The 209,779-nt window shown below is 33.5% G+C and overlaps 33 protein-coding genes across 40 annotated transcripts; 16 read left to right on the forward strand and 17 right to left on the reverse strand.

Annotated features, from left to right (window-relative positions):
* Window positions 1-14,477: 14,477 nt before the first annotated feature.
* LOC148543487 (uncharacterized) lies at window positions 14,478-17,390 on the forward strand. Its single transcript, XM_088497992.1, has one exon. It carries the CDS (start codon window positions 14,478-14,480, stop codon window positions 17,388-17,390), a length of 2,913 nt encoding a protein of 970 aa, XP_088354118.1.
* A 4,350-nt stretch (window positions 17,391-21,740) lies between these two features.
* Window positions 21,741-23,441, forward strand: LOC107641588 (sucrose transport protein SUC8-like). Its single transcript, XM_016345071.3, has 3 exons — window positions 21,741-22,970; window positions 23,052-23,159; window positions 23,262-23,441. Exons 1-3 carry the CDS (start codon window positions 21,741-21,743, stop codon window positions 23,439-23,441), a joined length of 1,518 nt encoding a protein of 505 aa, XP_016200557.1.
* Window positions 23,442-38,455: 15,014 nt separating this feature from the next.
* LOC107645033 (sucrose transport protein SUC8-like) lies at window positions 38,456-40,964 on the forward strand. The gene is made up of 4 exons (XM_016349041.3): window positions 38,456-39,841; window positions 40,094-40,157; window positions 40,312-40,355; window positions 40,502-40,964. Exons 1-4 carry the CDS (start codon window positions 38,456-38,458, stop codon window positions 40,679-40,681), a joined length of 1,674 nt encoding a protein of 557 aa, XP_016204527.2. The 3' UTR covers window positions 40,682-40,964.
* Window positions 40,965-48,913: 7,949 nt separating this feature from the next.
* LOC148543488 (sucrose transport protein SUC8-like) lies at window positions 48,914-50,637 on the forward strand. Its single transcript, XM_016345543.3, has 3 exons — window positions 48,914-50,146; window positions 50,228-50,335; window positions 50,438-50,637. The coding sequence occupies exons 1-3, from the start codon at window positions 48,917-48,919 to the stop codon at window positions 50,615-50,617; spliced, it is 1,518 nt and encodes a 505-aa protein (XP_016201029.1). The 5' UTR covers window positions 48,914-48,916; the 3' UTR covers window positions 50,618-50,637.
* A 7,079-nt stretch (window positions 50,638-57,716) lies between these two features.
* Window positions 57,717-59,478, forward strand: LOC107645032 (scarecrow-like protein 21). Its single transcript, XM_016349040.3, has one exon. The coding sequence runs from the start codon at window positions 57,953-57,955 to the stop codon at window positions 59,375-59,377; it is 1,425 nt and encodes a 474-aa protein (XP_016204526.1). The 5' UTR covers window positions 57,717-57,952; the 3' UTR covers window positions 59,378-59,478.
* Window positions 59,479-72,056: 12,578 nt separating this feature from the next.
* On the reverse strand, window positions 72,057-74,758 carry LOC107645031 (protein SENSITIVE TO PROTON RHIZOTOXICITY 1). 2 transcript variants are annotated; one of them, XM_016349039.3, is made up of 2 exons: window positions 74,411-74,758; window positions 72,057-73,682 (listed from the first exon to the last, which is right to left on the reverse strand). In XM_016349039.3, the coding sequence occupies exon 2, from the start codon at window positions 73,596-73,598 to the stop codon at window positions 72,249-72,251; it is 1,350 nt and encodes a 449-aa protein (XP_016204525.1). In that variant the 5' UTR covers window positions 73,599-73,682; window positions 74,411-74,758; the 3' UTR covers window positions 72,057-72,248. The 2 variants fall into 2 exon arrangements, with proteins under 2 accessions (XP_016204525.1, XP_016204524.1); XM_016349038.3 differs by having other exon boundaries at window positions 72,057-73,791.
* A 769-nt stretch (window positions 74,759-75,527) lies between these two features.
* LOC148543489 (uncharacterized) lies at window positions 75,528-77,917 on the reverse strand. The gene is made up of 4 exons (XM_088498011.1): window positions 77,492-77,917; window positions 77,318-77,324; window positions 76,823-77,039; window positions 75,528-76,680 (listed from the first exon to the last, which is right to left on the reverse strand). Exons 1-4 carry the CDS (start codon window positions 77,905-77,907, stop codon window positions 76,568-76,570), a joined length of 753 nt encoding a protein of 250 aa, XP_088354137.1. The 5' UTR covers window positions 77,908-77,917; the 3' UTR covers window positions 75,528-76,567.
* A 1,460-nt stretch (window positions 77,918-79,377) lies between these two features.
* On the forward strand, window positions 79,378-80,879 carry LOC107642251 (mediator of RNA polymerase II transcription subunit 21). Its single transcript, XM_088498469.1, has 4 exons — window positions 79,378-79,794; window positions 79,872-79,949; window positions 80,085-80,136; window positions 80,550-80,879. Exons 1-4 carry the CDS (start codon window positions 79,588-79,590, stop codon window positions 80,624-80,626), a joined length of 414 nt encoding a protein of 137 aa, XP_088354595.1. The 5' UTR covers window positions 79,378-79,587; the 3' UTR covers window positions 80,627-80,879.
* Window positions 80,880-81,329: 450 nt separating this feature from the next.
* On the reverse strand, window positions 81,330-85,045 carry LOC107645030 (leucine-rich repeat transmembrane protein kinase family protein). The gene is made up of 2 exons (XM_016349037.3): window positions 82,242-85,045; window positions 81,330-81,929 (listed from the first exon to the last, which is right to left on the reverse strand). The coding sequence occupies exons 1-2, from the start codon at window positions 84,817-84,819 to the stop codon at window positions 81,631-81,633; spliced, it is 2,877 nt and encodes a 958-aa protein (XP_016204523.1). The 5' UTR covers window positions 84,820-85,045; the 3' UTR covers window positions 81,330-81,630.
* A 2,872-nt stretch (window positions 85,046-87,917) lies between these two features.
* Window positions 87,918-88,750, reverse strand: LOC148543490 (uncharacterized). The gene is made up of 3 exons (XM_088498363.1): window positions 88,568-88,750; window positions 88,452-88,526; window positions 87,918-88,382 (listed from the first exon to the last, which is right to left on the reverse strand). Exons 1-3 carry the CDS (start codon window positions 88,748-88,750, stop codon window positions 87,918-87,920), a joined length of 723 nt encoding a protein of 240 aa, XP_088354489.1.
* A 5,722-nt stretch (window positions 88,751-94,472) lies between these two features.
* LOC107642250 (uncharacterized) lies at window positions 94,473-95,942 on the forward strand. Its single transcript, XM_016345541.3, has one exon. It carries the CDS (start codon window positions 94,874-94,876, stop codon window positions 95,393-95,395), a length of 522 nt encoding a protein of 173 aa, XP_016201027.1. The 5' UTR covers window positions 94,473-94,873; the 3' UTR covers window positions 95,396-95,942.
* A 300-nt stretch (window positions 95,943-96,242) lies between these two features.
* Window positions 96,243-98,197, reverse strand: LOC107642249 (isoliquiritigenin 2'-O-methyltransferase-like). Its single transcript, XM_016345540.3, has 4 exons — window positions 97,718-98,197; window positions 97,168-97,481; window positions 96,735-96,799; window positions 96,243-96,664 (listed from the first exon to the last, which is right to left on the reverse strand). Exons 1-4 carry the CDS (start codon window positions 98,128-98,130, stop codon window positions 96,368-96,370), a joined length of 1,089 nt encoding a protein of 362 aa, XP_016201026.1. The 5' UTR covers window positions 98,131-98,197; the 3' UTR covers window positions 96,243-96,367.
* A 1,263-nt stretch (window positions 98,198-99,460) lies between these two features.
* LOC107645029 (large ribosomal subunit protein bL27c) lies at window positions 99,461-100,796 on the reverse strand. Its single transcript, XM_016349036.3, has 3 exons — window positions 100,402-100,796; window positions 99,880-99,981; window positions 99,461-99,786 (listed from the first exon to the last, which is right to left on the reverse strand). The coding sequence occupies exons 1-3, from the start codon at window positions 100,684-100,686 to the stop codon at window positions 99,607-99,609; spliced, it is 567 nt and encodes a 188-aa protein (XP_016204522.1). The 5' UTR covers window positions 100,687-100,796; the 3' UTR covers window positions 99,461-99,606.
* A 1,897-nt stretch (window positions 100,797-102,693) lies between these two features.
* Window positions 102,694-108,241, forward strand: LOC107645028 (glutathione reductase, cytosolic). Its single transcript, XM_016349035.3, has 17 exons — window positions 102,694-102,923; window positions 103,044-103,211; window positions 103,697-103,761; window positions 104,026-104,095; window positions 104,226-104,297; window positions 104,450-104,653; window positions 104,776-104,849; window positions 104,923-105,006; window positions 105,279-105,366; window positions 105,447-105,528; window positions 105,910-105,983; window positions 106,512-106,619; window positions 106,755-106,819; window positions 106,963-107,076; window positions 107,291-107,390; window positions 107,539-107,592; window positions 107,853-108,241. Exons 2-17 carry the CDS (start codon window positions 103,068-103,070, stop codon window positions 107,943-107,945), a joined length of 1,491 nt encoding a protein of 496 aa, XP_016204521.1. The 5' UTR covers window positions 102,694-102,923; window positions 103,044-103,067; the 3' UTR covers window positions 107,946-108,241.
* On the reverse strand, window positions 102,976-109,579 carry LOC110262707 (mRNA-decapping enzyme subunit 2). 2 transcript variants are annotated; one of them, XR_015900216.1, is made up of 4 exons: window positions 109,152-109,579; window positions 108,996-109,063; window positions 108,467-108,873; window positions 102,976-103,010 (listed from the first exon to the last, which is right to left on the reverse strand). XR_015900216.1 is itself a non-coding variant. In XM_021103407.2 (3 exons), the coding sequence occupies exons 1-3, from the start codon at window positions 109,442-109,444 to the stop codon at window positions 108,689-108,691; spliced, it is 546 nt and encodes a 181-aa protein (XP_020959066.2). In that variant the 5' UTR covers window positions 109,445-109,579; the 3' UTR covers window positions 108,391-108,688. The 2 variants fall into 2 exon arrangements, 1 of the variants encoding a protein (XP_020959066.2); XM_021103407.2 differs by lacking the exon at window positions 102,976-103,010 and having other exon boundaries at window positions 108,391-108,873.
* Window positions 109,297-112,845, reverse strand: LOC107645025 (FBD-associated F-box protein At5g60610). 2 transcript variants are annotated; one of them, XM_088500689.1, is made up of 6 exons: window positions 112,392-112,845; window positions 112,201-112,254; window positions 110,523-111,469; window positions 110,248-110,397; window positions 109,859-110,156; window positions 109,297-109,435 (listed from the first exon to the last, which is right to left on the reverse strand). In XM_088500689.1, exons 3-5 carry the CDS (start codon window positions 111,435-111,437, stop codon window positions 109,875-109,877), a joined length of 1,347 nt encoding a protein of 448 aa, XP_088356815.1. In that variant the 5' UTR covers window positions 111,438-111,469; window positions 112,201-112,254; window positions 112,392-112,845; the 3' UTR covers window positions 109,297-109,435; window positions 109,859-109,874. The 2 variants fall into 2 exon arrangements, with proteins under 2 accessions (XP_088356815.1, XP_020959063.1); XM_021103404.2 differs by lacking the exon at window positions 112,201-112,254.
* Window positions 112,846-115,094: 2,249 nt separating this feature from the next.
* Window positions 115,095-118,226, reverse strand: DCP2 (decapping 2). The gene is made up of 9 exons (XM_016349032.3): window positions 118,142-118,226; window positions 117,902-117,998; window positions 117,406-117,557; window positions 117,126-117,253; window positions 116,534-116,629; window positions 116,201-116,353; window positions 115,810-115,913; window positions 115,654-115,721; window positions 115,095-115,531 (listed from the first exon to the last, which is right to left on the reverse strand). Exons 2-9 carry the CDS (start codon window positions 117,982-117,984, stop codon window positions 115,347-115,349), a joined length of 969 nt encoding a protein of 322 aa, XP_016204518.1. The 5' UTR covers window positions 117,985-117,998; window positions 118,142-118,226; the 3' UTR covers window positions 115,095-115,346.
* Window positions 118,227-119,418: 1,192 nt separating this feature from the next.
* Window positions 119,419-121,475, reverse strand: LOC107645024 (CASP-like protein 5A1). Its single transcript, XM_088498790.1, has 3 exons — window positions 121,097-121,475; window positions 120,022-120,154; window positions 119,419-119,829 (listed from the first exon to the last, which is right to left on the reverse strand). Exons 1-3 carry the CDS (start codon window positions 121,312-121,314, stop codon window positions 119,638-119,640), a joined length of 543 nt encoding a protein of 180 aa, XP_088354916.1. The 5' UTR covers window positions 121,315-121,475; the 3' UTR covers window positions 119,419-119,637.
* A 365-nt stretch (window positions 121,476-121,840) lies between these two features.
* Window positions 121,841-123,278, forward strand: LOC107645023 (GCN5-related N-acetyltransferase 4, chloroplastic). Its single transcript, XM_016349023.3, has 3 exons — window positions 121,841-122,124; window positions 122,268-122,652; window positions 122,766-123,278. The coding sequence occupies exons 1-3, from the start codon at window positions 121,992-121,994 to the stop codon at window positions 123,055-123,057; spliced, it is 810 nt and encodes a 269-aa protein (XP_016204509.1). The 5' UTR covers window positions 121,841-121,991; the 3' UTR covers window positions 123,058-123,278.
* A 926-nt stretch (window positions 123,279-124,204) lies between these two features.
* LOC107645021 (auxin response factor 18) lies at window positions 124,205-127,296 on the reverse strand. The gene is made up of 4 exons (XM_016349019.3): window positions 127,094-127,296; window positions 126,382-126,949; window positions 125,865-126,298; window positions 124,205-125,380 (listed from the first exon to the last, which is right to left on the reverse strand). Exons 2-4 carry the CDS (start codon window positions 126,920-126,922, stop codon window positions 124,604-124,606), a joined length of 1,752 nt encoding a protein of 583 aa, XP_016204505.1. The 5' UTR covers window positions 126,923-126,949; window positions 127,094-127,296; the 3' UTR covers window positions 124,205-124,603.
* A 7,103-nt stretch (window positions 127,297-134,399) lies between these two features.
* Window positions 134,400-138,782, reverse strand: LOC107645022 (GATA transcription factor 8). Of its 2 annotated transcripts, XM_016349021.3 has the most exons (4): window positions 138,602-138,782; window positions 138,425-138,495; window positions 137,257-137,527; window positions 134,400-135,583 (listed from the first exon to the last, which is right to left on the reverse strand). In XM_016349021.3, the coding sequence occupies exons 3-4, from the start codon at window positions 137,509-137,511 to the stop codon at window positions 134,792-134,794; spliced, it is 1,047 nt and encodes a 348-aa protein (XP_016204507.1). In that variant the 5' UTR covers window positions 137,512-137,527; window positions 138,425-138,495; window positions 138,602-138,782; the 3' UTR covers window positions 134,400-134,791. The 2 variants fall into 2 exon arrangements, with proteins under 2 accessions (XP_016204507.1, XP_016204506.1); XM_016349020.3 differs by lacking the exons at window positions 138,425-138,495; window positions 138,602-138,782 and having other exon boundaries at window positions 137,257-138,075.
* Window positions 138,783-144,470: 5,688 nt separating this feature from the next.
* On the reverse strand, window positions 144,471-151,271 carry LOC107641585 (protein ENHANCED DISEASE RESISTANCE 2-like). Its single transcript, XM_016345069.3, has 19 exons — window positions 150,879-151,271; window positions 150,295-150,369; window positions 149,687-149,740; window positions 149,542-149,607; window positions 149,392-149,441; window positions 149,159-149,286; window positions 149,038-149,075; window positions 148,833-148,930; window positions 148,638-148,733; window positions 147,979-148,043; window positions 147,819-147,890; window positions 147,273-147,721; window positions 146,603-146,666; window positions 146,345-146,517; window positions 146,122-146,274; window positions 145,878-146,021; window positions 145,696-145,791; window positions 145,510-145,611; window positions 144,471-144,818 (listed from the first exon to the last, which is right to left on the reverse strand). The coding sequence occupies exons 1-19, from the start codon at window positions 151,035-151,037 to the stop codon at window positions 144,726-144,728; spliced, it is 2,175 nt and encodes a 724-aa protein (XP_016200555.1). The 5' UTR covers window positions 151,038-151,271; the 3' UTR covers window positions 144,471-144,725.
* Window positions 151,272-154,054: 2,783 nt separating this feature from the next.
* Window positions 154,055-155,948, forward strand: LOC107641584 (akuammiline synthase 2-like). Its single transcript, XM_016345068.3, has 2 exons — window positions 154,055-154,265; window positions 154,804-155,948. Exons 1-2 carry the CDS (start codon window positions 154,055-154,057, stop codon window positions 155,946-155,948), a joined length of 1,356 nt encoding a protein of 451 aa, XP_016200554.1.
* An 8,465-nt stretch (window positions 155,949-164,413) lies between these two features.
* On the forward strand, window positions 164,414-168,197 carry LOC107645020 (aquaporin PIP2-1). Its single transcript, XM_016349018.3, has 4 exons — window positions 164,414-164,930; window positions 165,122-165,417; window positions 167,409-167,549; window positions 167,720-168,197. Exons 1-4 carry the CDS (start codon window positions 164,624-164,626, stop codon window positions 167,837-167,839), a joined length of 864 nt encoding a protein of 287 aa, XP_016204504.1. The 5' UTR covers window positions 164,414-164,623; the 3' UTR covers window positions 167,840-168,197.
* Window positions 168,198-168,995: 798 nt separating this feature from the next.
* Window positions 168,996-170,060, forward strand: LOC148543491 (uncharacterized). Its single transcript, XM_088500503.1, has 2 exons — window positions 168,996-169,337; window positions 169,841-170,060. The coding sequence occupies exons 1-2, from the start codon at window positions 169,073-169,075 to the stop codon at window positions 169,858-169,860; spliced, it is 285 nt and encodes a 94-aa protein (XP_088356629.1). The 5' UTR covers window positions 168,996-169,072; the 3' UTR covers window positions 169,861-170,060.
* A 1,082-nt stretch (window positions 170,061-171,142) lies between these two features.
* On the forward strand, window positions 171,143-174,634 carry LOC107641583 (WPP domain associated protein). The gene is made up of 4 exons (XM_021103398.2): window positions 171,143-173,910; window positions 174,001-174,127; window positions 174,255-174,356; window positions 174,457-174,634. Exons 1-4 carry the CDS (start codon window positions 171,281-171,283, stop codon window positions 174,529-174,531), a joined length of 2,934 nt encoding a protein of 977 aa, XP_020959057.1. The 5' UTR covers window positions 171,143-171,280; the 3' UTR covers window positions 174,532-174,634.
* Window positions 174,635-175,196: 562 nt separating this feature from the next.
* LOC110262706 (uncharacterized) lies at window positions 175,197-175,896 on the forward strand. Its single transcript, XM_021103399.2, has one exon. The coding sequence runs from the start codon at window positions 175,314-175,316 to the stop codon at window positions 175,848-175,850; it is 537 nt and encodes a 178-aa protein (XP_020959058.1). The 5' UTR covers window positions 175,197-175,313; the 3' UTR covers window positions 175,851-175,896.
* A 134-nt stretch (window positions 175,897-176,030) lies between these two features.
* Window positions 176,031-178,944, reverse strand: LOC107645016 (uncharacterized). 3 transcript variants are annotated; one of them, XR_002347687.2, is made up of 8 exons: window positions 178,767-178,923; window positions 178,458-178,689; window positions 177,844-178,234; window positions 177,523-177,660; window positions 177,273-177,432; window positions 177,034-177,181; window positions 176,809-176,939; window positions 176,031-176,573 (listed from the first exon to the last, which is right to left on the reverse strand). XR_002347687.2 is itself a non-coding variant. In XM_016349014.3 (8 exons), exons 1-8 carry the CDS (start codon window positions 178,910-178,912, stop codon window positions 176,379-176,381), a joined length of 1,527 nt encoding a protein of 508 aa, XP_016204500.1. In that variant the 5' UTR covers window positions 178,913-178,944; the 3' UTR covers window positions 176,031-176,378. The 3 variants fall into 3 exon arrangements, 2 of the variants coding, with proteins under 2 accessions (XP_016204500.1, XP_088356625.1); XM_016349014.3 differs by having other exon boundaries at window positions 176,809-176,925; window positions 178,767-178,944; XM_088500499.1 differs by having other exon boundaries at window positions 176,809-176,925; window positions 177,273-177,411.
* Window positions 178,945-179,601: 657 nt separating this feature from the next.
* Window positions 179,602-184,221, forward strand: LOC107645017 (patatin-like protein 6). 2 transcript variants are annotated; one of them, XM_021103395.2, is made up of 4 exons: window positions 179,602-179,916; window positions 180,013-181,195; window positions 182,403-182,698; window positions 183,817-184,221. In XM_021103395.2, exons 2-3 carry the CDS (start codon window positions 180,110-180,112, stop codon window positions 182,670-182,672), a joined length of 1,356 nt encoding a protein of 451 aa, XP_020959054.1. In that variant the 5' UTR covers window positions 179,602-179,916; window positions 180,013-180,109; the 3' UTR covers window positions 182,673-182,698; window positions 183,817-184,221. The 2 variants fall into 2 exon arrangements, with proteins under 2 accessions (XP_020959054.1, XP_016204502.1); XM_016349016.3 differs by having other exon boundaries at window positions 179,701-179,916; window positions 182,403-182,710.
* Window positions 184,222-194,853: 10,632 nt separating this feature from the next.
* Window positions 194,854-197,292, reverse strand: OTP80 (Tetratricopeptide repeat (TPR)-like superfamily protein). The gene has a single exon (XM_088500497.1). The coding sequence runs from the start codon at window positions 197,207-197,209 to the stop codon at window positions 195,287-195,289; it is 1,923 nt and encodes a 640-aa protein (XP_088356623.1). The 5' UTR covers window positions 197,210-197,292; the 3' UTR covers window positions 194,854-195,286.
* Window positions 197,293-198,281: 989 nt separating this feature from the next.
* On the reverse strand, window positions 198,282-200,699 carry LHCA1 (chlorophyll a-b binding protein 6). Its single transcript, XM_088500500.1, has 4 exons — window positions 200,207-200,699; window positions 200,016-200,118; window positions 198,695-198,983; window positions 198,282-198,607 (listed from the first exon to the last, which is right to left on the reverse strand). The coding sequence occupies exons 1-4, from the start codon at window positions 200,395-200,397 to the stop codon at window positions 198,468-198,470; spliced, it is 723 nt and encodes a 240-aa protein (XP_088356626.1). The 5' UTR covers window positions 200,398-200,699; the 3' UTR covers window positions 198,282-198,467.
* Window positions 200,700-201,715: 1,016 nt separating this feature from the next.
* LOC107645014 (rhomboid-like protein 19) lies at window positions 201,716-204,336 on the forward strand. The gene is made up of 8 exons (XM_016349013.3): window positions 201,716-201,878; window positions 201,960-202,087; window positions 202,558-202,618; window positions 202,738-202,904; window positions 203,122-203,227; window positions 203,311-203,513; window positions 203,619-203,756; window positions 204,001-204,336. Exons 1-8 carry the CDS (start codon window positions 201,822-201,824, stop codon window positions 204,089-204,091), a joined length of 951 nt encoding a protein of 316 aa, XP_016204499.1. The 5' UTR covers window positions 201,716-201,821; the 3' UTR covers window positions 204,092-204,336.
* Window positions 204,337-204,821: 485 nt separating this feature from the next.
* LOC107642248 (uncharacterized) lies at window positions 204,822-207,751 on the reverse strand. The gene is made up of 6 exons (XM_016345538.3): window positions 207,395-207,751; window positions 206,374-206,482; window positions 206,145-206,275; window positions 205,977-206,054; window positions 205,676-205,822; window positions 204,822-205,168 (listed from the first exon to the last, which is right to left on the reverse strand). Exons 1-6 carry the CDS (start codon window positions 207,674-207,676, stop codon window positions 205,064-205,066), a joined length of 852 nt encoding a protein of 283 aa, XP_016201024.1. The 5' UTR covers window positions 207,677-207,751; the 3' UTR covers window positions 204,822-205,063.
* Between the last annotated feature and the right edge of the window lie 2,028 nt (window positions 207,752-209,779).

The following is a 209,779-nucleotide window of genomic DNA, read 5'->3' on the forward strand; positions in this document are numbered from 1 at the left end:
GCTGATGCGCAATCTGTCTCACAGACAACAAGCTTAAGACCCGCCTCCCAAGCCCAAGCCAAACCTTTCCATATACTCCACAACTCCATCTTGATGACACTAGATCCAAAGGAATTTTCTGAGCATCCCATTACCCATTGACCGGAGCTACCGCGAATTACCCATCCAAAACCAGCACAATCATCTCCCAAGTTCACACTCCCATCACAATTTAACTTCCAAGCACCAGGTTCTGGCGGAGACCAAGACAGAGATTTTAATCCCTGGATGCAACACACTCGATTCTGAGTTGTATATTCAAAATCCACCATGCACCTGCGAGCCTTGTATGCAATTGATCCAGCAGATCCAAAAATTCCCTAAAAATTACCCATATTTCTATCTTGCCAAATTGACCATATTATAGCTGCAAATTTGGAACAACCTTCATTGAGGAGGCCATACTTGAACCAATCATGTATAATCATATTGATTATACGAACTTTAGGTCCATGTCCATAAAAAGAAAAATTTAGGTCAGAATATCGTAACATAAATTAAAAATTTATTGGTGCAACTTAATATGCTGATTTGTATAATGCTTGCTGTTGTTATCTTAATTAATAAGTTAAGTGGGGATGCTTCCGTAAAGACGTGAAAAACGTCTTTTTATAAAGACGCTTACATGTCACATTATTATTGGACGTATTAATGAATCAGTTATTTTTAAGTTTTTTATTTACAATAAAATCGATTTTGTTTAACAATAACAATAAACCCAATTTTTTTAGGAATCTAATTGTATTTTTAAATTTTTAGAGATTCAAATGTCTGCAAAACAAAAAGTTAGAGATATATTTATCTTTTTATCGAAAAATTTAAAGATATTCGATTTAGATTGTGTAATTCGATCGGATCAAATTGGGTCTAATAATTATAATGCAGACAATTGAGTTTATTATTGTTACTATAATAAATCAATTTTATTTTAGTTTATTAAAAAATAAATTATTAACCGATTTAAAAAAGATGTCCAATAATAACATGACACATATAAACATTTAAAAAAAAAGACATTTTTAGTGTCTTTATTAAAGTTGTCTCCAAGTTTAAGTATCAGATACATGCAAATTGTGCGATTTATATGCCTGTCGCATATGTGTAGCAATTTGATCGTTGATTGATCATTGTGGCAAATGGTAAGGCAAGTAGCTAGGTACTTAATTAATTGATTACATATATTTGTATTTCAATTTGAGAGCAATGCACGTAATGGATCGGAGCAACATGTCATATCTTTGTTGCCAACTTTATATATATCATAGGCACATGCAATTGCCTACTACTATCTTAATTATATTATGTCATGTATCATTATTCTTGGACGAGGTTGGAGCCATTAGGAAAACTATTACGTGCATTTCATTTCGTCAAATCCCAACGAGCCCTCACCATTGTTTATTTTCCCTTCCACGCACAACTGTGCTGCACTCTTACTTATATTTAGCACTTTATTACGATGACCAAAGTGTTTTAATTTCAATTATTGAATTAACTACTAGCTAATGCCACCCCTTCTTTTGGCTCAGATCCATATATATAAGAAGGACTTTAGCTAGTAAAAACTTTATTTATCAAATTCCCAAACATTTTCAAATGTTTCAATTACATAATAAAAAAAAAAATAAAGTATCGTTTTTGTCTCCAAACATTTGGGGTAAGTCCTATTTGTGTCCCTAACGTTTAAATCGTCCTATTTGTATCCTTAATGTTTATAAAAGTGATTCAATGTTATCCTACTATCAATTATACTAACAAATGATTATATTTTTCAATTATTCTCTCTTGGTTATATTCATTCTCAATTAGGTCTCACTTGGATGTGTTCGATTTTAATATTATACACACTATTTGTGTTTAGATTCAATTATGTCCCTAGAAAAGTGAATTATGTAAATGTTGTAGGAATTAGTTTCAACATTTGATGAGCTATTTTTCGGAGTAGATCATCGATTCTGTTAGAAATAAGAGACTAAACTAGAGAAATGATTTGTATATTATTGAGTGTGTTGTCTATTCAAGTTATCTGGAATGATACAATATAGAAAGGTATTTATAGGGGCTAAGAGAATCGTAATAATAAAGACGTAATATTCTATAATAAATATTCAGATATACTAATTGATCCTAATTGATCCTAATTATATTCTAACATTCCCCCTCAAACTCAAGTGACAAGTGACAACTTGAGTTTGAAACATATTTAAAACAACGAAATAAATAGAAAAAAAACTACATAAATTGATAAAATGGGAGCAGACGGAACTGCCGGAAGGAAGCGCAGATGGAACTGCCGCTAGTCTGAAGGAAGCGCAGACGGAACTGCCGCTTGTCTGAAGGAAGCGCAGACGAAACTGCCGCTTGTCTGAAGGAAGTGCAGACGGAACTGCCAAAAAGAAACGTAGACGGAACTGCCACAAGGAAACATAGACGAAATGCAGACGAAACTGCCACGAGAAAACGCAGACGGAACTGCCACAAGAGAACACAAACGGAACTGCCACGAGAGAACGCAGATGAAACGGCCACGAGAGAACACAGACGGAACTGCCACGAGAGAATGCAGATGAAACTGCCACGAGAGAACGCAGACGGAACTGCCATGAGAGAACGAAAACTATATGATTTCTTCATGAGAATAGGTAAGCAGCGGATGACAATGGTGTTTGATAATTTGACTCGAAAAAACACAAGATAGAGAAAATAGGCTAGTCGTTGAGGTGAAAAAGTATCAATAGAGTGACAAAAGGTAAGAAAAAATGGCATAAAAAATAAAGTGCAAAAACTACGATGATTTCATCTCAAGGAAAACAACCTATTCTCTTCAAGGAGGATACCATGACTCTGATACCATGTTAGAAATAAGAAATTAAATTGGAGGAAGGATTTGTGTGTACTTAAGTTGTGTAGAATGAAATAATATCAAAGGGTATTTATAGATACTAAGAGAATCGTAATAATAAAGACGTAATATTCTATAATAAATATTCAGATATACTAATTGATCCTAATTATATTCTAACAGATTCTATCACAGACATCTGTATTCTAACTTCAAGAAGAGATTTTTAAAACTCAAACTAAAGCACTCATGATGTGTAATTGACGGCAGGATAACATTGAATCACTTTTACAAACGTTAGGGATACAAATAGGACGATTTAAACGTTAGGGACACAAATAGAATTTACCACAAACGTTGAGGACAAAAACGATACTTTACTCTAATAAAAATGTATAAGCTTTATAAAATTTATTACTTCTTTATTAAGATTATTTAATTTATGATTTATTTAGTCATGATATTATATTTTTATGTTTTAATCGTATTGATAATTTTAATTAATAGTAACAATCTGAACGTCTTTTTAACATGGAATCTTGTTTGAGACTTTATTCCCACATAAATGAAGGCGCTATTTTCAAGGGGAAAAGTATTTTTAAAATCTTTTTGGCCTAAGATTCTCAATAAATCATAGCCATTGAATTTTTGAATCAATGACTCAAATTTAAAACTTTTATTAATAATATACTAATTATATATATGTTTAAATATTTTTACAAATACTTCTATTTTAAAATTACATTTTTATCCTTTGTCTCCTCTTTTCATCTTTTCTCCATCACCCCCTCTCCCCGCCCACGTCGCTGAAAGGAAGAGTACGACCGCCACGAGGAGCCGCCGTCGTCGTCATCTTCTCGGGCTGCTTCTGCGTGCGCCGTCCTCGCCATCGTTCATCCGCGTCTTGCCGTCACTGTCGTCGTCATCTTCACGGGCTACATCTGCGTGCGCCGTCCTCGCTGTCTGTGGAGCACGACCGCCACGAGGAGCCGCCGTCGTCGTCATCTTCGTGGGCTGCCTCTGCGTGCGCCGTCCTCGCCGTCGTTCATACGCGTCTTGCCGTTGCCGTCTGTGGAGTCGCCGTTCGCCACTTTTAATGTTGTCGCCAAGTCAAGAACGAGCGCAAGGGAGAGAGATCTGTCCCCGTCGACTCTGTTCAGTGGGGGAGGAAGAAATGCGACAAGGAAGGGGAGCAGGAGCCGTCGCAGTGGTCGCTGCCACCACTGTTGGGTGACAGTGGTCAGAGCCACCGCTCATGGAGTCCGCCAGTTTCTGTCAAAAAAATGTGAAAAGAGAAAGAAGATGTGAGAAGAGGAAGAAGATGAGGATATTTATGTAATTACTATTTTATTTTATAGTTTTTTTAAATCACCAAAAATCTAAATATACTTTCCTCACCAAAGATAAAACTATAAATGAATATGTATTGGTCATTCTTAAAGTTTTTTTTTTTTTAAATGTTTCATGAACAACCACGTAAAACAAGTTGTAGCTACTTGCATAAGTATAAACATATATACTATAAACAATAGTCGATGACGTTACGATAATCCACTAAACGCGCTACAACAGCAGCGTAGCAAAGTTTAAAGGTGAAATTAAAACTCAAGTAAAGTCGACTTCACGTGAAGTTGATACTAAGAGTTAGATGATTTGAGTAATTTAACTGAATTTTCATCTAACGGCTCTCAGATATCAACTTCACATAGTATTATCCATGTTACATGAGGAGAATTCGTATGCTAGGTTTTTATATCTAAGAATCTTTGATACCCATTCCACAACATTTTCTCTCCAATAATGTTTCAGCAATGTCATAAACAGACAAAATCCTCCACCATCATCAATCAACAACACTCAAATTTCTTGACCTGTATATATTGCCCAGTGAGTCCAATATCTATTATTTTGGCACTGCGATTTGTTGAGGGGCTGAAGAACTTTTGTCCGTCGGTATTATTAGTGAGTAGTATAGCAATGTATACTTTTCCTCCTTGTAATTTTATTTAGTTTATTTATATACACAAGCACCTTATTTTTTATTTATTTAAAATATTATTTTATGTGTATATTAAAAAATTATTTATTAAATTAATTATTTATATATTAAAATCGTATAAAATAATATATATTTATACATAATATAGTATTTTGATTTGCAATATATACGATAATAACAGAATTTGAGATGGTTCAAGGGCGAAGAATTAATCTCTTAGACATGTACTGTTATATATCATGTCATTATTCATTAATTTTTTTGTGACTTAAAAAAAAATAAACAACAACTAAGAAAGAAAAAATAAACAAAAAACTGCTTAAAAAAGGCAGTCTCACTGAATACTACTCTCAAACTTCTTCTAAGGCAACGGAAGCTCCACTTGGGGAGAAATGGTCCTCATTGCAGTCTTTGTCATGATATCTGCTACTGTATTTGCATCTCTCAAGATCAACCGAAAATCAGCACGCCATTTCCAAGACATGATATCTCGGATTTTTAACACCAAAGAATCAATAAACCCAGAGCAATCCTGTAAATTATTAACAATAGTAAAAGCCTCCACACAGTCTGTCTCACATATAATGTCTCTTTATTCCGAGTCACATGCTAAAAAAAAGCCTCTCCAAATAGCAAACAATTCTCCTTGCAAAATGTATTGTTACGACTCTCAGTTGTTCCCAGACAGCCTCCTTGCCACCTTCCCTTCCAATCTCTACTAACACAAGTAAAACCAACTCGAGCACCATTGCCAAGATAGCTAGCATCACAATTAATCTTAAAAGTACCCACTGAGGGGGATAATCCAAGAGCCACTAATGGTGGAGGGAATAGACAGTCGTTGCAACTCAAAAATATTTCAGAGCTCATTTTTCAAGGACAAAGCCATACCAATCACCTTGTCTGTGGTCCAATGCTCGTGAGGATGAAAGATCTCGTTATTCCTCGAACACCAAATCCACCAGAGACCAGAAAAGAAGCTAAAGGGACGCTGTTTGCTATTATGTAAGAACCAACTCATTAAATCCACTGGTTGATCGGAAATCCCTAAAGCTTGCCAAACTAGTTGGACTTTTGGACAATCCCGAATACAATGTAAAACCGATTCCTGACCTGAGAAACATCGTGGACAACTATCTATGTGCGAAATGCCCCTCCTAAAATGAAATGCATCAGTAGGAAGAGCCTCCCGAAGATATAGCCAGACAAAAAATTTGTGCTTTTCCGAAACATGTTGACGCCAAACCCAAAGTCAATTACCCCTATCCTCCCAACTAAACATCTTCTTACTGAGCCACAAATAACCACTACGAGCATCATAAACCTTTGAGGCTGCGGCAGTCCAACACCAATTGACCTCTGAACCAACTTGAACATCTGGGTTGTAAGAGTTAATGTTGCTCTGCAGAGTGATTCAGAGGAGAATAGATATTCTCAAGGTTCCACTGTCCAGATGACCAAAGGTCTAAGATCCTGAGATCCGAATCAGAAATGTGAACATAATCCATCTTCTGACAGAGTCGCCCCTCTCTTATCTATTTAGAAAACCAAAAGTTCTGTTTCAAATCCCCAATGCACCAAATAAAACCTTCCTTTAGGATATCTCAAGCTCAACATATACTCTTCCAAACATAAGACCCCCTTCCTCGAGACTGACTAAAACAATCATCCTTAGATGAATGATATTTCTCCGTCAACAGTTGAACCCATAGCTTGTTAGGATGGTGAAAAGGTTGTCAAACTAGATTTCCAAAAAGAGCAATATTAGCACAAAAAGGATCTCTAATTCCCATACCTCCAAATTTTTTAGGGGTGACCAACACTTTCCAGTTAACTAGATTCAGGCCTCTACCATCAGCTTGACCCTTCCATAGAAACTTTCACATCATGGATTCTATCTTATTAGTTACCCCTTTAGGGAAGAGAGATACTTGCATGCGGTAAGTAGGAATTGCAGTCACTACCGAGTTGAGCAAACAGAGTCTGCCCGCCTTATTAAGCAATCTCCCTTTCTAGCTGGCTAGCCTTCCCCGAATCTTGTCCAGAACATTGTTGAAAGTTGCGCGTGTCACCCGAGAGTGATTAAGATTCACCCCTAAATACTTGCCCAAGTTCTGGACAAATCTGATGGAGGACACTCCTGTGAAAATATCTTTTCTTGTCGCTGAAACATTTATGGAGCATAGCGCTTTAGATTTCTCCACATTAATCTTCATCCCAGAGGCTCTGCAGAAATTTTCTAAAGCTACCATTACAGTTTGAACTTGCTATTTTTCGGCTTTACAGAAATGAAGCAAATCATCAGCAAACATCAAATGAGAAATTCTTGGACCCCCTTTAGAAACCGCAACCAGCTTCCACAAGCCCCTATCAACTTGTTGATTAATGGAACAGGACAATCTTTCCATACACAACACAAACAGATACGGTGATATAGGATCTCCTTGCCTAAGACCCCTGCTCGGAGTGAAGCCATTTAATCTATCCCCATTCTAGAGGATAGACAGTGAGGAAGCAGTGACACAACGCATAATCAGATTGACTGTCTGAGGAGGAAAGCCAAAACAAACAAGGGTTAGTTTCAAAAATCCCTAATCCACTCTATCGTACACTTTCTCCAGATTAATCTCAAAGGCCATGGTGCCTTTCTTTGACTTTGTCTTCTTCATGAAATGGAGAACCTCTTATGCTACAATATAATGATGTTGTCTGGGGTTCCTCTCCCCGGGATAAACCCTCCTTGAAGGGGCCCAACAATCTCTTTGAGATGGGAACAAAGTCTATTAACCAGGACCTTCATTATAACTTTGTAAACCACATTACAGAGACTAATAGGTCGAAAATCCTTCTTGAAAACCGGGTTTTCTACCTTCGGAATAAGAACCACAAGAGTTTCCATCATCCTTGGATCCATATCCAAACCAGAGAACGCATGACGAACCATAGTCCAAACATCAAAACCAACAATCTCCCAGTATTCTTTAAAGAAGAAAGCCTGAAACCCATCAGGGCCCGGCGCCTTAAAAGAATGCATACTAAAAACAGTCAACTTAACTTCTTCCAAAGTAACTGACGCTGTGAGGCTGCAACAGGCTTCATCATTCAGGGAAGGCAGCGGCACATCACCAAGACAACCTAAGTCTACATCCTCCGACTGGCAGAATATGTGTTTATAAAAGGATTCAGCTTCCCTTCTAAGGACATCCGGGTCCGTTTTCCACACCCCATCTTGAAGAAAGAGACCATGAATCTTATTATGCTTTCTCCGCACAAGAGTCTGGACATGAAAGTACTTGGTATTTTTATCCCCAAATTTTACCCACTGCTCTCTGGATTTCTGAAACCATAGAAGTTCCTCCTGCACAAGCGTGTTATTAAATTCCTCAATCAACTGTTATTCTTTTTACCGCATAGACAAATCTTCCATTACTTATAGTCGCTTCTGAAGAAAATTAATTTGTCTCTCCAATTCGCATTTTCTAACAAAAATGTTGCCGAACACTTTAGAATTAAACTCCAAAGAGTTCTTCTGCACTTCTGAAAGCTTGCCATGCATCTCTCTGTAGCCAGCCTACCATGATTGGTTCACAATATCTCTGTACTCCGGATGAGTTGCCCAAGCCGCAATAAACCGAAAAGGTCTATTCTTTTATGGTTGGGGACGACCTGTACAACGCACTAGGATAGGATAATAATCAGACTGAAGCCTATTTAAAATTTCTGCGTAAGGCTCTGGAAACAGAGATAACCATCCACTGTTGATACAAACCCGGTCAAGTTTTTTCGCCACATCAACACCATTTTTAACCCTTCTGTACCAAGAAAACCGTCTTCCAATAGTCTTCAAGTCAAACAGATCACTATCCCCTAGAGAGGCAGCAAGCCGATCTGCATGGTGACTTGAGAAGAGGCAACCCTTAGATTCATGAGAGAATAGTACTTCATTAAAATTACCAAGAACAATCCATGGCCCGCAGAAAGACGAAGACTGAGTAACAAGATAATCCCATAGTAGAACTCTGGTATTAAACTGAGGACTACCATAGATACCACTGCACCTCCAAATCACATTATTTACCTGAACCTCAACTGTAACACACTGATCGAAAGCATCAACCCATTTGCAGTGAACACCCTGCATTGCAGAAAGGAACCAGATACCCCCTTTATATCCTGACGCCTCCACTATACCAATAGGGTGATAACCAAGTCTTTTCCAGAACAGTTTCAAGTGTTGAAAAGGACAGTGAGTTTCAACCACAATAAAAATTACAAGTTTAAATTTCCTAACCAGCTCTTTACAATTCACCTGGGCTAACTTATTAGAAGCACCCCTAATATTCCAAGCTATTATATTTAAACTATCCATGATATAAAATATAAAAATATAAAACAAGAAAATCAAAGTGCTTCACCAACCTCAAACCGAGGCTTGCTCAGCGGAAGTGACTCCCGTGACCTTCATGTTTGCCGAATCTCCATGGAATATCTCCTTATTTCCGCCTACCGATGCAGCAACAGCCGGCAGCGCGCCTTTCTTCTCCAACGGAACCACCATGGTAATACTCTCCTTCACGGCTGCAAGAAGACATAACGATGCTTCCACCGCCGTGCCTCCATTCTTCTCAACTGGCGAGCTCTGTAGGGACGCCGGCCTTGATCGTTTCCGGAGAGAGGGGCCGCAAGGCACTGGGATGTGTCGGGTTGAGGAGATCGACGTCTCACTAACACAGAAAGCGTTGTGTCCGACCTTGACTCGTGACCCGACCCTGGCGCGATAAGAGCTGGATCCATCTGTGTGAGAGAAGTGGATGGTGGGCCTGATTACTCTACCCGAATCGGTTCTGGATTAAGTGCCTCTTTGGACCTTATTAGATTGCTTCTGACCCAGCTTGGTTTTACCTATTCTCACAACTTGCTCCCAGCCTGGTTCATCATGCATGCAAGCCTCCTCAACGTTATTTCCTTCCAAATTATTAGCCTCCAAATCCTCTTGCAAACTCGGTGCAGGATTCTCGCCAGTAACGCCACCTACCATATCAGGTTCTACTTCATTTGAATTGTGAATTTTCAGCTCAGGATGTGGCACTGCCCTTGTACCGTCCGGGGCTTGGTGGCATCGGAATCAGCACTCTTTCCTTTCCTGGAGTCTCTACCCAAGCACTGTGCCATATCGTGACCATAACGTGCACATGAATTACAAATTAAATTTAAACTTTCATACTCCACTACATGAGTTACGCCTTCCACAATGATATGCTTGATCACTGGCAGTCCTAAATTTATTTGAACACATGCTCGGGCATATCGTTCTCTTGTAGCCAACTTAGTGGCTAGGTCCATTTTGATAGGGACTCCTATTGCAGAAGCAATATATTCATATTAGCTTGTTCTTGATAGCACCAGATTGAGAGTCTCGAAATCCAAACTCATACAAGCATAGACCGAAGGATTGCTTACATGACCGAAAATCTATATCCCACGGTTTTATAGCAACATAATACCCCTCCACCAAGCATGAACTTCTTAATCATACTTAAGGGCAATCCATTTAGGTTGATGAAATACTAGAATGTATATTATTGTTATTCATCATTTAATTTACCTGAATTAATTAAAAATTTATTTAAAAAATGTTTCAAGAATACTTGGCTTGTTAAATTTAGCCATAAAAAATAATTTTTTTAGTAATGCAATTAAATACATTTTTAAATATTCCAATTTTAATAAAGCCTTTTGAAATTGATCATTTTATGAAGTAATTTTGTTGACTGTAGTTAGACAAGATAGAACATACAAATATGTAGCATATATATGAAAATTACCACTATTAAATATTCTAATTTTAATTTTTTTTCTTATTATTTTAGCATCAGCAAGCTTTTTCATTTTTCTTTTAGAATCATCGAGAACTACCACTACCTTTAAACCAAATTCAAAAACTAAGAAACTCTAACTCAAATTAAAATCCAATATGTATAATAATAAAACTAAATTCATAGCAACGTGGTATTTGGAGTGATTTAGAAATATTCATTTCTATTTTTACACAAATTCAAATTAAATTCAACAAATATAAAATTAAGAAAAATTTTAATTTCAACTCCAATTAAAAAAAATATATCATATATGTACTCCTATGTACTCTGATATCTCTATTTCGATGGACATATATATCAAAAACAAACAAAAAAAAAACAAACGTTGCTCAAAAACTTTATTAAAAAACTGGATCAGATGACGATTAATTAATTCACTAAAGTGCCAAACATGTATTTAAGAGGAAGCTCAGTATCTTATCTACAACAACAAACTGATGTAAGCAAATGTTGGATTTCCTCGTCAACACTGACTCATCGTCATCTCCACCGAAAGATTGCCACAAAAGTTCAAAATTAAGGAAAGAAGGGAGCATTCTTACTCCACGTTTTTAGCTTCATTATTTTGTTGGTCTGTATATATATTAATTAAAATTTAAGGAGTAGTCAGCATATATTCCGCATTATTGTTTGACTTTTGTGTTACATATACATAACGTTGTTTAATATTGTCAGTTTGTCACCGAAATTCAAACCCAGAAGTTAGCCTCGCTAGCTTAGTTGTACGTCATGTGAAATTGAACAATTAAGACATGGAACCATTTTAATAAAGATGTTTAAATTATATTATTTTTATTAAAATTAGATCAGACAAATTAATTTGGCCAAAAAATTGGTAAATTAAATCTTAAATCGATCTAAATTAATATTCTTTTTTATAAAAAATGATTACAATAACCTTATTATAAAAAATAACTAAAATATTCTTATTATATATAATTTTTTAATTTTAAAAATCCTAAATTCTAACCCTATAACAACACAGAAAAAAAAAGGATTAAAATTTAGGGTTCTCAATATATATATATATAATAGAAATATTTTAGTCATTTTTTATAATAGAAATATTATAATTATTTTTTATAAAAGTTATATTAATTTAGACCGGTTCAAGTTGTAATTTATTGATTTTTTGTCAAATCAATTTATCTAATCTAATTTTAATAAAAATAACATAATTTAATGAATTATATGTATTGAATTTTAATTATTTAAACATATCTTTAAAAAAAGACGTTTTAAGCATCTTTTTAAATGGCTCCTTTAATACATATAGTATACCCTTGAATTTGATTATGTAATGTTATTCTCAAGAATATAGATTTATTTGCCGAGGAAATTAAACAAGGCTTATCCAAAGAAATTGGAGGCATGGATGAGGTTAAGAGATAGGAGAAACTGCTTGAAAAAAAAAAAAAACCGTCTCATTAACATTCAATAAAAGATTAAATAATTATACGTAAATTTTTACTTTATTTTACATACAGAATTCGTTAATTAGTTTGATTCATTTGCGAATACATTATCTCTGGTGATAGGACTTGAAGAGTACAATGAAAATCCCAAGTTCTTATATGGGGAATCCATGTATAAGAGTAAAAGTACCATGTAAAAGGTTGCGAGAATATTCCATCCTCTGACTTTCAATATTTTTGATTAACTAAATGGATAAAAGCTATCCAACTTTATATACATATTATGTTCTTATCATTAATTTTATAATTTAAATATTAAAACACACTTTTAAGTTGTTTCCTTTCTTAAAACACATGTCAAATAGTCACACAAAAAAATACATGTCAAATTAAATGAGTAATAGTTCAAATGGCATAGTCTTCCCATACTCAATTAAGAGGTTGCGAGTTCGAGTCTCCTATCTTCAATATATATATAAAATATTAGTGTAGCAATAGTAAGAATATTTAGAGATCAAATATAGACAAATTAATTTCCAATCAATTGAGAACCACAAAATCACACATTTCATAAATACAAAAAAGTAGCTAATAATAAAAAATTAACAACTTATATCACTAGCAATATTATTGGTTGCATTTGCAATCTAACATCTATTCTTTTTACTTTTATCCTTGAACTAAATACTATCTTGGTTTCAAGGAAAAAGCTAACAGAACCTTTGGACTACACTGTAATGAAACGGGCAGTGCCGGGAATTCATAGCCAAACACCAAGATAATCAATAAATATGTTAATTCAATTATTCTAATAATTCATACATGATTACTTTAAGAATATAGTGAAAAATCAATTTGCAGATAAATTAAAAGTGAAGCTTAATTAAAGCTTCGAAAAGTATAAATCATGAATTAAGATTAGTAGCACTATGTAATCCGTTATTGTTACATAAATCAGTAATATCCCTCTTTGAAGATTCATACTCCTTATAACTCTGTTGAATAAACCCTACAAATTAGGTTCATAAATTACACCTGTACTTTACTGATATCTTCGGCTAACAAACCCTATAATCGAGAACAGGTCAAACACGCCACAAGTGCTAAGAATCTTGCACTTAACCAAACTCGCACATTGATTCTCGGTAACAAACCCTAAAAAGCCGAACACTACTCAAACGTCCACATTCCTCTGCTACGCGGTCTATTTAAACAAACGAGCAAACCTCGTATAAAGCAGACAAAAAGCAGTGATCATAAGCTACTAGGAAAACAACTCCATAGCACAAAACCCTACAAATTCCTTACCTTTATTTTTGCTTGTTGAAGTTTATATTACCGAACACTAACTTGAGCGTCGGAGTCCTTTTTGCAGGTCCCACGCCGAGGTCTTCAGTTCCAAGGAGAATACTTCCGAGCCCCTGACGAAGCTTGTAGCCGAGCATACTTCGGAAGCTTTATCTTGCAAGGAACATTTGGTGCCCACCGTGGGACCGGGTTTAATAAACCCCCTTCTTTTTATTTCCTTTCCCAGTAATAACACTGTTTCACACACCTCGTGCTCTGCTTTTCTTTTCAGAAACTGAAGCATGACAGATCAGTCGGATACCCAACCGCATTCTCGGACCAATGCCGATCTTATGGCGGCCAACGCCGTTTTGCTCGCAGAGAATCAACGCATGGCCGAACTGTTAGCTACGCTACAAAATGGTGGCGAAAGGAAGAATGTCAACAAAGAGGCAAATACCGAACAACACGAGGAGCATCAGTCGGAATCCAATGCAAAAACAGGGAAAACACCCCTGAAAACAGGGAGACGACAAGCTAACCCTTTTTCTAAAGAAATTATGAGTTTTAAAATGCCTCAGAATTTCACACTCCCATTGACTTTGGCACCGTACAAAGGGATTGGAAATTCTAAAGTTAATGTCACAAAATTTGAATCTATGATGTTCCTGAACAGCGACTCCGATCCCATTCTGTGCCGATCTTTTTCCACTTTTTTAGATGGTGCCGCGTTATTATGGTTCTCTAATTTACCTGCAGGATCAATTACCAGTTTTGACGACTTCTCTAAGCTGTTCATCAATCAGTTTGCAGCCTCAAAGATCTATGTAAGGGACTCGGACTACCTTAGCACGATCAGACAAGGACAATATGAAAGTCTGAAAGATTACATGACATGCTTCACAACAGCCGCAATGGAAATCCCCGACCTCAATCCCGAAGTACAGCTCCACGCCCTGAAGAGCGGCCTCTGACCAGGAAAGTTCCAGGAGGCCATAGCCATCGCAAAGCCAAAAATGTTGGAAGAATTCCGAGACAAAGCAACAGGGCAGATCGAAATTGAGGAGCTGCGTGAAACTTGGAGGAACGAACCACCCCAAAAAGAGGAGAACAAATCTCAAACAAGGGACTCCAAGAGGCCTTTCAAGTTAACCCCAAAATTCGACTCATACACAAGATTTAACACAAGAAGGGAGGACATCCTGAAAGAAATACTGCATAACAAGCTCATTAAGCCACCAAGCAGGGCCGGCTCATATCAAGACCAGAGGTTCGTCGACAAATCGAAGCACTGTGCCTTCCACCAGAAGTTCGGACATACAACCGACGAATGCGTCATTGCCAAGGACCTCCTGGAGAGACTAGCGAGGCAAGGACACCTGGACAAATACATAAGCAAGGCCCGACTAGCTTCAAAAGGTCACAATGACCGACGCCCAGAGCGGACACCAAACACACCAAACAAGCTCAGAACGCAACCTCCGCCGCCAAAGGGAGTTATAAATTGCATCTCAGGAGGATTTGCAAGCGGTGGTCAAACCAACTCAGCACGCAAACGCCGATTCCGAGAAATGCTAACAATGCAACAAACAAACGAGGCGACCTCACACAAACCACGAACACCGAACATATCTTTCAAACAATCCGACTACCAAGCAAGGTCGGATAACTTAGACGATCCAGTGGTAATCTCAGTCCAAGCAGGAGATCTTCTCGTGAAGAAAGTCTTACTCGACCTTGGCAGTAGTGCAGACATAATTTTCTATTCCACCTTCAAAAAAATGAAGCTCAGCGAACAGACCATGCTACCATCCTCTGGGGAACTAGTCGGATTCTCAGGAGAACGTGTATCCATACTCGGCAGCGTATGGTTACAAATAACCATTGGAGACCATCCACTGAGCAAAACCAAGGATATACAATTCTTAGTTGTTAACTACAGCAGCCCTTACAACATCATCTTAGGCAGGCCCTTTTTGAATTCTTTTGGGGCTATTGTTTCAACCATCCATCTCTGTGTTAAATTTCAGGTGCAGGGGGACCAAATAGCCACTATTCACTCCGATCACATCGAATCTCGGCAGTGCTACAACGAAAGCCTGAAGATAAGATCGGAAAACAATCAGAAAGTCAATACCAACAAGGAAATATATGACGTCGCCAACATCGTCGACCCCACCGACTTCGATCCCAGAGAATATCTCCGAGACAGGCCGGCACCAACAGACAATCTCGAAAAGGTACAACTGGATAACAATGACGACCATTTTACTTATATAAGTTGTTCTCTTCTTTCAGGAGTTAAACAACGAATCATCAACTTACTCCGGGCCAATGCCAACCTGTTCGCTTGGACGCCCATGGATATGCCCAGAATCGACCCCGACCTCATATGCCACAAGTTACAAATTGATCCGAAAGCTCGGCCAATATCACAAAAGAAGCGAAACATGGGTGATGAAAAAAGAGCCGCTTGTTTGGAAAAAACCCAGAAACTCTTGCGAGCAGGTTTCATAGAGGAGCTGCGATTTACAACATGGCTCTCGAACATGGTCATGGTAAGAAAAACATCAGGTAAATGGCGAATGTGTGTAGACTTCACTAACCTAAACAAAGCATGTCCTAAGGACGCTTATCCACTCCCATGCATAGATAAACTGGTAGATAATGCATCAGGATACAATATTTTGAGTTTCCTATGCGCATACTTTGGATACAACCATATTCTAATGCACCCAAAAGATAAGGACAAAACAACTTTCATAACCGAACTAGGGAACTATTATTATAAAGTTATGCCTTTTGGACTTAAGAATGCAGGTGCTACTTATCAACGACTGATGGACAAGGTTTTTAGCAAACAAATAGGAAGAAACTTGGAGGTATATGTCGACGACATGGTCGTCAAGTCTCAACAAGACCACATTCACGACACCGACTTAGAGGAGGTATTCAAACAGGTAAGAAAACACAACATGAGACTCAACCCAAAGAAATGTGCTTTTGGGGTCAAAGGTGGGAAATTCCTCAGCTTCATGCTGACAGCAAGAGGAATCGAGGCAAACCCCGAGAAATGTGAAGCGATAATCAACATGAGGAGTCCTCGGACAATAAAAGAAATACAACAACTAAACGGGAGACTAGCTGCGCTATCCCGATTCATACCAGAAATATCTACACACTCCCAGCACTTCTTCAATGCACTCAAGAAGCAAACACGCTTTAACTGGAACAAGGATTGTGAAGCATCTTTTCAAAAGTTAAAAACGATATTATCCTCTCCCCCAATCCTACAGAAACCAAACTCCGGTAAACCCCTACTATTATATTTATCAGTAACTTCTAATGCTGTTAGCTCGGTACTTGTGACAGAAGTCAAAGACAAACAAGAGCCAGTCTACTTTGTCAGCAAATTACTGCAAAACGCGGAACTGAGATATCCACCGACGAAAAAACTAGCATATGCATTAATACTCAGAGCAAGAAGGTTAAGGCATTATTTTCAAAGCAACCAAATCATCGTCAAGACAAATCAACCCCTGCGAAAAATCCTCACAAGACCCGAGGTCTCAGGAAGACTCACCAAATGGTCCATAGAACTTTCCGAATTTGACATCGTCTACGAACCAAGGTCAGCTATCAAAGCTCAGTTCTTAGCAAATTTCCTAGCAGAATTGACAGACCAGCCGAACCAAGACTATACCTGGGAGCTATATGTAGACGGCGCCTCAAATGCAGAAGGATCAGGAGCGGGTGTATACCTCACCAACAAACATGATCTCCAAACCGAGCAGTTAATCAGATTCTCATTCCAAACAAGCAATAATCAAGCCGAGTACGAGGAATTGCTTGCCGGGCTACGACTAGCACAATCCCTAAATATAACACATCTCCAAGTCTATTGTGACTCACAGCTCATCGTCCAATAGGTAACAGGACATTTTCAGGTAAAAGATCAATTATTAGAAAGATATCATACACTGGTAAGAGACCTCATCCCCCAATTCTATTCAGTACAAATCACACATATAGCTCGGGAACAAAACACCCGAGCAGATGCATTATCAAAAAAAAAAAACAACAACAAAATAACAAAACACATTTAGAATACAAAACAAACTACAAACAAATACAACTACAAACTAACTTGCAGATAGCGAGCAACCCCTATTTTCCCAGCCTCATGAATCGTTTTTACATCAGCATCAACTTGAGCCACCTCGTCAGCCACCGCCGTGAAAGGATACGAAGCTGACCATATGGAATTCCTCGGCCCATCCTTATATCTGTGCAAAAACAAGTTGAGTATCATGCGCCGACTTAATCTCCTCGGCTGAAAACACAACTTCATCCTCCCGTTGATCAGTTAAATCCACAATTTTTGAAGGACCCCCACCCCTTTTCCTCTTCAAGGGAATCTCCTGCTCAACCGACCCACCTTTTTCCTTAACCACGTTAGTCGAGGAACCCTCTTTCTCTTTCTTCTTAGCCTTATTCACATAAGCCTTGAGATTAGCAGTCGTCAAAGTCGACGCCTTCTCACCTAAAACCATAACAAATCTCAGTCAAGAACTTTGTACAGCAAGAAGTCAGAAAAACACAAAAACATAAGCTATACCTAAATACTCATCTAAAGCCTCCCTATCCCCTTCAAGTCTCAACAAAGCAGGAATAGAAAGCAACTCAGCAGAAGACATCGCCGAAATCAAGAACCCAATAATATAATCCTCACTCCTTACCCTCTCCTCACATTCTAACACCTGCCTAGGTTCAGCCGACCAAAACACAGGAAACCTCTCCTCCATCAGGGAATCAAGATAGAATGGGTAACAATCCTCACACACCTGAACCTTAACATACATTTCCTTAAAATCATTGAATGAGGACTTGTACAAGCTAAAGATGGCCCACCCCGGATGACTACTTAAATTAACCCAACCCCCTTTCCACACCCCCTTCGCCTGGAACAATGAAAAAAACACCCTTAACGAGGGATAACACCCCAAATACTCCATCAGACATTCAAAGGCACAAACGAAGGCCCATGAATTAGGATGCAGCTACGTAGGGGCACAGTTCAACAACGACAGTACACCACATTCGAAATCAGTAAAGGGGAAACGAACCCCAAGCTCAGTCAAAATGCATGTATAAATATAAAAGTAAGACCAATCATCCCTCTTCTCACACACCCTATCATTTTTACCACAAGGCAAAAACCTCACTTTCAGATTATCACTACCCCTGACCCACCTAGCATCATTCAGTTGAGACAACATTTCCACAGTATCAAACACAGACACCCGCGACTTAACATCACTATCAACCCAACCGTAAGGGTCGTTTACATCAACAACAACTCCTTTCTTTCCCATAGAGAGACGAAGACAAACAGAAAAAGTACAAAAGACTAAAAGTATTTACCTTTTTTGCACATTCTGCCACACAAAAGCCAAACTCCCAAGAAGCCTAACAGACAGGGGACAGCGAGTTACTATGACACACTACCCCACGAACCCCCCCCCCACTCCCCAGTCCCCATTAACTACACCACTCATGCAACCCCACTTTCAAAAAAAAAAAGCAAGAGAAACAAACAACACACTGAACAACAAACATTGGGGCAGGCCCAACATCCAAAGCCCATACAACGCAAGCCCAGCCAGAGAAACACGTTGAGCTTGGGGGCTACCCAGGCACTAAATCCACCCAAATAATCCAATTACACAAGCCGGGGATATAGAAAAGCTCAACATGTTTCCCATGCCGAGCTTGGGGGCTGTGTATCTTACCGATATCCTCGGCTAACAAACCCCACAACTGAGAACAGGTCAAACACGCCACAAGTGCCAAGAATCTCGCACTTAACCAAACTCGCACATTGATTCCCAGTAACAAACCCTAAAAAGCCAAACACTACTCAAACGTCCACATTCCTCTACTACGCGGTCTATTTAAACAGACGAGCAAACCTCGTATAAAGCAGGCAGAAAGCAGTGATCATAAGCTACTAGGAAAACAACTCCGTAGCACAAAACCCTACAAATTCCTTACCTTTATTTTTGCTTGTTGAAGTTTATATTACCGAGCACTAACTTGAGCGTCGGAGTCCTTTTTGCAGGTCCCACGCCGAGGTCTTCAGTTCCAAGGAGAATACTTCCGAGCCCCTGACGAAGCTTGTAGCCGAGCATACTTCGAAAGCTTTATCTCGCAAGGAACAACACCCAAAAAAGACATACTTACTTTCAATCGATGGAAACTAAAAGCAAAAAGACACGTCTTTTAATTTACTATCAGTAGTGTCTCTGGGATGCCAAACACATGATTTTGTGTATCCAGAGTTCTCCTGCACACTCATGAGATCTTGAGTGTATCGGATTGCCTGACGAGGAACCTAACATTTCTAGTTTCCTTGTGCTTCAGGAACTTCACGGTTCCAGCATTCGCTACTTTTGTTGATTCCCATCTTCCACCAATAGCAACACTTTCGTTTTTCTTGCACGTGAGCAAAGTTAAGACTGTAGGAAGGAGAAGCAACCAGTAGACAATAGCAATGACAAGCCTTGAAAATCTAAGAAAATAGCGATAGCAAGGACAACGAGAGATTGGGGGTTGGATTTGAGGGAGAAAACGAGATCGATAGCAAGACACACTTAGCAGATTAGACGACACTCACAAAACTGAAGCAAAAAAATTAGAAATTTGATTTGAAAAATTCTAAGAACAAAAATTAAAATAGAGAGAGAATAATCCAACAAAAATAAAAAAGAATGGAGGAAATAATGTAATTTGTTTCGCTGCCCAAATAATTAGTCACGGTGATGATATTAGGGTGGCAAATCGAAAAGTCCAAAGCGCAATTCTACTACAGAATCCTTTTTCGTAGCAAATTTCAAGCACGGTAATATAATTTTGTCACTTTAATGCATCTGTGGACATTTTGTCATGACAAACTCTTGGTGTTTCTGGTAGTGATTTCAATATATATAAACATTGATTTGTATATAGAAATATCTTTTACAGGTATTTATTCCCGCCAAATAAAACAATGTCTCGAAGACTAAGCAACGGACAAATTAAATTATACCTTGGTGCGGTAAGTTGCAACAATAATTATTATTTATATTTTATTTATTAATACATGAGGTTAACTTCACTCTCAAGTAACTAACAAATAGAATTGCCTATCAAGTAACTGATTATGTTTAATTTTATTAACAGATTCTTAATGAATCTTGAAATTTTGAGTAGCTTTCTCTCTATCAAGTTATAATTATTTTTGAGAGAAAGTCTAGGAGGCTAGCAACTTTTGTATTTTGTGGCAACACTTAACCATCAAAAGAAAAGTGAGTGATCTCCCACTATTGGATGTAATCTCACACCATTAAAAATACTATTGATGGTCAATTAATGATTATAAAACACAAAAATTGCTGGCCTCTAACACTCCTCATTATTTGGTATTCTCCGAAGATGGCCAATATGATCAGATATGAGAGAAAATGAAATGAAGTATATCTTTATTTAATGATATTTTTTATACGTACCATATATACTTATAAACTTCAAATGTTAATTATTAATCTAGATTTTATCTGAATCTCCAGGTACAAAAAATATTAAATAAAAAAAGATAAATATAAAAAAGAGTACTCTAATATTTATTTATTTAATTTGTTGGTAGATTCATTTTTCAATTGATATGACAATGAAAGTATTAAATTTACAAGTATAATTTATGTCGATCTCTAAAGTATTTATTGATATATCATCAGTAAATATATTTAATTATTTTTATAATTTATATAATTCAATAATAAATAAATAATGGGTATATAGTTACGTCTGTTTTTTTTCTCTCGTTGTTGTAAGTGAAAAAACATTTTGTAGAGATGGAATTAGTTACTTACACTGGAGACTTATCCAAAAATAGAATATGAACAATTCACTATTGCTCCGGTTTCGGGTCATATATGATTGAGGAAGACATGGCCAGACTGGTTCAAAGCTAAGCATTGAAAAACGTGATATATGTGTTACCATATTAAGAATTAAGATAATCATTAAGCTATCCTGGATTATCGGTTAACAACCATTACTTTGAGGTGAGCTTGGAGTTGTCCATGCATGCATAAACTATAAATTAAAGCACTTCTCATTCGTTCTCCATAAGCAACAACTCTAAGTCCTTCTTTGATTCAATTCCGAAGCAATTAATCCATTTTTCGCTTCAAAGGAAAACCAAGAACTGAAGGGAACATAAGGGACGTGTTTTTAAAATGGAGTCCCCAACGAAGAGCTCACTTCAGCTGGAGACGGCTACAACCACGAATATTACACCCATTTTGAAGATTATTTCAGTTGCATCCGTTGCTGCTGGCATCCAGTTTGGGTGGGCCCTACAACTCTCCCTCCTCACACCATACGTCCAACTGTTGGGGGTCCCACACGTGTGGGCCTCCTTCATTTGGCTGTGTGGTCCCATCTCCGGGATGGTAGTCCAGCCCATTGTGGGATACTACAGTGATCGTTGCAACTCAAGACTCGGCCGCCGTAAACCTTTTATCATCACTGGAGCCCTTTCTGTCATCATCGCCGTCTTTCTCATCGGATACGCTGCTGACCTCGGTCACTCCTTCGGCGATGACATTACGAAGAAAACCCGCCCTCGAGCTGTTGCCATATTCGTCATCGGCTTTTGGGTTCTAGACGTGGCCAACAATATGCTCCAAGGGCCTTGCCGCGCCTTCTTGGGCGACCTGTCTGCCGGAGACGAAGGCAAGATCCGAATGGCCAATGCCTTCTTCTCTTTCTTCATGGCAATAGGTAACATCCTCGGCTACGCGGCAGGTTCATATGAAAATCTACACAAAGCATTTCCGTTCTCGAACACGGAGGCATGCGACAAGTTCTGTGCTAACCTCAAGAGCTGCTTCTTCATCTCCATCCTTCTCCTCCTTACCCTGGCTGGCCTTGCCATGTTCTTCGTTGAAGATGTTCCCCTCTCAGAGGCAAAGAAAAATGAGGACATTGAAGGCACTGAGGACTCTTCTCGTTCGGCAGGATGCTTTGGAGAAATCATTGGGGCGTTGAAGGAGCTAAAGAAGCCAATGTGGATCTTGATGCTTGTAACAGCCATCAACTGGATCGGTTGGTTCCCATTCTTCTTGTTCAACACCGACTGGATGGGGAAGGAGGTGTACGGTGGTAACGTGGGTGACGAGGCCTACGACAAGGGTGTCCGCGCTGGATCGTTGGGTTTGATGATAAACGCTATCGTTTTGGCAGTTATGTCATTGGGAGTTGAACCGGCTAGCAATATCATGGGTGGAGCAAAGAACCTTTGGGGTATTGTTAACTTCATCCTTTCCGGTGGATTGCTTTCTACAATTTACATCACCAAGGTTGCCGAGTTTGACCGCCATCGTGCCGGCCATTATGTTCCTCCAGCTACCGGCGTAAGGGTTGGTGCCATGACTTTTTTCGCCGTCATCGGTATTCCACTTGCGGTAATCATCGATCCTACTTTCTCCTTTCATTAATTTATCAACTTCGTTTTAGCTTATGCGGTGGTTTGTTTTTGTTTTCAGATCAATTTCAGCGTTCCATTCGCTCTAGCATCAGTCTACTCAGCCACCAGTGGAGCAGGCCAAGGCTTGTCTCTTGGGGTTCTCAATCTTGCCATTGTGATCCCACAGGTTTGTATATATATTATTTTAATTTAATTTATTGGAATTATGGAGTTAATTTAATAAGGTTTGTATTGACTCAAATTTATATTATATAAAATGTGTATGTAGATGATAGTGTCAACAGTGAGTGGACAAGTGGATGCTTGGTTCGGCGGAGGGAACTTGCCTGCATTTGTGATGGGTGCGATAGCGGCGGCTGTGAGTGGTGCAATGGCAATTGTCATGCTTCCGTCCATAAAGAAATCGGATGCAACCAAAGCTTCTATGGTCGTTGGTGGCGGACACTGATCGTAAAATAGTAGGAAATTCACTACAAGGAACCCTTTTGAATAACACCTCGCATAAGATACAGAACATTCATCATAAAATTCAGAATGTTCATATTAAGATGATTATGTGAGTGCTATCTAGTTTTTTTTATGTACATTAAAGTATGTATCACTAAGACAAAAGGTCCGATCTTACTGTTCCTATTATTTCTCTAAATTGAGATGATATAATAAGTTCTTACGTAATTCATATTCCAAGTCTAAAAAAGACTACCAAGTGTACTTGTGAGATGGATTGAATATACTCAAATGCTTTGCCCCAAAATTTATCTCTCGTGTGTTAAGTTTGGTTGGTCTTTTATGCATTTATTTATTTACTTTACTTCTTCAACTTTAACTTCGCAGCAAACATTTGTTGTTTATCTATCACATATGCGCATAGGAAAATTTTTAGATTTTAATAGCTCTTGGCCCATTTTTTATTATTATAATTGTGCTCATATATTCCAATTCATCAATAATTTTGCTTTCCAAAGCCACTAAAAGAGTAGTAATGCTCTAGCAATAAAGAGTTGGATACTGAAAAAAAAAAAAAAAAACTATAAGCCCGTCAATCTTAAAGATTATTCTTCGAACTTTATTTTATATTTTTCTCTTTTTCTAGAACAATTAGTTAAAAATATTGGAACTAAAATAAAAATGTTAAAAATATTATCTACTGATGAAACTTGAATATTATTCATAACAATACTTTGCAAAGGAAAGATACTAATCCACAAGAATAGGATAGAAATTCTATTTACTAATATACTTTTTAAGTGATAGATCTGTCATATAGAAACTAGTATTAAATTTAGAATTCCGATTTATCATCTAAGGTTTTTTTTTAACACCAAATATAATCCACTATTAAATTATTGACAATAATTTAATAACAAATGGAGTTTTTAGTAATCTTTTTTATTTTAGTATGAGTCTTTGTTTACTTAATTTTGATATAGCTCGTCTTTAAACTATCAATTCTTGGTTTTCACTACAAGAAAAACACTTATTCAGCCACACTTTTTTAAGCTACATTTGAAAAGCGTAGCCTATTCATAGAATAGGCTACACTTTTTTCTGTGTTCCCTTTTTATAAGGGAATAGGAAACACAATTGTGACATCATTTAAAAAGTGTAGCCTTATATTGATATTTATAGGTACACTTTTCATACCAAAGGAAGCGCTTTTAAGAAGTAACCTATTTGTTATGTTTTGGGTGCGCTTTAAAAGTGATGCCTAATGTATCTAGAGCCAAATATACAAACACTTAGTAATTTTTTGTTTCCTTTTTACCAAATCACATACTACCATACACTCTAGGGTCTGCAAACAGCCCTCTTCTCTAAGCACCACAAGACGCAATCATGCACCCTCGGTCCCCCTCATGGCTCACGAACGGTGTCGCCACCTTTCCTCTCTCAGCCCTCTCTCTGCCTCTCACCATCTGCCATATCACCCTTTTCCTCTCAACCCTCTCTTTGTCTCTCACCAGCTACCGTCACGGCTTCCGTCACCACTCACCAGCCTTAGAGTCACGACGGTGCTGTTGGGAATAAGGAGTATGACCACAATTCAATCAATCATGTGTCAAATAATTTGTTATTGTTATTATATTAAAATGTTAATATAATAAGGTCCATGATTAAATTTAGGGATTTATCATTGTGATAGTGATCATAATATTGAGAGATAAATCTTTTATAATTTAATCTAAATTGTTCTTGGTCATAGGATTATTAAAAAGGACATTAATAATCCAGAAAGATCAATATATATATAATGGTCTTCATTGGATAAAGATTAATAGATCTCATTTATTAAATTATATATATAGATGATGTATATAGAGATATGACCATTGAACTGACTCACTTTGAGAATTCCTAATGGTTATAATTACCGCATGTTTGTCAATAGGATATTCTCAAGATGAACATAGTAAGAGTTTCCTTTGACCTGCGACTGTCATAGTAATTAACAATGTATTTATTATACTTTGATTCCGGACACCTAAAACCTTAGGGTGCTAGTTGAATGGATATTGGGTATAATTTAAATACTTGTAGAATTAATGATTAGTTAATAAGGAATCCGTCAACTCTCGGTAAAGAGTTTGAGCTCTATGATTATAATGACTGAGATGAATAAAACCTTGGCCAAGGGGATTGAATGAATGAAGAAATGAGTTTCTTAAGTCACTCACAGTTCATTATAATAATGGTAACAAGTTAAAGTTTGACAATTAAACCATACTCTAAGGGTTAACCAAGAGTCGGAAAGATGGAAGGAATTATACTTTATTCTTCTAAGGTTCTTAGTAAAAATATATTACTTCATACTATCGGATCGTTGAGGAGTATTGCTAGACGCTAACCTTGATTAGTAAATTTAGTATGACTAATTTACTACCCGCTTAGTATTGAACCTATGGAGTCACACACTAACAAGTATTCTAATCTTTGCTATAAAATTATTTAATTATTATTTTGATTTAATCAAATAGATAATTATATTAATTCAAATGGAATATTATTATATTCTTTGCTAGTACCAAGGATATAATAATAATATGATAATTGAGAATATTAAATGAGATTTGAGAAGAATTAGTTATTCTATTTCTAAATTTGAATGAGATCCTAACTGATTATGTTTCAAATTGAGTTATGATATGATTCCTAAATTTGAAGGATTCAGATTTGGAATTTTAAGATATGATTTAAATTTGAATTGAGATTCAAATTTAAAATCAGTAACAAATCTCATACTATATATATGTATGCCAAGAGTAGAGGAAGGTGACGGAGGAGAGAATAACAAGAGTTTTATTCTTTTACCTCTACAAACATAAACGTATGTGAGCCTAATTCTTGGAGAAGAATTTTATGGTGTGCAAAGAGTTGCAAGAGATTTCTCAATTTAGATCAGATATCCATTGGTCAAGGAGTTGACAGCAAAGGTTGGTCTCGGTGTGGATACACATAGCGCCTTCGTACAATCGAAGGAGAAAATGATTTTTACTAGCGTACACAGGTATTTAGATCTGATCTATATATTAAATTATTGAAATAAAATTTAAGCACAAAATAGATCTTTAGGATTACTTTCTTTTCTTCCGTTGCGTGTTATGAACATATGTAATCCTTCAGGTGCTGCACTACTTCTCGCCTCTCGATGATGACGAGTTGACGACTCTCAGCGACAACGAACGCGAAGTGCGACGACGCTTCTTTGATCCTCAACGACGACGATTGGTTTTCCTGTCTTGGTCACGACGGTGTTGTCCCCGGTCGTCCTCTTCTTCTCTGCCGCTAGTCTTCTTCTTCTTCTCTTCTTTGACCTCTGCTCAAGCTCAGGTAAATAATTATTATTCTGATTAGGGATTTTGATGATTGGAACTTTTGATTAGGGGTTTTGATTATTGTTCTGATTAGGGGAGGTTCTGCAATTATTTGTTTTTAATTAAGAAGCATCATATTTTATTTTAAATTTGTTTTTGGTTTTAATATTTCCCAATTATTTTCAGGTTTTCAGGTACTGTGGCTGCTGTGTTAAGGGGTTGTTGGTTTATAGACTACTCTGATTTCCTAAAATTGTTGATTTCTATTGTTTTTTGATGTACTACTTACATTGCTGTTACATTTCTTGATTCTTTTCCGTCTGTTAATTGTCTTACAGCTTCCTGAGCTTCAGAGAGGTTAGGGGAGATTGCTTGAGTTAGTTATAAATGGTGTATTTTAGAGGAGAGGAAGAACAAAGAAAACTTTAGCATAAATTATTAGAAGATATTTGAAAATGAATGGGATAAACACAAAGATGACTTATGACAGGGCACAATAGCATCGGTTGTTTCATGTATCTAACTCTAGTTATTGTTATTGTCTTTGTTGTTTTGTGTATTGTCTAATCTTTGTAAGCTATCTACACCTAGTGGGATAATATTATTAAACTTTGTTTGCAAATTTTTTTCTTTTAATTTTATTTTTTTAAAAGTGGGTTCTTGTAGCTGTGAATCTATTAAGATTTTTCTGAGTGTCTGATTTTGTTTCCTCTTATTAGTCCACATATTGCTTGAGTTTGTATGAACACTACATAGCTACTCGGCACACAATGCATATTTATTCTCAAGCCTTGGAGAAGCTTCCCCCACACATTCAACAGGTTTGTTTGTTATAGCCTTGTGATTTAAAGCCTCAGGCACTTTATTGTTATTTTCTCTGTTCTTATATTTTCCTGCTTGTTTGAAATTAGGTCAACATGGAAAGTAATGGAAAGGGAGTTTTGATTGATGGGGTACCTCTACCATTTGAAGCTGGTGAGATTGATTTTGGTAAACTAGGAACAAACAACATAGATAGAGATATTTTGCTATAATTTGTATTTGAATGTTAGTTTGTGTTTTTTTGAACACTAATATGTAGTTTTAATTGATTATTATGGTTGATGAGGACAAAAACTCATAAAAATTTTCATGAAAGTGTTACAACTATATATGTTAACTAGATATTTACGTGGTAGCACCAGATTAGATTTTAATGTAAAAGTGTTTTATGTTGAATGGTGCATAGAATTTAAACTCTATTTTTTAGTTACGATCTTGTGGTCTAACCACAATTTATAATTGATTTGCTTCGTGCAGGTGAGGTAGCAGGGAGCAATCATGATGAGCTAATGTCAATTTTTTTTTTGCACATCCAGATGCCCTTGCCTATGAGAAGGTACATTCATAATCTCTCACTTATTATCTTAGTCCACCCCTCTATAAAACAGAATTCAACAGCAGATATTTAGTGTCAATCATGTCACTGACATACTCTATGTTTGCATGCATTTGTTTGGGTTAATTTGAGGCTTATAATTAATCATCTTCTTGCAAACTCTGGAACAATTGCAAAAGGAGAATGTTCCACCACATCTTGTGGCACACAAGGTAATTTTTCAAATGCTCATATATTACATTTTGAACTTACAAAATAACTAGTTCCATTTATATTGCATTAATGCACAAATATATTACTTGTTTTTCTATGAAGATGGCTTGTTGAAAAATCTCATTTGTGGAAGCTCCTGACCTTATTAAAAAGATTACTATTGTTATTTTGGGCATGGACAACTATTTCTCCAGCAATTGGTTCTCTGATTATGTTTTATAAGTGTAGTAGGTACTGTCATGGATTCTTATTGTTTGTATGATATGTTTCCCTCATGAGATGCATTTAGGATATAAGATGTAGAAGAGTAGTAATATCCATATTAAAAGGTATTAAGGTAATGAATATCAGAATAAGATATTTTATAGGAAGCGGATATGCTAAATTTCAACTGGTGTAGTATAATTGTCATAGAATTTGATCTAGGATCTCTACTTGGGATGTCCTTTATCCTCATATATTTAATGAATATTCTTAACTGTATTTTATATACAATTAAATGTTGGTAAAATAATTTTTTAAAAGTCCTGATGCCTTTTATCAAGAACCTGCATCTGCTTGGTGATGTTCGTAAGAACAATATCTGATGATGATTAAAAGTTTAAAACTCATGAGGCTGTTAATTTCTGTGATTTTAGATCAAATTGCACATCATTATTGCAATGCATGAATTGTTACATGTTTTTTAAATCCCATTTGAATAGTTAAACATTTTTTAAAACGGTTAGATTACATTGCCAATTTGATAAAAATAGCAACTGTAGCATGCAGCCACTGCCATGTTTAGTTTGCCTAATATTTTTTATATAATTATACAGGATAATTTTAAAGATGTTAATGAAAATTAAGATGTTTATCATATGATGGTTTATTGGCAAAGATGGAGTGTTGGAAATTGAAAGATGATTGATTAATGAGTTTTATTAGAAGATACTTATGTAGGATATAATATTTTAGTTTTTCGTAGTTTAGTACACTACAACATTTTTTGTCTATTGCAACATATGTTTAAAACAACACTTTAAAATATTGTCTAAAATATATATAGACAACACTTTATACTAGTGACAAAAAAAATGAACTATAATAACATATTTTAAATCAACACACTATAAGTGATGTTTTTGATAAATTAGAAAACACTTATTAAGTGTTGCCCCATCAAATATACAGAAGCAACTATTATAAAGTTAATATCTTACTTTTTATAAGAGTTGTCTTTAAATTTATTTTAAACTTTATTTTGTAAGTGTTGTCTAAATGCCTCTTCTAAAAAATAAATTTTATCTTTAATACATATTTTAACTTTGATTATCATTTTCTATCAATTTTAAATAAAACAAATTCAACTTAATAACAAAAAACAATAAAACACAAAGTGAATTACGATTAGAAGATCAGAGAACACCACAAGAAGAGGATTAGGGTTCTCCATTGCACGGGAAAAAGAGAAGACAGAAGAAAAAAATACACGGTGAGGGGAGAGAGACAGAGAGTGATGAAGAGAAGAAAAGAAAGGGAGAACTGCCATCAAAGGAGGAAGAAGAGAAAGAAGGAGAAGAAGACGACGGAAAGAGAAGTTGCCACCGCCACTTTCTCACCGTCTCTGCCTTGCGCTGTTGTTGTTGTTTCTACCTTGCGCTGCCAGATCTGCCACTACTGTAATCCCTCTTCTCTGCTCGCCGCCGTCGTGTTTCTCATTGCTCGAGCTCACGCCTTATTCTGCTCTGCTCCGTCGTGTTTTTCTGCTCGCGCCGTTCTGAAACCTGTGCTCTGCTCCGCGTTCTGAAACCTTTGCTCTGCTCTGCCGTGGTGCCGTGCTCTATCCTCTCAGGCAAATCGACAACTCTCCGCCGTTCACCTCTTTCACTCAAGCCTCTCGCCTCAGCCTCGGTCCTCAACGTCTCTTCCCCCATCGTCGTCGTTGAAGGCTTGTAGATTGATTTTACATACTACTTGATTAATATAATTGAATTGTTGAATTAATAACAATAGTTCCAGTATACATCTCTCTCTCTCTCCACGCACATCTCTTTCAGTTTAATCGATTGAAGAAGCTCATATAATCCTTTTCTTCTTTTCATTGTTTTTGTAGTTTCGAGTTCGATCATGTCGAAGGACAAAGACTTTACCGATTTGTCGCTCACCTTCAAATACCTCTTAGGTTTGATTTAAATTGTTGTTTCTTTTTTGAGTAATCACAATTTAGCAATGTGATTATAGTTTAATTGTTTCATAATTTTTATAAAATAGTATTGCATTCTTAGGTTTGTATTTTGTTGTTCTGTTTTGTGTTTGGGAGTGCTTAGTTGCCAATCTTTGAACACAGGCATCTTATGTCTCTGTGTTTTCCTCTGAAGATTATCAAAGAAGTGTTACTAATGGTGAGCTTCAAAAAAAGATGAATGATGAAAAAAAAAGATTACAAGGTGCTGTACTTGCTCTGTTCTGTTTATTTTTAGGAACATTGTCTTACTCCTCTACACAATCAGTGGTTTGAGTCATGTTCAGTTTATTTATCAATAAAAAGTTTGGAAATATTGATAGTGCACTAATTATATATAACTAATTCACATGAATTAATTTTTATGGGAGAATCGATTTCCCTCTGTTCTTCACAATGCACATTCATTTATGGCATTTTACTAAGCTGATGAAAACCTTTTTTGTTAGTTGAATCAAAATGTATTCTTATTTCATTTATTTATGTATTTTTTTCACATTGTGTCAAAATATGAAAGATTGTGCACGTTGTTATGGTTATTGAAATTTTGTGTTGGACTATAGCAGCAATCGAACTCTGAAGCCAATGACCGACTCTGTCCATCTCCTCCGCAAACAAAAGCACTTACTTGTCTGGTCTGATTTTCATGTAAGAGACGACATTGCCATATACATTTAGAAACATTATAAAAGAATGAAAATTGATGCTGGAAGAAAGGCAGAGGCATCAAGCAATAGCCAATTTCTTAACTTGTGTCTAAATTTTGGTATCTACTTTTGTTTTATCAAACATGTAATTAGGATCCTTCTTTTTGGTGCATTGCAGCCATGAATTGAGGACACATATGGCTGCAATAATTGGGCTACTTGACATTCTTATGTCTGACGACTGTCTAACCAACGAACAGTGTGCAACGGTTACTCATATAAGAAAATGCTTGACGGTGCTGTTCCGGCTTCTTAATAACATCCTGGATCTCAGCAAGGTGACATATTTAATTATTTTGCTCAAGAACATTCAATTATAAGTTCCTTGAAAAAAATATGCACTTGTTTGGAAAAACTTTCTAAAGATTCATAGAATATAGGTGGAATCAGGAAAGCTAATTCTAGAAGATGCTGAATTCAACTTGGGAAGGGAACTTGAAGGACTAGTGGATATGTTTTCTGTGCAATCCATGAATCACAGTCTAGAGACTGTCTTAGACCTATCTGGTTAGTATATAATATGAATTATATTTTAGTATGAATCTAAAATCTTATTTTGGTGACTAGAAATCTCTTCAACAATGATTTTGATGCATCTTGTTAATTGATTGTCCTTGCAGATGAAGTGACTTTGCTAGAGTAGTCCAAAGTTTTGCAAATTCTGATATGCATCTTGTTATATTGTCTCAGTCATTGGTTACTCTTTTTTCTACTTTTTGTTTTTCTCCAAGTACAAATAAGTAGTTTCGTTGTGATTAAGTTCCTTTAGAGTGTGTTGCCTGAATTGAAGCAGAAAACAGAGTGCGAGTTTTGTGAGAGCATCTCTATTAAAGTAACTGTTTAAAATACAATTGTGCTATGATTTGTGAGAGCATCCTAATTCCAAAGTCTTTCAATTTCCCAAAGCCTGAATCAATCAACCCTCCTCCGTAGATCGAGTAGAGTAGACTCATTGATTTGTGCTATGATTTATCTACAACTAGAGGATAGACTATTTTTCGCTGTTTAATTTAGAGCAATCTCAACAACTTATTTATAAATTTCAGAGAGACGGCCCTTGAAAATTCCAAGCAACTAGTAAGGAACTTAGAAACAAAGCTTGACTCAGCTAATGCTCAGCACCTTAAGGAGAAAGAAGAATGGGGACTAAGCCTTAAAAATGTAGAAGAAACGTGGCGAAGTAACAAACCTTGGCTGCCTGATGAAATTGTAGCTTATACTTGTATGAATTTGATTTTAGAAGGTTTAACCTCAACTTAACTTTGCAGTCAAATGTGACTCAATGAAGGCTGAAAACGAAGCAACTGTTGCACAAGATATGAAAAAGGAGTTGCAAGAGTTCAAACTGCAATATAAAAAATTGAAGGTGATATTAAAGTTCTTAAACATGTGCCTGATGGACTTTAGTTCCTCTGATTGTTTTTTCCCCTTCTTTATTTTTCCCCTTCATAGGTTGAACATGCTTCATTTCATGATATTGCTGATAAAATGATTGAGGAGAAGGATAATGAAATATCTAGACTTTCAGATGATAATAGGAATCTTCGTCAATCTCTTCAATCAAGACCACATGTTTTTGCTTTTATGTTTTTTTTTTCCTTTCCTGCTTTTAGTAAATCATATGATTATTGAGACATAGATCTGGTACTTAACATTCATGTGATCTTGCATATTTATTCTACTGGTCTGACAATGGTGTGCTATAATCTCAGGTTGACCACAGTGACAATGATAATTATAACACAGGTATTAATTCATTTATATCCTGGCAGAAATTGTTCATGGTTTATTAACACAATTTTGAAAAATTATTCAGATCCAACTATTTTTAGCTCAAAAACTTAAAATGAATTTATCAAATATATTGAATTGAATTAGATTCAGATTCGATCTTCGGCTTAGTAGGATAATAATCTATTTTTTACACTTGCCTGATCTCTATGTAAGTTTCAACTTTTAATACTTTTAAATGATTTATGTTATAAACTAGAAGTAATTTTCTAGCAAAAATATTAAGAGAAGAAAAAAGATAGAAGACAAGAAGAAAGAAGTTGTGCAAGGACTTAGTGTATAACTGTTTAGTTAGTTAGAGTCTTAGCGTGTTAGTTGGTTAGGGATGTTACTGTCTCTGCATCATGATTCATGAGCAGCTACCTTTTAACCAATGTAATGCACATATGAAGCTAACTCAATTTAATATCATCAAGAAATTTCTATTATTATAATTTTTCAGTTTTAATGATAAGTTGCTTATTTTTTTTATATATATTATTTGCAGATTTAGCATATGGAACAAGTCAAGCATAGATATAAAATATGCAAGTAGATTGACATTTTTTGACAAATATTAATTACTATTTTGTTATGACAATTATTGTTAGACAAGAATTTTATTGTTTTGTTGAGGATTATTGATGAATATGTATTTGAAATACTAATTGAATTTTTTAATGTCTATTTTAATTAAAATTTTATTATTAATTATTGTCTCTTTTATAAATTTTTTTATTGTGCACAAATTTATTTATTAATTAAAATAATTATATATGTATGAACAAAAAGTTTTATTGTAAATTTTATTTTTTTGTATTTTTAATACAAAAGTAATTTTTATTTTTATCAAAAAGGCAACCCTTTTATTAGTTGCATATTTTGAATATTAAACAACATTTGTATGGTTGCATATTCAAAAGAAAAAGCAACACTTGTATAGGTTGCATATCCAAAAGAAAAGGCAACACTCGTATAGGTTGCATATTCAAAAGAAAAGGCAATACTTTAAAAGGTTGCATATTCAAAACTAATAAGCAACACTTTAAAGTATTGCAAATTCAAACTTAGAAGCAACACATAAAAGCGTTGAATTTTATTGTAAATAGGCAATATTTTTTAGTAGTGGTCAAAATATAAGAAAAGACAACACTGCAAAAGTGTTGTCTCAAACACACCTTTGAAGTGTTGTTGTTTTTCAACCAAAGGCAACATTTACCAAGTGTTGCTTTTAAAAGCGTTGCGTTTGAAACAAAAAAGTGTTGCCTTGATCTAAGGCAACGGCTGCATATGCAACGCCGCCTAAAAATGTTGCCTTAGGTCCAAAAGTGTTGCCATAGATCAAAAGCAACCTTTTATCAGCCTTTAGACAACACTTTTTAAATGTTACCTCAACCTGAAAATGTTGTAGTGGTAGTAGTAAACTCTAAGTGGTCTCATGTATATTTTGATATAGGTATGTTTAATTTAGTGTGAGGTGTATGAATATTCAAAATTATGTTCATTCTAATACTTTTGGTTCATTATAAATATATTTTGTTTCAAGATATTTTTATTATTTAAAGAAATTATTTAGTATTATTATGTATTTTTTTTCATTCTATAATATTTAACTAATTTAATTAAAAAATGCAAAATTATATATGTAATTATATTACTAAATATTAAGTTGTACAAAAAATTATTAGAATATATATATATATATATATATATATATATATATATATATAGTAAAAAATTGAGGGACCTAAGGCTACACTTATAAATAGTAGCCATGGTATACAACAATGTGGTTACGCTTTACAGGTGATGTAGTAGCGTTGAAAAGCGTAGCCTATTCTAATAAAAATGGAAGCTAAAAAGCGTAGCTTTTAGTTCTGGATAGCATCACTTGAAAAACGCACCCTATTCCCAAACACCAAAAACGTAGCCCTTAATGCAGAAAAGCGTAGCCTTTGAGAATAGGCAACGGCTGAATAGGTATCCCCCACTAAAGCGTCTCCGTAGCCCAAAAAGCGTAACCTTAGCTTAAGGCATCATTTTTTTTTTTTTACTTTTGACTACACTTTTCAAGTGTACCTGAATGAGTGTTTTTTTTGTAGTACTTTACGCAGAATAAGTTATATTTCGATTGTCAAAAATAAAAAAAAGGTGGATAACTGTAAAAATATTTTGACGCTTAAGTTAATATATAATTAATGAACTTTTTTGGAAAAAAAATAATATCATATGACTGTCTTTTTCTTTTTCCTTAGGCTGACTTTTTTTATATGTGTAGCATATCACTAGTTATTATCGGTTATGATCACGCTAATAATAAAAAATAAAGACGTTAAGAATGGTTTGTGTAATATCAATATTAATCGTTGATTTGTAATATTTGAATTCGAATTATGGCGTGTAGCTGATCAATAATAGGTATATCAGTATATAACTTACCAAATTATAAGTTGAATAATTACTGATAAGAATGATTTGTAAACACTCAATTAAATTTATTCAAAAATTAAGGTATTTTAAAGCACTTTTCAAATAGAGATATTCTCTACATCCAAATAATTTTGACATCCAAGTTCATCCGAGTAATTTTAGGTCACGCGCTTACGCATGGAACGTCTTCTTCTTTGCTTTCTTCTTTGCGTTCCTCTTCCTCCTCATTCTCCTCCTTCTTTTTCGCGTTCCTTTTTTCTTCACGTATTTTTTCCTTATCGTCATTCTTTTGTTGTTGTTGCTGCTGTATTTTTTTGTTTTTTCCTCTTTCTCTCCTTGGTGAAGAAGCAGTAGAACGTGAGGAGGAAGAGTTTTGAATTGTGCATAACAGAAATGAACCAAACATGTTACTATGGTGAAACAATTGTATAATAGTAAATGAATAGAACATTATCCATTATATAAATTCAAATTTGAACAGCTTTCTACATAATGAACCGAAACATGTACTCATGGTGAAACAATTGTATAGTACTGACTGAACGAAACATAATCCATTATATAAAATCAAATTCAAACACACATACTCATGGTGAAACAATTGTATAGTACTAACTGGGCAAAACATAATCTATTATATAAAATCAATTTCAAACAGCTTTCTGCATAATGAACAGAACACGTACTCATGGTGAAACAATTATATAGTATTGAATGAACGAAACATAATCCATTATATAAAATCAAATTCGAAACACCTCTGTCTACAATTTAGAGATAGATTATCAATTCAATTCAATTCAATTTAGATCCAGAACACATGCGTCCATTCAATTCAATTTAATTCAATTTAGCAATTGCATTCCATTTAATTCGATTGAAAAAATAATTCATTAGCAAAATGTTGGTATTGTTGGTAATGACGATAACGAAAGAGGAGAAGAAGAAGAAGAAGAAGAAGAAGAAGAAAAGGAGGAGGGGGAGAAGTAGAAGAAGAATCTGTGTGTGCGAAGAAGAAGAAGAAGGAGGAGGAGGAGGAAGAAGGGGAGGTATAAGTGAATTTAAAAGAAAAAGAAGATGACATATGCGTGTATTATTTAAAAGAAGAAGAAGCATTACGGAGGAGGAGAAGAAGATAAAGCGCACGCTTTTTTAATGAGAGTGATTTTTGTTGATGTTGGACCTACTTAAATAAAACTTGGATGAAAAAATATTTAGATGTTTAGCATAGCCCTTTCAAATATATGTGTATAATGATTAGGGGTGGCAATGGATGGGGGTAGGTAGGGTTTGGATCCAACCCTAACCCTACCCGCGGGTTGAAAATATCCCAACCCTAACCCTATCCACTCTTAACCCGCGGATACCCGATCCGACCCGCGGGTTACAAAAAATATACAACATTATTATATAACTTGATGATAATTTAAAATAGAACTGATTTTTATGTAAAAAAAATTAAATTATCAATTAATGATTTTCTTTTAGTGGTTAAGGATCTTTTGTATTTATTGAGAGGTCTTTAATTCAACATCCACTTAAAACATATTTTTATATAAGTATATAACATAAAGATATATAGAGTGCGGGTTGGTCGGGTAGGGTTGAGGTTCAACCTACACCCTATCCGACCCGCACGAGAACCCTACCCGCACCCTACCCTACCCACTGCGGATCGGGTTGGCAACCCTACCCGATCGGGTGGGATCGGATTGGGTATCCACGGATAGGATACATATTGCCACCCCTAATAATGATAGTTGACCATTTATTTTGGATATGCGAGAATAATAAAGAAGGGGGCATAGTTGGAATAGTATTGTAAGGAGGACAACAATAATTTAAAATTATTTTTTTAATTTATCTCTATAAATTTATATATATAATATTTAAAATTATATATGTATTATTTTTACTATTATTTAAAATTATATTTTTATTACATCTAATATTATATATTTATTTTATAGTAAATTAATAAATATAAAATAAAATAATTTTAGATTTATTTGGATTGATTTTTATTGTTTCTCAAATATTTTTGTAGCAGTAATATTAAACCGATAATAATCTTAAATTACCTTAATTATTTAACTTACTATCTATAATTTCATTCATATAACATTTAAAACCCATATTTATTATATCTAATACTATATATCTATTTCAGAAGTAATTACTAAATATATAATAAGAAAATTTTAGACTGACTTTGACTAATTTGCTACTATATAAAGTAAGAATATATTTTATGAGTAGTATAAAAAATTTTACTAAAATTTATTAAAAGATAATTTTTTTTATATTTTTATATATTAAATACATCAAGAAATTAAAAAATATTATTATTCTCTTAAAATATGTCTTAAAAACATAAGTTATTTAACTAATAATAATAATCCTAAACTGTTGTTTATTCCCTATTTTAAAAATTGGTTGATAGTTTTAAAAAATGAATTCTTAATGATATAGATTTACACGCTTACAAAAACAAGTTGATAAAAATATTTTGAACCAAATATGGTATAGAGATGTGTAGCTACGTTATTAATTAAAGAAAAAGTCTAGGGCAAAGCAACTTTGTTAAATTCTGACCAGTATATAACCAACAAAAAAAAGTGAGTTATTAGATAAAATCTCCCACCAATCTTACACCATTAAAATCATTATTGATGACTATTTAATAGTTACAAATCACAAAAATTACTAGTCCTGACATTCCTCGTAATTAAAAGATGGGATAAAATTTACAGTGGAGAGTGTAGTGTGAAAATAATGGAGGAGCGGCAGTAGACAATTGGCAAAAAGTTTATGAAGAGGATTACTCAGCTTTGAATAAGTGGATAAGGACGACTTTAATTGGAATTCAATTTTACTTTTCTTTTTATTTTCCTTTTTTGTTTTCCTTCACCACCCTGTGACGTTTCCATGCAACATAACATAACCCCTCATCCGCTTATAAATTCACCAACACTGACCCTGCTCTCTCTCCATTCAAATACTGCACACATCATTCTCCTTTCTTTCTTTTTCTTTTACTGTTTTACATTTCTCGCCATGAGCTCCTCAAACAAGAGCACTATTAAGAATGGTGACACCCATAACTCCCTTCAACTGGAATCGGGGTCACGAGAACAGCCAAGTCCAATCTGGAAGCTGGTGGCGGTGGCCTCCATCGCCGCTGGAATCCAGTTTGGCTGGGCTCTACAGCTTTCCCTCTTAACACCTTATAGCCAGCTTCTTGGAGTACCTCACCAATGGTCTTCTTTCATCTGGCTTTGTGGCCCCATTTCTGGCATGATTGTCCAGCCCATAGTCGGTTATTGTAGTGACAGATGTACATCCAAACTCGGCCGCCGTAGACCTTTTATCCTTGCAGGCGCCGCTGCCGTTGCCATAGCTGTTTTTCTCATTGGCTTTGCCGCCGACATCGGCCACGCCTTTGGGGACAACCTGACCAAGAAAACCCGTCCACGCGCCGTAGCCATTTTTGTGATCGGATTCTGGATCTTGGACGTGGCGAACAACATGCTCCAAGGCCCCTGTCGAGCGTTTCTTGGTGACCTTGCCGCGGGAGACGAACGGAAAACGAGATTGGCAAATGCGTTTTTTTCATTCTTTATGGCAGTAGGAAGCGTATTGGGTTACGGCGCGGGTTCCATTAACAGCCTCCACAAAGTGTTCCCATTCACGCAAACAAAAGCGTGTGATGTGTTCTGCGCAGACTTGAAAAGCTGCTTCTTCTTCTCAATCCTCTTGCTACTGGTGTTAACCGGTGTGGCTCTGTTCTACGTGCAGGACAAGCCCGTATTACGTGAGAAATCACGCGTGGGAGAAGAGGAAGATGAGAGGTCCGCAGTGGTTGCATGCTTCGGAGAAATGTTAGGGGCACTGAAGGGGCTGAAGAAGCCAATGTTATTATTGATGGCAGTTACGGCAATAAACTGGTCGGCGTGGTTCTCATACTTTCTGTACAATACTGATTGGATGGGTAAAGAGGTGTACGGTGGGGAAGTTGGGGATCAAGCGTATAAAGAGGGTGTCCAGAAGGGTGCTTTGGGTCTTTTGATAAACTCAGTGGTTTTGGGTGTTATGTCTTTGGGTGTGGAGCCCATTGGACGTGCGGTTGGTGGTGCCAAGAATCTCTGGGGAATTGTCAATTTAATCCTTGCCGCTGGTTTGGCCATGACTGTTTATATCAGTAAGGCAGCTATGCATGAGCGCCATCTTAACCCGCGCTATATTGGTCATCCCTCCACCGCCGTTCAGGCTGGAGCCTTGTCCTTCTTTGCCATTCTTGGCATTCCCCTTGCGGTAATTATAAATTGTTTTTTTTTACCAAAGATATGAGACTCGAATTCGCAATCTCTTAATTGAGTAGGGGGAGATTATGCCATTTGAGCTATAGCTCATTGGCTTGCGGTAATTATAATTTATTATTGAGAATAATACAAATTGCATGCCATATTTATTAGGATATATTCTTGTCTTAAAAACGATTATTTATTTTATTTCATTTCTTACTTTAATCTATATTAATTAATGATATTTTTGTTTGAATTTCAGATAACATTTAGCATCCCATTTGCACTAGCATCCATCTACTCAAGTGAAACGGGTGCAGGACAAGGTATCACACTACAAATACTAAGATGACATACACTACACTTTTTTAAAATAAAATAAAATTAATTAGAAATCAATTATTTTTTAGTCAAAACCACCTGATTCATATGGGAAATTGCAGAGAAAAAGAATTGACCCTTTGTGTTAAAAATGTTCAGGTTTATCTCTGGGAGTTCTCAATCTTGCAATTGTAATTCCACAGGTCAGAATATATTTATGATATAATTGGAGCAAGTGTATCATATATGTTGTCTATTTCAAGATATTTTTAATACTCATAAAAGTTAATTTTTTTATTTGAAATAATTAAATTAGCTAACAAAATGTACCATTGTACTATATATGCAGATGATAGTGGCAGCAATCAGCGGACCATGGGACAAATTATTTGGAGGTGGTAATTTGCCGGCGTTTGTAGCAGGTGCGGTGGCGGCTGCCGTGAGTAGCATAATGGCATTTTTTATGTTGCCGTCTACGAAGCAATCAGAAGCGGCTAAAGCTGCACTTCCCATGGGCGGTTTCCATTAGGTTGCAATATTTTTGTGAAGATCAGAAGGGAGCATTTAATTTTCAAGGTTCCCTTTTGTTTTTCCTTTTTTGGGGGTGGAAGCCATAGAGAACAAAAATCTTTTTACTGTAATTTTAGATTGTCTTTGGTGCTTTAATTGATTAATTAGGGATTGTGCTTGTTGTAATGTAGATAACGCTGTTCTTGCAAGAGTTGTGTTATGTTCATCGCTTGTTTTTGGTCTTTTTTCGGTTCTTCTATCAGCTATCAACTAATAATGCACCTTATTACCATGTTCTTCTATCCTCTTCTTGGTAATCCTCTTTTTTTGTGTACATTTATGATTAAATAAATTTGATATCTATTTATGAACAAGTTTCAATTTTCAAGATTTTTCAGTAATTCAATTCTCCTTTTCAGGTCTTAACAATAATTTTTATTAAGGAGACCATTTTAATAAAGACACTAAAAATGTCTTTTTTTTTTTAAGACGTTTACACATGTCATGTTATTATTGGACATTATTATTGAACCGGTTAATAAAAATAAACCAGAATAAAATCTGTTTATTATAACAACAATAATAAATCCAATTGTCAGCATTATAATTATTAGACTCGATTTGATTCGATCGAATTATACCATTTAAATCGAATATTTTTAAATTTTTTTATAAAAAGACAATTATATTCCTGACTTTTTGTTTTTCGGACATTTAAATCCCTAAAAATTTAAAAATACAATTAAATCCCTAATAAAAATAGGCTTACTGTTATTGTTATAAAAAAAATCGATTTTATTCTAATTTATTAAAAAATTCAAAAATAACCAATTCATTAATACGTCTAATAATAATTCGACACGTAAATATCTTTACAAAAAGACGTTTTACGCTCCCTTTTATTAATTCAGTTGCGAAAAAATTAATGACAATTCAATTACAAAATTCACGTTTCATCATTTTCCCTATTTTAACATTTGACTATTTGGCCACGCAAAATTCAAAGAGTAGTTGACAACTTTTTTATGCCTAAAATAGGGAAAGGGAAAGGCAATTAAATTCATCCCAATCTGTTTATGTGTGAAATATTTTGATAGGATTAACATTTGACTAAAATCAAAGTATTTAAGTTTTGGTAATTTTAAAATTTTTGTTTTACGAGATTTTCCGTATTAATATAAATATATTTTGACAAAAATGGCATAAATTTCCTTTTATAACCAGGAGTGAGAAACGGGGTTAGATGACTGATGAGGTTACGAAGTAAAATAATAAAAGCTTTAAAGGTTAACGCGTTTTCTTTATTAGCTAACAAGTAATAAGTTACTATATATGTGAATAGTAGATTAAAGCGCATGCCAGTCAATCAATTTATATTAAAATTTTTGGAGTCCTGTCACGTAATTACTGAGGTCTACAATAGTAATTCAATTACAATTTACAAGGGCAGTTATGACACTATCGCTATATAGACAGAGGAAGTATAGGAACTCAATATAATATTTGTACAATGTGTATAATAGAGGTTTAAGGATGTTCGATTCAATATTAGAGATATAATCATTAGTGTTATCTTTTCTCATCAGCTGAAGCTTTTGGGATGAGTAGTATCATGACATAGTATCAGAACTCTAAATCCGAAAGATCAAGAGTTCGATTTTTGGTAAATCTCAAAATTATCTTAAATTTTTAGAATGAGTGGTTTCATGACTCTATCAATAATTACAAAAATAGTATATTAATAATAATTATTTTCATGTTTCAACACTACCATGCTTTTTTTTTCCCTTTTACATGCATTTTAGTGCCATGTTTGACTGACTAATATATGCTAGTTTGACTCTCTTTTGTATGTCTAACGTTTCGGAATTTTATTCTCCCTGCTTTTATTATTTAATTTTCTGGATTTCATTTTTATCCATAATCATGTTTCAAAAGTGATTATCAATTATTTCACGGATTGAAGCCCATTTAACTGAGAAATAGTATTTGTATTATTCTTTGTATATATATACCTTCTTTGTACAGTATATCTTCAAAGTATATTTAAAAAAAAAAAATCACTTCTTATTAATTACTTTTAATATTAAAAATAAAAATATAAAAAGGAAATATATACAAAGATAGCACATATAGCATTAATCCATCTAATTTTATTACCATTCACATGTTGTGCGAGTTCTTTGTCTCTGATCTACTATTGTGTATATATATATATATATCTGTGACTTTTTGTACATATGGTTGAACCTTAGTCATACAACACAAGTACATATTAAAGAGAATCATGAGTATCTTGTTCCATGCTGACCCCTTACTTTTGCTTTCATTATTGTTCCTACAAAAAAATACATAGTACGTATTTTATATGATTGAAAATCCGCATTTACGTGAGTTAACACTTAACACAGGAAGGGTAGTCATAAATCATAATCTTATCTTTATATATATGTAACCACTGTAGAATCACATGTTAGTTTTCCTAAATGCAGCTAGTAAATTTACATTTTTGTTTTAAGATAATTCCATATCTTGTAAGAAGAACCTTCAATTTTTTTTCATGTAGATGTATTGAAGTTTGATGCTGCAGCCTGCAGACTTGTGGTCATTAAGCTCAGCAACTTTTCTGCATGTGATAGTAAATATTTTTAGGATGTTCTCGTCCTCATCTTTTTCTTTTTCTTTTTAATCCAAATTAGGGGCACGGGCGTTTGAGAGGGAAATTAGATGTGAACAAGTCTTATTTAGTGTACATGAATTTTATTTTTGTTTATTTTATTTTGGTCCTGCATCCGGTGTTCATCGTAAATTATGCAATTATATATGTATCCACTAAAAGAACAAACAGGGTATAATAAGCCCACAGTGGAAACATGAGTTAGGTACATCGGCTTTCTTTTGAGAGCGAATAATAATAAATGGGCATTCTTTAGAGAAAAAACAAGGTGCATGACTTTCCTGCATATAATCTTCTAACTCCATGGCCCATTAAAAAAAAAGGCTAAAATCTTCTGCATCAATTTTTTTCAAAAACATTTTTCCTTATGGTTTTTGTAAATATCAAGCAACCCTCAATAGAGAGTACAAACATACAAGGAAATATAGTGGACAACTAAATTTTTTTTGTGATATTTAATTTTTTTGTGTTATATCATCAGTAATAAAATTTAAAATCTAAAATCATTTTAGTACAGTTAATCTTATTAACTAATGGTTTAATTATTTTGTTGATCCTTATAGTTTTACGAAATTTTTAATTAGGCCTTTGTACTTTTTTTCTTTTATTTAGATCACTGCATTGTTTTTTTTAATTGAGTTCCTATAAAATTATGTCAATTACTACCAAGAGGAACCTAATTGAGAAAAAAGGTGGTGCAAGGATCCAATTAAAAGAAAAAAAAGTATAGGGACCTAATTGAAAATTTTGCAAAACTATAAAGATCAACAGAGTAATTAAACTGTAACTAAATTGTAACATTTGGCCACGGATTCGTTACTCTCACTTTTATGTAGAAGTATCCCTAACCACCGTAAAAATATTTACAAATAGAACTCCATTTTTTTGTTTTTAAAAAAACTAATAATTAAAATTTGCTTCTCTATTTCTTACTTCTTTTACACATTCTCCTTCTCTTTATCAAAATTCAATGAGATGAATCAGTTGTCTCTGCTAGGGTTTATCATTCATTCTCCACCCTTCCTCTAGATGAGACAATCCTATTTCGCATTCCTCCTTCTCCCTTCTCTTTTTATATTTTGTCGCTTTGTTCTTCTTTCTCATTACTAACTCCGATCTCAATCCTTCTCCCACGCGTCTGCCGTGCGAACTACTCTTGTAAGGTTTTATTTTTATTTTATTGTCTTTTCTATGAAAATTATGTGAATTTGGATGCTTTTGTTCTAGTAGGATTCCACAATAAATTTAAGACTCGATGCAAGTATAACTAGTACATAACTCAGTATTTCTATTTATGTAATGATCTATGTAAATAGACAATACTTGTGCAGTCAATTGTAGCAAAAGCGAAATCTTTCAATGGATTTTGTAATAATTTTTTAGTATCCATAAATAAATGTTTCTGACTAGTGAAGATTGATGATCTGTTTAAAATTGTTTCTCTTTAGTTAACAATGGCATAAGATAGTAAGCATTTATGATAAATGCATTTCATGAAACATCCACCCTTATATTCGGAACATGAAATTTATCATGCAATATTTTAACTGGCGTTTAAAGTTTCGATAATGTTTGGTAGTATCTATAATACAAATGTTCTAAGAATACAGGTTTGAAAAAAATCTTAAAAACAAGGTGTGAATTGTAGTAAGAGATCTAAGTTGCTTGTAAATTTTGTCAAAATTTAGATGATAGTAAAACGAAGATGATGTTAATATTTTACCTTTAAGATGGTGTCTCCTGGTATAAACTTGTGTCTATTATGATGAAGTGCGTGAAGAAGTTAGGTTGCAGTTCCTATATTTTCTAATTGTAGGAAAGTATCAAGTAGCACTTTGTTTTTTGTTTGCATTTTGGAACTTGTACCTCTATTTTATTCCATTATTATTTTTTTGTGTGCTTAATTTGTGACATGCTGTGATTTTTAGAATTTTTTAGTTTTAAAGTACTAAAGTAAAAAAGTGATTCTCCGATGTAATAAGAATAGTCTCACAATTTGAATTATATAATAACATTTATTTATCCGTTAGTATTTTTTCATTTTGAATCCATTTATCTGATGAATGAGTTAAATATTACTTTATTTCATTGGACTTCATCTTATCTCATTTGTTTGTTCTTTTGTTTGCAGGAAAAAAGTTTTGCATTTTTACAAGTGCATGGTAAAAGCAAAAGTGATTATTGAACCATAAACAAATAATTATATTCTAAATATAAAGCTCTAGACCATTCAAGTAAAATGGTATTAGAAAATAAGTTTATTCATAATTACTTTATGAACTTGAAGCTGATCGGCACATGATGACTTTTACTATATTGGTTGCCTAAATTGGAAGTGACTAGAAAATGCTCTAGACACTGAAATAGTAGGAGAAGGTGCATATTAGTTTTCAAAAATTGGGATAATATTCTGATGTAATAATTGTTTGACTTTATTTTATAATTGATGTTATACTTTGTAGCTTTATAGGATTACATGTATTGAACTTTGATTGTATTGTCTAAAAAGAAAAAAAAATAACTATATTAAAATAGTTCATTATTCTAGAGATGTAATATAAGACTTTTTTTTTTTTTAAATTAAGATCCATAAAGTTTATCCAAAACTTTGAGAGTGACAAATTTTGAGAAAATAAGGATGTAGCTTAGGACAAATATATTAAATAATTTTTAATATATAATCAGTTACTAAAAAAAAAAGACAAAATATATTTATATGTATGATGATTCACTTTTAAATCAGTGTGCAACTAAGTTTTAAAAATTTCTATCATAGGTGATAATTTTTTAATAAATCATATTCGGGTCTAATTTATTAAGCCTTGAAATAACATAAGAATCAAGAGATAAAAAAATAATTATTTTAATAAGATAAGATGAGCAAAACGAAAGATTATTCTTAAGAAATTTATATTATTTACAAATCAAAGTTAGAAAGTATAAAATAGTGACTATTATATCAACCTAATTTTTTATTCTTGTTCTAACTTAATAAAAATTTCAAAAAAAAAATAAAATTACAAAGGCAGTAATGGTTCTAATGCACCATACATAAGCTTAACAGCATATAAAATTTTTTTGGCATTTATATCGACATTTAATAGGCAACATTATTTTGGCAATGTCCTCCCTGTCATGTTGTAGCATGTAATCTTTCTTTATTTTCTCTAGAACTGCATCTTTAGGGATGTAAAAAAAATGAATAAATAGAAAAAGAGGTCCATCCTATATTTTCAATACTAGAATCCTGATTGAGTGTGTATATAAAAGTAAACCAATCATGATACTCCAGGATCAAATGATAACAGATATAGTTGAACAGGTTACATGATTAAATGAGTTTGATAGCAGATATTTATAGAAAATTAAAGTCCAAAACCAGAATCAGCCATTAAAATAATCTAGCAAAAAATTCAAATATTGACATCTATTATCAAAACTCCGAATTGGAGGCGCTATTCTCTTATGACTTGTTCTTTGCATTTTTTATGGATTTTCTCCAAAATCACAAAACTTGCATCAGACCACCATTCCAAACATGCAACAGAAATACATGTGGTTACATCATAAACCTAGTCGATATAAACTTGACAAACACAAAAAGTCGTATAAGCTCATAAGATGTCATTTCAAATCTTTTTCCTGTCACATACAAACATTAATGGATTGTAATTAATAAATACACCAAAGAAATGGGGATTAAACATAGAAAGTCCAGGAGTATGACTAACAAAATTCAAAATATACCTCGGAATCTTGGATATATGCCGTTCCAACAAAGTAGTCAATTTAAATAACAAACTAGTGGATTAAGAATGTAGAGGTTGAACAATGCCTATTTTCCAAGCTCACAATTGAAGCCTGTTTTCTTCCTTACTAACAGTGAATATTGGATACAACACTACCACATTAGGATGACCGGAAGTTTATTGATTGTGTATAACTAAAAGAAAATGATACGAAAAGAATCCAAAATTAATTAAGATAGTTTTTTTTTTTTTGTTAGAAGAGATTAAGATTTTCAATTATCATGAAACATATTTGATCAATTGATTTTTTATGCCAACATATTACCCATTACAAAATAATAATTAATCAATTATTAGGCCTAACAATCCTATAGACAATAAAATTTAATTTCCAATTGATAAAGGAAGACCAATTTTGCACGACGTATCTCTTAGGCTCATGTCTCACATAATGTATTAAGATTGCTTCAACGACTTTCAGCAATTTTTTTCAAAAAAGAAAAAAAGTAGGGGAGGGATATAATAAAATAAAATAAAATAAAAATTGTGGTGCGAAGAAAGGAGAAAAACCTCTAAATTCTCAAAAATTGCCATAAAAAAAGCAATAAAACTAAAAGTAAAATGGAACCTAAGTAGTACGTAGGGACAGAAACGAAGCAGAACAATAACACAGAGGGACTGAAAAGTGTGGTGCGAAGGCGGTAGAAGGAGTGGTGGTGGTGGTGCTAAGTGCAGGCAGCGACATGACGGTAGTAGCTGCAGGGATCGAAAAAAAAAACATGAACATTAGTTGAAAAAATCCTAGTAGAGGCAACTGATTCATTTCTTTGAAATTTTGATTAAAAGAGAAAGAGAATGGGCAAAAATTAAGAAATAGAGAGGCAAATTTTAATTATTAATTTTTTCAAAAACAAAAAAGTGGGGTTTAATTTATAAATATTTTTATGTTGGTTAACTTTATTCTCACATAAAAGTAGGAGTAAGGAATCCGTGGCCATAACATTTTGTTATACGGAATATGATCATAATAAAAAAGAGAAAATAAAACAAATATTACTCACGAAATTAACTATTTTCAATTTGAAGATAGTTTCACTAAATGATCTATCTTGATTTATGCTTTAATTTTATAGAAAAGAATTTGATAAGACAAATGACGTATTTGATAAAAGGAATAAAGTCGGAATAAGACAAATATGATATTTAAAATAATAAAATCTTGGAAAGGAATAGAAGTTTCTTAAAAACATTAAAAGAAACAAGAATATTCAACAAAGTGAAGAAACTACTAAGACAAAGAAAGCTTAAAAGTTTGATTTATGTATGTCACTTTGTTTCTTCATCCCCGTGTATCTAGCGGAATGTTTATCTCTACAATGCTTGCAATATATTATATTGGTACCCCGTGTTTGATTAATAATTAATTTGACGTTGCAACATACGGATACAAAGTTTCTTTATTATCTAAATATGGAATATGAACAATTCAGTATTGCTCAGGTTTCGGGTCATATATGATTGATGAGAAAGACATGGCCAGACTGGTTCAACGCTAGGCATTGAAAAACGTGGCATAAGTGTTACCATATTAAGAATTAAGATAATCATTACGCCATCCTGGATAAGCGGTTAACAATCATGACTTTGAGGTGTGCTTGGAGTTATCCATGCATGCATAAACTATAAATTAAAGCACTTTTCATTCGTTCTCAATAAGCTAAGCAACATCTCTGAATCCTCCTTTGATTTAATTCCAGACTAATTAATCCATTTTTTGCTTCAAAAGAAAACCAAGAACCGAAGGAAACGGAAGGGACGTGTTTCTAAAATGGAGTCCCCAACGAAGAGCTCACTTCAGCTGGAGACGGCTACAACGACGAATATCACACCCATTTTGAAGATTATTTCAGTTGCATCCGTTGCAGCTGGCATTCAGTTTGGGTGGGCCCTACAACTGTCCCTGCTCACACCATACGTCCAACTGTTGGGGGTCCCACATGTGTGGGCCTCCTTCATTTGGCTGTGTGGTCCCATCTCCGGGATGGTAGTCCAGCCCATTGTGGGATACTACAGTGATCGTTGCAACTCAAGACTTGGCCGTCGTAAACCTTTTATTATCACTGGAGCCCTTTCTGTCATCATCGCCGTCTTTCTCATCGGATACGCTGCTGACCTCGGTCACTCCTTCGGCGACGACATTACGAAGAAAACCCGCCCTCGAGCTGTTGCCATATTCGTCATCGGCTTTTGGGTTCTAGACGTGGCCAACAATATGCTCCAAGGGCCTTGCCGCGCCTTCTTGGGCGACCTGTCTGCCGGAGACGAAGGCAAGATCCGAATGGCCAATGCCTTCTTCTCCTTCTTCATGGCGATAGGTAACATCCTCGGCTACGCGGCAGGTTCATATGAAAACCTACACAAAGCGTTTCCATTCTCGAACACGGAGGCTTGTGACAAGTTCTGCGCTAACCTCAAGAGCTGCTTCTTCATCTCCATCCTTCTCCTCCTTACCCTGGCCGGCCTTGCCATGTTCTTCGTTGAAGATGTTCCCCTCTCAGAGGCCAAGAAAAATGAGGACATTGAAGGCACTGAGGACTCTTCTCGTTCGGCAGGATGCTTTGGAGAAATCGTTGGGGCGTTGAAGGAGCTGAAGAAGCCAATGTGGATCTTAATGCTTGTAACAGCTATCAACTGGATCGGTTGGTTCCCATTCTTCTTGTTCAACACCGACTGGATGGGGAAGGAGGTGTACGGTGGTAATGTGGGTGACGAGGCCTACGACAAGGGTGTCCGCGCTGGATCGTTGGGTTTGATGATAAACGCCATCGTTTTGGCAGTTATGTCATTGGGGGTTGAACCAGCTAGCAATATCATGGGTGGAGCAAAGAACCTTTGGGGTATTGTTAACTTCATCCTTTCCGGTGGATTGCTTTCTACTATTTACATCACCAAGGTCGCTGAGTTTGACCGCCATCGTGCCGGCCATTATGTTCCTCCAGCTACCGGCGTAAGGGTTGGTGCCATGACTTTCTTCGCCATCATCGGTATTCCACTTGCGGTAATCATCGATCCTATTTTCTCCTTTTATTAATTTCGCAACTTCCTTTTAGCTTATGCAGTGGTCTATTTTTGTTTTCAGATAAATTTCAGCGTTCCGTTTGCTCTAGCATCAGTCTACTCAGCCACCAGTGGAGCAGGCCAAGGCTTGTCTCTTGGGGTTCTCAATCTTGCCATTGTGATCCCACAGGTTTGTATATATATTATTTTAATTTAATTAATTGGGGATATGGAATTAATTTAATAAGGTATGTATTAACTCAAATTTATATTATATAAAATGTGTATGTAGATGATAGTGTCAACAGTGAGTGGACAAGTAGATGCCTGGTTCGGCGGTGGGAACTTGCCTGCTTTCGTGATGGGTGCGATAGCGGCGGCTGTGAGTGGTGCAATGGCAATTGTCATGCTTCCGTCCATAAAGAAATCTGATGCGGCCAAAGCTTCTATGGTCGTTGGTGGCGGACACTGATCATAAAATAGTAGGAAATTCATTACAAGGGACCCTATTTTTTGTATAACACTTTGCATAAGATACAGAACGTTCATCATAAAATATAGAACGTTCATACTAAGATGATTATGTGAGTGTTATTTATTTTGTTTTTATGTATATCAAAATATGTATCACTATTGATTTTAGTGACTATTTTTGGTGTAAAAATAATATTTTTGAAAACAAAAAGGTCCAATTTTATTATTTTTTTTCTAAATTTGATGCAACTTTTCTGCATGTGATAGAAAATATTTTTAGAGAAATTAGATGTGAACAAGTCTTATTTAGTGTACATGAATTTTATATTTGTTTATTTTTTTTCGGTTTACAAAGGGGCCAAAGACCCAAAACAAAGGAAACTACATTCTAGTGGTTCTTCGGAGCTAAAAGATCCCAACAGAATCACCAAACAAATAATGACCGAGACTCATAGACGGAGAGTTCTAGTATTTAATAGTTTAGTCCTGTTCAAGACTATAATTTGCTAACCAGTCTGCACAAGAGTTAGCCAACCAGTGGGTATGATTGATAAGGACTCGCCAATCTCTAGACAGAATGTTTTGTATTCCGCTATACAAGACTGAACCTGATTTTGTGCTATCTTATCCTTTCTTTATGCTGTCTGTAACAAATTTGAAGTCACACTCCAAGTAGACATTCTTAAACCCCAAAATTCAAGTAGTTTCTAGTCCGATGCATAATAAACGCGGAGCATTCACCCAAATTCTTGGTGAACCCTATAATCTACTGATTTTGGCTATTTCTCAGCAGTCTCTCACACCCTGCCTTTCCAAGGTTCTTTTTAACAGCACTATCAATGTTAATTTTAATCCAGTCTTTTGATAGTGGGTACCATTTTATGTTTGTTTTGTCAGTCATTGTAAAAACCCTGTTTATGATGTAACATAGCAAAATTCTAAAGGATATTTGCAACAAAATAAATAAAAATTTCAGCAAAACTTTATCTAGATATTGAATAACCAACAAAAAAAGACTCACCTTATCAGTTGGAGTACTATTTGTTTACCAAAAGAAGCTCGAGGCTTAAGCTTCAAAAGACTGGGTTTGATTATTTTATTTTAGTCCTGAATCTAGTGTTCATGGTAAATTATGCAATAATATATGTATCCACTAAAAGAACAAAACGGGTTTAAACCCATAGTAGAAACATGAGTTAGGTACATGGGCTTTCTTTGGAGCACAAATAATAATAAATGGGCTTTCTTTAGAGCAAAAATATGGTACATGGCTTTCCTGAATTCGATCATGTACCTCCATGGCCCACTTAAAAAGACTAATACATCCTACATCTTTCTTTCAAATTAAAACCCAAAAAAAAAAAAAAATTCCCTTCTTTTTATGTAAATATCAACCATCAGTCAATGGAGAGTACTAAGTACTAACATACAAATAAAAATTTGCGATATTTAATTTCTTTGTGTTATATATGGCTAATAAAATTTAAAATCTAAAATTATTTTAATACAGTTGATCTTATAAACTAAATTTGTAACATTTCCCTATGCAGAATATGATCATAACGGAAGGGAGAGAATAAAACAAATATCACTCATAAAATTAACTATTTTTAGTTTGAAGATAACTCAGATAAGCATTCTATCTTGAATTTATGCTTTGATTCTGCAGAAAATATTTAATGTATTTGATATAAGGAATCAAATTGGAGAAAGACAAATATTATGTCCAAAATAATAATAAAATCTTGTGAAGGAATAGAAGTTTCTTAAAAACATTAAGAGGAACAAGAATATTCAACAAATTACTAAGAAAAACAAAGCATAAATGTTTGATTTATATATGTCACTTTGTTTTCTCAGTCCCGTGTATCTACTATGAAAGGTTTATCTATACAAAGTTTATAATAATATATATTATATTGACATCCGGTGTTTGATTAATACTTAATTTGACATTGCAACGTACGGATACAAAGTTTTTTTATTATCTTTCTTAATTAAGAAAAATGCTTCATATATATAATGAGTGTGAGATTTTGTATCTATTGATTCACATCCCGTTTATCAATATACTCTTATGTCTAATATTTCATTTAATAGTTAAATATAGAAAATAGATGAAGTTATTGACACAGCTCAAATTATGAAAAAATTTTAAATATAATATCAATATTTTAATAATTTTATTTGTAAATTTTAATTATAAAAAATATATAATATATATTAATTAAAATTAACGATTAAAATAATTAAAATAATAATATTTTAGATACATTAAAATTTTTTTTTTCAAATATTATATTGCAGTCACTGGTGTATAAGTAGTAATGTATGTTTTTTATTTATTGATTAATTAGAATATAGTACCAACTGTTTAGAAAGCTAATGCCAGGAATCCTAAAATCAGGAAGATCCCCGTTCCCTATAAATATAGGTACAGTTCATGATGATTATCCCCAAAAAGCTGCCACATAATGATATGCTTAATGAAAATAATAACAGCTATTATTATGCTAAATGCTAAGTTAAAATAGTATATAAATTAAATAGTTGCTTCTTATATATATATAGGGTGCAGACAAAGTAACGTCTAGGTGCTCATGTCCCAATTACTTATAAAAATAAATTAATTAAAGGTATTTACTATACACAAGAAATAAATAAAAAAAACATAGCCAAGATTTCACGGATCGTGTCATGTGGAGGTGCAAGGCCACAAGATTTTATTTCTTTCACTGTTTGTTGCAAAATGTTATAACACACGCACAGATATATACTTTTTAAAATTATTGGATATTATTATTAACGATAAAAACTTGCACACGCGTTTATTTTATTCACCTAAACAGATTTTGTAGACTTGAAAAAGCAAGACACGGATCAAATCTTCCACACACTAAATACAAAGATCAAATCTATGTTTATATATTATTATATTGGAATAACATGTTAATGATTAAATTAGGAGTGGAATAATATATAAAGAAAAAAGTTGGTAATAAGAGAAGGAAAGGAAAAAGTAGAGTGATTTGAATATGATAATGGATGTAAGGAGTGAGTGACATGATTGGAATATAGAAGAGACAAGAGATGGAAGTGGATTCAGATATGAGTATTCAGTGTTCACCCCGTCCACATATTTTTTTGTGAGAAGAGCACGCAAAGGGTATGGTCACGCAAAGTGAATAATTTTGGAAGAGTGTTCTTGTTCTTGTTTCTTCACACTTTGATACGATGGAGGAAGTGAAATAAAGAATCCTCACGTGGGGTTGCATTCTCTGACACCCACATTCATCATCGTCTTTTCCATTCTACTCTACTCTACTCTACTCTACTCCCCCCTGGCCCTCAATCATAAATTGCCTTCGTTTTTTTTAATTAGGAGTGAGACTCAAATTTAAAAATTTTACACAAACATAAAAAAAATAAGATTAGAGAAAATGATAAATATATTTCTAACCTTTTGTTCTACGGATATTTTTTTTCTAATCATTGAAAAATATTTTTAAACTTTTAACTTTCACAAAATTTAGACGGATCAGTCCCTGACGGCATTTGGACGGATCAGTTCCTGATGGAGGTATTTGAACGGAGGGACTGATCCGTCCAAGTTTTATGAAGGTTAGAGACTTAAAAATATTTTTCAATGGTTAGGAACAAAAATATTTACGGGACAAAAGATCAAAGACCTATTTGTCCTTTTCTCAAAAGATTATATGTATTTAAATTATAATTTATTGATAAATTATTTTTAATTTTTAATTAAAAACATATACATATAAAATTTCATCATCACAGTTTTATATATGTATATGAAATTTTAGTCTAAATTTTTGCTAATACTTTTCCATCTATATGTAAGCTTCAAATAATAATAATAATAATTATTATTATTAGAGAAAAAGATAAATAGGTCTTTGATTTTTTTTGTTATAGACATTTTTGTTTTTAACCATTAAAAAATATTTTTAAATTTTTGACCTTCACAAAATTTGGACGGATCAGTCTCTGACGGAAACATTTAAACGGAGGGACTGATCCATCCAAATTTTGTAAAGGTCAAAAACTTAAAAATATTTTTCAATAATCAAAAATAAAAATATTTATGAAACAAAAGATCAAAGACCTATTTATTTTTTTCTTTTATTATTAATGTTGCAAAGAGAAAAAAAAAAAGGAAAAGGAGATAGAGAGAAATAATTAAGACGAAGGAAATGATTTTGGATGTTGTGTTTGGTGTGGGATATTGGATAGGGACCTCACGTGGATATGTCTGACACTAACCCCTGTTTTTTCTATCTTTCTCTCATCACTCTCTTTTCCCGTCTTTCCCGTTCTTTTTTCTAAAATAATTCACTACTTATTTTTTCCATACTTTGACTTATAATTAATTTTTAATATTAAAAATATAAATTAAAAATATATTATTAAATTATTAGATTAAAATAATTAAATTAATGACTAAAAATACTAAAAACAAAATAACAAAGTTTATTGACTAAAAAAATAATATTAACCTACTTAATTATTGGATATCATATTTTTAAGTAGTTTATTCTCCATTTATATATTTACTAGCTAGATATACATAATACATAAGCAGCCATATGTCAGGCTTAGATTGCATGAGGCAGCATATAATTGTGTCCTATTTAATATAATTAAGTAGAGCACGCATATTATAATTATGTCATTGTAGTAGTTTAGTTTAACAAGTTAATTGTGTATATGTCCACCATTAGTAGGACAAACCAAGAGTTTAATATAATTAGTACTTTTTTCCATGTTTGAAGTGACGTTATGAGATGCTTATTCATTCACTGCTATATATTCACGACGACTGTTTCAAACATCAACTCCAACGTAACATCTTTCCCAAAAGAAATATCATATAAGGAAATTAAAACATTCTTATATTAGATCATTGGATATGATTAATCGTATTTTCTGTTCAAATCCATTCTTATGATGAATGTTAGAATATAATTAGGATTTGTATGAAAGAAGTGCAAATAGAACTGTCGCTTATTCAAAGAAAGCGCAGACGGAATTGTCGTTTGTCTGAAAAAAGCGCAGACGGAACTGACGAAAGAGAGTAAAAACTATATGATTTCTTTATGAGAATAGAAAAACAGCGGATGACATTGATGTTTGATCATTCGACTCGAAAGGATACAAGACGGAGAGAATATGCTAGTCGGTGAGGTGAAAAAGCATCAAAAGAGTGACAAAAGGTAAAGAAAAATGACATAGAAAAAAAAAGTGCAAAAGACGAAAACAACCTATCCTCCTCAAGGAGGATACCATGGCTCTGATACCATGTCAGAAACAAGAGACTAAACAGGAGGAAGGATTTATATATTATTGAGTGTATTCAAGTTGTCTAAAATGATACAATATAAAAGGATATTTATAGGTACTAAGAAAATCATAATAATAAAGACATAATCTCTTATAATAAATATTCAGATATACTAAATAATGCTAATTGATCTTAATTGATCCTAATTATATTCTAACAATGAATATATATGCCACATGCCTTAATCCATCTCTTATGATGATGATGATGATGATGATGATTTAATTAGTTTTCCAAAGATTATTGAATTGTTGTGTGATAGTGGTAGGGACGAATGAATATATGTATATTATATTGGTGTCTGGTGATGCAATCAAGGCGGCCTATATTCACATTGGGAGATGCTTTCAGGAAAACATCAAACCAATTCTGTCCCTACAATCATATTCCAAGTTTTATTACCACCAAAACAATTAGAATTGATCAAGATCAATTAAGCATTATTTAACAATATTAGTACGTAGTCCATCCAAAATTAATAAATTAAAATAAGAATGATCCGATCCTAGTCTAGTTCACACTTGGGAGTACCCATTTGTCGTGGCATATGACTAGTTAATTAATAGCTTGAATTAAGGTGAATTTATATGCAGAGGATCCCTATGTAAATGAGGGAATATATTCTAACAAGGCCAACAACCTTGTAAGAGGCATTCAATTCTGCCAATTAGCAAACACTTTGAGAACAATAGGGGATCCTAGCTAGTTTCTTCGTTTCCATAAAAAAATAGTCTAATCATATTAATTACTTAACATGGATGGCATTGACTTATGTATATTTAGTACGTTTTGAAATGAATTAGCCAAGTTCAATGTATGTATTCACTTCAGATTACCATAGTTATAACCCAAAATATGGCAAGTTGCAGGCTCAAACGAAGTGGTGGAGAAAATTAGGAATATAATAGAATATACTATATACTAGTAGTATATATAGAAGATGAAGAAGATATAATTAAAAGAAAGAGTGTAGTATAGAGACAAATAATTATTGCTAAGGACGGTACGTTTGATTCCCCCATTTGACACTGCAGTCTGTTGTCGAATGCATGTGGCATTTTGCAAGCCATCTCAACTACCAACGAAAGTAATACCCCCCAAAACACCACCTTTCCCTTCCCCTTCCCCTTCATCATCATTTTAATATTATTATAATGAGTCCCGTTAGAAAGACAATTGCTTAAACTAATTTTCAGATTCACTAAGAATCGAACTATTGACTTTTCGAATCTAGACCTCTAATGCCATGTCATGATATCATTCATTCCAAAAGTTTCAGCTGATGGAAAAAAAACACTAATAATTATATCTCTAATACTTCCTAAACTTTCATTGTACATATTGTAAAAATATTCCATTCACTTCTCATACTTTCCCTATTATAATAAGAGAAAGTATAAGGAGTCAATGGCCTAAGCGTACAATATGTACAATGAAGGTTTAGAAAGTATTAGAGATATGACTATTAGTGTTACATTGTTCTATCAGGTTACGCTTTTGAGATGAGTGGTTTCATGACATGGTATTAGAGTTCCAGATCCGAAAGGTTAAGAGTATTATTCCTGGTATCCGAATGATTAGTCTGGATAGTATAGGTGATGTTCACTTTATTCATAAATCAAAGATTTAGCCCATTATACGCTTAAGTCATTGATGTTCATTTTATTCATAAATCAAAGATTTAGCATATTTTACGCTTAAGCTATTGGCTCCTTAACACTACTTTTATAGTAATAATGAAAACTTCAATGTGTGTGTTTTCCAAGATACCCCCTACACATACACATGCTAATCTCTCCGTCTTATTATTGCAAACAAAATCTCTCATGTATCAAATATCTAGCTTTATTTCCACCTTGGTTTCTTCTCTCTATATATAAATACAGCATGTGATGAAACATGAAAAGAATTTTTGTGAGTAGTGAGTAGTGAGTAGTATTCTTTCTCCTCCCCAAGCCCCACACTTAAATTATGGAAGACTACTCAGAGGAAGATTATGAGTTCCTGAACCTTAGCCTTTCAGTTACTACTCCTTCTTCTAGGGAAACCAACATGATCATGAAGAAAAAGAAGAAGAACTATGAAGCCAAGATCTTGAGGCTCCTCCAAGTCAGGGAAAACATGCTAAGACAAGATCACCATAACCACCATCACCACCTCCAAAGAAGAAAACCAGGCACCAACAACAACAACAATCTCATCCACTTGCTCCTCACAACGGCCACCGCCATTGACGAAGACAGCAACAACATTGCTGCATCTCTTGACAATCTCACAGATCTGTACCAAACAGTTTCCCTAACAGGTGATTCAGTTGAGCGTGTCGTGGCGTATTTCGCCGATGGCCTCGCCGCCAGGCTCCTCACAAAGAAATCTCCATTCTATGACATGCTCATGGAGGAGCCAACATGTGAAGAAGAGTTTCTTGCATTCACAGATCTCTATAGAGTCTCACCTTACTACCAATTCGCTCATTTCACTGCAAACCAAGCAATCTTAGAAGCCTTTGAAGAAGAAGAAGACAGGAACAACCGTTCAATCCATGTCATTGACTTTGACGTCTCCTACGGATTCCAATGGCCTTCTCTAATCCAATCACTCTCAGAGAAAGCTTCAAGCGGAAACCGCATATCTCTAAGGATCACCGGATTCGGCACCACTCTGAAGGAGCTTCAAGAAACGGAGTCCAGATTGGTGAGCTTCTCCAAAGGCTTCGGTAACCTTGTGTTCGAGTTTCAAGGGTTGTTGAGAGGGTCCAGGATCACGAATCTGAGGAAGAAGAAGAACGAGAGTGTTGCAGTGAACCTTGTTTCATACCTCAACAGTGCGAGTAACAGCAGTTTGTTGATGAATTTCTCTGACACATTGGGATTCGTACGGTCTCTCAGGCCTTCGGTTGTGGTGCTGGTGAAGCAAGAAGGTAGCAGGAGCATTAGAACGTTCTTGTCTCGGTTCACAGAGTCATTGCATTACTTTGCCGCCATGTTTGATTCCCTTGATGATTGTCTTCCGCTCGAGAGCGCAGAGAGGTTGAGGATTGAGAAGAAGCTTCTCGGGAAAGAGATCAAGAGCATGCTCAACTGTGACATGGACATGGACGGCGTGGATTGTCCCAAGTATGAGAGGATGGAAGCGTGGAAAGCCAGAATGGAGAATCATGGTTTTGTTGCCATGAAGATGAGCTCCAAATCTCTCATGCAAGCTAAGCTTCTTCTCAAGATGAGGACTCATTATTACTATTCTCCACCACTTCAATTTGATGATGATGCCGCCGCCGCCGCCGGCGGTGGTTTCAGGATTTCTGAAAGGGACCAGGGTAGAGCCATTTCTTTGGGGTGGCAGAATAGGTTTCTTCTCACTGTGTCCGCATGGCAATTACCACTTTCATCATCATAATATTCTATTCTATATATCTTCTTATGTCCTAATTAACTTCCTTAATCCTAACCTCTATATATATATATATATAGTTCATCATTTTCGTAAATGACTTTAAGTAAAAACTCAGGTGCAGTCGATTTCACGTGAAGTTGATAGCCGAGAGTTGTTAGATGAAAATTTAATCAAATCAATCAAATCATCTAACGATTCTCAGTTACCAACTTCATATGTAGTCGACTGCATCTGAGTTTTCACCCTGACTTTAACTTTATCTACATTTCTGAATAATTATCAAGGGCATATAATATAAATAAATAATTGTTGTGTATTTCAGTATGAACTATGAAGAACCCTAGCTAATTATAATTCTCTCTTTGTTTTTCATATATTTAGCTGAAAAAGGAATTAAGATCCCTAGCTAGCTACTTGGGTGTCGTTTTACTAAGTGATAACTGATAAGATACTAATGAAAAGACATCGCAAGTGGTGATGTGTATGATCATCACATGAAAATTTTGTTGATTCAAATTTTAAATTGTGGGGAAAATGGAAGGTATGTGAGGATGAGGACAAAAGAAATGAAATGCTGAGACAAGAAAAGATATGGAACCAAATAGTGGGCAGCTATGATGTGATGTTATAAGAGAGAAAATGGATCAAAATTCTTATAAAGATAGTAACATGGGAATTAATTATTTTGATCGTGCAAAAGGCTAGTTAATTCTTTTTGTTTGCCAATGTTAAACTAAGAATTTTCTTTCAAGTAGAGTCAAGGATGCCTTTAGAATTGACTTCATCTACTTGTGCATATGCCTATTATACAAGGATATTGGATATCATTATCTACCAATTATATGTTACTATATTAAGTGGGTTTGAATCACTGTAATTTCGTGGAACCTTTGGGAAATAAATACCAGATCCGCATTGGTCAATACTTATGCACGTATATGTAACACATTATTCATTTATTTTACAAAGAAGATAAAAGAATAGTGCCCGGATAATTGGTTATCTAGCATGATTATGCTTTTAAATGTGCAATATAGAAAATAATGATATTATAAAATTTTCAAGCATATCTCAACAAGAGAACAACTGTATTATGCACTGTGAAATAAAATATTTTAGAATTAGCATTATTATATTATATATTATATAATTCATCTTTTGTTAAAAAAATCATGGTAAGACTTCTTAAACATCTCTTGTTTGGGGTCCATGATAGAGCATTTTTTATTTTGCGTTATGTTTCGGTTACCAAAATTTATGTTGGGCCCAGTCCAGTTATGGGCCCACAATGAGAAGCTTGAGAATGTTGGAAGGTTTGGCGAAGATTTACTAGAAGAGTCTAGCTTCAGTTGCGGTTGCTGCTGTTGTTGATTCTATTTGTTATAGTTCAACAATGGTAATACTTCATATTATTATATTGGACTATGCTACGTGTATATTAAAATCAGTTACCAGTATAAAATACATGTTAAAATATAAATTCACAATAAAAATAAATTAAATCACACATGTATCTATATATAAATATATTGATGGCTGATTTTAGTGACTAATTTTAATGTACAAATAGTATTTTTTGTTATTTTTATACTTTCTGTTGTTTTTATATATATAGATGATTGTACCTAAGTATTTTTTCAACTTAGTACTTCAGTTTAACTAAGAAAAAAGTTAACAAAATAAATTTACTTTTAAAGATTGTCCATGTTGTATTCACTGATCGGCTGAAAAACAAAACATTCAGAGTAACAATTTCTTAGAATGTGTATCCACTAAAAGTAAACGATTGCTCTTCACCTTAGTTTATTGTTCTTATACTAAAAGCAAACGAATTGATAATATTGTTCTTATACTAAAAGCACTGGTCTTTCACCATCATTCACACGCAATGTTCCAAACCTCACCATTTTCACGTAATGATTCATGTGATGGAAGTATTTATCCTCCACCACTATTTTCATTTTTAGACAATATTGCATCTGAACATATATTCCTTCTAAGTATTTTTTTTTATTATTTTATCACTCTATTTTTTATTATTAAATTTGTATTTAACTGTGGAATGAAATTTCAGTTTTAATTTTATTTTTTTCACATGTGATTTTATAACTTGCTATTATTTTCATAGTTAATTATAGCAAGTTCTTGACCTCAATAAAGGAGAAGGGAGTTCTAATAGGAGAAAAAAAATAAAAAATAGCAACAAAATATACATTGACACACATTTTATATTTATTTTTTATTTTCACCTACCATATCATACACAATATTAGTGATTAGGTTATGTAAAATCAACATTCAATATTGGAAAGTATTTGTTATTATCGTTATTTCAATATTCATTCTCTTTTGTAAAAAAAAAAATTATTTCTTGAGTTATTTATCTAAACACTACAACTTTAAAATAAGTACTTTTATAACTAAAAATTCAAACACAAAATAACTTATTTATAAACTGAAATTAATAAAAGTCCTTATGCTTTAAACTCTTTTTCCAAAAGAACTTATTTAAGTTATTTACTCAAATTGGGCCTAAGTTTTGTTTTTCAACAAAGACATTCTACCTTCGTCATCATATCTAATTGAAAGAACATTCAAGCAACATTTATTTTTGTCATATTGATGAGAGTATGAGAGACAAATTTGACTTAGTAAAATTGCAAAAATACAAAATACAGACATTCAACTCAGACTATATTAATTTTGACTTATAAATTATTAATTAAGTAAAAAATGTAAAACATAAAATATGAATTTTTAATTAGATTATACTAATTTTGACTTACAAAAAATGAATTTCGGTGTGAAAAAAAATATTAATTTTGATATATTTATTTTCAACGTATATTTATACCACAACATGTATTTTATATTAGTGACTAATTTTAATATATACTTAGCATAATGCTATAAATAAATATTCTCGATGCATAAAACTGAAAAAAAAAAACTATGATGGACTGTACACAAGATAGGAATTTAAACTTACGAACATTAAAGTTAACATATGTTGTGATGTGTGACCCCAATCACATTGACTTCCTCTTCAACCTGTTGTAATAATAAAGTGTTCAATTATTTCATTCACTGCAGAAAAAAAGTTTTTATAAGTATATCCATGCATTAAGAATGTTCCAATGTAAAATGTTAAATTTTTGTGGTTGACTTTTGTCAACTCATAATAAAAATTTAGTAACCATGTCTTCTTAGTAACTATGTTACTTGATTTCTCTCCATAATAATAACAATCTCTATATTAATATTATTGCTATATGGTTTTCGGTTGGATACTCACATAATAAAAAATGGTTAAACATATATACTTTTTAGATTGGATTAGATTTTCTGAACATTCAGATTATTGATTACGCTCAATCTATCATGAAAATTAGTTTAGATACCACACAGAGGAGGGGTTGGAGAGACAAAAATAACTAGAAATAAATCCCTTAGTGTGAAAATTTAAGATTCTATGTGATATCTTATATTTCTGGAAATGTAGTTCTGTTTCAAATTTTTGAATAATTAAGCAGTGTCATGGTTTTATGATTTGTTTTAGGACTTTTCTTTTAGTTAATTTTTGGAAAGGATTCTATTATTTTGCCTTAAAATGTCCTAATTGTCTTTCAGAACATGTATTATATACAAATTCCATAACGAAGTTAGCTGTATTTTTCATTGAGGCTAAAAAACATTACTGAGTTGAAACACATTTTGCCTCCTGAAATTTTCGATCGAATTCAATTTCAACCCCCAAATTTATAGTTACCCAATTAACACCCTCAAATATTAGATTGTGACCCACGTTTGCCCCTGTAGCTATCTCTATTAACGGAGATCTGATATGACACGTTAAGTTGACAGAATGTGTATCCACGTGGCACCTAACTTGCTAGAATGGATATGTGATGAGTGAATGACGTGGCAAAAGTTAAATGAACTCAATTTACAGCCCTCTTTTCCCAATATGTTCGAGACTTTGCCAGAGAAATTGAGTTCATTCAACTTTTGCCACGTCATTCACTCATCACACATCCATTCTAGCAAGCTCGGTGCCACGTGGATACATATTCTGTCAACTTAACGTGTCATATCAGATGTTCGTTAATGGAGATAGCTACAGGGGCAAACATGGGTCACAATCTAATATTTGAGGGTGTTAATTGGGTAACTATAAATTTGGGAGTCGAAATTGAGGCCGGTCAAAAATTTCAGGGGCCAAAATAAGTTTCAACTCGAATATTACTTATAGGAAGTAAACAGTCTAATATAAGGGGATGAGAAATAAAGTGCTATGTTTGGATTTTCATTTGCAACCCAAACAATGGTGTAGAATTTTAAGTTCATTAACAATCCCATGTGATTTACATAGAACTTTTAGTTATACTTACACGAAATAAAGCCTCTTAAGTTTTATTTTTCAAATTAGCCGTGTGATCTAAACTATTGTAATGAACTTGTGACTTTAATACTAATTAATTGGTCAGATAAATAATTTAAACCTACCAGACTACCACTCTACCGGTTCAAGTTTGTTGGGAAAAAGTTTATTTATAAACAATATAATAACACAGTGACAAAGTGATTTATAGTTTCAACCTTAACAGCATCCTAGTTCACACTTCAGGAAAATGAGCATAGTGACCTTGAAATGTCAATTCTGAAATTCAGCATCCTACTTCACACTACCATCAATGGCTTTTTTTTTTCCTGTATGTCTTCTATTTTTTATTGTGATTATACTACATCTCCCATGCAATTGCTATAATGTTATGTATCAAATACTAATAAAGGACAATATGCATGCTTGCTTATTCTGCAAACAAATTAACACTGATCACAATTCAAACCAAAACAGAACAATATATATCTGCTGCAAACTCATTCATGTAATTTAAAAGAATACATAAAAATTTACTTTCGAGTGGCTGTCTGAAACATGCATATATAAAAGGCAACCGTAGTAAACAAATATACGTAGCAGTTGAAGCAACAAGAGAACAACATTGTACCTTAAAAATTAATATTAAAAGAATACATAAAAATTTAAATTTAAAAATTAATATTTAAGAATATATACAAAATTTAAAAATTTTGACAAATTTTTAAATTTTTTTATGTACTTTTATAAGTACTAATTTTTATATTTAAATTGGGAACGTTAGAAAAAATAAAAGTTTGTAAATTTGTGGGAGAAATTAATGGCTTATTTAATTTTGTTAAAAATTAATTGTTTAAATATGAAAAATATTTTATAACGGTTTAATTTAAGTAGGAGAAGACTATGCCATTTGAATTATAACTCATTAGCGTGAGAAGTTTGCACTTATATTTTTTAGGAACTAGTCTAGATCTCGTGAATGACAACGGTATCAATTTGCTTTTAGATTTTTTTATTTAATTTAAATTATATTATACCTAAATTTTACTTATAGCTCGCCCATTTATGAGCTATAACTCGACGTAATACGTTATAAGCTCGTCCATTTATGAGCTATAACTCGGTGCAGTCCGTTATGAGCTCATCCATTCATGAGTCATAACTCGGTCAAATAAATGTTTCCATCATAACCAATGATATAACAGTATACGAGTAAAGATACGTTATTCGTGTTTTTATAAACGACCTTAATACCAAAAGCGTAACGGATGAAAAGCCTACCATATAAAGCAAGGTAAAGTGTTCTTTTCAAATTATTCGAACAAGATAATATACTTACTTAAGTTTCGCAGTGCTTTTGTAGGTACACTCCTCCTCCTCTTCATTGCTCGTACTTTCACACCACCGCACGAAAGAAAAGCTCGGATCCAAGAGTTGGACGTTCAGCCTCTGAGGACATAACTCGGTTGACACCTCTATTTCGCAAGCAAGATCAGTAATAATTTGTATCTTTTTTTATACAAATTTTTAAATTACATCAAATTTTATTTTACTTGTAAATTTATCTAATTTAATTTAAATAATAATAATTTATATTATTTTTTATTTGTAAATCGATCTAAATCATACCAAAAATATTATTTTAATCGTAATTCTTTTTTGTAATAATACATATATCTCGTTTACACTGTAAACAAGATATATAAAAATTTAATTTGTTTACGTGTAAACAAAACATCTAAAAAAATGAAAAATAATAAATATACTATAAATTACCTATATTTGTAAATAAAATATCTAAATTATATATTTATAAAAAAATCCTAAAAGACAAGGCACCACTCAAATCAAGATTTATTAATAGCTAATTATATTTTTTGTTCTTATAATATACAAATTGTTTAATGTCTGAATTTCGATTTTTTATTGAAAAAATATTTTGTATTAAAAAAACTACTTTATCAAATTATATAGATGTTTGAATAAACTTTCTTAAAAAAATTAATTTTATTAAGTGCTTGTTTGAGTGTCATTATTTTGATAAAAAAAAAGATCTTTTTTCAATAATTTTTTTTTTATTTTTTAGTGTGTTTAGCAAATTTCTAGTAGTAAAAGTAAAAGTACTAGAAAAAAAAATTTTTTTTTGAGAAGTTACAATTTACATCTTTTTTTAAAAGATCTTTTTTCTTTAAAAGAAGATGTTTTTCTTTATTAAGTGCTGAATTAAAGGCCTCAAATTTCTGGAATTCTAGTCTACCTTCTAGTTTGCTAGAATAAAGTTTATCCCAATTGATCCAATGTATCTTCCTTTCGCCACTCCTACTCCCCCAGTAAAATTTTCTTATCATGGCATCTAAGTGTTGGCAAAGTCCTTTGGGTATTTAAAAGCATCCCATAATGTAAGTAGGGATTGATTGTGCAATTGCTTTTATCAGTGTCTCCTTTCCTACTCTTGAGAGATATTTCTCCTTCCATCCCTTGAGCTTCTTCCAAACTCTCTCCTGGATAAAGTCAAAAACTTCCTTCTTGGATCTTCCCACGAAAGTAGGCAAGCCCAAGTACTTCGAATGTTGTTCCACCGCCTTTATCCCTAACCAGTCTTGGATAAGATTTTGTCTGATAGTAGGCACATTTCGACTGAAGAAAATTTTTGACTTATCCAAATTGATTCTTTGGCCTGAAGCTGTCTAGTATTGGATGAGAACTTCCTTAATACCCTGTATGTCTTGATCTGATACTCTGGAGAACAAGATGCTATCATCCGCAAAAAATAGGTGGTTTATCTAGGGAGCTTGTTGGGCAACTCTAATACCTCTGATAATCTCACTATTTTGGACCTTGATTAGGAGTCCTGAGAGTAATTCTGCACACAAAATAAACAGCTAGGGAGATAGTGAATCTCCCTGCCTCAAACCCCGTGTTGGTAGAAACAGCTTACTTGGGATTCCATTAACCAGAATTGAAAAAGTCACCGTCGAGACACATCTTTGATTAAATTCACCCATCTTTATAAGAAACCCATTGATATCATGACCTCTTTCAAGAAGCACCACTCTATTCTATCATATGCCATGGCCATATCTAATTTGATTCCGATGTACCCTTTTTGGTCTGTCACCTTCTTCTTCATGTAATGAAAAATTTCGAACGCTACCAATCCATTGTCAGTGATTATCCTACCATGCACAAAGGCACTTTGAAACTTTCCAACAATATCCGGAAGGATTTGTTTGAGTCTATTTGCAATAGTTTTGGTAACTAATTTAAAAACAACATTACATAAAGAGATGGGCCTAAAGTCTTTGGCATATCTAGGATTTTTTATTTTTGGAATCATACAAATATGTGTCGAATTAATAGGGGAGTGATCAGCTTCATGATTTAGAATATTAAGCACATAATTAGTAATATCATTACCGACAATTCTCCACATTTTTTGGTAAAAGAGCGCCGGCATATCATCAGGTCCTGGTGCTTTGGTTGGGTGCATCTGTTTGAGGGCTTGGGTTACTTCTTCAACAGTGAAAGGCTGATCTAGGAATTCTCTTTTCTCTGCATCAACCCTATTCTTCACTATATTAGCCGTTTGTCTTGCTTCTTTCACACCCTCTGACCTGAAAATGTTATCAAAATACTCCACCATCACCTCTTCAATTTTCTCCTCCTCCTCATGTGTTACTCCGGCTTCATCCTTGATGGCTTTCACCCAATTCCTATTCTTTCTTTGTTAAGCTTTTTGGTGAAAGAATCTAGAGTTTTGGTCTCCATGCCTAAGCCAATTGGTTCGGGATCTTTGAGCCCACCAAGTTTCTTTCTCCTTAAGTGCTTCGTCCAAATTCGCTTTCACCTCTTTGATTTGCAAGATGACTCCTTCTTCCTGTTTTATGGTGTTTAGGTGTTGGAGTTTGTTTTGTAGCTTTCTTATCTTCGTTGGTATGTCTCCAAAGAGCTTATCCCTCCATCTATCTAACTCCTTCCTGCAGCAAGCTATTCTTCCTTGTATGGGTCCTTGCTCCCCTTTCCACACTTCTTCCACGAGTTTTTCACACTCTTCGTTGCTTAGCCAACATTATTCAAATCTGAACCTGTGAAGAATCTTCCTTCTTCGCCTTTTCTCACCCATCATATCAATTAAAATAGGACTATGGTCTGATTTGTATCTGCTGAGGTGTTGGACAATTGTTTTCAAAAAGGTTTGTTTCTATTCTATAGTTGCCAAAGCCCTATCTAACCTTTCTTGGATATTATCTTCTCCTGATTGGCCATTTGTCCATGTAAATGAATGGCCTACAAAGCCAAGATCAAGCAATTTATTAATTTGGACAGCATCTCTGAATCTCTGAACCTGCGAATAAGTAATCGGGTTCCCCCTTGCTTCTCCTCTTGTCCCATGATTTGGTTGAAATCTCCGAACACTATCCATGCCAAATTAGAGTCTCTCCCTAGCGACTTTAAGAGATCCCAGCTAATGTGTTTATTTTCATTCTCCGGCTTCCCATAAAATTCCGTTGCTCTCCACCTTTGCTCATTTTCTACCACTTCCACCTCCATATCTATGTGATTGGTAGATAAAGACCTGACTTCTACCTTGATGGTGCTGTCCCATAAAATTGCTAGGCCTCCAGCTCTTTGTTTACCATCACCCTCACAGTCCGCAGCCATTATATTAGCCATCCCTCCTTTATACCTCATTCTCATCATTTCTATTTTTTTTCTCCTTGTCTCCATAAGGAAAACAAGGTTGGGTCCTTGTTGTTTAATGAGCTTTATCAAAGCTCGGACTGCCCATGGGTTCCCAAGCCCACGACAGTTCCAACTAATCATCTTCATGGCCTTCGGCAGGGCTACTGAGCAGCCTCTGCCGTTAGAAGTATGGGTTCTGCGTTGATTTTTATCATCTTCACCTCAATACTATTAATCTCCATCTCCTCAGACTCTAGTGCCTTCCTCTTTTGTCCTTCAAAATCTGCATTTTCTTTTTCATTTTTTGTTGTTGCTGCCATTTGTCTTGCTTGCCTCTTCCAAGTTTTGTTTCCTTATTTTATTGTCTTCTTTGCTGTCTTTGTGCTGGTGACCTCTTCCAAGAGTGTTGGAATAAACTCTCTTTCTTGCTCCTTAATCTCTTTCTTTTTTGTTTCTTTCCTCTTTGCTTCTTCTTCTATGTTCTCTGTGCTCTCTTTTTGTTCTGCTTTTTCTAGTACGGATTCAGTGGCCATCGTCCGTGGTGTGTTGCTGTTTTGTTTCACTAGTGTTAAAGGAATTTCTTCTGTTCCTTCTTGTTCTATTCTTGCTCTCTGTTCTGGATTGTATTGTAATCGTTCTGCCTCCTTTCCCTTACTGTTAGATGACTCTGGTATATCTATCATTGTTAATCTCTCTAACTTTTCTAGCATTCTTGCGGTAAGCCTTTGCTGGGATATTGTGTTTTTTTTTCCTTTCTTTCTTCCGAGTCTCTGTTTTGTTGATTTTTCACTACTTTCACTATGCTTCCTATCAAATCGGCTTTCAACCAGGACCCAGCTCTTTAGATTTGTTCTCTCCCTTTTCCTTGTCATCTATTGCTTGTTGAAAATTACTTTTCTCATGCCCTATCAGCCCGCAGTAGTAACAGAAGTTTGGCAGCTTTTCGTATTTAAAATCTGTCCAGATCAACCCATCTTCATTGCTGCCAATATTCGTCCCTTTTAGGATGGGTTTGTTTATGTTAAGAGTTACTATGGCTTTTATGAAGCGCACTTGGTCTCTTGTGTTTTCAAAAACATCACACTCTTTAACAACACCCAACGCAGAGGCTATCTTCCTCTTCAGCACTCTATTTAAGTCTGTCTCTTTTTTAAAAAAAAATTAGTAGATTTTTGTCTTTAACTCTACTATTCTCAGACTTTCTGGTTTCTTCCAGATATTCTGCATTCCAGATTGTATCCATGCGCTGTTGATTCTTTTTTTGGTCAGTAATCTTTCTATTAAGCTATTTTTGCACTCTTGTAAGCCTTTTTTCACGTCTTCATTGTTGAACACTACCAAGAATTCTTCATCCTCTTGGTCTTGGGTTGTGTTTTGTGTATCTGGTATGGTGTTTGTGTTTGACATATTGGCTGTGTTTGTTGGAACAGAATCTCACCGATTTTTGCTGCACAATTACAGAAAAGCACGATGTGTACGGATGTTTTGTGCTACACCCCTTCAAACCCTAGGAGAGCATTGAGTTAGGAGGAGAGAGGATAGTCTCTTCTATTCGCTATCTTAATATTCAGCAAATGATTGCAATAAATTAGTCCTATGGTAGAAAACCTGTGTTCACGGTAAATTATGCAATTATATATGTATCCAGGGTATGAGCCCATAGTGGAAACATGAGTTAGGTGCATGGGCTTTCTCTCTTTTTGTCTTGGGTGCATGGGCTTTCTTTAGAGAACGAATACTAATAAATGGGCTCTCTTCAGAGGAAAAACAAGGTACATGGCTTTCCTGGATTCAATCTTCTAACTCTATGGCCCATAAAAAAATGGCCAGAATGTTCTACATCATTTTTTCTCAAAACCCAAAAAGAAAGAAAAACATTTTCCCTTCTATTTTTGTAAATACCAAGCATCGGTCAATGGAGAGTACAAACATACAAATAAAATTTTGTCCGTCGGACTGAAAAATGTCATGGATAATAAAAAAAAATTGTGCAATATTTAGTTTCTTTGTGCTATATCATAAGTAATAAAATTAAAAATCTAAAATAATTTGAATACAGTTAATTTTATCAACTAAATTGTAACATTTTGGTACGTGGAATATGATGATAACATTTTATCAACTAATTTTATCAGTTAATTTGTAACATTTGGTACAAATTTTCATCCATCTTGCAGTCTACGATTCAAATCCTGCCACAGGGTTAATTCGAGAATAAAATTTAGTGTCACTCAGGTCATCGTTGACTTTTGTTTGATTATGAGAGATGCAAATACGGTAGCAGATACTATGGCAAAGATGGCGATGAAGTTATAATTTTCACATGTGGAGCTTCTTTCACCTTGGGAAGAGTTTAAAAGTAGTCTTAAATGGGACTGTCCCTCTATCTAAGCAGTTCCTTGTTTTGTTTGTTTTATTTTTTTTTGTTTAATTTATTTCAGTCACAAAAAAAAAATACTGACTCTATCTACCAAATGAGGGGACATTAATTTTCTATAAGTACAATAATGATTTTTAATTATATATTACATATATTATAGTAATTATGTAGTTTTGGTAAGAAAAATTATTCACGTACAAGTCTTTTCACATACAAGTCATTTATTTATTCTTCTTTTTCTTTCTCCATTCCTCTTCTTTTTCTTCTCCTTCTTCTTCTTTTTCCGTGCCTCCTCTTCTTCTTCGTTTCTGCACGTTCTTCTTCATCTTCTTCTTCTTCGTTTCTTTCTTTTCTTGCATTCTCTTTCTCCTTCTTCATTTACGTGCTTTTTTTTCTGTTTTCTTTCTTCGTTATTCTCGATTTTCATTGTTTTTTGACATCAAATTTTGAAATCGTTTTTGAAGAAGAAGAAGCAGCAGAAGATGAAGATGAGAAAGAGAAAGAGTTCTGCATAAGGTGTACTTCAACAAATTTTGGGTGTATTTCTTAAATCTTTTGGTTGTATTTTCGTAATCCTTTGGGTGTATTTCTGTAATCCTTTGGGTGTATCTTTATAATCGTTTGGGTGAATTCCTGTAACCGTTTGAGTGTATTTATGTAATTGTTTGGGTGTATTTCTGTAATCATTTGGGTGTATTTCTGAAGTTCCATTATCTTCAAAACGATTACAAAGCTTGATTTCAGAAACCATAAAAATCGAAAAAAAAAACGAAGCAAGAATACCATTGATAAACACAGATAAAACAACGAATGAAAAGACAAAGAGAGAACGCACAAAGGAGATCAAATTTGACAAGAAACTCGTTTTTATGGAAGAAGAAGAAGAAGAAGAAGGAAGAGGAGGAGAAGAAGAAAGAGAAGAAGAAGAAAGAGGAGGAGCACGCCATAGAAATTGTATATGGGTCAGCATATTTTTTGTTAAGTTTCTCCCAACTTGTATGATGACTTGTAAACCAAATGACTTGTATGTGTAGCACTCCTCGTTTTGGTAATCAAATTCAAATGAGTCGATTCAGGTCGAATGTCTTGTGATTTTATTTTACTTTTTTAAACACCAATCTTAGTTATTTGTTTTTAAGGTACATATCACAGATCTATTGTTATTAATCACAAATCAATTCATGGTAGAGACATTTCTTTATCCTCCAAATTTCTCATTACAAAAATTGAGCTTTTCATTGCTTCGAAAAGGATCTTGCTGCTAATGAAATTCTTTATGTTTTGTAACAAAGGAAAGGATCTTCACAAAAATCTTTGTCAACAAAATGCAAGAACAAAGATAATTAAAGCTATTTCACAAGTAAATTTTATTCCTATCACAATGAAGAACAAAAGAGAGATATTAACTAAACCAACAATAGTACAAATAGTCAAACGACATCATCAGAGCTTGATACTTCTCCAGATTTGAAAGATCCAGGGATGAGAAAAGAGAAAGAACCTTCCGAGCCATCATCAAATTGAGGTTCAGTGAATTCATTAAAGCCACCAAAGTTAGCTTCAAAGTTCAATGGAGAGAAACAAGTAATAGGATCATCAATGTTTCCTTTTACATCCATGACATTTTGAACTCCATTTTCAGTTGAAGGATTTAATCCAGAACTGAAGCTCATAACTTCTGCTTTGCTATTATCTTGGTCTGGAAGGCCTGTTGTTCTTTTATAATTGTCTTCCATGGGAATGGCTGGTGTATGGCCTTGGAAAAGAGCAATATGTCCAAAAAGCTTGTCCTTCCTTGAAAATGTTGTGCCACATGAACAAAGCCATTTATCCTTGCCACAGTGCTTTTCATGAGTTTTAAGATCCGCCATGACTGAAAACTTCTTTATGTGGCATCTGCTGCAAGTGTAATTCTTGTCACAGTGTGTTCTTTTGTAATGATTTTTGACACACAAAATTGTCTTCAGAGGTTGAAATTTTTTGTGATCCTTGTTACGCTTGCAGCCAGCATAGGGGCAAGAATACCTCTTGATAAGCTTAGGTTGTGACTCAGATTCTTTATGAGGTTTTGCAAGAGCAGCTGCGGTTTTGTACTCATCACCATGGCCTCGCATGTGCATTCGGAGATTTGCATCTCTCTTGAATCCCTTCCCACAAATTGTACAGAAATGTGTATGTGGGGCAAGGATTTCTTCTTTTTCTAATTGTAAAATCTCATAGGAACCAGGCAGGAGGTTCTCTCCATCATCAGCATCTTCCTCATCCCTCAATTCATGTTCTTCCACATTGTACTTTTGCTCCAGATCACAATTATTTGGTAGATCATTCTTCAGTGAGCTCTCAGATAATTTATCTGCCCCACTATTTTGTGGTTGAACACTACTTTGGCCTGAGCCGGACGCAAAAGGAACCGTAATCCCCTGAAGCTGGCAAAGCTGTTGAACCAATGGACTGGTATTTGTAAGGGTATGTCTGGCAGAAGGGAGAAGACTACCTGCAGAAGAGATCAACTGAACAATAATTGATGTAAGATCAGCAGTAATGAGCTGTTGTTCCTGAGTTAACAGTTCATTAGGCTGTCCGAAAGTTTGGCCCTTTTTACTAACAATCAAGCACACTAACTCCTGAAGTTGATGAACCTTTTTTTCCAAGAAGGAAAGATTATTTAACATCACACTGGCATCCCAATTTTGGAGTATACTGGTTTGAGATGAGTCACTTGGTGGACAGTTTTCTTGATCAGCAATCTTAATGACATTCTTGGAAAGTAGAGACTGCATTTGAGAGGGTTGGTTAAAATCTTTGAAAGGTGCTTCTACCCTTTTCCCATAATCTGAAATTGAAGGATCAGGGGACAAGTTTATCTGCAATCCATTTCCACAATTAGTTAAGGAAGACAGCTCTGTCCAGGTGTTAGTACAAAGGCTTTCTTTCCTATCCATTTTAAACTATATATCTCTGTAATCAAGATCCCTGTAAACAAAATGTAAAGGAAGTGATGAGGTAGTGCATCAATTATTTTAGATTAAGTAGCAAAGATCCAACCAGAAGCTACAAGCTTATCTCTAAGGTAAAGTGAGGGATGACTAAAAGGGAAGATCAATAAAAAAAGAGTTAGAAATAGAATGATCTCCATTATCCAGTCCTAAGAAATTTACTATTCCACATAAATGTCCATAAGATTACAAAACTTGCATACCAATTGAAAATTGAAAGAACTAGCAGTAATCAGTTCAGAGAAAGGAAAGTACTAGTAGTATTAATGACTAAATCCCATGATCCATATAACAAAATATTTCGTAAAATGCCAAAGATCACCCTTCTTCAATTCTAGTGATCAACAAGTACCCAATATTTTTATACGGTAAAAGTGGATTCAGATAAACACAAAATCAGATTTTTCTCCAAGAAACAAAATCTCGATTCAGAGAGAACCCATTAAAGTAAACATAGGAAAAAAAATCAATAAAGGTACTTAACCAACAAAAGAAAGAAGGCATGCTTCTGAACAAGCTTAGAACATGGAAAATAGCAGCAGAAATCCATAGAAAAAATAAAAAATAAAAATCAGGCTAAGGATGAAAGCACTTACAGGTTCAAAACTCGATGGATGCTCTAAGTTCTAAGCTGAAAGTTCCATTTTTTATTTTACTATTTTAGAGAGAGAACCAGTTAAAGATAAACAAATAAATAAAACTATAAAAGAGAGCAAAAACAAAATTAAGAGGAAAAAAAGATGGTAAACAAAAAACAAAGTTTGCATTTAGTCAAACCCCCAATTATGACCCTTTATTTGTGGGTCAACTTATCCATCATCAATCACAACCGTTTATGGCTTGGGTGTATTTTAATCTATAACGACTTTTTTTTTTGGGTACAGACCTATAACGATTTACTTATATATAAAAATATATCTTATTTTTTATTATTATAATAGTAAAGTAAAATGAAAATTACATTGATGTGTTAAAGAAAGTTAAAATATCACATATAAATAGATTACACAATCTTATGTGATGATTTTTAATTATAGGCAGATAATAAAAGAATTTTAAATTAGAAATTTTAGTATTTAATAAATTTTGATCTTTATATAAGAAGACTAATTTGTCTAATGATATTTTTTGAAATCTAATAATCTTAAAATTGAGTTTGTTAAAAATTTATTTGTTTATCAAACATATTTTAATAATTTTATTAAACAAATATAAAACGAATTTATCTAAGAAAGAAAAATATCTTTAAAGGCCAATGTGAATATATCCTAAAAGATCCATTGCTTTGTTTGTCCCATACAATTTGGATGATTTTCTTACATTTTCACCGAAAGAGCAGAGATTCTTCTGCACGTTTTTTCTATATTTCCTTTTAATTAGTTCATCTACTTATATTTAATGGAAAGGACAATCAGAAATCAAGTGGGTTTACCTTTGTCCATTATTAAGGTTTACTTTAATTTTATCTTAATCTTTTTTTTAAGAGTTAGAAAAATGAATACATGTTAAATTATTTATTAAATTTGCAATTAGAAAGCCAAATATTTCTTGGTATTCTTACTTTAAAGGACTTTTAAGTTATTCCGGATTGTCCCCTCCTCTAACCATAGTCTCCCATGCATAACTATTATATTTTAAGCTTATATGATTGGCTATTCATATTCCTTTATATATAAATAAAAAAAAAAAAGTAGACTGAAAAGAGAAAGTATAGGAAGCCAATGAAATATTTGTATAATGTGTACAATGGAAGTTTAAGGATGTCTGATTCAGTATTAGAGATATAATCATTAGTGTTATCTTTTCCCATCAGCCGAAACTTTTGGGATGAGTGGTATCATGACATGGTGTTAGAGCTTTAGATCTAAAAGGTCAAGAGTTCGAGTAGCAGGACTCACCTGAAAAACATGTAATACCCACTGAAAATTGAAATGTCTCGATTCTTCAATGAATCATGTTTACTGTTTAGTGTTGTCTAAATAATAGCCTCAAATTATTCCCTATTACTTGAATATTGTTCATTGATATGGTGGTAATGGATCAATCTTGTGCAAGACAATGTGACTCAATCTTTCTCTACTGAAGTTTAGCTGGCCCTTTGCTAACTTAACACAGCTTTGATCTCATTTACATAGATTTGAGTCCCTCTAACTATGCAACATAAAATTTTTGGCATGCTAATTCTTCTGCAAAACATAGGTGTCACGTTAAATTATTAATAAAATTTTATATATGTCTCAGTAAGTTTATTATGTTATATCTACTAGCGCGAAAGTGAATAGTATTACTATTAATACTACCATAAACCAACTCTTTGGCCCAGAGTAAGGAAAAATATGAATCTGAAGGTAGATATTCTGAAGCACATACCTGTAAAGATTCAACCATTGAGTCAGTCATTGAGTCACTCTTTATTTCTTTCCAAATATTTTAAAAAGGTGGATAGTGCAATTTTATCATTGTTAGTGTTTCTGTCAACTAACCACTCTTCCAAAAGTTGAACATTTACATCTCTGTCACAAAACGTGATCTTTGGTTGTCAAAAAGGATGAAAGTGAGGATGTTTGAAGATGGGAGGAGAGGACGCATTTGCATGAATCATCCTTAATATTCAAACCAAGAAAGCAACATTCCTATGTGAACAAAAGATTTAGAAGGAAACAGCAGTGGCACCTTTTCAAGGCAAGAACTTGATAGTTTTCGGCGGAAGTAATCGGCATACTTTGTAAGGGCATATGGTTTGCCCACAGTCCTTATTCCAACGATCCATGCTTCTTAACAAGTTTTACAGCAGTCTTTCGACCAAAACTAGGGACCATGTGTTGGATACAAGGAACACCATCTACTTCATCACCTACAATACATCCTACAAAGCGAGAGCACACATTAATAACAATATTACACATAATGACAGTAAGATTTATCACCAGTTACAAGAACTTCACATATTGTCAATGAATATATATGTCAAACATATCAAACGATGGCTAGGTGTATGTTGTACTCACTAAGACTCAGATCACATTGGGGGTCACAATTATACTGATCTTTGTAGTGCTTCAGAGTGTAGAAGGACCACCTTCTTAACTCTGGCAATGCCATAACTATTTGCACATCTTCAAAGATAAGATGCTTGAAATCCTTATCAGGGGAGGCTATCACCACTCGAAATCCTTTATCGAGAACTTGTCCCGCAAGTGTCGCCACAACATCATCGGCCATCGACTTTTAAATCAGCATGCTTTCATCTTGCACTAATGAATAATGTGATTGAATCAAAGTAAAGTAAATAATGAAACACTAAGGCATATATAGACACAAAGCATCTTGTTCATGAGAATAAAAACTCACAGGCACATTGCATTTTCAAAAAACATCGCTGATAACTTGATAGGACTTGCCAACATAGCCTTTTGAAAGTCTCTGTAAAGATGATAAGTGTCTCATGAACTTTGTTCTCTGTGCTTTATAAGAAGGTAGTAAATGTATACGATGCTCACTACCTCTATTCTAAAACATAACAATAAAAAATATATATAATCATGAGATAAATCTCAAAGGGTTGTCACAAAATTGGAAATAATAACTAATTTATGTTCAAATACAATTAATTAACTATTTTTATATACAAATAATTGAATAATAAATCATAACCAATTCAATTCAATGGGGACAACAGCAGAACCAAAATATAAGGCAGAAAGAGAATGTTACAGAGTCTTACAGCAATGACAGGGTCAGTATGACTGACTTGGGAGAGGAAAAGAGAGAGCCATCGAAGAAAAGAGTTCAAGATGGGCTTGCTTCCTTCGTAACAGAGTGGATTAACATCTAAAAAGAACGCTCTTTTTTTCTTCTCCTTGTTGTGCCCACCAACTGTTTGATTCAATGAGTCTGAAGAATTAAGCTTCGTTTTCTTGGTAGTTAGTGCTGTGGCAGGCTTCTGAATTTTACGTGATACTACCGACAATGAAACTGTGGGATTGAAGTTGCAGCTGCACCAAAAACAGTGTTGAGCAAGGTAAGACCCTGCCAGCAACCTTGTTTCAGGTGATCTCATGTTCGGATCAGACAACATAGTAGTAGTAACCATTTCTTCCTACTCTCTCCCCAATGCTTTTACATTCTCCACATATAAGCTTTTTTTTTTTATACAAGTCTTTATAAGTAATTTATATTAACGCGCTTCGAACCGTATTGCACGTTTTCACTGCACCTGCACGCTTTCCTCTTTTTATTCCTCTTCTTTTCTTTCGTTTCTTGCCTTTTCTTTCTCCTTATTCATTTACTTGCTTTTCTCTTTGTTTTCTTTTTTCGTTATTCTCGATTTCCATTATTTTTTGATATCAAGCTCTGAAATCGTTTTTGAAGAAAAAGAAACAGCAGAAGATGAGGAGGAGAAGAGAATGAATTCTGAATTATGCATAAAGTGTACTTCAACGAATTTTGGGTATATTTCTTAAATCCTTTGGGTGTAGTTTTGTAATCATTTTGTGTATTTCTGTAATTCTTTGGGTATATTTCTATAATCGTTTTGGGTGTATTTTTATAATCGTTTGAGTGTATTTCTGTAATCGTTTGAGTGTATTTTTAAAGTTCCATTATCTTCAAATTTGGCAAGAAACTCGTTTTTATGGAGGAGGAAGAAGAAGAATCGTTCATAATGCATGATGAGTAGTGCACTTTGAAAACAGGAAGTAGTTGAATAACGTGTGTTTATTTACTCTTGAATGTGGGAATGTAATGCGTGGGAATGTAATGCTTGTGTTTTGTTGGACTTGTGCCAACTTACAAGACTTGTAAACTAAAAAGACTTGTATGTGTAGTAGGGGTGTTCAAATCCAAACCGATCCAAATTAAACCGCTCATCCAATCCAATTCAAACCGAAAACTGATTAAAACCGCACTAATTCGGATTTGATTGGATTCTATTTTTTACAAACCGCTGGATCGGATCGGATTTCAGATCTACTTTTCATAATCGATCCAATCCAATCCAAACTGCACAATGTACTACAATATTATTATTTTATTATTATATTTACAATTATACTTATAACATGTTCAATTTGTTATACATTCTTATATTATTCAGTATTATTATTATTTAATAAATATTTTATGTTCAAAACGTTATTTATTTATTTATTTATTTTAACTAACCTATAATTTTATTTCTATTGTTATATTATCGTTAGCTTTTAAAAATATTGTTGAGACTTGTTATGTTATTGTTGATTATTTAAAATTTGATGTTAAAACTTGTTATATGTATTTAATTTTTCTGATTTACAAAACCGCAAATTCAATCCAATCCAAACCGCTTGAAATTGGATCGGATCGGATCGGATTTTTTTTTTAAAGTCATCCAATTCAAACCGCACCGCAAACAAAATTAGTGTTCGGATCGAATGAGTTTTTGACTCAAAACCGATCCAAATCGCACCGCGAACACCCCTAATGTGTAGTCGTTGAAAAAACCGTTTCGGAAATTTTTTTTTTCAAAACCCCACTCTTAAACGACGTCGTTTGACGTTTTTAATTTGAAAAAAAAAAAAAAAAAACCAGTTTGAAGCTACCCACCCCAATACCCCATTCTCATCTCTCTCTCTCACTCACTCTCAGCTCACCTTGGTTCACCGCCACCACACTCTCGCCGGATCCTCCGCCAGTGAGTGCTCGAGCTGTGTGTGGTTGTTGCTGCCTGCACTGCAGCGTGCGTGGTTGTCTCTGCTCGATTCTGCCAGGTCTTAAATTTTGCTCTTCGGCTCTAATGGATATAATTTCCCAATTACAAGAACAAGTTAATTTAATTGCACATCTTGCCTTCAATACCATTGGGACCTTGCAAAGGGATGCTCCTCCTAACCGGCTCTCCCCACATTACCCTGAACCACCTCCAAATCCTACGGAGGATGGCTCAAACTTTTCTGAACAGCCCAAGCTGATGAGTGCTGGTTTGGTGAAGGCTGCTAAACAGGTATGCACCATTTTAGCTAAAGCACAGGCTTCCTTACTTCTTGTTTTCTTGAAACGTTTTTGCTATCTTTTCTGCAGTTTGATGCATTAGTTGCGGCACTTCCAATATCTGAGGGAGGTGAAGAAGCACAGATTAAAAGAATTGCTGACCTACAGGTGTTGACCTAACTACTTTTTAATTTTATTTTAGGGTTTTTGCTGTGCTTAATAATGTAAAGCCTCATCTGAAGAGGGAATTAGTTGTTAGTTGTTACATTGGGATTCTGCTTATATTTGTACTTCACATTACAGGCTGAGAATGATGCTATAGGCCAAGAACTACAGAAGCAACTCGAAGCTGCAGGTTATCTCCAATTTCAGTCCTTTCATCCAAGTTTTCTGCTTAATTTCTATTCAGATCGTACTAAGATGTAAATTTATGTTGATTACTAAGATATGATTAGGAGAGATATCTCTAGCTAGTATAGTTGTTATCTAGCGGCCTTATTGAACAGCAACATTTTGGTCATACTCATATTTAGAAAAACTGTTTAATCTTTAATAGAAGTATCTAATAAGATGTTTTGAATGGTTATCCATGTGTGTAATTTATATAACATAAGATTCTCCAAGTGCAATGATTTTGAATAATGAACTGGTTTCAAGCTACTTTAGCATTTCTTTTTCTTGTTCTTTTGTTTATTAGGGTAAACTCACATTGCTCTATAATTTGATCAAGGTTGTTAGCTAACATTCTTGCCTGCTTCTTGATTTCAGAGAAGGAATTAAATCAAGTTCAGGATTTGTTTAAACGAGCGTCAGATAACTGTTTGAATTTGAAGAAACCTGAATGAAGAAACTGGAATGGTTCCATTGGCAGGGGATATTGGCACTATGGTAGCCACAACTTTATCTCCAGTTTGACATGAATCATGATCTGCAGTATAATTTTTTGGAAGCCTTTGTTAGGTTATTAGATTCTTCACCTGGACGAGGCTGTTGTAGCCACTCTATCAAATTGACATTTAATTATGTTGTGTTAGAACTTAGAAGTTGGTAATGTTAATATTATTATAGGAATTTGTTATCAGACATGTTCCAAAATTATACCAATGTCCCCTAAGTAAGTTGGTAAAATAGTTGAATTAACTGACTAATCAAGATTGACAGCTAACAATTCTCTCTAACAACCAGATTTGTGGAGTTGCTTACTTCTACTACACGAGACACTTAAAAGTTTTGCTTAACAAAAATGTAGTATGGAATTGTTCTACATTTTTCTTAATTGGAAATTAAATACAAACACCTTGTCAATAAATTTTTCCCAAACACACATTTATTATCACAGGAAAATATTTCTAATTGTTTAACATTTTTCTATCAAAAATCTTAACATTAAGTCCTTTTTTGTGAAGTCTTACACAGTTATACCAAATTACTATTATGATATAAATATATATTTAACGATCATTTTCGTTTTCTTTGAAAAATGCAAGGCAGGCAAAAACATCCAATATGACATTGAATAATTTGGAGCTTCAGCAAAACACTGTAATAGAAAATAACATTGCTATTATAGTATTATTATGTATATAAAATCCTTGATAAAGTTTAGATCCTTCTTAAAATTTTCCTCTAAAATTGGAGGATCTAGAATCCAACACCTTGAACTAAATGACATCAACACTTGTATGTATGATCTAATATGATTTCACTGTACAAAAATAGCATAATAAGCAAAATCTGTGCTATCAGATATTCTCTTTCATCTGTAAATTCTATGCTAGAAAAGAAAAGTTCCTACTTAGAAGATTTATTTCATTGCAACCTTGCATAACAAATACTATGATGACTTCATCTATCTAGCATTAAGAAGCATTCTTAGCACACTCTTCATCTTTGGTCTTGTTTCTGGGGATGTACTAACACAAACAAGAGCAATCTGCAGAATTGCTAGCATCTGGTTTCTCACAGCTTGAGATGTTTTGCTAACATTGGAATCAAGAATGTAATCTTTGTTCATTGAATTATGCAAAACCCACTTCACCAATTCGGTTCCCTCTGTCACCGCAGGCTTTCCAGTCAGCAGTTCAAGCAGGATGACCCCAAAGCTATATACATTCCCAGCCACTGTTACTGTCATTGTATATGCATACTCTGCCAATCAACCAACCAACAAACAAAGCAAGTTAAGGTACATGCATGAGTTGAATGCACTTTCAAGGTCCTGTGCACATCTAGTATTTGGTGAATTTACTCAAATTCTCTTTGTAATTTGAATTAGGCAGAAGCAGTTGAGTAAATAAGATCATGACTAATACTATGTGAATATTGGTTAAGGAATAACTTTGCTAATAAGTAGCACTCAAAATTAGAGGTTGATCCAAAATTTGACATTCTCCTACATTATATAGTATTATTCTAACTAATGAAAAACTAATTGGAATCAAAAGTAGGAGAGTTTCTTACCTGGAGGAACATAGCCAACAGAACCAGCAAGAGCAGAAAAATTTCCTGTACTTTTGGAAGGATCAATGACCTTGTAGTGTTCAATATCTCCAACCAGAGGCTCCTTGAGGGACTTGAGCATAATACTTTTACTTGACAGATCAAGAAGTAGTAATGGACTTGAGGTGATGCCATGAAGAAAAGAGAGACCTTGAGCCACACCAACTGCTATACTATATCTGCTAGCCCAATCCAAAGAGTTTCCCATGCTTCCATGATGAAGAACATCAAAGAGGGAACCATTTGAGACAAACTCATATAATGTGTAAGCTGCATCACTGGACAAAACATAGGCTAAAGGAGTCATGACATTTGAATTGTTCAATTTCGCCAAGGCCTCCATCTCTTTCCCAATTCTAACATGGCTGCTCGCTGGCAATGCCCTTTCAGTTGAATTCATCTTCTTGACAAAATAGATTGATCCAGATGGCATGATGGCCTTGTAATAAGTTGAAAACCTGGTCTTCAAAGTAACATTGGATGTTTCAGCAACAGCTTCCATGGCCTTGGAGAAGTCAATGTTTGATCTGTGGAGACCATTAAGAGTTAACAAATGACTTTGGACAACCTGAGGAAGGCGATGATCTTCGCCTGAATGTATATTCTCATCGTTAACCTTCGAATAGTGTCGTGACACAAGCACAAGCAGCAGAGTGACAAGGCCAACAAGAAACACGGCTGCTGCAATTGCAACAAGGATTGCCACAACAACAGATGATCCCTTCTTTCTAGATCCCGGGTAATAGCTTGGTGTTGGGTTGTCCGATGCAGGAGGCAGTACTAAACTGGTTCCATTGTATTCAACCTGAACAAAATGGGTAAATTTTGGAAGAACACCAGAAAGCTGATTGTTGTTAGTAAGTAACAACTCTGTCAAAGATTTCATTCCGGCTAGATCATCAGGAACTCCACCAGAAAATTTGTTATACGAGAGATCCAATATTTCCAGGTTATCCAAACTACTCAAACTGCTGGGAATTGATCCACTAAAGTTGTTGTTACTAAGATTCACGGCAACCTGTAGAGACATTGGCATACTTGGGATAGCACCACTTAGTTGGTTTCCACCTAGTTGAAGATCCAGAAGGCTTGTTGAGATGCCAATGGATGGAGGTATGGAACCACTCAGGTTGTTCATTTGCAAGTTCAGGAACTTAAGGTTGCTCAAGCTTGATATCTGGGATGGAATCGATCCGGTCAAAGAGTTCTGGCTCAAATTCAGTGTTAACAACTTTTGTAGTTGGCCAATTTGAAATGGAGTTGTGATTGTGCCATAAAACTTGTTCATTTGAAGTTTTAAGACTTGAAGATTGCTAAGATTTCCAAGCTCTGGTGGCAATGTCCCACTCAAATGATTCTGAGACAAATCCAGCAATGCCAGGTTGAGGCAAGAACCCAATATAGCTGGAATTGCTCCTGTCAGTGCATTACTTTCCAGTTCCAAGTATGTCAAATTCTGAGCTTTTGCAAAAGCATCTGAGGGAATGTCTCCCTTCAGCAAATTGTTCCCTAATCTCAACCTGATCATGCTAGGAGAAATACTTGTGAGTAACAATGTTCCACTCAAAGTATTATTGGACAAATCCACAACCTCCATTTTTGGTGAAGATAAAATGTTTTTTGGAATGGGACCAGACAAACTATTGCCACTAAGATCCAAACTGATAAGATTATTTGAAATGTCAGAAGGTAAAGAACCACTGAAACGGTTCAGGTTTGCAGCAAATCTTACAAGGGTTGTGATGTTCAGGATTGAGATTGGAATTGGACCACTGAGGTTATTAGATGAAAGAATCAAAGTTTGCAACTTAGATAGCTGTACAATATGGGTAGGAATTGCACCTGAAAGAGTATTTCCCCCGAGATCAATCAAAGTCAAGTTTTCATAACTAAACAGTTCTTCAGGGATTTCTCCTTGAAATTGGTTGTTAGAGAGCACAAGTTGCTCCAGAACCATGGACTTGCCCAATTTGGTGGGAAGAGTACCATTGAAGTTGTTGTGAGTAAGGTTCAAACTCTTGAGCCTAATCATTTCATCTAACTGAATATCAATACTACTTCCCAATACATTGAAAGACATGTCTAGATATTCAAGTGCATCAAAACCAAGGAAAGTAGGTAAAGAACCTGATAAAAAGTTTCTACTGAAATTCAGCAGCTTTAAGTACTTTATCCTTCCACATTCAGTAATGAACTCTGCAGGGATTGAGGTGAGACTGTTGTTGGATACATCAAGATGCTGCAGGGTTTCAAGTTGGCAAAGAACAGGAAGGAAGCCACTGGAAGAGAGAGAGTTCCCAGATAGAGAAATCATGATGACATGGGATTTGGTAGAGTCACAAGTGACTCCATTCCATGAACATGGATTTGAATGATTGCCACTATTCCATGGAGCAGAGGTACCAAGTAGCTTGGAGAGATTGGCCATGGTGCTAGTTTGGTTTTGAGACAGCTGAGACATCACCATGATGGGGCAGTAGCAGCAACAGAGAAGAAAAACACAAAGGAAAGAGGTGTACATGTACTCATACCTGGCCATGTTTTATTGGAGTGTGTGTGTGATATTTTATTGTGGATTCAAGTGAACATGGATAACTGAGAATATGTGTAAGATAGTGTATTGCATATATTAATAAAATGGGTGTGTTTTAATTTAGTTATTGAGTTTGAAGGTGTGGAAGGTGGAAGGAAAAGCGTGCAAGCGTATGTATTGGGACTTGGGATTTGCAGTGGAGTTGACTCACATTGCCGGGTCTCTCACTCACTCATCTCTGTGACATGCACTGCAATTACACACACAATGTTCAAAGTTCAAACACATTGACCTTGACCAACACTTTTTTATTTAAAATAATATGTATGTTCATACTTCATCATGTTTATTTAAAATCATTTTGATAGTAATACACATTTAGCTAAATAAACTGAAGGGTAAAGTATTAAATTGGTCTTATATATTTGGGCATAATTCTGTTTTGATTCTTAAAATTTAAAGTGTTCTATTTAAATTTAAAAATGTTTTATTTAATATCAATTTAGTTCCACAGTGAAGTTAAAGTTAAATAATTAACGAAATGTCCTACATAATAACAATACAAGAACAAAATCGATAATATGGAGAACATGTATAAGCTCCAGAGGCACAAAATTAACCGTTAATGCATTAATATATTTATTTATTTTTTTTCTTATAATATAAATAAAATATTTTCTATAGAACTAAAGAGAATGATAAATAAATGTATTGATGAATCAACAGTTGATTTTGTGCATCTGGAGCTTGTACTTATTCTCCAGATTATCGATTTTGTTCTTTTACTGTTATTATGTAGGACATTCCGTTAATTATTTAAGTTTGACCTCATTGTGGGACTAAATTGATGCTAAATAAAATTTTTTTAGATTCAAATAAGACACTTTAAACCTTAAGAACTAAAACAGAATTATGTCCAAACATAAAAACCAATTTAGTATTTTACCCTAAATTAAATTATTCATGCATAAAAGGATAAATTTCAAGGTGAATGCTATGGTGCCTAAATTATGATGCCTAATTTACTAAAAAAGATAAAAAAATAATATTTAATAAACTTTTAAATATTTTAATTTTATTTTATATATTTTATTTTTTACTTATAAAAATAAGTTAGACAATTTAGACACCACAATAAAAGACACTATAAAATCCACCAAATTTCAATTAGTATGATGAAGTTCAGAGGAGTTTGACTAAGGAGAGTGGCATGATGATGGGATTGGATGTTTTGGAATTAGAAAAGTGAAAAAGTGGAAAATGTGTTGTAGTTGTTGCAGAACTGAATGCTGCTGATTTATTCAAAGACGCGTATCTGCAACTTAAACTACACGGAATGCGAGGACTCGCAACTCACAAAGTCCTTCTACTCAAGACCAATCTTGCAAAATTTCATAATTTAATAACTATACACAATTAAAATTTGAAAAGAAGGTAATTGTTCAATAACTTAACCAATAATTATTAGATGATTAGTAATATATTTCTCATCCTTTACTACATTTTAAATTCACAAATATAAAATAATTTTCGATTAGATCGACATATAAATAATTTTTTATGTGTCTTTTGATAAATAAATTGATTTGATGTTTCAGTTAAGATATCCAAGAGGGAAAAAGCATACAAAATAAAAATTATCATGATCGATCTATAATATATAATTTTATAAATTTTGGGATGAAAATCAAATTTATTTCTGACTTTTTTGTTATTAAAATCATATTTAACGCTCACAAACATTTTAAAATCATCCTCCCCTCCATTAACGAATTTTTTCAAATATTTTTACCCTTTAGATTGTTACCAGTAGTTTGATGCCTTTAGTGAATAAAAAATTAAGTTTTTTTTTTTTATAACTGATTGGAGAGATAGAGATTAAATCAAAATCTCACCACCAACCAAAATAATAGAACGCCTGTTAGGATTCCAGAGGTTGCAGTGCAGTCATGGCTTTGGAGAGCTCAAGGTCGTCACGGAGTCGTTCGTCTGCGCAGAAGATGGAGCTTCTTTGTGGACATGGTGAGAGACCTGTACTGCGAATTTCGGGAACGAAAAACAACCCTGATCAACGATTTTGGGGCTGCGTCTACTATGATGTGCGTTTTTGGATTTTTGTTCTTGATTGATTGTATGTTTTGTTTATGGAGACTGACTATGGTGGGATCCGGTAGATTAAAGAAGAGTGTCAGTTTTTCCGTTGGGCATACCCAGAAGCTGAAATTGAAGATCCGCAGGTTGCGAGGTTGAAGAGGAAAGTTGCAGCCTTAAAAGCAAAAGTGAGGGACTTTGAGTGAAAGTTGAAGGTTGCTGCAGTGTTTGGCATGGTTGGTTATTTTTTTTCTGGTTGCAGATTTTGTTGAATCAATAGCAGGGGCTACCTTATGTAATGCCTCTAAAAATGGTTTGATGAAATCAGGGGAGAAAATAGGAAGCTTTTAGTTAGGATGTATTTAGACTTTAATGAAATTGTGTTATTACCTGAGCATTTTTGTTTGAATGAAATTGAGTTTTGTAACTTGACATGTATTCTGTTAATGAAAATCTATTGTTGTGGTTGGACAGAGTTTGTGTTAATGAGTTTGGTTTTTGTAGATTGGTCAAAAATTATGTAAGTGAAATTGTGTATCTGTAATTTGACAAGAAATTGACAATGAAACTGGATATGGTAATCTGGAATTGTTACTTAAGAATTGTGTCAACGAAATTGGTATACCATAACTTGCTTTAATAATGTATAATATGCAATATGCAATATGAATTAACATCAAAGAGCACTACAAGCACATTTATTAAAACACAACTATGTCAAATTCATTAATAAGCATATCTAAACAACAACAAAAGATGAAAACTTCAGTCACCATCAAATTCATTAGTTGATAGTTGGACCCAGAACAAAATATTATCTAGTTAAAGAAAAATAACAACAAAAGATGAAAACTTCAGTCACCACAAATCTAGAGCAACTCTATTGCTATCTAAACAACAATAAACATAAACAGTATGTAATAAGTTTCAGCCAAAATAAAGTCTCACAAACATAGAGTATAATCAACTCAGCACTACATTAACATAACAACATCTTAAATGATCTCAAATTTTTAAAGTTTTCCCCAAGTTCTTGGAGGAAGTTTTGCCATCAACCTCAAGTTTCTTGGAGACACATGTAGTGCAATGTTGTGATTGATGGAGACATTCTTGACTGGTTGGCTTGAGTTAGATGCATCCTTCTCGTTAGGCACTAGTGGTGATTGTGTTGAGTTTCTAAAGGGCTTTATCTTGAGCTTACGGTGGAGAGTAGCTACTGTTGGTGTGTTAGGCCTAGATGATGGTGATGTGGGCTTGGACTTGGGTTGGGATGACTTAGACCTGGTTGTGGGTGATGTGCTGGTGGATGGTTGGAGTTGTGATGATGATTTTTGTTGCAGATTGGACCTCTTCCTCCTTCTAGTAGCAGATTGGACAGCAGGCTGTAATGATGACTTAGACTTGATTGTGAGTATTGAAGATGAACTCTTCCTCCCTCCATTGGTTTTCTTGACATTAGGTTGCTTAGGTGGTTGGGCCTGAAATACAGCAAACATTACATTTAATCAACCATTGCAATATAACCCTAACATGCATATTGTAAATACACTTACAGGGAGGAGTGGCTTCTTGCATCCTCCCCTCTTGTGGTCTGATTCACTACAGTTTGAGCACCTCTGAATCTGGCCCTCCTAGACAAGTAAGACTGGTTTCTATCCTCAGCTTCATCAGGTCCTCTATTTCTCTTTTTCACTGGTCTGTGGCTAGGCTTCCGATAGGGTGGTAGCATCACATCATCAAAGTCAGTCTTCTCCCATGAATCTGAGCCATTTAGAGGGTTGATTACCGAATCATAGCACCTGACATTGGCCTCTTTCTTGTAGCAGTCATCAACATATGCATTCATATCAAGACCTTTAAAGTTGATGCAGCCGATGGCATGTGTGCATGGAATGCCACTGAGCTGCCACTTCCTACAAGAACACTCACGAGCAGACAAATCATCAGCATATTTGTCTAACCTATTTACAACCTCATATGTCTGAGTAGCAGACTAATAAGGCATCCACTCACTAGCTGACCTGCCCTTCCTCTCTACCTTCTTCCTAATTCGAGGTAAAATTGTACCATTAAACTTTTAAATTCTTTCTCTATTAACAGCTCATCTACTAATAAAATTAATCCTAATTTCTTCCAACATAGTAATAGTAGGCTTTTTCTTGGACTCTACTATTGCACCATTAAAGCTTTCACGCATGTTTATAAGAGTGTCGCATTTAGAATGAAAGTTAAACCTGGACCTGCTCCAAAATCTAGGAGGAATAACATTCAGATGCCTGTGAGCCTCCACATTGACCTTTCGGATGACTGCCATCTCTCTCTCCTACTCCTTTCAGTGTGTAGCCTTTGCACACCTCCACATCAATTACTTCAAATGCAGTTCAGGAAAATTTTTTCTGAAGTTGTTGTACATATGGCAGACACAAAACCTGTAGTCTACACCTGGGATGACTTCGTCAAAAGCGGGCATAGACCCTAACAAAGGAGGTAAATAGTTGTGTTATAACAATATTATTAATCAGTTAAATGATTCAATAAATAGAAGTTAACACAATAATTGTTTACCTTCTACTGATCAGATATGAAGGTTGATTTACCAATTGTCTCAGACCCAAAATCATCAATTAGCAGCTGGAGAAACCATTTCCAGGTGTCTTTAGTCTCTGACTCGATGATGGCATACGCAATTGGAAGCATTTGATCATTAGGGTCTCAACCTATCCTAGTCAACAACTGCCCCCCCCCCCTGAGGTATCTTGAGAAAACAGTTATCCAATCCAATAAATCTCCTATAGTGAAAAAAGCACTTTTTACAAGTATCTAAACATACATATATTCTTTGAAATATGCAGAAGTTGTTCAATGAAGAGTGCTGCACCTCAATCTCAAAATCAGGGGACCTTTGTACCTTGAGCTTCACTGTTAATCCTAGATTAGCCCGTAACAACTCTGAGCAGTAATTAGTGATCCTCTTATACTGCTTCTTATAAGTTCCTTGTATTTCATCCAATGCAGCTTGTCTTGACCTAGCTGTCATTGACGTTGTCACAGTCATATTTTACTTCCTTTGTGTCTTGTTCACCAATTCCTTTATCTTCACCTTTGAGTTATGTTCCATTCTTCTTAAAAACTCTACTCAACCACGAAGTATGCATTATCACAACCCTATGTAACTGACCACAAGTATGCTTAAGGTTCATAGACAAGTTGTTTCCTCAATCATTTTTGTAGCATATAACCAAAAAAGGACAACCCGACTAACAAACAGCCCTCACTCTAACCAAGTCAAGCTTGGCATACCTGATCCCCCTTCTTGTTTGTACTGCATATGCTGTTACAATATCTTTAAATTCCTCTCTTGAAGTAAATACAGTTTTCACCTCTCACTTATAACTCGTCATGTCTTTAACATCCTTATGAATTGGATACCTCCTTGTTTCATAGTTATCTTCCTCTTGTCTATCCTCCTTATCTGAACCACCACCAACTTCATAATCCAAATCTATTTCATCACTATTGAAGTCTTCTTCATCACTAAAATCACCATTCATAACTCCTTGTCCTTTATCAACCTGATCACCATCTTTAGCACTTGTCAGTTCTTCAAACCCACTCTCATCATCATACTCCTCTTCATTATCTGTAAAATGAACGTCATCGGCACTGTCAACCTCAAGATTAGACAGAATAACTCCTCATCATCGCCATCATCATCACTATTTGATTCATCTCGTGCATTTTCGGTAGCCCCATGTGGGTGCAAGTTATCTCCTTCATTAACTTGTTTCACATTATCATTTTTCACCTGTTGACCTTGTTCACCCTCATAAACTACCAACTGATTCCTAGGATTTTCCTCTATTTTGCCTCCAACATCAATATACTCAACTTCAGGAAAATCGTCAGCATCCTCAACCTCATGCACCACAAACATCTCAACATGACTCCTCAACTCTGCTATTCTACACATCTCAAGTGCATCTCTATCAGCAGCAAATAACTTCAGATCTTTCTCTAACCATTCAGTTGTTGGATCTTTATATCACAAAGCTGATATATTCTTCTTTGTGTACTTTGTCTGGCATTAACTTCAGAAAAGGAGCTTAGGAATATTTTTGAATTACAACGTATGTCCCTTCCCTCTACTCTAAATGGTTTTTGGAATCCCCCATCTATTGGTACTTTTAAAATTAATTGTGATGCTAGTTATTTTGGTTCGGGTGATAGTGTTGGTTTTGCTTATGTTATTAGAGATTGTAATGGGAGCTGGCAAAGGGGGTGTTTGGGAATGATTGAGAGTAATAGTATTCTTCAAGGAGAATTGTTTGCTATTTGGAGAGGATATCTCTTAGCTTGGGATGTGGGTCAACGAGATGTTATTTGTGAGACGGATTGTGTGGAAGCATTTAATCTTGTTACTCAAGATGGTTTTGGGTTTATTGATCCACTGGTGCTCAAAATAAGAGATATCATGCATTGGAATTGGCAGGTTGACTTTCGTTTGATTATGAGAGATGCAAACACGGTGGCAGATACTATGGCAAAGATGGCGATGAAGTTACAACTTTCGCATGTGGAGCTTCTTTCACCTTGGGAGGAGTTTAAGAGTAGTCTTGAATGGGACTGTCCCTCTGTTTAGGCAGTTCCTTATTTTGTTTGTTTTGTTTTTCTTTGTTTAATTTATTTCAGTCACAAAAAAAAAAACTGCCTTAACTCTGCATATGCCTCAATTACAGACCAGCAATCACTCTCAATGTCTTCAATGAGTGTCTTTTGTCCCCATATATACTGCAATATCCCATTATCATATCCAAATCGACCCCATGGTAGACACTTAGATTAAAGCTTCACATCCCCTAAAACGAAAAAACAAAAAACTTTAAATCAAATGCTAGCAGTTTTAGAAAAATAACGGAATCCATTACAATATTATTACGTTCAAGCTCCACAAAACCAAAACCAATGGTGCATACATACCTGAATCGAGATGACAACAGCAGAACGGCCTCCTTCCACACCCTTGCTAACGTAGTCCAAATGCAGTAACGATACTCTTCAGGTGACGATGAACCTCTGTTAGGGCATCATTGAAGGTGAAACATCAGTTTTCTATTGTGTAATGTAAATGAGACACTGAATACCTTTCGCAAGAATGAAAACGAAGCGTTAAAAACTTCAGGGGTAAAAGTGTCTGAAAAATTCGTTAATTGAGGGGAAGATGATTTTAAAGTGTTTGTAAAAGTTGAGAGTGATTTTAATAACAAAAAAAAGTCGGGGATGAATTTGATTTTTATCCCAAACTTTAGAGAGGAAAAAAGTATTTAACCCATTTAATAACTATACACAATTATGGGCCGTTGGCCCCGATATTCACCGAAAAAAAAAAACTATACACAATTAAAATTTGAAAAGAAGGTAAATGTTTAATAACTTAACCAATAATTATTAGATTATTAGTAACATATTTCTCATCGTTTACTACATTTTGAATTCACAAATATAAAATAATTTCCGATTAGATCGACATTTAAATAATTTCTCATGTGTCTTTTGATAAGAGGGAAAAAGCATACAAAATAAAAGTTATCATGATCTATGATATATAGTTTCATAATCTTAGTTTTAATTACTTTGAATTTTATAATTTAATAGAATATTCAATTCAATTATTTTATTTAATTAAAAAAATTCAATAAAAAATTTCTAGTATAAAACAAATTATCAATCAATTCTCTAATTTCATTTTTTCATTTCAAAAAGTCATACTAGAAAATATATTCTATGAATGCCCTATCCAATAATCTGAAGATAATGATCTTCAGAGTATTTAACTCATAAATTTTATTTTATTTTATTTTTTCCAAAAGCTATTTGAAGATTTTGAGGAAAAAAAAGGGGAGAGGTTAAAGAAGGATTGTTCTAATAGGTGCAGCCCATTTTATTAAGTGCAATTGCAATTTTTTTTTTTTTTATATCAATCTTGAACAAATATCACTAGTTTAATTAGCTCCGTATGTATATCTGTTAGTAAAAATTGAATTGAAATAGAGAATTTATTTGTAAGTATATATTAATGAGGTGGATAATAGAATAGAAAGTAAATCAACAAAGATAATATATTGAGAGTCTAATTTAACAATTTTTTTTAATAGAGCTTTAAGTACTTGAAAATGACAATGAGAACTAAATTAAGCCTGAAGCAATTTACCAACAAATTGACTCATCAACATTTATAGTGTTATATGAAAATAAGAACAGTTAATTTACACATTTATTCTTTCATTCATATTCATCAAGACTCTAAAAGAAGAAAACGTTATAAAGAGAAAAACACATGGTGGGATTAATTAAGGCACGCACAAGAGTGCCACTTGAGGATGTCGAGTAAATAATGCACAATATTAGTTTTTTAGTTGAAAAATTAAGTTTATTTATGTCAACTTATGCATTCATATCTGATCTGTCATATATATGTATGTTGTTTATCCCTTAATATAACTCCTATATATCATATTGGAAGTAGTGGAACAAAAGTGGTAAAAGTGTTATTTAACATTTTATATATAGTCCTAGCGGCTAGCAATTAGCATAGCATACAAATAAAAATGTCAACTTTGGTTGGTCATCATGTGCAAAGTAATTGGTTATGGAATCAACGGGTAATTGGTTCAAAACTCGAATCAAACCGATGATTTTTATTAGTAATTGGTTCAGATATCGATTTTGGGGTGCGGAATCCGAACCAACCTGCGAATCCAATTATATATTAATTAAATAAAAAAATAAAAATATATATATATGACTTTTTCATTAGATAATGGTTATTCATTATTAATATGTTTGGATTTTAATGAGTTTAGTTTTTAATGTATTTGGTATTTAACATGTTTTGATTATTTCTATTGATGCTACATGTTTTTGGTGACTATTGATGCTACATGTTTATTGTACTTGTTGAATTTTTAAGATAAAAATTTAGTTTTTTTTTTTATGAATTTCAAAGTCATCGGGTATCCAATTATCCGAACCGAATCAATCCGTTCTTAATCGGTTTGATTTGGTTCGGATACATATACAAAAAAATACAAATCCAAACCAAACCGAACCAATTACATTTTGATTGGTTCGATTCTAATTTTACCATAAACTTAAACCAAACCGACCCGTACTCACTCCTATCTCTAATTAACAGCAGTTCAGCACTCAACAAGTTCCAATAACACAAATAAAAGAGTATACTCATAAGTTATAAAAATGAGGTGCACCATTTAACTGTATTTTTGTTGTCCGTAACAAATAATAAATATAATGCAAAAGAAAATTGCAAACTCTTCATAATAACGTCCATAATTGTATATCACCATCGTGGAGCCCCAACACTAAGACAAGCTATATAGAGATTGAACCAATATCCCTTTCATGGCTCCAATAGTCAACACCAATATTTGGAAAAATTACTACCTTAATGAATGACTTCTCCCCTACCAATCCGGCGATAATGAGCATAATAATCCCCCTTTGGCTGCTCTTAAAAGAATACGGTTCTTATGTACATAAATCTTAAAAACCATACTATTGTTATTAAGGTACCCTCTTGCATAAATATGGGAAAAAATACATCTTTTATTGAATCTTACTTCTCTTTCTTTTATAGATATATTGTGTATCAATTATTGTTTTCAACAAATTTAAGCAAAGGAAATGAGTGGTTGCCTTTTGTTATGTTTAGACATCTATGTCCCTGGCCTACTTATGAGTGGCCATAAACTTGCTTGAAAGACTTGTGTTATGAGATAGTTAGTAAACAAGATCATTGAGAGAGAAAGCACACATATCATTCTTGCTTTGGTTTTTGCAGCAGTTGAACTAAAACCCCTCCTTAAACAACTTCAAGGTCCACCTTCACAAACCTAACCAAAATCCACTCATAATTTCTTTTCAATCTTTTAGAGTTCTGATTATCCAAGCCATGGATACAGATGAATTCAGTTTCCCTAGAATCAGTGATACTCATGCACATGCCATTGATTCACCTCCTTTGTGGAATCTATCACCAGCAGCATCTCCTAATCCATACCAAAGAAACAAAGGAGAAGAAGATTGTGATTTCTTTGGAGCAAAACTGATATCTCAGGTTCAGAGGAAGAGCTTCTCATCAGTTGAGACCAGAATTCAACAACGAACTTTGTTGGATGATGATGAGGAAGAAGAGAAAATGGACTTGTTGTGGGAGGATTTCAATGAGGAGTTGATGTGTTCTTCAACAACTGGTTCTTCTGCTACATCTTCTTCAAGAGAAGTTGTTGAATTCAGATGTGCTACTCCAGCTTCATCAAGATTTGCCAATAATAATAATAACAATAATAATGGTGCACTAGTTCCAGCAGCTAAGAATATCAATAGGCCTAGCATGGTGGTGATTGTGAAGGTCTTGAAGAAGCTCTTCTCTGTTAACAACTATCAAAAGCAACCAAGAAGGAGAGTAAGATAATGATCCTTTTCCTGTAGTGATTTATGTCAATCAGGTATAAAATTAGAAAGGCTTTTATTAGTCTATGGTGAGGGGCTTAATCCTTATCACTAGAGAGCTATGCCTCATCAAATGCAATGTAGATATAAATTATAGAGAGAATTTTCTTTCATTCATTGTTACATGTCACATATGTTCCTATTGGTTCTGTTCTAATCTTTTTTAGCCAAGCCAATTAGATGAAGTTTTAGGCTTTTAAAGTGGCACTATAATCTTCTTGTTTTGCTAGAGGAAGGAAAATAAGCACAATAATCTAATTTCCATTATTCATTTTTTGTTTATTATTATGATAAATCCTTTTTCCCCCTATCATTCCTTGCATTATTGTATGAACATGATAGCTGGAAACAGGACACTTTACCTGCCTATTGGACCAAGCTTGTCCATGGGCTCTACATTTTGTTTTAATCCTATTTTGTATAGTATATGCATCAAATTTGAACACTTTACCTCCAAAATTGTATCAACTAATGCCAATTTCCACCCACAGTTGAGGATTTATATTAAATGCTTTTACATAGTTGGTTTTCACTTTAATTGGATGCATGGACAGAGAAAGGTTGTGAGCAGAATTTGATATTAAAAGTAGATAGTTGTAAAATAAAGCAAACAATGTTCTTAATCTGTGTAGGTTTCTTATAGAGATAGAAGGAATGATACATTGTTATAGCCTGAAGAAATGTAATTAATAATATCAAAAGCAGCAGGGTTAGGTTTCTGTTTCAACAATATCAAAAGTTTAAAATGGTGATGCCTAACACATGCTCTCATATGTAAGGGTTGGAATAGGTCCAAAAGCAAAAAGGAATGTTACATAACAAATATTTATTTATAAAATATAGATGAGGAGAAAGTTATAAGTAAACAAAAGGAGTCACACTATATATATCAGGTTCTAAATGAGAAATAGAACATGTATTTGATCCTTGTATTTTATTTATAAAATTCTATGACTCCGAAAACAGAAAGAGTACGGCAAACAACTTGGTAAGTGGTGAATCCAGAGTCTTTGCATAGCTTCCCAAATTCTTCCTCTGTTCTCTCCTTGCCTCCAGCATGAAGCAACATTGAATTGTCAACAACAGAGACAAGCTTAGAGGCATTGCTTGAATCTGGTTCTTCAGGCATGATCATCTCAAAGATAATCACTTTCCCATTCTCTTCAAGTGCTTTATAACAGTTTTTCAGCACTGTTACACACTTCTCATCTGACCAATTATGACAAACAGCCTGCCACAATTTTATCATTAGCATGTTTCATCATCGTGATTTATCAAAATAAAGCTTTTACTTAAAATACCTTAATCATGATGGCATCCCCCTTTGGAATGGTTTCATGCATGTTTCCTCCAATGTGCACAATACCTTGAGACATAAAATGAAAGGTTATATGTGCTTAATTGAGATCCATGCTAAGAAGGAAGAATATAATAATGAATAGAGTCCTGCTAGGGAGACAATGGAGAATAACCATCCAGATACTAGGGATAATAAACATCTCATATCATAAATCCTAAAAGCTTAAACTGATTTTGGGGTTCAACAAGGATCGGACTCTTGACCTTTCGAATCTAAAGCTCTAATACCATGTCATGATACTACTCATCCCAAAAGCTTATGCTGATGAAAGAAGGTAACATTAATGATTATATCTAATATTTCCTAAATTTTCATTGTACGCATTGTACAAATATTCCATTGGCTCCTCATACTTTCCCTAATGAATAATATACCTGGATAGGGTGTGGCATGTTGAATGACTTGAGGCAAATCAAAGTTAATACCCTTAATATTAGGGTACTTGGAGAAGATCATTTTGAGGCAGTGTCCAGTACCACCTCCAACATCAACCAGCGTTGACACTCCTTCAAATCCATCATATGCTTCCAAGTATTTCTTCATATGTGTGGCAGACATTCCTGCCATTGCTTTGTTGAAAGTGTCACTCAGTTCTGCATCCTTCTCCATGTACTCCCACACTGACATCCGATTAACCTTCTTGAAAACATCTATTCCTCCATCAACAATTGCATCCTTAATGTTTACCCTAATTAATTAAAATTCAATAATATATTAGTGCAGCTCAATCAGATTAATTAATTAAAGAGAAATGATAGGGGCATGAGAATTTATTGCTTTTGGCCATCACTTAACTATCAACTCAATTTCGTTAGTCTGATTCTTTTAGTCTAGTAATTCAACAACATATTTTACCCCATACTCTTAAAAACAATAAGTTCTATCGACCCTCTAGCATTTCTCTTAATTAAATTACTCACTCACCAAACCCTTGTTAGAGCTGGGTGGCAGTTGAGATTTGAGAAAAAAGCTAGATTATGACTCTGATTTTTGAGAAAATATTTAGCAGCATGTGAGAGACTATAAAGCCTCTCAACCTTGTCGCCGTCGACGACGACGACACTCGAATTGAGAAGTGAGAAACTGGCAAGCACACGAAGCATTCTGTCCAGCCTGCTGTGGAGTTGAGGGTGCTGTGAAGGAAGCTTTGAAGCGATTTCGGAAACTGATGAGTATGCACCGTTGGTGGCTAACTCAGACAATATGTCAAACAGGTTGAGTTCAACAGCAGCATTCAATATGAAAGGGAACACTTGAAAAGTTGACAACAACAACGCATACATGCATGCATCGTCGTCATCATATTCTTCTTCCTTTCTTGCTGATGAACTCATCATTTGCTTTAATCAGTTTTCTTCAGGCAAGACACTGCAGCTGTGTGTTTGTGAACATTTCTTTTGTATATTTTTCATTTTACAAGATAAAAATATCTCTTATATACTTTATAAAAAGAAGAAATACGTGTGCATAATAAATTCTGCAAATAAAGGCACATTCATTGTTTATTCTATTTTTCTTTCTTAAAACATGAATTTCTTCATGGGATTAGTTTAGTTAATGCTGCTACGTTTGAAGACGTACGAAAAGGGATCAGTTGACGCAGCAATTTTTGTCATATGCAGGATTTTGTTACAGTCTTACGTATAGGTTCCAAGAATTTTTCCTTCCTATATGTTGATCTTTTAGTTTTGTTATATTTCTCCACTCATGTTTCTAGATGATTGCTAAAGGTGCAGCTTTAATTTCGACTTTATTGATTTAATGATAAATCAATATGTATTTTTCTAAACAATATAATAATGTTTCGCCAACTACTCAATCAAAAAACTACTAGATATGTATAAGGAGAAAGAGAGAAAGAGAGAGGAGTGTATTTGACTATTTGTATTTTGTAATGAAAAAAAATATGATCTGTGGGTAATTTATGAAGAATGCTAAGGAGCAGCAGAATTTGTGATGTATAGTCATTAATTAGTTATTATCAATATTTTTAATGGTATAAAATTACCTTTTTTTTATAGTTAAATGCTGACCAAATTTTAATAAAAGTATTGACTTTCTAGACTTTCTCTTCTATGGAACTAATTCAATTTTTATGTGTATAAAGTTAGTTTAAATATTTTGAGGTTAAAATGTAAACATTTAAATTTATTTTATAATAAAAAATAATAACTTTTTCTAAAAATTTGGAATTGGAAAAAGGTTAGTTTCTTCCGATGGCAACTTGCTCAAATCATTAAAATATAATCTGACCAGTATCCACAACTCCACCCAAGGTTCTTCGTTCTTTTTTTGGCACATGTCATATTCAAAAGTGCTAAACAACTTACTTTTTTAAATGATTTAGAATTAAACATAAAAAATAATATAATACATGAGTATTTGTAATTCTTTTAGCAATATATGAAGTTCATTGGCTAAATAATGTGTCGCAAAATAATAAAAAATTATAAATGTTCTATAAGCTTAACTTTTGTGCATATTTCATTATAAGTTTATATATATTTCAGAATATATGTATATAGCTTTTCACGATGCAAAGTTCCGGCGCCGGCGCCGGGGAAGGGGAAAAAAATGAAAAGACAGGACGGGGGAATGATCCAGTGATATCAGTGTATATCAATCTAGCTTAGCTTGTGAAGGTGGGGAAGTGTGAGAAGTGAGAACTCATCATCAAACAGAAAATTATTGAACAAAAGGAAATGTCAAGAATAACACATACAATCATATTTAGTTTTCTATTTCAAAATTCAAAACAAAACTTATACAATGCTATAAAGGAATCAAGATACAGGGGGAATTTTACACATGTATCAGCACACTGGATTAGTGATGGCAACATCAGGAACAGAAGCTAGCACCAGTTGGGGTTGAAGTACTGCTCCTGCTTCTCTAGCCTTTCTGCGTTCGCGCCTCATCCTGAAATACTCCCTCTTCCTTGCTCTATAGCTGTTCGGGTTCTCAGGTTGCACTTCTCGTGGGTAAACACTTACCTGAAGTAGAAGAAATCATAATAATTAAGCTTCAATTTGTACTCTATAATTTTTCTAAGTAACATAATCAAGGTGTAAAAGGCTTCACTTAACCTTTTTCCTGTCAGGCCCAAATTTCTCAAATTTCACAACTCCATCAATCAAGGAAAAGATGGTATAGTCTTTGCCAAGCCCCACATTCTTTCCTGCATGAAACTAAAAGTATTGTCCAAAACAAAATCAATACTTAGGTGACCCTGTATGGTCTTTTTTTTTCTCTTCTTCTTCAAAGTTATGGGATGCTACACATTTTATATTACTCGTAAATTTCTAAATGCCAAAAACATGGTAATGGTCAAATTTTTATATATAATCAAGCTTCAAAGTTTAAGGAAGCATGGTTTTGCAGTGGTAAGCAAGCTATAGTACTACCTATTCACTTATCATCTACTTAACACCATTGAAACTTGAAAGGTTCTGTATAAAATACAAATGTTTATGCAAGGAAGAAAGCAAACATAGCAAAAAAATGAAACATAATAAACACTATTAACTCCTCAGTGAGCTTAGGCAATAGAACAAACAGATAGAGTGCATATTAAAAAAACAGAGCATTAAAATTGGAATGAATAGTACCTTGGTACCACGTTGGCGAACGATGATGGAACCGGGTTTGGCGACTTGATCACCGTAAATCTTGACGCCGAGGCGCTGGCCGGGGGAATCACGGCCGTTCTTGGTGCTGCCAGCTCCCTTCTTGTGGGCGTTCTGGATGGTGAGAGGGAGAGGAGGCCGAATCTGAATGTGTGTGCGAGGGAGAGAAACAAAGGAGGGAAGCGGCGAAGCAGAAGCATAGGAAGAGGAAGACGACGACAGAGAAAGGCCTTTGAATGCTGTTGCAAGGTTGAAACTCACCGCCATGGTTCAGCCACAGGTTCTCTTCTATGTTCTCACCACACTGTACTATTACCTCACAATTCAAGACCAGAAGAAGAAGAAGAAGATAAGGAAAAGTTAAAATTACATCAAAGTCCATTCACTTTTGCTAAAATGACAACAAAAAAATTACAAATAAAACTTTAGTCAAACTTAAATTTTCATAGTTTCATACATTTCTAACTATCAAGCAAATAAAATATATAAGTATTTTAGTTAATGCATGTAATTTTCTAAATTATGTATTCTTTCCTAACATAATTTGTTACATTAATATTTTATAGAAAAGTATATGGAACCAAGAGGTTAGAGCTGTACATAGTCCGGTCCGGTCCGAAGACCCGGCCTGGTCCCGAACACTTTAGGGGCTAATTTAGTGTGATTTCATCGGGTCTAGGGCCGGGTAAGGGTCTCAAAGATAGACCCGGTCACTATTTCGGGTCGGGTCCGGGCCATAGCTCGGGTCACCCGAACTCGGCCCGGTGGCCCGATCATCATACACAATTAATATTTTGTATTATTAGTAATGGATGATGATTATTCTTATATAGAATTTAAATATTGTAAACCTTAATATTTTGTGTTATTAGTCATTTATAAGATTATAAGTTAATGTTTTATGTTTAAAATGCATAAGACTTTAGACAAATGCATAATATTGTGTTATTTGTATTGATTTAAATATTTGGTGTTAGACAATATTAGTATTGATTATGGTTACGCTATAATTTTAGAGAAGGGTTGGTTCTTGTTATATTTTTTTAAGTGAATTTTACTATGTGAATTGTGAAATAAAGGTTGGAGATTAGGTGATTTTTACATGCTAAAGACCCGATTTTTACCCGGTTTTCACCCGGCCCGAAGGTGCGTAGGTTTCATCGGGTCTAGGATCGGGTTATGGTCCAAAAATTAGACCCGGTCTATATTTCGGGTCGGGTCTGGGTTAAGCCAAACCCGGTGTGGCCCGGCCCATGTACACCCCTACAAGAGGTGATCGGCCAAAAAGTAAACAAGTTAACTAATTTATAATTATATTTAATTAATTTTATTTATTTTTAATTTATAATATTTGATATTAATTGTTTTTCACCCCAAATTAAAATTTTGAATGATACGTTAGAGAAATAGGGGTGGAAATCACAGAACTTCTAACAATCTCAATTATTAGTATATAAAAAAATTTATAAAATATATAAAAGAACATCCATTTAGTATGAAAAAGAAACATTCTGATACTTAGTAGAAGAAACATCCTAATGCCTAGCATAAGCACCATCCACGTAGAGGTTTTGAATTCATCCAGAGGCATTTGGCTGGTTTTTGATTGATACCCTCTTGGTTCCTAGCATTGTTGATATTTTATTATCAAATATTTTTTTAAAAATATTGGGCCAGCAGGAGGTATAATCCCCAAATATAGCCCAAAAAACATACTTTTTCTTTAGGGCCTTAGCCCCGTTTGTAAACAAAAAAAAAATTGACAAACGTCACTGACAAAATAATGAAAATATCACTCACAAATTATATTTTTTGAAGTTTTTTTAACAACACTTCATTGATGAATTATATTTTTTCACATACATGTAAAACACATCAATTAAGAAATAATTGTGAAAAACACTAAATAACCTCCAATAAAAAAGAAAAACTTAAATAATATCACTCCAAAATCCTGAAATAATATACCTAACTTATTAAAGACTTGAAGTCAAATTTGGTAGACCTATTTTTTCAAGAGTTTTATGATTCATATACTCATATTCTCTCATTTTTTTTAACTTATCATTCATTATTTCATGGTTTTGGATTATACATGAAATTTAAATGATCTGAATCACTTGAATACCACATTTATTTAATTTATTAATACTATCTTAAAAATAAAAAAATAATTGTTAAACCTTTTAACACATCTAATATATTAAAATGTATTAGAATTGTAATATTTATTTTATATTTTCTATAAAATAAAAAATGGTTCTAGTAAGTAGTAAGAAACAAGAATGAATGGGTGCACCTTTACAATTAATACAGCATCTGCATCTTGTAATGAATCATATCATATGATTTGTTTTCTCTCTCTTCTCTTTTTATGTCGTCGTTCCGCTCATCACTCTCACACCATACCTAACCCAATCACTCACTCTCTCCGTACACACACCTCAGTCGGCGTTTTACTTCCCTTCTCTATCTCCGATCTACGTCACACACAGTTCCGAGATGTATGCAGTTCTTCCATTTCACTTCACTTTACTTTTTAAAAATAGTATATACTTTTTTTTTTTCAAAAAGAATATTTGAGCTTGTTACTTTAAGTCGTAACGACGTTGTTGGTGATGCAGATTGATTAATTGATTTATATAGCTATGGCCAGAAAGATGCTGATCGATGGTGAACCAGCTGCTGCATTGGAAGAAGAGGCGACTGATTTTGACTTCGACTTGTTCGTTATTGGAGCTGGTAGTGGTGGCGTTCGTGCCTCTAGATTCTCCGCCAACTTCGGAGCTAAAGTAACTAATCTCTCATCTTATTTTATTTGATTTACTTTGCGGATTATTATTATTATTATTATTATCAAGTTTATGTTGATTCATATTATGTATATGGAGCAGAAAAGACTCCGTTATTCATTCAGTAAAGCTTCAAGTTTTTGTAAACTTTAATGGTGGTTGGTTTAGAAACACTTAGATTACACTTCATACATAGGTTGTTTCGCACATTTTTAATGTGTATTTTTTTTTTTTGGTGACTACATCTTTAATGTGTATGTGGTATTCCAAAATGTATTCTATACATAGGCTTATTTGGTCCACTGATTTTTACACAAAAAAAAAAAAAAAAACAATTAGAGTAACTCTCAGAATTGGTTACTAATACATAACTTTCAGATAATATTGTGATTATCATTTCTTTCATGTTGCTTTTTGAACTTTCTGATTCCATTTGTGGTTTATTTGTCTTCTCCTGATCACATTCTGAAACTTGTGCTCATTAGGTTGGGATTTGCGAGCTTCCATATCATCCAATTAGCTCAGAAACGATTGGAGGTGTTGGTGGAACGTAAGTTGATTGAAACTTGTACATTTTGGACTATTATCGAATGGAATTAGATAATGGCTGCTTCATTACAGTTCCCACGTAACATTAGTTCTGAAATCAGAAGCTATCTGCTATCATGTTTATGGGCCTTAGCCTGCAGATAGAATAAATTTCCTGTCCTGTTTTTCATCCTCATCGTCCCAGGCTCCCGCCCTGTTTCCCAACAGCCTATCTCTTCAACTACCAAGTATTTCACGAAAATGATTATGGACTTTAATTTTGAAGGTGTGTGATTCGTGGTTGTGTTCCCAAAAAGATTCTGGTCTATGGAGCATCTTTTGGAGGGGATCTTGAGGTAAGGATTTGATCCTTAATTCAATTCAGTACTATATTTAACACACACCTAAGTTGGTTCATATTGATTTTTGTGTCATGATTTGTATTTCTCACGTTGATGATTAAACAAACTCTTTTGTGTCTGATAGGATGCCAGGAATTATGGGTGGGAATTGAGTGAGAAGATTGACTTCAACTGGAAGAAGCTCTTACAAAAGAAGGTATTCAAGATTCTTATATTTATATTAGAAATAATATTTGTTTGTTTAATAGTGTAAAGAATTACTATTTTCTTGCATCAAGCAGTTCATTAGTATCACCAAAAAAGAAGATAGTTATTTGTCTTTTGCATTCATGTTTTGTCAAATTGCAGACAGATGAAATCAATAGGTTAAATGGAATATACAAGCGATTGTTATCCAATGCTGGGGTTAAATTATTTGAAGGTGAGGGAAAGGTAGTGGGCCCACATGAAGTTGAGGTGACACAATTGGATGGCACTAAATTGTCTTATTCGGCAAAACACATACTGATTGCTACTGGTGGTAGGGCCCATCTTCCGGATATTCCAGGAAAGGTAAATTTACTTATTTTGAATCAATATTGTAAACTGATGTTAATGGTGTGATTGCTACAGCCATTACTTGGTTATGAGTATGGTTATGTGATATATCATTGTGTTTTTTGTTTGGGATGCAGGAGTTGGGCATAACATCTGATGAAGCATTAAGTTTAGAGGAATTGCCTAAACGTGTCGTGATTCTTGGAGGAGGGTGTGTTTCTATCTTCTTATATTAGTTTGATTATTTACTATTTCATGGTAATTAACTAATATCCTGTTTACAGCTATATAGCAGTTGAGTTTGCTTCTATATGGCAAGGGATGGGTTCCACAGTCAATCTTGTTTTCAGAAAGGAACTTCCATTGAGGTTTGCCTTTGGCATCCATATTTCATATTTATTTATACATTTATTACTTTGATAGTGTTTTGATTATTGAGAGTTTGAGACAAATAAAATTGCTATTCTATTTGAGGTCATATGTTTACTCATGAATGTGAGAAATCCTTAAGGCAGGGTAATAATAGATATTTCACTGGACCACATATAGTTAACAGGTTGCATTTGTTTTCTTCTTTGTATTATTTTTTACATTTATACTCTTTGTACATTCATACCTGCTGACTAATATTTTGCTGCAGAGGTTTTGATGATGAAATGAGAGCTGTGGTTGCAAGGAATCTTGAGGGAAGGGGAATTAATTTACATCCAAGGACAAACTTGACACAGGTATTTTCATTTCTTTAAAATGTATCAGTTCATTTTCATTTCTTTTCCGCATAGCTAATGCAATAAATTTTATCTTCTAGTTGATTAAAACAGAAGATGGCATTAAAGCTGTTACAGATCATGGTGAGGAGCTGATTGCTGATGTTGTGCTATTTGCCACTGGTAAGCATACAAAGAACTTAAACTTTTTTAAAGTAGTTTTGTTTACTCATGAGTCTGATAGTGTTATTATTGGTATTAGTAATACACCTTCAGGTCCATAGTGTAGTTTAATAGTGGCTTTAAAGTTTAAGCAATCTGCAATAATATCTGTAAGTTTGAACCTTTAAATGGAGTTTTTTCATTTAGTCATCCTGATGAGTTCATTCTTGATGTGTGATAACCTGATCAATTTTAATGGTTGTCGACTTTTAATCTTTAGAGCAGAGCACTCATTTTGATGGTTCAAGTTTGCAGAGAAGTCATGAATAATGCAGAATCTCATGGAATGTTGGCTTTACTCTGCTAATTTTAATATTATTAAGTGTTCTTTGCTGGATGCAGGTAGAGTCCCCAATACTAAGAGGTTAAATTTAGAAGCTGTAGGTGTCGAGCTTGACAGCAATGGAGCAATAAAGGTCTACAACTCCTATGTTAAAATTATTTTCTTGTTTCTGCAATATTGGGCAATGTCTACCAAGATTAAGTTGTTCTCATTTTGTGACCTTGATGAGACATCAAGCTCTTGTGACTGTTTTATACTAAATCATGGTCTTTATAATATGTTTCATAGATTATAGATACCACATGTGACTATTTCTACTAGGTTTATCAAGCTACACATTCCATAATTTGGTTGTCATGTGCATTGAATCCCTACTATTATAGGAGCTCCAAAGGAATTATTAATTATATACTGGAATTACTATGTTTAAATCATGCACGTCCCAAGTAGAAACATTCTTTCGTTTATGTTCCTTTAAGAAGGTAAAGGTAAGTATTGCCTTTTGGCGAGATCTTTGTTTTGTGGAGCAAATTGATTGTAGTTTCAAACACTATGAGATGCTTTTTTGTCAATGGCTTCTTGTTGAATTGGAGAATTAATAAGAGCTGGAGAATAATTTGACACTCAATAGTTCTAAATATTCTGTTTTTATTGTATTTAGGTAAATGAATATTCACGCACTAACATACCAAGCATATGGGCTGTCGGTGATGTAACAGACCGAATGAATCTCACTCCGGTGGCTTTGATGGAAGGAACATGTTTTGCAGTAAGTGTTCCTACGTATAGATATAGTGGATCAGTTTACCTGTTTCTCTTTTTGTTTGGGAGGTGTTGGACTGTTGGTGATGCATTTCTGTTACAAGGATAACACACTTTGTTTGCTTAATCTGGTTATGTTCAGAAAACAGTATTTGGTGCGCAAGAAAGTAAGCCAGACTATAGTAACATCCCCTATGCTGTGTTCAGGTATAGCTTCTTTTGCATAATCTTGTCAACTATTAGTCATTTTGGATTTTTAACTGATTCCAGAACGAACCCTTCTGTTCTCTATATGGTACCTTCTGCTTGTTCGTTGGATTAACACATTCTCATTCTTTTTTGTTTTGCAGCATTCCACCACTTTCTGTAGTTGGCCTCAGTGAGGAGCAGGCAATAGAGCAAGCAAATGGTGATGTGCTAGTTTTCACATCAACCTTCAATCCCATGAAAAATACCATCTCAGGGTATGTGTAATTTATTTCATATTTTACCTGTTGCACATTTACCATATTATGATTGTATTTTATTTGGTATTTGTGAGGAAGAATAATCAGGAATTATGTTGATCTTGTGAAATCTCCTAGCTTCTATAGTCCACAGCTGGGGTCCCCAGTAGTTATATTTGTTCCATCTCTCCTCTATGAACAATTTTGTTAATTGATAATATTTCTGAAACAGGCGACAAGAGAAAACTGTTATGAAGCTTGTTGTTGATGCCGAGACAGACAAAGTTCTCGGAGCATCCATGTGTGGGCCTGATGCGCCAGAAATTATGCAGGTATGCTAATGGATTCGCACCACTAGCTTTGGAATGCATTTAGTGTTTTTTGTGGTCCTATGCATTGTGATTGTGATAATGATGGGGGGCATACTTCAACTATAAGTTACTGCTTTTAATTCATGATATTGATATTGGTTGAGAATAGGGTATTGCTGTTGCATTGAAGTGTGGAGCTACCAAGGCACAGTTTGACAGCACGGTAAAGTTCATTGCTTTCATGATTATTTTTGTTGTTGTTGTTATTATTATTATTCTTATTATTCGGTAATGCTAGGGAGAAAAAAAAAAGGCAGAATTTGCCATATTTAACATTCATTAATTGTTGTAACCATTTTTGGCTAATTTATTTTGGTCACCAAACATTTCCGATTCTTATTATTCACTGTTTTATTTTCATGTCATGCTAATAAATATTGTAATATAATCGCTGATGGGAACACAATGTTCCATTCTCTATAGGTCGGCATACATCCATCTTCTGCAGAAGAATTTGTAACCATGCGTTCAGTTACAAGGACTGTTGCTGCTGCAAAGCCCAGGACAAGTTTGTAAGGAAGTTTTAATGGAAAAGATACTATTTGTTGGATGGTAGTGTAGAACTGCACATCACTGATAGAAGTTAGAACATCAGCTTCCATTTCCCATTCAATTATTTTCCCCCTTCAGCAATTTTCATTTTGCTCAAATAATACTGAAAAAAGCTGTTTAATTAGTCATCAAGGAGTTCAAGAAATGACTAATCTGTATGATTCACTTTCCAAGACTAACCCCCGTCATATATTTTTGATATATTTTATAGTTGGAGGAGTTCAAAACCTATTATAATAATGATGATTTTACAATGACTAGTCAAGTTGTCAATTAGTATACCATGTTATACATTTCTATCATTTATTTGAACGTCATCGTCTAGAAATTAATTAAAACAATTTTAAAACGCCAAGTATAAAATAGAAACTCGTTAACTGTTACGGAAAAACTTGAAAGTTGAAACTTGAAACACATTAAACCTCACCGTACCACATGTTATTATCGATTTGGTTTGAACTCGAGTTATTTCGGTCTGCCGGAACCTTTTTTTGTAAATAACTAATAAATCCACACTAACTGAGAATACTGTTTAGGCCCACAAACGATTCATGTACACAATGTACAAATTACTCAACCTGATATAATCTGAGAAACATCATGTACAGCTACCTAATTTGATCACTACCGACTTCTGACATAAAAGTGAAAATGGTGGCATCCAATTCAGTTACACGGAGGGACTTTACAGGAATGTTGCTGGACCTTCAAGAAGAAAATGCTGTTTCCATGGCTTGTAAGATCGATGACGTATCAAATCTGAAATTCCTGAAGCTCCTGCCAGGCCCTATATCAAGATTTTGAGATTCATTTTCAGGCTTTGTGGGCTGGCTATCCATGAATGTTGAGCTACTCCCTGTAGAACTATGCTTTGCTTTCCACACGCAAATTCCTTAACAAATGTAAAAGGCTTGTCAGCAATCATCTAAGCAACTCACTTTTCAATTCTCAACAAAATCCCAAATTAAATACAATGCAGTGCAACGAATTAAACCATGTGTGTAACCAACTTACTTTTAAGGGGCAAATCAGGCCTTGGAGCCGTAGGAGGTGGATGTGATGAAATCCATGATTTCAATGATCTGCATAAAAGACACCAGTCTTCATAAATTTCACCAACTCCTGGGACATTCACCAAAACTATAGAAAATCACGTGCCGCTGTACTCACACCAAAAAAGGGGACACCATATAAAGCTTGAGGCCAGTGATTCCACGAGATATCACTTCATCACTTGCTGGTTGAAGGTCATCTCCTCCATGCTTATCATTGTCAAAGTCCAAGACCGGGAGCTCCTTCCAGAGGCAGCGCCACCGGTAAGACAGGACGCTGGTGGGTATAGAGTTGTTTTGATCTAGCAACGCGGTTAAATAGCAGCGCACATGTTTTGTGAACATAACCATAAAACAAGCAAACGTTTGGTAGGTTTCCCAGAGAGTAGAGATGCCATCATCCTGCATCATAAATCGATATATTCAAGAGCTTATGCAAATCATAGCATTAAACGGCATATATAAATTTCCAAGGTTGAGGGACCAAAAAAAATTATGCATGAAACAAAGAATTGAAAATACTTGTCATTGTCAATATCAAAGTTAGCAAATCCAAACCACCGATAATGTTCAAGTGCATATTTCATTATTTCTCAAGGAACAGGGCACCAGACAAAATTTATTCATAAGCATGATATTTGGTAAGAAGTATTCACAAGCATCGACAAATATTTCAAGAATTTAGGTGGAACACTGGCCCTAAAATTGACTCAATGTTGTGCAACTTTAATAATATAAAACTCTAAGACTCCAACATGATATCTTGTCAACAGTTTTGATCAACGAACAACAGAGGATAAGGATAGAGATAGTGTGAGTTCATACCATGTTAAATGGGATTTTAATCAAAGAAATTTAACTGACATATTGTAGAGCCCCTCGGTATAGCGGATAAACCCTTGACAATATTGTCCTTTGTCTCTAGGTCTAAATTGGATTTAAGTTGAATTGTCACCGTCTCCAAAACAAGTCCTCCTTGTAAAAGATATGCAATAAATTCACGCTCATCTGCAGCGTCTTGATATTCTATAAACTCAAAATTCTTGAGATGTGATGACACACAACTGGGAACCATGGTTGGTGGTGTTGGTCCATTATAGTCCATGGAGAGGAGATACGGTTCCTGATAACAAAAAACAGCACTTCTCATTAGACTCAGGCAAACAACAAAAAGTAAATAGAGACACTAGATTTAACTTGAAATGCATTCATACCTCCCAATTATAAATTACGAGAGCTTCAAGTACATGACAGCTGTGAAGGAAGTTTAGCAGGAAGTTTGTGTTGAAAAATTGAAAATCAAGCTCTAGATAGAGCAAATAGTGAAATTCTGGAAACTTGAAAGCTGGAGCACCAAATAAGCACTGTGTAGAAGATAACTAGATATTAAATATAATTCCTAATTCAAAATTATAGTTATAAATTGAAATTATCGAGTTATATCAAACATTAAGCTTGAGGAATCATGGGATTATAATAAGCATGTTACCATAGTTGTGTAACGTTTCAATGTCAACAACTCTGTTTCACGAAGTGCCTGGAGAAGCATGGGCACCCAACAGACATGTTCAAAAAATGCACCGTTAATATCAACACGTGACTGACTTTCCTGAATATCAACATGTGCCTCCACCATGTTGGGAAAATGGCTAACCGACATGAGTAGCTCAGAAAACACCGACGTCACTATTTTCAGATGGAGGTATTCAAGAGATGGTGTGTCTATCACACGATGGTTGATCTCATGACACAAGGTAGAGTAATCTTCAAAGGTTAAACTCTTCAATGTCTGAGGCATCTGAATTGTAGGTATATAAACATAACCTTCTGGGCAGACTGAGCTCATGTGCTGTAGAATGAGCTTAAGATTTTCAAGAACAGGGCAGCCAGAAAAAAACTTCTTGTCCACTTCGTCAATTTGCAACTCTAGGTTCTTGAGGGATGGCAGATATACATCTGGAAACTCCGGACCATAATTCAATGAAATATCATGTTTCAAGACAAGGGACGTAAGTGATGTACAAGTGAATATGGCTTTAGGCAAGTTCATTCTAAACATTACGTTTACTTTAAGGCTGAGATATAGTTCCTGAAGACAGGGGCCAATGACGGCATTAAGCGATGTTGAGATGGGATCCACGCTAAAACTTTTGCAAGTGAGGCGGAACTTTTTGATGGGGTACAAATCTGCATTGCGCTGAGCTAGAATAGCATTGACAAAAGAATCTAAGCTGGGATCCCCAGAGGAACAAAAGGGTTCTTCACGTATGTCAAGGACTTGGACATCCTTCCAAACATGGCGCCACCTGCGAGAGAGGCTGCTGGTGGATACAGCTTGTTTTGTTGGGAGGTATGAGAGAATGTCGCAAAGGATAGAGTTCGGTAAGTTACTGATCTTATCCATGTTGATGGATTCGCCTTTTGTCAATTTTGTATCTGGAGAATGGGTTACAATTTAGGGAAAACGAAGGAATCAATTTAACTCTTAGTTGGTTCCACTTAAGGACTAAGATTCTAACCAGTGTAGTGCACAAACACAAAAGTTAAAGCACTTACAAGACAGTGGTTATATGCACAAACATTTAATCAATAATCAGTAAATCAAAATAATAAAATCACAACACAAAACAGTAGCACAGCAAGATCAGAGCAAATCAATAATCAAATAATCGTTCAACAAAAATTAAAAACACAAGAAATATCTAAAAATAAAAAGCCAACATGAAAGTTTGTCATCAATCATCAAAATTTGCAAAAACTCAATCTAAGCATAATTAAATCATAAACCAATGAATCATTAAGAGTTTAAGAGAGTCACAAACTCACAATATAAGCATAATTAAATCATAAAACAGTAAAAAACAAAACAGCAGCACATCACTACCCAAAAAACCAAAGAAAACCACAAAACAGTAAACACAAGGCAGCACATCAACAGTAGCAGCAGCACATCACTATCAGAAAAATTCACAAAATAGTAAACAAAAACAAATTCATCACCAACAGGCAGCAACACATCACAACCCAAAAAAGTCACAAAACAGAAAACACAAAACAGCAGCAGAGAGCTAATCAATAATCATTAATCAGATAATCATTCAATGATTTCTGAACAAAGCATAAAAAATTAAAAAAGATGAAGAACGAGTTAGCTCTGAGTCAATGACTTTCGATCGCAGTGGAAGACGGACGGCGACAAGACGGCGGAAGTTCAAGGTCGTCTTCCTTATTCAACAAAGTTCACAGTTCAGTTCAGTAACTTCAGTTCACAGTTCACAGAAAAATCAAAAATCACAAATCACAGTTCACATCTCACAGAATCGAAAAATTATTCAATTATAGTTAAAGAAAAAATTACCTAGAAGCTAGAAGAAGCCTTCAACAGAGCACGCAAGAGGGAGACACGGAGACAAGGCGCACCTTCGAACGGGCTTCGAACAGGACAGTGGCTGCGGTGGAACAGAGATAGCGCCGGCGGCGGCGTGGCTGCGCGACGGAGGCTTCCACGTTCGCACGGTGGCTGCGCGATGGAAGGGAAGGAAGGTTGCGACGGAAACTGGCGCTGGCGGTGGCTGCGATTTCGACGGCTGAAAGGAAAGCTGGCTGCGCTAAGCTGGCTGAAAGGAACTTGCGACGGTGAGTGACTTCCACGGACCTTGCGACGGCGGCGGTGGCTGGACGGAGGTTGCGCCGGAAGCTCGAGGTGGAGACTGGGAAGTGGGAACTGAGAGCGAGAGGTGAGAGTGGAGGACTGGAGGGGAGGCTCGAGAGTGGGTCTCTGCTGTCTGCGGGTGTCTGGGTTTAGAGGATTCAATTTTGGTTCCAAGTCAAAATGCAGTATTTTTAGGGTAGTGTTTAGTGTTTTTTTTGGTGAATTGAGATTTTTTTGGTGAATTGGTAGTGTTTAGTGTTTGATCTCACCATTTATTATTCTCTTTTTTATTAATTTTTGGTCCTATTTATAAAATTAAATGTGAGAAATCACACTTTATTCTCTCTAGTGAAAAAAAATGGAGAGAATTCATTTCTGTATTTTTAGGGCTTAATTTTAAAAACTGTCCAAGTCACGGTCCAGTTCGACTAATCGATTTTTTATCGGTTCGATAGTCTAATTCCGGTTTTTTGAATTTGACGATTTTACTTTTTGTTTAAATCATGTTTGCTAGGGCTAGAAGTGAGTCAAGCCAGCTCGAACTCGACTCGTTAATAGCTTGATAAGCTGAACTCGTGAGCTGGGGAGCCGAGCTTGAGTTTAGAATTGAACTCATAAATTAAATGAGTCGAGTTTGAGCTTCAGCTCATTAGCTCGTGAATTGGCTTGATTATACATATAATATTAAAAGTATAGATTAAATGTATATAAGATATGCATATTAATAATTTAATATATATATATATATATATAATTTTACATATATATTAATGTTTTTAATGATTTAAAATGTTATAGCCATTTTTTATATATAATTTTGATGTAAGACATAAATAAAAAATTTATAATTAGTAGATAGATAATATATAAAATTTATCTTTTTTCAATATTTTTTTAATATATATAAGTTATCATTTATTGATATAAAATTATAGATTATGTTCCTATTATTTGAGCCCGCTTGTAAACTCTAATCAACTCGTGAGCTTTCGTTGAGTCGAGTTTAAACTTACAAAATATGCTCGATTGTTAATGAGTCGAGTCGTGAGTCAAGCTTAATTTTCGTGAGTCGAGCTTGAACTTAGTCTAGTTCGACTCATCTCGACTCACTTCTAACCCTAGTATTTGCTATCAGTTCTTGGTTCGACCGATCGATTCGAACTGATTTTTAGAACATTGGTTTTGACTGCAGCGGCGGCAGCTGTATTTAAATTTAAAATAATAACGATAAAAGAGAGGGAAAGGAAAACTAGAGAGGAACCGGGCAACTGGCCTGTGATTTGTGATTATTTGACCATTATATATATATAGTTGGGTGAGAACAAGTGAACATTTTTTTTAAATAAATAAAAATATCATGGACAATATACATATTTTTACAAAAATTAGTTATCATTATTGTCAATCATCTTCCCTCTCTACTAAAAATTATTTTATAATTAATTAATTATGCATATTTATGAAAACGTTAATAATCTTGCTTTTAAATAACTCTGCAGTTTGCAATTACAACTTACAAGCCTCATTAATTAGCTCTTTATGTGTGTGTATATATATATATATATATATATATATATATATATATGTATGTATGTCCTATCCAAAACTTCAGGGGTGATCACAATTCACAACACAACTGAATAGTAGTTAGTAGTACTAATAAATTTGTGATCTGAAAAAAAGAAAAAGAAACAGATGTTGGCAGTGTTTGCAAAGGAAGCTGCAAAGCCACCTGAGGAGCTGAGGCTTCCAACAATGGTACAATGATGACCCCAGAAGAAATTGTGGACAAGTTTAAATCTTTGTGGACGGATTCTACTGTTTATAACCTCCCTCATGGAAATTTCATGGCATTGTCTCACCAACACAAGACTCCAACGAAACCCAGGTACATTCAATTCAAGGCTTTTCATTCAGTTTGTTATGTTTATGATTTCTGTATAAACATGTACTCTGATATGGCTTTGTATAGTAAAAGTTGCATCTTGCTAGAAGTTTAAATTTCGGATGCTTAACAATTCCCCTATGAACTATGCTTTGTAGAGTTCAAGAAATGACTAATCTGTATGATTCACGTTCCAAGACTAACCCCCGTCATATATTTTTTATATATTTTGTAGTTGGAGGAGTTCAAAATCTATTACAAAAATAATGATTTTACAATGACTAGTCAAGTTGTCAATTAGTATACCATGTTATACATTTCTATCATAATTTGAACGTCATCGTCTAGAAATTAATTAAAATAATTTTAAAACGCCAAGTATAGAATGGAAACTCGTTAACTGTTGCGGATAAACTTGAAACACACTAAACCTCATCATACCGCTTATTATTATCCATTTGGTTTGAACTTGAGTTATTTCGGTCTGCCGAATTCAGAGTTAATTGTATGATTCATTAAAAATCGGGGAATGTAAACCTATATATTAGAATGATCTTTCTAGTTTAACAGATAAATCCACACTAACTAATTGAGAATACTGTTTAGGCCCACAAACGATTCATGTACACAATGTACAAATTACTCAACCTGATAAATCTGAGAAACATCATGTACAGCTACCTAATTTGATCACTACGGACTTCTGACATAAAAGTGAAAATGGTGGCATCCAATTCAGTTACAGGGAGGGACTTTACAGGAATGTTGCTGGACCTTCAAGAAGAAAATGCTGTTTCCATGGCTTGTAAGATCGTTGCAGTATCAAATCTGAAATTCCTGAAGCTCCTGCCAGGCCCTATATCAATATTTTGAGATTCATTTTCAGGCTTTGTGGGCTGGCTATCCATGAATGTTGAGCTACTCCCTGTAGAACCGTGCTTTGCTTTCCACACGCAAATTCCTTAACAAATGTAAAAGGCTTATCAGCAATCAACTAAGCAACTGACATTTCAATTCTCAACAAAATCTCAAATTAAATACAATGCAGTGCAACGAATTAAACCATGTGTGTAACCAACTTACCTTTAAGGGGCAAATCAGGCCTTGGAGCCATAGGAGGTGGATGTGATGAAATCCATGATTTCAATGATCTGCATAAAAGACACCAGTCTTCATAAATTTCAACAACTCCTGGGACATTCACCAAAACTATCAAAAATCACGTGCCGCTGTACTCACGCCAAAAAAGGGGACACCATATAAAGCTTGAGGCCAGTGATTCCACGAGATATCACTTCATCACTTGCTGGTTGAAGGTCATCAAGCCGGTGCCACGAAATTTCCTACAAACCAACAACAAAAATTTCTCAACAACCAAAATTTCAATCATTAATCACCTACAACTGACCGTGAGAAGTGATAATGTTACAAAGCATATTCAACTCAAGCTTCCGAGAATAAACAATGCAGACCACATATAGATTCATGTAAATAGAAGAACACCAGTACTCAAATACGAAAAGGACAAAATAGCAAATGCATTATAATGAATACAACATAACACTATTAGAAAATGATCCTACCGGAAAGAAAACAAAACTTAAAGGTAACATGAGAAAGCGTCACATACACTGATCTCCTTTTTGGTTTGTGGGGCAAATGCAGTATCATCTTTCACACCAGCAATAATGTAAAGTCGGACTCTCTGTTGTCCAAAAATAATTTCAAGGTATTCTTCCTTTTTAAGAAGTTTTGAGACATCAAAACCTGTTTCTTCCATGACCTGCATTAATAAAAAAACAAATAGCGAAAAGCTATGCTAGACTCATCGGCTAGAGATGCAAAATTAGCTAATGAATAGGTATCTCTCTTTCCTAGACCTACACTTCAAATCAATGTAACACGAGGAAAGAGAGTCATAAATGAAGACAATGGAAGAGACACTCAAAAGAATCACACTTACTTCTCTAATGGCACATGCATGATCTTCTTCATCTTTGCTCTTTTTGCCACGAGGGAAGCTCCAACTTGAACCTTTCCATCCTTTCACTAGCAAGCACTGTCAACAGCAGGCATGTATGTTAATATGACCAGACATACCAATGAATCTAACAGAAATATTTTTCTGGTCCCAAGAAGTTGCATTGAAAAATAAATCAATTCGAAGTTTGAACTAGAGACGTCAATGATAAAATGTAACATGCAGTAGCTAGACCACATGGAATATACTCAGGACATAGTGATAAGTTAGAATTGTGAGTTTCTAACTGAAATACACATAGGTACCTTCTTAAGTAAACAGTAAAAACTAAAACACAGTTTAAGAATTTACTTCAGACCTAGGGAAAACATAAAAGCAACATATTTTAGTTCATTAGCAGCAAATTAATTCAAGGGCATACCTATGACAATATACCACAGGGAAGGTAAACCCCCCCCCCCCCCCCCCCCAACCCACAAAAAAAAAGGAACTAGAAAACAAATATGCAAATAGAATTTTATATTTACTACAGAAAATAAAATCTTCTGCTTCCGTGACCAAGTTCTTGGCTTACTCTTTCAAATGTTTCATCAAGAATTATTGCTCCAGTTACTGGGACTCGAACCTTGTACGAAGTGAAGTCCTTAAATATATCATCTATATGAGCCACATAAGGCTTTAAAACATCACAACTGTTGAACACTGTTTGATATTAAGGAAAACAGTGTCTAGGCTATCATAACTTCAGTAGATTTATATGTTAACAAAACGAACAAGAATGCGAATCCTATATGATACAGTAAACAGAGAGGACCGAAAAAGGACCAGAAATAAAACAATCATAGTCAGGATACTTAAAGAAGTGAACTCCTTGAGATTTAATGACTTGAGAGATGGGTTATTCTCAACAGAATTATCTTCATAAAACCAATGTGCATACTCCACAAGAAACAAGATCCTTTCGAATGATTGAAGGTCTTCCTTTGGCACATTTAACACAAACCGGCTGCAATATACAAAACATAAAAAGGCAATTCATGAAAAAAAAAAAAATAGGAAGACAATAAAGTCTAGATCACATCTTAAAAACAACCCTTTAATGCATAATTAGGCCGTTTTAAAACTGAAAATTTAACAGTTCTACTACCAAGACCAAGCTGAACATTCTTTTTTGAAAATCGGATAGCAGCATAACAACTAAAACCATGTACCACATTCTGAAGCAAAGGGGAAAAAGAAAAAGAAAAAAGAACACTTGAAACGAAAAAGAGCTCCCAAATTTCAAGCATTTTATGGAAAAACAAAAGAGAGCAGTAAACAAAATCGAAAAAATCAGAGAAAAGAAGGAACCTGCAGAGATCGTCGAGGAGTTCTTTGGTTGGAAGACCGTTCTTAGACGAAACACCACTCGCAGTACGATGATGATTCGACATCGCATCCCAAAACCCTAAAATCAAAAGGGAAGAACAAACGAAAAAGAGAAGCTTGTTCAGAAATTGTTGTTGTTGGAAGGACTTGAACTGCAAATTAAAAAGAAACCGGAAATGAGAGGTGATTGAGTGAAGAGAGTTAGTTGCGGTTACTTCTTACCCGAACCGGATTCGATCTCACTTTCAACTTTCAATGTTTCAAATCATTCAATCTATTCTTTGCTTTTTCCTTTCTCCTTTGCCTTTTATATCATGCATCGCGCCATGTGCTATTTTCTCTCTCATATGGTAATTAACTAATTACTAATTAATTTATGTAACATAATGAGATAATATTCAATTTAGTCCCTGAACTTACACGCGAGTCTCAATTTAGTTCCTGAGATTTCAATTTTTTCTATTTAGTCCCTGAAGTTTATAAATGTGCCTCATATTAGTCCTTAAGACCATTTTTAATATAAAAACGTTAATAGAGCGCTGTTGTAGACTATCACATGTTACGTTAAAACTTGTAAAATGATGCAGTTTTGGTTTTGACATTTAAATAGCTCAAAAACGACATCGTATTACTTATTTTGTTAGGTAAAAATTTAATAAACACCATTTAGGATGTTGTTTTTAGGTTATTTGAATGCCAAAACCAAAACGACATCATTTTACAAAGTTTAGTGTGGCATCCGGCTGTCACGACAGTGTTCCGTTAATCGTTTGTACGTTGAAAATTGTTTCAAGGACTAACATGAGTTATGTTTACAAAGTTTGGGGGACTAAATAGAAGCAATTGAAACTTCAAAGACTAAATTGAGACTCGCGTGTAAGTTGAGGGACCAAATTGAGTATTATCTCGTAACATAATAGATACATTAGGAAATGATTTATGGTTTATGATTCTATATTAATATTATTATTAACTATATATATATTGTGTTATAAAAATATTGTACACATTAACAAAAATTTTGACGCAATTATTTGTTATTCTAAAAATTTAACATATGAAAATATGTAATTAAATGACTAATTTTTTCTTCAATGTTGATAGTTTTTATGCATTTTTTAATATCAAATGCACGCATTCTTTTTCCTTTCTTTTTCTTTGATAATATTAAATCTTATATTCATTAATTGTGAAATAAAAATATCGTAATTTTAGTAAGTCAAACTTCTTATGGTATTATTATATTCTTAATAACATAGGAGTCTATAGGTTGACTGGTTGACTTCTTGACCCACAAATTCTCTACCACTATGGGTTTCCAAAATCTAAAAGTCATGTTTAATTTCTTGTCTTTAAGTTATCCAAACCAAGCATGCTTTGGAGGAGAAAATCTTGTGTCCGTGTTAGAATTACAAACCAAGTTTATAGCAACTGTGTATATTCCATAATCTCTGTCCTATTATTACTGTGCTGTATAACTCTTGAGGTAAAACACTTCATTTTGTGCCACAAGACATAATTTGACTGCAAAACTAAGATTTCGTCGTTTAAAATATATAACATCTACACTAAAGTTTACAAGCTTGTGCCTTAAAAGAGTGGAAATGCTTCAATGGATTAAAAAAACAAGCCCTTGAATATATGATATGCAACAACTAGGGACTTCAGTACACATAATTTAAGCAAATATGTATGACTAAAAGCTCTCCTTGATACTTCTATTTGGATGCCAGCGTCCAAAAATTCAAAATAAACGAGGGCGAAGCAGCAAACCAACTCATGAATGCCATGGCTGTTGCTGTCTCAAACCGGCTGCAATGGTTCTGTGAACAATCATTCAGATCATTGCCAATTAGGACTGTGATGCCAGCAGAAGCACAGGCAGCAGAAAATGTGAGTGTTGAAGTAATCTGCAGTAGAATTCATGCGAAATAAATATTAGCTTCACTGATATTATTAAAGCCTACCATGGTCAAATCTTTCTTCGATAACCTATTAACTCAAAGTCAAGGATAATTCTGGGGAGTACAGCTTGTGACAATGGTACACTATCTTACAAGTTTAATTGCAGAAGAAAACTAAGTCCAGCAGCAAAGTCTTACCCCGTCGCCAATAGAGAATAAGCTGGAAACTCTGGAATTTCGGAAGCCGCGCTTTACTAAAATGGCATATACATCAGCAATCGCCAAAGAGAGGCTCCACAAGCATTGAAGGCTGACAGCAGCAACTAGGTAGCTGGCACAGCAAATATATCAAAACTTGTTATAAGGGACCATTATCAGTCCAAATAATCACATTGCAAACACATGAGTAGATATGCAAACAAAGATAACAAATTAGTGGAGTTGCTATACCGTCCCAATCTTTATTTTTTATTTCTTTCCCTAGAGATTTAAGGCTCTGTTTATATACTGTCTACTTGGTTTTCTCAAACAAAATTTATTGCTTCTAAATAGAGATATGAGGGAGGTAAAGGCTTGACAATATGACCAACTGGATCTTGAGGATTATAATAAAACACTATATCCTTGCCTTTTTATACCATCAAACTACTCCCTTTAAAAGTGGGGTGGAAACTCAAACCAAGAGGCATTTCAACTAAAAAGATGACAACCAAACCTCACCCTGAAGATGCCATTCTACTGCAACAAAAACCAATTATCATAAGGTCCATTTAGATCAGTTTCTTTTGCCCCTAATGGTTTGTGCCAAAGTCTTCTTCAGTAACCAAACTATCTTTAATCTTCCTCTTTCATTTGATCCACTTTTCTAGTGAAGCTGAAGCTTCTAGCTGCTGATTCTCCTTGCATGACCAAGACACAACAACATAAATGGGCAAATAACTTTACTCATTGTTGTTGTAATAGATTGCTAAAAGGGTATAAAATTCCAAGCAAAACAAACACCATATAATCAAAATTTACTATCATCACTAAAGTATTAAGTAGCAAATCAAGTGATAAAATTACTTAATTTAGCTGAAACCATACAAATCCTATCAATCAATCGTATTCAAATTAGCTACATGGTACTGTCAACAATTAAAAAAGTTTTTTTTTTCTTTTTATTTTTCAGAATTATGATTATTTCTTCTCACATATTGTAAACCCTAAAGCACACAGCAACGAATAGAAATTAGCACAGAGAGAGAGAGAGAGAGAGGGAGGGAAAGAGTACCGGAAAGCAGTGACGGTAGGGAAATCGGAGGTGGAGGCCATGACGGAGAGGGAGATGAGGGCGAAGGCGAACTGAAGGGAGCGGAGGATGAAGCCGCCGAGGGTGCCGGGCATGCCCTGTGTGTCTTTGAGGGAGTGACGTGGCATGGCGTTGGCGTTTGCGTTCTCCGTCGCCGTCATGGGCGGCGCTTCGATTGGGTGAACTGACGGCCCCGCCATAAAGAAATTGATGATTTTTTGTGTCACTCACACTCACTCACTATGTGTTTGCTGAAATGCTGAACTGAATTCTCTTCTATGTGCCTTTAACCACCAAACACCACTCATTGCTTATTCCATCCTACAATCAACAAAAACACAAGATACTTGTCAAGAATATATATATATATATATATATATATATATATATATATATATATATATATATATATATATATATATATATAAAAACTTTGTATTAAATAAAGTAATTAATATTATATAATTTTTCATAAATTACCCCATTTTGTTAAGTTACCAATTTTTTGTTTATACATTATGAGTGTTATAAGTGAGTGTACATACTACATATGACATTATACTTTATTTTAATGCCTTATTAGTGTGAGATTGCCTATTTGGTGAGAAACAAAAGAATATTTTACCCTACTTTCCTTTTTAATATAGATCAGAGTTGGTAGTTTTTTTGGTCAAGTAATAAGTTTACCTTGTATAATGTATGTACCTTAATCCTTCTATTCGGTTTGGCTATGTTGTCGTTAGCCATAGCCAACTCAAATTCTCACCCTCTCATGCCCTTGTCATAGTAAGCAAAAAGCAATAACAATAATTATAATAAAATAATAATATTGTGATATTTTGAGTGACAATACAATCTAAGGAGTTGGACAAAGAGAATGCTTACTCCTCTATTGGGAATCTCAGTCACCTCAACTGCCATAAACAGCTTCAAAATCCAGCAATTCAGTCTCAAGAAACCAACTTCTTTTCCATCTCATCATGTTTCACCTTTTTCTCCCTCCAAATCAGGTATGTAGAACATTGATTGCATAGTTAATACTTGTTGAGTTTTAGCATTTCCATATCAAATCCTTGACTGACTGGATTGAAGTTTAGCATTTGTAATTTATTCAAAAAGTTAAAACTAAGTAGGTGTAAGTTTGGATATGAAGGATTATGCAGGGCAAGTGAAGTTGTTGATCTGTTCCCAGCATTGTGTTCTCAAGTTAGAATCCGGGAGGCGAGGTTGGTGGACTATTGGGAAGTGGCAGAGACTCATTGCAGCTGCTTCTTCCCTGAATATTCCTTCCCTTTGGATTTTCTGCTGAGGATTGATAGATTGCTGCTGGCCATGTTAGCAGCCATGTTAACGGCCTTGTCTAGGCCAAGAGCTTGCAAAAGAATCTGTTTGGTTGCTGATATTGGTAGTGGCAGCTCACATCATCAAACTCTTTCTTCATTTCCAAGCATCCTCAACAAGGGATATGTTGCAGGTATATTAACACTAGACAATTTCGCAGACTATCTACCACGAAAGGGGCCGCGCCGCCGGAGAAGGTTATTGCAAGACTATATATAACTTTCTTCTCTTATAGTTTCTTAGAATAGCTCTGTACATACATGTTCTCTTCATGACAGAAAAATATTGTTGTGTTTTATGTTTTCTGAAGGACTGGAATTGCATATATATCAAATGTGGCAGTAAGGGAGAACTTCAGAGGGAAAGGAATAGCTAAGAAATTGATTGGAAAGGCAGAATCAATGGCCAGAAGTTGGGGGTGCCGTGCAATTGCATTGCACTGTGATTTGAACAATTCTATGGCCACAAAGTTATATAAAGGCCAAGGCTATAAATGTGTCAAAGTTCCAAAAGGAGCAAAGTGGCCTCAGCCAAGGTCCTCTCCTGATATCACCTTCAACTTCATGATGAAGCTTCTCAACAACTCAGCTGCTTCTGATTAATTACATTATCTTGGAGGAATCATATTTATTCCATTGCATATTATTTTAGCAGGAGATATTGGAATGTAAATATGCAAAGGCAAGGATTTATATGCAAAATCAGTTGCAGCATTGTAGATTGCACACATTTTATAGTTACTTATTTCCATTCTTTTGTACCTAAGTGCATGTAGATACAAATCTCTATTGGAATGACTGGCCTTAGGCCAGCTTTTCTTTCATGAAGATCATTTTAAAATCAAATCATATTAATAAGTAATAATAGTTAATATTCAAAATAGTTCCTGAAAAATCAGATATATATTATTGTGTACCTTTGTGAATACTTGCATACAGCATGCTTTGACTTTGGAACGAGGTGACCTCTTCTATTTTTTCTTTAAATTGTCAACGGTACAAAAGAATTAATTAAGCAAGAAAAGAAAAAATGTTTTACCATTTTAAATACCTTTTAGAGCATTTATCAATCCATCAAAGCATATTTAACAAGAACTATGCTTAAAAGTTAAACAAATTTGGTGCTGACACATTTTGTACTTGGTATTCAACACCATTACCTCTTGTGGGACAAGGGGTTAAATATTAGTTGTTCAATATTTGGTATCTTCTGAAAATAGATACTACTCTTCAAGGCAAGGCACATGGTTTGTCTTCCAACAGTGGGGTAGATAGTACTAAATCCTTAAGAACTCCATTGGATGCTTATAGTTGATGACTTCATCCTAGTGATTATCAACCATTACCTTCATAGGATTCAGTTATTTATCTTAGTCTCTGCTGTAATATTTATTTTTTTAAATTGAGATCCTTGTCTTGGTTAATGGTTTTCCCTACTAAACTTTGTATATTGTATGTTGGTGTGACAAACAAAATGTGGGCCATACCCTCAATGAAGTTCCAAGGAAGAAGGAGCCAAAAAAGGAAGTTCTTTGTTCTACAAAGGGACATTAGTTGCTAATTAGTTGAATGTTCCTTAAAGTAACTACAAAATTGGACTGCACGGGAATCTCATCCTGCCATTTCTTGCATTGAAAATCACTAAATATTTTACTTTTAAGTGATTAATGCCAACTTTATTGCATATGTTGGAGCTTTATTTGATTGTAATCTAATTTGCTTAATTGCTTATTCAATATACTATTCACAATAGTCACAAATAATCTAAAACATTATATAACATTTTCCTTCAGAAAAAGTACATAAGGAGTGATGTATTCCCCACAATCTCTTAATAAAGAAAATATAGCAGAAAAACAGAAAACTTCAGTCAGGTGCAATGCAAGTTAACGAAAATATTAGCACTCTAGTTCATCAAAGTTGTTATCACTAAATAATATTATAGTAGTAGTTTTATTTTATGAGTGAGAAATATTTTTGTTAACTTGCACCTAGGAAAAACTATGCCAAATGAAAATCTGCACCTATCAACAAAGGAAATCCTAATGCTACAGCTGAAACTGAAAAGAATAGTTAATTAGGCTCTTTGATGTGTCTTCTTCTTCTTCAAGAACTCACTGAAGCACAGCAACTGAAACACTTTGGCTTGCTATAGAGCCAAGCAAAGTAGATTAACATTTTCTGTTCCAAGACCAGATTTGTGCTGATCTTTGTACCAGGGAGACCCTCCATTAGAAGAAGGGTTCTTCTCTACTGGACTACTATTTAGATGCAATTCAGAAGCATTATTTGATTTCATCTTCAGCAAAGTCCCTTCATCAGATGAATTGTTCCCATTTGAGCTAGAACTGCCACCGTTTGAACAATGCTGTTCAGTGTGAATCAGTTGTCCAAACAAGAAGATATGGGATGGTGGTGATGATGATTTCACTTCTTCATTGTGTTCTTCCTTTAAATTATGGCTAGAATTTCCAACACTTAACAAGCAAGATATATCAGCATTGCTGTTCTTATAGGTCCCACAATAAGGGGGACTAATAAGATTCATATTGTGTGATTGTGATTGTGATGGAAGATTGTTGAAGAAAGGATAATCAGATGGAGACAGATCAAGAAGTTGAGCATGCCTGGCTCCCTGTATGCCTGCAATACTGTTATTCTCTTGAATGTTCATCAATAAGGACTTAGAAGAATGATTCATAACAAGATGATTATCATTACTGTAACTATAATTGCTGGGAAATCCTGGCATTATTGGAAGTTGGTTATTGATGAGGTGAAAATCTTGATTGTGAAGAAACCTTGGTTTCTTTCTAGTTGGAGAGAATGGAGAAAGATGGTAGGTGGGAATGTCTGAGACTAATTCAACCAACCAAGGATTTACACACTTCACATGCTGTAGTAATTCTGGTTCATCCCACACCACCTGAAACAAATTTAGAGCAATAAAAATAAAGATGGTTGAAACAGTAGTATGCATATTAAAGGTTCCATTGACTTGCATATGTAAAGTCCAATCAAGAGTAGCCACCTGTGTCTCTACAGGTTCAATCATGAGAGGTACATTTTCACAGATTGCAATCAATGTTTTGTGTTGTCACATCCAACTGACTCATTCAAGAAAACTTTGGTACTTGGCAAGGAGAATTTGTCAGAGACAGAACTTAACAGACAAACATGAAATGATTTGGTACCTCATATCATGCGCATTGACTATTATGCTAACTACATTGGTTAGTTTAACAGTGCATTTGATACTTTTAAACAGTATTCATAGTAAAACAAACATGATTCATAAATCATAAATGATATAGTCGAATGATCTTTCACCATCATGCAGTAAAGAAATTAACCCAAGAAACAAATCTAGGTTCATTAGGAAATTTGACAATAGCAATTAAAAGATGTACCTGCAGAAGACGCCATGGAGAATTAGGCCAATGAATGGGATCAAGAAGCTGAACAGAAGAAATGGTTCCCATGAACCAACTGATTCTAGAAGAATCCTCAGTCTCAAAGGGCATCTTGAACCTCATCCCAGAACACCACCTCACTTTCATTGCATCTCTCACAACTGAGGCCTTAACACAAAACTCAGGTGAGCTTCCTCTTGGATAGTACACAACCTCAAATGGCCTTCCATTAACACCAAAACTCACAGCTTCAACCACCGATGACACCGACACCTCGCCGCCTCCAACTGCCACCTTCTTGGCCCTCCTTATCCCAACACACAGATCACCATCCTTAGCTCTCAAGAACACAATGGAATCACCAGCTACAAGCTTCTTCTGGCTCACAAAATTGCTCCATCCAGTGGTCAATAGGTGCCTGCGAGGAGTTCCTGTTGAGAATCAAGAGAGTTAGAACAAAATTCAAATTCACTTGAACCATGAAAACCTATATATATATATATAGTATTAACACCTCTATAGATGTGCCTAAACTTCCAGCAATTTCCATGAACATCTTTGGCAACAATGTTCTGAACAGGAGGATCAGCAGAATAATCCAGCCTTGGGAATATGGTTTCAGCACAGTAACGAGGCACTGAGAACCCTCCACCATTGTTGGCATCAGATTGTGTCAGTGTCTTTGCAAATGAAGCAGGTTTCTCTTGATGACCCCCCTCAACAACTCCTCCATTGTTGTTACCACAATCATCACCACCATCCTCCAAATCCATTAACAATGCATTGGTGTTTTCTTGAGTGAGAGGTGTCAAAAACAACTTGACAAAGACCTCATCAGTATCAGAATCTGCCATGTATTTGATTCCAGAGAGCCAGCATGGAATGAAAGAAGGGATTCTCGTTCTGAAATCCACTTTTCCTCCATGAGCATGCTCTGCATGCCCTTGTGGAAAGTACAAAACTTTTGAGTTCAGAGGTGGCATTTGAACCATGGAACCAGCACAAGCATGCCATAATTCAGAATCCAACCACTTTCCTGATGACTCCCCAAACATCTCAACTCTATCAAATTGATAATTCAGCTGGAAGAAGCAGAAAGATCAAACACACAACAACAGAGAATATATATTATTCAACAAATATGAGAAAAATAGAAAACAAACAAACAAACAACACAAAAAGAAAGAGACAATAACAGAAAATGAACATGGTTACAGACTACTTACCAATTATGTCATTAAAGTGAAGCAAGGAGATTATGATGAATAATAATAAATAGTGTGAAGAAGAGAAGAAGAGAAAAAGTGTGTGATGGTGTGAGAAGAGTTTCAGTGAGTGAGAGAGAGAGAAAGAGAGTAGTTGTTGTGTAAATCACGCGTCTAAGGTTTCAATACTATTTATGCTGCCGACGAGAAAATGAAGCAGACACTTTTGACACAACACAACATACATGAAAACATTGCTAGTTTACAACATCATGTGACGTAAGTACACAACTCAAAACACACTTTTTTATTTTATTTTTAATATTGGATTAACAATGATATTTTTTTAAATTGTGATCTACCGTAATCTTTTTCTAAAATGTGGGATGATTTAATGTACGAAGTACAAATAGGACCGTCTAATTTTTAAGAGGTACAAAAATTAGACCGTCCGATTTTTAGGTACACAAATCGGACCGTCCGATTTCTGTACCCGATTTGTGTTGCGATTTGTGTACTCCAAAATCTTTTACTTTTCTCAACACAAATCGAAGAGTCTGTGTACCTCCTATAGTTTTAAAAAACACCAAAAATTACCACGTCAAGGTATAACACTCATTCTACTTCCATATCTAAATTTTGTAGTCTTTAAAACAAGTCATTTTTTTATCCGCGGAAACTCAGGTGAAGTCGACTTCACATGAACTTGATACATGAGAGCCGTTAGATGATTTGACTGATTTGACTAAATTTTCAACCGACGACTTCAGGTATCAACTTCACGTGAAGTCGACTTCACCTGAGTTTTCACTTTTTTCTTTATCTTTTTCTTTTATTTTGTATTTATTTTAAAATGTTTATAATTATTAGTGTCATTATCTATATAATATATGTATGGTTGGTGTTTTTTATTCAGTTGAAATTTGGTTCTTAGTAACAGATTTAGTGCCATGTGAAATATCACAATATCACAACTATACAGTTTCATTTATTTATTTTATTTTAAAAGAAACAAAGATATATTACCTTTAATATAATAAGAAACAAGAGCAGGTGATTAATTAAGCAACTAAAAGTTTGAACAATATTGCAATAAAGGAACCACATGCTCACACCGAAAAGGAAAACTATACATGCAATTAAAAATACGAAGATTTGAAGTTCCTAATGTTGATAGTTGTTGCGATTTAATGCTACACACAGAGCAACCAAACTATATATTAATGAAATGAGCTTTTCAATGCTTATTATTAGTTAATAAAAATAGATCAAATTAAAAGTAGAAAAAGGAAACTTTCAATGTATATAATAATAATAATAATAATAAGTGTTATGGGGTCAAACAAAAGGGAAGCAACAACACGTGGTTATAGTTATACACAATAAAACTAGATTATTAGTCTTAATTAACCTAGCTAGCTAATTCAGAGAACAGAACCATCCAAGAATGTGTGTGCTTACATTTAATATTATTAGAGTTAATATTACAATGCTAAGGGTTGATGATGTTATGCACTGAAATCAAGGCGATCGTGGAGCCAAAACTGTTAGTCTATTTTGATTTTTGAATTTTGATAAATACAAAACAATAGGTAGTCAAGTCAACTTGATGCTGTGGACTTTCCCTAACACTTCGGTGAAAAATGGTGCCTCCAGCTGTTGCATTTTCACACTTTCTATTGATAACCTTTGACCATTTTTTTAGGTCTACAAACAAAGATTAGTTCCTACTCCTAGTAACAAGTTATACTTGATAAGGCTTGGATACTAATTCTATTGAAAGGGATTTTCTTTTTTTTTTTTAAATATATTGAAAGGGATTTTTGATGAACAAGCTACTTAATGCTAAATATAGCATTATACTGGAAATTAAAGAGAAAAATTTAGAATAGTTCCTGACAATTATTTCGAAAAATAACGAGGTTTTTGACAAAAAAAATCTAATCCGATCTTTGATAATTATCTCGAAGGGACAACGAGGTTCCTATGCCAAAAAAAAGTCAATGTTGTCTTTTTTTTTACACAGGAACTAATCAGTCCCAAAAAAAAAAAAGATCAGAAGCTGAATTGAGTGTTTTTTTTATTGGAGGCGTCGTTGTCCTTTCGAGGTAATTGTCAGTGGCCGAATAGGTAATATTATCTCAAATTGCTGCTAATTATTATAAGGTTTAGCTAAAATGTTTAAGAATATAATATTAATTTTTTAAGCTTTTAATGGATTTAATATACTAAACATATAAAAAAAATAATTTTTTTAATACAAACTTTTAATAAAATCATGTTTAATAATATTAACACTCTTATTTTTTATAATGTTGTTTTTATATATGATTTTTTTTCCTTTGAAAACCACTCTATATATGATTGTAAAGTATTTGTTTACATTATATATTTGTATAAATTTATATATATTGAAAAATTAATATTATTAAAATAGGAGTAATAATAATTATACTACTTTAGTATAATTAAGTTTGATATTGAAGCAAGATTTAATTTTAATGGGGTGATGACGAGCGTATCAAAAGAGGGATGAAACCTGAAAAAATAATAATTCAGTTACACAACTTGCAAGTTACAAGGGTAACATGACATCTATAATAGTTGAAAGCAAAAGCCAAAAAATACGGCAAGTTACTAAGGTCGGTCATCAAGTTTTTTAAGGCAAATTAATAATAATAATAATAATAATAATAATAATAATAATAATAATAATAATAATAATAATGTTGCATATATATTTGTTAATTAGGCAACAAGTGAAAGGATAGTGACATTCTATATCATTTTTACCAAAGTATGTATGTCTTGGAAATTCACCGACCTATATATATATATCCTTTGTGATAATGTTATCAACTAACGTAACTCTCATACAACAATATATGAGATCGATCACATTTGATCTATATACATGTGATTAGATATGTACATCATTGTCATCAAGATATATTCACATTGTTCTAACATTCCCACTACATATTATTACTTTATCTGTCTATATATAATATATTAAAACACAACCAACATAATCTCGTAATACATTCTTAATCTTCTTCCTTTCTAATATTATACCAGGTCAATTTAAGTAATTAACTAATATAATTTATTATTATTTATCTAATTAAATTATTTTTTATACATTTTTTAATTAAATTACTTTTTATTCTTATTTTTATACGCCTCAATATTATAATTAACATTCTTTTTATATTTTTTCATTTTTATTCTCGTGACATTTATTTTTTTAAATTATTCTATAATATTTATATTTTTTTCTTTAATTTTATATAAAATATTATATATTTTTAATATTAATATTATTTCTCTTTAATAAGTATAAATATATTTCTCTTCTTTTATATTTATTATTATTCTTCTTTATGTTTACTAGATAAGATTATAGTTTAAGATTTTTTTTTTATTTTTCTTTTGACTTTTATAACATTTATTTTTTTTAGATTATTTTATATTTTTCATATTTTCTTGCTTTTTATTTTTATATAGGATAATATATGATTTTAATGTTAATATTATTCTTCTTTAATAGATACAAATTAAATAATAAATCATAATTCATCATATTCTTTTATATTCATTCCTTTTTGTATTTACTTTATAAATTAGCATTCACTTTACACTTTTTTTTTATCTTCTCTTTTCACATCATTTTAATTTTTTTTCATTCGTACTAATATTTTGTACAAATATTTAAAGAATTTGGTTGATGACCACAATTTTTTTTTGTTAGTTAATGGTGAAAAATTTCTAAAACACTAGATCTTTACAATTTCTTTAGTTTTTTATATTTTTTGTCTAACTGTATTTATTAGTTATATCATTTATATATTATTTTTTTAACAATTTATATTTTTAATATCATTTAATTGTAATATTTTTTAAAATATATGATATTATCTAATAATTTTATATTTGTCCTGTGGTATTTAAATATAATTTAAAAAAACAAAAGTAACTGCTTAAAAGAACAAAAATAAAGATAATAATATAAAATTAAATAAATAAATTAGAATTGAATATTTTTATAATTTTACTTAAAGTTTAATTTATGTATAAATTTTTTATTTTTTAATATTGACTTTTTTTAATTAATTTATATAATTTATAAAGTGCATATCATCTGATGCAACAGGAAGACTAAAACTAGTATGTCTAATTTGATTGTTTTTCTTTTTTTTTTTTTACCAAAAATAAAAAGACTCAAACCCGTAACCTCTAAATAAATATGAAGAGATTATGTCATTTGAGATATAACTGATTGGCATTTGATTGTTTTCCTTAATTACAACTATGTAGTTGATTTTGATCATTAGCCATTATTAATATGGCTGACAATATATACTCTACCGGCGAGTATCCAACCCGAACTAACCTGTTCGGGTAGGGTTGTCTACTCTATCCGCTGCAGGTAGGGTAGGGTGTAAATTTGCCTGCGCATAAGGTAGAGTACGGGTTTAGGGTATGCCCTACCCTACCCTACCCGCATCTTTAATATATTATATAATATATATGTAAAATTTTGTATGTAGTGAAGAAAATGAGTTTTGTACTCACAATCTTCTTCTTATAAAAACTTGAAATAATCACTAAACTAGTTGATGATCATATTATTTGTAATTTTATGTTGAATTTCTTTAAGATTTTATTATTTTTAATTTTAATTTGAACTTAGTTTTTTATTTTCTATTTTATTAATATGTATGAAATTTGAAATAGTTGAATTTTATATTTATTTGATTTTTTTTTTTTTGTTTCTATAGGTAGGGTCGGATCAGATAGGGTTTAGAATTTTAGGATACAGGTAAGGTTAGGGTTGAGAGATTCTTAACCTGCGAGTAGGGTAGGATAGAATTTTAAAAAAATTTTCAACTCGCGGGTAGAATTAGGATATAGTATAAATCCTACCCTACCCTACCCATTACGAGTCCTAATTATGAATTTGATTTAATCTGTTTAAACTTATAAGTTGTAAGTTGTAACTACCTATTTACAATGCTTTTCAGCTACAGTATACCCTATAAATTAACGGAAAAATATATGGGAGATAATAAAATCAGGTAAAATCAGTTTAAAGTTATCTTATTTTATATTTATTAATTATTTTTAAAATAAATACATAATAATAAATATAATAAATATATAATTTTAAATATTATATAAATAAAATTATAAATATTAAATTAAATAAAATAATTATAGATTATTCTCATAGTAGCATTATTGATAAATTAAATGTAGCGAACTTCCATGATTTAGAAATAATCTACAGTTATTACATATATGGGGACATTATTTTCCGATTATTAAAAAGATAAAGATTTTAAGTTTTTAAGACTTCTAATCCATTGAAAGTTCTTAGTTTTCACTATTAATAACTTTACACCAGTATTCTTAACTATTATTGTTAGCGAAAAAACAAATTGTACTTTAGAAAACTGAGCAATATATGGAACTATGGAAGTGAGGAGAAAAAATAAAATAAAATTGGAAGTTGTGAATGCACTACCATTCATGCAAATACAATGTCTCAAAACAATGGTAATTTAAAAATAAAATGCATGTGTTTTTCTTTAATATCTTCCTTCCTGTTTTGAAATGGCTTATTGCATTTTCCCTTTTGGAGTTCACAAAATATATATTTCTTCGATTATCTAATTCAGAGAAACATAAATAATAAAAAATAATTTTGTTAAAAATTATTAGCACAACTGGTAAATCATAGAAACGTATTCTAATTAAGTATTGGATTATGGTAGATAACTAATGACTTTTTTGAATAATATGAATCATAGATCTTAAAATTGACCCAATTCAAGTAAAATATATTACACTTTAAATTATTTACCTAAATCTTAATATTAGAATAACTATCTGCACATCTAGTGAATTAAACATCCGATATATTCATTATTCACATTGTTTAATATTTTTATTGTCTATCTATACTTTTTCTTAAATATTAAAGTTTAATTCGACTGTAACCTACAAAAACTAAATAACTACGTATACAACATATCAAAATGTTTAAATATTGTGATAGCATGTGATGAAATGATAGGAAAACTGCTTAGTTTCAGCAACTTAAATTTAATAATCTATTGTCTATATAGTTTTAATCCCCAAAACCTTGTGTCACGAGCTCACAGATAGAGTAATACTTATAGTTGGTGAATCTCTATAAACTTGGCGTTTACAAAATAGTTGCTCCTATATTCTATAATTTATATTCGTTAAACATATAAACAAAATATGAATGGATAATGAATCCTAAGAAAAATTACAAGTATCTATTGGGCTAAAACAACAAGAGCCCAATGATTATATTCGAAATTTAAGCATAAATTGGGCCCAAAAGAAAAAAGAACAAGACCCTAAAGAGTTTATTATATTATTTTAACAAATATACTTAAAACAATTAAGAATAAGCATTTTTTATATTTCATAATATTTAAATATTAAATATGCTCTTAGATTAGTTAGTTTGAACTTAAAAGTTTCCCTTCAATGAAATTATGTTAACCTTTCAAAAAAACAAAGGAAGAGCATATTAGAGATGATGAGAGTAATTTTGTTTCGACAGAATAAATATTTCATAAAAAAAAAAATATTAGAAGACTATTAGAATTTATTGTTTCTGGTCATTAATTAACTGTCAATATTTAAAAATATAGACTAAAATATGTTGTTGAATTACTAAATTAAAAAAATTAAATTAATGACTAAAAATAATAAATTTTAATAGGCCTCTAGCATTTCTCTCTCATAAAACTACATCATTAGAAATGAGGTGAAAATAATGAACACAAAATGGGTAAATGATTGTGATATCATTGTTAAAAAAAATTGCCAACATTGTTTGGTGTATATGCATCTATCTTCACAGGCACCCAAGAAAATGTCCTACCCCTACCTGCCGGAAATTCTTTTTTAGCTAAAATGATTGGTACAATCAATAGAATTCTAGCTAGTTATCATTCACAACTTTATTGTCAGCTGTAAAGTCCAGTGAGACCGTGACACGTCACCAAATCCTTTAGAAAAATAGCCGCTTGAAGTCGTAAATCATAATTGAACTTGCTTAGTTAGTAGCATATCACTCTTAGTCTCTTACCTTCCAAGGCATGAGCAATTATCATCATTTCTAAAACCACCACCACCACTTCTCTCTCCCCTTTTCTGTTTTCACTTTCCTTTCTTGCTGGGGTTGGTACCTGGTAGCAGGTAGGTTTCTACTTTCTACTGATTCAGGTAAGTAAACATCAACGTGACAGTAACGAAAGTATCTTAGGGAGATAAAAATCAGAAATTAGCAACAGAAGTCAGAAATAATTGGTAGAAGAGATATATTAGAAACAGAAACCAAAAACAAAAATGAAATGAATAAAAGTATAACGCTACAACTGGGGGATTCCAATGCCTATTGATTACTACAACTGCTAGACTAAAAACTCTAACCTTTCTGACTTGCAAATACTCTACCCTTTTTCTTCAGTTCTCATATTAATCCTCTTCTAATAGCTAAATTATGATTATCATCATCATCATCATCAACTATGGCTCCTATAAACCCCCCATTCCAGCACTGTACAAAAATCCAATTAACTAAGAAATAATACTAATAAGAAAATAACTGAAATCATGATTCTAAATAAAGATATATTGAGATAGAAATTGTCCAACTAGAATCATTGGCCCCTATCACATGTATTCCAATCCAAGTCTTGAAGTGTTTGGAATGAGTTCAGGAGAAGCATCTGAATCAGTTGAGAAGCCAAATTTGTTTCTCATTTCAAGGACCTTCTTGTGTGAATTGGAGTGCACGGCAGGGCAGAACGTTGGACTGGCAGCAGGCCGGTATTCGGGGAAGAGGCGGCCCGACTTGTAGCGAACACCACAGGCATTGCAGAGTGTTTTTGGCCCCATTGGCCCTGCCCTCCACTGTGGTGTCTTGGTTATCTCACAGTGCATGCATTTCCTAGCTGCCGCACTATTCTGGTTAGTATCATGATCATCATCTTCAGTTAAAGGATTAGGTGCTTTGGTTTTCTTTTTCTTCTTGTGCTCTCCAGAAGCTTGCTTTGCTAACTTGATTCCAGGATGAGACTCCGCGAAATTCTCAGAATCTGAAGAAGCCTTAAGAATGACATTAGGCTGTGTGTTCTCACCAACAGAGGAAGCAGGGGAGATGAGTTGCATCACCGGATGTGCCTTGAAGCTCGACGGGCGCTGCCGCTTGCTTCGCGCACGTCCACAAGGCACCACTGGGATATAAATCTCCGGGCATTGAGCCACAACCTTCTCCCTGGAGCAAGAGCTGCTGCTCTCTAGGACAGAAACTGGACTTGATGTCCGGAATTGTGAACGAGTCAAATCCTCCTTGATTGTGGTGGTGGTGGTGGGGAGCTCCACCTTCTTCATGGTAAGGCTCCTACCGGAGAAAGAGTCCTCCACAAAAGTGGATAACCATTCCAACTGCACAATGTCTTCATACTGAAAATTACAGCACATTGATCAAAATGAGACTAATATACATAAATATATAAAGGTTAGTATAGGCTAATAGGAGTGCATATAATTGAATATAGATATGAAAATTATGGTAATTAACTAGTAGAGAGGTAAATGATGTAGGAGGAAGAGTCATGTGGGATGCTGCTACAAAGAGTGACATTACAACCTCTGTTTTCAATGTTCATTATCGTATCACATGGCAAGTCACATGACATCCGGCTCCAATAATGATCATACAAATAATTTACGCAAAACAAACCCCACCAACCAATGAATGCAGAGTGGAGAGGACGTGTGCTACATGTCACCGACACAATCAAAGCGTCCTTCTCTTAATGACCATATTGCCCTTCTCTTAGAGTATAGAGTATTCCTATTTCCTAATATCGGCTTTTAGTTGTAATCCAAATTGCACATACTATATCAAAATCAAACTTAAATCTAATTTGTCTAAACCAAATGGTCACAATACCTTTGTCCATAAATGTCTTCAACACTGAAGTTACTGAAATGTAGTAGTAATAAAATTAAGAACCCCACAATCATTTTTCTTTTAGAAAAGGCCAATATAATTTTTTTGAAAAAAGAAAAAAAAAATTGTACAATACCCAATTTTGTATCGGGAAAAACTCACTAGCGTTGATAATTGAGAACTGTTAACAATTTAGTCAAGTCTGTCAAATCGTCTCACGGTTCGATTAACAACCGTAAAAGTATTCTCCTTTTGCATTAGCATATGGCAAAATAGTTGACTTATCTATTGTTTAAAAAAGTCATACGGCCACACAAAGAATAACATAAGAACTCGAAATCATTTTAATTTTTTTTAAATAATCTATATGTAATATCACTAGACAAATGAAAGACTAGTATTAAGTAATAGAACCCAATTTTCATTCTACCCATTAATCATTTCGCGCAGGAAAAATGGTTTTCCATTATCTATTAGAAACTATCACCATACATACGGATACATTTCCCATCTGCATAAAAAATAATTAAAAGAAAAAGTAAAAAAAAAAAAGGATTTACCAAATGGCCAAATGAAGCATCACTAACATAGTATTAGTATATTAAGCAAATAAGTAATATACACCAAATTATGAGTATCTTTATGAAATAGAAAAGTATAGATAGACAATGAAAATATTAAACAATGTGAATAATAGATATATTGGATGTTCATTTCACTAGGTGTACGGATGGTTATTTTAATATTAAGATTTAGATAGTTAATTTAAAGGTATAGTGTATTTTTATTTAATTGGTGATTATTCATGTTATTCAAAATAATCATTGTTTACCTAGCACTCTCCTTATGAAATATACTACCAAATAAGTATAAATATTTTGTGGAGTGTGAGCGTAAACAACGGTGCTTTATGCAAAAAAGTAGCAGTCGTGACTAAAAATGCAACGCTACATAATTACATTACACCAGTCAAGTTTCAAAAAAAGACAATCCTGAACGTATACAAAGCCAATGACGTCAGCATCAGTTAATCGAACGGATGACAGAAATCAGAAAAAATGGCAAGCGCGTTGATATAATCACATGCACGTTCATGGAATCCACGTGAACGTAAAAACAAAACAAAAAACAAAAACGCATTAAAAAAAAAAGGAGTACGTTACACTGTAAGGAAACTCACCGGAACGGAAATCTCCGCCGAGAGGTCCGTCACGGCATCACGGCGGGGAAATGCTGTATCTGTGGCCGGCAGACCGCTGTTGGACTCGGAAGACCAGAAGCTCGCCGGCGTTTCAATGTTTCCGGCGCAGGCGGCAGCGACGGGCAAGGAGGCGTCGGCGGTGGCAGCGTCGTCGGCGGGGAAGTCGAGGAGGTCGTCAATGTGGTCGAAGAAGCTGCCGCAGTCTACGTCGTCGACGAAGTTTGGCTCAATCATTTTCTCTGTGATTTTCCTGAGAAAATTGAAACGAGAAAAAGAGAAGAGAAAATGTTGAGGTGTAAGTGTAAGAAAATGAGAAAGGAAAAGAAGCAAAGAAGTTATGAGTAGTTTGTTTTGTTTCGGTGAATGAATGAAATGTGAATGGTTTCGGAATCCGTTATTTGTAGTAGCGACCATGCCGGGGACCCATGAAAGGCCCAATGCTATGTGTCCATCTTAGAGGAACCCCCTGCGCACGTTAGCAATACTCTTTTCCACTAAATACTTTTATTATTCAAAATTTTTGCAACAAAATCTATACTTATTTAGTAATTAATTATTCACATCGAAGATTTTAAAATCCAAAGTGAAAGATTTTAACGTTATACACAATAAAAATTAAAAATAAACTTCACATGTAATATATATATATAGATAATTTGGGTGGACCAAATCGTAATATTGGAGAAAGGTTTTTAATTTTTGGACATGTTTCCTTTTTTTTTTTTTTCAAATTTTATCACAATGGAAAATGTTTTAAGTGTAAATAACTCTTGGTGCATGTTAGCGACAGCTGGTCCCGTCCGGAACATAAAACAGGTACAATTTAGTGTTCATTTTATCCTTGAAGTAATAAATTTGAAGATAAAGAAAATTTCGGTATGTTGAATGTTTCTCAGCTCCTCTCTTTTCTAAATAGAGAAATGTTAGGAGCTCAACAATTTTTGTGTTTTGTAATCATCAATTAGTCATCAATAGTCTTTTTAATGGTGTGAGATTATATCTAACGGTAAAAAATTACTCACTTTTTTTTTATGGTAAAGTGCTGATCATAAAACACAAAAATTGATGGTCCTAGACTTTTCCTTCTAAATATAATTTATAGAAAAAATAAAAAATGGAGGAAGAAGATGAAAGAGCAGGAGCTAACCTTTCTTTGCGGTTGAGTTGAATACTTCTTCCTTGGGAGTGTGTAATATAAATTATTTAAAACCTTGAACCCTGAAAAGAAGTAAAAAAAACAAAATATAAGAACAGAGAGGTAAATATAAAGGGTATGGTTGTAAATAAAAAAGTTATGAAGCAAATAAGGAATGAAGGGCGAAACCTGGAAGTAAAAATGGTTGGTTTGGTTGAAGAATGAAGAGAGGAGAAGAGAAGTAGAAGGGAGGAGAGAGATGGTAGGTGGAAGAAGTTGCTACTTGAATGCTAGCTGGATGGGTTTTACTATGTTGACATGTATATCATCTCAAAAATCATATCATATCATATCTGAGAGTTGTGTCTTGATGTTGAAGTGTTCTTCTCTCTTTAACTTTTATGGATGGGCCCCCACTCCCCCTTCCCTTCTACCACCTTGTCTCCATTTCCCCGCTTGTATCTTTCAAACCACCGCTGGACACCATTTCCAATCTTACACTCTAACGCATCTTCTCATTATTAACTTACCAATTTAGTAAAGGAATACTCATTAAGGTTTAAATATATGATCAAAATTATAAATTTAAGACTCATTACTTTCTTATTTTATTGTTTTTTTTTTTTTTACCAAAGATAGGAGACTCGAATCCACAACCTCTTAATTGAGTATGGAGAGACTATGTCATTTGAGTTATAACTCATTAACTTTTATTTTATTATTTTATTTTATAAAATTTAAGTTTTTAATAAATTTATATTGTATATTTGTTAAAGTCAATAAAAATTGAGACTACGCGTAATGTTAGATTTATATGAGGTATTGGAGAGTTAGGGAATTTAGTTAACCCATTGAAATTGATAAAAGTTTTTACCTATTAGTTCTTCAAATTGTAGGTTCCTTTTGATTAAATACATTTTCTATGTTTAATAAATTAATTTCAATAAATTATAAAGTATGTTAAGGGATTTGTTCAATTCGAATAAAAGAGAACAAATAAAAAAAAATACAAACTTTTAACTTTTAATAATATAAAATATATTAACTTTATTTTTAATAATTTTTTAGTATTTGTTTTCTTAACCGAATATCTTTAAATCTAATAAATATTACCTAATAAAAGGGCTAATAAATAGAAAACGATAAAATTATAATAATATGGGTAAAACACTTATATAAAGTATAAACCAAAGGCAACTCAATATTATATGAATCAATTAAAATAGAAAACGTTACGTGAATGTCCCCAATCATACTTCTATATAAATAGAATTAAACTAATTCCAATTACATAATATAATAGTAAATCAAAACATATTGATTCGAATTATGTGACACTAAATTAAATCAGCCTGGTTCAAATTACATGGTGCAACAAATAAATCAAATTAAGCCAATTTGATTTGCATTTTCTTTGAGAATATATTAGAATATATTAGGATCAAATATCATTCATTAGAATTATTTAACATATTTAAATATTTATTATAAAATATTACGTTTTTATTATTTCGATTTGACTCTCTTAATACTTATAAATACTTTTTTATATTGTATCATTCTACACAACTTGAACAGACACAAATACTTTTTCTATTATTCTCTCTTATCCTTTTGAATATAGTATCAGAGTCATGGTATCCTTATTGAAGAAAATATATTATTTTTTTTATGAAATCACCGTATTTTTCATATTTTTTCTTTATTCTATTTTCCTTTGTCTTTTGTCACTTTTTTAATACTTTTTCACCTCACCGACTAGTCTGTTCTCCGTGTCTTGTATCTTTTTGAGTTGAATGATCAAACACCATTGTCATATACTGTTTACCTATTCTCATGGAGAAATCATATAGTTTTTCACTTCCTTTCGCCAGTTTCGTCTGCATTTTTCTTGTGCCAGTTTCCGTCTGCGTTTTCTTGTGGCAGTTCCGTCTACGTTTCCTTGTGACCGTTTCATCTGTATTTTCTTGTGGCAGTTCCGTCTGGACTTCCTTATGGCAGTTCTATTTGCACTTCTTTGTAGCAGTTCCGTCTACGCTTTCTTCCAACAGTTCCGTCTGCGTTTTTTACGTCTGTACCCATTTTATCAGCTTACGCGTTTTTGTTATTTCGTTGTTTTAAATAAGTTTCAAACTCAAGTTGTTACTTGATTTTGAGAGGGAAGGGGGATGTTAGAGTATAATTAGGATTAATTATATCAATTAGCATTATTTAAAATATCTGAATATTTATTGTAGAATATTATGTCTTTATTATTTTGATTCTCTTAACACTTATAAATACTCTTTATCATTCTATACAACTAGAATACACACAAATTATTTTTTAATTATTCTCTTTTACCCTTTCTAACAGCCTTAGTAAATCAAATGTAACAAATTCAATTTATGCTCAATGGTTGCTAGGGGTAAATCGAATTCATTATACTCGTATTAGTATGTATTGAGCTATATGTATAAATCGAATTTAAAGAATTTGATTTAGTATGAAACCAACGTATGTAAATAGGAGTTGAACATGAATTTCTCATGATAGTGAAAGTCACAATGGCTAGTGATGATAGTTTTTTAGTTCTGGTGCATTATAGAGGGTCGATTAAGAAAAAAATGTGTTCTGAAATTAAATTTATTGATAAGGATCCGCTTAGTATTTTTCTCAAACCTTCAACGAGTTTCACCGAGTTTCAGAATACTATAATCTAAAATCTGGGGATGCAAGGTGTGAAATGGTGGAGAAGTTATTCTATAGAATTTTGATTTTCGTGTTGCAGGATGATGTGAAGTACGACTCCTTTGTCATAGGCAGTGACGATGATTTGCAAATTCTATTTCAAGTGCACTTCACAGTAAACTTGTCGATGCAGTCTGCCGTCGGTAACACACCTAATAACTCCTCGAACTAAACCCATGATGGACGGCTGCTGTCGATGTACCGCTCAAAATCTGTCAAATATTCGCTGATGTGCTGTCCATCGATCGAGAGCTCTAGTTGGTACGCTATATCCTGTAGCGTAATCGTGCACTCTCCGAATGGCAGGTGAAATGTATGCGTCTCCGGATGCCATTTCTCAAGAAATACACTCATTAATGGCTTATTCAACCTAAACCAGCGGTCGTTAAGTCTCGCGAAATGGGCCACACCAGCCATCTACAGGTACGGCATGATCCTATTGTCTAAGGACATGTCATGCTGCCTCCTCATACTCGTGATACAGCGGTGGGACTGCATGATAATAAAAAATTCTCTTAGAATCATAACACTCTAAAAAACAAAAATTACCTAAAACAGATAATTCTAATAAAAAAATACTTTAACTAAAACTAAATTAAATTCTAACAAAACATAGTTAATATAGTATTTACGACGGAAAGCTAAACCTTTTAGTATATAACTAAAATTGTAGTGCTTCCTTAATCTAACATTTGAAATTCAATTTTTTAAATAAATTAAATCATTCTAAATTCTTGCTAATCCCTACTGCCTAGTTAATCCAACACTTGAAATCTAAATTAAATTAAATTAAACTCCAACAAAATTTCTAACCTCGTTAAACTTCTAACAATAAAAACTTACAAATTCTAACCAAACCTGTTAATCTACTCGTCAACATACTTAATTACTCCCTCATCCTACATGCATTTGTGATTTCAATCTTCTAACACCCTAAATTCCTAAATCAATACTCTAACTACTATTTGAAGTTTAAAGATTCTAATAATTCTAATAATCAAGTTATGAACGATTTAATATCACTAGCAATTTTTTATTTCTTAAAGAAAATGAAAAAATTAAATTTTATTTACTAATCTCTTCATGCATGCTATCAGTAATATGTGTAATTCCATCCAACCGATAGATTCGATTTGGGTCATTTTCCATCTCCGCAGTTTCAATCTTCTACTATAGATTCCATTAGTTGCTATGAATTCCTCGTTTTGATGGGGCATGATGTGATGAAATGTAATTCGAACAAGTCAATTTGAATTCTCTATACAGAGGTATGTATGTAAATCGAATAAGGGTGTATTAATTTACATTGGAACGCGAATATGCATAAATCGAATCAAGGTGTGTCGATTTACTATGTGCAAATATCATGGACTAAATCGAGATAGACTGTATCGATTTATTATGGGTAATGTCTAATACCATGTGTATTTCTTAGTAAATCGAAGTTACTTACATCGATTTACATGAAATCCTACTAATTCGATATATTTTAATTCGATTTACTATTATAACTTGTAATTCGAGTTTAGTGAATTCGATTTATAAAATGATATGCAAAGAAACATTTACATAACGTTTTTTATTTTTGGTGATTTATGTAATATTGAGTTGTCTTTGATTTATATAAGTGTATAATATAATATTATACTCCCATGTCTCTTCCCCCTTTTTTTTTAAAAAAAAATAATAAATAAAATAAGAATTAAATTGGTCAACATTTGAAGTTCACTTACCTTGCAACAATGCAACTTGAACTTTAATGTTCAACAAGTGAGAACCGGTTGATGCTTTGAATGCTTATCGAGGAGCTGTAGAATCGAAACGGAAGGCCTTAAACGCCATTAATTCATATCCCATTTTCATTTTTGTTTTAAATGTTTTTTCTTCGAAAATTATTGAGGAAATTACTCACTTAAAAGAAACATAATTAAAAAAAAATAAAGGTATGGTAAGTAATTTGATGGCCTAAAGCAATGATACTATAGGAAACATTTTAAGTGCACCGGAGAGTACCGGTGCACCAATTATTTTAACCGTTAATTTTAATTAATATATATTATATATATTTTTTATAATTTAGATCAACGGTTAAAATAATTGGAGCGCTGATACTCCCGTTGCACTTAAAATGTTTCCAATACTATAATAGTAGTAGTAGTAGTAAAATTTGAGTGTGAAGTTGAACAACATTATGTAAAACGAAAACTTTAGCCAGGTTTTAAAGAGTTCATCTAAAAATCAAACTTTTCTGACTAGTACTAATTAAATAACTGAGCAAACTTGAATTACACTCTTTGAATCATTGATAGTTTCCTTCAAATATACTCTCACTTTCTAAAAGAAATAAAAATCTGTTCAAAGGGAATATAAACAACAGAGTATGGTGGCACTACTGCACTAGTGCTGCTCCACTTCACAACCCTTCCTTAACTAACTTGGATTGCACTCTTTGAATCCCTTTTTTCTCAAACACTTCTCCTTCAATTTCAACCCTTGTTAGAAAAAAAAAAAGAAAGAAAATGATAATAATTGGTTCAAAACACGGACATTTCGCTGAGTTATCGTGTCCGCGTGTTGGACACATTTCGGATACGACACTCACCGACACTCGTCCGACACGCGTGTCTGCTGTGTCCAACCGTGTCTTAATAAAAAATAAAAAATTCTTCTCCGAACACGTCTGGATACACCTAAATACCATCACGTGTCCGCGTGTCCAGTTTTATTCTTAACATACATTCTTAAAATAAATTTAGATATAGTATATATTATTATTTATTAAAACAAAAAATATTTTAAATACTTGATATAATTAAAACAAGACATTAAAAATAATTAAAGATTTTAATTTATATTTCAATATCAATAAATATCAAAATATCATTATAATTTATCTAAAAACCACTTTATAATTTATATATATACGTGTTCTCGTGTCATGTAAGATTTTAAAATTCGCATGTCGACGTGTCCTGTGTCGTGTCCCGTGTCCATGTCAGTATCCGTACATCATAGTTCAAAACCCAACTAAATTCTGTTGAGTCAACTTGTTAGGCTTTATTTTTAGTCACTATATTAAAATGTTAAGATTGCAACCTCAAGTTGTTGATGAACGTGACTACAATTCAAGACAACTAATTACAATTATCACAAAAAGAATATTATCTTCTCTAAACGGGGATGTAGTAATATTCTTCTTTTATCACGTGTCTAAATGCAAAGTGGGAATCTTTTGTTTGTGTAGGAATTTCTCATCAATTATTATTCTCATATATTTATATAATATTCTAATTAGTATGAAGTGAAAGATATTTAATTATATATCACTATAAAGAGGCAAAACTGCAAAAGGGAACAACAGGTTTAAGTTTTACAAAAGGGAAACTCTCCTAGAAATAGCAATAGCATTGGCATATCCACCAGAAATGAAAGCATGAACTGTAGTGAAGAGTTGCCATGCTCTTCACTTTTCTCAAAATAGATGACGCTTTGACCAGTCGGACCAATGATTCTGGTCCCTGACAGGCCCACTTACTGACCCAATTTCTATCAAAGCCCAGCCCAACAACAACCCTAATTTTCATTATTGTTTGACCATAAATGCTTTCGATGAATCCAAATGATTGAGTCTACATGTTCCAATAAGTATCTCTGGGAGCTCCTCTTGTGTGTTCCCCTGCACAGTTTTCATTTTGTCAAGTGTCTTCTTGTTTGCAAATATATAAATTAAGATAGAAATTTAGGTGCAGTCAATTTTATGTGAAGCTGACTAGGGTATTATCGGTTCGGTTCTTATAGATATACAATCGTTCAGTTTGCTACTTTTACAACAATCGAACCGAACCAAACCGAACTAATAGCGGTTTAGTTCGGTCGGTTTTTTCGATTTTTAATTCATAATGAGTAGAATATGAATCACAATAATTAGAGGTTTAAAATAGTCAATAAACTAAAATAATAAGAGTAAAACATTGAAATGGTTAGGGGGTTGGGGATTTTTGTTGTTAGGTTAAAGGTTAAAATGGTTAAAACATTGAAATGTATGCATATCTTTGGTTCATTTTGGTTCGGTTCGGTTTCTATTGAGTCAACCGAAAACCGAACCGAACCGATCGGTTTTGTAAAAAAAAAAACCAAAAAAACTGATTTTTTCGGTTTTCAAGTCGGTTGTTGTAATTTTTGGTTCGGTTTTGCGGTAATTTTTGGTCCGGTTCAGTAACTTACACCCCTAAAACTGACAACTAAAAGTCGTTAAATAATTTGACAGATTTAACTAAATTGTCATCTAATGACTCTCAACAATTAACTTCACGTGAAGTTAACTGCATCTGAATCTTTACTATAAATTTAAAAGGTCAATATTTTACCTGTATTAAAAATGCCATTTCTATGACCAAATTGTTAAGGTATCCAAGAACAAGGTTTACAACTCCCCTTGCAACTGTTGAAGATCCAACATTGATATCAAGCTGAAAAAAAAAATAATACATCAATAATCAGTAACCATAACACTATTCATCATATGATTACATATTAAAGACTTGGTTACATACCTCTAAATAGTTCTTCCCACGTATATATTTTACTTCTAGCGCTTGCCCCAACAAACATGCTTTCTTTCCAACACTTTGCTTCACTACCCATGATCCCTAAACAAATTAAACCACATGCATGCCAATATTAATATACACATCACTCTGCATTTATATATTTATCAATGATCACTACTACCTACCTTAGAAATGTATGGTATCAACTTAAATCTTGAATTCCTGTAGGCATCATCTCCTTCAACAAAATTATGCAGTAAATAATTGTCTTCCAATGGAGTTCTCATCATGTAATAGAGTGCAGCAGAATACAATGGATTCCCTGGCAACTGAGATTTATACACACATACAATTATTATGATGACATACATTACTTCATGAGTTCTATATTATATGGTTTATATGAGTTAGTTCCTGCTAATTACTTACTTGTATGTTGATAACAAAAAAGAATTCTGAACCACCTGCTGCTGCATATTTTTGAACTATGCTACTAGGCCGACTACTTAGATTATCTTCTCTCACACCGGATCGGAGCCAATCCACGCCGACAAGTTGCATCAAGGAGCCTATTGCCTTGACCTGCAGACGAATGGTTATATCTCTAACACTTTATCGTCCAGCATTGTTGTTGTAATTTGTATAAGCATACCTTTTGATTATCTGTCAAATAAGTTGGGCCGCGAATCAAATACAAAGATGGATCAGATTCAGCCCAACTGCATGGTGAATCACAAGTTAAATCTTTTTGAAGAGTAGTTCCATAAGCTGGCTCATCTGTCTCCAATGCTACCTCTGGTATTTCCATATACCCTTTTTTCTGAACTGCAATAAAACATCAATTATTATGTTATATTGTTTCAGCGAATCATCTAAAAATATGCACGTTTGATATATACTAATTAAAAACCTGCAAGGCCCTGCAGCTTTTTCACCAAACCAGCAGGTGTTGGTAACTTGGGGTGAAATGGAGACTGTACACATCACATAGTTTCAATCCAATCAGAAATAACAGAGAAACACACAAATTTTATCTTCCTATAATAACATTTTACTTCATTTGTGATGGAAATTCACGTGCAGTTGTCTTCATGTGAGTGATCGCCTAATAGGGGTGTTATCGGTTGGGTTTGGTTCAGTTTTGGATAAAAAACCAACCGAACCGAACCGAACCGAACTGAACTAATAGCGGTTTGGTTCAGTCGGTTTTTTCAGTTTTTAATTCCTAATGAGAAAAATATAAATCACAATAATTAGAGGTTCAAAATAGTCAATAAATTGAAATAATAAGAGTAAAACATTGAAATGGTTAGGGATTGAGAATTTTTGTTGTTAGGTTAAAGGTTAAAACATTGAAATGTATGCATATATTCGGTTCGGTTCGGTTTTTATTAAACCAACCGAAAACCGAACCAAACTGATCGGTTTTGTCAGAAAAAACAAAAAAAAAACCGATTTTTTTCGGTTTTTAAGTCGGTTGTTATAGTTTTCGATTCGATTTTGCAGTAGTTTTCTGTTCGGTTCAGTAGCTTACACCCCTATTGCCTAATAAAAAAGGTACAGGTAGGATGGAAAGCAACCTGAGAAGTTTGATTGTCAAATTGCCAGTCATTGTCAAGATGATCTTGGTCAATAGGCTCTGGAACATCAAAGAACTCATCAGCTGACTCATGCAACCCAACCAAACTTGTTCTCCTTGTACCCTCTTTGGGAGCATCATCTTCCACTTCCATAAGGTCCACTACCTTTTTGCTGCTATTATCTCCTGTCTTTACTTCATTATCCTCCTTCTCATTTGCTGGAGTTGCTGGTATCCCTATATCTGCTGCAATATTTTCTACACTTTCTCCCTCCCCTTTTGATTTGAACATCTCTCTCAGTGCTGCAATTCTCTCTAGCATTCTAATGGTCAAGGATCTTGATGCTGTAGGCCTCAGATACAATTTCCATAACTTCCAATCAATTGCAAGCATGTGTTTTACTACTGATTGCTTTCCTTTGTTAACTGGAGTTACTACATATCCTCCACCTAGTAATTCATGCCATCCATTATCAGTAACACACAATAATTAATTAACTAATTAGTTTAATTAAGCATTAAACATCAATTTAAAAGCATACATTACTTTTAAGGGATGCACGGACGAAGTTACTATTTTGTGGACACTTTTTATGATGAACAGAATGGAGCAATATCACTGTTTCACAGCCAAAATTAAATTAAACCCAACTCATGAATAATTAATTAATTAATATCAAAGATAATCATAATGATAATAAGATTACCATATGTGCCATCATCCTCTCTTCTCCAATACCTTCTTAACAGCATATCTCGTGGTTTAATTCCCCTGATTAAAGATGAGACAAGTTAATTAGCTAGAAAAATGAATATGAATACTTAATTTAATTGTTAGAGTAAAGTATCGTTTTTGTCCCTAACGTTTGGGGTAAGTCCTATTTGTATCTCTAACGTTTAAATCGTCCTATTTGTATCCTTAACGTTTATAAAAATGATTCAATGTTATCCTACTATCAATTATATTAACAAATTAGATTATATTTTTCAATTATTTTCACTTAGATGTATTCATTCTCAATTAGGTCTCACTTGGATGTGTTCAATTTTAATATTATACCCACTATTTGTGTTTAGATTCAATTATGTCCCTAGAAAAAGTGAATTATGTAAATGTTGTAGGAATTAGTTTCAACATTTGATGAGCTATTTTTCGGAGTAGATCATCGATTCTATCAAAGACATTTGTATTCTAACTTCAATAAGAGATTTTTAAAACTTAAACTAAAGCGCTCATGATGTGTAATTGACAACAGGATAACATTGAATCACTTTTACAAACGTTAGGGATATAAATAGGACGATTTAAACGTTAGGGACACAAATAGGATTTACCCCAAACGTTAAGAATTGAATTGATTATTACCATGGTAGAAAATCATTATACATCTGAAGGTGAATAATATCACTGTGACCATCAATGTGATCAACCACATTGCCCTGGTATACACAAAAGTCCCATCTGCAAGATTATTGGCATCAGAAAAATCTATAATCTGATTAGTGAACTTGAATCATCATCTAATTAAATTCATCACCATTTGGATAATTAGAAACTTACTCTGATCTTGAAGGACCAAGAGACATAAGAGTGTGGAAAATAGCTTCTGAACTTGCATCAACCACACCCACTCCCATCATTACAGGTATATCACCCCACTGAGGACAAGTACAAAAATCATATCATATCATATCATTTTCTCATCTAAAATTAATCAAACAACATCATATACTACATATATATAAGATCATGCAATGCAACTTACACCTCTACGAGGATTTGCCTCTTTGAACATCCTTAGTCCTACACACAACATATAATAAGCAAAGATTATGATTATGAATGAATATTTAATGATGAGGACAATTAATTAGTACTTATATTACCATTGTAGCAACCAAAAATCTGCCATGGTGAATGATCAATAACATCAGAGGTCATTGCTTCACTGTATATCCATGATTGCCAGTCAAATGAGAATTTCACCCAATCTGGCCTTTTTGAACCGCCCTTTCTATTTTTGATCACATCATAATAATAATTATTACAACAATTTCTATATATATATATATACAGTTATATGCATGCTCATCATGTATAAATAAATCTCATCATGTACCTTAGAGATGATTTTTTTGGCAAAGGAGAAGCCAGCAGATTTGGAGGCTCCTGCAATGCAACCATATAATAATAATAACATACACAATGCAAATAATTCATTATTATTATAATTTGTCTATGGTGAAAGAGATTTAATAAGAAATGGAACCTTCATAGCAGCATCCTGCAATGAACGAATCCATTTTGCAGCTTCTTCTGAACTACTTGCTCCCAACTACAAACAATAATAGCTCAATCAATCATAGTAAAATTTTGATTTATATATATGTATTTAATTTATTGAATAGAACAACCTTAAGCTTATCCCTTTGGTTTGAAGCATTATATACTGTGAAGATGAAGAACACCTGCAGAAATTAAAGCAAATAGCCACTGCTACTTAATTAATTAGTATTAAAAAAATAAGCCAATTTGGATAAGATGTTACAACAAAATTCAAATTCAATTGATTTTTCTTGATAATGTATTACTTTGGGTTACAATAAATGCATGGTTAATTGATGACTTACTTATTAGTTATTAAGGTAGTGTTTGTTTTGAGATACTGAGAAGCATCATGTTTGTTGGTTTAGAGATTGATACTAAAATTTCTGTCTCTATCCTTAAAATTTTAGTATTTCAGTACCTCCAAAAAGTAGGGACATAAGAGACTAAAATTTTTGGAGATGGAGACTGAAACTTTAATAACATTTTATACCTAAAATATCTCCATTTCAATTAATTAATTCCAATTTTACCATTTGTACAAATTAAATTAGAGTTTCATTCTTGTTTCAATTTTTGTCTCCCATTTTGCACCAAACAGAATATTGAGATTTATTTCAATATCTGTCTCTTAGTTTCTGTCTCTCAGTCTCAGTCTTTTCGTTTCTGTCTCTTCCCCAAACACTAGCTAGTGTACCTTTTTGTTGATGCTCTCTCTTCCATTGTCATTAACACGAACGCTGGAGTCTATAATTGCACTTCTATTTGGCTCCTGAAAGTTACTTCTATTTAGTAGTCTCCAATGTCAACTTAATTATATAAATTAATCCAATCATTGTAATAATGGGTTATGCATTTTCATAACACACTACGTGAAATGGTACATTACAAGTTTTAATAGAGTCAAACAAAAAATAAATTTTTTTATACAAAATTAAAAATAAAAATTTAATAAAAAATATAATTATATATTTAAAATATTTGAATACTAAAGAAACTACCAATAAGGAAATAAAGAGTAAAATTGATAAAAAAATAATAAATTTAATTATTTTATAAACGGAAAAGCTACAATTTCTAACTTCTTGTAAACGCACGTTAAGAACGTAAAACTACGTTGGCGTTTAGAAAAAAAAAAAAAAATCCAAACATTAAGAAAAAGCGTTCAATGCACTCAAACGTGCTTCTCTTCTTTCTAACACTAAACCAAACACAGCTATAGAGAGAAACAAATCCATGACATGCAATAATAATAAGAATAATAAGGGTGAGGTTGTTGACCTTGACGACGGAGAGGGGCTGGTTTTTGAAGCTACTAAGAAGATTTTCTTTGAGAATGAAGTATCTCTTACGTGAGACTTGATAGCCAAGCCTATTGTACGTGAAAAGATAGAGCCACCCTTCCATGCCACCATTTTCAATTTGAGCGCCACCACCCATTTTCACTTATTTATTTTTATGGATGGTTATTAGACGAATCCTCAAAAATGAAAATAAAAACCTCCTCCTCCTTTCTTCTTTCGGCCTTCTCGATCTCTTTCGCTGAAAGGGATCAAGAAGACGAAGGAGAAGGAGGAGGCAGTGGCGGCATGAAGGAGAATAATAATAATGTGATTACACGGCGGATCTTGCAACGGGGAATGAGAGATGAAAGAGGCCTATGATCGATGATGATCCTATCCTTTGCATGAGTTAGATGATGAGATTTGAATTGGTTTTAATATTACCTATTTTGTTCCCTCACTTCTCGTTCAAGAACAACAATATTCATGCGTGTTTTACTCATCACACATTATTCTCTTTTCTTTGGTCAACTTTTCTTGCCCCCTCCATCTCCTTCCATATATAATTACCTCTCACTCCAAATTAAATCTCCTACACTTAGTTGGCTGCCTACATTTTAACTTTGATTACGCGTATTCATATTATGATCACAATCATATATATATATATATATATATATATCTTGCCAACATGTCTTCATATACATGAGCAAATAAAAATGAGATGGACTTATTAATTAGGGGTGGCAAAACGGGTCGAGTCCGTCGGACCGATCCGCTAAACCTGCTAAAAAAGGCGGGTCGGATTAGGAATTGGAGTCCGCTAAATTAAAAAACCCGCCAAACCCGCATCGCCAAATTGGCGGGTTTTGGCGGGGCGGGGCGGACCGGTCCGCCGGGCCGAAAATTTTTATTTTTATTTTTTTAATTAAATAAAAGAGTGATTACTATTATAAAATTAATAATTATAGAATTTTTAAACACTTTTTTTTTTCATTTTTTGTTTTTATTCTTTTTTGAGTTATTAACTTTATTTATTTTATTTTACAATTTCGTATATATGCTCAAATTATGTAACTTATTTTTTAAAATAAAGATGATTCTATTGACAAATATTATTTTGAACAATTTTATTGAAGTTAAAAATTAAAAAAAAATAGTAAAAAAATTATATTATAATTTGACTATTTTTTTATTTGTATTTGATTTTTTAATTATTATTTTTTGGTTAATTTTAATAAATTTTATTTTTCAAAAAAAAAAAAGAGTCAAGCGGGCTAGCCCGCCAACCCGCCAATCCGCCATAAAGTGGGACGGGCTAGCATTTTGAACCCATTTTAGTTGGCGGAGCGGGCCGATCCACCCCATTTATATGGCGGGCCTAGGCTGGGCGGGACGGGTTGGGGCGAGTCGGCCCACTTTGCCACCCCTATTATTAATTATAACTAATTCTTTATTAAAAAATATTATGCTTACACTAAAAATACAATAATATTATATGCTCACTAGATGTTATTATTTTGAACTAACATTTGGTTAGCTATAGTTATATTCATATTTACAAGAATTTATAGTTTAGACACATAAACTACATAATTTGTATCTATATTTACTAAAATTTATATAGATGAGTTAATATAATTTACACTTATATTTATTAAAATTTATATAATATATTAATAATTTTATTTATTAAAGATAATTTAATATTTATACTAGCTAAATACTAATAAAAAATATTAAAAATAGCCGATTCTCAATTTTTTAAAATAAATTATTAAATGACAGATTTCGATTCAGTTTTATTGACCAATTTAGTAATTCAATAGCAATTTTTTTTAACACTTTTATGGTGTAAACTGAATTGTTTAAGTTAATTATTTTTTATCCGATCAATCGATTCAATTTGATTTTTAGAATCATGGTTTTGAAACTTACAAATTTAATATCTATGAACTAAAAAAAATACAAAACATGGTCAAGAATATATGATTAGCAATTTAAGGAGAAATTACACACTAATGATTGGATGTGTAATTCTTCTGTTGAAATGTTGGTTAGCAATTTTTTAAACCCTAAAAGAAATCAAATCCAACTGATAACTTAGAAGATATAGACCGTCTATATTATCATAATATTGGTATATTTAACTTGGAAGATAAGAGTTTTGAAGTGGTATTATCAGATGGGAAGAATTTCAAATGTTCCGTCCTTAATTTGTTTATAGAATTCATAAAATAAAAAGCGTCTTTTTACTTATTTACGAAAAATTTTAAGTTAAATTGTGGTAAAAACTCACAGTATAATTGTCGTTATATAAAGTTGCTAATTGAGAATAGTTAGATGATTTAATATGTTTGATTAATAAATTGTTGTCTAATACTGCATTTTATTCTAAGAATAGCATAAAATAAGACACTAAAAATAAAATATAGAAGATAGAGATGCAAAAATTAATATTTTTATATTTTTTTTATAATAAACTAAAACAAATTACAAAAATTCAATTTATTCTATTTTTTTCATTCAAAAAATTTAAAAAAAAATATAATTATAAAAAATTAATAAGCATAATGAAAGAAAAATAAAAAATAAATTATCTTTTATTACTTGTTAGTGTTATTTTTTTATTTTTCTTTTAAGATATATAAATACCAAATACATTGATTTAATGTCTGTAGATACAATATCTCATCTATCAAATACATTTTATGTCTTTATATTCTGTGTCTTAGTGTAGATACAATATCTCATCTATCAAACACATTTTATATCTTTATATTTTGTATCTTAGTATTCTGTGTGCTTGTAAATAAATACAATTTAATATTTTTCAATTATATATTAACTTTACATAAAGGAAATGCATATGAGTATTTACCTTAAATTACACTGTAATTCAGTTTTAACTTGAAAATAAATATTATAAACGTTATCATAATAATAGTGAATCTTAATGTAACCTTCTCATTGCTTAATTAGTATATGACTAGACCTGAAATCCTAATTAAACCAAGTGGTTACTCTTCTCTATAATAAGTTATTATATATGTATAATATAAGTTAGAAGTTCAAAACTATTGGTTCATAGCTTATAACCATAGCCTTCCTCTATTTAAGCGAATATACTTAAATCCCTATAAATTATAATATATACTTAAATAAAAGTTTATAATGGAAATTAAGATAACATGTAGAGAAAGCATTAAACCATCATTACCCACTCTTGAAGAACACAAAAAGCACAAACTATGTTTATTCGATGTGTATCAACTTAACACCTATTTTCCACTAATCCTATTTTACCACAAAGGATCTTCAGACATTTTAACACAATTGAAGAAATCACTATCCGAGGCACTAACAATTTTCTACCCTCTTGCAGGTAGGGGTGTTATCGGTTCGGTTTGGTTCGATTTTAGACCAAAAACCAACCGAACCGATTTATTCGGTTTTTACATAATACCAACTAATTGGTTTGTTGTTTGCGCAACAACCGAACCGAACCAAACCGAACCAAAAGCGATTTGGTTCGGTCGGTTTTTTTTATTTTTAAATTTTAACTAATAGAAAATTAATCTTAGTAAAATGATGTTCAAAACAATTAATAAACTGAAATAATATTACATTACATTCAAATTCAACACAATTTCAACTCATTCCAACAACTAAACATAAAACAAACACATTTGTTAAGTCTAAAATTTCCATTTCAATATATTACTAAACCACTTCTGCGGTTCGGTTCGGTTCGGTTCGATTTCTGCTGAGCCAACCGAAAACCGAACCGAACCGATCGGTTTACTTCGGAAAAAAACCAAAAAAATTGATTTTTTTTTTGTTTTTATTCGGTTGTTGTAAATTTTGGTTCGATTTTGCGGTAAATTTCGGTTTAGTTCGGTAACTTACACCCCTATTTGCAGGTAGAAAGAGTAGTGATGATCCATTTTCAATTAATTGCAATGATGAAGGTGCAATCTACATAGAATCCACAATAGTGAACATCACCATTGAAGAGTTCCTCAACCCACCAAAACTAGAATTGCTTAACGAATTGCTTCCTTGTGAGCCAAACAAGACTCACCCTAACCATGAAGTGTTGCCACAGTTAGTGATCCAAGCCAACACTTTTAAGTGTGGCGGAATAGCTGTTGCAATGTGCAATCTTCACACACTCTTGGATGCTTCTTCTTGCATCACTTTCTTGAAGACTTGGTTTGCCATTTCTAGAGGGTCAACGGAAGAGATATCGTTTCCTGATTTCTCTTCCGCGCCTTCTCTGTTCCCGCCGAGGGTGAACACCTCTGGACTGATGCGTTCGGGGGTGCTCAACCTCGGCAGGAACATAGAAATTGAAACACTCTGCACCACAAGAAGATTCTTGTTTGATTTCAAAGCCATGAATGAGCTCATATCCAAGGCTGCATTAGGAAATAATGGAAGAATGATGAACACAAACCCTACAAGGTACCAAGCAGTGTCATCATTCATATGCAAACACATGATTATGTCATGCACGAAAGAAGAACAAGACAAGAATAGGCCAGTGGTAGTGCTGCATGTTGTGGACATGAGGAGAAGAATGGGAGAACCGTTCACACAAAACTCCATTGGGAACTTGCTGTGGCCAGCAGTGATGCTATGTGAGAATGTGAAGAAGGACACTGAGATAAGTGAATTGGTAAAGGTGTCAAAGGGTGGAATTGGGAAAGTGACAAAGGAATTGCTGGTGAGAGTTCAAAAGGATGAAGGGTTTTGGTGGAGTGATGAGTGTGGCAAGTTGATGCTTGAAGAGGTGGTGAACAAAGATCCGGTGTCGTTTTTGTTCACAAGTTGGTGTGATATGGGATTCAAAGAGTTGGATTTTGGGTTGGGAAAACCTTTGTGGTTGGCTCAGAAAGGTGGCAATAGTGAAACAATTCCAAACACAGTGGTTTTCATGGACACAAAGGATGGAATGGAAGCATGGATCTCAATGAGACCCCAACACATTGCTACATTGGAAAATGATGTGGATTTTCTCAAATTTGCTCTGCTTAATCCTTCTGTTTCAATTCTATTAAAGTAACATACATTTATTTATGGTGAAGTTACATTTGTGCTAATGAGATTATAACTATGTAGAGGAAGTTATCAGTATGTATGGTGAAATATATGTGTCTATATCAAGGTTTGGTTTACTCCTATCGTCTCTTTTCTTTCCATCAATTTGAAGCATCTAGAACTGGTACAATTATTCTTTCTGGTATTGCAAATTTGCATTTCGTAACAATAGAAATTGAGTTCTTTTATAAGGACTAATGTATAATAACAATGGAAGCAAATGGCATTAACTGAGACAAGCAAATGGGTGCAATGGACATCATATAGTGGATGGGGTTGCTAGGTGTGATGAAACATGTAAAAGTGGTGTTTTGGTTTAGTTCATGATTTGTTGTGTTTTTGGACTTAATTTTGTAAGTTAAATTTTTTGTGTAATACTCTAATATGGAATTTTTAGATAAAATTTTGGAGGATTTTTTTAAATAAAATAAAAAATATATTATTTTTCATAATAATTTTTTGTTTAATTTTTTGAGATCCACTTTTTTTTTTTTTATGTAATAATAAATTCGCCTAACACATGGGCAAACTTCTAGATTGGAGAGAAAGTTTGTTTAAAAGCGGCAAACTTTATAAAAAGAAAAAGTATAGCGTTTAGGATTTAGGGTTCAGCATATATTATCTGCTAACTTATTACTAACAATAATTAATTATTATATTTTAAATACATATATAAAAAGATACATTTAAAAAATATATTTATAAAGACATTTTTATTAAACACAACTATAAAAAAAAATATTTTTATTAGACACGTCTACAAAGACACTTCCATTAAACACAGTTATAAATAAGAGTTGGTAGAAATTGGCAGAAATATTGTTGGTAACGTAGCGAAATTGTTATAAAAAAACAATAAATTTATCCACTAAAGAGTAAATTCGCTTAACAATAAATTATTGATTCGGGTGGGTTTCGTGAAAAATAGATTAAGTGAAAAAATAATAGTTAAGGTGAGAGATTAGGGGTAAGTAAACTTGTGAGGAAGACACTTCTGTTAATGGCAAATAAACAATACAAGAACTAATAGTGAAGAAGAGATGTGGAGAACAAGTGTTGAGACCTCCACTAATGTCACAAGAGGATGAATGAGCTTTATTTAAAGTGGACAGGAATGGTTTACAGAGAAGAGAAGCTCTCAGAAGAGGATGAAGGTGAAGGTGAAAGTAAAGGATGAAAAGGGTTTCAGGGTCTGTGAAGTGAAGAGTGAGAGTGAAGGATGAAGGATGAAAAGTGAAGTAAAAGATGATTTGCAGAGATGGCTTGAGGTCCTTTTTATAGCGTAAAACCATGATGAAGAGGACACCCTTGGCCAATGGTTTTAGTCTGACATTTAGTTTACTGCTCTTTCCAAAATATCTTTAGGTATTTGGGATCATCTCAAGTCTTGTCAACTGAAAAGGGTAGAAAGTTGATTCTCATACGTTAAACTAAAGCTCCTGACATGTGATATTAGTGAAGGGGCATCTAGTTTGGTTTTCTTTTAACTAGATGACACCTTTACACTCCAAATCCAACCAATCCACTTCTACCAATATAGTTCTCAGTGAAGAGAAATTCAACTCCTCAAAGTGTTATTTTGGGTTCCATCCTTTTAGCCCAATACCTTTAGGAGGAACTTAACTCTTTTTTGACCATATTTGTAGGTCATTATAAAAATAATTATGTACAAAAAAAGTTTATATTTTTAGTACACAATCAATTATAAAACCTTTAATTTTAAAAAGAATAAACAACATATATAATCTAATTAAATGAATTTTCAGATTATAGAAATCGAATATATGGAGTAAGAAGTTTCTTTTTTACATTTCACACTTTAGCCACTCATAGATTTTCCTAAGATTTCACTCTCATACTTTTAGTTTTATGTATTACATGGTTGAAATGAATTTGGAGGCATATGATTATATATATAAGAATATAATTATTTTGACCAATTCACATAGATGACTCCATTAGTCCATTCAATTTAACTATTCAGATGCATATATGCCTGTTATATTGAGCACAAGTAAATTTTTTAATACTTCATTTGTTTAATTTCCCTTCTTTTTGTGGAGGTTGCATGACTAATTTCTACAAGGACATGAAGAAGCCAAATCAATTAATCATGATTCATGCACCACTTTAATTTAGTTTAATGTTTTTTTTTTTGTTGGAAAACAACAAACAATGCAATGATATTCAACATGTGATCACAGCGCTAAGCACCGCCCCAACCAAAAATAGACATCCTTTTTAAATAACATAAATAAGACAGACAAAATATGTAACCAACCACTTATTTTATTTAGGTTAAATTTATCCAAACTGGGAAAATGAATAAAGTAAAAAAAAATTAAAAAAATTTATTTTAAAATTAAGATAATAGAATTCATACAAAAAAAGAATCCAAATTTAACATTGATTAAATATTTACTTTCTTATTTTATTAATATTTAATTTTATAAATCTATCATTAAGATTTCTTTAACTTTTTCATAACAATTAAAGCAAGAACATTATGTCTAATTAATTCAAAAGACAGTTACAACATTAGATATTAATTCATTCAATTGATAATTCTTTGGCATGCAACTATGCTAGCAATATAATTGTTAGGTTGAAGGATAATAACAAAGCATAATTTAATTGTAGAGTAAAGTATCGTTTTTGTCCCCAATGTTTGGGGTAAATTCTATTTGTGTCCTTAACGTTCAAATCGTTCTATTTGTCTCCCTAACGTTTGTAAAAGTGATTCAATGTTATTCTGTCATTAATTACACATCATGAGCGCTTTAGTTTGAGTTTTAAAAATCTCTTCTTGAAATTAGAAAACAAATGTCTGGGATAGAATCGATGATCTATTCCAAAAAATAGCTCATTAAATGTTGAAACTAATTCCTACAACATTTATATAATTCACTTTTCTAGCGACATAATTGAATCTAAACACAAATAGTGGATATAATATTAAAATCGAACACATCCAAATGAGACTTAATTGAGAATGAATACATCCAAGTGAGAATAATTGAAAAATATAATCTGATTTGTTAGTATAATTGATAGTAAGATAGCATTAAATCACTTTTATAAACGTTAAGGATACAAATAGGACGATTTAAACGAGACACAAATAGGACTTACCCCAAATATTGGAACAAAAATGATACTTTACTCTTTAATTATAAAATTATTTTCCTCTTCCTTAACTATATTCTCTTGCATGATTTTTATTTATTTTTTTATCTTTTAGTTCTGTATAATACAACATTTTTAATGCCAATGATAAGAATATGGTTGGCAAGCTAATCATTGTTAATCCAAATGACTAATAGTGCTCTAAATAAATATATGCCAAACTCCTCACCCAGCCAACCAAAACTAGCTAGACCATGCAAGATATTGTTCTTTAGTTAAAGGGTTAGTATCATCATACCAATTCTCAGCCTCTAATTATTTTTTTAGTTATAAACTTCCTTCATAGAAAACACTTTTTTAAAACTTTATATTGTCCACTCCAAAAAATAATTAAATAACAAAATATGTTTGCTTAGTCGGCACTCCTACAATTCTAATGATGGCTCTGTTCTATCTCTCCTACTCTTATCAAATGAATCATTATTGGTGTCCTATTGTCAATAATACTTTGGAGAAAGACGGTGAATTGATTTTTTCAAATAATTTAAACTATTAACTTTTATTAATTTCTTATAGTATTAGCTGACCGTTAATTTAAAAAGGATATTATTTTAAATAAAAGTGATTACTTATATAAAATAGTTTTATGTAAAAATAATAGCTAAAATATAAAATATATTATAAAAAATAATTTAATTAAATATGTAAATTCACCTAATAAATTTTAACTATCACTTTATATAAAAATTATTTTAATAATTACCTTAATTAAAAAGTGACGACTCACATATAATTATTTTTATAAAAAAAATTATTAAATAACTTTTATTCATTTCTTATAGTATTAGTTGACCGTTAATTTAAAAGGGTTAATATTTTAAATAAAAGTGATTACTTATATAAAGTAGTTTTATGTAAAAATAATATCTATAATATAATATATATTATAAAAAATAATTTAATTAAATATATTAAATCACCTAATAAATTTTAGTTATCACTTTATATAAAAATTATTTTAATAATTATCTTAATTAAAAAGTGACGACACACATTTAATTATTTTTATAAAAAAAATTATTAAATAATTTAATATATTTAATTAAATTATTATCTAATAATTTTTGTGTATTATTTTTATATTAAAAAAATTATTTAACTATTTAAGTAATATCTTAATATTTTAATAGTGATGAGGTGGAAGATAACGAGTAGTTTGGTTTCGTAGCTGTTGGGCTCCAAATCCAATAAGAAAAAAGGAGCTACAAAGAGGAGGGTCCCACAAGCCCAAAATGTGAAACGGCGAAACCGTCGAGTCGTTTGGAGCCACAACTTTTGCAGCACCTGCTTCTGTGTATTCCAGGGTCAACCACGTGTCCAACACTTCAAAACACATTCTTCAATACTTGCACAGTTACTCTTTTGTTTTTTACTGCCTAACCCCACTTTTTTATTTCACTAGTACTATCCTCTATGTTTTTGTCAGTAATTACGGTACTCATCTTTAGTCGTTTCATATTTTTTCAAAGTGTACTTTTCCTTTCTATTTTATTTTTTTTTATTAAAATTAGGAAAATTTGGATCTATTACCTCTTAAATAAGTATGAGAAGACTATGTTATTTGAACTATAATTCATTAATTTTTTTTTATTTTGCTACATAATAATAATAATATATTAAAATAAGTTATTAAAATTAATTATCAATTATTTGTATATAAATATATGTTTAATTTAATTTATTTTTAATATATATTTATATTTTAGTATGTATTTTATATCAAAAATATTATTTGTAGACTAAAATTAGTTACTAAAATCAATTACTAATATATTTGTATATAAATACATGTGTGGTTTAATTTATTTTCAATGTGTATTATATTCTCACATGTATTTTATACTGATAACTGACTTTGATAGCTGATTTTAATATGGTGGAAATTCAGATGCAGTCGACTTCACGTGAAGTTGATACCTGAAAGCCGTTAGATGATTTGACTGATTTGACTAAATTTTCATCTAACGGCTCTCAGATATCAACTTCACGTGAAGTCAACTTCGCCTGAGTTTTCACCTTTTAATATACACGTTATTAGAGAATCATTAGCATCAATTTAGATCAATTAGTATCGTCTATTTTTATATAGTATATCTGTATATTAATGATAGAATTCTATGCTTTTATATAATATATCTCATTTCATATTAGTAGCTTATTTTGATAACTAATTTTAACACAAAAATATTATTTATATACTAAAATTAGCCACTAAAATTAATTATTAATACATTTATGTATAAATATATATGTGATTTAATTTATTTTCAATATATATTTATATTTTAATATATATTTTATATTAATAGCTCATTTTGGTATACACGTAATATAGTCTATTTTAAAATACACACTTAGCATAATAATGCAGCAGTGCAGCACTGTGTGTCTATAACTAGAGCTGGCATTCCCAGTCTAAATGGAACACGTAATCACTTCTCCATTGAAAAGTCGACACGTGTGTAAGGGGGGTGGTCAAAGACAAATTGTCTGCTGGTTATGGAAGCGAAAGTGGTCCTCGAACATTGAATCAGGAATCATGAATGAACCAGAAAGATATACATTCTTTTTCATTAGATTAGATTTGGGGACCGAATAGTATGTATGCAATTTAAACTGCATAGCAAGGGTACTCTTCTATATTATGGGCATTCAAGAACAAAAAATATATGACAAATTTCATTCATTTTTTCTGGCTATCTATTTTAGTTCTTGTTGGTTTAATTAGCTAGCTATATGAAAGGTGAAACACGTTTTCAAATTGGACGCATGAAAATTGAACAGGATGATATTAACGATATAAAAAAAATGAGGTAACGACAGATGCTGCCAGTTTGACCATATGATAAGGTTTTTGTTTTCTTGATAGTGAGCATATGATAAAGTTAGTCACCTCACTACTGTCCTTGGAAAATATTTTCAGAATCTAATTAAGTTTATTTTAAATTTTTAGTAGAAATTTCGGGAGGAACCGATTGTCCTAGCGCGATATCGTCAAGAATTTTTTACTATTGCATGGAAAGAGGTTTATCTCCGAAATATTTTTCTCTTTTAATATTTTTCTCAGATGTGTTAGATATCAACGGTGACTCATTATTTTGATGAAAAATTTTTTCGGACAGAAGAAGATTATTTTGTATCCATTGAGCAAAGACGAATTGTAATTGTATAGCTGTATCTGAAAACATATCTTGGGTTTCGGATAATTTAAAAAAAATATATGCTTATGACAATGACGATACGTCACAATTTATGGGAATTCGTATTCCTAAGATCATAAGATCTTTTGAGAAGCGAAAGCAGTTCCGCTTTTTCGGTCCAAAAAATGCATTGTGGGAACGGAATTGGAACGCCAAGTAGCCTTAGATTCGGAACTTCCGCTATATTTTGTTTTATTTTGAGTTCTTTAATATTATTAGGTTAAAAAAGAAGCATTTTTTTTTACCAGAAAATAATTTTTTTTTATAAAAGTAAATTAAGATATCAACATAGTAATTTTGCTCTGTACTCCGTATAATTTGTTGCCAAGCCTTATTTGGAAGGATTTTTTTTTTGCCCCCATAATAAGATAAGATAACCTTGTAGCCTTTAGTATTTTGTTGGTAATAATTTACGTGAATCATACTCAATGAACTTTGATTTGAATACAATTTTTAATTGCTTAACTAGGTATTCCCTGTGAGTCACAAATCCACCTGTTTTGTTACTTAGCCAAAAATAAATGAGAATTAAAGACAACTAATGGGGAAGCAAGTAGAGTAGTAGTGAAAATTATTGAAGAATATAAAAGGTGTTGAGAGAAATCCAATAGATTCATGAAGTGTTCAATAATATAATGCTGGGCAAAAGAGTAATTTCCAATTCTCCATGGCTCCACGGAACTGGAACTATTATTACTGAAAATATCCATCATTTTTGTGCTTGATTTTATTTATTTTAAATAAATCTGTGAACGTTTTAGAGGCTTCAACTTTATGTGATAACTAATAAAAACAACATTACTGTAATAGCTAAGTGCATTACTGTGGTTTATAATTTCCATGAAAAATAAGTTCTATCCATGCATAAAACTTTACGGCAATTTTTAGCAATATCCAAAAATGGCATTAAAAAAATAAACTCGAAGAATTAAAAATCTAAAAGGTGTAAAATTGAACAGAATAATGCTAAGTAGACAAAAAAAAAATCAGAATTTGCCTTATTTAGTATTAATTAATTATTATAATAATTAATAAATATTAAATAAAACAAATTACGACTGTTTTTGACTGATTTTCTTTGGTTACCAAACATTTTCGATTGAAAATAATGAACAACTTGGCAAAAGTGAATATAATCCCGTGAATGGAAGGGATATAACATAACTCATATAAGCCAAAAACCATGCAATATAGAATATTCTAGAATCTAACAGGGTAAATAATGACAAAACAAACAATTTTTTTTCTTTTAAATAAAAGTACAAACAAATTAAATAAAAATGAGAAAAAAGGAAAACTAAAATGGTTATTATTACTCATGGATTTGATTGAGAAGTGATGCAAGCGCTGAAGCGCTAATGAAACATTAGAGTTATGTTATTTTTATTTTCTTTTTAAATATTGAGATTGATAAAATAAAAAATAAAAATCTAATTATTTTTGAATTAAGATAATAAAACATATATATGACTGATTTTAAAAAATAATGATATATGTTATTTTTTTAGAAAAATGTATAGTTCAATGTATTTCTAATAAAGAGTGACGTAAGTATATTTCGAAAAAAAAAGAATCTTTTTAAATTAAAAAGTTTAAATATATAATATCAATATAAAATAATTTTATATATATTTAATTATATAATATTATATTAATAAAAAATAATTATATATATATATATTTAATTATATAATATTATATCAATAAAAATAATTATATTTTATATTAATGGTATGAATATTCTATAAAAAAAAAAGAATGTAATTGTCCTAAAATACTTATAAGTATGGAAATTTAGGTGCAGTCCTGAAGTTGATAGCTGAGAGTCGTTAGATACTTAGATGATTACTGATTTGACTAAATTTTTATCTAACGAACTCTCAACTATCAACTTCATATGAAGTCGACTGCACCTGAGTTTCCACCACGTGAAGTTGATAGGTGAGAGTCATTAGATGGTTTAACTGATTTGACTAAATATTTATGTAACAACTCTCAACTATCAACTTCACGTAATGTCGACTGCACCTGAATTTCCACCGTATTAACGGAGTAGCTTCAATGCTTGATCATACATGAACGTATTATTAATCTGTGTGTTTTGCGATTTGTAGTAAGTAGTAAGCACGCTCCTACACCACCATATATACCCCCCTCCTCTCTTCTCTCTTCTCACCCTTTTCCACAACAACAACAACAACATCCTTTCTCTTCTTCTATTCTCTTCTATCCTCCCTTTGTTCAAGTTGAAGTAATGGTGAAGGACGTTGAGGTTGCTGAGCGTGGATCCTTCTCAGGAAAGGACTACCAAGACCCTCCACCAGCACCACTCATTGATGCTGAGGAGCTAACTAAGTGGTCCTTCTACAGAGCCTTGATTGCTGAGTTCATAGCCACCCTCCTCTTTCTCTACATAACTGTTCTCACTGTCATTGGCTACAAGAGCCAGACTGACACCACCGCCAACGGTGATGTCTGCGGCGGCGTTGGCATTCTTGGCATCGCTTGGGCCTTTGGTGGCATGATCTTCATCCTTGTTTACTGCACTGCTGGAATCTCAGGTTCTTCTTTCTTCCTTTTTCTTTTGAGGCAAAGTTTCTTTTTTTAATCTTTAATTTTACACCCATTTAGCTATGAATCTTTTCCTAGTAAAGGCTTTTCTTAGTCTCAAAACAGAGGATGTTGTTCTGTTCTGTTCTGTTCTGTTCTGTTCTGTTTTTATTGCTCTAAAAGTTTTGATTTTTTCTATCAGGGGGTCACATTAACCCAGCTGTGACATTTGGGTTGTTCTTGGCAAGGAAGGTGTCTCTGATCAGAGCCATATTGTACATGGTGGCTCAGTGCTTAGGTGCTATCTGTGGAGTTGGCTTGGTCAAGGCCTTCCAGAAATCTCTCTACACCAGGTATGGTGGTGGTGCTAATTCACTCAATGATGGTTACAGCACTGGCACTGGTTTGGGTGCTGAGATCATTGGAACCTTTGTTTTGGTCTACACTGTCTTCTCTGCCACTGACCCTAAGAGGAGCGCCAGAGATTCTCATGTTCCGGTAAGAATTTCACTTATTCATTCACTTATTATTAGTCTTCTGTGTTCTGTTTTTGCCATATTTTTGTCAAGCATGGATTTACTCAGCCCTTGTAGTTTGTTTACAATAAATTATTACAAATTGGTTATTGGTAAGGAAATATCAAATATATCTTGTGCTTCTGTAGATTTAGCTAGTTGAGGATAATATCATTGAAATTTAGGAGTCAATTTAATTCTGACCTTAAATTTTAGAGACTAAATCAAGTATTATTTCCATGAAATACTGATAATCTCACTTATTTGTTGCTAATCTTCTACCAATTTAATCTTCCCAGTTCAGTTAGCCACAATTATTTGAAAACTTAGCCATTCCTTTTCTATAATTTTGTACATGCTGCCAAAGTGTCACTCATTATTTTTCTGTATGAAATGATGATGTACAGCTCATGTTATCATGCCATTTCCGTTATTGTGCAAAGTTTTGGGCATAGTCAACATATATAATTATTAAATACTAATAGTAGTGCTAGCAGATTTATATTTGATCAACATTATTTGTTTTATTTATAATATATTGTATACATCATATGATATGAAATAGTAGAGGGTCCATCCTTCATAATTAAATCAGTTCTTACCCAATTAGATTCCTTTTTGAGATTGGAAACTATCATTTCTTTCCACCACTTTTTCTCTAGAGACTTCATCCTAAAGAAACAAATTAGGTTGGTTTGGCACTATTAACTGTTAATGGTTTTTTTTTTTCCTTTTATTCCTTGTTATTAAGCTTGCCTTTCCTTGCTTTCTACTAGTTTATTAATTGATAGTTTTCAATACAAGAAAGTTGGCAACCTTTTTCAGATGGCATATAAGTAATTTCCTATTGAATCCATTCCTTTCTTTCTTTCACCAAAATTACCGGATGCATTATGATTTTAGTGAAGTGAAATGGTAGCATGATTGAGGAAAACAGACCCACTAAACATCTATAAATTTTGTGGTGGTGGTTGATTTTTCATGACTTGTCACATTCAACAATTGAATCTCATCTAATTTTATTCCTCTCTTGAGAAAAGTGGATTCTACTTTGGTTAACATTTCTAAGGCTTTGCTTTTTTAAATCTTAGGGACTTGAAAGCATAACATATCTTTTCTTAACCATTGCGTGTGACTGTGTTCAAGGACTAAAATTAAAGCCATCATAAATAATTGTGTAGGGGTGAGCATGGGTAGCGGGTACCCGATTATCCGTCCAAATCCGAATCGAACCAATTAAATTGGTTCTGAAATCAACGGGTAATTGGGTCCAACCCGAACCAAACCGACGACTTTTGTTAGTGATTGGTTCGGGTATCGGTTTTGGAGGTGGGGAACCCGAACCAACTCGCGAACCCGATCATATATTAATTAAATAAAAAAAATAAAAAAATATATATGGTTTTTCCATTAGACAATGATTATTCATTATTAATATGTTTGGATTTTAATGAGTTTAGTTTTTAATGTATTTGGTGTTTAACATGTTTGGATTATTTCTATTGATGTTACATGTTTATTGTACTTGTTGAATTTTTAAGATAAAAATTTGATTTTTTTTTTTATGAATTTCAAAGTCATTGGGTACCCAATTACCCAAACCGAACCAATCCGTTCTTAATCGGTTTGGTTTGGTTCGAGTACATGTACAAAAAAATGCAAATCCAAACCAAATCGAACCAATTACATTTTGATCGGTTCGGTTCTAATTTTACCATAAACCTGAACTAAATCGATCCGTGCTCACCTCTATAATTGTGACAATGATGTTTAATATGTCATTTTCTCAATATTGCAAAATCTAATGGGAATTTCCAGCCATCATCATCCACATTTGTCATTATCAGCTTTTGGCTCCTCAATTAACCTTAGATTCTCATGTATCCACAGTTCTTTCTTCTTTTTTTGTGGCTTTAATTCAATGTGATCAAAGGTTTCTTATTAATTATTATGTTGCATTTGTGTACTATTCAGGTTCTGGCTCCACTTCCAATTGGATTTGCTGTGTTCATGGTTCACTTGGCCACCATCCCAGTCACTGGAACTGGCATTAACCCTGCAAGGAGTTTTGGAGCTGCTGTTATCTTCAACAAAGACAAGCCCTGGGATGACCATGTTAGTAACCTTTTCTTTTGCCAAAGTATTTTATTTCCTTTGGCCACGGACAACTGTCGAATCTTTGAACAGACAGACAGTTATTCGTGGCCGGAGGGAATATTCTTTTAAGTAAAACATTGGTTGCATATTTTGTTGGCTGACATGTAATTCCTTGTGCTCTTGTTTAGTGGATCTTTTGGGTAGGACCATTCATTGGGGCAGCCATTGCAGCCTTCTACCACCAATTCATCTTGAGGGCAGGTGCAGTTAAGGCTCTTGGATCATTCAGGAGCAATCCCAATGTCTAATGAGCTAATCTTAATTAGTGCAAGTTAAACAAGATTATTGAGTTGATGATGATGATGATGGTTGCTACTTGCTAATGTAAAATAATGTGAAGTGGTTGTGCTTGTTCCATTGCATGGTCCAAGGTTTCTTTGAACTTTCTCAACTGCATTCTCTTCAAGGATAACACAGGGTGTAGGGTGGGGGTTTGAAGATGGTGGATCATTGTAGATTCAAGTCTCTTTTCAAGACAATTAAGGGAGTCTTTTGTAAAATCCCTTTTGTCTTTGCACAAACACTTTACTCTGTGTGTTGTTTTCTTTTCTTGGTTATTTTCCTTGTACTCTATTCTATGTTAATGAAAGAATATTTTAAGAAAAATCAAGGTTTACTTGCTGCTGATTTGTAACATTATTTATAAATGAATCCCACCTTTTATATGCCAACTAATTATTAAATTAACGGCATATCTAATGAAGTAGTACTTTTAATTAGCTCAAGTTTCAATGCTGCATAGATTAGTATTTAGTGATCACTGATTAGACACAAACATTATTCCTAAGTCATGATTTTCCAAGTTTCATGATCCTTGTATGTTGCTTTTTATTTTGGCTAGTGTACAGTGATAGCACATAATTCAAACTTGGAAGGGAAGTGAAAAATGAGTTTAAATAAAGAAAAAGGAGTTTGACTCAGAAGAAAATTCAATATACTAAAATAATAGTTGGTGCATGTATAAGACAAAATTTAAATTTTCGACACTTTTTTTTTTTTTTTGGTTTCCCACGGTATCCCCCAACCCAGCAGGTCAAGGACTAATCCGTCGCGGTACTGAGCTCCATTTAAGGGTTTGCCGCTGGCCAATGGAAAAAAATTTTCGACACTTATTTAAACTTAACCAATCCAAATTGATTGGTGCCCGAAGAAATTTACTTTTTGGTTGTACCAACAGAAACTTTGTACAAATAGTGTCATTGTAGGAATATCTGGCCCCAAAATAAAAATATGTAAAAGAGCCCATAACGTTTTTCCTTTGGGCTTTGATCCTTTCTACAAAAACGAGTTTCTTTTAGTGTTTGGCCCAAAACCAAAGTACAAAATCCAAATCGAGAAACAGAAGGGGTAAAATCGTAAAAGGACCAGTATTTAATTAGAAGAATTATGAATAAAATGGAAAAATAATTTCACACTTGTCAATTGCGATAGCATAAAGCATATCTTGAGCTAAGAAAGGATCTGAAAAAAGAGAAAAAGAGATGCATCTATGGCCATCGAAGAATCTGAGAGATTCCTTCAAGCTCTCATACATAAAGAGGCTCGAATGGAACCACCACAGAATGCAACAACAGAAACAGCAGCAGAAGCAGAAGCAGAAGCTTTTGGATGATGAGAATCAGCAGCAGGTGCAGGTGGAGGTGGACGGTGACTCAGCATCCCAAAACGACGGCGTTTCCTTTGCTTCCATGTGCCAAGACCTCATCTTGCTCCTCTCTTGCTGCTACTGTTGCTTCTGCTGCGGTGGTATCTACCTCTCTAATCTAACCCTCACCTTTCTTTCTTTTGGCCCTATTTTCAATTTAATTGCTCGTATATGATATCATTAAATTATTTAGAAGTTAGATCTAATTTTTACTTCTTTAACACAGTTGATTTTTGAATTGTAATCTTGTGTTTTTCCTCTGAGTGAAGTAGCTAAGCTGTAATTAGTTATGCAGGTTAGTTAGAAATAGAATCAGTTAGTGACAGCTGGCAGAATTTGTTATTCAGTTGTAGTTAGTTTCTTATAGCAATGTATATATATATATATATATATATATATATATATATATGTGTGTGTAAAAGGTGTGATTCATCACTAATCAACCTCTTGAGGAATCTCTCTTCATCTCCTTAGAGCTCAGAAATTCCACAATGATCATTTGAGTTTTAATATGATTAATCTTAAGCGCACTGAACTTGCACTTAATTTGCACGTCCTTTCTAATCTAAATTGTGATTTGTTTTCTTTTGACTTGATTTTGAAGCATGCGTTGAAGAGAAATAAGCAGTTACTCCTTGCTGGCCTTCTATTTGTTCAAAGTACAGGGACCAAATTCTTGAAGCGTCTTGTCGGTTTTCTTGTAATATTCAGATTACATCATACCATACACTATACAGTGTACTAAATACATAATTGTGGTGTGACAAATTTGTAAATAATGGGATAAGTTTTTGTCGTTGTTGTAGCAAGTGATCTATTTGATTTTTGTTTTGTTTTTATTTTTTAATCTTTTTTTTTTATTTTTTAATCTTTTACAACTTCTCGCATTATGCTTGAGGCATTCCCTCGGGTTTTAACAACTTGCTTAAATTAGTGATAAGAAAACAACTAATGTTCTTTTAGTAATTATATAAACCATTGATGCCTACTAAACGCCAATATGTGGAGTTGAAATCCATTTTGGTCCCTGAAATTTTCGACCGGCTCCAATTTCGACCCCCAAATTTATAGTTACCCAATTAACATCCTCAAATATTAGATTGTATTCCAGGTTTGTCCCCTGTAGCTATCTCCATTAACGGAGATCTGATGTGGCACGTTAAGTTGACAAAGTGTGTATTCACGTAGCACCCAACTTGTCAGAATGGATGTGTGATGAGTGAATGACGTGGCAAAAGTTGAATGAATTCAATTTCTCTAGCAAAGTCTTGAACATATTGGGAAAAGAGGGTTGCAAATTGAGTTCATTCAACTTTTGTCACATCATTCACTTATCACACATCCATTCTAGCAAGGTGGGTGTCACGTGGATACACACTCTGTCAATTTAACGTGTCACATAAGATCTAGATAGCTACGGGGGCAAGCGTGGGGCACAATCCAATATTTGGGGGTGTTAATTGGGTAACTATAAATTTGGGGGTGGAAATTGAGGCCGATCGAAAATTTCAAGGGCCAAAACGGTTTCAACTCCCAATATGTGTTGCAGGAATCAAATGTACTCACGTATGTATATAATGAGAGAAATATCATTGGATGTAATTACACCGTTATTTTATATGTTCGTGATCTTGATAAAGATTCTATATGGAATTCGAAATATTAAGGAATAAGGACTCTTCTTCTTTTACAAAAATAACCGAATCTCCTATTTATAGACATAGTCACAGATATTAACCTCATGATTCACAGGCTAATGATATTTATTGTGAAAATGTAATTAAAAATTAGCTAAGAATAATGAAAAGAAAATGTGAGAAATAACATAAAATGCTTTGGTAACCTTATGTGGTCATTATTTAACATGATAATTACTTAACACGCAGTGGAAGCTCCTTAAAGCATGGCTAGAGACATGGTAATAACTATGCAATGCTGTTGAAAGGGTCAGTTGGGGATTTCAGATCTATTTTGCAGTTTATGCACTGTTTTCTTTGTTGATTACAGTTTACAAGTGCCTTATGGTGTGCATGTTCTTGAAGAAATGGATGAGATTGTTGGACACATTGAAGGCAGATATGACGTATCATTGGCAGACTCCACCATGATGTGGATTGTGCAATACGGCATGAACAAAGCTCAAGAAAGGATGAAGACGAAAACCGGAGTCATCGAACGCTTGAATGAGATATCAAAGTTCTATGAATTGGCAGTGATGCAGCTTGAAGGATGCCTCAACATTGTTAAAGCTGGGACAGAAAACAAGTCTCTAGAAAGCAATCATGAAGAAGTACTTGAAGAGCTAAGAGAAATCAAAGATCGCCTCCAAGGTCGCCTCGAGGAATCTGAATTGGCCATATCAGAGAAGGACAGAGAGTTGACAGAGCTTAAAGAAAGAGGGCCAATGTCTCCGTCTTCCGGCCCTGGAACTGGGACAGCTACAAGTCCAACTTATGAGAATGATCAAACAACAAGAAACAAGCATAGTAAGGGTGATGTCCAAGAATTAAGGACTTGTATGGATCAACATATCCAAAACATGAAACAAAGAGTTGAAACAAAACATGGCAAGTCAGGTGAGGCATCACAGCGTGGCATCGACAGGAAAAAGATCGAAGAGATGGGTTCAGACATTGGAATACTAAAGCAGACTATGGATCTTGCTTTTACCAAGATGCAGAGTGCTCTTGTCTTGTGTGAGATGAGGCCAAAGGAGAGGCAATGGAAGTTGGCAATTGAAAAAGATGTTATGTCTATTTTGATTAGAAGTTTCTTGAGGGAGTTTCAAGAGAATGCTGATGCAAAAGAGAGGAAGAAAGAGGATCAGGTTCTGAAACATTGGCAGGAGCATTATTGGCCACAAATGATGAATGAGGTTACATGTCTGCAGTATGAACTTGCCAATTTGAATGAAACATGTGCTGAGGATTCTGACTGCTCGGCGCTTTCTTCGCCAACCAAGGCTTCCCAGGACGAAGGATGTTTTGAAAAGCCAAGGTCTCCTAAGAAGGTGGATGAGGCAAAGCCACCAAAAGTGGAAGAGAATGAAGATGGGAGTAACATTGTTGCTAAACTGATAAAGAGTCATGAGTCTATTATTCGCAGAACGAAAGAAGAAATGAAACTGAGTAAGCTTGGACTTGCACAAGACAAGAAGGCCTCATCCTCCAAAATAAGAAGGGAACGCCTCAAAGAAAGAATCCGTGCCGTTATAGAAAGATTGGATAATCTTACAGATAGGAATGATGAGATGAGTGAATCTTTTCGTGAAAGCAAAACGCTTCCACGGAGGAGGTTATCCGAAATATATGAGACTGATATAGTTAACAAGGATACTGATCACTGGGAAAGCACCTGGGAGAATGAAATTGGAGTATTCAATGCAGAAAAAGGACAGTTGTTAACAACAGAAAAGAGATATAACACAATGGCAAGGTCAAAAGCACAAGGCATTCATGGTTCTGTAGGTAAAGGTATGGTGGAAGAATTTAATAGTATATCATATAGTTCTGTCATTGAGATGCTAATACAGGAGAGTGTTTTTAAATGCTACTTAATTAATCAGTGGAATGAATATACCGAAGAAAATATCATTGAAAGGAAGATTAGTGATGATATAATTCGGGTTCTCTTCTCTGAGGTAGCTAAGGATATCAGTTCTAATCCAGAATTTGCCTTAACCAAGTGCCAGTGTGGTAAAGCTGAGGAATATGGTGTACAAGTACAACGTTCGACGTGTAGTAACCAAGAGGATGAAATAGAATGCACCATAAGGGAGGATATATGCTCGCTTATGTTTAGGAAAACTTGTGAGGAATTCAACACAGTAATGGAAGGCTGTAATGTTGACAGCACAGTAAGAGAAGAAATATATTGGATTGTTTCTGCAGAAACGATGAAAAGTTTCGCAGATATAGCCAGTTATGCTTCAAGAGAGAAAAGTGATAACAACACCAGTCTTGTAGATCAGTTACAATTTATAATTACAGAAAGTATTCTGAAGGAAGATGTTAGCATGGTTGTCTTCAAAGCCATGCTTAAGGAGTGGAAGAATGAGGCAGAAAACTACTACATGGAGAACTTGATAAGGGAGCAGATACACCAATTCATAATGGTTGAGACACTAATTGATGCTATTCTGTTATCCATGGAAGTCAAATCACAAGGTCATTACAACATAAGTGGAGATAATTATCCTACTGTGATGCTAAATCAAGTTCTGGCAACACAAGGAGAAGAGAACATGACCATTGTATTGCTAGAGTCTCTACTTAGATGTTTTGAAGCTGGAGAGACTCTGCTGCTATGTGCACAATCGGAGATCAATGAACACAGCAAACAACTGGACTTGGGTTCTGAATATGGTGACCTACATGAGCATGAAATATTTGAAGATTTGATAACTGGGGAGGAAAGAACTTTCTTTTCACTAAATAGCAAGGTAGAAAATGTCTTGCAACAATTAGGTATAAGCAAGGCACTTCTAAGGGAGTTAGGCAGCAACTTAGGCCACAGACTAAGCAACTCAGAAAGCTTTCATCATCACACGTCATCTATTGAAGAAGAGTATCTGCATCCTGCTTCTTCAGTTTTCTTGCCCCTCTTGAATCTTTCACGAACATTTCCGGAATTTGAGGTGATGGTAAGCCAAAACTTACAGATGATGACTGTGAGGTATTTCGAATTCCAATGTTTTTTATATGCATAACAAACATGTACCAATCTCATGCTTCCTCTTATACTTTCCCAAAAATATGCTTATAGATTGGAAAAGATGAAGTGTTGTTTAGATTCGGTTATTGAGTTAGTTGATAGCTTGAGAAACAAACAATTGCTTTACCAAAAGGCCTTCATCAGAAGGTGCCAGAATCTCCAAGATGCTGAAGCTGAGGTATATATCACAATCTCACACTCTTTATGTTCTGTATTAATAATTAGTTAGCTAAATAAACAGTAAGCACTCACAGTTATAACATTATTGAAAATGGTCAAAATGAAGTTTAAATTCTGAAATACAGGTTGATCTTCTTGGTGATCAAGTGGAAGAACTGCTAACATTACTTGAGCAGATATATGTAACACTTGCTCTGCATGCACCAACTTTGCAGCAGTACTTTGAGGTAATGAAATTCCTCTTCTATTTGATTTCCCAGTTAAAATCATATCATATTCTTAGTTCACATGTATCTTTTCTGATTCAATTGTTCTAATGTTCAACAGGTCTCTAACATTTTGGAACTAATAAAAGCAGAACTGATAAGAGGAGCATCTCAGACACTTGCAAGTGTAAACTAGAGAATAGTGACTTTAACAATGAGTACCAATGTATTGTGCTCGCTATAGAAAGTAACTGAAAAAGTGATTGTACTTTATATTTTGTTTTGCAACAGTGATAAAAGTGTATAATCATTAAGATAACATTGTATCATAATACCATTTATGAATAGAATTAAAAGTTGTATAAAACACTTTATGATACAAGTGAGGGTCTCCCCAATAGTGGAATTAATTACTGCAGTTTAAGTGACCTTTCTTTGAATAGAGAATCCAACAAATTGTAGCGGAATATACAAGAAATGATCTTAAGATTACAAAGGAATGCAACAAAAGAAAGTTACAAGACCCTTTGAAAAAAAAAAATCAATATAATAATTTGGTCAAAGAAGATCAACATAAGAGTATGAAAAGTCTACCAAGACTTTTAAACTATCTGTTTCAAGCTGTCAACTAATACAGTTATGTTCAACCGTCTCGAGATATTCATAATTGAATCATAGGCCACTGCAATTTGCAGATTTCAATTGTTGACACTAATATAATAGTAGCACATTGTGTTTACCATTGGAATTTCTAAAAATTGCATGCTTCTGTCCCTCTTAATCTTCAGAAACATCCAAGGACCTGTGCCAAAAACTTTGGAAATGTTGTACCATGAAAGACGTCAAAAACAATGTTTGGATGAGGAGGACAAAGAGTAGATTCTAATAAGCATAGAAATTTTCTCCATCTTGAAGTTGAAAAAGCTTGATGCCTTTAAATGCTGGTCATGCCTTGCATATAGTGTAAGAACAAACACCATGGCAAGAATAATGAGAAGTAGCTGGGTAAGTCTCCTAGTACTATATCTAGTGTCAACAAATTTGATGAACTCTTTGGAGGCTCAGCTTATGTCACCAGGATCTGCACCTGCACCTGAAGGACCAGCACAAGCACCACAAGGTCCGGCACCAGCACCTGAAGGCCCGGCCTCAGCACCTGCACCTGAAGGCCCAGCATCAGCACCTGCACCCGTATCTCCAGCAGCAACACCTGAAGGTCCGGCATCAGCACCTGCACCTATATCTCCAGCACCAACACCAAAAGCTCCAGCACCAACACCTAAATCATCTCCAGCACCAGCTCCTCCTGCTCACACTACACCAGTGCCAGCACCTGCAAGTCCAGGGGGTGGAGGAGGCTCATCTGGTCTGAGTGGTGGACAAAAGGCAGGAATAGTAATAGGAGTGCTGTTGGGAGCAGCTCTGATAGGATTTGGAGGGTTGGTTTACAAAAAGCGCCAAAGCAATATCAGAAGAAGCCGATATAGCAATGCAGCACAGGACTTCAATCTTTGAATTGGCTAGTATATATCTTGGTTCTTCTGTTATTCTTTTTTTTTATGTAAGGTCATTTTTTTTTTAATGGTTTAATAAGAACTGAGGTAGAAGCCTTGTTCAGAGTTGCATGGACATTATGGATAATCAGTTTTAACTTTGTTCTTTAGATTGAGAATCTGAAAGTATGCAGTATAAAAGTACGAAAATAACTTTTTGTCCATTATAAAATTCACAATATATAAAATTTTCAAGGCACCTTAGTATTCAAAATAGAAGAAAAATGGATATTTATGAACAGATTACAGATTGAGAAGCATATTGTATACATCCTAAAGAAATTCAAAATCATCCAGCATAGTTCAATCATGCAGAGTTGAATGTAATGAGCAAGTTCTATATTCCTTCAACAGTGCTTTCACAAACTATCAGCACCATGACATATCTCCTCTTTCCTTCAAATCATCCAGCATAGTTCAGTTGCCAAAGCAGGAGGGAGTGCTTTGTAGAACCTACTTCAGTCCCTCTCATAAGAAACCAAGAAATATATTATAGGTGCAATGCTAGTAAATCATGAATAATTTGCTCCACCACAATGCCACATGCAAATAGTCCAACCACAATAAGTGCAGGCCTAGCATTTGACAACTCCCTTTCCCCAGAATGTTTGGATTCACCCTTGTCCATTGCCCATGCCATTGCGGGTGGAAGAACTCCATAGAGCACTGACATGCAGTAGCCCCCCTAATTCAGAATCAAGCATCAACAGTCACAAAAATGCAGAATTGAAGTCTCTTATATGTAAATGACTCTAGTATACTTAAACTATTGCATAAAGGTTAAGCTATATCTTTTGGTCTAATAATAAGCACTTGATCCAACAATGCTTAAGAACCAGACCATCTCAATGAATATATATTAAAGACAAACTAATTCCCAATGCCCCATTAAAGATAGAATACCCTCTTCCTCAACTTACAGCAATATCTGTGGCCGCAGAGAATGCATCTGGAAATGTTGTTGAGACAAACAAAGAAGGTGCAACTACCATTGTGACAGCTGTGAGATTCACCTTATTCCTTCCCCACCAATTTCCCTGCCCAACCAGCTCTGTTCATCAGTTATAACGATTGTGATCATGTCACATAGTTTTTATTCTCTGATCAAAATGTTCTAGTTACATTACATATATGTAAAAAATTACCTTTTGTGCTGAAGTGGAATGCCAAGATAAGCTTTTCAGTTGCTCCTTAAAGAACTCTGAGAAGGCCAGGAGGGTGCCAATAAGAGATGTGCCTAGAGCTAAAAGAGAGAATGCTCCAACCATAAGTGGAACACCACTCCATCTCACCCTAAGCCATTGACATTTATGAACTTTTAGTTATCCAACTTCCATTTCTAAATTCCTCAGTACTCCAAATTATTCTGCAGAAGCTGAATTACCTGTATAACACCTCAACCGGATCAATTACTTGTTCAGCTTCAGCTGCTAAACCAAGTGCAACTGCATCCCAGACAAGCAATGTCACCAGTGGAACAAGACTACCAAGAATAACTGAAGCTCTTATGCGGGTAAGATCGCCTTCCAAATAAGCACAAAGAACTGTAAGGATTTGAAAAAAACAGTTACTGATCTCATGCAAGAGTACTTAGGGAGAATAATAAAGCCAGATAAAAATTTTCCGATTCTTACCTGGTGTTATATCATGATACACAAGGGAAAAAATAATTACAGGAATGGTTGGTGGAACTTTTGTCCAATCATTGTTGCCCCCTACTCCTGACCATCCCCCAAACAGAACAGCTACCACCTCAATAGCCAATAATAAACCTGCTAACAAGAATCTAATGTGTGTCACACTGACAGAATAACACAACATTTGGTGATCTTTGGTCATGTTTACACAATGCCAATAAATGAAAGTAAGAAAAGAAATGGCTCTTCCAAAGTTTTTGAAGGATGTTAATAACAAATCACAATTCACAAGCAGGCATAGTTCAAATGTTTATGTACCAATCATGGAAGCAGTTAGATATTGGTTCACTTGATCTGTGGCACGAGTTCCTCCAAAGCAGACGAGCATTGCGAAGAGCGAGGCAAATAGACAACCAGAAACTGGTGCTGGGATATTCATCAATTTGAAGAGGATCTCCCCAGACTTGGAACAATAGGCAACCATGGAACTATATGCCAAGAAAACATAAGCAATAGTTGCTAATGATCCACCCCAAACTCCTAGTGTTTCTTGTGCCATGGTTCTGATAGAAATCGCCTCCAACTCATTGTCTTCCTCTTCCTTTTCTTTGTTTCTCATCAGAGCCACATTGATTTCAACTAGCAAAAGTGCTTCAATGAGGAGAAAAACCCAACATAGAATCACTGATATAGAACTTGGAATAAATCCCTGCAATTATATATGTGTATGGCACAATATATTTTATGTGTAAGAACTAATTTGATTGATAATTAACACATTACACTAAGATACACAAATATTTCACTTTTATTCACATATGTATACAGTATCCATAAATGGTAAATTATAAATACCATAAACTAATTTGATCTAAGCTTAAAGTTATACAGACTAAAATTGAGAGTTTATTTGAGAAGAGTGAGTATTGTACAGCAGGAGAGGCTTTCTGTGGAAGTACAAGAATCCCAGAACCAATGCTAGTACCAATGATTAGAGCTACTGCACCCGCAACACTACCCTTCTTATTGGTCTTCTCAGCAAAATTGCTTAACTGAGTGCAGCATTTCTCTGCCTTTCTAGCATAAGAACCCTTCTTGCTGCAACTCACTGATGGCTTTTGCTGTTGTGGCTTGAGGAAGTAGCACAAACAGGTCCCATAGCTACTGCTTGCAGGAATTCAAGACATATGAGGGAACTTAAGAGAATATAAGTTTGAGAATTGTTGTGAAACATGTCATACTTGCTTGTTTTGAAGCTAATATTTGTTGTTCTTGTTTTCCTTGGTGGATTTGTTGCTGCCCATGATGAATTTGCTTCTGCATGTCTCTGAATTTTGAGATGTAAGTATGATGAAGAGCGAAAATGAGTAATGCATTGTGAATCCATGAGTGGACAAAGTGACACATGGTTAACATTAATCAATTGCTTGTTCTGTGAACGGATCTCCAAATATCTTGGAAAATGGTCCCCACCATGTTACAAGCCTACAAAAACACACGTTTTTTTGGGGTCCGGGCTTGATCCAAAGGACAAAGCCCACACAAACAATATATGTTTTGTATTTCATGTGAAGATAATTCCTTGGGCTTCAAGGCCTTAAAAATTAGATTTGGAACTTATGAATACCCAAAGCCACATATATAGGCCCAATGGGCTTTTTGGTAAGAAGGCCCAATGTTGGATGCGAAAGTAAGTTACTAGTAATAGTTTATGGAAAAGTCTAGGAGCAGCAACTTTGTTAAATTCTGGCCAGCATGTAACCAGCAAAGAAAAGTGAGTCATTGGATGAAATCTCACACCAATCACACACCATTAAAACCATCATTGATGGCTATTTAATGGCTACAAATCACAAAAGTTGCTGTCCCTAGCATTCCTCATAGTTTATTTATTAGGTGTGTAAATCATGACTCAAATAATAATGATAACATAATAATAAAAGGCGTGAAAACAAAGAATAGCGTATGTTGACCAAATTAAAATAGTATTTAAGTTTATTACACTATACATTATTGGGACAACATTTTGGATAATGACCACGTCACTTATCCATGATCTTGTCCAACTAATAATCCATTGGTGATATGGCAATTTCGTGTTTTGTTTTTATGTGCTGGTTGGTTTATTGGTTGCGTAGGATGTTAGTTATTTGTAAGAATTTAATCTATAATTATGTAGTTATGGTTTTTGTACAAAGACGGGTATAGCTAACCAAAGGTGTACTTGATCTCAGCTAAAACTAATTTAAAACAACCAGACGATCGTGATAGGATGATACATACACTATAATATTAAAAACGTGGATTATGACATAACACAACACTTGGAATTTTAAGTTTGAAAGTTTGAACAAACAAAAACGCCGCAACTGAGCGAGGCGTCAAAGAAAGGTATGTATGTTTGTATCTCTGCTTAATTCAACATACATTCATCACTTTCAAACTTGTTGACAATTCTATTTTTCTTTCTCTTCGTTTTTTTGTTAGATTGAATCCAATCCCATGCAACACACAAGGTAACCGTAGCTTGAAGGTTCAGCTCAAGAAAAACTAATTAAAACTATTTCGTTGATTCTGTGAAGAAATGGATTCTAATAATCTTGCCGATATGGAAGAGCCGAGCATCGACACTGATAAACTCAGCTATGAAATCTTCTCGATTCTCGAGACAAAGTTCCTTTTCGGTTACAACGAACCTAAGCTCTGTTTACCGAAGCAACTCGCTAGTCCAACAAATTCCGATCCTGAACGTCTGCTTCGGAGTCAGCGTGGCAAAGTATGCATCCTCGCCATCGACGGTGGCGGAGCCATGCGTGGAATCCTCGCCGGCAAAGCTCTGGCTTATCTAGAGAACGCGCTCAAGAAGAAATCTGGCAACGTTGACGCCAGAATCGCCGATTATTTCGACGTCGTAGCTGGCTCCGGCGTCGGAGGCATATTCGCCGCGATGCTCTCCGCCACAGAGGATCATCAGCGGCCGATTTTCCACGCTGACGACACGTGGAAACTGCTGGCGGAGCGAGGGAGGAGGTTCTATCGTCCGAGCTCTTCCGGCGCCCGTATGTTTTTCCGGCGGAGTTTCACTTCCGGTTCGACCGGACCTGCCACTGCCGGATTGGAAAAAACTCTAAAGGAAGCGTTTGTTTCGAACGGTCGAAGCCTGACGCTGAAGGACACGCTTAAACCGGTTCTCATACCGTGCTACGATTTGTCCAGTACGGCGGCGTTCTTGTTCTCACGCGCTGACGCGCTTGAGAGCGACAGCTTCGACTTTCGGCTCTGGGAGGTTTGCATGGCCACATCAGCTGAACCAGGGCGGTTCGATCCGGTTAAAATGAGGTCGTTGGACGGTCGGACCGGGTGCCTTGGGGTGGACGGCAGTTTAGCGACGGTGAACCCTACCGGGGCGGCAATTACGCACGTGATCCATAACAAGCAGGAGTTCCCAATGGTTAGAGGTGTGGAGGACATATTGGTGCTGTCTCTCGGAACGGGTCAGGTTTTGGAGCTGATGGAGTATGGCTACGACCAGGTCAAGCGTTGGAAGCCCAAGGACTGGGCTCGGCCCATAGCTCGAATCTCCGGTGATGGCTCCGCTGACCTCGTTGACCAGGCTGTCGGCATGGCTTTCGCTAATGCTGGCTGCACCTCCAACTATGTTCGAATACAGGTAGTAAAACTGTTTTACACTTATTTCGAATGCAAACACTAGTTATTATTCACTTTAGAGTTTAGACTACCATTTTAATTTTTAACCAAGCCTCAAGTCTTTGCTAGATTACAATTTGACATGTTTGTTTTGCTTGAAATGACTTAATTCTGTGCAAACAAGGTGATTATTATGTTAGGGATGTTTATGGTATAGTGATGCACGGTTGAATCAATTTTGTTCATTTCATAATCATGAGAATATACTATGGTTGAAATGAGAAGAGTTTATCTATTTATTTAGTTTTTTATAATTTTATCCCCCTCTCTTTGGGTTAACATAATGAGTGTTGGTGGTGCACATGATTTTTGGGAGGAACGGTGGCATATTGTTTTTGGTTGGCTCAGGAAATGAGATGTTTTCTGTGTTTCCCGTTGAAAGGTCGGTTGTCTTCTTGTGTGGTGCTGTGGTGGAGAATTGTTGGATTTTGTTTCTTTGTTCAGAATGTCAACAGCAAAACTGCTATTTGCCCTTAAGTTTTGGACTAACTGGTTCATTTTTGAGTTACCTAACTCGTGTTAATTTCGTAAACGTTAAAAAGGGCATTAAATTGAGTCAATTTCACACCAGATGAATGTCAGGAGAATGGGGTCTCGGTAAATGATTTTTGCCTCGTCTGTATGTTGCAAGTTGATAGGATCAGGTTTGGATAGCTGGATTTGTACTTCTTGTGAGTAAAGGGGATATCTATTGCTGGTAATCTCCAATACATTTTGTCCTATAAGAATGTATCAATAATAGGGAAAGCTTGGTCTTCATGCAATGAAATGTGCCTAGTCCCTCTGATGAAATGGGATGAATCATGAATGCACATTTGAAGTTGTAGGACCAAAGGGTGGTATTTTTTATAGCAAAAGCATTAAATGCTTCAAGGAGAGTCCTTTAAGAAGGCCTTGACTGAAAAATCCTATTCAAGTTGGTTCTAAGCAGCTATCATCACTTGAAATTTTGGCTTTTTATTTCTGTTTAATTATGTGTGTGCATCTAATCCTTCAATTGTTTTTGCCCTTTTGCTCTTTATAGAGCTCATTGTGCATATAGCAAACAACTTCTAAGTTCTAGACCCTTACTAAAATGAACACCACTTTAATGACACCATCTCTCCTTTAAGAATATTTACTATTACATGTTAAATTAAAAAAATGTTCTAAACAGTTCTTATGAACAGGCAAATGGATCAAGTATTGGACTAAGTGTACCCAACTTGGATATAGATACAAATTCCGCCAATGTAAAAATATTAACTGAGATGGCTGAGGAGATGTTGAAGCAAAAGAATGTAGAGTCAGTGCTCCTTGGAGGAAAGAGAATATCAGAGCAGAGTAATTCCGAGAAACTTGACTGGTTTGCCGGAGAACTTGTTCTGGAACATCAGAGGAGAAGCAGCAGAATAGCTCCCACTGTTGCACTCAAGCAAATTAACCCAAAGAATGCCTAGAGTTCTAAACTGTGTTCAGTACCAAGGTAAAGAAAAAGGTAATTTTGCTTCCTTGTTGATAAGGCTATTCTAAATCAGTAAATTGTTGTTTGATAATCAAAATCTTGAACTATGTAATATAGATAAAGTATTAGAACCTTGCTGTTTAATTTGATGCTATGGAACAACATTGTAGTCTTGGGCATGGGGTAATTCATGTCAAAATTGAAGAGGCTAGTGATAAAAAGTTAACAATGAGATGACAGTGGTGGGGTACATCCGTGGTCCTGAAAAGGTTCTTCTGATGTAATAATGCATTGATACAAGTTAAAAAATTATGGTAGGGTTGATGAGTGATCAGCAGTTCATTCTTTTTTGCCACCATGGTAAGACATTAAATTCATCTGCCCATTTAGATCGTTGGATTGAATTTTTTTTATATTCATCAAGACACCAAGTTTAGGTCCTATTCCAATTGAATTATTTTGTGGCCTGTCTTGTTTCCTCCTTTGGGTATATGATGAGCTGCATATCAGTATCACTTACAGCCAAACCTGACAAAATATTGGACCCTTTTGAACATTACAATGACCATTTCCATTGGTAATCTGTCTGCTATTATTCAAGCCACGTGCAGTGGTAGTTCACAGAATTAAATGTTCATAATTTAACAGCATCTCTTCAGGAGTAATTTTTTGTTGTATCATATATCAGTCTTTGCTGAATAAAAACTTGTGCTGATTTTCACAAAGCGATTTGCAAGATATAGAATTCTGAGTTGAATTTAGTCAGTGGATATTCACTTGGGCATGTTAAAATGAATAGACCAAACAAAATTTTCTTATTTACTTTATTTGGCCCAGAAAAAAATAAGGTGAGTCACTGCTCATTTGACTAAAGAACAGAAAGCTCCACACTTTCTCAAATTCCAAAATTTTTCTTTCGTTCCTTTAAGGTCGTGAATAGTTTTGCTCTGGTCTCTCTTTGTTGTCCCGTTGTCCTTATTTGTGAAGCAGAACAAATTATAAGCCACAAATTGTGTCGATCCCACACAGTAAAAAGCATTGTTTTGTTCTTTTAATAAATATCTTCATTGTTCTTCAAAGTCCTTGTTATTTATTTCACATGCAAAATGTTTTGATATCAAGTTCTACCTGTTTTGCAGGGGAAAACATAGGAAGCAAAAACTAGAAAGCAGGAGTAAGGGTAAAAGTAGAAGAAAATACAAGTTAGGGAGTTGAGTGCTAAAAGGGTGGAAAATGTCTGTGAATACTTTGCTCATCAAGGTACATATAGTTGAGGTGCCCACATCACATTTCTAAGTCAGAAGTGTATAGTATATTCATATTTTGAAGCATTTTTAGGATCAAACATGAATACGTTGTTTATACTTTTTTTTTTCTTTCTCATTTTCAAAAATCAGAATAGAGGTCCATTCCACTTTAGGGCATATTTAGTTGAAGGAAACAAATGAGGTGAAAATTATCATGCCTTGAAATTCATTTATCAAACATACTCTTGTAATATATCTTTTGAATTGTATTAAAATTGCTATTCAGCTTCTTATAAAGCTGCCATTATTTTGGACTTTTGGTACAATTGTTTTACAATGGGATTTAAACATTTCATATCATATATACTATCCAAATTATATTATATGATACTCAGTAAGTCTTTAAAAGTAGAGAGAGGAAAAACAGTTCTTTATGCATCATGTACCCTTAATTTGTGTGCTAATCACCTAATCTAGTGACTGGCTAATGAAACACCCTAGTAGCCGAAATGTAAGGTAGCAAGCTAGGAATCAAATCCTTGTCTTGTTGACTAGTATATATATGCGTTTTCACTTCATCACTTTCACATGTTCAATCATTTGTTATTAATAATCTACCATAAAAAAAATACAATTTTTCTCCATGCAATAAAACCGATAAGCAAGATATATTGAAGTGCCTCTCAAAATATAAACGGAAAAAGGTTAAAGGTACTATGTTTATGTGTTGTACTTTCTTCACAACCTTCCATCTATCTTAATTACTTGTGTGATAATCTCCTTCAATTCTTTGTCACTAATAATAAGTAACGTGGTTAGGATGCATGGCAGTGGCGACACCAGCTCTTGCCACCTCACATGCATTCTATTTGTCAAACATCTATGATTACATTTTCATGTAGGACCTAAACTCCTTAGATCTTAATGGATGAAGCTCCCTCTGGTTTGTGCGTGAGGGCGAGGAAACCTCTTCAACTCCCATGCACATGTTTCACACGCACATTAATTATGTTGTTCCAATACAGATCAAGAAAATTAATTTCAGTTATTCTTGTCTGAATATCTTAATTAACCAAAGTAAATTAACAAGAAATTTTTACATTTTTCCCTAATTTTGTTTTTCTTGATTATTAGTTTTAAAGATATTATTAGTGGGATGTGATCCTTTAATCTTGTCTTGTTTATTAGGGCTATGCAATCTTTTTGGTAGATAAATGTCTCACAACCCACTATAGATCTTTACTTTGTATTATTATTAAGTAGCTTTATTATTTGTTTGTTATTGCCAACAAAGGCACAAACACCACATTCCTCATCCTTTAGATACAAATCACTGTTTTGATCTTCATCAATGGATGTATATATGGCCAAACTTTATATATATGGAACTAAATTATCCTTTCTTAAACAAAATGCATGATTGGATTATATATAAATATCCCTTTGACATTTAGGCATCTTTTCTATCTATGGCCCCATGAGTGAGTCATCTATCTATCCCCCTATTATCGTTCTTAATAAGATTAGGATGTTCATAGGCCCCTGACAATCTAAAATACTCAACATGTTGACCTAATTAAATCAAACAAATTAAAATTATAACAAAATAGTGACATATAACAACAATGATAATAAGTTCGAAAAATGAATTCGTTTAGGTATATATTAATTACCTAAATAATATTGTAGTTTCGCTTACGGATAAGCTTTATATATATATAATCCATTCACCATCGCTACAATCCATTGTCGTCTACTATCCATTCTCTTTATTCTTAATTAAAAGATAATTTAAATTCAAAATTAATTAATAACAAATTTATATGATCAGTGTCTGAAATGTTTGATATACAAATACCGTTATTGACAATGTTTTTTATCTTTTTAATTATGGATATTTATTATTTAATAATTCAACGTAAATAAAGAATTAAAGATACATTCCTACATGCCAAATTAAATTACTTGGTTATGTTGTTGCCTCAAATATTGTATAAAAAAAATGGTCCAATTCCTAACTAGATTTTTATTATAATCGGTTCTATTTTATATCATATGTTGATCTCATATGATATGTTTCCATATACTCCATAAAAGTTGCCATGAAAAGTGAATTAGGTTATATGCCGGAAACATAATTTTAATGCTGAACATTTTTGCATGACAAAGAATGAATGAACAGGGTATGAAGGGACTCCAGCATGCAAAATATCATAGCGTGAAGAATTTAATATAAAAGGATTAAGAGTAGGAGTGAGTTGAGTTAAGTCTAGTTTACTACTTTGGCTTATATATATATTTTTTTTTAGAGGAGTAATAGGGGCTAGTAAATTTTGTGATTGGTAGCCATCAATTAATTATCATTGGTGATTTTAATGGTGCGAAATTTCATCCAAGGGTGTGGGATTACTCACTTTGTTTTTTTTGTTAAATACTGGCTAAAATTTAATAAAAGTGCTGGCCCTAGACATTCTCGTATTTTTATTCCATTCACAATTTGATTAATTAATCACTTAATCTAATTATAAAATTTAAGTATGTCGTCTCCCAAAAATTTTCACATTTAAGTCAAAAATCATAAGTTTATTTGACTCTTTTTCGCCCTTTTATACATAACATTGAGATGAATCTAGAAAGCATGATCTGCTTTAGTTTATATTGTTCAAAGATGATTTGATTAGACCTGGACAATAATTTCTAATAGAATAACAGCTTCCATACCCATATTTTTAAGACTATCAAAAATAACTCCTAAGGCTATCAACTATATTCAATAATGTTAATATTAAGGTAAGGAAGGTAAATATTCTTTGTAGGTTGACTCTATCGATTATTTTCATATATTTCAATGTAATTCTCTCAATAAACATGCTAACTAAAATTATTAAGGAATCATGCATCTTAATGAACAATATGTATATGTATAACATATAAACTTATGGAAATGTTATGTTTATATCACTGAGAAATAAAATATGCCTTCAATTGCCAACTTGTTTAAATTATTCCTATTAGAAGAAGCAGTAATTTGAATGAAGTCAAAACTGGCATTTACCATGTGACTAATTAACTTCTCATCATACAAAATTGTGGGTTTTATCTTTAAATATGTAATGCGTACTAAATACAATGTATCATATGATGACATTATTGCTTCTTTTTATGCTATTGTAGACAAGCATGACATGACTACAGGATTAAAAAAAAGAAGAGGTAATTAGTTTTTACAAGAATAACATTATATAATTAATTTCTTTATTAATATCAATTAATTTTTTTAAATTATAAATCTAAATCCTAAAATTAACTAATATTAATTAACTAAAAAATAGTATTCTATATTTTCTCTTTTTATTATTACTATCATGATCAATTTCACAAACAATACTACTTCGTTGGAACTTATGCTCTTTTACAGTTTCTTATCTATTATAAGATTTTTTTTTCTCTTCCAATGCACAGTGAAATAGTCTATATATAAAAGTCGACAAGATGAAAAATAAAATAAAGACTAATAAATATGAACTCCAACAATAAAAATGAGGGAATATTTACCTAGTAATGTTGTTATACAAGTGATATATTGTTTCCTAGGTCAGCATTATTATGCAAAAACAATAAAACGAAATAAGGATAAGCACATATACCTTGTTGATTCCAGAGTTAACACAGCCTGGACTTTGAAAATGACAATGCCGTGCTATGTGAAATAATTTACATGTATTTTATGTATATATAACATATGATAACCAACTTATAAGAAATTAGAGAATCATATTAATTACTAGACATTATATATATAAAAAATTAAATTCTAATAAACCTAACCAAGCATTTTTCATAATAGATGTATATGAAACATATGCGTGCTTGGCTCCTCATACGCCATTTACAGAGATCATCGAAATTTCAATAGGCTCTAAAAATGGCATACAGGGAGCCAGGCACATACACAAACATATGTGATCTAGATCAAGAAAAAAAAAATCAAACAATTAAACCTACAGAGGCATGAATATGAAAGCATGCAATGTGTATATGGATGTGTAATCATGGAATTTAAAGGACTAAATTGCTACTAAGGATGCTAGCAAGTAACAAATTAAACCTAGAGAATGTGCATGTATATTTATATGCAATGACATTGATAGATGAGTTATGAAATATATGCCGATAATGTATGTGTGCATATATAATTTCATGATAATGATCATGATCAAACCGTAGATCATTTCTCATTTCCTTCTTGAGTGAGGATCGGAAGAGAAGGAGTGAAAGGAGGAATTAATGAAGATTAGTATCAAGATCTGTAAAAGTATAGATGGGGAAAATTAAACTAGTTAATTGAGGGAGTAGGTAGGTGTATGTATGTATATATGTAGGTCATAATAATGAAAAGAATATAGAGTCCTAGAAAGAAAACTATAGAATAAAATGAATTAAAGAAGGTCCATTAATTTTGCATAATAATTAATGGAGTGGATTTTGAAAGGGAAAGGATCGGAGGAAGATGTGGGGTTGTGGACGCCCTGAATTGAAGCCAAGGTCTAAATATAGAGAGAATGAGAGACCCCATATAGTAATAGTAAGTAGTCAAGGAAGGAAGGAAGAAAGTAATGGAGAAGAGAGAGAGAGAGAGAATAGTGGTGTGTGTAAGGCTACATACTAACCACTCAATTTCCTAAGCTAAACTTTTGTGGTGTTTGAAATCTCCTTTTCTAGGTCGTAAAGCTAACATTGCTTTCTCATCTCTGAACTCAATTTGTCTTAGAGTGCTTGGAGGACATGGATAATGGATTCCTATCACTTAACTTTCTTTAAATAAAAATAAAGCTAAAGCAAGATAAAGCAAATAAATATTACCATAATGTGCTTTCTTTTTCTTGTTGGGCATCATATGTTTCCGTATACTTTATTTTATTTTTTATGTTTACCCAACTACTGCTCGCCAATGAGTAATAGTTCAAATGGCATAGACTCCACGTACTCAATTAAGAGGTTGTGGCTTCGAGTTTTCTATCTTTCCAAATTTCTCGCCAATAAGTAATAGCTCAAATGACATAATCTCCCCGTACTCTCCGTACTCATCCAAGAGGTAGCTGTTATTGTATTTTAAATCATAATTATTAGTGTATAAATAAGTGATGAATAAGATCAAAATTATATCCTTTTAAAAGCTCCTAAACTAAATAAGCAATGGTTTAATTGGATATTTTTTATTTATTATTATTTGGTTTATCATAGAAAGAGCATACAGCAGATGCTATTTATAAATCATATTAATTACTTTAACTGCTTTATGATTTAATAGATTCATCTTTTATATATATTTTTCATATGTTTTTTTTCCTACTTAAAAAATATAGAATGAAAAAAAAAATCACACTTTGACAATAAATTTATTATGACATTGCTGATGAATAAATTAGGAAATTTGATCACAAAATCAATTATCAACTATTACTAATTTGGTCCTTATACTTTGTTTCTAGGATAAAACATTGAAGTTTTGTAACACTTTCCTGATTATGCATGGGTGTATCATGTATGTGTAAGAGAAGCAATATATATAACACTAACAATTTTAATTATGTAAGATATACATTAATTCTATATTCATAAAAGTTTGAGTTAGTATAATTATTGACAACATATCTTAAAATAAATAGTTCGTTAAGTAGTTTTGTCAAACTAATATTTTTTTTATGAATATAACAGTTTATATCTTTTATATAACAGTTATAGTTGTAGTATTCAAATAAATAGTAGTTTACTCTAATTTAAAGGAGAAACATATAACTTTAATTTGGATAAATTATTATATATTGATATCTCATAAAGTTAGGTGTTATTAAGTATTATAACATAGAAAATAGTCATACTTTGTAACAGAAATACAATCGGTATTATATTTTTAAAATATAATAATTTCAAATGTAGTGTTATCTAATTAAAGTTCAAAAGAGATTATCATATTCATTCAGAAGTGAAAGCATATGAATTAATCTTACCAATCAATCTTGTATTTGAATATTAGCTTGTTTTCCCTGTTATATTTACCTATAAATATGTGTTTTGTAAATGCTTGATAAGTCCAAAAACTTGCTTTAACATTGATTGAAGTAGTAGCCTCTTCTTCAACTCAAATTTAATTTGGTTAGTAAAAAATATGCTGAATGCTACTAAAAATTTCTTACAAATATCTTTATAGTACAGAATAATAAATTTAAATAGATATAATTTATTTTATTTAACTTGAATTATTCAACAAATTTTGGGTATGTAATAAAACCCTAGCAGGAAAGCTAATTCAAGCAAAGGAAATGTACAAGAGCACCTAATAGCATTGGTCAAAAGAGACTAGTGTTTTTTTTTTTTTAACGATATTTTTTCGTCTGACAAACTAAGAATTTAATCGAGCTCTATCTAAAGATTTATCGTTAGTCAATAAATTATTATATACATAAAGTAAAATTTAAACTTCCGACACTTGCTTAAGCTTAGTTAAACTATAATATTTAGAAGCTTGAAACTAAGCTATGTCATTAATTAATTAATTAACGGAAATCACTCAAATAAAGACGTCTAAAACGTCTTTTTTTTAAATGTTTTTTAGTAACTAAAATTTAACACATATAATCAATTAAACTATGTTATTTTTGTCAAAATTAGGCCAAACAAATTAATTTGATCGAAAAAATAGTGAATCAAATCTTGAATTAGTCTAAATTAATATTATTTTTTATAAAAAATAACTATAATACCTTTATTATAAAAAATGACTAAAATACTCTTATTATGTGTACATTAATTTTGAGAATCATAAATTCTAATCGTTTACTTCTCTGTGTGTGTTTGGATTGTGGTTAGTCAAACTGGAGTTTGAACAAAAATGATTTTATAAAATTGATTTTGGGTATAAGTAAGTTTGTGTCAACATAATTTATGTTTGGTAATTCTATACTAAAATTAATTTTGATAAAATAAATATTGTTTAGATAATATTAGTTAAAATCACTTTTAGATAGATAATTACTAAAAAGGACATGACATTAAATTATAATGTTATTTTTTTATATATATATTTAATTTTTTTATATTTTTTCTTATATGTTTTTATATAATATATTTTTAGTATTCTTAGTACTCTTTTTTAGTACGCTATAATTTTTTACTATTATTATTATTTATGGTTAATTTTTTTGTTTAATTTATTTTACTTAATGGGATCAATAAATTATATTATAAAAAAATAATAATAAATATAATGCACAAAAATTACCATTATAAAAATATATAATGTCAAATAAAAAATTAATAAAAAATATAAATAATAAATAATAGAAAAAAAGAGTTCATGTAAAGAGAAATAATAAAAAATTTATAAATAATATAATAATATGTATAAAGGATAAAGTTGGTAAAAAAAAATAAATATTAAATGTCAATGGCTAAAAGCCAGTTAGTGCAACGTAGAAGCTAGAAATTCTTGCTTCTTGTAAACGTGGTTTTGTAACCAAAATCACTTCTGCGTTTATAGATGGAAAAATTAGCCATTTAAGCGTTCAAGAAGCTGTCGTTAGGATTTAGAAATTTTAAAATTAATATATATAGAATAGGAGTATTTTAGTCATTTTCTATAATAAGAGTATTGTAGTCATTTTCTATAAAAAATAATATTAATTTAGACCGGTTCAAGATTTGATTCACTATTTTTTTTGTTAAATTAATTTGTCTAACTTAATTTTGACAAAAATAACACGACTTAATCAATTATATGTGTTAAATTTAATTAATAAAAAACATCTTTAAAAAAAAACATTTTAGATGTCTTTATTTAAGTGACTCCCTTAATTAACACCTATGAAATATGGACATTTTTCTGAGTTACTGTGTCTGCATATTCAACTTTATTTTTAACATGTATTTTTAAAATAATTTTAGAAATAATATATATTATTATTTATTAAAATAAAAATATTTTTAATATTTTATATAATTAAAATAAAATATTAAAAAATTAATTTATATTTTATATATATGCGTGTCTTCGTGTCTTATAAAATTTTAAAATTTGTGTGTCAATATATTTTATATTATGTCGTATCATATCTTATATTCGTGTTAGTCTCCGTGTACCATAGATTAATGTTAATTAATGCATTATGCTTCAACAGGAGAAAGGACATAAAAAAATAGTCAAAAAGGAGGTGAAGACTATTGGGTATGGGATGTTGAAGCGTGAAGACTGAAGAGAAGAGAGGAATAATATAAGTAAGTAGGTAGGGTTATGATAGGGAATTATTGTGTATAGGTAGAATATGGTAAATGATTAAGAAAGGGATTGAGAGAAAAGAGGGAATAAAAATGAAAAAAAGAGTTGGGGGATGGAAGCTTTATCGTGTAGAGTGTTGGAAGGAACAAGTGTGGGAATCATGGTGTCAGATTTCATTGGCATTGGCCCCCATTATTATTTGCCTAATGCCTAATGCCTGTGCCTGCATGCTTCAGTTCCTGCAGTCTTGTGTTCTTCTGCTTGTACCTCTCTCTCTTTCCCCATTGGTATCATCAAACATATCATTTATTCATATAATATGTGTGTGTGTTTTTTTTAATAATTAATGCAATTATATATATATATTTCCATCATATTTTTCCATTAGAAAAAAGAAAGCACAGATGTTGGGTGTTGGCATTATCACCAATCACCATGTTCCCTCTCTCTGAATACTTTAATTTTGCTCCCCTTTTGAGGAGAAAGCAAGGAAACGAAAGCCTGTTTGCTTTCAATTGCATTGCATTACATATATTCCACATCATTATAATATGGTGTAATGATGTAAGCGAGAGAGTTGGAGTAGCACCCATTATGAAAAAGATGATTGAATCGCGTCTCGGGTGGTTTGGACATGTGAGAAGAAGACCAATAAAATATCCAGTCAGGAGGGTGGATGAGATGGAAGATGGACAAAGGGCGAAAGGCAGAGGAAGACCTATGAAGACCATCCATGGGATGGTCAAATGAGATCTACATGTAAACGGTCTCTCTGTAGACATGATAAATGACAGAGCACAATGGCGTCATTTGATTCATGTAGCCGACCCCACTTAGTGGGACAAGGCTTTGTTGTTGTTGTTGTTTTATAATATGGTGTAAATTCAGTGCAGTCGATTTCACGTGAAGTTGATAGTTGAGAACGTTAAACAAAAATTTAGTCAAATCAGTTAAATTATCTAACAGCTCAGCTATTAATTTTACGTGAAATCGACTGTTATAATATTATTATTAATATTATCATGAATTTATTTATTTTGTACCTAAAAACACCTATTAAAATTATAAATTAAAAAATATTTTGTTAATGATAAATTTATTATGTATTTTTAAAATACATATTAGCTAAATTTTATTATTAGTAGTATTAGCCAGCTCAGCTTTTTTTTTTCTTTTTTTTTCTCCTGTTTGTTTTTTTATTAATATATTATTATTATTGTTTTTTCCTTCTGCCTAAAAAACCCTAATAACGTATGTGGTGGATGCAATGCTGTATGGCAGGTTTCTTTAATTTGTCAACTGTAAATATAGATACATACGAATGTTTACATGTAATAATGTAAGTAACATTTGTTTCATTTGTTTATAACAACTTTATTCTCTCTCTGTGAATGTTACAGCTGTACAAATTATTCTGTTTTTTCATATGCTCCATTATTATCCCTACCTAGGCTAGCAAGCTCATGAAATCTCTTCTATCATTCCAAAAAAGAAAAAACAAAATAGTAATAATAAGGTTTAATTATTCTATTAGTTCTTATAATTTTTTTTTTTTTAATTGAATTCTTGCATTAAATTTTTTTTAATTAAATTTCTCTTTATAGTAATTAACTTAATTGTACAAAGACCCAACTAAAAAAAAATTTAGTACATAGACTCAAATAAAAAAAAATGTAAAAATTCAATTAAAAAAAAAAGTATAGGAATCTAATTAAAAATTTCGTAAAATTATAGGAACTAATAGAGTAATTAAACCTAATAATAATAATAATATTCTAAAAAATATACTATAATATTTATGTTTACTAATACTTCCTTCGGTATTATTCATTATTATTATTATTACATTTCATTTTATTAGTAATATTAACCATAAAAGAATTAATTATTGAATATATAGCTAAAGAGAAAATTTGTGTTTTCTTATCGAACAACTAATGACTCTTTTATTACTAAATCAAACATGAAAATTAGTGTTGAACTAGAGTAATAATAAGTAAAAATTAAAAAAAATATAGACAGTTGTTTAATAATAAAAAAAATGATTATCTGTTGTATAGTCATAAAATTAGAAAATGAGAGTTGGTAAGCTACATAAATTTATATCATAGAATTGAATCGTGTATAGTTGTGATAGTTTTAATTTGAGTGTTTCTTTCATCCTCATGAGTATTCTCCATTTGGATTGGAGATTCTATGATTTTTTTTACTTAAAAAAAAAAAAGTATGAATTGACTTATATTCTTTGATTTTGATTGTCATGAAGCTTCAAATTTAATGCATACTCTAGTTAAAACTTAGAAGCATTCATTTTATTCTATTTTATTGGGTGAGCGCTTTAATTTGCACTAGAAATTCACAAGAAAATAATATAAAATAAAATTATCAAGTTTAATAAAATCAAAGATCAAAGAGCCACTCATAAGAATAAGATCATTTGAGTGAATAATAATAATAATAATAATAATAATAATAATAATAATAATAATAATAATAATAGATTATTAATTATATGAGGTGAGATTATTATTATTTTATTAGTGTGGATGCAAGTATAGAACAACTAGTCAATTTAACATCCCATGTGTTAAGTGGGCCAAGAAAATAACATAATAGAGTCCTAATATGCTCTTACTCTATGTTCATGTGTGCAGATAACAGAAAGCAAGACAAAATTGTGATTGAGGTAGATAGCTATAAGCTATTACATCACTACAACAAAAAAGTTAAAATTATTTGCGTTCGTACATTGTTCACAGACAATAATTATGTGATTACTCACTTTCACAATCTTTTACGTGTATAAATTTCACCATCTTATTAATTACATTAAAGTTCTGGCATGCATGCATGCAAAAAACACAAACCAAACCGAGCCAAACAAAACAAGGCACAAGTTTATACTTAAAATTGAAATTGAAGGAAGAAAAGGAATCCTACCTTGTCCTCCCAAGAATTCTCGCTTGATTCTATTAACATATCCTTAGTTTCTTTCTTGGTTTGACTCTAACTTCAATTCTCTTTCACCATAATTGGAAGACATGTTCCAGTGTGTTTAGCAAGTGCTATGTGTAACATCAACATCCCTCACCAATAATCCTTACAAGAACAATGTCCATTTTCAAAATGGTGGAATCTATTGCGATCTCTAACCACGATTTTCCGGCTAGTAATTTTCGCTATGAGCTTGATCATGGCATGGCAATCATCACAGATCCTTAAATTTTTCACAACTCTCAAGGTTGTGTGAGGTTCAGTTGAGATCAATCCATAGCTTATTGCAAGCCTCTCACTATGTACTGCAAGAGCCAATTCCTTCTCCTTATCATCAATATCATGTAAAGCCACCTCTGTTGCTGGTGAATAACCCTCCAACTTTGTCAAATAGTTCAATTCCTCTAATTTTTGGTAGATACTTCTCCTCTCATGGTGTTTAAGATCCCCTGAGAGGAATTCATGTATTACATTATTAACTTCAATGGAACTACAACCTGGTTCCTTCAAGATTCCTCCCTTTTCCATCTTTTCTCTAAATTCTGCAGCAAAGTTCCATCTTCCCAATGAAGCATAGAAATTTGACAGCATGATGTAGGATCCAGAGTCCATCTTAGAACATTCACTCAAACGTTTTGCAACCTGTTCTCCTACCTCACTGTTTCTATGGATTTTACAAGAGCTTAATAAAGCACAGAGCATCTTATCATCAACATGTTGTGCTCCCATTCTCTCAATGAAGTTGTAGGCCTCTTCAAGCCTACCTACCCTACCAAGAATGTCAACCATGCATCCATGATGTTCTATGTGCGGTTTGATCCCATGAAGTGTTTCCATTGATTGAAATATCTCAAATCCTAACTCAACCAACCCACCATGGCTGCAAGCATTCAAGACGCCAACAAAGGTAATACTGTTGGGCCTAAGCCCCTGCTTAAGCATTTCCCTAAACAACTCGATCGCTTCAATGCTCATCCCATGCAAAGCCAATCCACAGATCATGGAATTGTAACTTGAAACATCTTTCACTTTCATGTCATCAAACAATAATTGTGCCTCATCAATATCACCACACCTTGAGTACATGTTGATCAGTGCTCCAACAACAATCTGATTAAACTTGACATTGCACTTGTGCATGTACATGTGAATCCAACGGCCGAGCTCCAAGGCTCCCAACTGCGAACACGCAGACAAGACACAAACAAAGGTAACTTCATTAGGCTCCACGCCCTTCACTTGCATTTCTCTAAACATCTCCAAACCCCTATTCAATTCCCCATTCCTCACCAACCCATCTATCATAGCAGTCCAACAAACAGTATCCTGAGTCTTGAGTCCATTGAACACCTCAATCGCCTCCTCAACCATGCCATGATCGAAATATGAAGCCATCATGACAGTACGCGCAACAACATCTCTTTCAGGTATTTTATCAAACACCTTCCGAGCATCTTCCACCTCGCCACATTTCCCATATAACTCAATAAGCTTCAACACTATGGACCTATCCAAACCCAATCCAGATTTCAAAACCTGGCCATGGACCTCCCTGCCACATCTCAGAGCACGTTGAAGCACGCAGGCTTTCAACACCGAAGTAACAACGTAGCTATCAGGCAAAACATTGTTGTGTCCCATTTGGCCATACAAGCCAATGGCAGCAGAGTAAGATCCAAAGGAGACAAACCCATCAATGAGGGAAGTGTAAAGGTACACATTTGGATTGTGAGTGCTGTGAAAGAGCTTGGTGGCATGGTCAATGGAGTTGAGCTTGCAGTAGAGCCGAAGAAGCTCGAAGACAACAAAAGGGTCTTGTTCTGTTCCTTTCTTTATGGCTCTGCCGTGTATGGATTCGACATGTTTGAGGTTTTTACGGTTCTGTTGCAAGAGTGTGATGATGTCTGTGTCTCTACGAATGTTTTGGTCGTTGTTGGTTTTGGCCTTAGAATGTGTGTATGAATTTGATGAGTTATATAGGTTTGTGGTTACACTTGGCAAAACCAAAATACTCATTTCCTTTTCTCTCTTTGGCTTTGGTTAGTTTAAACTGAAAATGTGAAAATGCATAACCACTTGCTTAAATATATAGTGGAATCCGAAATATAAAAAATTGTGTGAAATAATAAATGTATATATATGAGCAATGCTAGGGGCCAACAACATTTGTGATTGGTAGCCATCAACTAGCCATCAATGATGATTTGATGGTGTGAGATTGGTGTGAGATTTCATCCAATGGCTCACCTTTCTATACTGGTTACATGTCAAAATACAATAAAATTGCTGGCCCCTAGACTTTTCCTATATATATACACAATTACATAATAGATAATTTAGCAGCTAATTTTTTTGTATATTTTGAATTATTTTAAGATGATATATTCAACCCGTGTCGAATTAAGATTAATATGGTTACATTCTTTTTAAATTGTTTCACATTTTAATTTCTATTTTTCGGCTGTTATACATGACTTTGTACTCATATCATTATTACTTATTAAGAGTTATTATTTAGGTCCGTTTGGAAACTCTAGAAGTAACTTTTTTTAACTTTTAACTTATGTTAATGTCTGATGCAATTTTCAAAACTAAATTGCAACTTTCTAAGAAGCTATTTAGGAGCCTATAGAGAAGTTAAAAAAAAATGACTTCTCTCATAATACTTCTACTTTCCATCACATTTCTATAAAACAAGTACTTTTACAGTTAAAAATCCAAACACAAAATAACTTATTTATAAGTTCAATTTAACAGAGTCATTTATTGTTTAAGTTATTTTATCAAAAGGAGCTTAATTAAGTTGGTTACCCAAACTGGGCCTTAATCAAGTTAGTTAAAGAAGTTTGCTATTAGTTAGTTTGAAAACAGAATGGATCATACATCTGACATCTCATTTCTTCATTGCTTGTGCAATCTTTGATCTTAGTTAACCTTAGATTCTGTTTCCAACTAGACTCAAATAACAAAGAAGATTTATGATAGCTTTGTTTGAAAGTATCACCGTTTAGATGAGGATGATGATGGTGATGCTTGGTGAAAATATTGAGACTTTACAACAGAAAAGGAAGGGTACAGTTATACACACATTTTAACTTGATTCATATGTTGTCAATTATCACCATCTCTCGCTTCTTTTTATTTGATTATCATTCTCTTTGAGCTTAAAAGTTTCATCACGAAGTATGAGTTGTGACTTCTGAAACATATCATATCATATCAAATTAAATTCTAATTACAAGTACAGCACAAAAGAGCAGAGAAATCTTTGAATTCAAAAGGGAATGATGATATTTCCAATGTTGTTGTGCCATGGATCAGCCAAGTGAGTGGCCAAGTTCTCCAATGGTCCAGTGCCAGGGTATGCTGATTGTTGCACACAGAATCCCACAAAAGCCAACAAAGCAAGACGTCCTAAAAATATCCAACAGGAAACAAAGTTGTCTCAGTTTACAATTCATCAAGCAAAGAAAAAAATACAGAATGTTATCAAGTTGTTACCATTCTTGATTTCTTTGATTTTGTATTCGTGGAACTTCTTAGGATCCTTAGAGTATCCCAGAGGATCAAAGGCACCACCAGGGTATTTCTTCTTCTCGGGGTCTTTCTCCATGCTTCTTTGATGCTCCACAAAGGCAATAGAAAGGAATTCAATCACCAAAATTGTGGGAAGGGTGCCCCATGGAACAGGGTTTCCGAGGTAGGTTGCTTGCCCTCCGGGCTTCGCAGCCCATTCCTGAGCTTGCACCCAATTTCCTAAGCCCAATGCCTCTGGTACCAAGATACCTGGCTGCAAAACACAACAAAAATTCAAGGTCTTGTAGGCTGCGTTTGTTTACATGTACTGAGATACGATCCACAAAATTATGACAGATAAGCCATAAATAAATAGAGATATTATGTATAGAGACATAAATTTTCTGTCAATATAAACACTTTGTGTGTGTTTGGATTTCAGTTTGTAAACGAGAGTTTGCATAAAATTGATTTTGATGAAAAGTAAGTTTATGTTAAAGTGATTTATGTTTGGTAATCTTTATATAAAAATGGATTATAATAAAATAAATATTGTTTGGATTATACTACTCAAAATTACTTTTAGATAAAAAATTATTAAAATAGACATCAAGTTAAATAAATTTTTTATATTATTCTATCATTTTAATTTAGATATTTTAAACAAAATCAAAAGTAAAAATTTAATAAAAAAATATAATTATATATTTAAAATATTTGAATACTAAAAGGACTATAAGCAAAGAAGTAAAAGGTAGAATTGATAAAACAAAATAAATTCAATCCTAACGTGATTATCTAAACGTGGAAGCTACAATTTCTAACTTCTTATAAACGCACGTCCGTAAAATCACGTTGGCATTTAAAAAAAAAACATCCAAACAAAAAGAGATCAGAATGCATGCGTTCAATGCACTCAAACGTCCTTCTCTTCCTTCTAACACAAAATCAAACACATCCAAACATTTATTTTTTATCCTATTTCACTAGAGAACCAACTAAGAGTGTAATCAACTAAGAGTATAATCAACTAAGAATGTAATCAACTAGAACCAACTAATTAAAAAACAGGAGGTCTATTATAAAAAAGAAAAAATAACCCCACTATCCTAATTTGTCGAATTTCAAAACTAGAAATACAAAGAGTAGGCTTGAGTTGACTTAGATTATAGTTTATTCTCTAAATTTCTTTTATTTTTATATTTGTCCTTGTTTCTTACTGTTCTCACAGCCTAACCCTTCTATAAGGTTATATAACAGAGATCACAAAGAGGGGAAAGGAAGATTAAGAGTAAGAGAGACTTACAACAGCAAGCATAGCCCATCTGCAGTGGATAAGTTCTGACTCCTTGAATCTCTCAAGATTCTCTGGTACTGCTCCAAGACGAAGAGGGTCAAATCCAAAGTCACTGAAACACACCACATCAAACTCAGGAATTAGAACCATGAATGTATATGACGAAACCTGAATTGTGGAATCAATGAATGTGTATATACCCTGGAGCTGAACCGTCAAGGTAAGGGGGTCTAGGCTGGCCTGGCATCCAGTCAGCAGTCATGGAGAAGCGAGAAGACACATTGCTTCCAAAGCATGAGATTGGAATTGAAGTGGCAAATCTTGACTTTGAGGAAGAAAGAAGAGACGGGAAAGCTGATATAGTAGAACTCATCAGTGTGTTAGACGCCATTCTCTCTCACTCAAAAATAGTCAATCAAGGAAATGGCAGCTTGTAAGTAAGTTGAAGCCTCAAGAATATAGGGAGACTGGTGTGGATATAGGCGAATCCAAAAGTTGCTTTCTATTGGATAATCATGGTAACTTCAGACATGTCATTGGTCCACGTAGATATTTGTCCATCCACTTTGTCCCTTGTGGATATCTCTCTCTTTCTGTGTGGTGCACATAACTTCTTAGATTCTCAAAAATCTAACTCGATCGATCCATTTTTTGTGGAATCAGAACTACATGCTCTCTGTAAAAACCCGCTAACTTAAACAAAGTTTTTTTTTTTTTACTAAAGATAGGAGACTCGAACCTGTAACTTCTTAATTGAGTATGGGGAGATTATATCATTTGAACTATAACTCATTGGCTTAAATAAGTTATTTTGTTATTATCACTTCACATATGATATTTTTAACATAACGTATTTATCTAAAAACTATAATGCGTGCGAAAAGCTCATATATGTGGTGTGTAGAGTAATGTTATTACCCGAAACGATAATGCATGTAAATTCTTATTATCATGCAATGTGCTTTTTATTTCCCAATTACCATATTATTATTATATAATATATGTATACAAAAAATAACAATACATTAAAATATATATATTTTTTGGTGTCTAGCTCTAGAAATAAAATTAATATAAATACACGTTGGAAATTTATGAAATACTATATGTATTTGTATAGAAATGTATAATAATTAAATGGAAAAGTATAGGGTACCAACATATTATCTGCTAATTTATTGCCAATAATAATTAATTATTATATTTTAAACATATATATAAAGAGACACATCCAGAAAATATATCTATAAAGACACTTCTATTAAACACAACTATAAAAAAGATATTTTTATTAGACACATCCACAAAAACACTTCCATTAAACACAATTATAAATAAGAGTTGGCAGAAGTTTACAAAAATGCTGTTAATAACGTAGTGAGATTTTTTTTTTTGGTGTCTTAACGTAGTGGGATTGTAATTAAATTGGTAGGTAAATTTTTATTTTTTAATATGTACAATTGTACATAATATTTTTGTTTTCCTAATGTTTTTGGTGGTCTCTCTCATATGGGCTTTATATTGGGCCAAGGATACTTGCACTTGGGAGGGTTTTATTTGTGTCCACTGTCCAATAATTTCTGAACAAGCAGTATACCAACTCCGTTTTCCAAGTGGTTTGGGCCCGTATGTGGGCCTGAACCCTACCCAAAAATATTTTTTCTGAACAAGCAAATGATTTCTTCTTTCTTGAATCTTGAATAGTTGAATTAGTTTAGAAGTGCCACTCTAACTCTGAATTCTAATTGCACGTAGCATACCTCACTTGATTCATCACCTATCTCGAAATCGAAATTGAAATCGAAATCGGAGTCGATGAGCACGTCAGCGATTCCACTTGCACCTTCATCTTCATCTTCAGCATCTTCACCGGTATGCATCTCTCTCTATCTCTCTATGATCGTATTGCCAGATCTCCAAATTTTGTAACGGATTTTGTTCTTGTTATGACAGGGAACGGGGCTGTTGTCAGGTGGATTCACGAAGCTGTGTAAGGGCCTTGGAGTGGTTCTTGTTGCCGCTCACATTCTCGTTTACCTCTTCCCTTCTTCTCTTACCTACCTCGCTCTCGTTCCCGCCAGGTTTCCCTCCATTTTTCTCTTTTACTAATGCTCCTCCAATTCATCGTTTTATTTTAGGGAATAGTCGGTTAATTTAAGACATGATTATCAAGGTAATCAAACTCAGGAGCTTAGGTAAAGTTCAATTGTAATCGTAGACTTGATTTAGGGACTTTAAGTTGTAAAACTCGTTTGATCATGATGATGACCATGACGATGCGGGTGACTTGAGCTCCCTTAGTTTAAGATTGAAAGGAAACCTAATCTTAGATTAGTAAGGTTTCACAGCTTAAGCATTTTTGAGTCCTGTGCTTGTGCCTGTTCTTGCTCTAGTGTGAAACCATTTCTTTGCAGTATTCAGTAAATTCTTTTCATAACTCAGCCTTTGCTTCTAGCTTTCATACAAGGGCTATTCATAGCCTGCATCCGGTTTATTTATTTTAAATTTTTTAACTCTGGGAAGTTATTTTGCTGTTGCATTCATTTTGCAGGACGATTCCGTTCGCCTGGAATCTCATTACAGCTGGTTATGTCGAGCAATCTGTATATGGGGTATGCTCTTACTGTTTTTCAGGCTTAAGTTTGTGTGCTATAGAACATTATAATTCCAGAGTTGCATATGTTGTTTTGAATAAAACTCAGCAATTGACATTGGTTGCACAATTTTATAGGTGGTGATCAGCACAATAAGTCTTCTGTTTATTGGAAAGCTACTTGAACCAATATGGGGTTCCAGAGAATTCTTGAAGTTCATCTTCGTGGTTAACTTTCTAACTTCGATGTGTGTATTTGTCACCGCTATTGCCTTATACTACATTTCAACAAAGGAGAGTTACCTGTAAGCACATATTAATATTATCATCTTAGATGATATTTTCTGCATGTTGCTCATGCTACTTCCTGTCTCATTTTTACTTCTAATTATTTTTTGCCTGCCTCATCATTTTGAATTACTTGTTTTCTGTTATTTGTCAAATCTTAACATATACTCTACTTTCCATTTCCACCATGTACTTGTTGTTTTGATCCACTTATGTTCTTTTGGAATTTTCTAGTTACACTCCCCTATCGGGATTTCATGGAGTTATATCTGGTTTCTTGGTTGGCGTTAAGCAAATTATACCAGATCAAGAGCTTCCTCTCATCAAGATAAAAGCGAAGGTTTGATACTATTCCGCTATTGCTTCGAAGTTGTTACTTTCCCGCAACGATAGGTTTATGTTGCCACTTCCATGTCTCTTCAGTGGTTGCCGTCTATCACTTTATTGCTTTCCATCGCCATCACCTTCTGGACAGAAGAGGCTGCAGAGTATCTTCCAACCATAGTGTCTGGGACATATATAAGCTGGATTTACCTTAGATACTGGCAGAGCAAACTAGAGACAAAAATTAGAGGTGACCCAAGTGAGGATTTTTCATTCTCCTCATTTTTCCCTGGATTTTTAAGGTAAACTCTGATCATAGGTTGTAACAAAAAATTAATGATTCATTATAGGCTCCTGTAATCTTTGTAGATGTCAATAATATATTTTTTCTGGATGCTGCCTTGTAGACCAATCATAGACCCTATTGCATCAATATTTCATCGAATGCTCTGTGGAAGATCCGATGCTTTGAACAATGCTCAAGCTTACACCCAGGATAGTGAGTCTTTGCCAGGTTCTGACTCATTCGAAGCTACTAGGAGACGGTATTTTCACTCTGCTGCAATTTAGTTATAATCAGATCAGTGATGTTGCCAAATAGAAATTGCTTCTGTGAGACATGTTGGAAAACAATAAAATAAATAAACAATGAACATGAGGAGGTCCTCATCAGTTATTTTTCACTTTTGCCAGTTTTATTGGTTTCTTCAACTAAATCATTCGTATATTTACCTTGTTTAGTAATAGTTCTTCTTAAACATTCCCTTCTAACTGATCCTGTTGTTGCAGAGAAAGAGGAGCCCGAGCACTGGAAGAGAGGTTGGCTGCTGCGCGCATTGCTGGAGAGTCACAAAAGAGAGATGCTGCAGAAAATGTATAATTCCTCAGCTTTTGTACATTGGGATCGGTTCAGTCAATATGAAACTATTACAAGTGACATTTTCGGAGGGGTACATTAGTTACAAAATTTTTGTCTAGGTCAAGTAGCATTTTTATGTGCATTTTCCGTTGGACAATGATATTTGTGAATCTAAAGTTTTTTTCTTTCTTCTGTCGGATAAATATAACCGACTCACATATGTACTTAACCAAGATATAGAATAAAAAGATTTGTTGTATTTGTTATACCCATATCAATAGTAACTTTCTAATGCATCCAGGTTTTTGCTCTCCTTCGTTGTTTTGTTACCGGTAACCTGGAGTATTAGGTATAATTTATTTGAAAAATAAATCAATCGTGTATCGAAAAGATTGTTTTTACATGGATTTTGGAAAATATTTCATCCCGCTGATTCGTGAAAATTTATAATGTGTAAAAGAAAATTTGCATCTATATTTTAATCAAAACAACCACGCAATCCAGTTCTCTGAGAAAGTAGAGTTGCTTGGAAGAAAATGATCTCTTAAGTTATAACACAGCTTCATAATTAAGATTAGAACCCAAAACTTGTATAACCAAGTACAGTCCTTACCGAAAAGATTGCAATGTTAAGTCTCACAGTCATGAACACAACGCAATAAAATTTTATTTGTGTTTCTACCTAAATAATGTACCTAAAGAATGTAAATGTTGCTTTAGTGGACAGAAAATAGCATATTCTAGACCAGAGTTAAGATTGCAAATTGTAGCACATAATTCATAAAGAAGAGAAAGAAAACATTTATAAGGATATACTCAAATCTCAAACCTTATGATAGTTCACTGAAAGACAATTCATGTTTAAAAAAATTGCACAAACAAGAAGCACACCGGCTCCATTTTGCAACTCCAAAATGAATGAACAAACGGGAATGAGTAACCTATATTTGGTTGAAGAGAGTTAACAAATAGATAAGCATAACATAAGGTTGCTTAATCCCCAGCTTTTCTGTATTCTGGCTTCAGTTCATAAGTGCCTTGATTAGTTCCTTTGTTATTGTAGACACACAGATCTTTAAGTATATCTTTCAGAAATTGCTGCAGAAAAAAGTGTTAGATCCAACACATCAGTTATATAAGGCACTACTGAAACTATATATCTTGCTTAAAATAAATAAATAAATGTCAGGTGGAGAGATAATGGTGAATTTTTTCATATCCATGTGTAATCGTGAGATATCTACCAATTGAACAGAGTAAGATTACATAACAACAGCAATAACACCAGAGTCTTTGCTCACTAGATAGGCAACAGCACAGAATAAGATCTCAACAATTAATGATACAGTACTAATCTCTCAGAATTTCTCAGCATGATATATACAATTTCTTCGAACTAATGAAATCTACCTGGCACATTTAAGTCGTCCAATTGCATACGTATTGGGCATCTAGTGTACATGCATAACCACTAGAAGCAACAAATTCCTCATGGTAGGAGTTTATGACTATGTTTCCGATGATTGCTCCCTAAGATTATCATAAAGTAATATCCAATAGACTAAAGCTGGATATTAAGAGAAAGATATTAGTCAAAGCACATACTTCAGGTTGGTCGGTTTCTTGTATGAGATTTCTTAAACTCCAATTTGGCTGCCGTTCAAACAGCTTAAACACAATTTCTTCCATCTCTCCACGGTCCCTTCTTGTTCTCTTCGTTTCTGTTGCTTTAGCTGGAGCTTTCTTCTTTTCCTAATTCAATATAGAAACTTCAGAGATGAACAAAAAGAAATATATCAAACCGCACATGGCTAGTTATATAAATTCCTCAACTCCAACTCCTCATCCCCGGATTCCTCTCACTTTGCATGGTAATTCGGATTTAGATTTTGCATGAGGAACTTACAACGGGTCCAGAAGATGATGAAAAGGTGAATAGTCCAGGCATCGGTCTCATATGAGCCCCACTATCATTGTCAATAACCTGAAAAATAGAATAGTTAAGAAACCTGAGGCAAATGAAAGTTGCTCAAAACACTACATCAATATTATGAGAATGAGAGCCACAATAAACCTGTATCTGTCTAGTTTTGACCATGTACTTCTGTGTCCTCTCACGGCATATTTTCCCATAAAGTTCCATGCTTTGCTTGTGGGGTCTCATGTCAAATTTGTTCAGTATCTTTCCCTCCACACATATTTTTCCTACAACCAGCAACATTATGTCACAGAAAGATATGAGCTAACAGCTTAGTTACCATCACATGTAAGTTCTATCAAGTCAAACAATGACAAATATTTACCTTGCGGCGTGTCCGAGAAGACAGACATAGGAATGAAGTCTTTAGACATATCCATAGCAAAACATCTGGGTATATTCCCAGCTTCGGTCGCAGCCAACTCCATAGTAAACTGAGGATTTTAACTAAACAATCAATTTAAAGAGAAAAAAGAAAAATTACAGAGAGAAGTGTCACTAACAATAACAATCAAAATATTTTCTTACATATGATACAAAACATATCCCATTCCTAAATAGAAATAAAAAACAAATTCTAAAGCAATACAAGAAATTAAGCAGAAAAAGGGGAACATATGTAGGTTTTTCTAGGTCAAGTATATAGAAAGTGGTAAGGCAGAAACCAGAGGATGACAAAAAAATATTTAGGCCATCAACCAAAGTTATAATTCAAAGAGAAAGCTAGTTACATTTGATTTTAACCTTCATATCGTGTTTGTTAAAGCAATGAAGTAAAAAGTTAATTTCATTCGCAGCCCCACTTATCTACTCAATTAAGCAGAAGTTTAATCTTTTAAATTAGATTCAAGAAACATCCAGAGGATCAGATTTTTTAATTGCTCAACCGCTCCATAACTATATAAGTTGCGAGATCCAGAGATAGCTGGCTGATATTAACTCCAGCCGGTGAATAATCACAAAATAAATTAATATTGCATTGCTATCAACTTAAAATTCATTGATATCAACAATTTATGTTGCTGAGAGGTGAGAACTGGTTCTTGAATTGCTACCAACCGCAACAGCAGCATTGTAATGCATAGAAATCAAGGAATCAGGCCATGGCATGGCATTTCCTCAACATGAAGCAACGAAAGCTGTCTACACTAAACAATGAATCTAGAATTAACCAAAAAAAATGACATTTTTATTTTTTACTGAAGCCGTGTTAATCATAATTCGCTAGGGTTTAAGAAAATAACTGAACAGGATTTTTGTTTAACGTTGTTACTTTGTTGGTGGAAAGATATGAAGATGGATTTGAGGCATTGAGCAATGTGATGTGCGAGGGAATGGGAATGTACCTGGGGAGGAGAGTCATCGGAGGAGGAGTTGTCGGAGTTGTTGAGGGGATCGATGGAGACGATGACCTTGGCGACGGGGCGGGAGGGGTCGGAGGAGGGAGAGGCGCCGAGGCAACGGGAAACGAGAGGAGGGCACTTCATAAGCCACATGGCTCTCTCAGCTTTGCTGGTCTCTAAGTAACCGCCATAACCGTATGATCCACTACCAGCTTTGTTCACATTCTGCTTGCTCCCTCCTCCTCCTCCGTCAGCTGCCTCCGCCTCAGTTTTAATTGATTTCATTTCAACCGCAACGGAAACCGTTTCCCTTGCTCTATTCTCTACATTACGTGCTATTTTGCTCCCTTTTTTATACTCTCATTTTTTTATTTATTTGTTTTTTGTTTTTTTTTTTTTCATTATCTATTTTATTGACCTTCCATTTTCCAAACACAATCCAATCTCTCAAGTCTCAAGTCTCTAAGTCATAGCCTTTTTTCCAAAAATGAAAAATAAATAAATAAATAAACGACGCATACAAATCTTTTTTAATCAAGTACAATAAAATTGGCACAAATCCAACCAAAAAAACGTATACATGTGTCATAGCTTTTTTTTTTCTCGTACTTTTTCAGCACATTATTTTTTATTAGAAAATACAAAAATTTATTGACATAGCATATAATTTTTGTATATAGCATATAAATTTTACATAAAATATAAATTTATTAATATAATTAGAGGTGTTTATAAGTTAGATTTAAATTTTAATTAGATCTAGATTCGACACTAAAAAAACATCGAATCTATTTTTGACTTGATTCAAAAGCAAGCTGAAATTAATCAAATTAAACTAAAATTATCCAATATAAAATTAGTATATACAAATTTATAAATTTTATCTACTAAAATAATAAAATTTTATTTTTAAAAATTAAATTTAACAAATATTATATCATATTTATATCAAAATAAATTATTTTAAAATATATAAAAAGTATAATATAAAAAATATTAATTAAAATATAAAATTATAATATTACATTACTAACTTCACTCTAAATTATATATTTTTATTATAAAAAATAACTTCAGATCGGGTGACCCAAAACATAAACGAAATCTGACCCAAAAATAATACCAAATAAAAATAACAAACATAAACCCAGCAAAATATGCCTTGAGTCCGGATTGATTTTGGGTTAGGTCGAATTTTGAACACTCCTAAATATAACATAGAAATTCTTGTACATAGTATATAAATTTTTGCTACGAATATAATTTGTTGGTTTGGTAAATCAATGTTTTGGACATGTGGTATTTTAAAAAGTTTTGTGCCGTGCATAAAATTTTTTTTGTATATATTTTGTAGGTTAGATGTCAATGTTTCAGATATCTAACCCTTTAAATATTTTGTGTTGTGCACTAAATTTTCTCTAATGTTATTAAAATTTATGTGTTGTGTGTATTGTGTTGGTTGGATGTTAATATTCATGTGTTCCTTTAAAGTTTTTTGTGTGTTATGAATCAAAATTTTTGTGTGGTAATTTTTTAAATATATATAGAAGAAGAAGACGAAAAAGACGACAACGACAAAAATGATAATGATGGAGAATGAGAAAAAAAATCAAACAAAAGAAAAAAATCTTGGAAAAGAACAAGAAGACAAAAAAAGACGATAATGGCGACCACGATAACGATGACGTTGTTGAAAAAGACGACGACAACAATAACGACATCGACAACAATAATGAAAAAGGAGAAAAAAAGAGGCAATAACAAATTAACAATCAAATAACATGAAATAACCCTAATAAAATAAGATCTTAATTAAAAACTTACTTCTTACATACATATCTTAAATAATTTTTTTTTTAAATAAGAATATTCGAATCCACGATCTCTAAATAAATATGGAAAAACTATATCATTTGAATTATAACTCGTTAGCATTAGATATCTTAAACAATTTTAAAACTTAAGTATATATGAATTATGATGTATGTTATTTTGAATGAAATTTTGAATTATAAAAACTTTTCAAGTTATGTATACACTATATAACTTGAAGTATTACATGACTTTCGTGATAAATGAGTTTTAATTAAACTTAAAATGATTAAATCTTAATTGAGAAAAAGTTTAGTTACTTTATCTATATTATTTTCTCTAATTTTATCTTACTTTACATTACCTTTTTAAACAATCAACCTTCTTTTGGGAGTTACAAATTAATTTTATTGTTGACAAAATCTTTTATATGTTATGTTGATAGGTCACTGATTTTATTGCCGCTTAATTGTTCTTTAATACATAAATTGTTATTCCTTTAACAAAAAAGAATGTAATTTGGTTCAATCCTATTTTCATAAATTAAAAGGGAGTCACTCATATAAACACATCTAA

The sequence above is a fragment of the Arachis ipaensis genome, chromosome B9 (assembly GCF_059453495.1).
Source record: "Arachis ipaensis isolate K30076 ecotype BB chromosome B9, ASM5945349v1, whole genome shotgun sequence".
Taxonomy (NCBI): Eukaryota; Viridiplantae; Streptophyta; class Magnoliopsida; order Fabales; family Fabaceae; genus Arachis; species Arachis ipaensis.

Coding starts and splice junctions, on each gene's coding strand:
- LOC148543487 (XM_088497992.1), top strand. CDS start 14,478: ATGTTGGAAGAATTCCGAGACAAAGCAACAGGGCAGATCGAAATTGAG.
- LOC107641588 (XM_016345071.3), top strand. CDS start 21,741: ATGGAGTCCCCAACGAAGAGCTCACTTCAGCTGGAGACGGCTACAACC. Junction 22,971..23,051: donor TCATCGGTATTCCACTTGCG/GTAATCATCGAT, acceptor TTTTGTTTTCAG/ATCAATTTCAGCGTTCCATT. Junction 23,160..23,261: donor TTGCCATTGTGATCCCACAG/GTTTGTATATAT, acceptor ATGTGTATGTAG/ATGATAGTGTCAACAGTGAG.
- LOC107645033 (XM_016349041.3), top strand. CDS start 38,456: ATGCAACATAACATAACCCCTCATCCGCTTATAAATTCACCAACACTG. Junction 40,158..40,311: donor TGAAACGGGTGCAGGACAAG/GTATCACACTAC, acceptor AAAAATGTTCAG/GTTTATCTCTGGGAGTTCTC. Junction 40,356..40,501: donor TTGCAATTGTAATTCCACAG/GTCAGAATATAT, acceptor CTATATATGCAG/ATGATAGTGGCAGCAATCAG.
- LOC148543488 (XM_016345543.3), top strand. CDS start 48,917: ATGGAGTCCCCAACGAAGAGCTCACTTCAGCTGGAGACGGCTACAACG. Junction 50,147..50,227: donor TCATCGGTATTCCACTTGCG/GTAATCATCGAT, acceptor TTTTGTTTTCAG/ATAAATTTCAGCGTTCCGTT. Junction 50,336..50,437: donor TTGCCATTGTGATCCCACAG/GTTTGTATATAT, acceptor ATGTGTATGTAG/ATGATAGTGTCAACAGTGAG.
- LOC107645032 (XM_016349040.3), top strand. CDS start 57,953: ATGGAAGACTACTCAGAGGAAGATTATGAGTTCCTGAACCTTAGCCTT.
- LOC107645031 (XM_016349038.3), bottom strand. CDS start 73,760: ATGGATAGGAAAGAAAGCCTTTGTACTAACACCTGGACAGAGCTGTCT.
- LOC148543489 (XM_088498011.1), bottom strand. CDS start 77,907: ATGGTTACTACTACTATGTTGTCTGATCCGAACATGAGATCACCTGAA. Junction 76,681..76,822: donor CCAATGTGATCTGAGTCTTA/GTGAGTACAACA, acceptor CTCGCTTTGTAG/GATGTATTGTAGGTGATGAA.
- LOC107642251 (XM_088498469.1), top strand. CDS start 79,588: ATGGATATAATTTCCCAATTACAAGAACAAGTTAATTTAATTGCACAT. Junction 79,795..79,871: donor TGGTGAAGGCTGCTAAACAG/GTATGCACCATT, acceptor TCTTTTCTGCAG/TTTGATGCATTAGTTGCGGC. Junction 80,137..80,549: donor GAAGCAACTCGAAGCTGCAG/GTTATCTCCAAT, acceptor TCTTGATTTCAG/AGAAGGAATTAAATCAAGTT.
- LOC107645030 (XM_016349037.3), bottom strand. CDS start 84,819: ATGGCCAGGTATGAGTACATGTACACCTCTTTCCTTTGTGTTTTTCTT. Junction 81,930..82,241: donor TGTTGGCTATGTTCCTCCAG/GTAAGAAACTCT, acceptor GTTGATTGGCAG/AGTATGCATATACAATGACA.
- LOC148543490 (XM_088498363.1), bottom strand. CDS start 88,750: ATGAATGCATATGTTGATGACTGCTACAAGAAAGAGGCCAATGTCAGG. Junction 88,527..88,567: donor GAAATAGAGGACCTGATGAA/GCTGAGGATAGA, acceptor TAGGAGGGCCAG/ATTCAGAGGTGCTCAAACTG. Junction 88,383..88,451: donor AGCCACTCCTCCCTGTAAGT/GTATTTACAATA, acceptor GCTGTATTTCAG/GCCCAACCACCTAAGCAACC.
- LOC107642250 (XM_016345541.3), top strand. CDS start 94,874: ATGGATACAGATGAATTCAGTTTCCCTAGAATCAGTGATACTCATGCA.
- LOC107642249 (XM_016345540.3), bottom strand. CDS start 98,130: ATGATGAGTTCATCAGCAAGAAAGGAAGAAGAATATGATGACGACGAT. Junction 97,482..97,717: donor CCAGCTCTAACAAGGGTTTG/GTGAGTGAGTAA, acceptor TTAATTAATTAG/GGTAAACATTAAGGATGCAA. Junction 96,800..97,167: donor ACATGCCACACCCTATCCAG/GTATATTATTCA, acceptor TTATGTCTCAAG/GTATTGTGCACATTGGAGGA.
- LOC107645029 (XM_016349036.3), bottom strand. CDS start 100,686: ATGGCGGTGAGTTTCAACCTTGCAACAGCATTCAAAGGCCTTTCTCTG. Junction 99,982..100,401: donor TTCGCCAACGTGGTACCAAG/GTACTATTCATT, acceptor CAATACTTTTAG/TTTCATGCAGGAAAGAATGT. Junction 99,787..99,879: donor TTGGGCCTGACAGGAAAAAG/GTTAAGTGAAGC, acceptor CTTCTACTTCAG/GTAAGTGTTTACCCACGAGA.
- LOC107645028 (XM_016349035.3), top strand. CDS start 103,068: ATGGCCAGAAAGATGCTGATCGATGGTGAACCAGCTGCTGCATTGGAA. Junction 104,096..104,225: donor CTTTTGGAGGGGATCTTGAG/GTAAGGATTTGA, acceptor TGTGTCTGATAG/GATGCCAGGAATTATGGGTG. Junction 105,984..106,511: donor ACAGCAATGGAGCAATAAAG/GTCTACAACTCC, acceptor TATTGTATTTAG/GTAAATGAATATTCACGCAC.
- LOC110262707 (XM_021103407.2), bottom strand. CDS start 109,444: ATGATGCAGGATGATGGCATCTCTACTCTCTGGGAAACCTACCAAACG. Junction 109,064..109,151: donor ATGGTGTCCCCTTTTTTGGT/GTGAGTACAGCG, acceptor TCTTTTATGCAG/ATCATTGAAATCATGGATTT. Junction 108,874..108,995: donor GCCTGATTTGCCCCTTAAAA/GTAAGTTGGTTA, acceptor ACATTTGTTAAG/GAATTTGCGTGTGGAAAGCA.
- LOC107645025 (XM_021103404.2), bottom strand. CDS start 111,437: ATGGATAAGATCAGTAACTTACCGAACTCTATCCTTTGCGACATTCTC. Junction 110,398..110,522: donor TGAAACGTTACACAACTATG/GTAACATGCTTA, acceptor TCTTCTACACAG/TGCTTATTTGGTGCTCCAGC. Junction 110,157..110,247: donor TCGTAATTTATAATTGGGAG/GTATGAATGCAT, acceptor TTTTGTTATCAG/GAACCGTATCTCCTCTCCAT.
- DCP2 (XM_016349032.3), bottom strand. CDS start 117,984: ATGTCGAATCATCATCGTACTGCGAGTGGTGTTTCGTCTAAGAACGGT. Junction 117,558..117,901: donor CTCCTCGACGATCTCTGCAG/GTTCCTTCTTTT, acceptor TGTATATTGCAG/CCGGTTTGTGTTAAATGTGC. Junction 115,914..116,200: donor AAACCAAAAAGGAGATCAGT/GTATGTGACGCT, acceptor GTTGGTTTGTAG/GAAATTTCGTGGCACCGGCT.
- LOC107645024 (XM_088498790.1), bottom strand. CDS start 121,314: ATGGCGGGGCCGTCAGTTCACCCAATCGAAGCGCCGCCCATGACGGCG. Junction 120,155..121,096: donor CCTACCGTCACTGCTTTCCG/GTACTCTTTCCC, acceptor TTGCTGTGCCAG/CTACCTAGTTGCTGCTGTCA. Junction 119,830..120,021: donor TATTCTCTATTGGCGACGGG/GTAAGACTTTGC, acceptor ATTCTACTGCAG/ATTACTTCAACACTCACATT.
- LOC107645023 (XM_016349023.3), top strand. CDS start 121,992: ATGCTTACTCCTCTATTGGGAATCTCAGTCACCTCAACTGCCATAAAC. Junction 122,125..122,267: donor TTTTTCTCCCTCCAAATCAG/GTATGTAGAACA, acceptor TTGGATATGAAG/GATTATGCAGGGCAAGTGAA. Junction 122,653..122,765: donor GGGCCGCGCCGCCGGAGAAG/GTTATTGCAAGA, acceptor TGTTTTCTGAAG/GACTGGAATTGCATATATAT.
- LOC107645021 (XM_016349019.3), bottom strand. CDS start 126,922: ATGTTTGGGGAGTCATCAGGAAAGTGGTTGGATTCTGAATTATGGCAT. Junction 126,299..126,381: donor GTTTAGGCACATCTATAGAG/GTGTTAATACTA, acceptor GATTCTCAACAG/GAACTCCTCGCAGGCACCTA. Junction 125,381..125,864: donor CTCCATGGCGTCTTCTGCAG/GTACATCTTTTA, acceptor AATTTGTTTCAG/GTGGTGTGGGATGAACCAGA.
- LOC107645022 (XM_016349020.3), bottom strand. CDS start 137,691: ATGGTCGCTACTACAAATAACGGATTCCGAAACCATTCACATTTCATT. Junction 135,584..137,256: donor CGGCGGAGATTTCCGTTCCG/GTGAGTTTCCTT, acceptor TGTAATTTTCAG/TATGAAGACATTGTGCAGTT.
- LOC107641585 (XM_016345069.3), bottom strand. CDS start 151,037: ATGGGTGGTGGCGCTCAAATTGAAAATGGTGGCATGGAAGGGTGGCTC. Junction 146,022..146,121: donor TTTTTGTTATCAACATACAA/GTAAGTAATTAG, acceptor TATAAATCTCAG/TTGCCAGGGAATCCATTGTA. Junction 145,612..145,695: donor GTGGGAAGAACTATTTAGAG/GTATGTAACCAA, acceptor TTTTTTTTTCAG/CTTGATATCAATGTTGGATC.
- LOC107641584 (XM_016345068.3), top strand. CDS start 154,055: ATGGAAATTAAGATAACATGTAGAGAAAGCATTAAACCATCATTACCC. Junction 154,266..154,803: donor AATTTTCTACCCTCTTGCAG/GTAGGGGTGTTA, acceptor CCCTATTTGCAG/GTAGAAAGAGTAGTGATGAT.
- LOC107645020 (XM_016349018.3), top strand. CDS start 164,624: ATGGTGAAGGACGTTGAGGTTGCTGAGCGTGGATCCTTCTCAGGAAAG. Junction 164,931..165,121: donor CTGCACTGCTGGAATCTCAG/GTTCTTCTTTCT, acceptor TTTTTCTATCAG/GGGGTCACATTAACCCAGCT. Junction 165,418..167,408: donor CCAGAGATTCTCATGTTCCG/GTAAGAATTTCA, acceptor TGTACTATTCAG/GTTCTGGCTCCACTTCCAAT.
- LOC148543491 (XM_088500503.1), top strand. CDS start 169,073: ATGCATCTATGGCCATCGAAGAATCTGAGAGATTCCTTCAAGCTCTCA. Junction 169,338..169,840: donor CTGTTGCTTCTGCTGCGGTG/GTATCTACCTCT, acceptor TTGATTTTGAAG/CATGCGTTGAAGAGAAATAA.
- LOC107641583 (XM_021103398.2), top strand. CDS start 171,281: ATGGATGAGATTGTTGGACACATTGAAGGCAGATATGACGTATCATTG. Junction 174,128..174,254: donor TCCAAGATGCTGAAGCTGAG/GTATATATCACA, acceptor TCTGAAATACAG/GTTGATCTTCTTGGTGATCA. Junction 174,357..174,456: donor CTTTGCAGCAGTACTTTGAG/GTAATGAAATTC, acceptor AATGTTCAACAG/GTCTCTAACATTTTGGAACT.
- LOC110262706 (XM_021103399.2), top strand. CDS start 175,314: ATGGCAAGAATAATGAGAAGTAGCTGGGTAAGTCTCCTAGTACTATAT.
- LOC107645016 (XM_016349014.3), bottom strand. CDS start 178,912: ATGGATTCACAATGCATTACTCATTTTCGCTCTTCATCATACTTACAT. Junction 177,433..177,522: donor GTATCATGATATAACACCAG/GTAAGAATCGGA, acceptor AAATCCTTACAG/TTCTTTGTGCTTATTTGGAA. Junction 177,182..177,272: donor CCGGTTGAGGTGTTATACAG/GTAATTCAGCTT, acceptor TCAATGGCTTAG/GGTGAGATGGAGTGGTGTTC.
- LOC107645017 (XM_021103395.2), top strand. CDS start 180,110: ATGGATTCTAATAATCTTGCCGATATGGAAGAGCCGAGCATCGACACT. Junction 181,196..182,402: donor CCAACTATGTTCGAATACAG/GTAGTAAAACTG, acceptor TCTTATGAACAG/GCAAATGGATCAAGTATTGG.
- OTP80 (XM_088500497.1), bottom strand. CDS start 197,209: ATGAGTATTTTGGTTTTGCCAAGTGTAACCACAAACCTATATAACTCA.
- LHCA1 (XM_088500500.1), bottom strand. CDS start 200,397: ATGGCGTCTAACACACTGATGAGTTCTACTATATCAGCTTTCCCGTCT. Junction 198,984..200,015: donor GATGGGCTATGCTTGCTGTT/GTAAGTCTCTCT, acceptor TGTGTTTTGCAG/CCAGGTATCTTGGTACCAGA. Junction 198,608..198,694: donor AATCAAAGAAATCAAGAATG/GTAACAACTTGA, acceptor GGATATTTTTAG/GACGTCTTGCTTTGTTGGCT.
- LOC107645014 (XM_016349013.3), top strand. CDS start 201,822: ATGAGCACGTCAGCGATTCCACTTGCACCTTCATCTTCATCTTCAGCA. Junction 201,879..201,959: donor CATCTTCAGCATCTTCACCG/GTATGCATCTCT, acceptor TTGTTATGACAG/GGAACGGGGCTGTTGTCAGG. Junction 203,514..203,618: donor TTTTTCCCTGGATTTTTAAG/GTAAACTCTGAT, acceptor GCTGCCTTGTAG/ACCAATCATAGACCCTATTG.
- LOC107642248 (XM_016345538.3), bottom strand. CDS start 207,676: ATGAAATCAATTAAAACTGAGGCGGAGGCAGCTGACGGAGGAGGAGGA. Junction 206,483..207,394: donor CCGATGACTCTCCTCCCCAG/GTACATTCCCAT, acceptor TAAAATCCTCAG/TTTACTATGGAGTTGGCTGC. Junction 206,276..206,373: donor CTTCTCGGACACGCCGCAAG/GTAAATATTTGT, acceptor TGCTGGTTGTAG/GAAAAATATGTGTGGAGGGA.